We start from the raw sequence: 288,358 nt of genomic DNA on the forward strand, positions 1-288,358 counted from the left end.
ACAGTGGGCGCCATCTCCTCAGAAGTATCTCTGCTGCGAGCGGACTTTCACAAAATGGCGGAGAGGGTGTCGCAGGTGGAAGTGGTCACGAAATCGCTCGTAGAAGACACCTCAGAGCTCCAATTGGCCATGGAAAAGATGCAAAAAGTCACCAAACTCCTGCATGACAAGCTGGACGACCAGGAAGGGCGTTCACGCCGTAACAACGTACGTATCCTTGGGCTTCCAGAGACGGAGGGGAAGGGGGCCATGGACCTCTATGTTGAAGACCTCATCAAGAACAAGCTCCAGCCCAAGGGCCTGTCGCACTTCTTTTCGGTGGAGAGGGCGCACAGAGTCCCGGGGGGCCCACCCAAGACGGGGGCGGCTCCGAGACCGGTGCTAGCCCGGCTCTTCAACTTCAGGGACAGGGACGCAATATTGCAGGCGGCGAGGAATTCACCACCAGTGCGGATTCAAAATGCCACCTTAGCGTTCTTCCCGGACTACACGGCAGAGGTGGCCAGGCGACGCAAGTCCTTCACGGAGGTTAAGAAAGCACTGCGCGACAGAGAACTGCCGTATTCCATGATGTTCCCAGCTAAACTGCGGATAGTGGCCGAGGGGAAGACCTGGTTTTTTGACACGCCAGAGGTGGCTCAAGAATGGCTGGAGGGCTGGCGACCAGCGGGGCGACGGCACCGCTCACAGCAAGACCAGCAGCGACACCGTGCTGACCAGACACCGCCCAGTCAGTCCTCCCACCGACCACACCAGGGAGGCGAAACAGAAATAGAATCGGACCTTGAGAGAGATCCACTGGACTCTGGACAAGTGGCTCCGGTGTAACATTTAACTGCTTTATTTTTCAAGACTGTGTGGGCCGCGAGACCGTGGCTCGGACGTAGCTGAGTAGGGTGGGCACAGGCAGTGCCCGGAGGGGACTCACCAACCCTACGAGCAAGTAAGATGTATAGGGGAGGGCTGAAGCACTCTGCACAGTTGGGGAAGCGGGTGGGAGTTTGTCCGTGCAGCAGGGTAGCAGGGAGGGGGGATGGGTTTGAAGTTTATTTGTTGAAATGTTTACTCTTGTTTGTAGTCATCGTTCACCATCTACACAGCAGTATCACCCTGACATTAGCACGTCTCCTACACAGCACGACACTAGTCGACGCATGGGCTATGCCGCAGCACACGTTGTGTGCAAGACTCCTTCATCAGCCTAATGGCCAGGCCACCTAATCACACGCCCGCCGAGGGCCCCTCCACGGCCGGGAAGATTCCCCCACTGCGCATACTGACATGGAATGTCCGGGGCCTGGGTGACAAAATCAAGAGAGGCTTGGTCCTTCAGGCCGTAAAGCGGCAAAACCCGGATGTGGTCCTCCTACAGGAAACCCACCTCACGGGATCCACCTGCAAAGCCCTAGACAGACGTGGGTACACAATGGTAGTCCACGCCGACTTCACTACTGGCTCCAGGGGTACGGGCATACTGGTGAGAAGATCTTCCCCCCTTATGGTATCCAGCCACGTGGCAGACGACTAGGGTCGCTATGCCGCAATCCACGGCCAGTGGGAGGGCAGGGCCCTGAATGTGATTTCAGTATATATTCCCCCAGCCCTACACTCGGTGGCCTTACCAGCACTAGGCAAATTCCTTCTTGGTCTCCCTGATGGCGACATGATTGTCGGGGGGGACTTTAACGCAATCATGGATCCACTTAAGGACACTTTTCCCACCAGAACCAGACCGCGAGGTACTACACCACTGTCAGACTTTGCGGAAGCCCTAGGCCTTGTAGACCTCGGGCGGGAACTACACAAAGAGGCCACCCACTACACTTACTACTCAGCGGTACATAACAGCTTATCTCGTATAGACTACTTCATGACACTGGGTTTGGGACTGGATATGGTGGAAAGGGTGGACACACTACCCAGGGGGGTCTCGGATCACTCTCCAATCGTCCTATCGCTGACCACCGGAGGGAAACGGAATGCCCGACTATACCCAATCTACCCCAATTTCCTGAAAATCCCCAAGATTCGAAAGAAACTCAAACTGGCGACGTCACTGTATTTTGCTGAGAACACGGGCACAGTAGAGTCGCCCTCCATCCTATGGGAGGCGTACAAAACTGTCCTCAGGGGGGCGTCCATTGCGGCGATTACGGGACACAAACGGGACTCACGGAAGGAACTCACGGACCTGGAACTTGCACTGGATACGGCCAATAACGCTCATATGACAGACCCCTCCCCGACCGCGACACACACACTCATGCTCCGGCAACAACAATACCTAGCCCACCTCAAAACGACAGAGAAGGGATACATCGCGAACACTAGACATAGAATCTATGATGTGGGCGACAAAGCGGGACGTATGCTAGCGTGGCTGGACAAGAGAGGGAATGGAGTGAGAGGTATCCATAGGCTCAACACGGAGGATGGGCGGACACTGGTACACCCGGAAGACGTAGTAGGCGAACTAGCTCGACACTATCAGAAAATCTATACACCGGGACGGAGGGTCACACAACAAATGGCAACGGCAACGCTCGCAGACATTACCATCCCCAGCATTACACAAGAAGATAGCGACGCCCTAGAACTAGACCCGACGGGGGAAGAAATCCAGCTAGCGATCATGGCGTTACAGTCAGGTAAAGCACTGGGCCCTAATGGGATACCGGTAGAGTGGTATAAGTCCGTGGCTGCAGACCTCAGCGCCCCATTGCTGGCCATGTATTTAGAGAGTAGGGACAGACTAGAGCTGCCACTGGATCAACGCACAGCAACGATTGTAGCAATACCCAAGCCCGGAAAACCACCGACAGAATGCACCTCATACCGCCCGATATCATTACTAAACATCGAGGCCAAAATACTAGCTAAACTTCTAGCTACCCGATTGCTGCCCCATCTCAGTACTCTAATCCACCCTGACCAGTCGGGCTTCATGCCCCACCGGAGCACGGCGTTGAATCTTAGACGAGTCCACGGAGTGTTGGCCCGTGCACACCTCCTCACGGAACAGGCGGTAATCCTCTCCCTCGACGCCAAAATGGCGTTCGACTTAGTAGAATGGGAATACCTCTTCATGGTGCTGGAACGCATGGGTTTTGGGCCAAAATACATACGGTGGATACGGCTGCTTTACACAAAACCCGTGGCACAAGTGGTGGCCAATGGCCACACGTCGCCGAGATTCCCACTGGGCAGGGGGACCAGACAGGGCTTCCCCCTGTCCCCCCTGCTCTTCGCGCTCGTACTTGAACCCTTGGCCATCCAAATCAGATCGACACCTCTATTCGCGGGCATCAAATGGGAGGAGGGGTGGGAGGACAAAGTCTCGCTATACGCGGACGATATGCTCATATACATGACCGCGCCCGAGACCGGCATCCCAGCCCTACTAGACCTTTGTGACACGCATGGGCGCACATCGGGTTACACACTCAACTGGTCGAAATCCACCATATACACTTTAAAAGGCCCAGAGCCAAGACTGCAGGGGAACTGTCCAATGCTTAAGACATCGGCCTCTTTCAAGTACCTAGGTATTGTTATCGCGAGCGGGGAAGCAGACTTTTTCGTGAACAACCTAAAACCACCCATGGATCGCCTGCGAGCGGATGTTAGGCACTGGGCGGCCCTCCCCCTGACCCTACTGGGCAGGGCGGCATTGTACAAGATGATGGCCCTCCCAAGACTCCTTTACGTACTGGAAAATACTCCACACCTGGTACCACAGCGTTACTTCCAACAGATTGTGGCACTGGTCACGGTCCTGCTCTGGGACACAGGCCCGGCGCGCATAGCATATGACAAGCTGGTAAAGAGCTGGTACGAGGGTGGCATAGCGCTCCCCAACATCCAGCTATATTACTGGGCGGCCCAACTCAAGATTATAAACTACTGGATCCACGCCCCGAAGGACGACCCGGCCTACCGGGCAGACTGGTCGCAACTTGGGACGGACTGTATGCTGTCCGTGCTGTACAACAAGTCGCAACTAAAGGACCTGATCGGTCCGACCAAGCACACGGCGGCGCTGTGGCACATGGCGCAGGCCCGTCTGGGGTGGGCAGGCCGACTCACTAAAATGACGCCCTTGTGGGACAAGAAAGCGTTGGGGAACCTGAGAGACTGTAAGGGGTTTGAGCGGTGGGACTCAATAGGCATCTCTACGATAGGAGACCTCTGGGACAATGACTCAGTATTACCATTTCCACACTTGCAACAGCAATACAACCTCGGACCCACAGAAACGTTTAGGTATGTCCAGATTAGGCATGCATTACTACAGGCAATCCCTGCCGGCACCACATTACCAGACTCCTCTCCTTTGGAAGATAGATTACTAACCGATTTCATGCTCCAAAGCGCCACCTCCCTTACATACAAAAAGCTGATCAACAATCTCAAAGACCCGACGCTAAAACTCAAAGGGAAATGGGAGGAGGAACTAGGTGAGACAGACGAATTTGAATGGAATGAGGCCCTGGCCTCCCCGAAAGAGGTGGGAATCTCTAGTAAGCTCAGACTGGTACAGCTTAAAATCTTACACCGTATCTATTACACCAGGACACTGCTGCACAAAATACAAAGAGCACCACACCCCTTCTGTTTGCGAGGCTGCGGGGAGGAAGGGACACTGTTCCACACGCTATGGGAATGCCCGCAAATACGCGAATTCTGGAGACAGGTGCTCCGATCCATCTCCCAGGCCCTCAAACTTTCCATTCTACCCGAACCACGTAAATGCCTTCTAAACATCTGGGACCCAAACGACCGTGGTAGATATGAACTGATTTGGGCGTCACTGGCATTAACAGTAGCTAAACGGGATATAGCACAGAAATGGGGGGCGCCGGAAGTGCCCACCGCCAGTAGATGGGCTAAAAACATGGACATCCTAATGGTGACAGAGAGAGCGGTCTATGTGCTTCGAGCGGCGCCCCGGAAATGGAACAAAGTATGGGCGGCATGGAACAAGTACAGAGGGGAACTTTGTGAGCCCTTGCCAGAGGGAGAGGAATCAGACTCCGAAGGGGAGGAGGAGTAACTGAACAGTTGCGGGGAGAAGGCCTCGGACATATGACACGGCTGCATGGGCGGCAATGACCTGGCCATTTAATGCACTACGAATAGCAGCGCAGGATATTACGAACTGTGGGAGACGTCCAAGGGATACGATGACACATGGTTGGGGGGGTATGTTGGGAAGTTTGTTCTTAAGGGTTAATTGGAAGGAGATGTAGCCATCACTGAAGTTGAGGGAGGGGTTATCGAGGGAACGCACTTTACGAACAAATGTCATATATTGGAAGCTTAGGCGAGACCCGTGATACAGCAGAAACTATGTCATAATTACGAGAATGTAGCCCGTAAGTTATTGCACAGATAAATTGTACGAAATGCAAGATTACCAATTGGATGTATGCAATTGTTTAACCACTATTCCTTCCTAACAATAAAGTTTTTAAAAAAAAAAAATGTGGCCTCCAGCGCTCGGCTGACGCCAGAATGGTTATAAGAAAGATCTGCGAGTCTTTATCGGCACATACGCAATTACCACGTTCCATTCTGACCAGGGTCCTGCTTTCAGCTCTCGAGCTTATAAGGAGGCCATGGCCAGCATGGGAATTGGGTTGCGGTATTCTTGTCCGTCGCACCCCAAAGGGAATAGTGTGGTAGAAAGAAAAAACCGAGACATAAAGCGATCTATAACAGCGAAGGTATTAGGTTCAGGCGCTGGGTGGGTCAAACATTTAATAAGTGTCCAGACCAGTCTTAACAATTTGCCAAGAAGATCTCTAAAAGGTTTCAGCCCATACGAACTATTGTTCGGAATTAGAATGAGAATTCAGGACTTAGATAGTCAGGTATCAGTGGTACAAGAAAAAACAACAGACTTTGACACCAAAGATCGTTTGGCTGTTTTACAGGAACTGAATGAAACAAGAAAATCCTTGAGCAACATAAAGTTAAAGCAACAGCCAGATACCACTGACGAGGCACCACAAGCAACGGCCCCAGCAAGGCCTGTCTGGATTCCAAAGATTGGGGATCTAGTCAGAGAAAAAATCGCGGTGAAGAAGGAATTTGGGCCTTCTTACAGAAAAGCAGTACCTGTCTTGGCAGTCACCAGAACAAGATCAGTAGTACTACCGCCCCTTGCTGGTCAAAAGGAGAACAGAGTCGTATCTATAGACCTGGTAAAACCACAAGCATGTGGCCTATAATCAACAGTAGGCCCAGTGGACTCCCAAGAAACAACAGAATACCCAAACTTGCAACAATCCAAGAGGTTCAAACTGAAAGACTAATCACATTCGATCAGCCTGCAGTGCACAGAGAAGGACTATGCAATAATGCCATGGAACTCGTGCCTCTTGAGACACAGATTGAAACAGTTCGTCAAGAAACACCAGTCTACAATAATGTGGCATCATAAAATGCTACTAAAAGACGGATTGAAAGAACAATCCCAACAATTGACAGACTTGCCTCTGGTTATTTCATCGACTTCGACAACTTCTCTGAAGATCAAAACGACCCCGAAGTGATGCCAGAAACAAAAAAGTATTCTAAAGAAACTACAACGGAACTCTTTCAACAAATCAAAGAATTATATCTGGATTCACCGTTGATTGAGCATTGGATTATTTCAGGGGTATTTATACTCCTACTATGCCTAATTTTAGTTTTAATTTTAGGAAAGTTTATTACAATTGAATGGACACAGCAAGTCAGAACATCAACCTAGTCCTCAAACCACACAGATCATCCCACGTGAAGAAAAGAGAGCTGTCAACAGTAAATGTCACAGCCATTCCAATACCTGGTGGGGTAGTATGGGAGAAAACTGACTATGAGATCTATGGTCCGGTCGAAATCCTGAAGTATCCGCATCAACTGAAGGTTTCCTTAAGTGACTTTGTAAAACCTAGTACATTCTCTGATGATTGGGACTTTAACAGTATTAATGACATGATGTCTGATTTAGTAATGTCAGCTAGATTCACAGAACATGATTATTTACAAGGTTCGTCTAGTTATGAACAGTTATTCTGTTTTACACATTATGGCGATCATTATTTGCATAAATCTGCACAGCCTAGAAATGTTTTTAAGTATAATCAATGGGAACATTGTGCTACACCACCTAAAAGCAGTTCTAAAACATTCTTTGAGAAATTCAAGTACTTCTCAGGGTTTAACACCAGTGATGCAGAAACGTTTTATTACAAACTATTAGATAAAACAGGAATGAAAACAATGCTGACAAACACTAAATTAATATATTCAGAAGCATTTTATGAAAAAATGATGACATTTGGTTTTGATTATTGGAAAAATAACATTGGAACAAAAACCATTTGGGGTATAAAAGATTGGCAGGTACAAGGCCTAGAAGCACTATTCAGAACCTGCATGATACCAGAACAAATGATGTTTTTAAATGACACAATTCACCAAACATCCTGTCCTGGCCTAGCTAGGATTAAAGACCTTAACAAACCGTCTATTCCAAAGCCAATACCTGAGAATGCAACAACAGATATTGAGATAGACGTAACTAAAATTTTACATTTTAACAGAACACATCCTGATTGGAAAAAGTGGTTAATCTGGCCTACTGACACAAACAACTGTCAAGATAGATTCCTGAATAAAACACAGGGGTTAAAAATGACCAGACAAGACCCAAGATACTCCCAGAGACAACATCCAGGGATAGTAACAACATACAGTGTAGGGAAACTCTGCCTCGAATGGCTAGGATCATCCACACTGGCTGAAATTAAGCAACACTTGTCTTTATTAAAAGATGGTGCTGATTTGCGCAATTTCATTCTTGGACCACGCAAACAGCGTCAAAAGCGTTTCATAGCGACCAGTATCTATGCTGCGTACAACGAGGCTTGGAAAGTCACACAAATTGAAACAGCTGAAAAAATACGAGAAATTGATCGTATTAATTTGGAAAAATCACTTTCTGTAGTGGACAATGGGTTAATGACTCTGTCCTCCAGAATATATTCGTTGGACAATATTGTATCTTCTGCCTTTGACATAATAGACAGAGACTTGCTAATGTTACAGCATGGCCAGTCACAATTACGTTCTATTGTACAATTAGGCTGGACGCTGCAAAATCTTCGTTCAGGCTATGTGCCTTGGCGTTTAATCAACACAACGTCATTGTTTTCCATTTTTAACCTTACTGATAAACAAATCAGTTTGGCACAGAAAGGAGCAGACTATACAATCCTGAGCATCGAAAAACTTGAGAGATTACCATTGACAATGTCAGAAAGTCCTGTCATTGAATGGATAATACACGGAATTATCACTATTCCGATAACAACTTTCCGATTTAAAAAGTGCCTTGAATACATACCTACTGGCCAGTATGAACGATTGGGTAAAGGATATGTAAAATCAGCATGGAAATTACCATACACACATTCATGCTATAGTGATAGCGACAAAAATGTATTTCTTAGTGGTGAAAACTGTAAACGTTCACTAAGCGGTATACTTTTGAGCCAGGGTATTAATGTACACGGAGTCTGTGAAGGAAACTCTAACAACCTTTCATGCCACCAGCTAGTCACACCTGCAACTCAGATAGAGCCCTTCTTTATGCAACTTTCGAATGGGAGTTACATTCTAAGAACGGATCACAGATGTTGTGGCCTTGTTCCAGGGAGAAGTTATCTCGTAAGCGTAACATCCATGGTCAAATGCTGTATGCAAGCATTGTTCCCGAGCGGGCCTGGAGACATAGAGACTCCCATCTGGCCTCGTCTGAATCTCTATTCTATACGAATTGATACTTTAAGCAAAATGAAGTCTGTGCTTTTGCAGACAACAGTGCCCATAACGTCATCAAAAGAGACGTATGATCTCCTAGTTGCAAGGACAGCTACGGAGGTTCATGACCTTTTATCAATAAATTGCCCCGTGCATTTCGTAGAAATGTTGAGCCAACTCCTTAACATGTCTAGTGCCACAGGCATCCCAGGCATATTTAAGACGATTTTTACGGGACTGCTAACACCATTTCAAGCAATTCTGGGAATCGTTCCAAATTTTGTCCACTCTGTTTTTGGCGGCATACCCCTATTTTTGGGACTTGTAGCAGGGACTTTATTTTTGACCCTCCTGCTTCGTTATGGCAAGCCACAGCTCAGACATGACTCCTATGGGAATGGAAGAGACAATCCTAGCGATCCGCTACCGGGACAGAATAACTAGAGTCCTTGGATTGGCCAGGCTGAGAGATCTAAACATGACCTGGTTCCTTTCATTCAGACCTATATGGCAGAACTGTATCCTACCGGTACTTCGATGTATGCTATGCGGAGATGAGTGCGTGTTGGACATCTGTCTTTCACTTCCATCAGCAGTACCAATGGATATCGATACTTTGCTAAGTCCGATAACGGCTCACACATTGTGTTGTCCCCAGCGGCTACCAATCCTGATGACGGCATTCGTTGAGACTCCTGTGCTACGACTAGGTGGTAACAGTGGAACGAGTGACAAAAGCAACATCACCCAGGTACGACCTTCTGTGAGCATTGCTGATCCCGACTTTGATGACAGCAATCATTCTCACACCTGCCAAGTTACAGCACTATCGAATTTGGTCGAACTGTCACCTGATTTTGTAGACCAATTCTTTGAGAGCCTGTCTGATATGATGTTCTCACCCAAACAGAAACAATAAGCATTCCGACACATCGTTCCCATGAACTCTGAATTCGGCCTTCAGTTTTGAACAACAAAAACTGCTAAAAGCGTTGGAACTCTATTTTCCCCGTTCAAGCAATAATTCTTTTGAATTGAACACTTTTTAATATTCACCCTTTTTCTGGCACGAAAAATTCTTTGCTTAAAGTAAAAACTATTCTTAGAGAACATAAGCTTCAACTTCTATTTCTAAACACATCTAGAGACATAGCAACTTTACACCAGCCTCTAGCACATGTTATTGCAATGCATTTATATGTGATGATTTATCTCGCCCTTCTTCTGTTTCAGAGATATTTCATGTGTAATTCTTTTTGCATAATCGTTCAATGATTTCATATGCTATAATTTTTTGAATGATACTATGCTTCAAAAACGTACAGTACCTAAATTTTCACGTATTACAAATACGCCTATTTCAAATGCATATATGTATTTTGGGGTGGGCAATGTTACACATGCATCTTATTGCTCTAGTTTTAGTAATTTGATGGACATGAATTTGTGGAGTGGGTGTAGCGTTCTAATCTAGGATCCTGATCGATACTGTGACCTTATGCCCCTATTCGGCTATAAATCCATTTATTCCCTATATTGGCATAACCGATCAAATGCAATATTCAGAAACTCATCTCTGGCCTCACACGAACAGAGCCACATTTCAGAATAGCTTTCTCTGCCACTTCCTTTGCAACCAATTAGTGCAATGACATAGCAGAAGTCGCTATCTGAGATTCCTAGATTAACACTCCGAGTTCTTCAACAAGATAAAAACTCAGCAAACCTGGAAATCCCCGCTAGCTGTGTTTTGATTAGTAATAGAACTCTAATTAGCACTGATAGACGATCACTTCCTAGTGACATCTTTATTAACGTCTTATGTCCAGCAAACTTATGTCAACCAAGGCACCTTTCAGGTATAAATACTACCAACGTTGCCTTCAGCAATGTTCTGTTGCCCGTCGCCTGAAGCTGCTGTTATGCTGATGATATCATAGCTGCAATCGCTACTGCTATCGCTGCTAACTAGCGAACGATGGTGTGGTGAACTTAGGAGCTGAACAGCCATCCCCTGCAAGAGCCCAGCAGATGCAAGCTGCCCGCGGACGCTGCCCCTCCTCCTCCTCCTCCTCGACGCGCTGAGAAGAGATGCTGTCTTTCTCCTGCAGAGAAATCCAGCTCCGGCGTTTCTAGTCTACCCTTGCGGGTGACTGGGATATCGAGCCCTGAGGGAGATACCAGACCTCCATCATTCTATTCCAGAGGTATGGTGTTGATTAAACCCTTAGAGAGAATTCTTGAAGCAAACCTTGGCAAAACCAACTTAACTTAAAGCTACTTACTTACTCCCCTCCCAAGTATTAGGCTTAGGTCAGGTACACTGGGGTAGGCGTAGTTAGAAGCACCAGTTGAGTATTGTAGCCTAATGTATATATGAATGTATATATGTTTTATTCATTTTAAACCATTGTATGGCTAAGAAACCATATCAATGCTTTGACAGTATTATTTCGCAATACTTATCTTACTGTACGTACTTTTTATAATAACAAGTCTTGAAATTGTGGCAATTCATTTCTCTTGTACGAGAAGAAAAACTGTTCAATAAATGTTACCCTTTATTGACAACGCCCGTCTCTCTATTCTCTACATATTGTGAAAGTAATCTGCACCAACCTGACTGAGTAAAATAACTGTCTATTGTTTCACACGACCCTAGAGATTGACTCTTGATCTGAGGAGCAAAGTTGTCATGTTGCACGGTTGTTGGAAAACTGAATCCCTTCTTGGCTGTGCCAGGGAAGCTGATAACTTCCTATTCAGTCAAGAAAGTTTCCAGTGACCTCTGAGCTAGTTGGTAACAACCCCAATTAAGTTTAGCATAGTCAGTAGAGGCCTGGAAGATCCGCACTTCTACGTCGATACTACTGTTTATGTTATTCCAATGCGCAGGGCCTATTGGGAAAATAGGAACTACACTACAAGGGGGCCCAGGTGAAGTGGAGAGGCAGGGTCTGTTTCTGCAGGGCTCCCGTATGCTGAGGGAGCCCACGCAGGCTGCAGAGAAGAGAGGAAACAAAGTCTCTGCACAGCAGCCCGGTGAGTGGGGCTGCATGCTGGCACTAGCGAGTGCCTGTCCTGAACCGTCCCGCCGTTGCAGGCCACTCCATCAGGGGCATATTTTATTTTAAGCGCCAGTGCGCTGCCACATTTTGGGCATTTTGTGTATTTCACGCCGTGAGGACGGAAGGGGGATAGGAGATATGCACATCGCGTCGCGTGACTGTACGTGCGTGTTCATGCACCCGCTCACATTTCCAGTCCGTCCTGCGCGTGCCTATCTCCTGTCTCCCTTCCGAGGCAAGTCAGTGACAATAGATCATGCTTATGCGCTGCGGCCGCCAGGCGAGACCTAAAAACGTGGCTGAGTGGTCCGTAGTGGAGGAGACACATATACGATTTAGCAGAAGAGTTCACAAACTTGAAGACGCTCTTAGCACCTGGCGAGCCTTTTGCAATAAACCTTTAGTCCCAGACCCCATCGCGAAACAACAGATTCGGGCGCAAGTGCTGACTCCGATGACTCAGTGCCCGTGGATGCTTAGAGAAAGAGGATTAATGTGCCATTGTAGCTTCCTCAAGGTGCACATGCAGGAATGGGATGGGGGTTCTTTATCACCTTTGATGTCTGAGGAGCAGAAATGTGCATATGTGCTTATTGAATGGTTTTTATAGCTCTAATTATCTTGATATGTATACTAATGCATTGATTGCCATGTTTAATGTTGATAAAATGAAAAATAACGATAAAAAAAAGATTTCAGGATGATGGCCATACGAGGTGGCTCCTTCTGCTATGCCTACCCATTGTGGAAAAATCTGGGAGTCTTATTTTGACTCTCAGTTCTCTTTTCCACTCAGATTAACAAAGTGTAGTTCAACTGTTCTTTTGGCTTTTTGGAATTTTTTAATGCTTTCTGCTCGGAAGCCTACATGGACCTCATTGAGCCCCTGCTCGCCAAGTCTCTGTTCATTAAATTTTGGTTCAGGACGTTGCCGCTTAGCACCTTTACTGGGAAGTGGAGTGGCCCCTTTTCCGAAGCAGATATGAATTGCCCATTTCGCCCTGAGTCCTTGGGAATGTATTGATCACGTATTATTCCACTGTCCGCAATATCATGCCTACAGGAGGACATTAGGGACTTCAGAATTGCATCTAGGATACTCAAGTCAATTCCTCCAAATTGATTGTTTTCCCTGTCTAGCACTTTTACTTTCAATGTGAAGAAGTCGACTGAATAGTACTGTTCTTGGTACCCCAACCCTCTCCACCTAAGGGAATCGTTTTTACTCCCAGTACGCCCACTATAAAGTTGCTTTGTATGCACCTTGCATAGCTTTAAATATGGACCAATCATTAGCATAATGAATGAAGTTAAACTGCTTTTAACTTTGTATAGCACTTGTATGTTTGCTTTATGCTTGCCTTTTTTGTCTTTCTTGTATTCCTATGTTCTTTGATTCCTTCCAGTAGTGTGGATTTCAAAAGTTTTACTGTATACATGTACTGTATTGCATGTGCTTTTTTGGCAGTCGCCGAAAACAATTTTGTTTGCTTGCTTTTTACTTCAACTGTTTTTTCTACCTCAGAATGATCAGAAAGACAATCCATCTTCTCCGTGATCATAGTTTACAGAGAGTGAATCAAGTCACAGTCCTCTCCCAGCTGATTATGCTAACTCCTTGAAGTGAATCTTCCTACATATTTCCAAGATTGCCTGCTGTTGGGCCATGTACATGTATTCTTCATCCATTGTCCTTGCTGGTTCTTTGTGTTCCCAAGAATTTGAAAGGTCATATGAGTGATTGTAGGAAAGTGGATATCTGACTATATGGTTACTGTTATGGCAGAGTTTTTGGCTTTATTTAGCAGTGATATAGATCATTAATCTTGCTCGCATCTAGTATAGGTATTCTTAGCCTGTGTTGGCCCTTTTAAGCCCTTTTTTCCAGACCTAGAAGAGGATAGCTGCTTAATATGCCTTTATTCTTGACTTTAACCTGTCTATTGCCTATTGGCTTTGACATATTAGACACATTGGTATGGTTTATGTAGGTATTCTGACAGAGCTAAGGAGCATTTCACCCCTTTCAGGCCTACAGGCCTAGAGCTAGAGGGACTCCATCTTGATGAAGCTGAGAGGCTTTTCAGGGCAAAGGCAAAGTTTATAGTTATAACTGTTGTTCGCCCTAAGCGGACCGGAGAGAACCGGCCAGAGCTGAATCTAATCAGGAATTGTTCCCGGGCTCAGGTCTCTAGACGAAACAAGCAGACTGGTCACTGTGGGAGCGTCTAGCGCAAGGAGCCTGGTGCATGGGATTGGTGGGAGGAAGCTGCTGGCTGGAACTTTCCATGAGGAAACAGCATTCTATATCAGTGAAGTGCAGAGGCGGAGTCAGTCAGTCGAGGAGAGAGTCAAGCAGAGGGTCAGTCCAGCAGAGAGTCGAGCAGTGGAGTGGAGTTGGCGGAGAGAGAGAGAGGGTTCAAGCTGGAGAAGAGCTGAGTTGAATAGTGAGCTGGAACTGAAGGAAGCAGTCAGAAGCAGTTGCTTATCAGGAGGAGGTGTGAATAGCTGGAGTCTGAAGTAATGCCTTTTAGAAGAGATAGAGGAGAGATCGTGGACTAACCTATGGGAGCAGATGGAGTTAATTGGACATTGGCGCAGAGACAGAGTGAATAAGCTAGTGGAATGAACGGTGATCAGAGCGGCAGGAACCATTAAGATTGAAGACGGAAGGTGGAGATAGTTCGTGTGGGGGAGAGGAGTCCAGAGACAGAGTGATCAGCGCAGAGGTGTACCCAAGAGTGCAGGAGAGAGAGAGAGTCTGAGATGAGCCAAGGCACAGACGAGAGAGGAACCCAGATGACAGCTAGAACAAGACTTCACACTAATCAGGTGATATTGTTTTCATCACATTAGCTACACTTACACTTTATGTCTAATCTTTTCCCTTTCAGCGGAGTGTTCCTGTTATGTGTAATCCTTCTCTTTCAAGCGGTGTGTTCTACCTATAGTCTTTGTCAGATCTGTGTAAATGTTTATATTGTTGTAATAAAATAACCCCCAGTTTATAACAAACTGGTGTGTATTTCCTATTCTTGTTCACTGAAGGTAAATATATCTCCTAGGTAGTTGCTACGTGAATGGATGAGTAATCCCAATCAGGTAAGTGGTGATCACATAAAGAGGGAGTGAGTGGACCTTTGATGCCAAGAGCAGGGAGTACACTATATAATCTGGAACTATATTCAAAGTTATTATTGTAGTTTCATCCCGAGTAGACAACTGAGATATTATCCCAATAATTGTTCATAGGAATGTAGTCGTCGTTGATATGCGGCGTTAGTGACAGCACTGGGTGGGAGACCAGTGTTAATACCCACTGGATTGTGGCTTGAATAAGTGAGAGCGTTAGAAGGTCGAACTAACGTGTAGTTTCGCAGGATTGCGAACAGTTTGGAAAAGGGAGCATTGGGTTCTGCAGGCCCATGTGTAGACACACCGGATTGTGTGTCATATCTGCCCTAGGGTAGAACGGTCTGGGTCAGGGTGGCCGCGAGACCAACTGATGTGAATAAGTGTGGTGTAGGGTATGGATATCCCTAGTAATCAGTGAGTATTCTTAGTATCCCTATAGATTTAGTGGTGTTTTTAATAATATGAGCTTGTATGTTGCGAGTTCCCCATCCTCAGGTAGGTACCAGGTGCCTGGATAGAGGTGGTCCTGAGGAGGGAAGGTGAGTACGTTCTGGCTGGGTTGGAGGGGCCCCTGGGGGCTGATCCCACCTACTCAGAAAATCCAGCCATAACATCTGGCGTCGACGAACAGTTTACGAAGCCTGTGTGCCTGGCCATGTGCTTAGATTGTTTCCCATGTGTTGTGTGGGAGTGCCCTGAACGCTGGTTCCATCTGGCGTAATGTTGCAGTTTATGTAGCCTGTTAGATCTATGGGCTTGAACAGTTGCAGCGTGAGGAGATTGCATTACATCATGGCATTTGGTTTATTCAGGGTGGAAGGAATGGTTTTCATCTTGGTGTTTAAACTGTCAGAGTTGAAGGATGGCATTACATGAGGAAGTCAGTTACATCTATGTGATGGTCCAATTGTATAAATGCGTGTAAAAATGCTTTTAAATTGCCCATTAAATTGCTTGCTGCATCTGCTTATGCTGTGCAATGTGAAATGTGTTCATTGTTCTATGATTTGTGAAGTTCTTTGAATATAGCTCCTTGTAAATATGACTTGTGAATAGCGCCATATTAATGTGGCTTGTGAGGTGCAGGTTCTCATGTTGATCTATTGTGTTCCTTGTGCATTGCGCCTTGGATATATTGTTTGTGAAAAGCTTGTCTTGTAAATATGACTTGTGAATAGCGCCATATTATTGTGACTTGTGAGGTGCATGTTCTCATGTTGATCTGCTGTGTTCCTTGTGCATTGCGCCTTGGAAATGTTGTTTGTGAAAGGCTTGTCTTGTAAATATGGCTTGTGAATAGCGCCATGTGGTCATGGCTTGGACAGGGCATGTTATCATTACGTTTGGCAGGAGAGAGCTGGATCTCTCTCGGGTGCTTGGGGATAACGTTTTGAAAATATGTGTACGTGTCATCTGTAAACGTGAAGAAATGTGCTAATGATTTTCCCATGTATAAATGGACGTTGGGAAATGATTCTGCTTGAGCTGCCAAAGGGTTAATATCTTGAGTTGAGATGGCAGTCTTTATTTTTTACATGCTGTCAACATGCATGGTTATCTGACCTGACTATAAAAGTCAGTGGATTATTTGATGGTTTGATTTTGACTTTTTTTGATTCCTTGGTCTGCCTATGTGCTTTGTCAGTTTCTTGACGGAAAGGTAACATCTTGTGTTTTGCGAAGGGTTTTGTTCATTTCACATTCCTTTTGAAATGCGTCTGCGAATTTTTGTGTGGGTTTGCCTTGGAACTGATGTGGTTATAAATCAACCAGTCTGATTACGGGGAAAGCTGTGTTCTTTTAAAATGAGTGAAATGTTAAAAAGATGGCCCGTTAGAGTGCACGCTACGGAGCTGTTTTCATTAATTATTTCTGTGAGGGGTTTCCATCTAGACAGGAATGTGCTGGTTTGAGAATAATAAATCTTGCCCGACTGTGCATGGTGACATGTGCTTTTAATTAGTGAAAGGCAACCATGTGCCTTTGAAAGAAAAAATGTTAAAATGTAACATTATTATTTTCCCAAATGTAAATTAAAATGTATGCTTTTATAAATGTGTCAGCAAAACCTTAAATTAAATACAATGTTGAAATGTATCTGCATTTTATGTTGTTTTACAAATTATTTCTCTTTTACAATGGACCATGTTAATTCGTTTTTTCTCAAATGCAGAATGTATAATCTTGTGTGCCAAAGGTAGTTGCCCCTTTCTAAATAAGTGCCCATATTTTAAGTGTCTTGCCTTTAGCTGAATTAGTTGGACTAAAGTCTTTTTTAAAAACTGGAGCTTTTTTAATTGGCAGTACACTGTAACAGAATTGTTTTTTTTTAAATTCTAGCTTCCGTTAGTTAGAAAATAAGGCATGAGAAATTTGTTTTTCGACCTTGGCAGACCAGCTGGTTTGTGCAGACGAGTTTTTTTTCCTTCATTCTGCAAGTTTCGATCACGTCCCAGTTCGTTATGATTGGCTACAATCCAATTTTCTTCCGCGGATGGCTTGTTTATGTAAGGGAGGGGCTGGTTTAGAGAGGCTCATCATATTGCAGTGTTTAAAGTAGCTTCCCACTGTAGCATGGCTCCTGCTCTGAAGGGAGGGGCTGGCTTAGGGAGGATTAGGGTATGTTAGGCCCTGCTAAAAGTTATTAAAAGTTAAATTTTGAATGTTTTTAATTAATTAGGATATTTTCTTTTCAATAATGAAAGGCACCCGGGGTGCTTTTTAAATGGAAAATTTTATTTTGCAAGAATAATGATACTTGTTCTCTTGTTCCTAGGATTGCTGAAGTTGTGGTTGTGCGTGGGTCCCTCCCCCCTTCCACTTTTTTTTTTGTTTTAGCTTTTTACTTTCATGTTTTTATTTTAGTTTATTATTTTTGGATGATGGAACCAGACCAGACCAGACCAGACCGGAAGGGTGATGGATGGCCGTATTGGAGGAAGTGTCCGGATACCGAGGATGCAGGGTGGTGGCCTACACTGAAGAATTTGGACATAATTATTTGGCCTGCAATTTTTTCTTGACATCACTATGAGCAGGCCCCACTTTTATGAAAAACAAAAAACTAAAACATGTTTTATTTGTAACAGTATTATAAAAGAATTTGATGCATAATCCCTTGGACAAGCAGGCCCCACTTTTAAAGCAAAAAAACATGTCACCTATTATAGTTTTTCTGTTTTCTTCAAAACAGTTTTTGCCAATGAAGGACTTTTTTGAATGGTGGTGCGCACATGTGTTCCACCGTGTGTTTTAAAATCGTTGTTTTGTTGTTCTAAGCTTGATGTTACACCAGCTATCTTGTAGACATGGGGTTTTTTTTTACTGTTCTTACATTTTCACCTTGATTGATCAAAGGGTGGTTACCTTAAAATTTGGATTGTTCTGGGTGGTGTGTCTTTTAGTATGATTATGTATTAATGTTTGCCCAGACCTTGAAACAGTACTTCTCTGATTTCACTTTAAATTGACAAATGTCAGCAGGTAGGCCTCATTTAGGCCTATTGTTATTTTCATCCCACAAACAAGCCCCTACACCAATAGTTTCATGAGTCATCATTAGCTTAAGTTGCCTATAGTACGTAGGGCTCATTTAGGCCCTTTCTTGTTTTCTCATTAGGAGTTGAAACACATTTAGTTTTTAAGTTGACAATAGTAGGTAGGCCTCATTTAGGCTTAAGTTGTCCAAAGTAGGCCCATTTAGGCCCCTTGCTGTTTTCATTCAACACATAAGTCCCTACATCACTAGATTTCACCAGTTATCATTAGAAGTTGAGGCACATTTAGTTTGAGGATGCTTTGGTTAGTTTCTTTTGTTATCAGATCCAATTTCAGCATTCAAGTCAAGGGTGCTTTGATTTGTTTTTAGGTTTGTATTCCCTACAATTGAGTTTCAGGTGGAATTTCCTTGAGTTGTCATTGTTTTTAGGGAGTTTTTTAGGTTTTGATTTGTTGATAGATTGTGTTGATGTTTGTTTATCTAGATGTTATTGTTTATAAGATGTTCGCAAGATAAGGATCTAAGGGTGGATGGCAGAGATATTTAGCAGTGATATAGATCTTAATCTTGCTCACATCTAGGATAGGTATTCTTAGCCTATGTTGGATAGATTATGTTGATGTTTGTTTTGATGGTTGTTGTTGTTTATAAGATGCTCGCAAGATAAGGATCTAAGGGTGGAATGTTATGGCAGAGTTTTTGGCTTTATTTAGCAGTGATATAGATCATTAATCTTGCTTGCATCTAGTATAGGTATTCTTAGCCTGTGTTGGCCCTTTTAAGCCCTTTTTTCCAGACCTAGAAGAGGATAGCTGCTTAATATGCCTTTATTCTTGACTTTAACCTGTCTATTGCCTATTGGCTTTGACATATTAGACACATTGGTATGGTTTATGTAGGTATTCTGACAGAGCTAAGGAGCATTTCACCCCTTTCAGGCCTACAGGCCTAGAGCTAGAGGGACTCCATCTTGATGAAGCTGAGAGGCTTTTCAGGGCAAAGGCAAAGTTTATAGTTATAACTGTTGTTCGCCCTAAGCGGACCGGAGAGAACCGGCCAGAGCTGAATCTAATCAGGAATTGTTCCCGGGCTCAGGTCTCTAGACGAAACAAGCAGACTGGTCACTGTGGGAGCGTCTAGCGCAAGGAGCCTGGTGCATGGGATTGGTGGGAGGAAGCTGCTGGCTGGAACTTTCCATGAGGAAACAGCATTCTATATCAGTGAAGTGCAGAGGCGGAGTCAGTCAGTCGAGGAGAGAGTCAAGCAGAGGGTCAGTCCAGCAGAGAGTCGAGCAGTGGAGTGGAGTTGGCGGAGAGAGAGAGAGGGTTCAAGCTGGAGAAGAGCTGAGTTGAATAGTGAGCTGGAACTGAAGGAAGCAGTCAGAAGCAGTTGCTTATCAGGAGGAGGTGTGAATAGCTGGAGTCTGAAGTAATGCCTTTTAGAAGAGATAGAGGAGAGATCGTGGACTAACCTATGGGAGCAGATGGAGTTAATTGGACATTGGCGCAGAGACAGAGTGAATAAGCTAGTGGAATGAACGGTGATCAGAGCGGCAGGAACCATTAAGATTGAAGACGGAAGGTGGAGATAGTTCGTGTGGGGGAGAGGAGTCCAGAGACAGAGTGATCAGCGCAGAGGTGTACCCAAGAGTGCAGGAGAGAGAGAGAGTCTGAGATGAGCCAAGGCACAGACGAGAGAGGAACCCAGATGACAGCTAGAACAAGACTTCACACTAATCAGGTGATATTGTTTTCATCACATTAGCTACACTTACACTTTATGTCTAATCTTTTCCCTTTCAGCGGAGTGTTCCTGTTATGTGTAATCCTTCTCTTTCAAGCGGTGTGTTCTACCTATAGTCTTTGTCAGATCTGTGTAAATGTTTATATTGTTGTAATAAAATAACCCCCAGTTTATAACAAACTGGTGTGTATTTCCTATTCTTGGTCACTGAAGGTAAATATATCTCCTAGGTAGTTGCTACGTGAATGGATGAGTAATCCCAATCAGGTAAGTGGTGATCACATAAAGAGGGAGTGAGTGGACCTTTGATGCCAAGAGCAGGGAGTACACTATATAATCTGGAACTATATTCAAAGTTATTATTGTAGTTTCATCCCGAGTAGACAACTGAGATATTATCCCAATAATTGTTCATAGGAATGTGGTCGTCGTTGATATGCGGCGTTAGTGACAGCACTGGGTGGGAGACCAGTGTTAATACCCACTGGATTGTGGCTTGAATAAGTGAGAGCGTTAGAAGGTCGAACTAACGTGTAGTTTCGCAGGATTGCGAACAGTTTGGAAAAGGGAGCATTGGGTTCTGCAGGCCCATGTGTAGACACACCGGATTGTGTGTCATATCTGCCCTAGGGTAGAACGGTCTGGGTCAGGGTGGCCGCGAGACCAACTGATGTGAATAAGTGTGGTGTAGGGTATGGATATCCCTAGTAATCAGTGAGTATTCTTAGTATCCCTATAGATTTAGTGGTGTTTTTAATAATATGAGCTTGTATGTTGCGAGTTCCCCATCCTCAGGTAGGTACCAGGTGCCTGGATAGAGGTGGTCCTGAGGAGGGAAGGTGAGTACGTTCTGGCTGGGTTGGAGGGGCCCCTGGGGGCTGATCCCACCTACTCAGAAAATCCAGCCATAACAGTTACCCAAACCTTTTGCCTAGTGTTTAGCTGTTTTTTGACTTAGTTGGCCTGGGATCCTGCTAATCAGGGACACATGCTATCTGTTCTCTCTGTAGAATGGACTCCATGTACTTTAGGTACATCTCCAATTAGATATTGGGTCACTTTATGAGCCCCTGTATAGTGTACCATAGGTACCCAGGGCATAGGTGCATCCAAGGCCTACCAGGGGCTGCAGCATGTATTATGCCACCCCTGGCTGGCCATCCACATTGACACAACTGGCTGATCACTCAGCTGGGGCAAGGCCGTGTAATCACCCCTTGCTTAGGTATAGTATCCCTATACCTACCATTACATATAGACACATATATACCTATAAGTCACTCCTATGGCAGGCCTTGACAATCCTGAAGGCAGAGTGCTTGGTTTTATGTGAGATTGTGCTCTAGCATGAGCTGAGCCATTTCTGCAGCTTTTGGAACCATGTCCTTATAGCATTATAATCCTCGCAGTTAATGCTAACTTTGGTTGAGCCTCAGCATCACAAAATGGATGCTGCTGCCACAGACACAAGTCTGACCTCCTGCAGCTAGGAGCCCTTCCAGAGAGGGAGGCCTGGACAATAGATTTCTTGCCTTGGGAGGGGCTAGCACCTCCCCAGACAGGCTATAGTGTATTGGGGCAGGGTGGGTTGAATGAAATGAGACACTGCCTGGGGCACACAAGGTGCTCCATGCATAGCCTGGTTCAAACCAGTTGTTGGGGCACTCCAGCCCCAGCTCTGGCGCGAAACTGGACAAAGGGAAAGGGTTGTAACCACCCCCTTCCCAGGTTCCACCCATAGGAGGGACCTAGCAGGTAATCCAGCCCCTTAGATTGGTATAAAGCTAGGAGCTGAGTCTAGAGACTTCAGATTATCCTGAACTGAAACTCTGGACCTTCGACATTCTACTGCAACTAGAAGACTGAAGAATCTCCCTTGTGGTCAAGGAGTGACCACCCTGTGCAAACAGGCACCAACTAGTGAATTGCCGGTTTGCTTTGTCGACGCTCCTGAAGGATCCTGACGACCCTGCTTCACAGGACTGGACTTCCAGACTTCTCGGACCCCGGCCCACACCTCCAGCAAAGCTGAGACCCGTGGCGGACACGAGAGACGTGGGACCGGACACCTGGCCATTTTGCTCTTTGCTAAACTCTGCAGCTTCTGAGACGTCCTCAAAGTTGTGCATTGGGGATTGAGAAGCCCCAACTCCGAGCCGTAAGTGCACCGAAGCTCAGCCTTCCACATTCCACGAGTGCTGCGTGGGGCCTGCTCTTGCATTTCTCCTCGACGCGTCTTTGCAGTTGCTAGCCCATTGGCTAGTGGCCATCTTGAAGACACGATTTTGAATCAACGCTGCTTGCCTGCTTGCTCTGGGCTTGCTCCTGCTTTCATGTAAAAGGGGAGCCCCACAGACCTTGCTGGTCTGTACAAGAAGCCGATCTTCACATCCTGCGTGGGTTGCCTTTGCCAAGGCTTGTTGACTCTGATTCGGAAGCCGACATCGCCAACAGCGAGAGTCTTCGTGGGACAGTCCGTATCCAGCTCCTGGTTGTCGTCGACGCATCCTGGTCCACGTGGCTGCAGAGACAAGCTTCACCTCTTCACATGTTTGCATCTCGACATCGCCTGGTTCCTTCCTGGTCACTGGCTAGTGACCCAGACTCTGTCCCCTCTGCTTTCAGGTTCTTCACTTCCTCGATCCACCCTTGGATCCACCCGGACATCTTCCTCCTGGTCGCCTGCAGAATCTTTTTGCAGCTCTCCATAGGATTTGACGACGAAACCCGACACGACTTCCCACCTATGCACCCGGCTCCCCTGGGTGAGGTAACTCGAGTACTCCGGTGCTTCCGTGGGTATTAACTATCCAAGTGTCCTACTTTAACTGGGTTTTCCCGTAGTCACTCTGGAAGTGTCCGAAATCAACTAGTTTCTAACTTTTACGTTCCCATTCTAAGTCTATGAGAACTCGTGTGTGTGTAAAGACACTGCACACGCATCCTGTAGGGCTCCTGCTTCCTAACCTTTGGTTACTCAGTGTAGCCCCAGCGATTCCCTAGGCCCTACACCTATTCACCTGTCCTGAAGTGGTTCTTATACCACTTACTTAGTATATGGTTCGTGAGGCCCCTAGGGCAGAATTGTATTTGTGCAACTTATAGTATGCTTATTGAGTAACTTGTGCTGTATCTCGAACTCTGACCTCATAAAGAGTGCAAAGGGGTTGTGTTAGTAATAAATACATATATATTTGATATATACCTTGTGGTGTGTCCTTTTATTTGGTATTCAAGGGGTTATTATTGGTAAACCAATTGGCTTCACATGGTCTCTGAAGTGTTAGCCTAAGACTGCTTTGTCCATGCTACTACTAGGATAGCTGGTCTATAAGGTTGACTTTACAACCATCACCATAAGGGTTGTTTGGACTGATACAGGGTGCCCACTAGAATAGTGGACATCACATATCAGGCCAACTTCTCACAGTGATCAGTTATTTTCATTTCTTGTTCCAAAGATCTGGAACTCCCTTCCTCTTTTACTTCATTTGGAATCGAGTCCTCTCTCATTTTGCAAACGGTTCTAAAACCTTTCTCCTTTCAGTCTCCCAGTTTCTTCGGCTGCACTGGCAACCGTCTTTGCTGCTTCTTTCATTTATACTTTTTACTTACTCTTTTATTTTCCTTTTTTGTGGAAGAGCACCTCTGGTTTAGTAGGCCCAGGGAAACAGTTTCCATTTCCAGAGAGTATTGTGGCCTTCAGATGCAGGTGGTTCTGCAGTCATTGATGTGTGGGGAAGCTGTTGAGCATGTCATCCATCTATTGTCTTCTATCATGATAGGCGGCCACCTTCCTGGAGTGATAAGATGCTAAGCAGAAGCAGGCTTACAGGCAGTGGCTTGCCCACAGTGAACCTGTGGTGGGAACAGGATTGAATGGAGGAGTGTTGATTGCCAAGACTGGAATGCATGTCATCTTTCATCAGAGCTAGGCCTTATGTGCAGCTTGCCTGTTGCTTCTGCTTTTTAGGTCGAGCCTGGGCAGTGCACGCGCTGTGAGGCATGCTGTATTCAGGTATGGAATTGAAGCTCCACCCACTCTGCCCATATTTGTCATTGGCTTGTGTCATTGTCCTTTGTAAACTGTGGCTTTTCATTGGTCAATAGGCTTAGCAGTACCTCCTTAGGACAGCCTTGTCTCATTTAGTAACATGGCTCATCTAAAGAAAGGGGCGAGGCCGCCATTAAAGTGAAATCGCGTTATAAGTCGCTTTTCCAAAAAAAAGCATCTGTTTGTCAAGTAGACAAATGCTATTAAAGTGAAACCGCGGCATGAGGACGATTTAAAAAAAGAAAAGCATTTGTTTGTCAACTTGACAAAGAGATGCTTTTTTATCTAAAAGAGCCCCATAATCACAATTTCACTTTCATGGAAGCCGCGCTCTTTTCTTTAGACAAGCTGCGTCTAAAGAAAGGGGCGCGACCGCCATTAAAGTGAAAGCGCGGCATGGGCCGCATTTCCAGAAAAAATTATTTGCAATGCAATAGGTCTCGCATTTGCAAAAGTTTAAGCTATGGACATTGTAAATAACAATTACTTTTATTTATCTGTTTTTAAAAACAACACATACATAAAAGGCATTGTCATTACAATGCCAATAGCTCAAACTCTCGAAAATGCGAGAACTAATGCTTGTTTTTGCTTGTGTTGCTGTAGGCACCAGGGTGTCAGCAGCGGGAACGATAGCTGCCTTTTTCTTTCCAACATAGCTGGGCTTGACGCATCCTCCCTGAACCTACTCACCGGTACTGTGTACCTGTACTTCTCAGTTTTCTCCCCCTGAGTACTGGAACTTATTTTCGGGCAAGGAGAGTACCGTACTCCATGAAGCAGCAGGGCTTAGGCCCTGAAGTATGGGTATGTGCAACAGATGGTGCATGTTGATGTGCTGCTCTGGTTGGCAACAGCCTGTGTATTTCTGCACTGGGTTGCTCCTGCAGTGTTAGGTTCTCATCAGGCGCCCAAGCACATTGGGATCAATGGGCTTCAGACACCCCCATCACCCCCCTCCCGCTGTCGTGTGGCAGCCCGGATTGAGACAGCTTCCCGGGGGCGCACACAGCCGCACTGAGTACTTCACAGGTCTTTAAAAGACCAATTGCTTTTTAATGATGCTTTGTTGTTTCTCACTGCTGCCTATTGCTGAAAGAATTAGCCCCCCACCCCCCCCTTGAAATTTGACTCTATTTGCGCCTCTGATTCTCATTGGCATAGCAACAAGAATGAGGATATGGTCAGAGGTGCCGAGAGTGGAACTGAGGAACCAGGGTCGAATCCCGACGTCCACTCATCATCCTGTGGTTCTGGACAACTCCCTTAACCAGGGGTCTAAAAAAGTAAGCTTTAATGCAGATGTTCTGATTGTATGTAAATCGCTTGAATGCCCATGACCCAAATCCGCGCAATATCAAACTGCCCAAAATTAGGCTCTCCGTGTATGACATAGAAGCTGATGCTTGCCATGTCTCTTATGTAAGGAGGCAGTTTGATTTTGCGTGAATTTGGCCCATGGGCATTTCAGCGCTTTACATGACAATCAGAGCATTTGCATTAAAGCTTACTTATGTGGCTGTTATTAAAGTCCTGGCTCACAGACACGCCCACTATTCAGTCTAATTAGTGATTACCAACACTTCTAGTTATCCATTTAAAGCACTGTGCTACCGAGTCAGTGCATGTAGACTGTTTGAAGGCAAAATCAGGCCTCTGCGTGGTTCTGGGCAGGTCGAGTGGCGGCGGAGAGGAGACACCTCAACACTGCTGAAAAGTCCTGCAAGGGAGCTGCTTCACACGCAGCCGTTGAGTGGGGACAGCATGTTGGATGGTGAGCGAGTGTGCTTGGTAGCACAACCAGAGACCTGACATCTCACTGATTGCGAGTGAGACATACATATTTGGGAGCAGACTGAGCTGTCACTCAAAGCATGCTAAATGACACCCCTGGCCAGAAAGGTTCAAACCTGACTTTGGTATACCTTTGTTCTGAGTTACGCTGTGTGCAAAAGAGCAGGGCACAAGTCTTAAAAAAAAGAAGTGGGGGGACGCTGACGTCACGACAGGAAGTGATGTCACGAAAGGTGGCTTGCACCATCAAACTCATTGCCTCCCCTCGCTCACTCCTTAGATGCGATTGCATCAGAGAAGCCAGCGCGTGAGCAGCGTTCTGAATGAGTTCTGATCTCGCCCCAGAGAGGCCAAAGAGTGAATGTGTGGCTCCATTTGCTCCAGTTATCGAGCTCCCGGTAAAATAAGAGGGGGGAGGCCGTCCACCCGCGTGGTACCCCGACTCGAGCCCTGCTAAAGAGCCTCAACCTGCTGTAGAAGCTGCAAGACACCCTTCCATCCCCAAGCTCAGCTCTCCTGCACACCCTTATGTCAATTGAAAAAGACAATTTGGACAGAGCATTTCTCCACTACTTGCAGATAATAATTGTCCATCACTTGATTTGCATTCCTTTGTATAGTATCCACTTAGTGCAACTGTAAAATAGGAATCTGTTTTAGTAATGGGCCGGTATTTCATTTTATGTTTATTTTCATCATCATTTCTCGGTTGTCTTTCCTTAGGTTTCCCCTGCACAGCGCTTGTGAAATCTCTTGCAATGAAAAACAAGCATTGGCAAAGCCAACAGGTCTCGCCTTTGGGACTTATTCGCTTTGTCGATGTTTTAGCCATGCTGGCAACGCATCCCCAATGCGGATGCTTCTTTTCTTTGTAGTTGAATACCTTGGTAACATTTCTGCAAATGAAAACAAGTTTAGGAATATAACTGGAATGTATCAACAAAATGAGGCACACCTTTTATTAAAAGACGTTTGTACGATTAGACTTGTTTTCTGCTATGTACATTATTTATATCCTACATAATCTGTTTTTCTCTGAGAAGTGAAAACGATACAGTTAATAAATTGACATTCCTGTGCTTCAATGCAAAATCAAAGGATTAAGTGAAAAAAGTTTACAATAGATTTTTTTAATTTATATAGTTTTTTCTGAAGAAATCAACAAGTTATGAATTGCACTGGCATCTACCAGTGAGCTAAAATGTAAAAAGAGCTCTTCACTAACAACAAAGAATATGTTCTGTGAAATATTTTCCACCGTATGATATGCCACATAGCATGCCCCTTAATTCCACTTTCCTTTCCAGCGCTATTTATCTATTCCTGTAATGCTTTGGTTTATCCACTGCAGGATTATTCGCGTGGGCCTTGCTACATTGCTAAGCCTGATGACAGTTGTTTAGGGTTTACCCAACGAAACAGTAGTGAATGCCTTTTGGTGGGTAATGCGCCATTGTTCTATACTGCTAGGTTGTTGAAAGTGCTTCAGAAAACTATGACATAATGTTTTACCGCATTTTATCGAATACAGTCTCTTTCTGTTTCTATGAAAATGATTTTCTTTGTGTTCTAGCTGTGAAATCAGGCACAATTCACTCGACTTTCAAATGTGTGCCTTTTTTCGACGATGTAGCAATGAAGTGTGTGGCCCATATTCTTGAATCTTTGCAGCCAGGGGCGTGGATTCATTGGTGCAGCAGGTGCAGTGGCACCATCCATCCATCCATCCATCCCCCCACTCCATCCATCCCCCCCACTCCATCCATCCATCTCACTCCATCCATCCTTCCATCCATCCCCCCACTCCATCCATCCCCCCACTCCATCCATCCATCCCCCCACTCCATCCATCCATCCCCCGACTCCATCCATCCCTCCCCACCCCACACTCCTTCCCTCCCCCGCCCCACACTCCATCCCTCCCACGCCCCACACTCCATCCCTCCTCCGCCCCACACTCCATCCCTCCCCCGCCCCACACTCCATCCCTCCACCGCCCCACACTACATCCCTCCCCCGCCCCACACTCCATCCCTCCCCCGGCCCACACTCCATCCCTCGCCCAAACTCCAGCCCTTGCCCACACTCCATCTCTCGCCCACTATGCGCTACTACAGCATCACTGAACGCCACAGCATCACTCGTCGCCGCCACAACATCATTCAGAGCCACCACACCATCAATCTGTGCAACCATTCAACAACTGATTCCAATATGTTCTCTCAATGTTTCAAACTTTATTACAAATGTCACAAAAAAAGTTAATATTTCACTTCTGTTCTTGTATTTTCATCACAATAAAATACACTAAACATAATCTTCCAAAAAGTTATTTGCAAAAGTTTAAGCTATTGCCATTATAAATTACAATAGCTTTTATTTAAGTATTAAATATTGGAAAAAATACAACCCATTGTTATTTTTAATATTAATACATCTAAGTCATGTAAATACAACACATATTGCATTACAAATGCTATAGGTGTCACGTTTGCAAATGTTAACACTATTGGCATTGTAAATGACAAAGTTAATAATTTCGTTATTTTCAAAACAAAAACATAAATAAAAAATGTGTCATTTACAATACTAATACCTCTAACTTTACTAATGTGAGCCCTATTGCATTGCAAACGCATTTATTTATAACATTTTGAAAAGATTGTGATTTGTCAGATCAATACATTAAAAGACAGGGGAAAACTAAACATGTACCTTTACTAATGCTATAGATGTAACATTTGCTAAATTTATAACTATTGGCATTTCAAATAACAAAATTAATACTTTCATAATTTGCAAAACATAAACAAAAATTAAAAAATATTTACATTTACCACACCAAAAGCTCAAACTTTTCTATTGCGAGACCTATTGCATTTCCAATGCTTGTTTTGTATTGTAGCACTTCATCCGAGTGCATCGTTTTGCAGGCTGTTTCTATGCCCACAGTTGTTGCCATTATTCTGATTGTTTTAATAGTGTCCACATACCTATAAAATATATACCTATACAACAGATTCCAGTCACCCCCCTCTTTGTTGTTTTGAAAATCAACCCTCTCCTGTCTACCACTCTCATTTGTAGTTTCACCCCCCACACTTTGTCGTTTCAGACAGCCCCTACCCTCCTTCTTTCCAGGGCAGAACACTTTTTGTCTCAAACTTTATTCTTGCTTTTCATCCACCTATCTGTAATGTGTTTTATCCTTCTCTTTTACCTATCTGCACCTCAGTATGGTTATCTGCAGAGATGGCCACTGCCCCTCCTCCTAATGAGATGTTAGCCCCCATTCTGCAGCTCTCCTTTGTTTTTTAAAAACAACACCTTGTCCTCCTCCCATTTTCTTTAGTTGTTTCACTCCCACAGCTTCGGTTGTTTGACCTACTCCGCCCTTTGTTATGGCTCTTAGCCCCTGCTTCCTCCTACTCTCCATTATGTCACCTAGCCCTCCCCGTCCTCCTATTGCTCTCTTTATGTTTCCCACCCTCGTTTTGCCTGCCCCCAACCCTAGTTCTGTTATTTTTAGACAAATCTCAGAGTAGCGAGGGCTGCTCTGCATCATGTCTTAAAGGGCAAAAAGTGCTATGAGATGGTCAGTGCTGGCCATGTCGTTGCGCTTTAAAAAAAAACTTTAGACCATATTGCACAACAGCTTTCGCTCCTGTGCAACATGTAAAACATTGACAAAGCCAGTTGATTTTGCATAGGCAAAATATTTGGACTTTGCCAATGCTTGTCTGTATTGTTATTCATATCATAGTTTGTGTGGCGTTACGTCCAGTGACACCGTCACACATACTAATAATCAACAAGTGTCTACGCCTACGAGCGGCACCCGCGAAGCGGGGGCCGCGAGGCGTGGTGTGGCGCAGCGGCCGGCAAACAGGAAGGAAAAGAAGAACCGCTTCTGTGCTCCCAGCAACTCAGGAAGAACCGCTTCTGTGCTCCCAGCAACTCGGGAGAGAACCCAGGCAGCTTTCACTCCAGCAGGGTTTTATCAGGTGGAGGGGCGGGAAGAGGACCAGCTGCGGCCGATGAGCGCCGCTCAGCAGGCTGGTCCTCGCAGTCCCGCCTCAAGCCTCACTGCGGGGATCCGGTGTCAGAGTGGCCGCGTTGGTGCTCCAATGCACTGTCAGGGACCCGGTGGCAAAGTTCAACAAGTGTCTACGCCTACGAGCGGCACCCGCGAAGCGGGGGCCGCGAGGCGTGGTGTGGCGCAGCGGCCGGCAAACAGGAAGGAAAAGAAGAACCGCTTCTGTGCTCCCAGCAACTCAGGAAGAACCGCTTCTGTGCTCCCAGCAACTCGGGAGAGAACCCAGGCAGCTTTCACTCCAGCAGGGTTTTATCAGGTGGAGGGGCGGGAAGAGGACCAGCTGCGGCCGATGAGCGCCGCTCAGCAGGCTGGTCCTCGCAGTCCCGCCTCAAGCCTCACTGCGGGGATCCGGTGTCAGAGTGGCCGCGTTGGTGCTCCAATGCACTGTCAGGGACCCGGTGGCAAAGTTCAACAAGTGTCTACGCCTACGAGCGGCACCCGCGAAGCGGGGGCCGCGAGGCGTGGTGTGGCGCAGCGGCCGGCAAACAGGAAGGAAAAGAAGAACCGCTTCTGTGCTCCCAGCAACTCAGGAAGAACCGCTTCTGTGCTCCCAGCAACACACATACTAATAATGCTACAAAGAAGCACTGATACCATGCTGCTAAACACAAGAGAGGAACTTCTTTCAGCCTGCGATCAAGGTATCCTTTGTGTGCTGATACTACTCGACCTATCTGCCACCTTCGACACCTTCAACCACAATATACTCATAAATGAACTATAAACCTCACCCAGCGAAGACAGTACCGCACTGGTAGGGGTACCCTCCATCCTACACAACTGCACACATTAAGTAAACCTATGATACTTCTTTCAAGAACATCCAATATCCATTGTGTTGTTCCTCAATGTTCTACTTTGACTTCCATTCTACTCAACACCTACATGCCCCCCTTAGCAGAAATACTGGAATCCTGTAATTATGGATCCCACCTGTATGCTGTCAACATTCAGCTCTTCCTGAAGCTATAGGACAACCCTAAAAATTCCCTCAAGCTTTCCTGTGGTTTCTCGCATATTCACTGGTGGATGCAAAATAACTGTCTATGCCTTAATGGGGAAAAGGCTGACATTTTGCCCTTTAGCTCAGTTAGTCCTCTGGCCCGCGATAATTTAGGCTTCCCCCAGGCTGGTGATTCGAGTGCACCATGTGTGAGTAATCATTGATAACAATCGCACATTCTTTCCTCAGATAAATGAAGTATATAAAAATTAATTTTCCCGCTTTCTTCAATGAAGGGGATTTTAAATCTGCTAAATTGCTCGCAGAAAATTGCCTTGATCCTCATAGTGGTCTTGTCTTGTCTCAGTTATTGTCATGGACCCTATATCAGCCTTCCTATCACTTCCTTTAATTGCCTCTGAGTTCAGAACTCAGATGCCCGACTATTCTTCAATCTCAAACTTCAGGAGAATGTTACCTGTGCTTTCAGATCTCTCTATTGGCTCCCTATACAGGAAAGGATAAACCCTTCTTATTCAAGGTACCTTCCTCTGCAACTCCTTACATAACCACCTATAATTGGAAAAGAATTACTTTAAATTAGGAAATGCTTAAAGACCCACCGGTTTCCAAGGCATTTGGATAAAACCATCATCTAGTGACTTTATATATAGACTTCTAAGTCCACTGGAGAGAATCCTCAAAACCTGTATGCCCTACAATTGAGTACTAATTATAGCTTTCTATTTTTTTTAAATCTAATAGTGGGTCTATATTTTACTTGGACTGAAATCTCCATTTCTACACTTGGATCGCCGCAACAAAGTCAATTGAGGAGATTTCTCCCCGCTGATGCTGTCCTATGAGTCTAGAGGACGCCAAAAATACTGGTCCTGTAATTGACTCCGTGCCCGTATGACCGAGTCACCGAGTAAAATGGAGCAGCCCAACAGGCAGAACCAAAAACCGGGAGCTCAGTGAATCCTTATGGCCCCCGCCAGCTCCCAAGCAACACACTTATTTTCCGTCTGCTTACAGCTGGTGGACGCAGTAAGATTTCCTCGGTTTGACAATTTTAACTAACAACCCCAAAGTTAAAGGCATTTCAGTCCCACAGCCTCCGGCTCCTCAAAAACTCACCCGTGGACATACCGGCCGAGTACGCATCGTCCTGACATGGAGAGGGGGAGTGGCTTACAGCGCGCTCAGCCGACAGAACGAGGGACTCTTGCTGGTAGCCAGAGCGTCCCCTGAACCGGGCCCTATGAGTGCCTTGAATCTTGAAATTAGACATAATAAATGCAAACAGACAAACATCTGCATCAGTGTTCAGAAGCATCCAAGCAATTTTCATCCTCAGCCTCGTTTGTCTGCCTGTGTTTGTCGTGCTTACTAAGAAAGCCATGATGGTGGAAATTGAAATTGCGTCCTCAGTTCATTTCAAATACTATAGAGTAGTTATTATCATGCACAACCCCTGACAGATGCAAGTGTGTGGCATGCAGATAATTTACACTAGCTCTTGGAGCTGGCAGGATACAGAGTTATATCTTCTGAGCTCCTTGTGGATATTGTCAGTCGAGTCTGTGAAATTGCAAGTTTGTCTTTCAAATTTTCAAGTTCTTTTCCATCAATGTCAAGTCTAATTCAGACCCTAGGTAGTTGTTCTTTATTCTTCAGCGATAGGCAGTTCCTGAAACAATAGGACTGGTACTCTGCATTGTTCTGATTGCTGTCTCAGTTAAATAATCTGCTCTTGACAATATTGTTCCAAATGGCGTTGTTTAAATGTTTAGAGAGTTTCTCACTTTCTTGGTAGAACCATGAGCAAGACAATATAGAGGAATTGCATTAAATGTTGGAGGTTTAAATTCAAAATAGACCAGATTATTTGGCGGTGTGGCAAAGTGATAGGTGGTTAGCCGGGAGAGGGGGATGCCTCCATGTACTTCGCATGAGGGCCCCCTCAAGTTTCTTTACTCCAGCAATGTGAAGTACTAGTTGCAACAATGAAAGCAAAGGCTCCATGACCCAAAATGTAAAAGAACCCTGGATGTGTTTTTATTATTATACAATATATATATATTAAAGGCTTGGACAAAGTGGCATTGTTGTTGGCACCTTGTAAATATCTAAAAGTGCTCAAATGATAATTGCCTGCTCCTAGTCACAGTGACCCATTTGCCTGCAGAGTCGGCTGGGGTTGCAGTAATCAAGAATACCGGAGGAGCCAGCACTGTGCCTCCACAGTTTTTGACGACCTCCTGCTATTAAATACCTCTTTTTTGAGCCTGCTGCAAAGGGGGCTGCTCCCCTCTTTACTCACCCTTAAAGAGAGGGTGGCTTTGCAGAATTTCCTTCAACAACAGTAACTGTCACGTTGCTGCAGTAATGTCTGACAGCTAGCCTTTTGTGGTTGCCAAGAATGGGCACCGTGAACAGGAAGAATCTTCAGAGTTTTACCTTGTAAATGGAGTGGTCAAGGCACTGGACAACTCTGTTCAGTAGTCAGGCAATCGAGCATTGGCAGTCACTGTGAAGCCTTTTACTAGACAAGTGAAATGCTACACTCACGCCAAGAGGAACCACAGCGTTCTACATAAGCCCCAGCACAAGCAGTTTCTGTGAGGAATCCGCAAAATGCTAAAGCCAAGTCTAACAAGTGGCCGCATGTGGAAGCAATGGCAAAGGTGTCACGATATTATGTTGTTCAAGCTCATGGTTACAGTGCAGTTCTTCCCAAGCAAGAGATACCCTTACTCAATCAATCAATCAAGCTTTATTCAACTATTTATAAAAGTAATCATAAAAGCACATTAAAATACAGTTAAAATAGCATGTTAAAAGAAAATACATTAGCCAGAAAAACTGGATGAACAGCAGCATATAAGAAGTCAATTAGTTATATTATACAGTTCAAATTCTCACATGGAGATAGTCTTTCTGCAAAAGAAGACAGACTTTAAAAACGTCTAAACAGATAAAATTACAAGTTCTTCCCTGAGGGATTACATAACCGTAAATGCGAGACGAAATTGTCGCAAACCAAGTGATCTGAGCACCGTGAGTATCCACCTTTTCTTCTGAACTAGATCAAATTTACAAAAAAATAAAACGTGTATGGTGGATTGAGCTGAAATCTCGTCACATGGAGATCTAGTCAAGTGTCTGGACCAATCATTTCTGACTGGGAAACTAAGGGCTATATGTAGGTAATCTCAATTTATCTATTCTTAAATACCGATTCTGTATTTAGGAATAGGTAAATGGGATGTAGATAATTATTCTGTAAATTTTACCGAATCGGTAGGATGCAGTAATTAAGAATCGGTATTTACGGATTCGGGAATTTCCATTCATTCCTATGGGCCTGGAGGCCTGGAGGCCCATAGGAATGAATGGGAAGCCATTCAGTATTACTGATTTGGTAAATACTGAATTGGTAATAGGGGGAACATTTTCAAGGGTGGCAGGGTGTCACATTGACACCCTGTTGCACCCCTGAATAGTGCATAGGTGCACATGTGGCACACATACATGCTCTAAGGGCATGTACGTCTGCCACATGGCACTTTTGGAAAAGCACAAATTTGCTTTTTCAAAGGTTTTCGATATTTACCACCAACTTGTAGTTGGTGGTAAATACCAAATCCTTTAATGAAAAATGCACTCACTTGAGTGCTCCCTACATTAAGGATTCGGTAATTTACCGAATCTGTATTTAAGAATTCGGTAATTTACAGATTCCTTAAATTACCGTTTGGTAAATTATAGAATCCTTAAACCTGCCTCCTACATCTCAAATGCCCAATACCGATTGGTAACGCTGAAATTCCGTAATTTCGTCCGTTACCGACCGGTATTGGGCTACCTACATCTGGTCCCTAAGTGACCTGTGAATGATGCCCGTCCTAAAACGTGTAAGCAAGAATCTTTCCCCTACCCTTTCTCAACATTACCACAAGCACAGATATCGAGGATAACTCTGCTCTGTCAGATCATTCTGGAGGTTCCCGTTAGGACACGTGTAAACAGAAGCAGTCACTGGGGACCGAACTGCATTCAAAAGAGACCACCATCAAATCAAATCCTCTAGCATTTGACCTAAATGAGATAATCCATCCGAGGTCGTAAATTTGGACCTGTTTCTGGCTGTAGCAGAATATGTTTAATTTTGCTTGTGTAAAGAATCCGTAAAGTATCAGAACTTCCTATGGAGAGAATGCCCAAGATCCTATCTGCCTGTAAGTGCGGCAGATAAACCTGACATTGGCCCAAAGGTGTTGAACTTTCTTAATAGATATTCGTGGGTCCCGAATAAAAGCATTGATAGATTTTGGCGAGCATGCGAAGATCAGTTAGAGGACCTTTCGGCAGTGACATTGTGAACCCATCCTCCTCTTCAGTTGAGTGGGGGTGGTCTGACCAGGTCTCACTGGCTTGAGAACAGTTAAAGCTAACCCACTGCTACTTGTCTTGTCAGAGTTGACGCTGACAGACCGCACTGGCTCAGGTTGCTTGTAACTAACTTGATAGATGGCTGCATTATGGGGCTGCAGCCTACAGGCCTAGTCCTCTTGCTGGTGATTGGCCTCTTTCAGGCTACAACTCCCAATAACAGATCCCTATTGGCTCACCGCAGCCTCAGTCAGAGCAATAAACAGAGTCTCAGCCACTCTGAACCATCTGTCAAAGTGACTTTCTGTTTGTTTTATGTGGCATGAACTGGGCCCGAGGGCATTGGATCGCTGTACATGGAGCCTTTACAATATAAAAAGCAAAATTCAATTTTTTCTTTAGGTATGGTGAGATGTCAGGATATGAACCTGGTTCCAAGTTGCAAAGTCAGCAGCTCTGGCCATTGGGTCACCTTTCCTACACTTCCCTTTTTTGTCTCTGAGCTAGTATCACCAGAATAATATTTATTTACTCTCTACATTTAGCATTGAAGCGGCGTTTTTAGCAAAATAATATAGTTAAAATATATGTGGAAGGTGCAGGCTTGAATGAACAAGATGTATTAAAAAATGGGCAAAATGTAGTGTGATGCGGCACACTTACAAGTACTAGGCCTAAACGTTTTTTAAAGCAGCATTGCTTACAATGTAGTTTGACTAAATTGTGCTGATGCACACATTGAATGTTTACATTTTTTACCTTTCCATGTTCAGGTTTATTAAATAAATGTTTCACACAACACTGCAAGATGTTTCTTTTTATATGAAGAAAAGTTTAAAATACTTGTTTATTATTTACTATTTAGTAGACTTGTAAAGAATAATCCCATAATATGTAGCACCTGAATTGAACTTGACCTCTTTTGAAATACTTGTTTTATTCCCAACGGATGGAGTTGTGAAAATGTTCTTTCGTTACTGAAGATGTTTACATTTTTAAGTAGCTCATTGCTAGCTGACATATCATTTGCTCCATTAGAAGTTTAGAAATGTAGACACAATCGTGGGAAAGGATGTTTAGAATGAAGAAGCCTCTAGTGTAGTTTAGACTAAAAACAACGAAGTCGCACTCTCGCAGATTACACTATTGTGTTTGTGTGAGAAGGAGAGGAGTGAACCTGTTCCCTGGAAGAACCCTGAAAGATGATTGCACGAGAGAGGGAGAAGATGCAGCATTAATTTTTTAATGTTTATAATAGTACGTGTTCCTAGAGTAGGTTAACGCCACGCCAAAATGACATGCTACACACTCCTTCGCTCTCTTCGACCCCATTCCTCTCCAATACTACTGCCATCCTATTGAATCCAGTTGCTACTGCACACTTCCCCAGCCTTATTCCCTATTGTTTTGAGATTCGTCTGAGCTTCGTGCACCTCTCTTTATGGAAAGTTCTACTTTGATAGATTTGTTGACTTTAGAACAAATTTTGAGCTTTATGCTTGATCTCACTCTCTTTCGAATTTGAACTCTTTATGGGTTCCTACTGATTCCTTTCGCCCCATTCTAAGAAAAGGGATTTTCTTCCTTTATTGAACCTATTTAATGCATTGTGTTTTAACCCGTTGACCGCGGCTGGTATTCCGCTGCGGTGCGGGTGATTTATGACTGGGCGTGGTCAGGACGGTCCCTGGGCGTCCGACGCACGCAAAGGGTTAATTGAATTAACCATTATTTCTTTATCAATTCTTTGAAAGATTGAGTATTTTGAAACTAATAAGAATAAAGATTGAGTCTAAATAAAGACGATTTACTAAAACTTGAAATAATAAAATCCTTAAAACTTAAACAAATTCTCATTATTGACTAAAATTTGGAAGAAATTGTGATTATAGCTGCTGTAGTGGGCTATACTGGCCATTAAAGGCCCCCTCCAGCGTTAAAGCCTTTACCAAGGTAGTGGGACGTAATAGCCAGTGTAGCCCAGCTATAAGGCTATTAGAACATTCTGGCAGAATGTTCTACCAAATTAAACAAAGGCTTCTCTGAGCCCAAGGGGGTTTAAATCCCCTCGGGCTCTGAGAGGCCTTTGTTCAAACAACATTGGAATGTTGTTCTGCTGGCTTTTACCGGCCCGTAGAAGCCCGGAGCACAAAGCATTCAATGGAGTGATCCACATTCCAATGTTCAAATATTGTTTATGTGATGATTTGCTCCTGATCTTCTCAACCACAACGGCCAAGGTCTGTTGACCTGTTGTGCCGCAGCACCAAGCAGGGATCAGCGCTGAAGATGTTTGATGGTAAACTGAGTTTTATTTAAACTGATTCCAGCTCTTATCAGTGAATAGTCCCCTAATATGTAGCCTGGCCTTTGTAGGACTGTTTTTAGCTATATCTTTGTATTTACATTTCTAAAGCTGATCCAGTGGGAATCCTTTGATTCCAGTGTAACTCTATCAGGAGATTGCTCTGTTGTTGTTGGCTGGATTTCTGGGTAGTTTATTCGTGGTTTTTCTGTGCATTCTGTGTCTTAAAGTTCAATATTTATAATGGGATGCTAGAGGACTACCAATCCAAGAATGAAAACAAGTTATCTGAACTTGAAGTGGGACTTACACATGGGATGGGGAAGCTTGATCACTCTCTACCTGTCAACGTTCCATGAGTGCACTCCCCTTTCTTTCTCTTCACTCTATCCTGGGTTTTTTCTCTGCCCCTATCGTTCTGTTCCCCTTGCCCTCTTCATCTTTTGTTTCAGTCACTCTCCCCTTCTCCATTTACTCTCAGCTGCAACTGCAGTCAGTAAGGTGAGTAGAGGCCCAGACAGACATGACCATCTGTTGAAATGATTTGGTTGCTTGGGTCTGTGAGAGAGGGACAGCAGATCAGTAATCTAATTCTATCCATTCCAGGTGTAATAGCTGTCTGCAGCATTATGGCCAAATGGCAACACATTAGACTCACACGGTAAAGAACCTTATCGCGTGCACTGTAACGGAAGCAATTGAAGGGAGGCATCATGGACATTTTATTTTATTTAACTTCTCTCCCCACCACACAAATCAATGGAAACAATAGACTTGGTTTCAAGCTACTGAAGAAAGTGAGTTGCTTATGTTGAATTACAAGGGTCATCTAGAGTATGATGTCACTATACATCTCAAAATCCCAACTGAAGTCACATAACAAAGCAACCTTCTAGAGCGCCAATTTTTGGTGATTGTTAGTTGTGATTTGGTAAAAAAAAACTATTTTTTAGTCTACACTCAACGGTCTCTTTAAGATAGAAAATATAGTGAAAGCAGGTGACATTAATATTAATACCGCTCTCTGAGGGAAATTAAGTGGCAAGATTATGGCACGTCACTACATCCCGGAGGGCCCATTTGTGAATGATGAGAGGAAGTGCAGATACAAGTGAGGGAAGATACTTCAAAAACTGAGGAAAAATTTCTATAACAAATTGCAAACCATTGTGTAATTCCCCAAAATGTATTTTGGAAATTCTGCCGTAGAAACATTGTTCGTAAAAACAACATGGTGATGGATGGAATGCTTCAATTAATCTCAGCCACTGGCAGTCGCTCGGGTAACATCCCAATTGATTGTTTTGTGACCATTATGCCACCTCAGTTTGGATCCAGCCATATGCAAATCAGTCTGGACTCTCATCCTCATGGGAACAGTCCAGCCCTTACTGCCAGGCTGGGTCCTCCCTGAACCAGAACACAAGCAACCTAGGACCGGTTCCGCCTAAGTTGAGGCTCTTCAGGCAGGTAGAGCTTGGTTCCAGTGGCACAGTGAGCCTGGGACCCACGACTGGGCATTCTCGGGACACTTAGGGCATCAAATGCTAAAACAACAAGGTGATGAATGGAATGCTGTAATTCATCTCAGCCACTGGCAGTCGCTCTGACCACATACCATTCAATCATTTTGCCCACTAGGCCACCTCAGTTTGGACCCAGCTGTATCCAAATCAGCCTTGACCCTGCTCCTCGTGGGAACAGTCCAACCTGAACTGCCAGGCAGGTCCTTCCTGAACTGGAACACAAGCAGAGCTTAATTTGCAAAACAAATAAGTGCCAGGGCTCTCATGAGGAGGCCACTGCAGTTTGCACCACACATTGCCCCTACCATGCTGCCAGTGATAGTAACAACACAACTACTAACCATCACACATCAACAAGTGTGACAATTCAGTCTATTCCAGGCCCATAAAGCTGTAAGAATGGCTTGGATGGCATGTAATAGTAATTTTTTATTGTATATTGAATTTCTAATTAAGTGTTGTTGTGGCCATCTTTAAATTAACCAGACAGCGCCACCTTGTGTCAGACTGTCAAAAGTGCTGGTGTTGACAAGTTCCAGGTCCCGACCACCGGAAACCATCTGCTTAAATTAGCACTGAACACAAGCAATCTAGTACTGGTTCTGCCCGAGTTACCTGGATGATGAGCCAATAACTAGGGTTGCTTGTGTCCTGGTTCAGGGAGGACCTGGCTTGGCGGTTCGGGCTTGATTGTTCCAATTGGAGCAGGGTCAAGACTGATTTACATATAGCTGGTTCCATACTGAGGTGACATGGTGTGCAAAATAACAATGGATAGGGATGCCTCCCAAGTAATTACCAGTGGCTGAGATTAATCCAAATATTTCATCCATCACTTTCTGTATACTTTAGTGCAGAAGCATTGTTCATTATCATTTTTGTCTTGGAATGGAACACCCAAAACCTCTGGACTAGGTATTCCTCAGTAAGTAGACCCTTAATTTTGGGAGTATTACCAGCGTGCCCCTCAAGAAATCGCTGTGTTTTTGTCCCAATTCTATATACATTTTGCTGTAGAAAGCACCCATTGGCCCCACTCAGAAAACATTCTTGGCGAGACTCTAAGCCCCACAAGCCCTTTTAAGAAGAATCAGGATCAATTGCTCGCAAATACCTAATCAGAGTGTTGTTCAAAGTGGGGGTACTTATTTCTTTCTGGCTACTCCCCAGCATTTCAGGCCCCCTCACCAAAGTCTTGGAGATAACCTTTCAAGTGAAAGCAACGGGAGAGAGGCAGATCCAGATGCACAAGCTGGGTGAACCAGATGAGATGTCCACCAGTTGGGAAATGCTAACTGCGCCATCTCGGCAGAAAAGCAACATTCAGTATTAATGAGGATTGACCCTGAGCTCATAACTCTGATTTTGGCAGAATCCTGACCCATCCAGAAAGGCCTCCTGTTCAGAGAACTTTTCGTGAAGGATTTAGGCAAGTTTGGTAATACTTTTACAGTTCTGTATAAAAAGTAGATGTTCCTGAAGAAAGTATTACAACCAGGCCTTCTTGGCAGGGCCCAACGAAGCAGCGGACATTCGCCAGGCAGTCAATACTTCAAGGTCTCCAGAAAGGCTATGGATACAAAAGAGGGGGGAACTAGTACAGTGGATCCAGAGGGAGAACCTTCTTCCTGACCTGATCGAGAAGCGGTCATGGCATATACGGCAGAGGAGCTTATTGAGGGAATTTCAAACCCTTCACAGGAGCTGGAATTGCAGGTAGAAATTATTCTGATTTGCAAGGTGGTTTTGGGTGGCAGAGTAAGATGTCTTCGGCACAGTTGGGTGAATAATACACAAGATTCATAGTTCAGAGACATGGTATAGGGTTTCTAATTAGAATTCTTAAAAATCTCAAGTTAAAATTGAGTACCCAGACAGTTGGAATGTTACTGTCATAAGCAGAACTTTATATATTTAGAGGTCAAGAAATTGTTGCACAAAGAAGCTATAGTCCTATCCACCACACACCAGAGAGGATTTTACAGCAACATATTCCTGGTTGCGAAGAAAGGAAGTGGTTACAGATTAGTAATGACTATCAAATATTTCAACCACTTGCTGCTTTACAGACATTTTATAATAGATTGTATCCATCTTTTGAGACACCTTTCAGAAGAGCGATACTTGATTGTCCGTTTGGACCTCAAGGATGCTTACTTAACAAACCCTATATTTGTGCCTCACAGATGACTCCTACAGTTTCACTGGAAGGATTAATGGTACAAGTATTTAGTACTGCCTTTCAGCCTCTCTTTACTACCTTAATGTTTCACTAAGGTGATGAGGCCAGTAGTAGAAATGTTGAGAGTGAATGGTGTATGTACATCTAATAGTGTACCTGGATGAACTGATTATCATTAGGTATGGGCGAATTTTGCGAATCTCGCGTTCGCGAATTTTGCGGATTTGCGAACTCGCAATCCGCAAAATCCGCGAATTCCCACGAATTTGCGGATTTTTTTTTTTTATGTTCGCACGGGTTTCTGCAAGTTCGCGAGGGTTTTGTACAATTTCGCAAATTGCGAAATTGCACAAAAAAGCGTGCGAACTTGCAGAAACCCGTGCGAACACAATGTGCCCAGTAGGGTATGTGCCTCGTCTTGTGTGAATAAAAGGTCAGAGAAAGATCAGTTCAGCAGAAGAAGAGAAAGAAGCTCCTGGTCACAGGAACAGCACGGGTATTGCGCTCGTGAAAGTCAAGGATGCAAAGCCTATCCAGCATCACAGCTGATTTTCCACTGTAGATTTGGGAAAAAGGCACACCTGTCCAGCCTCAACGACGCTCACGATTGTTTTTGGGCTAATGAATGAGTCACTGAATTTGAGCATCAACTAGTTCGAGCGTCCATGTGTGTGTTACTATGCAATCATCCCGAAGGGCGCAGGGGTCCCTTGAGTGAGCTGTGAGCTGTGAGCTGTAACTATTTTACAATGGCGCCAGCAAGCTGCCAGCGCCGTTGTAAAATAGTTACAAAGTTAGCTTGCACAGGAAGCACTTAGATAAAATAAAGCAGCACCTGCTTCGTTTTATCTAGTGGTTCCTGTACAAGCGAACTTTGTAACTATTTTACAACGGCGCTGGCAGCTTGCTGGCGCCATTGTAAAATAGTTGCATGAGTGGGGGTTCAACTTTTGAACCCGTTACGCTCGCGGATTTTTTTTTGCGGATTTTGCGGGAAATCCACAAAATTCGCGGATTGCGGATTTCCCAAAAATCCACCAAATCCGCGAGCGTAACGGATTTCCCGCTCACACTTAATTATCATGGCACGGGGACAATCACATGTGATGCTTCATCTAGCATAGATGATCCATCTGTTTTAAAAGCTGGGCTTAGTCATAAATGAGAGAATTGTGTTGACTTTAACTGAATAAATAGAGTTCCTGGGGTTCCAAATGGAGTTACCCAAACTAGATAAAGGGCATCAAACCTGGGTTAAAGTCTGCCTTACGCAAACAGACTGTGTCCTTGATACTGATAGCTTGGATAGAGAAACGTTTAGCGTCCTCAGTCTAACCAATAGTCCCAGGGCTGATTCACTACAGTGCCCTGCAAAGGTGGAAAATTCAACATCTCACAGAGGGTTCAAAATATACAGATCACATCATGATTTCAAGCCAAGCCAAAGCAGAATTGGCAGGGTAGATGGAACACATGGAAACATGGAATGGCAAGGCCATCTTCGGCTCCCAACCAGAGGTTGTTAAATAATTTGATGCCAGCAGATGAGGCTGGGGAGCCAGATGCAGCTATATATCCACAGGAGGTCAGTGGTCCAAATAGAGCTAGACCTCCACATCAATTGTTTAGAGATATTGACAGGGTCCTTTGTCATAAAAACAAAGTTGCCTTGATGGAATTGCTGTATACTTCTCAAGATGGGCACTATTGCACAAGTGAGCTATATCCACAATTTAGGAGGAACAAGATCCAGAATCAAAGCGGAGATAGACAATTTTTTTTGCCAATTTGGCCTTCAGCAAGGAATTTTCTGTGGTTGCAGAGTAAATCCGGAGTAGCAGAGGAATGTAGAAGCCAATTGGAACACTAGATGGATACCAGCTATTGGATGTTGCATCTGAGAGTATTTTAACCTATACAATGGAAACGGGGTCACTGCAAAATAGGCTTGTTTGCTTTGTGATTGAACATGTAACTTGAGAAGGTGTCAGCTGGAGGCTGCAACTGTTGGTGAAAGCAACTGATGCATTCCTTCAAGACTAGAATACGAAGCTACACTACTCCCTTCCCACCATTTGCCATTATTTCTTGAGTAGCTGCTAAGGTAAGGAGGCAGAAAGTGGATCTCATGGTAAGGATTCCAAACTGGTGAACACAATCGTAGTTCCCAGTATTGTTGGATATGTCTTAGGATCTTTTAATCTCACTGCCAGTGTTTCCTGAGATTCTGAAGGACCCGGTGGGGGAGTTGCACTCCCTGATAATGAAGAATTAGATGGCACTCACGTTCATGGAAAATGTCCGTCAACAATGGCAAGTGCTAGGAATTTCAAGCCAATCTAGGTTTTCATCAAACAAGCTTAGTCCATCTCCACCCATAAGCGAAATTCTGTTTCCTGTAAAAGGTAGGTGTGTTGATGCAACGAACGGGGTGTTGATCCCAGGGGTGGGGGCGGGTGTAGGCAGAAATGCATTTGATTAATCATTTTTTGTTCCATTTTGCTTTGGATGGACTGACTTTCAGGTTGGTAAATTTTTTTCGTTCAGCCATTTCAGCAGCACATATGCCAATAGAAGGTAAACCAGCAGGCGAACATCATGTAATATGTAAACTGATGAGACGGATCAGGTTAAAAAGAAAAGCACTGTTTTGTGGAAGGTCATCATTGTACTGAAGTTTTATAGAGATGGCCTGATCTAGATTTTTCAAGGAAGCAGTTGTCACTAAACTGACTATGTTGCTGTGCTTGGTATCTTGTAGGCGAGTATCAGATGTCCGGCCACTTCAATTTAGCTGCTAGGTTATACTCTCCAGCAGAAGTATATTTTTACATCTCCAAGTGTACAAAGCAGGAGGCGAATAGACCCTACTGGTCACGAGCATATTTGGAGCAACGGAAAACCTTTTTGAATTCTTCGAGCTTGTGACATTATCGTCTACAGATGATAAAAACTTTGTAACCGGTCAGCCATCATCCTCAGAATATTGATCATATTCGGAAGTGTCCCCGGTAATAGGTGTGTTCCAAAGATTTGTCAGCTGCTGCAGACACAGAGATTTGCTTTGCCAGCCCACAATTGAAACTGTGAACGGATTTTTCACACTATTCATATGCTAGGAATTTGGATCTTACAAGACCGCATATATCCATGGATTAGATACATGCGCCCTGATGAAGGATCTTCCCAAATAACTTTGTGTCCGAAACGCGCGTTGGTGCTTTTTTCTCCTACTGCATGATGTTTTTTATGTTTTGATTGAGTGTGAATATATGGTTTGTCAGGGGCATTATCTACAGCGGAGCCCTTTGTTAGACCTTCTTCGTGACCTGGGAGCATTTCGGCTCGGTTACCTCGGCTGGGGGAGTGCTACAAACGCCACCTGCATAGGGAGTGGGACTGCGAGGTCCAGAAGTGCTTGCGCCGTCCACCGCGCGCACCTTGTTCCTCTTCCCGCCCCCTTCTCCCTCCGACCTCCCTGGACCTTCCTGGAAGCTCATAAACTCCTCGCGTCCTCCGCTGGCGCGGGTGCCGCTCGTGTAGCGTGAAGAACTTTGGACTGTGCTTGTGGCCGTTTCAGGGGCATTATCTACAGCGGAGCCCTTTGTTAGACCTTCTTCGTGACCTGGGAGCATTTCGGCTCGGTTACCTCGGCTGGGGGAGTGCTACAAACGCCACCTGCATAGGGAGCGGGACTGCGAGGTCCAGAAGTGCTTGCGCCGTCCACCGCGCGCACCTGGTTCCTCTTCCCGCCCCCTTCTCCCTCCGACCTCCCTGGACCTTCCTGGAAGCTCATAAACTCCTCGCGGCCTCCGCTGGCGCGGGTGCCGCTCGTGTAGCGTGAAGAACTTTGGACTGTGCTTGTGGCCGTTTCAGGGGCATTATCTACAGCGGAGCCCTTTGTTAGACCTTCTTCGTGACCTAGGAGCATTTCGGCTCGGTTACCTCGGCTGGGGGAGTGCTACAAACGCCACCTGCATAGGGAGCGGGACTGCGAGGTCCAGAAGTGCTTGCGCCGTCCACCGCGCGCACCTGGTTCCTCTTCCCGCCCCCTTCTCTCCTCCTCTACTTTAACCCCGCCCTGAACGCGAACGCGGGGCGCGCGCGGACGAGGAAGCGGGTGAAGACCGGGCAAAGAGCGGGCCGTTTTAGGCCGTTAGAGGCCGGCAGAGACCGGACCGGGCCACCCCTCTGACGCTCCCTGTCCCTTAGCCCCTATCTGCTTAACTCCAAAATGGCGTCCAGGGTTTCAAGGAGTAAATCTGCTCAACAGTGTTCAAGCACACTGGAAAAATTCTTCCCTAAGGCGAGTGCTCTAGCCAATAAATGCCAGTCAGTCACGGAAACACACCTGGAGCTGGGATCTGAAAGCGTGACATTGGACCCTGCGGATACTTCTTCTATTGATGTTAGTACGCCTATACTACTGGACGCCACCCATATGTCACTAATGGACAGTATCGATCAGACCATTGAGTCGGTTCTCCAGCAGCTAAGAACTCCATCAAACCCCCAGAGGGATAGTGACTCCCCTCGGCCATCTGGGATCACTGACCACTCTTCTATTCCGGTCAACATGGGAACAGAGTCGCAGGAAGTGAGACAGGTTGCCCTTCTCACAGAGCCTGCGAGTAGTGGAGTGGAACAACCACCAAAAAGGAAAAGGTCCAGGAAACCAAAGAGGGCAAAAAGGGCCAAAGTTGATACAATTGAGTTAAATCTGGATGACAGCACAGACATCTCGGCCTCCCCTGAGGTCATTCACCAGGGTCCAGGTCGGATCATATAGGCTCTCCACTATCCACGGCCTTACCACTGCACCCGGGTCCTTTTATATTCGGTGGGGCAACTTTTAATAGCACAGACATGATAATCAGCTCACTCACAGATACTCTTAAGAACTTGCTGATCCCTATCTCTGACAAACTGGATGCCATAGAGGCTAGACTCAAGGCTATGGAAAATATTCACAAAAGGAACAGCCCTGGGTCGGTTCCAAATGCTCCATTAGTTCCCCGGGACCCATCTGGGAACAGACCGTCGTCTTCTGCACTGACCACCCAGGACTCAAATTTGGAATTGCGCAACAAAAACGGTGTGCTTGCCCCCCAAACGCACCCCTTGCCATCTCCAATGCCTAGGCCCCCTGTTCCTGCCCCTAGAAGATCTAAGCCACTTCCTGCTCCTCAACCAAGGGGAGATGAGAATTCTACCAATGGTCCCACTGGCCACACTACTACCCCCCATGATAGGCGTAGGGTGGTTAATCTGCCCCCAGAAGCAGTACCGTACACGGCAATCATGGTGGGAGTACCTGAGCTAACTGGTGACACAAGGGAGCCTCAGGACTCTTTAAGCAACAAGGTCATAAGCTGGCTTAGTATTAACAGGCCTCTGCCCCCAAACTTGAAAGGTGAGGTTCTGATGGACAGGAGGATCCCATGGATTGGCCTTACCCCAAAGAACAGGGCAGGGGATTGCATTATTGTTAGTTTCAAAAGCCCACATGTCGCCAACTATATTTGTAATTGGCTCGTAAGGCCTGATAAGTCCAACATTGAATTATTACCACTTTCACACTTCTACCCAAATGCCTGCAATACGGAGGTGGGGAGGGAGCAGGGGTGGACTAGAGTAGGCTTTGCTGTAGATGGCTCACGTTATAGACCAAAGAATTACTTACCTCCTGTCCCGGTTAATATCATACATCACAATAGATTTTCCTGCCTAGACCAAGTGGACTGACCACAAAATGGGGAGACTCCACTTAGCCCTGGGAAGCTAGTGGGTGAGGCCCTAAGTTGGTTGGGATTGAGTCCTGCCCCTGTAACTGAGTGTGGCCCACAGGATACCACTAAAGTACGAACGGTTACCCTGGATGATATTCTGGGCCAACAAGGGCCATCACCTAACACTGGGTCTGGTCATAGTTTACAAACTGTGGAGGTGGAGGTGGATGGTCCACCCATCATCCCGGTTTGTAACAATGCTCCGCAAGACTCTAATCCCCCCACAGTCACCGCACCACCTCCTACTGGAGGCCAAGGTATACTACCACAAGATCCAGGGCTGAGAATTCCTGGAATGTGGCAGGAATCGCAAATAAGGAAGGCACACCGGAGTGGGACCACCTATTAGGTACCAGTGATATCCTCCTTTTTCAGGAAACATGGGCGAGGGAACCCCAAACCAGGAGAGGGTTCGAAATATTTGAAATCCCTGCCAAATGGAGTGGGAGGGGGAGGCCGTCAGGAGGCTTGGCAATCTGGATAGCGAGTCACACTGGGTGCCAGGCGGAAAAGATGTATACGTCTTCGTAGGACATCCAGTGTGTACTGCTCACATGGCCTGGCAAACCATCGTGGGCCATTGTTAATGTCTACTCGCGACCAGTTGCCGCGCCAAATGAATCACCCACCCTAAACGATTTGTCCTCCTTCCTGGGTCAACTGCCAGGAGACTATAAGGTAGTGCTGGGAGAAGACTTTAACTGTCACTTCGAACCCTTGGAAGGTCTACTGGAGGGTGCCCTCACTGCTGAGGATGACTATTGGGGGGTACCACCCTCGTCCTTGCCCCACCCTAAAGCCTGGTCCCCTCTAGCAATACAACTCATGTCCCTCACTTTGAACTTCGCACTGAGGGCTTGTAATGGTCGTACCCCTTCCGATACCCCCTCAGTGTGTACTTTCAACAGAAGGGGCCATGAGTCGAGGCTAGATTACATTATGATAGATATCACACTTTGGCCAAAAGTCCTCGACTTCAGGGTAATAAATAGGTCAGATAGTGACCACAATGCCCTCTGCTTAAACATCCAGCAGCCCCTGCCCCTAGTGGGCCTGCCCGCAGAAAATGTCGGAGAAGACATGGGGGAGTTGCTTCTTACAACAAATAGGCGTCGGGTTAAGTGGGGAAAGCTCCTGAGCTCAGAAGATACCATTAATAAGTTATACGGTTTGGCACTCCCAAGGTTTATGGAGGTGGATGTGCTTTTAAATGAACCAAGAACCCCAGAATATAATGAGAAACTGGGTAGCATACACCAGGAATTAGTGAGGGATCTGGCGGAGGTATTTTACCCGGTGGTGCCAACCCGAAAGAAAAAGACCCGTGTTCCTACCTGGTATACCTCCTCCTGCAGGGCAGCTAAATCTGAGCTTATCGCCGCAATTAAGGAGGGGTCAAATAAGGCCAAGGTACGTGACCTTAGGAAGGAGTATAAATCAGTGATGGCTAATGCTAGGACCGAGTGGGACTGGAACCACTGGCATGACCTCCATGATGCCCTAAAAGCCAGAGACTCCAGGAAATTCTGGGCCTTGGTAAACAATGGGATGGGGGAACTCAAAAAAGCAATTGAACCCAACATCGCCCCCGTGCTTTGGGAGGCTCACTTTGGGGCACTCTATCAAGACACTAATACTTGGCCAGATAGAGCCCTGTCAGTGCCCTCAGGCACCCAGGACTCAGCCCTGGAACTATCCCTAGGGGAGGTGGAGGCTGCTTTGGAGCACTTAACGTTGGGGAAGGCGCCGGGTCTGGATAAGTTACCAGGGGATCTTTTTAGGCATCATTCGGACATTTGGGGTCCGTACCTCCTTATTCTTTTTAATGCCATTCTAGGAGGTATGGCGATCCCCGGCTCTTGGCTGGGGGCAGAGATTGTACCGATTCATACGAAGGGGTCTACTCTGCTCCCGGCTAACTACAGGCCTATTAGCCTAATAGATGTACCCCAAAAGCTCTTTGCGCGCCTCATTCTTAACCATCTGTTGGATTGGGTGGAGGACAATGACAGCCCCTCCAGGCTGGCTTCAGAAAGAACACGTCGACCATGGACCAGATCTTCCGCCTCCTCCTCCTCTATTGGAAGACGGTGACGTTAGAGGGGGGAAGACTGTACATGGTCTTCGTGGATCTGAGGTCAGCCTTCGATCTAGTCCCTCGAAGGAAATTATGGGAGGTTCTGGAAAAGCTAGGAGTACCCCCTCAGCTACTCAGCATTATAATCAGGTTGCATGAGAACAACTATGCACAAGTGAGGTGCGGGAGGGATGGTAAGCTCTCGTCCAGGTTTCCGGTCCATCGAGGAGTCAGACAGGGCTGTGTCCTGGCACCGACCCTGTTCTGTCTTTTCATTAATAGCGTTATACTACATCTTGATAACGTTAAGGACAATGATGCCCCGCTCCTGGCAGGCAGGAGGGTCCCGGCAATAATGTTTGCTGACGATACCCTCCTGCTTTCCAAATCCCCCATGGGGATTCAGAGGATCGTGAACGGTTTTGGCCTTTTCTGTCGCCAACACGGGCTGGAGGTGAACACAGAAAAGACCAAGTTCATGATCTTCAACCCCCCCACCAAAACCAGACCCAACCCCACACTGGGAAAAGTTAGTCTTGAGAGGGTCTCGACCTTCATATATTTGGGGGTAACACTCCAGGAAAACCTCTCATGGGACTGCCAGATAGCTAGATCCAGGGTAAAATTGTCCCAACTATCGGGTGCAATATTGAAGGTGGCTAATAAGTCCACCTTTAAGCCTTTAAGCCCGGCCCTGGAAATATATAGGTCCCAAGCCAAGGCAGCAGCCATGTATGGTAGCGAGTTATGGGGCCACAAAGCAGGGAAGGCTCTGGCAGGAGTGGAAAACAGTTTTCTAAGACGCCTACTTGGTCTCCCGCAAGGCACGCCACTTCTGCCCCTAAGATTAGACATGGGTCTTCCCTCCATTGCTGAAGATCTTCTGTCAAAACCCGTGAAGTTTTGGCACCGGTTATGGACCACTGATGAACTGTACCATTACAGACAGGACCTTATTCATGTAATGAGCTTGAATGGCAACAATAAAATTCCCTGGCTGGCTTTTATCAAGACGGAATTGCTCAGTATGAATTTGCCAGACCTATGGGATGATCCAGCTCAAGGCTGTCAAAGGATTAACCGTAAAACCCTGGCCCAGATGTATAAGAATAAGAACTTGTCTCACATGGAAAATGCTTATGATAGTGGTACCCTGACAGCATGTTTTATGGAATTCAAAAATTCTTATGTTTTCGAATCTTTTATGGATTTTATCTTTCCTGTCCTGGCGAGGAAATTGTTCGTGCAATGGAGGTTCGGCACACTCCCCACTAAAACATTTACCTGCAAATGGTCCATAGGGGGTGATAAACTCTGCCCATGCTGTAAAGCCCATGATGAAGATGACCTACATATATTGTTTGTATGCCATGCTTACCATAGACCCAGGAAACACTGGATAGCACCGCTCTGCCGGAACCTGGGGTTCAGGAAGTACTTACAGGCATACAGGGTCATGAAAACCAGTACTCTGGGCCACATTGTGTTTGCTGTATCAAAATTCTTAATGGCAGCGTGGCTAATTAGAAAGAAAATGTCCCCCTGAACTGGTACTGTCTTGCACCCTCTATCCCCCGCTGGTCCAGTAGAGACTTTTATATGTATTAAATTCTGTATTTTAAATGTATGTATTGTATTTTACTGCATCTTTTATGGCCTATATGGCCGAAATAAAGAATTTTTTGAATTGGAATTGGAATTGGTTTGTCTGATAGAGAGCTTGTGGATGATTGATAGAATAAAAGAATGATGTGTCATGTTTTTATTGTCCTAATTGTGTCTGGGCTGATGTCTATTTATGGTCTCACTATTTAAAAGATTTTCTGTATATTAGAAGCTGACCTTTATCAATCATGGTTTAAATATTTTTATCACAAAAGATCAATAAAAAATAAATTTTCTAAAATATTTCAGCCTTTCTGTGGGTGTTTTTGGTTGATTCTCATTGTTGGATTTTCTATCCTCTGGGGAAGCTCCCTTTCATGTTTATTTAGTACAAAGGAGTGTATGGCCTATCTGGACTTTCCAGAGAATCCTAGGTTATGTGCAATGAAATGTTTAAAGGCACAGGAAGATTGCACTAGGGAGTTGCTGTCGGACACTAAGTGTGAGTGCTCATTGCTTTACAGAAATCATTTAAACCAGTAGTATCAGCCACGCTTTCCAGGTGGGTTAAATGGATCATGTCAGTAGGTGTGGAGCACTGTGTGCGAGGGGAGCCTTGGCTTCCAAATCCTATTTGTAAGGCTCAAGATTTGAAGCCATCATGAAAACAGTGAATTTGTCTTCAGACTCAACATTTAAGAAATGTTATTATAAACCATTGTGACTGTGGCTTCTGGAGTGATCAACCAGCTTCAAACAAGCAATAATATGAGCCTTAGATCCTACCATAGAATAAAGCAATTTTTATGTATTGTGTCAATAATTTTATTTTTACTAAGGACACAGAGGTGAGGATTATCCCTCCGAGAAGTAGTTTCTATTATTAATAATATTTTGTGATCATGGTATAAAAATTAACCTGTCTGATTTATTTATAGAAATCTCTAGACAAAGAAACTTTTTACTCACCCTGATTATTTTAAAGGGATTTGTAGCATATATAGTACTTCTACTTTTTCTATTGCAAGAATTGAATAAAAGTAGGACTAAGTGAGGAGGATGCCGATACATATGAGCTGAATGTACCATAAAAGGAAATAAGAAAATGCACTCAACTGCACTCAAGTGGAAAAATGTAATAGGTGCTGGACATACAGATTTTGTTTTAACAACAAAGTTGAAGTTATCGACTGAATATCATGTGTCTATGAAAGAATGTATCTCGCAGTCTTGAGAATTTAGGTCCACGGGATAGGTTGACAGAATGAGGAGTTGTTGGTGTTCATGGGGAATGTTGTTAAATTTGTTAACACTAGTACTGGCCACATTTACAGGTAAGTAAAGGCAGAGAAGTAGGACCACGTGTAGGACCCCGGAAGAGGGGGTCATGGAAACTCATGGAAACTCTCCGAAGTGTATTACATAAGCACCAGAGGCATGCTGCCAGGCTGTGGGAGCAGTTACCTCCTCTCCATGCCCCCATGTGCTTGTTAGAGCTGGAGTGTGTGACACCGTGAGACCCCGGGCAACTATATGCGCACTTGTGACTCCCGGGAACCCAGAGACTGCTGAGATGGAGATCGGGCGCTGGATGGGGGTCGGTGCCATTTTGAATATCAGAGGCGTGACAGGGCTGCAACGATCAGACCCGGTATTCGCCTGGATCCTTCCAGGAATCGCAAGTGTGACGCAGCCCCAGTGGATAGCGGGCTCCTGCTGGGTGCAGGTGGGTGGTCGAGCAGTGACCAGCGCATGTAATGCGGCATGGTGCTCGGCCCCGTAGCACTGCGTCGATCCCGGGAGCCGCTGGCGAGGGCTCTTGGTGGGGGTGCCCTCCACAGGACCTGGATGGCGCCGGAAGAGGCTTGCGGCACTAGACAGAAGTGGAACGACTGGGCCACAGGCATGACTATGTACGGAGCCGCCTATTCTGCTGGGAACCTGGGGCTGAGGGACGAGGGCCCCGGGCTATCAAAGCCGTAGGAAGAACACGCAGGGGCCTGTGAGGGAGCCCTCAGGTGGGATACAAGCAGAAACGGGCGAGACATGCAGAACAATGTTTGTATACCAACGCTCCCGCACTTTGAAATCAGCGCTGCCTGACTCCAAAATGGTGCCTGCAGAGGACATAAGGCCTCCTGATAACTCCGGACCATCTCAACAGCTAGTGCCTTGCCAGGGAATCCTATGCTGCGTCCCCCCTCTGACTCTACTCAATGGAATCCTGCTCTCAGTGTTCTTCTTCTGGATTCTTGATTTTGGTGACTTTTGTGCTTCCCGCTTTTTTTTTTTAGATGGTCTCCGTCTATACCCACTGCCCGGACCCGCCATTTTTTCTGACCTTTGTTCCTTTCCTTCTTCCTTCACGACTCCTCCTGAAGACCCTTGATCGTTTTTCTCTTTTTGCTGGACTGCTTTAAATATATATGTATATGTAAATTTTATAATTGTCCAAGCCTAATTGCTGTTAAAATGTAATCCTGTTCCTTTGTGAATTTACTATTTGTATATATATAACTCTAACCACTAGTATATGTAGTAGACTTTTGTACTTACTACCATTCCTATGTGATTTTATGGTTTAAATCTTTAATTGAAGTTTCAAAACAGGAAAAACATACAGACCACATTTCCCCCTCGGATGGAACAAAGTCAAGCACTTCTTGTGGGACCTGGTCAGAGATGTGTGGCAGTGAGAGTGACAACAATTCCAGACATGTAGGGTCTCTGCAAATGGTAAAAAAGTCCAACCCCCCCCACCCCACTCCTTGTCCACAAAGCAAAAGAAGAGGGAATGGGGAATCACCACGCCACTAAGGGAGAGTAGCAGCCAAACCTCAGCCCCATGTCTTGCGCCTGCGCACTGGGGCCCTCAGCTCTTTGATCGGAGTGTCAGCTAGGCGCAATAAGCGCAAGTAGCGAGGGCAGCTCAGTTCCCTAAACTCCCCCGTGAGCAGAGTCAAAAATGGTCGCCAAAGTTCCGCAAACTCCTCTCCTCTCCCTGCCCTTGCCAAGGACAACTTCTCCATCCCTAGACCCATCCATAGCCGGTGCAGCCAGCCGTTATGTGGGGGAGGTTGTGTGGTCCTCCAGTGTGCCAGGATTTTCTGCATGGCTGCCTCTAGCGCAATCGCTATAAGCCTCCCTCTCCTAGATTTCAATAGGTACATCAGGGCATTGGGGAGTCCTAACAGAATGTAAGCGGGGAATGTAGGGAGCTGAGTATCCAGATGGGAATCTATGTCATCTAAGATCGAACTCCAGCAGGGTTGCAAGCGGTCGCAGCTCCAAAGTAAATGTTCCAAGGAGCCTAGCCGCCAGCACCACCCTCCAGCAGCGGTCACTAATGCGGGGATCCCATTGATGTAAGCGTTCAGGTGTATGGAACCAATAGGTGGCCACTTTGGTCACTGGCCAGGGTTTCGGTGAGGCCCATGTGGTAGGCCGAGTGTCTGGCCCTGGGGTAGATGCCATCCCATTCTTTGTGCGGGAGTGATCTCCCCAGGTCCCGTTCCCACCTGTTCCTCCCTGCATTATGTGTGTAAATGTTTGAGAGGAGGAGCTGCAGGTACAAGTCGGAAATCATCTTCTTATCAGAGGTTCGGGTAACCAGCCACTTTTCATACGGGTGAGGGGGCGTTGCGTGCCCGGTCTGAAGTCTGGCTGCAAAGCTGAGTGTCGGACCTGTAGATACGGTAGGCGGTCAGATTCCGGTATACCACAGTCCTCCTTCACCTGCTGAAAGGAGAGGATACCGTTTAAGTTGAACATATGACCCAGGGCCCTGCAGGGTGAGCGTCTCCAGGCTACAAGTGCCCTGGGGTCCAGTCCCGGGGAAAACTCGGGATTATCGAGCAGCGGGGTCATCGGGGAGGGAAACGAGGTGAGCTTGTGCCGGGTCGCCACCCGATCCCATACATCCAAGACAGTGCTTGTAATCTGTGATGCGTATAGATTGGGAGGGCTGTGGCATCTGAGGAGAAACAGAACCCCCTGTAAGGGCCTGCCCGCCACAGCTTGGTCTTGAAAAAGCCAATTCTTGCCCGATTCCAGCTGGAACCACTCCACCAAGGTGCGGAGTTGTGTCGCTTGATAATATAAAAGGAGGTCAAGCACATCAACCCCACCGTGGGCGGGCGGAAGAATCGCAATGGCATGCTTGAAGCGTGGGCAACGACCGTTCCAGATAAAGCGCGCCAAATCAGACTGCGTCCGTTGAAGCCAGCCGGCTGGGGGGCGCAGAGGGAGAGTTTGGAACATATAAAGGATTTGTGGGAGCAGGGTCATCTTAGTGGCTGCTATCTGCCCCAGCCAGGAGAACGACTGATGTTTCCATCTCCGGAGTTCGTCGCCGAGGCGTAATTCACTTCTGCAGTGGCCTGGACGGTAGGGGCCAACAGAACTCCTAGGTAAGGGATGGTGGTGTTTGACCACTGCAAATCGAACTCGCCTTTAACCTTGACAAGTGTCTCCGGCGACAGGGAGATATTCAGGGCTTCCGATTTCTCCACGTTGATCTTAAACCCCGAGTCCAGTGCAAAGGTATGGAGTTTGATAAAAAGTGCTTGGAGCGACTGCATCGGCTCCGTAAGGGAGAGAAGGATATCATCCACGTATAAACTGATCTTATGCACGTCACCGCTAAAGGGGATGCCCTTGATGAGGGGATGTTGCCTGACTCGTTGCGCCAATGGCTCCATGTACCTGGCAAAAAGGAAAGGGGAGAGAGGGCACCCCTGTCTGGTGCCCCTGCCGATCGGGAAGCGAGGGGAGGTATGGCCATTGACACGGACCGTGGCGTTGGGCCGTCGATAGCAGTTCAGTATACGGTGGCGGCAAACCTCCCCCACACTGAAGTGTTGTAGCACCAATTCCAGATAAGGCCAGTGCACCCTATCGAGGCCTTTCGGGCATCGATGGTACATAGCATGCAATCTGGCCTCGTCCGTGACCCCGCCTCGATGAGGTGGAGGACCCGTTTGGTGTTATCGCTGGTATGCCGTTGGGGAATGAAACCAGCCTGGTCCAGTTCCACCAGCTGCTGCATGTATGGTGCCAACCTACTCGCGAGGATGCCCGTGTAGAGCTTGAGGTCCAGGTTTAAAAGAGATATCGGCCTATAGGAACTACAGCGTGTGGGGTCTCGGCCAGGTTTAGGTATGACCGTTATCGCCGCCTCTAGAAGGTCCTCCGGGATGGCACCGGGTTTGCTGAAGGTATTAAAAAGGTCCCACAGTAGCGGGGCAACCTGGTGGCAGAATGTTTTATAAAAGGCCGCTGAGTAGCCGTCTGGGCCCGGTGATTTCCCCAATTTGAGGCGAGATATCGCCGAGACCACTTCCTCCAGGCCAATGGGTCGATCGAGGAACTCCGCTTGCGCCTCGTTCAGGGACGGGAGGGGGCGTGCCTCCCAGGTAAGCACGGCCAGCCTGGAGGTCGAGCGAGTCAGCTGCGTATAGAGATTCATAAAAGTCCCCAAAAGCCGAAGCTATGTCTACACCGTCGACGGCTAGGTCTCCCCGACTGGTCCGTATGGCTCTCATGCCCTGCCTCTGGTGTTGCTCTCTTAATTTACTCGCCAATAGCTTCCCGCAGCGATCACCCCCAGTATAGTATGCGTGTCGGAGGCGTAGAGCCGCATATTCCGCCACATCTTGGTCCAGGGCCCCCAGCATCTTTCTCTCCGTACAGAGTTGGCGCCAGGCTCGGGCAACCCCCGTTCGTTGGTGCATCTGCTCCAACACAGCTACCCGTTGGGTTATTTCGGCTCTCTTCTGGGCGCGGTCTCTATTGTTAGCCGTGGCGATAGAGATAAACTCTCCCCGCCAGACTGCTTTGAGCGCAGCCCATTGTGTGGCTTTAGTAGTGTCAGTGTTGGCATTGTGAGTCAGAAATTGGGAGATGGCGGCTTTAATCCGCTCCACCACGGTAGGGCTCTGAACTGAAGCAAGGCATCCTGCAGGCGCCAATGTCGAGGTGGGGCAGGCACATCCGCGAAGAGAAAGGTGGTCATTACTGGGGAGTGATCCGACAGAGAGGTCGGGAGGATATCTACATCTTGCACAAAGGGGCACCAGTTGTGAGGAGCAAAGAAAGTAGTCAGGCCTAGCATAGGATTTATGGGCCGCCGAGTAGTAGGAGTATGCCGTGGAGTGTGGGTGGAAGTGTCTCCATAGGTCGACCAGGCCCAGGTCTGTTAGATGCGTGTGACCCGCTGTGGAGAGTGATCCCAGCTGCCCCGTGCGTTGGCAAGAACGATCCGCTGTGTTATGGAATACTAAATTGAGGTCGCCCCCCAGTAACAATGGTGGTTGAGTGTTCGCTGTGGCTGTCTCTAAGGCCGTGTGCAGGAACTTTTCCTGACCTTCATTAGGAGCGTAAATGGCGCCCACTAAAAGTGTCTGCCCTGCAATCGGAAAGCGGTGTATCAGCAACCTGCCCTTGATCTCTGCCTTCCTCTGTAGGCCTTGACCCCTAAAGGATCTGGATACTAGGATTGCCACCCCTGCCACCTTCTTAGATGCGGACGAGAAAAACTGCAAGGGGAAGGCCCGGGATTTAAGTCGGTGGTGGTCCTTTGGCAGCAAGTGTGTCTCTTGTAAGAGGCAGATGTCTGCTGTGGAATGCTCTAGAAGGGAAAGTATCGCCCGAAGTTTTATAGGGTTATTTAGACCCCTCACGTTAAAAGAGAGGATTTTCAATTGGAGCGGTGCCATAGGTGAGTGGTAGGATCTGCCCGTCTCTGAACAAGGCGCGGGAAAGCAAAAGGAAACTCAAAAATAGGTGGACAAGGAGGATCCCCCCTCTCCCCTCCTCCCCCCTCTCCCCCCTCCCCCTCTCTGACCCTCCCCACCCCCTCCCCCCGTAGCACCCCGCCCACCCCCCGTCCTAGCCCCTGCCAAACTTCCCCAACATAACCTGGAACCCCCTCCCACCACCCCTACCGCAACCCCAACTAGTAGCCCAAAGAGAAAAAAACATTGTCCCGGGCTCATCGGAACACAGATCAGGCCCGTAGAGTCTCAAAATGGAGGAGTCAGTGGAAGCGGCGACCGTGATGGCTCCCCCGCCCACCCCCCACCCTCTTAAATGTAGATCGATGGATGCAAACCCAAAAAGCTGTTCCTCAGGGCGGAGCAGCCGTATCCCGGACCACCTCCTGTACAGCCGCCGCCTGTTCCAAGGCCATGGTCACTGGATCCGGTTTCAAATGGGCTTTAGGGGACCGACGTTTGTTCACCCGCTGCCACCCATCTTGGGACCGCGGAGGAGGCCCGTCCCGTGGTGATCCTGGAGAGTCGCGCCCCGGTTGGTCATCGTCTGGCAGGGTATTGTTCAGCAGGGCGCATGTGTCTCGCAGCGAGCGGAGTTGGTGGAGTGCTCCCTCCCACTTAAAGATCAGTCTAAAGGGGTGACCCCAGGAGTAGGGTACCCCCTTGTCCCGTAGGAAGGCCGTGGCAACTCGGAAGGACCTCCGTTTTTGCAGCGTGATGGCCGAAAGGTCCTGAAACAACGCAACCGGGGCGTTGCGGAAGCGGAGGGGCTGTTTCTGGCGGGCCACCTTCATAATCCTTTCCTTCAGGGGGAAGTCAGGGAGATAGGCCAGAATGTCCGGGGGGGGGGGGGGGGTGCAGGAGCGCGGCGTGCTAGGCCCACTCTATGGGCGCGGTCGATGCGGATGTCAAAGTCAGCCGGCTCGCCAAGGATCTCCCGGAACAAGTCTTGCAGGTAGCCGGCGACACTATTCCCCTCCGCTTTCAATGGCACCCCCCGGACCCTTATATTGTTCCTCCGAGAGCGATTTTCAAGATCCTCCGTGTGCGCCTGGAGGTCCAGCTGTTGCTCTCGGAGGCGGAGGACCTCCTGTTGTAGTAGTTCCAGTTCCTCGCTGCGAGCCTGGTCCTTTTCCTTCACGGAGGCCACTCTCTCCTCTAAGCCATCCACATCACGACGCAGTTCTCGCTGTTCCCCAACTAGATCCTGTTTCAGGGTTTGGAAATCGTCACGCAGGGTGTTGAACAGGGATTCCAAGAAGGCCTTCGTGATAGGGGCCTCCCCACCTTCCCGGTGCGGGACAGCGGTCTGCGCCGGAGGTGAGGGGGCTGCCTTAGTTTTCACCCCCTTCGGCGTGTTCTTCACCAACATGTCGGTGATCGCCATGCGATTGACGGTAGACATCCCGTCTTAAAGGGGACTGTCGCAGAGGGTCAGGTGGGATATAGCTGAGGCGCAGATGTGGAGCGGTGCAGAGGGTCCCCGGGCGCAAGTATCGTCTCCCCAGCTCAGTAGCACCAGCGAGGTAGGTAGCACTCCAGCAGCGCCCTGTGTGATGGGGGTGGCCCACAGCCCCCACGTCGAACTTCCCAGGATCAGGGCCAACACGCACCCCCAGCTCCGCTCCTCACCTGCTGGTCAAAGTCACAGCGTGGATGTCACCTGCGGCCTCCCACAGGAAGGCTGTCTCGCTGCAGGCGCTGTTGCCATGGTCCGGATAGCCAGCAGTCTCCACCTCCTCGGCACCCGGTCCTGGGCCCCCGCGGCCCTCAGGGACCCCCCGAGGGCCACACACCCCACAGCAGGTACCATCCGTCGACGCCGGTAAGGGCGATGTAGGCGCGGGGGTGGGCGCAACGCTCAGCCTCTGATGTGGGCCGTCGCAGCCACCAGCCAGGTGCGCTCAGTCAAGCCCCGATCACCAAGCGGGGGTGTAACTTCGCTGGATGGCCTCGACCCCTCCACCATCAAGAATCGGGCCGAGGCAGTGGTCCGAGTGAGCTCACGGGCCCTCGCCAGGGCCAGAATACAGCAGGCCTCTGCGCCGCTCAGCAACTAGGCCCGAAGCCGGGGCCTCAATTTTCGTATTCGCCGGCCAGGGAAGCCCCGGGCGTCACCACATGCAGAAGGCGCCGGGAGGGCAGCCCCGCCGAACGCACCTGGTCTCATACACCTCCGAGGAAAACAGCAGACAGATACCAGCACCCGCCAGTACAGGACGGTCACCCACGTTGCGAGCAGCGGCACGGGCGGCCCGGGATGGTGGCCGCCATTTCAGGTGCTCGGGCAGGGAGTGGGGGAAGGCGCAGTCGTGGCTCGGGCTGGGCCCCCCCCCCGGGCAGAGTAGGCATCAAAAGGGCGCCGCTGGCCAGCACGTCCGCTGAGGGGCAAATATCGGCGGGCGCACTGGGTTTGCACGCGGGAGGGAGGGCAGATTGGGGATTCGGGCCGGGAAGCTGAGTAAGGCACGTCTTAGCAGGTCGCCATCTTGGCCACGCACCTCCTATGTGATTTTAGAGTTTTATCTGTTTGTATCTCTTCCTTGAGTGACCTTCAACTTGTACATGTGCAGTTTTTTCCATTTTTTTCTCTTTCTTGAGTGACTTTACACCTTGTACATTTGCAATTTTTTTCTGTTTGTATCTCTTATGTAACTCATGTAATCCAAAGTCCTTATGTAACGCAACTGGTTCTTTTGTAAAGCGCTCTGACACCTTCAGGTAATGTTCGCGCTATATAAAATCGCAATAAATAAAATAAAAAATAAAATAAATAATCTTCGCCTGAAAATTTAAAGAGCAAATAAACATGCCCCTAAATAAGGAGGCCCCAGTAAGACAGAAGGGGAGCAGTATCTTTGCATATCGCTGAGGCAAAAAGCTGCTCAATTTAAAACTGTTATTAATATAAATAAATAAAAAGATTAGAGTATACATCAACATTTAAAGAATAGAAGTTATGTAAATGATTTCTCTTTTGGAAATAGCAGCAAGTAAGAGGACTTAACGGTTCTGGTGGGGACTATATATGTGATCATTATAAAGGGATTGTCACCTACATTACTTGTTGTGGTAGTCCAACACCAGGGGATGTTGGGTACTGAGGTTCATTGTATTTAGTGTAGCTAATATTTTTCTATTCATCTTTTTAATTGAATAGCTAGAGCTATTCAATTAAAAGGCAAAAAAGAAAGGACAATTAGATTAGGGCATTCAGGCTTACCCCACCACCTTTCACTCACAAATTTCACTCACTTCCACGAACCCTATCAGGCAGGCTCATCGGCCACCTTACTGGGCAATCACTGGGGGCTCAGTCACCACAACTAGCACACTAAGTAATCTGCTACCTTCCAAGTCCACACACACAAGCTAACCGGATCACTGACAGAATATCGACAGTCAAAATATTGACTTGCCAAAATATCAAGGTAAATATATAGAATGCCAGAATATCGACTTCCTATCTACAAACAGGTAAGTACAAAAATATTGTCTCCAAAATATCGATAGGATAAAATATAGACAGTCAAAATATCGAATTTTTTAAATATCTTAAAAGTAATTTAAAAGTAATATAATAATAAATATAATTAATTTAAACATACTTAAAATACTTAAATAAACTTAAAATGAATAAATAATTAATGTTACCACTCCAGAGAGAGCAACAGTATGGAAAGCGTTGGATAGCGTAGGGGTAAGAATTACTATTCCCACTCCAGAGAGCGCAACAGTAGGGAAAGTGTTGGATAGCGTAGGAGTAAAAATTACTATTCCCACTCCAGTGAGTGCAACAGTAGGGAAAGCGTTGGATAGCGTAGGGATAAAAATTACTATTCCTACTCCAGAGAGTGCAACAGTAGGGAAAGCGTTGGATAGCGTAAGGATAAAAATTACTATTCCCACTCCAGTGAGTGCAACAGTAGGGAAAGTGTTGGATAGCGTAGGGGTAAAAATTACAATTCCAACTCCAGAGAGTGCATCAGTAGGGAAAGTGTTGGATAGCGTAGGGGTAAAAATTACTATTCCCACTCCAGTGAGTGCAACAATAGGGAAAGTGTTGGATAGCGTAGGGGTAAAAATTACTATTCCCACTCCAGTGAGTGCAACAGTAGGGAAAGTGTTGGATAGCGTAGGAGTAAAAATTACTATTCCCACTCCAGTGAGTGCAACAGTAGGGAAAGTGTTGGATAGCGTAGGAGTAAAAATTACTATTCCCACTCCAGTGAGTGCAACAGTAGGGAAAGCGTTGGATAGCGTAGGGATAAAAAGTACTATTCCTACTCCAGAGAGTGCAACAGTAGGGAAAGCGTTGGATAGCGTAGAGATAAAAATTACTATTCCCACTACAGAGAGTGCAACAGTAGGGAAAGCGTTGGATAGCATAGGGGTAAAAATTACTATTCCAACTCCAGAGAGTGCAACAGTAGGGAAAGCGTTGGATAGCGTAGGGGTAAAAATTACTATTCCCACTCCAGTGAGTGCAACAGTAGGGAAAGCGTTGGATAGCGTAGGGGTAAAAATTACTATTCCACCTCCAGAGAATGCAACAGTAGGGTTGGATAGCGTAGGGGTAAAAATTACTATTCCCACTCCAGTGAGTGCAACAGTAGGGAAAGCGTTGGATAGCGTAGGGGTAAAGATTACTATTCACACTCCAGTGAGTGCAATAGTAGGGAAAGTAAATACTTCATATATAAATATAAATAACATAAATATTAATACCAATTACAAAATAATTAAAATATTTTACAGTTTTATAAAATATATTAATTAATCAATTAAAATTACAAATACTGATTAAGAAGGATGTTCCATTTACACCTCTCGAACAGATGCTAGACCCTGCTGGACGATATGTCATTCTGTGGGACAGAATGGGTCAAGAGACTGTAACCATTGTCAACTGCTATGGCCCGAATGTAGATATGCCCGAATTCTATACTGTACTGTGGGGTAAAATTGCAGATATTGGATCCTCGCACATTATTTGGGGAGGGGACTTTAATGTGACATTTAACCCTATCCTCGACAGAGCTGATGGAGGTGCCAAGTATACCAGGAAAGCACGGGAAATGTTACAGGATACAGTGGTGGAGGGACGGTTGGTGGACAGCTGGAGACACCTATACCCTACACGACGAGGGGGCACTCATTATACATCTTACTCTGGTACCTGGGCACGGCTAGATTACTGCCTATTGTCTAAGGGGTTGGTTCTTGGGCTGACTGGGGTGGCACATCTTGCTAGGACCTACTCAGACCACTGTCCGGTGCTGTTCACCTTGCAGCTACCTGGCTATAATAGGCCCCGGCGGTCCTGGCGTCTTCAGCCTACCGCTCTTTTGGATGCTGTATTTCGGGAAGAGCTTGGACAAGAGATTAAAGACTTTTTGCCGCGCAATAAGGGCTCAGTGGTCAGTGTAGAGATTATCTGGGGAGGCCTTTAAGGTCACAGTGCGTGGTTACTGTATAGCTAAGAGTGGAGGAGTGCTGCGAGATATACAGAGGTCATTACGTAATTTGGAGAATGACTTACGGAAGCTGGAAAGGAGTATGCAGAATGGCGCTATGGGACAGACACAGAGTGAATTTAGGGTCAAGTTATCGGAATATGAGGAGGAAGCGGCGCGCGAAACCAAATTTCGTGGCCGCTACTGGGTGGCTCGTAAATACGGCGAGGGCGAGAGGCCTGGGAGGGCCCTTTCTGGAATTGTGCGCAATCAGCGGGGCAGCACAAACATATTGGAAATAACTGGCCCAGGGGGAGAGATTTGCCGGGATAATGCCAAAATCCTGGATGTTTTTGCCTCACATTACACACATCTCTACGCCACATGCAGCCCAGGTGTTGTAGACCTAGATGACTTTATGGGAGAGGTCGCTCTTTGCTGGCTGAGCGATGTTCACAGGTCATTTCTGAGTGCTCCCCACGAGCTGGCCGAAATAAGTGAAGCTATAATGTCCCGCAAGAATGGCAAAGCGCCCGGGCTGGACGGGTTGCCAGCTGAATTTTATTAGTGTTATATAGACATCATGGCCCCGGTGCTGCGCGAGGTGTTTGAGGAATCACTGGAGGCAGGGGTGCTTCCCCCGTCCATGCGAGAAGTAGTGATCACCTCATTGTTGAAGACAGACAAAAAAACTGAGGTCTGTGATTCCTACCGTCCTTTGTCCCTGATAAACTGTGATGTAAAGATATTGGCTAAAGTATTGGCGACCAGGCTGTCGTTATTAATGACTAAAATAATTCTCCCAGACCAATCGGGCTTTGTCCCAGGTAGGGCCACCACTCATAATCTGCGCACTCTCTTTTCCCTTATCCAAACGATAGCGCTGGAGTCTCCGGTAGCTGCTGTGTTTCTCGATGCCTCTAAGGCATTCGACTCCGTGGAATGGAGCTTCCTCTTTACTGTACTGCAGAAAATGGGGTTTCCAAGCGTGTACCTCGCTTGGATGAAATTATTATACACCCAACCCACTGCTAGAGTATTGATCAATGGCTGTCTCTCCCCCTCGATGTCTGTAATGAGAGGAACGCGTCAGGGATGTCCTATGTCCCCCCTCCTTTTTGCGATTGTGATGGAGCCGCTGGCCTGTATGCTCCGACAGCTCCATCGTGAGAGTGCTTTCCAGTGTTTTCAACGCCAAATTTCAATCTCACTTTATGCTGACGACGGTACTTTATATGTCAAAGACCCCCAGCGCAATTTAAATACTTTGTTACGGGAATTCTTAGTTTTTGGTAAAATGTCTGGGATAAGTCCCAATTCTTCCCGCTTACACCTGCCATCACGATATTTCCCCTGGATTTCCGCTTGGAGTGGTGTCAGTCAGACTTGCGGTATTTGGGTATTCAGGTGCCTAGGGATCGTGATGAAACACTACGGTTAAATTATGGTACTGCTATCAGGAAACTGACGACCACTGTGTCTCGCTGGATATCCTTGCCCCTATGAATGGCTGGTAGGGCCTCACTCATCAAAATGGTGATACTGCCCCGTTTTTTGTATCTTTTTCTTAATATTCCGTATTACCCAGGTGTTTTTTTTTTCAAAACGTTGAGATCGGAACTAATTCGTTTAGTCTGGGGCGGGAGACAACCAAGGTTGAAATGGGAGGTCATAGCACAACCTTGCGATAAAGGGGGATTTGACATCCCCGACTTTGAGATTTATTATATGAGCGCACAGGCGCACTACGCGTACCACTGGATGGCACCTACGCCATTCATGCCACAACTAGCTGTGGAAGATTGGATTGCTCACCCCTATCCCCTGAATGGTATTCTATATGGTCTTGCCAAAATACTTGAGACACCACCTACAACGGTATCGTGTACGATAGACGCCTGGCGACGTATTGCTCGTATTTTACGTGCTTCGATGTTGTATGCCCCACGTTTGCCACTTACTTATCATCCGAACCTAGAGCTCCTACAGGAAAATGGGTTTCAAAATATGGACAAACGAATACAGGTTAGTACATGGGGGGATCTGTTCTTAGACGGGGTGTTTCGCTTCAAAGAGTTGTTCTTTCAGACCACCTCCCCTACACCATTTGAGGTTTTTTACTACGTGAGACTGCGTCAGGGTATGCGAAATATTCTACCGGAATTCCCCAAAGAACCTGACAGTCTGGCTCCGTTAGTTGCTCTTTTACAACCCGAGGGGGGCTCGCACTTAGTATCTGGCTTGTACAACAGTATAAGGGCCCAGCGTCAAGGGGTGGACATTTCATCCAGGCTGCATTGGAGTACAGACTTAGGGATAGGCGTCACGGATGAACAATGGCAATACTGTTGTGAATTAACACAAAATATCTCATCCAGTTGCAGGTTTAAAGTTATCCACTATACATTTCTACAGAGAGTCTATTACACTCCTGAAGGGAAGTTCAGATTCCAGCTCTCCGATACTGATTGCTGTGAGAGATGTAGGAGCCCTGGAGCTGGTTTCTACCACTTGGCCTGGGAATGCACTGCTGTGGGACACTACTGGTCACAAATCCATATGACCCTAGAACCTATGCTAGGTATTACAGTAGACAAAACCCCCTTACTCATGCTACTGGGTTACACTGCGCTCATTCCTAAGGGTTGTAGAAAATTCCTTAACATTGCTTTGTTATTGGCAAAGCGGAGATTGGCATGTCGTTGGGGGAGGGGTAGAGCCCCCAAATTTAAGGATTGGTTGCAGGACATTACATACTGTCAGGAACAAGCTGCCATCTATGCAGAAACTCAACCCCTGGCGTCTAGGCCCAAGGACATCTGGGGGCCCCTGCAGACATATCTAATAAGCTCGGTGGCTGATGGCTCCGAGCCTGAGGGACAGAGCACTGTCCCATACACAGTTGAGGGGGGATATTTGTCTGCTGAGACTGGGGAAATGCCAGTATCGTAATGGGAAATGCCGAAACTGAAAATTACTGTATACTGTGGAGGGAGGGGCTCTCTTGATGTTTGCTAATGCCTGCTCTAAATATGCATTTGAAATATCTCATGTGGTTGCCTATAATCTGTAACTGCCTATTGAACCTTCCTGCCTAGTTGTTTCATGCATCACCTAGTACCGTATTGATCATTGTTACCTGCAACTTTATCATGAAAATATCACACACCTGTATGTTGTGTTTGGCTGTTTGTACACTTTGAAAACAGTAAAAATTAAATAAATAAAAAAAAGATATTCACTCACCCAAACAACTGTTATAACATGTAGTCTTAACCTCATATACCTACTGAATCAACTATTCACACATCTTTGGGCAGTCACACGCCCTCCACCGAACTACACACACATTCACCCTCCCATACAAATACTCTGTTAACTAATCAATACCTAATATAGACTTTCACATAGCTAGTAACCAACTGGTGCAACAGTTTACACAACAACTGACAAAGTGATACAGATATCCACACAGTTTAGTCACTATCCAATATATTTAGTGAGACACTATAAATTAGTCAAGTAAACAGTCAATCACACTGCTACTAAATCCTCCATCCAGATATTTATATTTATATATCCACTCATTCTTCAATGCAGATTGCTTTATATATCATACATATTTAAATAACGAACCAAACCACATTCACTGGATGATGTCATCAGTGATGTCACTGAGCATATCATGAATTATGTAATGTGTGACATCATCAGCAGTGGATTGCGGGCAAGCAGAACTAACTGTATCAGAGGAATTTCAATGGTTTTGTACGAGTGAAATGTCCAGCTAACTATAACACCCCTAAAATCTATGTTTTTTTCAGTGAATATATATGTACATACATAAATTAGGACTCACATCTGTACCACGGGGAACAGAGATGCACTCTCCTTCAAAGCGTATTTTAATCCAATTGAGCAGCAATCCAGATACAAAATAATCAATTCAGGCCCAATGTGTTTCAAACGAGCACAGTCCTTGATCATGGGCCATTTAAGACACTGCGGACATGCCGTGCTTTATAGTCCCTCATTTTCATATCTTAAATCATGCTCATGTGAGCGTCATACTGCATTCTGGGGCCATGAGTCTGTGGCACGGAAATCACTCTTCATCATCCTGAAATAGGTAAGTATAGTGCTTAATCAATAGGAATATTTACTCCGACTGTCTCTGCACTGACAAAAATTGCTGAATGTTACGTTCAGAGTCTCCATTCAATGCCTCACTGTCAGGATCAATAGCTTCTTGATTGCCAACGAGCACAGGAGCAGAACGACGCCTAATTCCCAATGGCCCTTCCAGAACACCCCTGCAAGATTATCAGATCTCCTCTACAAGTATGTGCCTAGGGGGGAACGGGATGGGGATAAGAAGAGACAGCCAATTGATAGTATTCTGCTGATAGTTTCTTATATTGTCTTTTTCTTTCTTCTTCTCAGCTGTAGCACAATAACAATGCTTACTACAGCATTCTATTTCTGTTAAACTCTCATATACATTTTCTTTAACAACTCTCACCAGTAATACTTTTGACTATTGCCTCTCTTCTGTGATGTAGTTATATTTAAATAATTCTGACCTCATTTCTTCTCTTCCAGGAGATGACAGCAGCTCAGAAAGGAAAGCTACTCAAGGCATTTATTAATCACTGATGAAAGAACTCATGTAAATAATTTCTTCATTCTATTACTAGCTCTCTTGTGCAATCTTGTGGTCTCAAGTGTTTGTTATCTCTGATATTGTCTAATTGGTTTAATAGCCTTAGTAATAGCCCTACCATTTCTTGTGTTTAGGTAGTTTGTTAAGTATATTCTTTATTTGCGTTAGTTTGTCTTTTACACCAGTTTCTCTATTTATTTTATCCGCACTCGAATACGCAAGTCCGAAATGGATTTTCGCATCAAGATGTGGCGTCATTAATAGTTAAACCGGCGCCTTATCCGCACTCGAACACATGAGTCGGAAAATAGATTCTCTGGTTAAAGGCGCGGTGAATACAAGAGTTTCACTGGCGCCTTTTTTTTTGTAAACACACTTTTTATTGGCAGTCACATCCAAGAGGAACATCATTTAACATAATACCGCAGTATGCGTCAATTCCAGATTGTATCACAGTCAATGGAACTCATGCCTTTTTATGGAACAAACCCACTTGCCCCCTCCCCTTTTCGGTCCCTCCCACCCCTGTCAGTACGCCTGCAACCAGCTTCGACAAAAACAGTGTCAGTAGGTATCTCCATCCATTAGTGTCTCCCATCATGCCAGTTAGTGTTAGGAGGACAGCTTCCCCAATGTCCACTCTGTCCGTGCGCCATCATTTTGTCTTCTTCGGTAGTGGTCTACCCACCCGCTTGCCAGCCCTATGCCAGATCCTCCTCCTCTTCTTCGCTTGAACTATCCTCCGGTCGCTGAAGCGCTATCACCAATGCCTCCCATGCTCTGGCCATATCTAAGGCTTTGTCATTATCTAAGCGCCTGGCCTGTTGCAGTCGGAGTGTGCTCTCAGCCCCTGCCCAGCGCAGAAAAGTAGTTTTCCATCGCAGATAACTAGGGCCCCGGGTCGACTTCCAGTGAATGGTGAGTTCCCTCTTAGCCAAAATCAAGCCCAGGTCATAGAGCCTGCTAGTGACTTTCGTTCGGGGGTTGTGCGGAAACCAGAGCAACAAGCAGGCGCCCATGTCCACCTCTATCTGCCGGTCCGTGACAGCATTCAGACAAGCCACCACCGCATTCCAGTAACCAGTCAGCCCCGTGCAAGACCAAAAGATATGAGCGAAGTCAGCCCCATCCGTTCTGCATCTCGGACAGAGTGACGAGGAGCCCCCAAAGTATTGCGAAATCTGAACAGGTGTCAAATACGTTTGAAGAAGCGTAAAAAACTGGACTAATTGGAACCTGGCGTTCCGCGTACCCTTCCAGGCTCGCCGAACCAACTGAGGCCACGTCGTCTCGGGGATGGGTCTCCCAATATCCATCTGACCCGCAGACCATCCAGGGGCAACACGGCTCCCGCAGAGAGCTTCCGGTAAAGGCAAGTAATGGCCTTGAAAGTACCAGCCGCCATAACCACATATTGGCAACCCAGGGAAGTCGGCGGCTCGGTGAGCCCTCCACACCAGTGTTTCTGAATACTGGACACTAGGGCGGCATGCAGCAAGTAATCCCCCCTCGGGAGGCCATAGGTGCCTTGCAACTCCTGGAATGTCAGCAGCGCCCCATCGCCATAGAGGTCCCCAATCATATGCAGCCCCAGTTCTTCCCAGGTTGCCATCGCCGACCAATCACCACCATGCGGAAGGGCCGTGCACATCCCCAAAGGAATCTCCTGGGCATATAGGCGAACGGTACCTGAGCGCTTGTGACTTCGAAGCCAACAGAGACGGAGAGTGCGCTCCTCAAGAGTGAGTTGAGCTAAATCAATCTTCTGGCCCAATATTATGAAGGAGAGGACGTGTCTAGGAAACAATCTGCCCTGCGGCCCCTCCGGCCCACGAAACTCTTGCGCTACTGCCTGAGTAAGCCATTTTCACCTGTGTCTTCTACTTCAACTGAGTTGAACTGCACAGAGAGCAAGACGCAACTCTGACAGACCAAGCATGTGTGGGAACTAAATGCTACGCTCCAAAATACGCTGAGGCATGCACAGATAGACTGACCGTAACAAAGGACAACTCCTACTCTAAGCAAGACACCGAAGGACTAAAACGCCGCTCGCCGCTCTAACCTTCACTAACTTTTGCAACGAAGTTCAGGAACAAGGCTCCTTCTTCAGAAATTCCTCAGGTGAAGTGCGCATTCGAATGCTTGTGCGTGCTTCACATTCCAATCCAGATCGGAATTCAGGCAGTAGAGCGCAACTAGGAAAGGCGAGTTGGCTGACATCTTGGAATTCCAATGCTGCCAACTCATCCTCCAGTTCTTACAAATCCTAGGATGTTTGGAAAGCAGGATACTAGCAATTATAGAACGATGAGAAGGAAACCTTCTGGGAATCCTGACACTCATGTACTCGCTACATTCTGCGATAGTGCTGTCTCCCAGCTGGCAAACATTTTGTATTAGGACCCACATCTCTACCACAGAGAACAGAGACGCACTCTCCTTCAAAGCGTATTTTAATCCAGTTGAGCAGCAATCCAGGTACAAAATAATCAATGCAGGCCTAAAGCGTTTCAAACTAACACAGTCCTTGATCACGGGCCATTTAAGACACTGCGGGCATGCCGCACTTTATAGTCCCTCATTTGGATATCTTCAATCATGCTCATGTGAGCGTCGTACTGCATTCTATTTATATATACCGTTTCTTCTCACGGTTCTCACCGCAAACGGATACGGACCACAGTCATAGTGCTGTTATATTTTATTTGTGCAAGTCGTCATAACGCGTTTCTGCTCTCCAACGAGCCTTGATCATATATATATATATATATATATATATATATATATATATATATATATATATATATATATATATATATATATATATATATATATATATATATATATATATATATATATATATATATATATATATATATACCTCGCCTGAACTGTCCAAAAGCATGTGTCAGACCCGTTACTTAGCAAGGAGGCGGGATAGGTGGTGGAGATAAGTGTGCAGCAGTCGACACTGCACGACCGGCACGCCTCTCGGTTTGGTGCTCCGCTTCAGGTCGGCAACCTTGTGGTGTTAGGTGCTGGATGCACAAAGCGGCGTCCTCTCGCCCAAGATAGCGTTCCTGGTATCGAGGAGAGAGCAGCAGCTTGCTGCTGAATTGGACGGCGACTGGCGAGGTTCTGCTGCCATGGTCCCTGTGGTAGTGGATGAGCGGACTCACAGGTTGGCAAGAGCTGGGGCATTACTGAATGCACGGACCGGTCACTGTACTAAGGTTTGTGATGTGGGACTGCTAACACGCACTTTCTGCGGGACACTTACAGACTGCAGGACTTCAGGTACCAGCATCCTTTGCGCCCACTGCTCACAGAGATGGAAGAACAACTACTGTGATTGGGCATACGTGTACCAATAGGAACAACACTAGCAGTATGTAAAGTCCTTGCCTACTTCAACTTATTTTTAAAACAAACTGCTGGCAATGATTAAGGCATTCGCCGAAACGCGTCTCCCAGGTGTTTTAAGTTTTTATCTGTCTGGATGGAGGCAAATAAAACCTCGCCTGAACTGTCCAGAAGCATGTGTCGGACCCGTTTCTTAGCAAGGAGGCGGGATTGGTGGTGGAGATATGTGTGCAGCAGTCGACGCTGCACGACCGGCACGCCTCAGGCTGGCAAGAGCTGGGGCATTACTGAATGCACGGACCGCTCACTGTACCAAGGTTCGTGATGTGGGACTGCTAACACGCACTATCGCAAATTACGGACGCCTTACAAAAATCATACTAAAATCGAAATGGGAAATTTCAGCAAGGATCGTTGTTTCCCATGCAAGAGGGCCCGTCAGTTTAAAAGATTTAACTCTGGCCTCTCGCAGTTATCATTTAAACTGAAGAGGCTACCTGCAGAGGCCCCTCTCGGACCTCCCTCGTGCAGACTGTGGAGTGGCCCATTGTCATTCTGAGACTGTAGCTGATTAGCACTTTAGAATACCAATGGGCCCGATTGTAGTGACAGCATGTGGTGTGCCTTCTCCTGCATGGGACTAGTGCAAAGCATTCTGCTTTTGTCTTGGCGCCATGCTGGAGAAAACAAAAATAAAATAACTAAGCGTTTTCACTGTAGATTTAAAAGACAGATTTCAACATAAAAAAAAAATACTCTTTATTAATGTTTATTGTTACTAGCATAAATCTTGATTGCAGAAAGGGCCCGGTGTCGCTTTGCAAAGCAGCGCGCATACTGAAAAACTGTGAAGTGCACGATTGTCTCAACCTTATATAAACTTATTTTGACTTGTATTTATTTTGCTTGTCTATTTACTTACTTATATATTATTGTGCCACCTCCTCTGATATGTCTGTAAAAATTATGTTTTGTCTCAAATTTTTTTCCTGAATTTGGACCTGTTGTCCTGAATCTTGACCGTTTGTCCTGAATGTTTACACTGACCGTCCTGAATTTGCACCGATGCCAGTTGGTAACCCGACTTGAAACTCACCGCGACAGCTGCGGGAAGAAGAGGACAGTTCAAGTGCTCTGCATAGGGTCAAATGTCCATGCTATGTAATTCATGTACTCGGAAGGCTTTATTTATTATAGCTGGTTCTAATGTAAACCACTCTGCCAATGTAAGGTAAAGTACGCGCTATATATAAATGCAGGCGGGGTGCATCCATTGGGGCATAGGGGCGTAGCCCCACTAAGCCCCATGGACCCACCGCGTCCTCACTAAGAACCAAATACAAATATTTAAAATAATTGCGCTACCTGCCGGCCGGGAATCCAGGAGGCACCCGACTTTTCCGGAGTGCGGGGGCTTGGGGGGGAGAGGATGGGCCTGCTGCAGCTGCGCAAGTGGGTTTTGGGCACAAACATGCCGGCGCATGCGCAGATTGTTTCCCTGTGAATTTGCCCATGGAGAGAGGACCAGGGGGCGGGCCACAGCCCCCGGGGTTGCACAGGGCGACTGGGCGAGCACTCATGGTGCCCCCCCAGCCAATCCTGGCGCTGCATACAGTGCCAGGATTGGCTGGTCAATACATAGCCCGGATACATAACCCCCTGTCTGGGGGGGCAGAGCTCTCTCCCTACCTCGTACTGCGGCCTCTGTTTGTTAAGACTCCTTCATTTCCAGAGCCAATGTACACGGGGTGCTGTTGATAAAGACGATAGGGCAAAAAGATGAAAAACGAAACTTTACATGTACTGTAGTAAAATCATCCACTTTTTAGGTCTCGCCTGTCGATGCGCATGCGCATCGAGCAAGCGAGACTATGGGGGCTTATCCACTCTTTATCCACTGCAAGGAATCGTGGCGATTCCTTGCAGTGCCCGTGACTTTTAAGCTCAATGCGCACGTGCATTGAGCTTAAAAGCGCGTGCACGTCCGTCTTGTTTTACCCGCTCCGCCCCCTCCCCTTCCCGCCGTGTCGCATTTCTCCTCCCCCCTCCCCTCTCTTCCCTCCGTCTTGTTTGTTTATTTTACCCGCTCCGCCCCCTCCCCTTCCCGCCGTGTCGCATTTCTCCTCCCCCCTCCCCTCTCTTCCCTCCGTCTTGTTTGTTTATTTTACCCGCTCCGCCCCCTCCCCTGCCCGCTGTGTCGCATTTTTTTTTAAATCCCCACTTCCCCCCTTTTTGGTTTGGTGTGGGGAATTGTGGCTTGATCTTGTAGGAGATTTCCACCAAATAAATAGGATTGCATCCTTTAAATTCCCCTACCAGGGCCAAAAAACCTCAAAGTCACCATGGAGACTCTAAGAAAAATCACTATTTTTGGAGCCGATTCTCAGGATGTTTTAAGACCATTCCGGACCATTACGGGAACTCATGGGGATGTTGGAATCTAGAATTTATTGGGAATGCCGTAATTTCAACACCTCGTCATAAAGCAAGACAACAGACAGGCGTACAATAACTTTTTTAAAAGATATAAAAGAAACACTTCTCTAGCTCTGCCCTTTATTATTTTGCCAGTTTTACGGATCCCTATTTGATGATCTGATCCACCTTTGATCATTTCTGCTTGTGAAATATTATTAAATATTTATCGGATTTAAATTTGGTTTGGATTATGAAGCTCTTTCTGTATTTTTGCCTGTCCTTTTTGTAAACAGACACACGTCACAAGCATTTTTCCCTCAGAGGATTACTAAACCAAGAAGGATTTTGAAATGAGAGTGAAGGTAGAGGTTGTGGACGCTATTTTCAGCTCAGGGTCCTTTGCGATTGCAGCGGTTGTCTGCTGTTGCCTGTGTCTGTAATCAAGCTCTCTATTGGCTCGTGCTACCGGCTGCCAGGCTACGCTTGGCCTCTGGTTGTTGCTGGTGTTGGATGCAGCGTGAGGATTACGTTTCACCATCTAACTCCTGGTCGTTATCTCTCTTCTTGTATCTCCGGTCTTCAACCCAAGCTGCTACTAATAAGTTTCACAAAATTTGGGACTGTTTCCTTCATTCTTCATTTTACATATGCTTGTTTAGTGTAGTGCACATGCTTACGCAGGATTAGTACTTGGCACCATTGCTCTAATTAGTATTTATTTTGCCTTGCATTATGTTGTAGTTGTTTGCTGGTTTCTTTAATATGTGTGAAATGTAGCCCTGGTTCTGTGTGTTTTTCTGCGCTTTGTTTATTTTACCCGCTCCGCCCCCTCCCCTGCCCGCCGTGTCGCATTTTTTTTTAAATCCCCACTTTCCCCCTACCCCCCAGCAATGCCAACACTGACGCCGTGCTCTGCTGCTTGTTTTTTTCTTCCTCACTTCTAGCTGCTGCAATTCCAGTCCAGCAGCCTGGGCGACGGAGGGAGGATTTGCAAGCAGAGCTGCTCCCATTTGCAATCAATTTCCGTAGAATTTGCCAATGATTTAAATGCTTACTTTTTTCCGCATTTTTGTTAGCACAGAGCTGTGGCATTATCGAACCGCCGTCGATCTCTTTCTGCTTACTGAATTTGCCAATGATTTAAATGCTTATTTTTTCCGCATTTTTGTTAGCACAGAGCTGTGGCATTATCGAACCGGCGTCGATCTCTTTCTGCTTACTCAACAAGGCGCGCTGTTGACAAACACTGATGAGCCAACTGGTTTAACGAGGATAGCGATGTTGGCCACCCCTCACCCTCACTCACCCTCACCCTCACCCTCACTCACCCTCAACCCCTCACCCTCACTCACCCTCACCCTCACTCACCCTCACTCACCCTCACTCACCCTCAACCCCTCACCCTCACTCACCCTCAACCCCTCACTCACCCTCACCCTCACTCACCCTCAACCCCTCACCCTCCCTCACCCTCACCCTCACCCTCCCTCACCCTCACCCTCACTCACCCTCACTCACCCTCAACCCCTCACCCTCACTCACCCTCACCATCACTCACCCTCACTCACCCTCACCCTCACTCACCCTCACTCACCCTCAACCCCTCACCCTCAACCCCTCACCCTCACTCACCCTCAACCCCCCACTCACCCTCACTCACCCTCAACCCCTCACCCTCACTCACCCTCAACCCCTCACCCTCACTCACCCTCAACCCCTCCCCCTCAACCCCTCACCCTCACTCACCCTCACTCACCCTCAACCCCTCACCCTCACTCACCCTCAACCCCTCACCCTCACTCACCCTCAACCCCTCCCCCTCAACCCCTCACCCTCACTCACCCTCACTCACTCACCCTCAACCCCTCACCCTCACCCTCAACCCCTCACCCTCAACCCCTCACCCTCACTCGCCCTCACCCTCACTCACCCTCAACCCCTCACCCTCACTCACCCTCAACCCCTCCCCCTCAACCCCTCACTCACCCTCAACCCCTCACCCTCACTCACCCTCAACCCCTCACCCTCACTCACTCACCCTCAACCCCTCACCCTCAACCCCTCACCCTCAACCCCTCACCCTCAACCCCTCACCCTCACTCACCCTCACCCTCACTCACCCTCAACCCCTCACCCTCACTCACCCTCACCCTCACTCACCCTCACCCTCAACCCCTCAAACTCACCCTCACTCACCCTCAACCCCTCACCCACCCTCACTCACCCTGACCATCACTCACCCTCAACCCCTCACTCACCCTCAACCCCTCACTCACTCTCACTCTCACTCATCCTCACTCACCCTCAACCCCTCACCCTCACTCACCCTCAACCCCTCACCCTCACTCACCCTCACCCTCACTGACCCTCAACCCCTCACCCTCAACCCCTCACCCTCAACCCCTCACTCACCCTCACTCTCACTCATCCTCACTCACCCTCAACCCCTCACCCTCACTCACCCTCACCCTCACCCTCACTCACCCTCAACCCCTCACCCTCACTCACTCACCCTCAACCCCTCACCCTCAACCCCTCACTCACCCTCACTCTCACTCATCCTCACTCAACCACCCTCAACCTCACTCACCCTCAACCCCTCACCCTCACTCACCCTCAACCCCTCACCCTCAACCACTCACCCTCAAACCCTCACCCTCACTCACCCACCCTCAACCCCTCACCGTCACTCACCCTCAACCCCTCACCCTCACTCACTCACCCTCACTCACCCTCAACCCCTCCCCCTCGACCCCTCCCCCTCAAACCCTCACCCTCACCCTGCCTCACCCTCAACCCCTCACCCTCAAACCCTCACTCACCCTCAACCCCTCACCCTCAACCCCTCACTCACCCTCAACCCCTCACCCTCACTCACCCTCACCCTCACTCACCCTCAACCCCTCACCCTCACTCACTCACCCTCAACCCCTCACCCTCAACCCCTCACTCACCCTCACTCTCACTCACCCTCACTCAGCCTCAACTACTCCCCCTCACCCTCACTCACCCAAAACCCCTCACCCTCACTCACCCTCACCCTCACTCACCCTCAACACCTCACTCACCCTCACCCTCACTCACCCTCACCCTCACTCACCCTCAACACCTCACCCTCAACCTCAACCCCTCACCCTCACTCACCCTCACTCACCCTCAACCCCTCACCCTCACTCACCCTCACCCTCACTCACCCTCACTCACCCTCACCCTCACTCACCCTCACCCTCACACAGTGCAATAGTTCTCAGACCATTTCAGTTAGAGCTTTTAGAAATGTTTATGGCTTTTTTTATTTGTAATACTTTAGCATTGGCTACAGGAAACAAAAATGCTAAACATTTACAAAAAAAACCCATAAACAATTCTAAAAGCACTAACTCTAATGGTGCGAGACCTATTGCATTTCCAATGCTTGTTAAAAGACTGTCCCATGAAACCTGAAATCCAAATTAAAAGTTATACAAGTGAAAGTCAGTACGTGGAAAAAGAGAAGACCTATTAATGATTGAGGCCACACTTTCAAGTTCTCTTTATGTAGTGTCCCGGATCTTCTTGACCCAAATAGTGCAAAAAGCACAGCGGCATTTGTTTTTGTTTATAGAGTTAGTTTGCAGAAAGGGCAAATATTAAGATTCAGCCAATGATTGAATCTGGGGCTTCTGGTAATTTTTTTGATGCTCATTTTACTAAAACTATGGGAATAGCTATTGAAAATAAAACAGTTCCAACGCTAGATTGAACCCTTGGTGGGTAAGAATTGACATGTGGAGGTGTTTGGACAACAGGACGCAGGGATTATTTGAGATCTAATTGATGCCTTAACTTTGCTGTCGGCCATTAATGCTGTCACTGTGTGGATGGGTGGGTGGATGGGTGCATGGATGGATGCATGCATGAAGGGTGGATGCATGAATGATGTATGGATGGATGCATGCATGATGGGTGGATGCATGAATGAATGATGTACCGATGCAGGATGGGTGGGTGGATGGATGGTGGATGCATGAATGATGTATGGATGGATGCATGGATGCATGCATGATGGGTGGATGCGTGATGGATGGATGGGTGGATGCATGAATGAATGATGTATGGATGCAGGAAGGGTGGGCGGGTGGATGGATGGGTGGATGCATGAATGATGTATGGATGGATGCATGCATGATGGGTGGATGCATGATGGATGGATGGGTGGATGCATGAATGAATGATGTATGGATGCAGGATGGGTGGGTGGGTGGATGGATGGGTGGATGCATGAATGATGTATGGATGCATGCATGATGGGTAGATGCATGATCGATGGATGGGTGGATGCATGAATGAATGAAGTATGGATGCAGGATGGGTGGGTGTGTGGATGGATGGGTGGATGCATGAATGATGTATGGATGGATGCAAGGTGGTTCGGGCTCGCTCGCTGCGGTGCAATATGCAAATTAGTTTACGCCACACCACGTTCAAATGTCACCAGCCGCCCCTGTATAAATGCATAAACAAATAAATATAAGCCTCTGTCTTGACATACATTTGGTGATGCAAACGTTTACTAACGTAACTCCGCGGCTGTTGCAATATTTTGTCTAAACATGAAGGTCACCACCCACAAGCTGCATTAATCTTGAATCAGTTCAACAGCTGTCGTTACTAAATTATAACATCTACAAGATTACAACATGCCCCACGTGGAGGTCAAACATAAATAAGCATGCGTTCCAAGCCTAGTCGCACACACTTAGAAAATGTTCCGCCCCTCCAGTCTCACATTGACACCAACCAATAAGAGGGATCGCAACCCGGAAGTAAAGTTAGAGAGGCTGGGTGAAAGAATGTTTTGGAAGATGACGTCGAAGGAGCCGTTGTTACACAAGTAATCACGCGAACGCGGAAGCACGTGAAGACTCTTAGCGCCGGTGTGAGCAGAAAGAGGTGAGTTAAGGGGACCCGTCTTCATCACCGTTGACTCGTGCATGACGTCACACTGGCGGCCCGGGGAATGCTGGGTCTTTTAAAGGGAACAAGCAGGGGCACCTCTCAATGTGCTGTACCGTGAAGGGTAGTGCGTCCTTGGACTGCTGTGTGGAGCAGAAAATTCTCTTAACCCATTAATTGTCGTCTTTGCAGCACTTTACAGTCTCCCCCACCCCTGTGTTCAGCAAATACCTCAGTGCGCAGTATATTATAGGAAGTCTCCCCTTAAAGCTACGTGAGTGGTTTTTGCGATATAGGATCTCCGCGTTCTACTAGACATCTGAATCTTTGCAGCTGCTTGTGGGTGAGAGTTAACTGTGTGGCCTCATCCTACTCGCCAAAACTTCCTTTAGGAGGGAAAACGCTGATTATTTCTAACAGCAATTTTTTTTTAATTTTACTTCTCGTGCATGTTTGACATCCCCTGGGCTTTGCAAAATAGTTTTTACAATTCTCACTTCGTTGCAAGTCTTTAGAGAGGTCTACATTTCAACATAACCCGGTTTTTAGCTTCGACGTTTCTCTGCTTTATTTATATTTGCGATATAGAAATGCCTGTCAACAGGCTTGGTAAGGCGGGCGCTCGGGCAATGGGCGGGTATCCGAGTTGAAATTGTGGTCCGCTCTTTTGGCCAGGGTGGTGGCTAACTTGGTGTAACAATTAAAAGTCCTTGAATCCAGTATATAAAAATAGATTTGATTTATTGTAGCTTAGTTCCAGGTTAAGTTAATAATACAGATATAAGTAGATGTAATTGTAACCCCACCTGTCGCTCATCCTGCCTGCCATAAACTGCCACTCCACACACACACACAAGCCAGGCACCAACATTCTATGATGTCATCAGGCATTCTACCACCTACACTTGCTAAGCATCAGGGAAGTCTAAGCCAGGGAAATGAAAGACATAAGCTGGATGTAACACTTGGGCTTTCTCTCTGCGGTTCAGATGCCGCCAGCGGCCCAGTGGGGGCTGAGAGGCCTTTCCAAAGGCAGATGGGCCTCTACTACCTCCCTTTTACCAACAAGGTGGAGATGTCATGATTCGTAGCCTTTCGCCAGACCTTCACGTTAATGTTTGAAGATTGAGCAGGCGCAGAGGGCCTGAGCGGAAGTGACCTCACATATATTCAGGTGCTGTTCACCATTGTAAACTAATAGGGGCACAAACAGTCCTGGCTACATTTGCGTTTTTTGTCTCAGTGAAGTTAAGAAAACATGCCTCTTTCAGAGAACCCCCACAAGGGTGGCTAATTGGCATGGGTGCAAATGCAGGATGGTGAGTGTAAAAATTCAGGACAAAGGGTCAAAATTCAGGACACAAATTCAGGACAGTCGGTCAAAATTCAAGACAAAAATGTGGAACAACAAGTATGCTTTGCCGAAACATCAGTGGATGTCATGCAATAGTGCCTAAATAAATAGGCAAGGAACATAAGTACAAGTCACTTCTCCTGCCCGGTCACTTCTCCTACCCCATCACCGCTACTTCCCTGTAATTTCCCCTGCCCCGTCACTGCTCCAACCCGTTCACTGCTCCTGCCCGGTCACTGCTCCTGCTCATGCCTAATAACTTCTCCAGCCCCGTCACTTCTCCTGCCCTGTCATTTCTCCCGTCACCGCTCCTGCCCGTTCACTGCTCCTGCCCATTCACTGCTCCTGTCCAGTCAGTACTCTTGCTCATGCTCGATTACTGCTCCTGCCTCGTCACTTCTGCTGCCCCGTCACTTCTGCTGCCCCGTTCACTGTTCCTGTCCGTTCACCGCTCCTGTCCGGTCACTGTTCCTGCCCTGTCATTGCTCCTGCTCATGCCTAATCACCTCTCCTTCCCCGTCACCTCTCCTTCCCTGTCACCTCTCCTTCCCTGTCACCTCTCCATCCCTGTTGCCTCTCTTGCCCCGTCGCCTCTTGCCCTGTTGCCTCTTTCCCTGTCACTTCTCCTGCCCAGCAGTGGCGTCACTAGGGCTGGTGTCACCCGGTGCGGGTAACTCATGGTGTCACCCCCTCACAACTTACCGGATGGACCATCTCAACCTCTGCATGCACCATCTCACCCTCTGCATGCACCATCTCACCCTCTGCCTGCACCATCTCACCCTCTGCCTGCACCATCTCACCCTCTGCCTGCACCATCTCACCCTCTGCCTGCACCATCTCCCCTCTGCCTGCACCATCGATCCCTTTGTCCGCACCATCTCCCCTCTGCCTGCACCATCTCTCCCTTTGTCTGCACCATCTCCCCTCTGCCTGCACCATCTCCACTCTGCCTGCACCATCTCCCCTCGCCTGCACCAACTCACCCTCTGCCTGCACCATCAATCCTTTTGTCCGCACCATCTCCCCTCTGCCTGCACCATCTCCCCTCTGCCTGCACCATCTCTCCCTTTGTCCGTACCAGCTCCCCTCGCCTGCACCATTTCCCCTCTGCCTGCACCATTTCCCCTCTGCCTGCACGATCAACCCTCTGCCTGCACCATCTCCCCTCGCCTGCACCATCTCACCCTCTGCCTGCACCATCTCCCCTCTGCCTGCACCATCTCCCCTCTGCCTGCATCATCTCCCCTCGCCTGCACCATCTCACCCTCTGCCTGCACCATCTCTCCCTTTGTCCGCACCATCTCCCCTCCGCCTGCACCATCTCCCCCTCTGCCTGCACCATCTCCCCCTCTGCCTGCACCATCTCCCCCTCTGCCTGCACCATCTCCCCTCTGCCTACACCATCTCCCCCTCTGCCTGCACCATCTCCCCCTCTGCCTGCACCATCTCCCCCTCTGCCTGCACCATCTCCCCCTCTGCCTGCACCATCTCCCCCTCTGCCTGCACCATCTCCCCCTCTGCCTGCACCATCTCCCCTCTGCCTGCACCATCTCCCCCTCTGCCTGCACCATCTCCCCTCGCCTGCACCATCTCCCCTCGCCTGCACCATCTCCCCTCGCCTGCACCATCTCACCCTCTGCCTGCACCATCTCACCCTCTGCCTGCACCATCCCCCCTCTGCCTGCATCATCTCCCCTCTGCCTGCATCATCTCCCCTCGCCTGCACCATCTCACCCTCTGCCTGCACCATCTCTCCCTTTGTCCGCACCATCTCCCCTCCGCCTGCACCATCTCCCCCTCTGCCTGCACCATCTCCCCCTCTGCCTGCACCATCTCCCCCTCTGCCTGCACCATCTCCCCCTCTGCCTGCACCATCTCCCCCTCTGCCTGCACCATCTCCCCCTCTGCCTGCACCATCTCCCCCTCTGCCTGCACCATCTCCCCCTCTGCCTGCACCATCTCCCCCTCTGCCTGCACCATCTCCCCCTCAACCTGCGCCATCTCCCCCTCAACCTGCGCCATCTCCCCTCTGCCTACACCATCTCCCCTTCTGCCTGCACCATCTCCCCTTCTGCCTGCACCATCTCCCCTTCTGCCTGCACCATCTCCCCTTCTGCCTGCACCATCTCCCCCTTTGCCTGCACCATCTATCTCCCCCTCTGCCTGCACCATCTCCCCCTCTGCCTGCACCATCTCCCCCTCTGCCTGCACCATCTCCCCCTCTGCCTGCACCATCTCCCCCTCTGCCTGCACCATCTCCCCCTCAACCTGCGCCATCTCCCCCTCAACCTGCGCCATCTCCCCTCTGCCTACACCATCTCCCCTTCTGCCTGCACCATCTCCCCTTCTGCCTGCACCATCTCCCCTTCTGCCTGCACCATCTCCCCCTTTGCCTGCACCATCTCCCCCTTTGCCTGCACCATCTCCCCCTTTGCCTGCACCATCTCCCCCTCTGCCTGCACCATCTCCCCCTCTGCCTGCACCATCTCCCCCTCAACCTGCACCATCTCACCTCTGCCTGCACCATCTCTCCTCTCAACCAATAGACCTTTCAAAAACTGCCCTATAGTTACATTAGTCTATTCCTGATTTGCTATTTGATTTAATGCGCTTAGACACTCATGTCTGCAACTGCATGGTTTATATTTGATGGTTTGAACAGGAAAAACTAAAGACATGCATGGTTTTGTTACCAATACTTTGTCCTTTACTTTGCATTTTGCTATTCCTGCAAACTCATCCTTAGGCTGGAGGCTTGCTATCCAGCTCCCAACAGCAACTTCTCAGGGTGATATTCTCAATTTAAGGTAGTGGTTGCAGAAATACAGTTGGTGCAGTGCCAGCCATCAAGCAGCTACAGCACGTAGAACAGCCTATAATAATAAGGACTCACCTTACCTTATTCTGTGCATGCCAAACTCTTGCCTTGCGGAGCGTCTGCACAGGTCGCGCCCCTGCCTACTCAACAAACATGTGTAGGCCTCTGACGCAGCCGTGGACCCTCCCATTGTGGAGGGGTGGGGGGCATGTAGAGGCCCGAGCAGGTGCTGTGTGGAAAGTTTATCATGACCCCCATCAAGTGTAGGCTTTCTAATCACAGTCACTGGAGCACTTCCTGTGTGCTTAGGATTCTAAAACGGGCCGATAATGTGACCTGCTAACTCATGTTCTGCTCTGCTCCCAAAATAAGCCACGGATTTGATAACCTGGCATGCAATGACTAAAATGCACATTATAAGTAACAAAGAAAGATCGGAGTTGTTGCCTAATAATCCTCATGCTTACAGTTTATCTGCTCCTTTCCCTTGAGCAGCGACGTCCCCAGCTTTGGAAGCTTTATGACCATCCTGGGCAGGACTGCAGCAGTGGAGCATTTCAATGTTTTTTTTCTAGTGGGTGCAGAGTCGCATTCAGTTCTCCTCCAGGTGGGTATAACGCTGGAAGGGCAGGCGGCAGCGCCACGAACTGTATTTGAATATTTTAAGTGTCAACAGCAGGCACACTTAACCTCATAATTCCTTGTTTCGCGCTCAATGGCTTTCTGCTCCACGGAAATACGAGACCAGACAGAGCAGGAAGCACAGCCTCTTTCAATGACTTTCTGAGCAGCCCCGCCCGCGCCGAAGATTCGCAACTATGTTTGTTCCAGGCAGGCTGACGGGGCTGACAGTCTGACAGAGGGAGCAGCAGGAAAATACACAATAGATCCGTGGCTGGTACCTGGCAATCAGAATGAGTCCTCCAAGCCCAGCGCAGGCAGGAAGGATTAATTTCTCGAAGGGGGCCCCCTTCAAGTACTGAAGACTGGGGGCTGCAGGGGATTTTGTTACGCCCCTGCACAGCGTAACCGTAACCAGATGGTGTCACCCGGTGCGGTCCGCACCCCCCTAGTGACGCCACTGCTGCCCAGTCACGTCTCCTGCCCCATGTTTTCTCCTGCCCCGTGTTTTCTCCTGCCCCGTGTTTTCTCCTGCCCCGTGTTTTCTCCTGCCCCGTCACTTCTCCTGTCACGTCACTTCTCCTGCCCCATTCATTGTTCCTGCCCCGTTCACTGCTCCTGCCCAGTTCACTGCTCCTGTCCGTTTACCACTCCTTGCCTGTTACCGCTCCTGCTCATGCCTGATCACCGCTCCTGCCCCATCACTTCTCTTGCCCTGTTCACTTCTCTTGCCCCGTTTACTTCTCTTGCCCCGTTTACTTCTCTTGCCCCGTTTACTTCTCTTGCCCCGTTTACTTCTCTTGCCCCGTTTACTTCTCTTGCCCCGTTTACTTCTCTTGCCCCATTCACTTCTCTTGCCCCATTCACTTCTCTTGCCCCGTTCACTTCTCCTGCCCCGCTCACTTCTCCTGCCCTGCCCACTGCTCCTGCCCCGCTCACTGCTCCTGCCCCGCTCACTGCTCCTGCCCCGCTCACTGCTCCTGCCCCGCTCACTGCTCCTGCCCCGCTCACTGCTCCTGCCCCGCTCACTGCTCCTGCCCCGCTCACTGCTCCTGCCCTGTTCCTGCCCCGTTCACTGCTCCTGCCCCGTTCACTGCTCCTGCCCGGTTACCGCTCCTGCTCAATTACCGCTCCTACTTCGTCACCTCTCCTGCGCGGTCACCTCTCCTGCGCGGTCACCTCTCCTGCACGGTCACCTCACCTGCGCGGTTGCCTCTCATGCCCCGTTGCCTCTCCTGCCCCTTCACTGCTCCTGTCCGGTCAGCACTCCTGCCCCATCACTTCTCCTGCCCCGTTTACTGCTCCTATCCTTTTACTGCTCCTGTCCGTTCACTTCTCCTGCTCATGCCTAATCACCGCTCCGGTCAGGTCAGCACTCCTGCCCCGTCACTGCTCCTGCGCCGTCACTGCTCCTGCCCCGTCACTTCTCCTGCCCCGTCACTTCTCCTGCCCCGTCACTTCTCCTGCCCCATCACTTCTCCTGCCTGTTACTTCTCCTCTCCGGGCACCTTTCCTGCCCCATCACCTCTCCTTTCCTGTCGCCTCTTCGGTTTAGTAACTGCTCCTGCCCTGTTCACTCTGTGTACAACATTGACAAATTACACAAGGCGGCAAGTTCCCCACAGTACTCTGGGGAAAGCTCTTCGGTAATCACGAACTACATCTCACTGGCACATGATATGCTAAAGGCAGACGGCGGGCTCATTGTCATACGAAAGGGGATAGTCAGCTTCAGTTGGAATGACAATGGGCCTGCCCACAGTCTGTGGGAGCTCAGGGAGGGGCTGCTGCACCCTCTGGAGTTCAACAGAGAAGTGCAAGCTGGCCCTGAAAACTTTTAATCTCTTGGGTCTTCTCTCAGGGGAACCGCACAGCTCGCTGCAATTAATGTCCAAAATTACGAACAAGAGGCGTCCCTACTAAAAGGAATGATTACGGACAACGGACATCACACCAAAATGACGGAATGTCAGTGAAATTTACGGACGGTTGGTCAACCTAAACCCCCCATTCCCTTTCTCTTCATAATACTTCAAAAACTGAAGCAGTGTTTTGCGATAAGGTGCAATCTGCAAATGTGGGGCTCTTCTTTTTAGGTTGCCTGAGCCTGTGTTTGACCCCAATTCAACGTTGGTGTACCCAGTGCGCTGTCAGAGCTCCAGAGCAGCAGCTGGAGTCTATATGAATGCCTAAGCAAGGTCGCTCTGGCGGGTGACGACCGTTGGCTGGTGACATGGCAGGTGTGAGACCCCAAGCTGTGTGTCACCAAAGGTGGGTGGGTGTGTGTGTTCATAGGTGTGTCTCACTCACAGAACCACTCTACAGGGTCGAATTGGGAAGGCGGGCATTGGGCGATGGGTCTGTACCGCAGCATCACCTATATAATCTGGGCTGGACTGTTCCCATGAGGCACAGGGTTAAGGCTGATTTGCATATGACACAAGTCAAGAAATTAATTCCCTTTGGGCGAATTAACATCAATACAAGGGTACTTACAGACAATAGACTCACTAATACAGAAGCGTAACAAGGAAGCAATGATAAAAATGAGAAATTCAAAACACGTGAAAACACTATAGTAAAATTAAATCTCAGTACAGTTTATTAACATACATTATATTGATTAAAAATTGGGAAACATACACAGGACGGAACAGTAATAAATAAAAAACATTCCAATAAAAAAGGAGCTACAGGAAAAAGAACTAAACTCAAATAACACAATTATTTTGAATTTTCCTTAATTTCTTAATCCACAATCACTCCTTGAGCATCGACGCGTTTCGGCGGTATGAACAAAATATGACCGCCTTCATCAGGGTATATGTATACCTGTTTCCCAATATTTCTCGGGCATAAAATAAATTTTTCAGTGCGTCATAAGGGGTATACTTCCTCCTTATCCTTTGCATGAGATATTCGTCCAGCGAATTATCCTCTTAGTGTGTATAGTATTCTAATTTAAAAGAATGGCTGAAGCATAGTCCAAATTTCACATTCAGTAGCACGTCCAGCACTATAGCTGAAGGATAGAATTTGTAATTACATACAATTTTGAATAGTATGGACCCGGTACGCGGTGCGGCAGTAGTGCGCTCAAAATTTAATTCAGGGTAGGTACAGGCCGTAACTCCTTATGTAGTTCTGGTAAATGAGTAAGAACCAAGAACCAGAGATTTATTTTCTTTTCTCCTTGCCTGTCCTCCTTTAATGAATAATCAAACGTCCCGCGTACACACTCCGGTCTTTATGGCAAAAACGATGGATTTAGGCCCTGATCTGTCTACTGGGGTGAATGTATGACATTGTTCTGCATTCTGTCCATCAACTGTTGTTTTTGCATTTGTCACCCCGAGTGGGATGGGTATGCTCAGACGTGAGTCCCACGCTCTCCACACCACTGGAGTCAAGCTATCCTGGCTGAAGACGGCTGATAGCCAGAAACCGGTCCTAGGATGCTTGATTCCGGTCCAGGAAAGACATGGCTTGGCAGTTCGGGCTGGACTTTTCCCATGAGGCACAGGGTCAAGGCTGATTTGCATATGGCCATGTATGAACTGGGGTAGTGTGGAGTGCAAAAAAACGATGGATTTAGGCCCAGATCTCTGTACTGGGGTGAATGTATGACATTGTTCTGCATTCTGTCCATCAACTGTTGTTTTTGCATTTGTCTAGAAAGATCCAGCAGCTTCAGAAAATCTGCCCCACTGTTCATATCTTTTTTGTACCACAGACCAAGGTCATGAACCTTCTAATGTTTCCATCTGCAGATGGATTTGTGATACCATATCTTTGACTTATTCATTATGAGATGTACAAATTCCTGATAATGTACGAGGAAGATCCACCAGGAGTGTTTCTGCTTCTTGGGCAGATGTGTATAGGGTTACTGAGAATGAAATCTGTAGGGTGGCTACTTGGGCCTCTACACAAACTTTTGTTAAGCACTATAGAATTGAAGTTGTTAGGTGAAAATCTGTTTGGTCAGAAGGTTTAGACCTCCGTTTTGGATAAATGATTCTTCAATAAATTTCAGTGATTGGTTTCTGCAGAATTACCTATGCGAAGATCTTGTTAATTCTTGTTTTATCTGTGGTCGGGTAAAGCTTTGGTATGCACAGGACCACTGAAATTATGCGTCAATGGAAGGCCAATTTATATGGCAGGGTTTAGAAAATTATGCGTCAAGAAAGGGCAAATTATGCGGCATAATGAAGGACTTTTTAGAATAGTATTACTTGCTTACTTTGTCATTTTTACACTTGTTAACATCGCCTAGACATTGTTTGCATCTTATTACTACCAGTTTAACACCCATATATAGTAATAAGGAAAATAAAGTTGACCAGACAAGCTTCACATGGGGCCTTCCATCTGGAAACAATGTATTTTGTTAAAATCTGCATATTATGCTGTAGATGATGGATTATGTAGCAAATGTGGCAAACTTGTAATTATGCGAAAAACATGCGGCCACACAATCGCATAATTCCAGTGCCATGAGTATGCCTCATGTTTAATTACTGGGACTACGACATAGTGCTAATACCCAGTTACTTACGGTCATTTTTAGGTTGAGCTGGAGAAAGCAATGCGAAGCATTGCGTCCAGCTCGACAACTAATGTTGCCCGCCTCCTGGGAATCTGAGACAGGGGTCGGGCACGCGCGGCGATTGGTGTCTGTGGAAGTGCACGTCCAGGCCGGCGCCGTGCACATCCCCTGCCTCAGATTCCCTGAAGTGCGCAAACACACACAGCCACACTCACGCATGCATGCACACACACTCGCACACACACACGAACAGACACGCGCGTACACACACACACACACACACCTCCCGCAACTTTCACACTTTTCTTAATTTCCCCCAAAGTCTTCGCTTTTGTTCCCTCTCTCTGCTCTACCTCCCCACGTGGGCATTGACTCTACCCCGTATCCCATAAGGGGTCACCCCCCCCATCCCCCTACTCACCGGTCCCCACTCTTTCTCCGTCCATCGCCTCTTGTACGCCATCAGCAAGCGGAGAACCAGCCAAGAACACTCTGCGCCTGCGCGGAAGTGCTTAGCGCCCGCCTGATGTCACTCAGCGGCTGAACCTTACGGTAGGCAGGCGCGGGCCGCAGGGTCTCTCTGACCAGATTCAGACCAGCTTTTACCGCCGCTCCTGTCCTAGAGATCCCAAACCCTCCCAGCCCTGGCAGCAGCCGGCGTGGTTTGCCCCCGACAGCCCGCCGCACCTGCAGCATCTGGCGGTACTAATGGACTTTTTACGAGATGGAAAGTCAAACACGAGAACCAACAACCAGAAGCTCTTTTTGTTTGCCGAGGACGGCTCGACTAGCGTGAGGACGAAACGTACCATTCATCGACCTGTACCATGAGCGATAGCACCGCTGTTTTGGGTATGCAGGCTTACTCTCTGGCAGGGCAGTTGCTAAAAGGGCATTACGGCTTGAACAGAGCCCGTCATACCAGGCTGGTCTTACATATGACTCGCAGCCATTTTGAAGGCCGTACTACTCTCCACTGAGACAGACGTGACTGACACTGCCCCAGCCCTAACAGCTGCGCAGTAGTCCTGGCCACCAAACAGCTTCAGACGCATGTCACGGACTATCTCAGCCACTCAGATCTTGCTGCGATAGTGGCCTGAGAGGAAATGTTCTAATTTCATGACAGGGAGGACTTCTCTTTGCAAATACGTTTGACACGATTTCTAAGGTGCTTTTTTTTATTCCCATGCTCTGCCCTGCCTTAAACCATGGCCCCTACAATGTGACAGCCGGGGAGTGATGTGTTTAATTCACACAGCCAATTAAAATGAGCAGGGCATCCATTAAAGGCAGACATCAGGATTACCTCTGGCTTGCATCTCGCGCCAAGTGAGTTAAAAGACGCACCACGGACCCATCAGTCATATGATGTCATAGAGACGGCATTCACCCTATCTGAGGGTCAGCGCTCTGCCGTGGCCTGGCAGTTGCTTTTAGGGGCACGCTTCCTGCCTCGAGCTCTGTCCTCACACCCTCTTCTCCAGTCTTATTCCTGCTAATTGACATATTTACGTTTCTTACTTTTTATTGCACGTCAGCCTTGCCCAGAGAGGCACAGGAGCGGAAAATGTACTGAGCCACATTGCTTGAAAGTTACTTTTTTCGAAGCACAGTCATTTAGTTTACTTCCTTTTTCAATTGAGATTTTTTTGTGCAATTGTTCTGCCTTTAAAATGTTTGAAAAAGTTAAAAAAGGACTTAAGAGAAGCATTGCTTGGGGCATAGCCAAATGGATGCAGAGCGACTGGCCAGTGGGCAAACAAGTCAATTGGGTAAATGTTGGGACATGGGCGCAAGACACAAGGTGCAATCTATATTTCCTCATGACATGCCTAGGGCAAGGCACCGGTTATGCCTTGTAATACTATCTTCCCAATTTGGTGTTTGTGTTTGGGAGTTGTGTAGTGAAGAGTAAGCCTGTTGGAAACATATCCAGCAGACAGGAGAATACCCAGACGTGGAAACATTTGCTCTCAGCATCTGTGTAGGAATCTGAAAGGAGAGGCTTCCAGACCCAATAATCTTGTGTTCCAGTGCAGAGTGCAGTGCTCCACTGAGCTTCAGGGTCACATATAGTGTGCTGGGCTCCACAATACTCCAGAAATGATGCTGAGTGTTGCAGCCATTTTGAGCCATGGGCAAGTGTCCAGGGCCCCACCTTTCAAGGGGTGTCCTGGTACAATGATTGGGACAGTCCGAAATACTGTAGCAGTAACAATCCATACACATTCTTGTTCAATCTGAGAACTTCACTTATCTCAGTATACCACTCTATGACCTTGGTCTTCGCCTCTCTCTCCACCACTCTATGAGCCTGCCACTACGTTCTCTACCTCAACCCCTCTCTCTAAACCTCACTGCTCTGTTTCCATCTCAACTCTGTACCTCGGATCAATCACTCTCAGCCTTCTCTCTCTAATTATTACAGATCTGTACCTTTCCGCTATCCCACTCTCTCGTTCTACCACTGTTCTCTCTACTTCATCTCATTTACTATCTTATCTCTTTCTCTACGGCTACATTCTGTGCTGTAACTACCATTACCTTTCCCCTTCATCTCAGCGCCTCTTCTCTACCTCACCTTTCTCTGCCTCACCTCTCTGCCGCTTTCTCTTTAAAGTTCTCCATACCTCAGCTTTTTTTAACTCTCTACCTCACAACTTTCTCTACCAAGGTTAGTGCCCTTGCATTTATGGTGCTTGCTTACAGCAGTTCTAATATCTTAGAGTTTCTTGTTGCTCAAATAGGTGTAATTTCTATTATTTATATATGTTTCTGTTGTCTATATTGCTTGATTTTGCTCGTAGGATAGTGTCACTCATAATCTTATATAATCTTACATAATCTTACATTTTATATAATCTTACATGCGTGCCCATTTAAAGTTGGTGTTATATAAAAATGCACACATTCTACTTGCCACAACTTGAGGGGCAGTGGTTGTGTACAATGGGACAGTGCACGTCAGCTGTATCCACGCATGTAAATTACAGGACATTTAAAGGAGCACTTGTTTAGTGACCTACCTAATCCGGGGAAACAGGGCTGTGTGTTTTTTTCTGCACTGGAAGCCCCTTTATATCTAGTGCTTCACAGACCGTGCATATATGTGTGCATTAATTGCTTATCCTATAAAATACTATTTATGTATGAACAACATATTTTCAAAAGGGACATTTTTGCATTACATTTGTTTAAGATGTTTAAGGTGTTTCTAATACAACATATGTTTTTAAATTTAAAAAGCAGAAGCATCAATTGCTGTTCAAAGATTGAGTACTTTTGGTATTTACAAGTTTGAGCTATTGGTATTGAAAATGCAAATGCGTTTTATTTATGGTTTGTTTTTTTTTAAACATGGATAAAAGGCATTGTCATTTACAATGCCAAAGTTTAAGCTATTGGCATTGTAAATGATAATGCCATTTATTTATCTGTTTTCAAAACCAACACATAAATGAAGGGTTTGTCAGTTACAATGGCAATGGCTCAAACTTTTGCAAATGCGAGACCTAATGCATTGCAAATGCTTGTTATTATTCTTAGTCAGTTATGTCTTCCTCTCAGTCATTAGAAACTGGCCATCGTCGCTGCATTTACTGACCTTCAGATATTGGTATTTACAGGAAGTGCAATTGGGCTTACTAGCCTTATATCGCGCCAAGATGCTCCTTGGAGCGATAGTAGCGCTATATAAATGTGTGCTTACATTACATTACATTACATTACATTACATATGGCTAGGGATGGGTGGAGCCATAGTTTGAACTTCTTTTTTAGGTCGAGCCTGGGTCGCCATGCGCTGTTCTGCGAGGCATGCTGTATTCGAGTATGGACTTGAAGCTCTGCCCTCTCTCCGCCTATATTTTTCATTGGCTTGTGTCATTGTCCTTTGTAAATGCTCGCTTCTGATTCGTTAATAGGCGTGCTAGTCCTACCTTAGTACCACCTTGTCTTCATTTGTCACCTCAAGTGAGGACTGGCCCTTTTACTTATGTTGTTACACAGCGTGTCTTAATTAGTCTCTAAGTACTATTTTCTTTAATGAGGTTCTCCTACTGCTGGCACAACATGCTTTCCTGCAACATACAACTTGCATGCTTTAACTTTCCAAGCAGCCTGGGACAATAGCAGGCACTTCTTTGAAGAGAAATATGTCTTGCATTTACAAGAGTTTGAGCTATTGGCATTGTAAATGACAATGCATTTTTATTCATGTGTTAAAATCAAAACAGATAAATAAAAGGCATTGTCAATTACAATGCCTATAGCTTAAAATCTCACAAATGCTAGACCAATTGCATTGCAAATGCTTGTTTTAATAACATTGGAGTTGGGATCACCTCGTATTTAATGGCTGTGATGAGGACGTAACGAACTAAGGATTATGAAAAGTAATGGTAAGTAACTGAGCATTCTTTTTCGGTCTTTGTTTACTTCACAATATGCTGTACTTTATATGTATAGCCCATGCGTGCAGCACAGTACAGCAGCAGTCATGGAGTGCACAATTTGTTGTTGCGCATAGCACTAAAATACTAACAACATTGGGTACAGTATTAGGTGCCGCATACTCGACTACCCAGAAATCATTTTGGGGCCTTGTTAAGTGGTATTACTAGTTTTGTTTGCCCTGTCTGGTGACCTCTGGGCGGTACTTCGGTCAGTAAAAAGTTATCAATTTATAACACTTTCTTAAATACTTGGAGAAATTTGAACTTTTCCCAAGATGTACTGAGGACTGGTGTTGTAATAGTAAATAAGCTTTTTGGTCCATTTTGGGGAAAGTTTGACCTCCAAGTATCCGCCAAGCTCACTGCTGACCTGAGGGCACCGTGATGGTGGAGTCAAATGTTTAAAAGAATGGTCCTAAAATTAATGGAGAATAAACTGTTTTTGGAGCCTCAGAGAGATTTTAAAAGAGGGCCACGACCATTTAAGTCTGTGGAGACATTTTAGTGGCCAGACTGGTTATTATGATTGAAAATAGGACGGCACCTACTAAATGAGGGTGAGTTGATAGGTATGTGTAAGGACAACACAGCACTATACAAATAGTACAACATCTGGACAGCTTACTCATAAAAACCTGTCTGTTTGCAGCACAATACAGGATCCACTCACATGTGATACACTGTATGTTTTTTAAGCTTTATTTTTATTCAAGCATATTAGGATACAGTATTGTGCTTGCTCCAGCATCAATAATACTTTTTGCATAGCAGAAATTAGTAAAATGCACAATTTGTTATCTAAGTAGTTAGTACTGTCATCAATTATGTATCCTATCTTTCATTCCCCATTCGTTGAGTTATTGCATTATAGTGAGTGTCCCACCATGTGACATTTCTGTGGCAAGCCAGCATAGTCATGAGTCCTCTCGTTCATCGGCCACTTTGTGTGCCCTTCCAGGAAGGTAGCTCCTCTGGGGTCCACTTGGTGTGATCCCACTGGTAGCAGGGTACTGTATAGCAAGTAGTTTATGTTACAGTATGCCAAGTCATCAAGCTATTTGTCCACTGTAAGGAGGGCACCCTTTGCCCATGACAAGGCTACCCATTGTTTACCCGACAGGAGAGCCAGGCCAACAAACTTTCTACTGTATCTGGGTGCTATTTTTACAAAGCCCAGTAGGTCCAGTAAAGCCTCCGCCTGCTGCGTCAAGCCTACAATTGACATGAAAAAGTCTGTTCCAATCATCTGTGACTGCGGACCACCCCCAGGCTATGTGAAAGAAGTCTGCTGCTGGACTAGCACAGCTCTCAAATCTATCGTTATCTCTCCCACCATACCTGTTCATTTTATCTGGGGTATAATGAACCTGCCGTAGGAATTTATAATGTATTAATCTGTGTCTACCATTCACGGAGATCTCTTTGGTGTGTTGACAGCAATATTCCCACAGTGCACCTGTTAATTGTGTGCCCAGGTTTCCCAACCAATTATCCTTGGAGCAGTGTCCCACCTTCAGCATATCTCGGGACTGTGGTATACATTGCGGTAATTGTTTTGGTAGCCAACGAGCTAGCTGCGGCAAGGCTCGGCAGTAGGCAGTCTGCTGGTTCTTGGGGATATGTGGAGAACAACTCCCTCACTGACTTTGCTAGTTTGATGTATAGGAGCACTGCAAAAATTGTAGAGCGGCCCCTTTATAGATCCTCATCCAATTTGATAAACTGTCCCCCCCACATACAGATCTACCAATGTGCGAAGTCATCTGGCCCGTAAGTGTTGCACCATTAGAGGTTCACTAGTGATAGCTAGCTTGGGTTTGTGGATCAATTTTATATGCAGAGAATACATAGTGTCTATGTCTGAAATCCGAGCCAACTGTGCCCATGCGCAGAACTTGGCCATGTGGTTGGAAACATTGTATATTAAGTACAATACAGCCTTCTGTGTCAGAGAAGCTTTGGGTGTGCAGAATAATGCAGGATCACATCACCCATTTACCCCATTTGTGCAAAACAATACAGGATCTACTCCTGAAGCATTCTGTGCATATCACGTGATAGGACCACATCACACACAAAGCCTTTGTGGGCAGTACAATAAATGGTCCCATCCACTACAGAAGTTGGTAAGTCACCCTTCTCCATGTCTTCGCACTATTAGCATCTCTGAGCGCAATCATTTGTAGGCTAGAAGTCCAATGTTGTAATATTGCAGACACTTGTAGGGCGACTTGGCGGGAGGTGACCATTCTACATACAAGCTATATGTGCAGCACAGTACTGGGCGCTGCTTTCTCACAAGGCCCTTTTGTGTACTGCACAACATAGCGTCTCGTCACCCACCCTGTTCTAAAGAACTTCGGTTTGCTGCACAGTATTGTGCCCCTCACCAATATAGAACTCCTCTGTGCAGCACAAGACAAGAGCCCCTGAACTGCAGAACCTAAGTGTGTGTAGTAGATTATAGAACCCCCTTGCATAGGTAGCATCTGTATGTGCATCAAACAGGAGGATTCTCTCGCCCATAGAGCCCATACATACAGCAAAACAAAGGATACCCTCATCAATTGAACTGTGTGTGTGTTTGTGTGTGTGGGCGTAGCAAACATTAATAGCTCTCAGAACCATGTGTGCATCACAAAGTAGAACCCACATGTGCGGCACAATACAGGATCTCTTCAGCCACAGAACCCATGTGTTAGACTGGGTGTCTTTTGGCATGTTTCTCCTGTCTTTTTGCTTTCCGACCTCCCAGTTTTTACTCTGTTTTTGCTGGTAGTGTCTCTGCGCACTTTCTCGCTGCTGTTCAGTGTTAAAGTGCAAGTGCTTCTGTTGTAAATTGTTATTATGGATTGGTGTTTCCTTGATTGGCATATTTGATTTAATGGTAAGCCCCTAGTAAAGTGCACTCAGTGTGCAGGGCATGTAAATCAAATGCTACTAGTGGGCCTGCGACACTGGTTGTGCCACCCACAGAAGTAGCCCTGTAAAGGTAACTCAGACCTGCCAATGCAGAATCTGGCGAAGTTTGTAACTGCCATGTCGACCTGGCAAGTGATCTCTCTTGCTAGGCCCTAACCTTCCCTTTTCTTACATACAAGTCATCCCCAAGGTAGGCCCAAGGTACCCTTGTGGGCAGGGAGCTGTGTATGTTAAAGGTAGGACATGTACTGGTGTGTGTGACATGTCCTAGTGGTGAACTACAGTGTCTTTATTTTCCACCACTGTAAGGCTATTTGTCCCAGAGGAAAGAATGGGAGTTTTACTTATAACATCTTATAAGCATGAATTCCAGTTGGGACAAGATAGAGAAATGGAGTTTAGTTTGCCTGGACTCTGAATGTAAAAATGCATCTTTTTGTAAGGATGAGTTTTATGTTCTGGGTTTGAAAATACAACTTTTAGAAAGTAGGTGTTATCTTGCTTTAGCCATCCTTTGTGCCTCTGCTGTGTTTGTTGATTGCCTGTCTGGCTTTGGAGGGACAGGGGCTGGGGATTTGCAGTGGCTCCAGAGAGTCTGGAAGAGTCAGGGCTGGGTTAAATATACCTGGGCTGTATTTAGAGTAGTGGGAGGAGATTTCCTTGCAGCTCAGTGGGCCTGGTCTGCCTTGAACAATGTTGTCTCCACCTCCTGCCAGGAAGCTGTGCCAGAGAGGACAGAACTGGTTTGGACTAAACACAGACAGTCTCTGTCTGAGAGCACAAAGGGATTTTGAGTACAAATATTGGGACCCAGACCCCAACACTTTAGAACTCGCTGGAATCAAGGAACCTGCCAAGAAGAAGAAGAGCTGGAAGAGCTGCCTTGATGAGAACTGCCCCTTTGCTTTGTTGTTCCTTTGTTGGATTGGCCTGCAGTTGCTGCTTCTGCCTTGGTCAGTGAAAGGAATTGACTGAACTTTCTTTACTTGTGCTGAGTATCTCCAAGGGCTTGAAGTAGAGCTGGCCTCCTGTTCTGAAGTCTCACGGTCTGCAAAGACTTCACCAACCTCCGGGTACCACTTCTGGAACTGCTGTTTCAGTTTCCACAGAGGAGGTAAACGCAACCGACTCTGTCGGCTCTATGTTCTGTCGGCACTGCAGAAGGCACCGTCCTCATCTCACACCGCAACCCTGGCCTCACAGACGACAACCGACCCCCCCACACAGCCACTGCTGGCACCGTGACCTGTGGGCGCAGCATTCTGCACCGCCTTCCTTCACTTAGCCATCCTGGTCTCACCGACGCCGTCGCTGCTGCTGACTTCGACACCTGTGGCCGCATCGTGGATGGGGGCACCGCTTGTTAAGTTTCACGACACACCGCCTCCAACACAGCAGCCTGGACTCACCAACTGAAGCTCCCACTAACCGGCTCTGTCGCTTGCACCGCAAAGCTGCCAGCACCACATCGAGCACCGCCTCGCCCTGCACCGTAAGCCTTGGTCTCACCAACGCTGTCTGGACGATCGTCGCGAGCCACAGCGCATCAAGAGGGCACCGCACCCTGCACTGTTTCCATTTTACAATGCAACTGCGATGGTTGCCACGACCGGCTTTCACCAATGTGCCAGCCGCAACAAGAAAGGTACTGTGACCGAGTCTGTCCATGCTTTCGCTTACCCGTACCCACGCGATCGGCTGGAACTGTGAGACTCTGTTGTTTTCAGCATCGTGGTATCCCGGGACGGAGGTAACTATTGTTTTTGAGGTATTTCTGCAATTTTAAGGATATCTTGCAAAGTATAGATTTCTAAGTACTGTGTTTTGGATTCTTTTTTTTTTTTTTTTAATTTTTGAAAACCTTTATTGTGCATCAAATCAGGACAAATACGGGCCTACAACCTACCGGCCGGCCACGGAAACAGTTAAGCACCAATGCAACGTTACGGCGACACAGCATTACCCCTCATTTTGAGCAAGCAGTAAAGAGTTACACATTAATTACCGTATTACCATATTCCAGAATCAGTGAAGGTTAATTTTAAAAGGTTTTGTTTATGCAAATATTGAAACAAATCGTACTGTCCCAAGTCATATAGGAAGAGAAGCAAAAGAAGGATCCATGCGGGAGGAACATGACTGTAGTTACAAGCTTGTACACAGGATATCAACGCCAACCGTCAAGTCCCCCCCGGGCAGTAAGGCAGCTATTTTCAGAGTCAGGTAGAAGACCCCCTTCACGCGCCACCCGGTCCCCGCCGCCACCTAACCTCTAGTAATCTAGACATGGACCCAGACCAAAAGTGAAAATAAAAAATAGGAATAAAAGAATGCACCATAGAAATAATGACTAAATTCTAACTACTAACCCCCCACCCTACACGCATGCGGAGGCTACGGCCTGCCCCCCCCCCCCAGCAGTGTGTCTGTCGCCCAATAAACCTGAAATATAGCGAGAAAGAAAGAAAGAAAAAGAAAAGAAAAAGGCATACCATGTGATATAGAGAGGGAGAGAAGGACGCCCTAATCTTCGACTCTCAAAGACAAAAAAAGAAAACAGGAGGAGGATCAATTCCAGGCAACCCGGTCTCCACCAGTCACTAATGCACCTTCCACCCCAAGTTCAGGTTAAACAGCAAGCATTAAGGCAAATACAGGAGTGAAACATTAATCAACAGCGGTCGAATAATCTGGACGCAAAAAACAATCCCAAACCCAGGTCCACCAGCCCAGAAGCTAAAAACATGAGAAGCAGCTTAGCCCTGACCCGAACGTGGATGTGCCCCCAGATGCGTTTCCCAAGAGAGGCCCGCCCACCTCAGAACAAAGGAGCAAAATGGCGAGAGGAAAAACGAAAGCAATATGGGAGCACAAAATGGCCACAATGAGTCACCAGGAAGTCCGTCGAGTGTAGCAGAATGTTCCACAAAGACACCAGGAGTACACGAGTTTGTAGGCAGTATAGTCAAGAGGCACAGCACAGGAGGAGACGGTAGCCGCAGCGCCACAGTCAGATCCCAAGGCACACCCGATAAAAAGTCCGGCCACAATGTAGCATTCTTCACTGGAAGGGGAAACAAAGTATCCCGGGTGGAGTCGTCAGGCGGGTGATCTCGGGCGTCAGCAAAGTAGAAAGCGGGCTCAGATGTACAACAGGCAGGAGAAAGCGCTGTTGCCCCGTACAGTGCAGGCGGTAGCAGGCGGCAGCTTTGCGAAACCAGATCGTTAGTGTCCCACCTCAGCGTAGACGCCATGTCATCCAGCTTGTCTCCCAATTTCCCGTAGCAGTGGCGCATATCGGCACGGAGGTTGCACAGGGCTGACAGAACGGTGCCAAGAGAAACTACGGGCTGTAGCCCCTGGACCCCATGCCCCCGGGAAATCTCTCGAGTCTCAGGCTCACCTACAGACAGGACAGCACAGGTCGCTGGCGTGGACGGGCTCATCTCCTCACAAAGCATGGCAGCGCACAGAGCCATTGTGACCAAACTCCAAGATGTTCACCAGGTTAAGGAGAGCACTAGCGCAGGCCCTTAGATGCTGGTGGGGTGCCATGCGCCGTGTCCGAGATACATTCCGTGCAGGTTAGGCGCCCCGCGGCAATCCCGGGTAGCGAGGCATGGGGTCAAGCAGCCACATGCGATCCAATATGGCCGGACAATCCTCTCCCCGTACCTTCAGCCTCAAACAAAGGCTCCGTTCCGATGGTGTACTGCAGCTTCGTGAGCGCTGCCTTCTCTCCGCCCGCTTTGAGTTTATGCAGGTGGCTGGGCTCGGGCAGCGCCTCGCAAGGGTCACGCCGGTGGCTCAGCAGCCAGCGCCGACGGAGCACTCCGGCCGGCAGCAGGTATCAGGGGCACGGCAGGAGGAGCCCATGTAAGCGGGGTCCAGGGCCGTGAGCTGGGAAGCGAGTATCTCCGGTTGTCGGGCAGGTCGAGGGTCCGGGAAAGCACCGCCGGGATCAGCGCCGCTTCGCACACAATCTGCCTTCGATTGCGCCAGGATTAAAGTCAGGATATCGGCACGGCTGAAAAGGACTGGCGGAGCCGGGAGCCTACAGGTCTGCTCCGGTCGCCATCTTGGCTCCTCCCCTTGTGTTTTGGATTCTTATCGTTTTGGTCTTGTTTTGGATATGTACAAATATTGGATATTTTTCTAAACTGGTGCGGTGTCCTTTTGTAGTGGTTTCATTGTATTACTGTTGGTTGTGTGCAAATGCTTTACACACTGCCTCTGAGATAGGCCTGACTGCTCATGCCAAGCAACCAAGTAAGTGAGCAGGGGTTATTTCAGGAGTGTAACTCCCTTACCCTGACTAGGAAGAAGGGTCCCTACATGGACAAAGTTACCTACCTCTGTCAACCAGAGACCCCCATTTCTAACATTGGTTGTCAGCGGTGGGATAGGACTTGTGTTTGCACTTGACTTACAGTGATTGGGTTGCACTACTACCATATCGCAGACCATTACATGCCACATACTGTTTATTTTTCTTTTTGGCCTATTTATGATCTTGCCAGTTTGAATTTGCTACTTCATCATGCCCGAATCAAGAGCATCATCTGTTGCATTCTTGGAAGTTGCCTTTGAGGAGGATAGGCTGGAATCCCACAACGTGAAAGAGTTGAAGGCTATTTGCAAAAACCTAAAGGTCCAAGTCTGAGGCCTCACCAGGAAGGAGGAGCTACAGAAGGCACTGAGGGCCTGGGTAGTGGCCAGACATGCCAGTGGGCAGTCTGGAGATCTCAGTGGTGAGGCGGAGTAGCCTATTCCTAGGATGGAAGTGCTTTTGGAAGGTGGGGGGAACCCTCCAAGCGAGGCAGCAGTGCCCTTTCCCCAGAGGAGCTGGAGGACAGGCGAGAAGCAAGGACGTTTGAGTTGGAAAAACGTAGGATGAAGAATGAAAGGGAAAATAAAAGAATAGCCATAGAGGAAAGGAAGATGATCTTAGATCATGAACGTAGTCTTAAGGTCCTGCAGCTAAGGAGTAGATCTAGCTCAGGTTGTGGCAGCAATTCATCAGTGCAGGCAGATTGGATTGTGCACATCCCCAAGAATGAAGGCAAGGAATTCAAGAAGAGGGATGACATACAAAGGTGGTTTCAGGGTTATGAGGCATCTATCCATATGAATGGGGTCCCTGAGAAGAATTGGGGGGCAGGATGTGGCCTCTTTTCCCAGAAGAAGCAAGGAATACTTTAGATGCTTTGGGTAAGGGGTGTAACCTCACCTATGCGGACATGAAGGAGGCCCATCTTACCCGGTATGGTCTCACTCCTGAAAAGTACAGGGTTCAGTTTAGGTTCATTTAGAAAACTGATGTCAACACTTGTTATGGAATGTGTGGATTCATTTTGCAGGTCACTGGATGGCTGGGTGAAGGGTAGTAATGTGACATATTTTCAGGGGCTCTTCAATTTGATTGCATGGGAGCACTTGTCTAGTTATGTTTTGCTGAGGTGTACCAGCACTTGGTTGATAGTAAGCTGACTGACCCCAGGAAGCTTGCTATGGAGGCAGACAGCTGGGTGAGTATCAGGGTCCACAAGAAAGGTGGGCAGGGTCCCCAGCAGAAGAGTGGGGGGGGGGGGGCAGGGGAAAGCACAGGAGGTCTCTAAAAGGCCCCAAACTAATACCCAGGGTAAAGGTTCCCATCCCCCAATAGACAAGAAAGCAGGGGTCTCTTCAGGAAAGCCTGCAGAGGCATGTACTGGTTTGTGACATTTCCTGGTGGTGAATTTCAGTGTCTTTCATGTTTCACCACTGTGAGGATATCTGTCCCATAGGAAAGAATGGGAGTTTTACATCTAACATCTTATATGCATAACTGCCCATTGGGACAAGATAGAGAAATTGAGTTTAGTATGCCTGTACTCTGAATGTAAAAATGCATATTTTAGTAAGGATGTGTTTTATGTTCTAAGTTTTAAAATACCACTTATAGAAAGTAGGTGTTTTCTTGCTTAAGCCATCCTGTGTGCCTCTGCTGGGTTTGTGAATTGACTGTCTGGCTTTGGAGGGACAGGGGCTGAGGATGTGCAGTGCCTCCAGAGATTGTGGATGAGGCGAATAGACCTGGGCTGCATTTATAGTAGTGGGCGGAGATTTCCTTGAACAATGCTGTCTCCACCTCCTGCCAGGAAGCTGAGCCAGAGAGTACAGAACTGGTTTGGACTAAGCACAGACACTCGGCCTGAGAGAACAAAGGGATTTTGAGTATAAATATTGGGGCCCAGACCCCAACACTTTAGAACTCGCTGGAATCCAGGAACCTGCCTAGAAGAAGAGCTGGAAGAGCTGTCGGGAGGAATACTGCTCTTGCTGTGTTGCTGCTTCTGCCTTGGCTTGAAGTAGAGCTTGCCTCCTGAAGTCTCACAATCAATCAATCAATCACAGCATTTATATAGCGCGCTACTCACCCGGAGGGTCTCAAGGCGCTTGGGGAAGGGGGTCCGCTACTGCTCGAACAGCCAGGTCTTGAGCTGCTTCCTGAAGGCGAGGTGGTCTTGGGTCAGGCGGAGGTGGGTCGGAAGGGAGTTCCACGTCTTGTCGGCGAGGTAGGAGAAGGATCTTCCTCCTGTGGTGGCTTTTCGAATGCGGGGGACGGCGGCGAGGGCGTGGTTGGTTGATCGAAGCTGGCGTGTGGGAGTGTAGAAGTTGAGGCGGCTGTTGAGGTATCCTGGGCCTTGGTTGTGTAGGGCTTTGTGTGCGTGGGTGAGGAGTCGGAACGTGATTCTCTTGTTGACCGGGAGCCAGTGCAGGTCTCTCAGGTGTCTGGAGATGTGGCTGTGTCAGAGGATGTCCAGGATGAGTCTTGCTGAGGCGTTCTGGATTCTCTGGAGTCTCTTCTGGAGTCTGGCAGTGGTTCCGGCGTAGAGGGAGTTGCCGTAGTCCAGTCGGCTGGTGACGAGGGTCTGGGTAACCGTCTTCCTGGTCTCGGTGGGGATCCACCGGAAGATCTTACGTAGCAGGCGCAGGATGTTGAAGCATGACGAGGAGACGGCGTTGACTTGTCTGGTCATGGAGAGGGAGGAGTCCAGGATGAAGCCCAGGTTGCGTGCGTGGTCTGTTGGTTTGGGTGCGCTGCCCAAGGCAGGGGGCCACCAGGAGTCGTCCTAGGCGGAGGGCGAGGATCCCAGGATGAGGACTTCCGTCTTGTCTGAGTTCAGTTTCAGGCGGCTGTTCTTCATCCACTCGGCTACGTCTTTCATCCCCTCATGTAGGCTGGCTCTGGCGGTGGCGGGGTCGTTGGTGAGGGAGAGGATCAGCTGGGTGTCGTCGGCGTAAGAGATGATGTTGTGTTGGCGTGCGATGGCCGCAAGGGGGCTCATGTAGACATTGAAGAGGGTGGGGCTGAGCGAGGAGCCTTGAGGAACGCCGCAGATGACTTCGGTGGCTTCTGATCTGAACGGGGGGAGGCGGACTCTCTGAGTCCTTCCGGCGAGGAAGGAGATGATCCATTCTAGTGCCTTCTCTTGGATTCCGACGTTGCTGAGGCGCTGCTCTAGGGTGCGGTGGCAGACAGTGTCGAAAGCCGTGGAAAGGTCCAGGAGGATGAGGGCCGCTGTTTCCCCGTTGTCGAGCAGGGCTCGGATGTCATCAGTGGCAGCGATGAGGGCGGGCAGACTGCAAAAACTTCACCAACCTCTGGGTACCACTTCTGGAACCGCTGTTTTAGTTGCCACATAGAAGGGAAAAGCAACCGACTCCGTTGGCTCTGTGTCCTGACGGCGCCGCCAAAGGCACCATCCGCATCTCGCACCGCAACCCTGGTCTCACAGATGACGATGACACCACTGAGCCGCTGTTTGCACCGCGGGGTGTTGGCCCCACACCGCCTCGCTTCACTCTGCCATCCTGGTCTCTGACTTTGACACCTGTGACCGCATCGTAGCTGGGGGCACTGTTCGTAAGTTTCACGACGCACAACCTCGTCTCACACAGCAGCCTGGGCGACCGACGCCAGCTCCTGCTAGCCGGCACTGTCGCTTGCACCGCAACCTGCCAGCACCTCATCGAGCACAGCCTCGCCTTGCACCGTAAGCCCTGGTCTCACCAACGCCGTCTGGACAATCGTCACTGAGCTGCTGCCTGCAGTGCATCGAGAGTGCACTGCTTCCGGCACTGCTCCTGAACCGCTTCCATTTTGCAAAGCAACTGCGACAGTTGCCATGACTGGCTCGCACCAATGTGCCAGACGCAACGAGAAAGGTACTGTGACCGAGTCTGTCCACGCTTTCGCTGGCCCGTACCAACGGAGTCGGCTGGAACTGTTAGACTCTGGTTTTTTTTAACATAGAGGTAGCCCCGGACGGAGCTACCGACTCGTACAAACTGTGTTTTTGAGGTATTTCTGCAATTTTAAGGATATCTTGCAAAGTGTAACTCCCTTCCCCTGACTTAGAAGAAGGGTCACTACTTAGACTAAGGTACCTACCTTTGCCAACTAGAGACCCCTATTTCTAACACCATGTTATCTAGTATTGAGCAACTGCCACTAATGTGGCCTCATAGCGCACACACTATCTCTTGAAGTTCCATGCAGACCTAACTGGTTGCAGGGGTGTGTGGTTGTAGTGCTTTCTGTCCATCACCAATAAGTTCATCAATGGCAAAGTCTGAGGTCTTCATCAAAGAAAATCTCAAAATAAAGAACCCATGTTTTAGCACAGAACAGGGTCCCCCAACCAATAGGTTCTTGGAGTGTGCAGTACAATATAGGATCCTTTCCCTTGTAGAGCTCCTGTACATCCAGCACCATAATGGATATCGTGACGCAAGGAATCCCTGTGTGCAGTGCTGTACTGGATGCCCTCATCAGTGGAATCCCTCTGTATGCAGCACAGTACAGGGTCTCTCGCCCATAAAACTTGTAAGTGCTGCACAATACTGAGGCCCCCCACCCATAGAACGCCTGTTTGTCCCACACTGCCGAATTCCCTGATTTTTTTTTTTTTATAAAACTTTTTATTTGCAAAAGGAACAAAGTTCAGTGGTCGTCACACACAAGGCATACATTAGTTACATATTATACTTATAAGGAAATCACAGGAAACAAAAATCCGGCAAATCACATTAAATCATGGGGATAAGTCCTTTTCTTTTTTCTTTCACAGAGATCATTAATCAATTAGCTCGTCAATGGGGGTAATCATAGGGGGCTCGCATATGTTCCCCCTGTAATCATTTCAGTTGGACCACACCGCCACCCACTTCCGCGGACATCCCCGGGCTACATAGGCTGTTTTTATCCTGAACCATGCTCCAATCCATATCTTTCTTCCAAGCGCTGAGCGTTGGCGGTGTAGCAGACCCCATACCCTTGCAATATTCCTCTACGTGATCGCAAGGCCCAACGTCACCCACAGTTTGCCTTTCGCTGGGAGATCTGAGAGCTCCCAGATATTAAGAAGCCACCTCTTTGCCTCGGGGCGCAATTCCACCCCCGACTCCTCCCTTGTACAATTGAGCACCCGAGTCCAATCGGTCTGTATCACCTGGCATTCCCATAGTATGTGTAGAAAGGTGCCAACCTCCCCACACCCCCTGCGACAGAGTCCATCCTCGCTCCGACCCATCAGGACTAGCCTAGTGCCAGAGACGTATACTCTATGCAGGATCTTCAACTGGATCAATCTTAGCAATATCGGCCAAACTATTTCCTTGGGGGATGCCCGCGCCTCTCGCCATTCTTCATCATCAATTTCGAGTCCATCTGCCTCCTATTTCCCCCTCAGAGCTAGTAGTGGATCCAGGGTATGATTAATGAGCTTTTTGTATGTGAGCAATATGGCCTTCTCCGGGAGGTGGCCATCGAGTAGTCTGTCTTCGAGTGGTGATGACTCCGGGAGGTGCGTCCCGGGTGGAATATTGGCCTGAAGTGCATGCCGAACCTGCATGTAGCGGAAGTGTTCCGTCCGGGCTAGATCATAGGTATGCTGAAGGATGTCAAATGATATTACCCCCTCTGGGCCCCATAAGTCTTTGATACAAGATATTCCTATCAGGTCCCGATTGCGTAATCCTTTTGTGCGGCTAAGAGTGCCTAGTTTCTCCGAAGCCCAAAGCGGGGTTGCTAGGGTGAGCCTGCCATCACAACACATTTTCTTTTGGACTATATGCCACAGCTGGACTAAGGGCTTGATGGGCCCCGTAAGGGGGTACCTTCCCGGTCTTGAGTAGAGAGCTGCCTTGAAGTTCCCATCCGGAAGAAGCCACTTGTCAATCTCGTAACCTGGGTCATTCCCTGTACAGTATGTACCCTGGTTAAAGGCCGATAAATGCGCAGCCCAATAATATTTCCGGATATCCGGGACATCTATCCCCCCGTCAAACCAACCATGTGCGAGTTTTTGGAGGGAGATACGGGGCACTCGGGTCCAGAGAAGGTCTCTCTGGGTGGCCTCGATGGTGGCGAAATACTTTTGTGGGACCAAGTCCGGGTGGTTTTGGAGGGCGTACAGGAACCGTGGCAGCGCCATCATTTTAAATAGCGCAGCCCGGCCCAGCAGAGACAACAGGAGGTTCCTCCAGGTGGTGGCGTCTCTTTGGAGCCGCTGTAGGGGTGGCAAAAGGTTCCGCTCATACCGCGTGGCCCGGTCCTTGGAAATGAAAATTCCTAGTTATGTGAAGCCGTCGATAGCTATTTGGATCGGGCAGTCACCTGGGATCCGTGGGGAGGCGCTGTGCAGGACATAAAGGAGTAATCTCCGAAACTCACAATGATATCCAGTGCCTTAGTAAGGGACTCATGCGGCGCTGTAAGGTAAAGGAGGATATCGTCCGCGTATAACGAGATTCTGTCCACCGTATCCCCTTCAGAGAGGGGGTCTGCCTAATCCAGGCTGCCAGTGGTTCTAGGGAGAGAGCAAAGAGCAGAGGTGAGAGGGTACATTCCTGTCGCGTCCCTCTCTCTAGTGTGAAAACATCTGAGAGTTTATTGTTGACTACCACCTGAGCTAGAGGTTCTGTGTATAGGAGACGCACCCAGCTAACAAAGTTTGGACCAAACCCCAACTTTCGGAGAATGGCCATCATGTACGGCCACTCAAGAGTGTCAAACGCCATTGCGGCGTCCAATGACACCACCACTGCATCCTCGCGCAGCAGGTGGCAACACCCCAACACCCCATGGAGATGGCGCAGATTAAGTGCCGTATTTTGATGAGGCATTAAGCCCGATTGGTCCGGATGTACCAGGGTATGCAGGACCGGCTTGAGCCTATTGGCCAGCACCTTGGCTAGAAGTTTCGGCTCAACATTTAGCAGTGATATCGGTCTATAAGAGGCACAGGACTCTTTCCGGTTTCCCCGCCTTGGGGATAGCAACGATAGTGGCTATGCATTGGTCCTTGGGCAGTATTCCCTGCTCCCTACTGTCTTCGAACATTTGCTTCAGGTGCGTACCAAGGCTGTCGGGCTTGAGCTTGTAGAGCTCCACCTGCAGACCATTAGGCCCGAGAGCCTTTCCGGGACGAAGGTCATGAATGGCCTTGACTAACTCATCCACGGCAAGGGGTGCTTCCAGAGTCTCCTGTTCTTCAGTGGAGAGGGTGGGAAGGACGATGTCGCCCAAGAAGGCCGCTGATTCCTCTTCTGACCTTTCAGATCTCCTAGTATATACCGTTTTTAAAGTGTGTAGCAAACTCCTTGACAATCACTTGGGGCTCTGTAATAACGGTCCCCGCGTCCACCTTAAGTTCAGCCACCACCTTCTGAGCTTGCTGTTTCTTATCCAGCCATGCTATTAATTTGCCCGCCTTGTCACCCTGGTCATATAGTCTACTCTCCCTGTCGCTCGCCAATGTCTTGGCCACGTCAGTGGCCAGGTCCTTGTATTCCGCAGTTTTCAGTTGGAGTTGGTGGAGCGTGTCAGGGCTCCCGTCACTCTGCGCAGTACCCTCAAGTACCAGCAGGTCAGTTTCTAAATTTACCAACTGTGCCTCTCGTTCCCTGCGGTGTCCTGCAATCACCGAGAGGGCCTCCCCTCTCAGCACCGTCTTGAAGGCCTCCCTCAAGACCACCCCGAATCAACAGTTCTCACATTCTCCTCAAAGTATCGATCGATCGACTGAGACAGTTTCTTTTTGGTATCCTAGCCCCTGATGTGCCAAGCGTTAATCGGAGCCCCACACCCAACTTTCCGGTCGCCAATTGTTACGTGTGCCCAAAGAGGGGAATGATCCGATATACCCCGCGCCAAATGGGTGACCTCACGGAACGTTGTGTCTTGGTGTATTGGTGCAAGAAGGTAGTCCAGGCACGAGAAGGTGTGATGCGAACCAGATAGGAAAGTGTATTGTTTTTGTGTCGGGTGTTTGAGGCGCCATAGGTCAATAAGTCTGAACGCCTCCATAAGGTTGGGAAGCCACCTTTGTCCTGCCACAATGTCTCTGGCTGGATGTCTGTCTACGTGACCGGAAACCACAGCATTGAAGTCCCCACCCACAAGGAGCATCCTCTCTGGGAGGGAAAGCAGCATCTTCCCCAGATCATGGTATGATTGCGTTTGGAGGCCCGGTGGGATGTAAACCGTTACTAAGTTACGCCTACGACCCTCCCATTTCCCTGAGATAGCCACAAAGCGCCCCAGGGGATCCACATCTGTACGGTCCATGACCATTGGAAAGTTGCGGCGCAGAAGGATTCCTACACCCCGGGACCCCGATGTGAAACCGGCATGTGCAGTCAAGGTGTACCCCCCTCTGTTTAGTGCATGGCACGTGTTTCCCTTCAGGTGGGTCTTCTGCAGTAACACAACATCAGGGAGGTGTCTCTTAACAAACTGTAGCACGATACTCCGTTTGAGTTTGTCCCCCAACCCATTGACATTCCAGCTAATTATCTTTAGACTTTTATCCCACTTCATAGCCATAAGTACTTTTCCTTTGTGTGACCTTACCAAACTACCCCCACACCCCTGTGCCTCAACTTCTCCCCCTACCCCCCAAAACTGGTGCCCCCCCCTGCTCCGTAGGCTTTGAACTACCCACATCCCCAATTAGCAGAGCGCCTTTCGCCCAATACCCAAACCTGGAGTGGACAAAACCTCCCCCTCCCGAAAAACCTTTCCTAAGGGGAGTGTGTGCCGGCCCCAGCTCCAACCGCCGCCCACCCCTCATAGTAAAACAGTTTGCTACTGAAGCTTACACTCTTCAAGGATTTAATCTCAGTCACTTCAGGTCGGAGCCCGTCTTTGATTAGTCAGTGTTTCAGCCCTTCAGGGTCATTATGTGCCACAAAGTCAAAGAAAAGAGGGGGCCATCAGCAATCTCTGCCCATCACTACAAAGGCCACCGGTCCCTTTAGGGTGACAGAACTCCCCCTCCCCCCCCCACCACCCCTGCCGGGATCCACCAGAGAGAGCAGGACCCACACTCAGGCCCTGGAACCCACAATACATTACAGTTTGTAGAGGTCCACGTAGTCAGGACCGTCACCACTAATGATCAGCCGCCTCTCGAAGAGTCCCCCATCTGGGGCTGACCGATCTCGACCGCCAGGAGTGCTGACCTTGAGCTTGGCGGGAAAAAACATCATATATTTGATATCTCTATCCCGCAGCGCCGCCTTCACGCCTGCAAATGAGTGCCTCTCTCGATGTACCTGAAGCGTGAAGTCCAGGGAAAAACGGATTGTGGCGTTTTCGTAGTGCAAATCCCCTGTCTGCCTGACTGCCTGTAGGATGGCGTCTCTATCCCTAGTTCAGTATTTCGCTATTATTGTCCTGGGCGGCGCTTAGGCTTAGGGATAGGTGCACGGTGGGCACGCTCTATGGTGAAGATGTTGGACAGGCGCTTAGGCTTCAGGCCGTTGAGGATTTGGTCCTCCAGAAAAAGTTCCGCGCTAGGCCTCTCAGACTCCTCCGTAACGCCTACCACACGGATGTTGCTCCTGCGGGTTCTTCTTTCTTGGTCCTCCAACCTCAAGGCCACCTGGCGATGCTGGTGCACCAAATCATTAACGTGCTGTTCAAGTGCCTTAGTGGATGTTTGGAGCTCCCAGATGTCAGATTTATTTGCCTTGGCCTTCTCCGAGTTTTTACTGAGGTCGGTGCGGAGAATATTAACCTCGATGGAGATCTTGTCAATTTTCTTCTCCAGATTAGTGCCCAGTGTCTGTATTGCCGTCATGATGGAAGCCAGCGACGGTTCTTTCGAGGCAGTTTGTTCTCCTGATGCACCTTGAACATGGGGAGTCCCCATCTGGACTGCATACTTGTCTAGTTTGTTAGACTGCGTGGCTGCATTGCTCTTGGGCCTCATGATGTCGACTCACTCCCACAGTCCGCTACGTTCCCATGTCGTACACAGGCCCACCGGAGAGACCCCCCTATAAGAACCGTTGGGCACAAGTTGCGCTCCAGGGATCCTTCACTCCCACCAGTGGCTGCGATCTGCGGCACCCCTGCCGGTTATGTGATCAACTTGGGCACTAAGTGTATTCCTGCACCACCAGTTTTGGGCCCAGATGGCTGCCTCCCACACAGCACGCTCTCCACGGAGGAACAGCTGGCAGTTCGCGCAGGCCCCGAATAAGGCACTGTCCCTCAAGTAGTGGTCCCCGGATATACGTGCCTTCCACAGGCCGCAAGGCTCCCAGACCGAACTCCTACCCGTGTATGGCTCCCACGACGTTTCAGCCACTGTCTCTCTCAGTTATAACTGTTTCCAGGGCCTTGCAGCAGGAAGGCCCACACGTCTCTGCAAAGGCTTGATGTGTTGTTTAGTGTGACTGGCACTGTGCCCGCGTCTATGCCTGCATCACCCCTACTTCCGGGGGGGGGGGGGGGAGCTGGAGGCGCCCCGATATCAGCTGCGCTGTAATGGATCACCTCCAGGTCCACGGGCGCCGCCTCCCACCTGTGCCTCTGCACTCCACACCCGGCCGTTTCTTGTGGCCGATGGAGCCGCCAGTCACACGGACCCACCACTGGGCCGCACTCTATCTTCGCAGTCCCCCAACATGCACCGGGCCGGTCCACTAACTTGCTCCTTTCGATTGTGCTTGGTGCCAGCGTTACTTCTCAGTCCACTCCGGGAGGCCCCACATGTCTGCGCTTCACCGCCAGCACCACTTCCCGTTCAGGTGGGGAGCGCGAGCCCGACACAGGCAAGGGGCGCGCCGTCTCCTCCAGCGCAGGCCGTCGGGCCGGGGCCTCTCGTGATCTTCAGGCTCGCACGCGCAGCTCCAGCTCTCCCGGCCGTTTCTCGGGTCCAGTCGGCAGGAATACAACTCGGCGTAGGAGACAGGCAGAGTCTCCGAAGTCAATTCTGCCGGCGCCGCTACTCAGCGCCAGACTAAAGCTGCATGAGAAGTGCAGTTCTGTGCGGATTTTGTCCGGATTACACGGGGTAAGGGCTCGGCTCGGGCAGAGCTCCCGAGTCAGGCGGCCATCTTTGCCGGCACCTGGCCACGCCCCCCAAAATTCCTTGAATTAATTAATGAAACGAGATTGGTAAGGCGCAGCAGCCACGTTTAGGGTGTCTTGGTGGTACATACTTGCCAGTAACACACAGAGAAAACCCAATCTATAACAAAGACATGAAAAACCAAGTTGTCAAGCCCTTTTTAAAACCTTGATGTTTTATGTTAATTGTTAACAACAATGGCCTGGTGTTCCATTGCTTGAATGCAAGATAGGAAAAGTTCCCCCACCGTAACATACTTTATGGATCGTGGAGGCCAGGAGAACATTGGTCTAGAACTAAGATTGCTCAGAGAAGAACATCTGTGGCATTTATTCTGAAGAACTAACAGTCCAAGATAAATGTGTAGACTTGATTTTAACAGACATTTTTCAAGAAAGGAACATTACACACAGCTCTAGCATTCATTTTGAATACTATCCACTTTTCTACTGGTAGCCAATGTTGTTCAGCTAATTAAGGACAATGTGAGTTGAATGTGAGTGAGATAAGACCAATTGAGCAGCAGCATTCTTATGGGTTTGCATCTTTAAACGATAGTGCTTGGCAGGCTGGGGTAATCAAAGTGCCATATTGTAGGCATCAACAAATTATGGATTACATTAGTCGTTCATAGCTTTTTGACTTAAGTGGACCTACACTTATTTGTTACAGGAATCCAGGGGCCCCTACTGAATTATCTTTGGAGTCTGGGTACCCCTACTGAGTCATTAGTGGAAGCAAGGGACCCTGACCTAATCAAGTTCTAGGATTTCAGCCTCAAAACAGCGCACACAAATTCAGAAACAAGCATTCACCAAACAAACACCATATTATTAAATACTGTATTTAATTCACAAACATATCTATTTAAAAATTGAGATTTTAATGGGAAGGGTGGAGCTTTTCTGAATTACATTTTGTCACCCATTGTCCATACTATATTCTGCTTGATGCACTTCAACTACTCCCACAAATCATGATACCAACTTTATTTTTATTCTCCAATCTCCAATTCCTACACATTCACAGAACGTTTTAAAATGTTGCATTTTATATTTTGCTGCTATATTTGTATATACTGAATTAATCTGTGAATAATATTTAATTTTTAAAGCGATCGCGGACCCCCTCTATAGGCATTGCGGACCCTAGGAATCCGTTGGAAACAGGTTAAGAGCAACTGCCCTAGATCATAATTTGTTGTACCTTCCGTGGGTAGCAGAGGAAGGAGTGTATGTAACATTTTGAGACAGTAGAAAAAAACAAGGGAGATTATTCACCCAAGGATGCAATTACAGAGACTGGTAAAAGAGGATACCTGAATAACAATTGTCCTTGAAGACTGAGATGGTCCCCCTCATGGTTGACCACCAGGAGTCCGATAAACAAGAGTTTATGTTGCCTAGCAGGGCTTCTACTGTCAGTGTTCAGTATGAGTACATCCACGCATTTGCTGGGGACTGCTACATATTTATACTGAACAGGGTAGACCTTAACCCCTTCGAGGCTCATGACGAGCTGGGCTCGTCATGGCGTAGCCTCCTCGCACGCTGATGACGAGCCCAGCTCGTCACGTAAAGTGCGTTTTTGAAAAACCCAGCGCGCTAGCGGAATTCCGCTAGCGCGCATGGTGTTAAAGTAGATCCCAGGGGACAAGATGTCGGGGGTCTAAAGGATAGACAGAACGGGTGAATGGCAACCGCTAGAGCGCCGAGACACCCATGGGTAGTTGCGTGATTTATTAATTGCATAAATAAAATAAAGAGAGGTTGTGAAAAAAATAAGGTTCCCACGCTAGGGCACTGCCTCTCAAACCAACCAAGGCAAACTGAAATAGGGTGAAAGACGGTGTTGAAGACCTTAGGCAGATCAAGCAGAAATGTTCAAAGATGCACTCTTATTGAGAATGAGAAGAACATCGTTGAAGGCTGTCACCAAGCAAAACATACGATTGGTGAGACCATTGGAATCTGGCTTGTACTGTATCATGAAGACTGTACTGTCCTTAAAAAAGAGAAAGCTCTCCGTTAATTTAGTTTTCGATTGTTTAGTTAATTCAATTTTCCATTGTTTAGTTGCAATGGACAGTAAAGACCTAGGACGTAAGTTCATTCAAGGAACAGGGATGGCATTTGATATTTTTCAAGAGAGGTTTCACACTGCCCTACTTCCGCAGTGAAGGAAGTGAAAAGGTGACCGACGATTTTCTTCAGACATAAGTCAGAACTGGAGCAATGACTTGCAGATCAAGTTTAATGGTGGACAGATAAAGTTTAATGGTTGGTGTGATGCCATTTCTTAGGATCCCAAGGCAGTCAGAAGCTAGTAGGCAGTAACTAGAACAATTATTGTTATTTTCCAGTGATTTCTTGGGGCCACAATACTATTGAACTCAAAGTGACTGACCTAGTACTCCCTTTTAGCACGTGACTCTCTCAGGGTAGTGGGGGCAAGCAGTTAATGCTTGCTCTATGAGGTGGTTTGGGGTTAGTAGTTTAGAAACTGAGCCTGCCCAAATTACTAGAAATTATCTCAGTGTAAATCTTCTATACATTTAAACACACATACACACCAAAACCCAGAAGTGCTTAGCACATCCTGACACAGCGAACTAATCCAAGCACGTTTGTAGCTGCTCCACACTAGATTTTAGTTTAATATATTGCCAGTATTATCCTATTGGGACTATTTGGCTGCTCTTGAGTCTTTTCGGAAGTGACTTGCTCTACACTCTACTGTGAGGTCCGAGGATAGCTGGAGTGCCATTTCACCCCAGGTGTAGCTAGGTGGTCCATGGGGTAAAAGACATGCTTGTTAGAACTAAGTAGCAGTCGCAGATATTTTATGGTGTGGGTAGCAGTGGATCAGAGGGCACCGGCAAAAGTCTGCAGGAAGTCCAGGGGCCAGTGGAATACCACACTAACTTTGACCATGGGGTCGTGACTAGGTGGTTTTAAACCGCAAAGCCTCCAGGACCGTTTTAGGTGGGAAGATAATTTCCAAAATTCTGAAAGGGAGGTCTCCTCCAGCTGATGGCATGGGACTCTAGACCAGAGGCTGAAATCTGAATTTCTCCAGTATCCCAAGGAAAAGCTGGAGCAGTAAGTGTAGGCAAATCATGGTGCTGAAGGGTCTGGGATAAAAAGAACTTGTTCATCAAGATGATGATAATGTTGGTTTCTCGGCTGCTGGTTGGGGCAACATTGTGGATCCTGGGCGATCTCTGTTATTCAGGATGTCTTTAATGCAGGTACTTCCAGTTGTTGGGCTACTTGTCTGACACCAGTTGAACGCATCATTTTCTCCTGGATGGTGTACTCTAGCTCTGCCATCAGCCCTCTCATTTTTAGGTCGAAGCCTAGAGCTTTGTACATGCGCAGTCTCGCTGGCGAGATTTAGTGTTTTTAGGATGGTTTCAGTACCAGGCTTTAAGCCCTGCCCTTCTTTCCCATTGGCTGGCGTCACCGTTTATGCAAAACCAGCCATTGGGAAAGAGCACTTGGTGACGTACAGTTTTCTCTATTTCTGCCGTCCCACTTGGCCTGACTGACTTGCCTTCCTTCTGCCGTAAAAGCTTTGTTATCTTTATGGGGGTCAAACAGATGTCCCAATAAAGATAACAAACTAAAGGAAAGCAGGCCGAGGCCGTCCAAGTGGGACGGCAGAAAAACTGAAAACTATAAGTCGTGGCCAGCGCTTGTTTAAACTTTTCTTTGGGAATTAAAATTTCAACGCTCCGTTTTTGGCCGCCCTTTTACGGATCTCCATGATACTCTCATCTGACGTCCCACGCGAGCATTGATGGATCAAGGACTGACTGGTCTTATGGGTCAAATAGTGCCCCTGGAGAGGCTGTGCTGGTGCTGAGAGCCCTACCTCCGCCCGAGACCCTCTTGTCAAACAGCGCCCACCGGAGCCCTCGGATCTCCCCAGTAGCTGGTGCCGGATCCGTCTTTCCGCTCCCGCGGGTCTTCCAGACCAGACCCCTGATCTTGGATCTTGCGCCACTTCCTGCGAGTGCGTCAGAGATGAGGTAACTTGGACGCAGACCTTGGGATAAGGAAGGTGTACGTGCCTTCTCGACCAGAGAGGACTCTAAGAGCACTATTCACTCATTAGTCGAGCTCCGCCTTTCATCGCCAGCTGCACTAGGCAGAATTCATCACCCGTGGCCTCTTGAGAGCGCTCTTTACTTTGCCTCTTGAGCCAGCTGTGATGTCAGAGCCCGCATTCATCTATCCCCTTCCCGACCAGGGAGGACACTAAGCGCGCGATTCACTCATTAGTCGAGCTCCGCCTTTCATCGCCAGCTGCACTAGGCAGAATTCATCACCCGTGGCCTCTTGAGAGCGCTCTTTACTTTGCCTCTTGAGCCAGCTGTGATGTCCGAGCCCGCATTCATCCATCCCCTTCCCGACGAGGGAGGACGCTCAGAGCATGATTCACTCATTAGTCGAGCTCCGCCTTTCATCGCCAGCTGCATTCGGCGGAATTCGTCATCCGTGGCCTCTTGAGAGCGCTCTCTACTTCGCCTCTCGAGCCAGCTGTGATGTCCGAGCCTGCATTCATCCTTCTTTGCAGAAAAGCGGAGCTGCTTCTTTACCGGGCGCCGCATCTCATCCAGCTGAGGCCACCGCAGCTCATCCAGCTGAGGTCGCCGCATCTCGTCCAGCTGAGGTCACCGCATCTCGTCCAGCTGAGGTCACCGCATCTCGTCCAGCTGAGGTCGCCGCATCTCGTCCAGCTGAGAAGGCCGCATCTCATCCAGCTGAGGGCGCTGCATCTCATACAGCTGAGGTCACCGCCGTTTGCAGCCCTCCCGGCATTGTCTAAGGGAGGGCCGGTGCTCGCAGAAGTCTACCAGCCCCTCTGGCACTCTTGGCCACACGTGTGACAGTGGCCATGTTTGCCACATGTGGGTCAGAGCTGCCTGTGGCTATAAGTCGTCACATCTACAGCGCAGGTGCCCAGCGGTGCCATCAGGGCTTTAAGTGGGCTGGGTCTTGCAGGTGCCCAGCACCGGCAGTTCTAAAAATCATGTGCTAAGACTGGTTCTTATTGGCACTCCATTTTCGCCCTCACCCTCAGGTTGAAAAAAATAAATCCTATCTCTGCAGCAGTGCCGCCCTTCGCTGCCTTTGATGTAATTTCAGAAGTGCTTTTAAGCCACGCCCTTAATTACATCGGTCACGCGCTTCTTTGAAGGACCCCCCAGTTTTTTCATCCCACTTAAAGCCTTGGGTGCCATCCTTACCCACCTTCATAACACAACGACCTGAGAATGCCAGTTTTGTTGCCAAGCACAGTTGTTTGAGGATGCCCGTCTTTGCCAGCCCTGCACTCGATTTTGCCGCTCCTGATTTCATCCCCATGATGTCAGTCTCTCACACTCATTCGACCTTGACATCTGTCAGTTGCAGCTGTCTGAGGATGCCCGGATTTGCCAGCCCTGCACTCGATTTTGCTGCTCCTCATTTCATCCCCATGATGTCAGTCTCTCACACTCATTCGACCTTGACATCTGTCAGTCGCAGCTGTCTGAGGATGCCCGTATTTGCAAACCCTATACTCAATTTTGCTGCTCCTGATTTCAGCGCATGGTGAGAATCGCCTGCCAGCCCATGGGGTCCAACGGAAGTGGACATCAGCTGACAAGGAGGGCAGTGGATGATTCAAGGAGGCAACGCCCGCTGGTTGCATTAGATGTGCAGCCCTAAATGCCTCCACGAGACCCACACATGTGACAAAAGATGCTGGTTGCAGGGTGTGTGCAGTCCTACATGCCTCCACGTGACCCACATGTGACAAAAGATGCTGGTTGCAGGGGGTGTGCAGTCCTACATGCCTCCACGTGACCCACACGTGACAAAAGATGCTGGTTGCAGGGGATGTGCTACTACTCTACTACACACTCTACTATTCTCTACTACTCACTCTATACTACACACACACTCTCTACTCTCTGCTACACACTCTCTGCTACACACTCTCTGCTACACACTCTCTGCTACTCACTCTCTACTACTCCACTACACACTCTCTAGTACTCACTCTACTACACACTCACTACTACACACTCACTACTACACACTCAGTACTAGACACTCACTACTCTACTACACTCTCCTACTCACTCTATACTACACACTCTCTACTACACACTCACTACTTTCTACTACACACTCTCTACTACTCACTGCCCGGTTATGTGAGATGTACCGGACGAGGACTCGGAGATAAAGCATGCCTAACGCAGGCGTGGGTAAGAATCTTTAAAAAAAATAAGGATATTTTGTTCGAGGCATATGAGCTGCAGATTGTACACTATGCATTAGATCGCTACCTGGTGTTGGGCTCGGATGATTGCAGGTTGTTGTCTTCTTGGAAGAAGTCTTTGTAGCTACGAGATAGGTGACTCCTCCCTTGGACAATACTGCGCATGGGCATCGGCTCCATCCTTGGATTGTTTTTTTCCACCACTGGGTTCAGATGAAAGTTGCTCCGCTCTGGCTAGAAAAACACTTTTCAGCAACTTCGAAGCGCAGAACTTCCTCAAACTTTAAAAAAATTACCTTCAACATCGACTACAATACTTTTCGACGCCATCACTTCCATTCCGGTCATCGACGCGGGCCGTTGGGCCTACGACGCCGTGCGGCCTACACCACATGGAAAGAACTCCGTTCAAGAGATGCCCGGTATGTCAAGCAAAGTTTCCACATAGCGACCGCCACGAGGTCTGCAACCTCTGTCTATCGCCGGAACACGACGAGTCGACCTGCACAACTTGTACATCCTTCCGATCGAAGAAAACCATCCGGGACCAGTGGGCCCGTCGACACGAAATGAGGAGATCAGCTCCAGCATCGGAAGACATCTTCGACAAAGAGGTTCCCCTCGTTCCCGAAGAAGACTCACCTGATCTCTAGATCGTACCAGAGGCAGACGACTCAGATGACTCCATTCCATCGGGTCAGCGCATGAGTACTACTGCCCCTGCACCACATATTCTGCCCAAACTGAAGGCAAAGGTCAGCACTCCGCCCAAAGGGCCCAGTCGAGACCAAATACCTGCTTCGAAAGCCCCGCTTTCCAGCCCGGCTCCGAAGAAACGAACTAAGCCTTCTAGTGCCTCAACACTGAGCAAGCCTCTTCCATCGATACCGAAAAATAAAGATGCCGAAGCCAAAAGACCCTTCGACACCGAAGCCAAAAGACCCTTCGGCACCGAAGCCAAAAGACCCGTCGGCACCGAAGCCTAAAACAGTACCGGCACCGAAACATAAGGACGTACCGGTACCGAAACCGAAAGAAGCACCGGCTCCGAAGCCGTCCACTTCTACATCGTAGACGCCGAAGAACTCAAAGCCTGATTCCGAGGTGCCCAAATCCTCGAACATGCCTACAAAGCCGAAAACGACACCTTCAGCACCGAAAACTATGCCACAGGACGTTATAACACCTCCCAAGGCTAAAGATACACGACAACCTCCTCTGGAACCGAAAAAAATCGACGCCCAAGAAGGTTGTAGAGGAGGAAGAACTTTTTAGACCAGATGCTCGACAAAAGAAGATCTACATAGACCCAAGGACAGGTCATGTAGGTGCTACACCTCACAAGAAGAGACCAGCAGATGCACCACCCACACCTGTGGTTCCTGCCAAAAAGAAGGCTTGTGCAACATCTCCTATGCACCCTTCCTCTCCTATACCTTCCTTTCCTTCTTCTCCTGTTCCTCCCCACATATCACCTCAAATCTCTCCTGTACATTCTCCATTATCATCACATTCCCCACAGCAGAATGATGATGAATACAATTTGGGTGGAGGGGAGGACATGCAAGAACCTGATTCATACCAAGTAGATGAGGGTGTATGGGACTTTTCAAACCCCAAAAATTTGCCTATATGGGACTTTACAAACCCACAAATGTGCCTGACATTCCTGAACCGCAGTCATACCCATCAAAACCTTCCCCTCCAGAAGATACCATTGGTTTTGGTCATCTGTTAAACAGAGCTGCTCTTTACCATGGAGTCCCTATGCATTCCGATGACATAGAGGAGGATTTTCTCCTAGATACCTTTGAGCAGTCTCAGCGGTCTGCTCAAATTCTTCCCATGATTAAGGGGGTTATAAAACACGCTCCAGAGGTATTTAAAGACCCTGTACGCACTAGAATATTAAACCCTAGAATTGAGAAAAAATATAGACCAGCACCCACAGATCCAGTCTACTTTAAAGAACATCTGCCACTAGACTCATTAGTTGTGGCCAATGCTAGGAAGAGGGCAAACTCTCAAACTTCTGGCGAAGCACCCCCACCTGACAAAGAATCAAAAGTAATTTACGCTTCAGGTAAAAGAATAGCTGCACAAGCTACAAACATTTGGCGTATAGCAAATACACAAGCCCTCCTCTCTCGTTACGATAGGGCTGATTATGACCAATTAGAAAAACTATTTGAGCACCTACCAGATCAGTACAAAGATCAAGCAAATGACCTTATACAGGAAGGCAAGTTATTATCCAATGCCTCAATAAAATGTGCGCTAGATATCGCAGACACAGTATCTAGAGCTGTAAATACCAGTGTCATACTCAGGAGGCATGCATGACTACGCATTTCAGGGTTTAAACAAGAAGTGCAAACCACCATTTTAAACCAACCATTTAATCAGAACCAGTTATTTGGCCCAGAAGTAGACACTACACTGGGAAAAATGAAGAAAGATACCGACACCGCAAAGTCTATGGGGGCTTTACAGTCCACACCAGCTAGATGCTTCTTTCGTCGCTCCTTTTACAGAGGAGGCTCCAAACAAACTGGAGCAGACACTACAACATCTTTCAAATCCCAAACATCCTCTAACAAGGGATACTTTAGAGGAGGATACAGAGGCAATAATAACAAAGGAAGAGGTCACAGTAACAATAACAACCGATCCTCTTCCGCCACAAAACAGTGACTTCCCTCTGCTCCCCCCACAGCATTCCACTCCTGTAGGGGGCAGATTAACACAGTTCCTGCCTGTCTGGAACTCCATTACAACAGACAAGTGTGTAAGATAGATTATCCAACATGGCTACTGCCTAGAACTTACAGCAACCCCTCCAACCATACCTCCCAGGCAGCGTCCAATGTCTACAGACCATCTGACTCTGCTTCAACAGGAGGTTCTATCACTTCCTCAAAAAGAAAAAGATGCTATTCAAATAGTTCCTTTAGAAGAACAAGGAACAGGGGTTTACTCGCTGTACCTTCTAATTCCCAAAAATGACGGAACACTAAGGCCAATTCTCGACCTCAGGCCCCTCAACCATTACATACAATCAGATCATTTTCATATGATCACTCTACAACAAGTGCTTCCACTGCTGCAACAAGGCGACTTCCTTACAACACTAGATCTAAAGGACGCCTACTTTCATATACCCATACATCCTGCCCACAGAAGGTATCTAAGGTTTGTACTGGAAGGACAAGACTATCAGTTCAAAGTCCTCCCATTCGAAGTGACAACGGCACCAAGAGTATTCACAAAGTGCCTAGCAGTGGTAGCAGCACATCTCAGAAGACAACAAATACATGTCTTCCATTATCTGGACGACTGGCTCATAAAAGCCAAGTCATTCAATCAGTGTGTCCAACACACGCATCAGACAATTCAAACCTTGCCCGACTTAGGGTTTACAATAAACAACACCAAGTCGCACCTGCAGCCTTCGCATGTACATCAGTATCTAGGAGCTACACTAAACACGTCTACAGCCCTAGCGTATCCCAGTCCAGCCAGGATACAAAGCATTCAAGCCTTAGTCACCACTTTTCAACACCAGCAGTCTCTGCAAGCCAGGGTGTTCATGAGACTAATAGGCATGATGGCATCTTGCATCTTCATAGTACCACATGCAAGATTGCAAATGCGTCCATTACAAGAATGCCTAGCGCAACAGTGGAACCAAGCTCAAGGTCATTTAACAGACCTGGTGTTGGTAGACAGCCGCACGCATCGCTCTCTGCAGTGGTGGAACACCAAAAACTTGACAAAGAGGCGGCCGTTCCTCGAGCCTGTTCCACAAATAGTGCTCACAACAGACGCATCCCTCGAAGGATGGGGAGCCCATCTGTTACATCACACAACTCTGGGCCAATGGACCAATCAACAAAAACTGTTCCATATCAACCATCTAGAGCTGCTAGCAATATTCTTAGCACTCAAAACTTTTTAACTTCAAGTACAGAACAAAGCTGTCCTAATCCGGACGGACAATATGACAGCCATGTACTATATTCAAAAACAGGGGGGGGGGGGGCACACTCTCTGCAACTGTCCCAGCTTGCACAGAACATTTGGAGATGGGCCATTCCTCAAAACATTTATCTGTTAGCGGAACACCTTCCAGGAGTTCACAATCAGATAGCAGATCTGTTAAGTCGGCAGTCACAACAGATTCATAAATGGGAACTACATCCACAAGTTCTTCAGCCATTCTTCCAAAGGTGGGGGCACCCACACATAGATCTGTTTGCCACACACGAAAATGCAAAATGCCCAGTCTTCGCCGCCAGGTTTCCACACCCACTGTCCGAAGGCAATGCGATATGGATGAACTGGTCTGGCAGATTTGCGTACGCTTTTCCGCTTCTCCCACTCATTCCATTAGTCCTGCGCAAGCTCAGACAACAGTCTCTCACATTGATCCTGGTAGCTCCCACATGGGCACGCCAACCGTGGTTCACCACACTACTAGATCTCTCACCAGTTCCACATCAAAAGTTACAGCTCACACCCTCCCTGTTAACACAGAACCATGGAGAAATCAGACACTGTTAGAACCGGCTGTCTCTAGTTGGCAGAGGTATACACTTCTGACAAATAGGGACACACCTTTTCTAGTCAGGGCAAGGGGATCAACACCCTTCGATAACCCCTGCTCACCCCCTTGGTAGCTTGGCAGAGCAGAACAGGCTTATCTCAGAGGATGTGTGTTAAGCAATTATGACCACATACAGTAATAAAGTGAATACACTACAAATGGACACGACACAGTAGTATTATAAAAATAAGTATTTTTATATAAGGCTTAGCACAAGACCAAATAACGACAAAAAAATGTACACAATCGTAATAAATACTCGGGGAAGGGAAAAAGGATCATTCAAAGGTAGGTTCTTTTTTAGCACAAAAGTCTTTAGTATCAAAGTAAATCTTCTTCTTGGCAATACAGTTCTTCGCAACAGGGTAACTCACACGGGGGCTACACGACGTCGAGGCAAAGTTAATCCAAAGGTTCGGCGTCGACCGCGAGGAGCGCTACGTCGAGCCCGGAGCCACACGGACTCCCAACAACACAGTACCTTTAGGAAAATGAAGCAAACGATGATCAGCGGCGTCGAGCAATCCGGCGTCGCGTCTTCGGTGTCGATCAGGCCTCAGCAGGCGTCGTCGATGATGCGGTTGCACAGAGTGAGCAGCGCTCACGGCGTCGAGAGGGCACACAGTTGATGCGATCAGCAGCGGTGCAGACACGAGGTCCTCTGGAGCAAGAGCCGTACTCCCACTCACTGGCGTTGCTGCTGGCGTCGGTCGGGCCCGGCGGCCGGTCGTCGAGGAAGCGGGACACTGGGGCCGTTACCCACTGCGTCGAGCTGGATTCGGCGACGTCCGTCGGCGTCGAGATTGCTGGTCCTTTCAGAGGTGCTGGATTCACGATTCCAGCAAATAGCACTTTAGCAGATGAAGTCCTTTAGCCCTGTGACTTCAGCAGGAGACTGGCACTCTTCCAGTCCTTGGAGATTTTCTTAGCAAGCGTGAGAGTACACACCTAGTTCCTCTCTCCTGGTTCCTTGGCAAAAATAAAGAAGCACTGCAGGATTCCCCCAACAACAGCACACTGGCAGAAGGGGTAGGCAAGTCCTCAGATCAGCAGGCCTCTTGTCCTTGGTTACAGGGTTCCTTGTCAGAAGTGATCTAAATTCTTGGTTCAGGGGTCCTTCTCTTATACCCCTTTCCGGCTTTGATCCCTTTGTCCATGCCGGGGAATTTCCCAACATCCTGGGTCTGTTGTGGGTGGAGCCAGGCTGAAGCACCTGGCCTATTCACTGAGCAGGGCTGGGTCCTCAGACGCCCATCAGGAGGTGGAGCCAGCATTGACACTGGCAGGAGCAGAGCTATCGGCCTCCTGGCAGGAGGTGGGGCTAGGATCGTCCATGGCAGGCACAGAGCCATCAGCCGCTTGGCAGGAGGTGGAGCCAGCATTGTATCAGGCAGGGCAGGCTATCAGCAACTACTCTCCCCCTACTCTCAACGCAAATGTCCCACTCATCCCACACTGACTCATCCAGACCTGTGGAGCCACCCAGCTCCTGTCACACACACGCAAGACCAGCAGAAACCAGATATGGTTAGACAAGAAAATAGACACTTTCTAAAAGTGCTATTTTCGAACCCAGAGTCCAAAAACCATCCACACCAACGGATGCGTAATTAAACCCCGAGTTCAGGGATACCAAACTCGACATTGCACCATGCTCCCCGAGCAAGCTAGGATCATAGCATTAATAATCCCGGCGGCCCATTCTAATCAATGGAGAGCAGGCTACCTCGCAATAGTGAAGAACGAAGATGGCGGTAATTCACTATTAGGACATGCCAGCTTGGTCAGGCGTGTCCTACCTTATACTTACAATGCACCCTGCCCGCGGGCCTACCATAGGGGTGACTAACATGAAGTCAAGGGAAGGTTTGAGGGGCTGGCAAGTAGGTATACTTGCGCAGCCTGCGTGACAGCACTAGGCTGCACGTGGGTCTCGCAATGACCGACCCGTAGACATTCTTTTACGAGGCCGCTCCTGTGGGTGGCACAACACGTGCTGCAAGCCCACGAGCGGCATTTGTATTTACAAGCCCCGGCACTCCTGGTGCACTAGACTAGGCTAAACCAAATAAGCCAAACATGGATACAATAGATACATCAATTTAACATAGGGAGCACTTGCGCTGTGGCACGGATCAGCCGTGGCACAGCGCCCAAAGCATATACCAGCAAAAACATCGTAAAACAGTGGAGGCAAACAGAAAAAATGGAGGAGAGACTCAAGCCAATGATGTCAGGTCTAACAGACACCCAGACCCAAACCAACTGAATTTGGTGATCTGGCTCCCGAGGTCTTAGAGTTTGGTTATCTAAACCTACCACCAGACTGTATGAACATCATTAAAGAGGCTAGGAAACCCACTACCAGAGCGTGTTATGCCGCTAAATGGAAAATATTCGCAATATATTGCAAAGCAATATATTGCAAAAATAATCACATTGATCCCCTGAATGCTTCCATCCAAAATATCATTTGTTACCTTTTACATCTACAAAGGTCTAATTTGGCATATTCTTCCATACGCCTGCACCGTGCAGCAATTGCTGCCTATTTACAAAACAGGCAACATCTGTCTATTCAGAGTACCTGCAATCAAAGCATTCATGGAAGGATTAAAAAGAATAATCCCCACCCAGATTGCCACCTTCTCCTGTGTGGAACCTGAATCTTGTTCTTACAAGACTCATGGGGCCCCCTTTCGAGCCTCTACATAAATGTGAACTGCAATTCCTATCATGGAAAACAGCTTTCCTTGTTGCCATTACCTCTCTCAGAAGAGTAAGTGAGATCCAAGCTTTAACTATACAAGAACCATATTTCCAAATACATCCTAACAAAGTGGTTCTTAGATCTAATCCAAAATTTCTTCCAGAGGTCATCACTCCTTTTCACCTAAATCAATCTGTAGAGTTGCCTGTGTTTTTCCAAAACCCAGATTCTGTAGCAGAAAGGGCTTTACACATATTAGATGTAGCAGAAAGGGCTTTACACATATTAGATGTTAAAAGGGCTCTTTTATACTATATAGATAGAACTAAATCCTTTCGAAACACAAAACTGTTTGTATCTTTCTCTCCACCACACAAAGGCAACCCCATCTCAAAAGGTGGGATTGCAAGGTGGATTGTAAAGTGTATACAAATATGCTATATTAAAAGTTCCTCATAGAGAGCACTCCACTCGCAAACTAGGAGCCTCTATGGCTTTCTTAGGAAACATACCCCTAGAGGACATATGCAAGGCAGCAACATGGTCTAAACCACACACCTTAAGGAAACACTATTGTGTTGATGTGCAAGCCAAGCAGCTAGCTGCTGTAGGCCAGGCTGTCCTTAGAACTCTCTTTCAAACTACTGCAATGGATACAGGTGACCACCGCTAAGGGAGACACTGCTGCACAATCGATGCATAGTGTACAATCTGCAGCTCATATGCTTCGAACAGAAAATGCTACTTACCAGTATGCCTCTGTTCTTGACATGTAGAGCTGCAGAGTTGTACACACCCTCCCGCCTCCCTGGGACTTGTATCCGTTCCAGTTTTTCATCTTACTTAGATGCACACGCATGGACATCCTTTTTTTCTTTATTTCTACTAAGTCCATAATTTCCCATCATGGCGAAAAACAATCTAAGGATGGAGCTGATGCCCTTGCGCAGTATTGTCCAAGGGAGGAATCACCTATCTCGTGACCACAAAGATTTCTTCCAAGAAGACCACAACCTGCTATCATCCGAGCCCAACACCAGGTGGCGATCTAATGCATAGTGTACAACTCTGCAGCTCTACATGCCAAGAACAGATGCATACTGGTAAGAAGCATTTTCCTTTTCAACTTCATTTTGGAAATTGGTCCCATGTGAGTCTACTTTGGGAGCATCTTCTGTTATGAGTTTTTCTCTCACTAACCTAGAGTTACTCCCACAAATTACCACATAAAGGCCTAAAAAATCTATTTGCCCATTCGCTATGACAAGCCAGATTTAATCAGGGGAAACTATTTTTTTTTTGGGCCTACTGGCCTAGCCTGAAAAAAATTGCTGAGCTGTCAAAGAACAATTGTTCTACTCATTCAATGAGTGAGTGATCAGTAAATATGCCTTTAAATCTTGTCACATTTGCTATGCTTTGAAAGACTGAAGTGAAATGTAGGCTTATGTCTTCATACAAATTTCTGCTTGTTCTATCCTGGTGATTGACGTTTGCTTTGCTCTGACTACAAAGTTAGTTCACGTCACAAAATCCTCTATCTCACAATCAACCTGGGGTCCTGGGAATGTTAAATCAAAGGCTGCAGGATGTCAGTTTTTTTCACGACCACTCAGCAAGTAAAAACAAGCATTGAGAATGCAATGGGTCTCGCCTTTTATTAAATTAAAGCCATTTGCTTTGCTATACAATACCATTAGCAAAGCAAATGGCTTTAACTTAACCAAAGGCGAGACCTGTTGAATTTTCAATGCTTGTTTCCATCTTTTCACCGGTCCAGCAACAAGGTCATTCTGCAGACATCCTAGAATTAGGGCCAGTCTGCAGGAATATTAGCCTCACTAGTAGTCCCACTTTTGACTCTTCTGCATTTGGGAACAGGTCCTCCTCATTTGCTGGGTTGAAACATTGAACAATCTACTGATCCAGGGGGAGATATTTATCTTGCCATTATGACCAGGTTTGGCTATTTGGATAGGCTGGACCTTTTGAATTTTGAGGGACCCTTTCAATCCTGGCATGATTTGCTGTTGATTCCCCCTCCTCCCCCAGCTCCCACACCAACCTCTGGTGATCTGATCAGGATGGTTTATGAAGAGAGGCCAGCTCCACATATATGCAGACCCCCAACAAGTAAGGTTGAGGTGTCGGGTTCACTCTGCTGGGAGAAATGTAGTTACATTAAAGGATCTGGTAGGCGACCCCTGCCCAGCCTGGGATGCTGGAGCAGGAACCTTTTGTATGAGGCCAAGTGCATTGGAGGCACTAAAGAGGTTGGTGATTTCAGTTTTATTACTGTTTTGCCCACACAGTGAAGTCTCCAAAAATAGCAAATGAAAGGTCTGAAGCGCATGGCGTCCAACAGATATGTCAAGAATTGTCCACAAGCAGAGTCATTACATAGGAGTCGGTAGAAGAGGCAGCCAGTCTGGTAAATATTTAAATCACTATATTTACCAAAAATGTCAGCAAAATTAGATTTGAGTTTCCGTTAAATAGCATACATCGTGGCTGGTCAAGTCAGGTCACGTCCAGGTCAAGAAAGAGGTTCACATCTGGAATACTTTCGCAGGACAAGGGCAGACGTTCTGCTATCTAAACCAGAGTTCTCACATCACCAGGTCTTGAAAACAAAAAAATACCTAAATTACTGGCAAAAATAAGTTCATGTCCTCTGCAAGGGTTGGTAGATCATTTTACCCTGTCTTGTCAGTTGTGATCTTACCGAAGGTTCTGCCGTTTTAGCGGCAGAGAGACATCACAGGTGGGCTCTGATGTTTAGGGGGCTATCAAAGTATACAGCCCTTTTTCAAGAGTGGCTACAGCCCATTTTATCTTGGTTATGAGATACTGGCAGTGATGGCAGCATAGTTTCAAGTCAGCTGGCAGAGCAGTTTTTTTGCCAATATCCCTTTGGAGGGAATTGCCTACTGACTCCCACTGTAAAGATCTGGTCCTCACTTATTAATGGGGTCCTACGCGTATGTTTGTGCAGTTTGATAAGCTAAGGCTGCATACCCATACCACAGTGTTATCTTACTGGTAGCATGCAAGTGCAGTTTTGAGGAGTGCCAAGAAATGTAAAGGGTGTGACATACCTGATTGCCAAGGCTTGCCCTCAATAGGAGGATACATACTGGTCTCTGCAGCCAATATTTTGTCCACAAATTTGACTCCTCACCAATGATGGCCTGGGTATCTGCACCTGGAATGAAATGGAAGAGCCAGGAATGGAACACCTGCAGGGTTGCCACTTTCCCTCAAGACAAAACTCATGTCCTGGGAAGTCTGTGGCACCATCTTCCTTCGGGACCTGTGGAAAACCTGCATTTGTAGCTGTGTGCTGCACCTGCCTGGGGGAAGTGACCTGATTACAGTCAACACCTGAGTGGTGGTCAGCTCTACTTCTGCCACAAACGACTCTCCAGGAACTGTCAACATCTTTATCGTTGTGGGGCATGGTCTGAGGCGCAACATGGCCGACGCCATTGTTAGCGCTCCCATGCATACGCTGCAAATCTGTCATTATCCTGCCTGTTCTCATGGTTGAACATTGGAAGATGTTAACCAAATTGAGTCCCTCTGGCAAACTAAACTGAGCTGGAGGCGTCCGAGTAAAGTGCTGAAGAGACTAATCAGATGCAGGTATATCAGTGGACTAGAGCTGTGCTGCACTGAGAAGTGGCATCGAAGGAGAGGCTGCGCCACTGCTGGGCTGACTGGACTGCGGCCGAGTAGATGATGGTGAACACTGGCTGGGGAACTGGCAGTGCCTGGTGGGAGGGGCACCATGCCAACCTGCATGTGGAGAACCTCAGACAGAGATCTGATTCTCTCTCTATGGGCTACTGCTGGCTGCGCACTATGCACTTGTGAGAGCCCATAATGTGTGATCTCATGTTTTTCACCTATGTCTATACTTGGCTCCTGTAACTGATGTGATTATGTAACATGTAAACTGCTGATCCTCATGTAAAACGCTCTGATACCTCCGGGTCTAGACAGAGCGATATAAAACTTTGCAAATAAATAAAAAAATATATCTCTCACTACACCACCCACCCGCCAAGGGGAACAGGAATCTAAGACTGGCCTCCTCCATGATGGGTGTAGGAGCAAAGTTGGCAGCCCGGAAATGTGCGGTGGTGGGCGGGGCTGCCTTTGGCCAGGCGATTGAGGGCATCATTTTATGCAATCATCTGAATTGAAGAGGACAGGTGCAAGGTGAGGCCCAGGGGAGACCTGACCTTCTGCCACTGCGCCCGTAGGCGCTCCAGAGTACAGTAGAAATAAAGTCTTGACCATCCTACCACTTTAGCAGAGAACTGTCCCCAACACAGAAACTGTGTATGAAAGAGCATGAATGAGGGTGAAGCTTTTAAGGAACCAGGTGAGTTAGAAACAAGGGGCTGCATCAGCCTCTCAGACTACTTATCTGCAGGCTTTTGGCAAACTGGCTGAACAGCCTGATTGCATGTGATGCTTGTGGCAAACTAGGCTGGCGAGTCGGTGCATCGCTTTGAGGTTGAATTAAAACTAGTCTGTGTAACACCTGACAGACTGCGGAGAGCTACCTGACTGTGGCATCACTGAGCATCTCCATGTCGTCAAGCGAGCTTTAACCAGCTCAAAGACAAAGTGAGCAAGTGAATGAATACATGAAAGAAATAACCCTTCTACCACACATCAGTTGCCCCAACTGAGCCTCCCTATGCTTGCAGTGAGGTAGGTCATCGGTAGCTACCAGTCATCCCTGTTTGACAGAAAATGGTTTTAGTTCTTTTTTTTAGGGCGCAGCCTACCAGACAGCACAGGTGGGTGGTATGCGAAAGACATCTTGGGGATTTTCAGAAAGTTGACCTGGGAATGTATTCTGCAGTTGCCTTCCATTGGCTTTGTGGTTTGTAACTCACATTTTCTTTTTTTTAATTCAAATCATTTTTATTGAGGAAATAAGGAAAAACAAGAAAAAGAATACAGTACAATAAGGCTTCAATTACATAGATTGATTCAAATGCGTTGTTAGACGAAACTTACACAAAACTGAATAAAAAATAAAAGAATGTGCATACACATGCCAGTCTAAGCCATTAGTATTTCAAGCTATAACCAATCAGCTATAAACAATAAGGTCAGGTGCAGGGCTCAGTAGCCGCAGGACCATTAAAAGCTGTACATAGCATGAAGTGTTCCGTCACGGGTGGTCAAAGTGAAAGGACGATATATCGAGTGATTTCCACAGTCTCTTATTGGAAGGTCTCCAGGCAGCAGATTGTAACACCGGATTATCTACTCCTCTCAGGAAGGAGAGCCATTCCTGCCAGATTTTGAAGCTGACTTCTGATGTGTTTTTCCACTTGCATAGGATCACCTTACACGCCAGTGTTAACATTAAGTCCAAAAGTTGGCGATCATGTGCGTCCGGTAATTGCGGCTCTAGTGCACCTAATATGACATATACAAAGTCCCTCACAGGATTAATGTTGAAAACATGGTGTATACAATCAAAGATCTTCCTCCAGAGGGTCTGTAACAGAGGGCAATGAAAGAACATATGGGAAAAGTCACCAATCCCTGTCTGGCAATTCCAACAAGTGGGTGTATCTCTCAAGTGGCACTTAAAAAGCTTATCTGGGGTCCAGAACGTTCTGTTCAACAGCATATATTTGGCTTGACAAAGGATAGGGGATACTTTATTGGATAGGGCGGATCTGTGGATCAAATCCCAGTTAACTACCACCCCCGTCGAGTTGGGTTCTGATTCCCATTTGCCTTCAATCTGTCTATGGGATTTCTTGGGAAGAGGAAATAGAAGCTTGTAGACTTTAGAGACGAAGTGGCCTGCATGTATGAGGCGTGGTAAGTGGGTTACGAGCCAAGGTGTGTTAGTGGTAAGGCTGCGGTGTGATATGATGGATTTCAGTTTTAAGAACTGATAGAAGTCTATGGGTGACAGATTATATGTAGTTTGTAGAGTCGAGAAAGGAAGGGGCTGTGTCCCCTCATAGAGGTCTTTAACCATGTTAATACCTATCCTGGACCATGATTCCCAAAAGAGAGTTTTGCCTTCCGATTTAAACTGGGGGTTTCTCCAGAGGCCCGTAAACGTGGATTTTTTGATTGTTAAGTTAGTTTTATGGGTCTGGTCAAGCCTTAGCAAGGCTCGTCTGGTATTCAGCATGATGTACTTGGAGTGAGGCAAGTGAGATAGATCCATGGTAAGGAGGGTTGGTAGGGGCAGATGTGCGATGATAGCCTTTTCAATGGTTAACCACAATGGGACATAAGATGGGGAGTTTATCAACCATTGTGATCCCTTACAGAGGAATGCTGTCTGGTAATTTCTGAACGAGGGAAGGCCCAGGCCGCCTTTTTCTTTTGTCAGTTGCAGCTTTTTCAGTGATACCCTGCCTTTCTTCCCCCACAATAGGAATCCGCCAAACAGATTATCAACCTTTTTGATGAAGTCATCCGTGAATGTCATGGGGAGCATGCTAGCTAGATAGTTTACCAGAGGTGTGGACATCATTTTAAGGGTTTCCGCTCTGCCCCACCATGAAAGGAACTTGGGTGACCACCCGTCTAATAGTGAGGAGATCTTTTTCAGTGTTAGTTCTTCATTGATTTTTAAAGTTGAGATTAGATCTTTGTCAAAGTCAAGTCCCAAGTATTTAAAACAGTTTGGTTGCCACGTAAGGCCGGAAGTTCCAAGGATATCTCTATTACCGATGTTATTCAGGAGTTTAACCTCAGTTTTATGCTTGTTCAGCTTGTAGCCCGAGACTCTAGAGAATTCATCTATAGTAGCCATGAGTGCGGGGATAGCTTCATCTGCCTTCTCCGACATAAGATTATCATCCGCGTATGCAGTTAGTTTTACAGTGCAATCTTGGAATGGAATACCGGCAATAGCCTCATTATGCCTTATGTGGTAAAGGAATGGCTCGATTGCTAACAAAAACAAAGACGGAGAGAGGGGGCACCCTTGTCTCGTTCCTTGTTGCAGTCGCAAAGATGTGGAGAAAGAGCCACCTGCTCTGACTCTTGCGGTGGGACAGGAATATAGGGACATTACTAGTTTTGTAAATGTTGTGCCTAGAGTAAATTTATGCAAGACTGCTTCCAAGAAGGTCCAATCAACCTTGTCGAAAGCCTTTTCGGCATCCAATGTTATCGCCGCCGTGGGTGTATCCAGAAGCTTCGCTTTCTCCAGAACATGGGCAAATGTCCTAGTGTTATCACTAGATAGTCTGTTTTTTAGAAACCCAGCTTGAGAGGGGTGGATTAGGCTGGGCAGAACACGTTGTAGGCGCGCCGAGAGGATCATGGCTAGGAGCTTGCAGTCAAGGTTAATTAGGGAAATGGGCCTATAATTTTTCGGAAGGGAGGGGTCTTTACCATCTTTTGGTAGTACTGCGATTATAGCCTCAGCCAGTGTACCTTTCACCTCGCCTGTTTCACTTATTTCCCGAAAGAGATGGAAAAGAGGTTCCACCAGCAGGGAAGGGAAGGTTTTATAAAATTTGGCTGTGAACCAAATCATCTGGTCCAGGAGCTTTACCACATTTTAAAGTCTTGACCGCTTGTTCTATTTCAGCAATCGTGATCGGTTCATTAAGGCATAATTGCTCTTTGGATGAGAGTTTAGGTAAATCACATTCATTTAGGTAGTCCTGAATTTTACCCTCCTCCACAGATGTATTCTTGGCATATAGAGTGTCATAAAAGTTTTTAAAGACGTCAGCTATCTTGTCAGGCTCTGAGTGACCAACCCCTGATGTGTCCTTAATGATTCTGATTGTGTTCTTTTGAACCTTAAATTTTAAGTATGCGGCCAGGCTTTTGCCCGCTTTATTAGATTCACAAAGCTTAAATCTGCGTGACCTGTCCAGCCATACTCCAGCCCTCTCACTCACAATTTTATTATATTCATACTTCTTGTTAGCTATCTCATTCAATGTCATGTTCTCCCTGTCTATCTGATGTTTGCCTTCTAGTTCTAATATCTTACGCTCTAGCGCTTACAATTTCCTGTTGTGGTCTTTATTCATTGCTGATCGAATTTTAATGCATACCCCCCTAATTGTGCTTTTCAAGGCCTCCCATCGGATTAGATCGGAGGTATCTCCTCTCTCATTCAGCTCCAGGTATGAGATAATAGCATTTTGGATAGCTACCCGGTGTTGCTCATTGTTTAATATTTCGTCGTTCAAGCGCCATGAAGTTTGTCTTGTGGAGGGTTTCACGTTGGAGATGGATAGGGAAATACATGAGTGATCGGACATAACTCTTGGTTCTATTGATGTATCCTCTATCCGTGAGACCCCATTCTGTGGGATAAAAATGTAATCGATACGAGAATAAGAGTCACGCGGGGAGGAATGGAACGTGTAGTCCCTATCTGTGGGATTTTGTAGTCTCCACGCATCAACCAGGTGGAAGCGGTTGCACAAGTTAATAAAGGCTTTATGTGATTTGCTTGACTTGAAGGTGCACCGTGAGTCCCTATCTAATGTAGGATCCATGGGAAGGTTAAAATCTCCCGCCAATATGTGTACAGCCGAGTCTGGAATGTTCTCAGCTTGGTTCGCCAAGTCCTCCCAGAAGTTTAGATCGCTCTTGATAGGAGCGTAAATGTTGGTGACATAGAATTCCGTGTTGTCCCTGCTTAGTTTGATTGTAACCCATCTACCATTTTCATCTGCTGCTGATGAAAGAAGTTCAACTTTAGATTTTTTTGCTATCAGTACTAGTACCCCGTTCTTCTTACCCACCGCCTCAGCTCCCACTATCTCAGAGTAGTATTTGTTCCTTAAAGTGTGGAATTGTTTAGTGTCAACTTTGGTCTCCTGCAACAGAACAATATTCCCTTTCTGTCTGCGTAAATAGTCTAGTATCTTTTGCCTCTTTATGGGTTGGTTCAGACCTTTTACATTCAAGGACAGTATTTTCAATTTGTCTACAGTGGCCACGCCGAGTGGCATATCAATTGTAGGGTGTACCATCCTAAAACGTCACAAACAGTATATAGTCCACTTGATTCTCAGGTGTGCCTGTTATATGCAATCCATTATGAGCGGAGACTTTGACGTGCCCTATAGATCTGTTAAGTATGGCACCCGACCAGCCAAGATGACAGATAATCATGTGAGCTTGAGAGAATGGCATGCAAGCGACAAATGTTGCCAGCACAAAAAATAAGCGAAGAAAAGAAAACAAACACATACCCTCCCATACCCCCCTTTTCCCCCAACCCCACCCTCCCCAACAGCAAACAGTAAGCATGGTGACTTGAGAAAGATCGCAGCGTCTTCTTCCCATCAATACTTAATATCATTAGAACATTGGAACTATTTCCTTAAACAATAAACCTTTTGATAGTCCCACTAGTCCTATAAGAGATGTATTTCAGGATCCGAGTCCCGTTCACATTTATGCTGAGGTAAGGACCTATGCATGTGGCAAATAAGCAGAACAATTTTGTGCTTTGAGTCAGCTAATGGACGGACCATAAACATTTCCATCCACCTAAAGTCCCTCAGAAGCAACATATACCTAGATCTAAGGCCTGAAATGTAAATAGAAGTTAGTTGTATGACCTGTCATATATACCCTGCTGCATCCTATCAACCTGCAACCAGGCCGGCATTTCAAAAATGGATTGTAGCATACCACCCAACAACAGTCAGCCCGTCATCTCCATTCGGGATAGTAATTAGTAAATCTCACTGTACTAGCACGTACTACAGCAGTAGAACTGCACAGTAGGGTACCTTTAAGCCTATAATTCCGTATGACGAGATAGACAACATAGTCTATAACCCAGACAGTAACTGGAACAAAACTCAGTGAGCAATATACCGTGATCGGTGGCAGTCAAAGTTCGGAAAGGTCCCAATAGACAGACGTTCAAATGGCAGTAGCACCGACGTGTGCCATGAAGAACGACAAACCTGCCACCGCCATACACCGGAAGAGTCTTACCATTGACCATAGCATATCGAGGTATCAACAGAGTGTCTCACAAAGATAGTTTTAAGCAAAGGATACTCATTTATAGCCAGAAGCGGAGGCTGCCATGTTGTCTGTATTGTAGGTGTCCATATCTCGATCCTCAATGTCATCCAGCATTCGTTTGAGTTTCATTGGATCCGAAAAAATGTGAGGTGTTCCTCGTACGATCACTCTGTATTTCGCTGGGCCAACGAAGCCAAATTGATAACCCTTTGATTTCAGTTGCGGACAAAGCGCTAGGAACGCTTTCCTCCCATCCACTGTTTCCTTACTGTAATCCTGCGAGATATAAATCTTGGCGTTCTTCCATAGGATGTGGTTGTGTTTCCGAACAAAGGCAAGGATCTGCTTCACATGCTGGTATCGTAATGGCTTGCATACGATAGGTCTGGGACCTTTTTGGGTCTTAGTGATCCTCCCCGGAACCCTATGTGCCCTGTCGAATTCTAAGGGGTGAACGAAGGTCCAGCTAGTGGTCTGAGCGAACCATGACTCCAAGAATGGTACACAGGAGCCCTGTGAGTCCTCTGATCCCTCCGGTATTCCGAAAATGCGGAGGTTCCCCCTCCGGTTCCTGTCTTCCAACTCGGCCAGCTTCCTTGTTGTTTGGTGCGAGGCTATGTTCAGACGTTTCAGAGCCGCACATGTTTTGACTTCTATATCCTCTAGTCGGCTAATCCTTGACTCCGTCTCCGCAAGTCGTGCAATGGTTTCACGTATATCTTGCCGTATTGCTACTACTTCTTCCTTGGTTGACTTGGTCTTTCACTTCGTCTAATCTGCTTAGGATCACATATATAGCCTCACTAGTGTCTTTCTTGCTTTTAACAGGTGAGCCTGGGTTTGAGTGGTCAGATTTGACCCTTTTCAGGGTTTTTTGCTCCTTGGTCTCCATTACACAGGTTTCAGACTGCAGTTGCTGGTTCGTGAGCGTCGTAGCTTTAAGGTTGTGGGACTTGTGTGCTTCCCCCTCAGTAGGTTGTAGGTGTATCGTGGGGCGGCTAGCTGACCCACAACAGCCTAATAGGTAGCAGCACAGGTGTGGTTAGACAGTAGTATGTGCACGATTAAACTGTTCATTAGCCTCGGGGCGAATTCAGCAGCAACACACTCCTCTCGTTCAGATCAGATACAGATACATTGAGCCTCTCTCTCCAGCGATGGTAAGTACGACGTCATATATTCAACCCGCAGAAATGTACACCTGTTGATGCTGTAATTATGACTCTTCTGGATCATTGCAGGTCAGGTACGCCTTCTTTGATTGCAATGCAGTGTTCTACATCCAGACTGACTGTGCTACCAAGCAAATCGCCCTCTCTTTTGGTTATAATGTGCACACCATTTTCAAAGTGCTCTCTACAGATATGGAAGGCAGGCATGTAGGCAATATTGGCAGCTCAGATCATACATAGGGCGCTTCCCAAGCTATCTCTTCTTGTGGGGCCAGCAGCTTTGGAACAGCATGTGGTTGCATTTAACCTTGTAGAAAAGTGACCATTAGATCGTTTCACTCGATCATTTGCTTGCCACCAAACATTGTACATCCCCAGAGGGGCTCTCCGCTGTGTTAGCTAGTATAGGGCCGATTCGAGAGAGGTTTTACACATTTTCGAACATACCGGCGCCTAGTTAGAGCCGGATTGCGATGAACTGACGGCTGTAAATATGCGCGTCCGCCATCTTGTAACGGCTCCGCGTGTAATATAGCGGGTCGCAGTGGATGGTTACGGCGGTTTGGACAGTTTGGGCAGCCTCACAGCGTACTCATGCGGGCATCGTAAAGTCCGGGTCCGCTCTGTGTCCTGCCGGGCTTGAGCGCCCAGGGTCTCCCGTAGAGGCTGTGTCGGGTGCCGCTCTCTCGCACTCCCGCCGGCGCCAGAGGCAGGAGCGCTCCGGTTCCTTTTGCCGATTGGAGTCCTTCGGGCACTTGCACGCTGGAAAATCAGCACATCACGCAGCCCTTGCTCTCCGATTCACATTTCCGGGAGCAGAACCAGGTTTGGGCTAGTGGAAGAGGTTCCAATTCCAGGTACGAGGTCGCATTGCGGGAGGAGGAAAGCACTAGACCGCCATCTTCCTCGGCATCCAAACCACGCTCCCCGTGGGGCTTTCCATGTTTACTTTGTCCCTTCCATGCCTTATTTACCAGTATCCTTCCGAGAGCTCCCTTTCTGTAAACAGGCCTGTAAATCTTGGTCTTATCTCGCCACATGTGCTGTGCATCAAAGACAGAAGTCAAATGTGAAGTTGTGTCTTCCAGGGAGGTTGTGTTTACTTTGGTTTCGGCTGACTTCAATTCAATTTGTTTTGTTTTGAACTCCTACGGAGGTCCACAAAAACACACTGACAAATTAAAATAAAAAGGCATTGCATACAGTACAAAATTCCTTCATTATACATTACTATAACATGATATCAGACGTAATATGAAATGTGCAAATAGTGCTATACTACGTAAAACAATCACATAACCGGCCAATAAAATTCTTATATACATACTAAGTAATGTGCAAACGATGCAATGAATACATGGAACAATTAAATAGCCGACCAGTTGATATTAAACCGAAACCAGAGTACTACGTTTAGACAAGATTCTAATAAATAGGCAAGAATGTTCTAAAAAATTGGTATATCTTAAAACAAACCATTTCATTCGGGGGTGACAAAACCAGAGAGCGTGCGTCCTGAGCAGAGTGAATAATAAATTTGATATATACTGGTTTTAAAAACACTCGCCTGGCACTTTGCAGTTTTGAGCATACAAATAAGACATGATTAAGATCTTGAATTTGCGACTGGCACAGTTCACAGATTCTCTTCTCTCTAGGTGTTTTATCCCAGATACCAGTGACGTCTCTTAAGGGCAGCAGGTTAAATCTCAGTAGGAGTATCAGCCTTCTAATCCCATGAGGGTTATTCCAAGTTAAATAAGGCTGTGGTTTATTCCCCAATGTACTCCCACTGACCGCCACGTTACTGGGCCTGGATTTACTTAAAGCAATGTCTCTGGCTAAACTGATCGGAGATCTAAATTTCTTTAAGAAATGTTTCAGACCAGATTTAGACATTGGAGAGGCAGGAGTTAAACTAAGACCAAAACTGTCAGTTGCACATAATTTAAGTTACAGATTTGGCGCATAATTCGTCCTTCTGCCTTATCAAACATATGCCTGTTGGAAGGCTATGACCCCAGGGGTCAAGATGACTCTCCTAACCACCCGAGACCTCCTCTCCCACAATTCCTGCCGAGTCTTATCGAGGGGAAGTCCCCGCCGGGGAGGACTGATCGTACACACTGTCGACACACCACACTTACGAACGGACACCACACCGTGAATCTTTATCAAGTATGAACTTTATCAAGATAAAAGTAAGGAGCAATACACAGCGATCGAGGGATCGCGAAAGTCTCGTAACAAGGGAACGGGGAAGCGGGACAGTCTTAGAGGGCCAGTAGGCACGCCACGCACCCTGCGCACCGTTCTCAATCCTCGAACTGGGGGTTACGGGGGCTGGCGATGGTACTTGCTGTCCTACTCACTTCTGTTCAAGATGATCGTGAGGGTAGCGTCGATGGTCCAGCCGGACCAGAGGTTTCTTCAAGCCGCGACGAGGTCAGCAGGGCTTGGTCAGGAGTACTCCGCAGGGCTCAGGATGGTAGCAAGAGTCTCTGGTTCTCGAGGGTGGGCCGCGACGAGGTCAGCAGGGCTCCGAGGGTTCAGGTCTTACTCTTCGAGAGGGAGCCGCAACAGCGTCAGCAGGGCTCGGTGGTTCAGTTCCGTAGCTTCGAGGATGAGCCGCGACGACGTCAGCAGGGCTCGGTGGGTCAGAGTCTGTTCTCCTCAAGGTCCGCCGCGATCAGATCAGCAGGGCTTTCTTGTCCAAGATACAACTGCCGGCTAAATGGAAGGCAGGTTGTCTTATAGTCCAGGAGCTCTTTGATGTCCGGACCCTCAGAGGCAGGAGGCCGGAGGTCCGAGGGCCAGGCACCCGATTGTCTGGGCGGCTGGTTCTTTGATGCTTTGGACCGTGCGTCCAGGGGATCCTAGACACCCATCAAGGTCCGGAGCCAGCTCGCTAGGAGGCCAAAGGTGCGATCGAAACCAGCCCCCAGGGAGAGTTCAGAGGTGTGAGAGGAACCAGTTCCTCGGAAGGGGGCCGGAGGTGTGATGGAAGTCTTGGTTTCGGGTACTTGGGGAGTCGTTCACCCCTCGGGCGGGTCTTGGCGCGCCAGACGCGCACGCCTAGCTGTAGTCAGGAGCGGCCAGGGGCTGCCGAAAGGGAAGAAGGCGGCCGGCCGGGGTGGCACAACATGGCGTCTGATGGTCACGTGCACGGGTGCAGGCACGCGGTCTGGAGATCGTCTCAGGTCCGGTGTAGGGGTGTCATGTACAGTTCTGGTTGGATGGGATTCAGTTCCACCCGTAGTTCTGGGGTTGCGGAGATCAGCGAGGACCACGCCACGAGGCCGGGTCCAACATGCGTCCCCTCCAGCTGAAAGACGAAGAGAACTACCCATCCTCATGGGGGTTCTCTTCGCTGAGGCGGAAAAAGCGGGACAGGCCGTCGGCGTTGGCGTGGTCGGCACCAGTCCTGTGTTCCACAGTAAAATCCATCCCTTGGAGGGAGATGGACCAGCGTAGCAGTTTAGGGTTCTCTCCTCTCATCTGCATGAGCCACCGGAGAGGACGGTGATCGGTCTGGACCAGGAAGTGGGTACCGAACAGGTAGGGCCTCAGCTTCTTCAAGGCCCAGACTACTGCGAAGGCCCTTCGCTCGATGGTGCTCCATCTCTGCTCCCGGGGTAGTAGCCTCCGGCTGATAAAGGCTACTGGGTGATCAATCCCCTGGTCGTCCACCTGGGAGAGCACGGCTCCGATGCCATGTTCGGAGGCGTCGGTCTGGACCACAAACTCTCTGGAGTAATCCGGGGCCTGTAGTACTGGAGCGGTGCACATGGCCTGTTTTCAATTCCTCGAACGCCTTCTGGCAGGCGGGGGTCCAACTAACCTTCTTGGGGTTGGCCTTGGCTGTCAACTCTGTGAGGGGGCCTACAATACTCCCGTACCCCTTGATGAATCTACGGTAGTACCCTGTGAGTCCTAGGAAGGCCCGCACCTCGGTCTGGGTCATGGGGGGTCTCCCAGCCATTGATAGCGTCTATCTTGGGTTGGAGGGGGGCTACAAGGCCGCTTCCAACCTGGTGCCCGAGGTATACCACGGAGCTTTGTCCTATCTGGCACTTGCTAGCTTTAATGGTGAGCCCGGCGCGGCGCAGGGCGTCCAACACCTCCCAGAGGTGGTGCAGGTGCTCGGGCCAGTGGGCACTGAACACAGCAATGTCGTCGAGATACGCTGCGCTGAAAATTTCCAACCCGGCCAGGACCTGGTTGACCAGTCGCTGGAAGGTGGCGGGGGCGTTTTTCATGCCGAAGGGCATTACTCTGAAGTGGAAGTGGCCATCCGGAGTGGAGAAAGCAGACCTTTCTTGGGCCCTCTCCGTGAGGCCGATCTGCCAGTAGCCACTGGTGAGATCGAAGGTATTGAGGTACTGAGCCGACCCTAGGCGGTCAATGAGTTTGGGGGATGGGGTGTGCGTTGGTTCGGGTGACTGCGTTGAGTCCGCGGTAGTCTACGCAGAACCTCAGCCCAGGAACGGTGCCGGGGGCGGCCGCCTTCGGAACCAGGACCACGGGGCTAGCCCATGGGCTGTCGGAGGCTTCTACCTCTCCCAGGTCCAACATTTTGTCGACTTCGGCCTTGATGCAGGCTCGAACTCGGTCAGGGACTCGGTAGGCTCTGTGTCGTACCGGAGGGCTGTCCCCGGTGTCCACGTCGTGGACGCACCAACTGGTGACGCCGGGGGTGAGGGAGAAGAGGTCTGAGAATTGTCCCAACAATTGGTGACATTCTTCACGCTGCAAGGGGGTGAGGGAGGAGGAGAGACTCACTCCCTCTACGGAGCCATCTTGATCCTTTGCACACAGGAGATCTGGTAGAGGGTCCGTTTCCTCTTCCTCTCCGTCATCGGTGGCAAGGAGTAATCCCAACTCAGAACGCACAAAGTGGGGTTTGAGCCGTTTCACGTGTAAGACTTTCAGGGCATTCCTGGCTGATTTCATATCAACGAGGTAGGTGACCTGGCTCTTGCGCTCTATCACCTTAAAGGGTCCAGTCCACTTGTCCTGCAGGGCACAAGGTTCCACTGGGGACATGACCCAAACCTGTTGGCCGGGTTGAAACTCGACCAGAGTGGCATTCTGGTCGTACCAGCGTTTCATCTCCTCTTGGCTGGCCTCCAGGTTGGCCTCGGCCAGCTCGCTAAACTTCCGCGTCTGGTTCCGGAGGGCCAGGACGTAGGAGAACACATCGGGGGGTGTGCTCGGGGGGGCTGTCTCCCAGCCTTCCTTGACCAGGCTGAGGGAACCCCGGACGGGTTGCCCATAGAGCAGCTCGAAAGGGCTGAACCCCAAGGATCTCTGGGGAACCTCTCGGTATGCGAACAGGAGGCAAGGCAGGAGGACGTCCCACTTGCGTCGCAAGGGCTCCTCGAGACCCATGATCATCCCTTTCAGGGTGCGGTTGAACCGCTCAACCAGGCCGTTACCCTGGGGATGGTATGGGGTGGTGAACCTGTACGACACCCCACACTGTTGCCAAAGGGACTTCATGTACTGGGAAATAAAGTTTGTGCCTCGGTCGCTCACCACTTCCCGCGGGAATCCCACCCGGGAGAAGATCCCCATAAGGGCCCGGCCCATGACCGGGGCCGTCACGGTCCGGAGGGGGATGGCTTCGGGGTATCGGGTGGCGTGATCGACTAGAACCAAAATGAACCGGTGACCTAAGGAGGTCCGGGGGTCCAGAGGTCCGACAATGTCGATCCCCACCCTCACAAAGGGGGTACTGACAACTGGAAAGGGCTGGAGGGGAGCCTTGCGCTTGCCTTCGCTTTTGCCGCTAGCCTGACACGTGGGGCAGGACTTACAGTGGTGTTCCACATCGGCCCGCATGCGGGGCCAGTAGAAATGGGTCACTAACCGATGGAATGTTTTATCTTGGCCCAAATGTCCCGCCAGGGGCACATCGTGGGCCAGGTTGAGGAGGAGGCCGCGGAAACGTAGGGGTACCACCAGCACGCGGGCTGACCCTAGTTCGGCGGTCTTCTGTTCACTGTAAAGTAGGCCGTTTTCCCAGTAAAGGTAATGGGAGCCGGACTGGTCTCCAGCGGCCTGGGCTGCGGCCTGTTGCCGGAGCCCCTCAAGGGCAGGGCAGGAGGTCTGCTCTTGGCAGAATTCCTCTCGGGACGGTCCTCCTTCTTGGCGCCACTGGGCCAACTCAGGGATATCTGTTAGGGTGGGGACCGGCTCGACGGCGGGTCCGAGGGGACCTTCGTCGGATTCGCTTCCTTCGGTGGAGGGCTGGTCGAGGACCGTGGGGTGCTCGCTTCCCTCGGGGACATCAGGGGCTGCAATGGGGAACTCGGACTCTACGTTCCCGGGGTTGGACATTCTGGCGGTCATGGCTCGGGTGCTCACACAGGCCCAGTGGGGCAGACCCAACATCTCTAGATGGGTCCTTCGTTCTACCTCTTTCCACTTCGAACTCTCTAGGTCATTCCCCAGAAGGCAGTCTACAGGCATGTCCGTGCGGACCGCTACCCGCAAATCGCCCGAAACTCCCTCCCACTCAAACGGGACCTGGGCTATCCTACAGGTGCGGACGGAATTGTCCGCTGCTATCACTCTACAAGAGGTGTGGGGGATGATCATGGACTCAGGGACTAGCGTGTATCTAACAGACGTGATGCTGGCTCCTGTGTCTCTAAGGGCTCCTATGCTGCGCCCGTTAACCTTAACTGTCTGACGATACTTTTCTGTGTTGTCGGGCAGGTAATCTCCTGGGATCATCTTGCTATTCCCCAGGGAGGCTAAGACCATGGCTGCGGGCTCCCACTCCCCCTGCTCTTCTATTTCTTCCTCTTCTAGGGCTACTGAGGATATCTGTCTGGTGGAGGGGCCAGTGGGAGTGGATTTCTGGGACATGGGGCATCGGGGATCACCGGCATAGTGCCCGGGTTGCTGACACTTGTAGCACGCTGTGCTGGGGCAGAGCCCTGGGGGTCCTACGCTCGGGGCAGCTCTCGTCAAGGGAGGAGAGCGGGGGGCCTGGTTTCTGGGGGGGCTACGCTGGGGCCCTGACTGAGATCCTTGCTGTTTGCCTCGACCTCCCCCACCCCGCTGGCGGGAAGATCCTTGGTCGTTCCGTGGGGGGGGGTCTCCCCCGGGCCCCTTCTGGACTCGGGTGGCCACCCAGCGATCGGCTTCAACAGCCAGGTTTCGTGGATTGGCGAGCTTGCTGTCCAGGAGATGCTGTCTCAGTTCCACAAAGCAATTCACGGACAGGTGCTCGTAAGCGACTAGGTCGACTAGGCCTTCGAAGGTGGTCACATTGCTGCCCTTGATCCACCCATCTAAGGCCCGAGTGTAGTAGTTCACGTAGTCCACCCATGTGGTGCCAGGAATCTTCTTGCACTCCCTAAACCGCTGGCGATACATTTCTGGCGTTAGGCCGTAGCGGAATAGGAGAGCGTCTTTCATGTGGGGGTAGGCGTTCATGTGTGCGGTCGGTAGGTCCAGCAGGGTGTCTCTTCCCTCGCTGAGGAAGCGGCTCCACAGGCCGGCCCCCCAGTCCTTCTCAAGGACCCGGTGGGCGGACATGGCGACCTCGTAGGCCTTGAACCACTGCTGGATGTCGTCCCCTTTGTAAAACTCCTTCACAACGTCTTTGGGGATGTGCACCTTCGTTTCTCTGGGGACCACCTGCTCTCCGAGTCCCGGTGGTCCGGTTGCTACTGCTCGGGCTTTCAACTCTAGTTCTTTGAGGCTGCACTCGTGCTCGAGCTGGAGTTTCCGGCCTTCATGCTCCCTCTGGAGCTTCTTTTCTTCTAGCTCTCCCTGGAGCCGCAACTGCTCGACTGCCAACTTCTTTTCTGCAAGTTTGAGTTCGCCCTCCAATTTGAGGCGCGCCAGTTCTAGTTCATGGTTTCGGTCACGTTCTCGGTTGGCCATCTCTTCCGATGACCGATCTCTCCCGGTTGCTGGGCTCCGGGTCGGTTGCTGGTTTCTTTCACCGGCCGGTGTACTGGGTTCGGTCTGTGGTCTCCCTCCCTCGTTGTCTTCGGTCGGGGGAAGGGATGCTCCGGACTCTACCCAAGCGGTTAGCGCTTTCTGGAAATCTTCCTTAGTACTTAGTCCGGTACTCGTGATACTCAGTTCTCTGCAGAACTGCTTTAGTTCTCTATGGGTGTAGTCTTCCAAGAGGTCTTTATCGAATGTCGTCTTCTCAACCGATTCTGTGGACGTCATTATTGCTCTTTCTTTCTCGTGCGTTTGCTGCGTGTGGGTTCAGGTAGTGTGTCAGTGGTACGATCTTCAGACGTAGGTTCGTATCGCGTCGCTGCCACCAATGTTGGAAGGCGGTGACCCCAGGGGTCAAGATGACTCTCCTAACCACCTGAGACCTCCTCTCCCACAATTCCTGCCGAGTCTTATCGAGGGGAAGTCCCCGCCGGGGAGGACTGATCGTACACACTGTCGGCACACCACACTTACGAACGGACACCACACCGTGAATCTTTATCAAGTATGAACTTTATCAAGATAAAAGTAAGGAGCAATACACAGCGATCGAGGGATCACGAAAGTCTTGTAACAAGGGAACGGGGAAGCGGGACAGTCTTAGAGGGCCAGTAGGCACGCCACGCACCCTGCGCACAGTTCTCAATCCTCGAACTGGGGGGTACGGGGGCTGGCGATGGTACTTGCTGTCCTACTCACTTCTGTTCAAGATGATCGTGTGGGTAGCGTCGATGGTCCAGCCGGACCAGAGGTTTCTTCAAGCCGCGACGAGGTCAGCAGGGCTTGGTCAGAAGTACTCCGTAGTACTCGTAGGTAGATTGAGCCGCGACAGTGTCCGCAGGGCTCAGGATGGTAGCAAGAGTCTCTCGTTCTCGAGGGTGGGCCCCGACGAGGTCAGCAGGGCTCCGAGGGTTCAGGTTTTACTCTTCGAGAGGGAGCCGCAACAGCGTCAGCAGGGCTCGGTGGTTCAGTTCCGTAGCTTCGAGGATGAGCCGCGACGACGTCAGCAGGGCTCGGTGGGTCAGAGTCTGTTCTCCTCAAGGTCAGCCGCGATCAGATCAGCAGGGCTTTCTTGTCCAAGATACATCTGCCGGCTAGATGGAAGGCAGGCTGTCTTATAGTCCAGGAGCTCTTTGATGTCCGGACCTGCAGAGGCAGGAGGCCGGAGGGCCAGGTGCCCGATTGTCCGGGCGGCTGGTTCTTTGATGCTTTGGACCGTGCGTCCAGGGGATCCCAGACGCCCATCAAGGTCTGGAGCCAGCTCGCTAGGAGGCCAAAGGTGCGATCAAACCAGCCCCCAGGGAGAGTTCAGAGGTGTGAGGGGAACCAGTTCCTCGGAAGGGGGCCGGAGGTGTGATGGAAGTCTTGGTTTCGGGTACTTGGGGAGTCGTTCACCCCCCCGGGCGGGTCTGGGCGCGCCGGACGTGCACGCCTAGCTGTAGCCAGGAGCGGCCAGGGGCTGCCGAAAGGGAAGAAGGCGGCCGGCCGGGGTGGCCAAACATGGCGTCTGATGGTCACGTGCACGGGTGCAGGCACGCGGTCTGGAGATCGTCTCAGGTCCGGTGTAGGGGTGTCATGTACAGTTCTGGTTGGATGGGAATCAGTTCCACCCGTAGTTCTGGGGTTGCGGAGATCAGCGAGGACCACGCCACGAGGCCGGGTCCAACAATGCCAATGATTCATGTCCACGACCTCGGCAGCATATATTAATGAGGGTGGGATTTTAACCTTAAAAACAGATAAGACATGGCTAAAATGGCGTCTCCCACAGGTTTTATAGAATCTATTTATTGCACTTGCCTGGGAGAAGGCTTTACTAACACAATGTTTAGTATGTTCTAAGTCTCGACCTGTTTTAGAAAAAACTTTACCTAAGTACACATACGAATCAACCAATTCAATTTTTTCAGAACCGAGCATCCATCTTAAACATCTCTTTATTCTGAGCCCCTTCTTACGAAAAACCAAGATCTTGCTTTTTGCAATGTTAATTTTTAAAAAGTGGACCTCTGCATATTTGGTTAAAACCTCCAGACGGCGTTGCAGGCCAATAGGTGTTAAATCGAATATGGCAACATCGTCTGCCTACAATAAAGACCCAACTGACATTCGACCAATTTTGGGGGCATCCCCTCTCGCCAAGTTCAAAGCGCCAGGGAGATCAGCGATGTACAGTGAAAATAAAAGTAGTGCTAATAGGCAACCCTGCTTAAGCCCATTATGGGTTCTGATTTTGCATGTTAACCTCTGCGAGCCTCCCATTAGGACCTGGCACCAGGCGTCAGTATGCAATTCCATAATTAGACCCAGGAGATGATTTGGAATGCCGAAAGAGATAAGTTTTCTCCACAAGGTCTGGCGGTCCACCTTGTCAAACGCTGTGGAGAAATCAATAAAAGCTGTATAAACTGGCATTCCTCAGGAGAAAACATATTTCTGCACAGTTGTCTGAACAACCGCTATATTATCTAAGGTGCCATGGTTCTTTCTAAAACCGGCTTGTTCCGGTGGAAGGATATCCTGATCATAGACCCATTGTTGTAAATGGCATAATATGCTTTTTGCAAATAATTTGCCGGAGGCATCCAGGAGAGCAATCTGCTTAAAACTAGTCGGCACCGTTTTTGGTCCTTTTTTATACAGAGGGACTATGATGCTCCCCTTCCAAGAGGGGGGATTTTATTCATAAAGAAGCAATATTTAAAAAGTGGCTCTAAGAAATCACCCCATGCTTCTGGGTATTTTTTAGGTCTCGTAGCGAAAACAGCGCGTAAGCGCTGTGTCTCGCCAGAGATCTTTTGTTACTGACACTGCTTCCCAGGAGACAGCACCTGGCGTGCGCATCTCCCAAAAGGCGATCGGCGCAGGCCACGGCGCAGGCCTGTCTCCTGGGAAGCGCAAACATATACAGGCACACCTCCCCCTGCACGCATGCGCACACACATACACAAGCACACACACAAAGAGACTTTTCATCGTATTATTTCTCCTTCGTTCATCCACCAAACTGCTCGTGGTCATCATAATCTTATTCCCTCCGCCTAGCTGCATATTCTATTAAAAAAGGATCAAGCGCTTCCATTTTTAGACGCCGGCCTTTCATGTATTAATTGGCTGCTACACTATGGTCCGTGCTTTGCCTTCACCGCGTGCAAAGAGAAAGGAGACAATTCTGCATGCTCGTCTCAGCTCGCTCTTGTCTCTCCCTGTACGGCTGTCACATACACAAGCATACACACACACACACGCCCGGAGAGACATCCCCCCTGAGGTTCCGTGACAATTGTAAGTGGTGTTTTCGACTCACACGAATATGGTCGAGTCTAGTATCTATGAACCGCAAATGACGAGTTTAGCAAGTGTGCGCAGTTTCGCTGTGCTAACTTAAACCGTTCGTTTGTTATGTGGGTTTGTCATCTGTACCCACGGGTTCCATCTTAGATACGGCATCCATTTTGTCTCTTGCCCTCAAGTAGCCAGCGAACGGACGCTGTCCGCTTCGCGACCCTGGGACTTCCAAGATATTTGCGGAAGACACATGTTCTTTGAAAGTGTCTTTATGACGAGGGGGACGCTACTGTAAGGCAGATGGCGCCGCTCGAGGCTCATCTTGCCGCACGGGCTTATTGTCTCAGCCGTGCATCTCATTAGGCACGTCCCTTTGATGCCTGTATCTCGTGCTTCTCGACACTCCCCTTTTACACCCTTTCCGATCTCCCCACTGTTTCCGTCTTCCTCTGCACCTGTCTTCGTTCCTGTTTCGATCTACTTTACTGCTGATTGGAATTTGCTAATGGTGGGAAGATGGGTTTTTACAGTTGGGAACCGCCAAATGTTTCCGCACTTATGTTCCGGATCTTGTGTGTTTCAAAGTGATCTAAGCGACCCCTCTGAGAGCGACTTGTGGGAACCAGGTTGTAAACTATTGTGTATCATGTTATCCTATGGGTAGAAACTGTATAAAAGGAGCGATCCACAAATACAATTTGAAGCAGTCTCCCCGAACTACACTCGATGTACTTCCTGTGACTTCTGTGTTCCCTGCAGTAAATAAACCTTGACTCTTTGACGCCGAAGGAAGTGTCCCGTGTCTCTGTGACTTGTACGCCGGAGCAGGTTACCCACGAAGGTTTCAGGTGTTGTGCCCTGGCACCGCTGGGTCCAAAAGAACCCAGTCCTTCAGTTGGCGCCCAACGTGGGGCTGCATCAGTGGTACCGGTCCAAGCCTGACGATCGTGAGGAACTTCGTGTGAAATCTCCGAGGGAAGGTGCACCCCGCTTCATCGATCCTGTTGTCGAAATAAGTGGCCCGAAGACTTTTCCCGCGAAGATTCCCGCCTCCTAACGGCTGCGACGGACTGCTACCCTGACTGTAGACCTGTTTTGGCGCCTGGCGTAGACCTTGGTATAGCGAGACGATTGACGGGCCTTCCTGAGGACGCCATTGATCTTTGAGTTAAGTATTTGTGGGTCGTTCCCAGAGTTCTTTGTTGTAAACACTTTAGCGAGTGTTTTTGTTGTAGACACTTTAGCGGGTGTCTTTGTTGTACACGCTGTGTGAGTGTTTTTGTCGGTGACACTTTGCTAGCGTACTTTGTTGTTGTTGTATTTGTTTGACGACTGCAGCCGCCAAAGACCGAGGGTTTAGTTCTTTGCTGGGACTTGGTAAATCCCGAAATCCCGTAACCCTTGAAGTTTGTGAAACTCGGCTAGTGTGCAAGATGCCTGGTCGCAGTACTTTGTTCAGTTGCTTTAGACCTTGTGGTGCGGATTCCCTGCTGGAGGACTCGTGTCCGATACCTCCGGTTGGAACTCCTACTTATGACCTATATAGCAAACATGGGCTAGGCCCGATTGCTTTTAACGATTATTGGATCAAATATACAAAGAAAGACGGCGATCTTCGTTGGCCACCTCACGGTAGCTTCGAAGCGTCGATCTTAGATAATTTGGAAATAAAGTTGTTCGAACGTAAATCAAGGCCGGCCATGTTTGATGCCTTTCGGTTCTGGCGCAAAGAAGCCCGACAGAAAGAGATCAGACAAAATAAACGTAGTCAGCGAGATACTGTTGCTACTATAGTGAAGAAAGCTGAGCAGTTTCAGCGTGATAAGGAGGATAAGGATAAGGAAGTGTTTGAGAGATTACAGCGTATGTCCATAGACAAATGCTATCCTGCTTTGCCTACGGAGTCGGATAAGAAGGAAGAGGCAGTTGAGGATTCTTTAATGTCCTATCTTATGAAGTCGCCACCTCCGTACGTACAGGGTACCGCAGCTCCTGTGGTCCCTGCCGTACCTGTTCCACCAGTTCCTCAACCTGCACCCGCTCTTCCGACTGTTCCTGCTCCTGTGCCTGTTTCTATTCCTACTGCTCCTCCGCTTCCACATACTCCTGTTCCCGCTACTGCTCACGCTACTGCTCCTGTGTTGTTAACCCCTGTTGCTGCTAACGTCTCTACTCCTTCTCTTGTTAGTCCTGTGTCTTACTCTTCTCCCTCTACTCGTAATCGTGATTCTCCCCTTGCGACAAACTTCTTTCAGTCGCTCGGACCTGTTTTTGGGTCTGCTGGTTCTGATGGTCCACAGAGACGTAGCCAGCTTCCTGGTAATAGAGAACGTGTTGCGCTATACAATATGGCGATGGGTTGGATGATAAACCCTGTTAGAAATCCACCTCGTGTTGTCCTCGAAACGTTTGATCAATTCAACATACCTACTCAGAGATATGTGTTTGATGAAATGTGCAAGTTCTTACATGATCAGATAGCGGCTGTTGCGCCTGACGAGGTGCTGACCGCCCTGTCTGAACTCCGGCTTCAGTTCGCAACTGGACTGATAGTCGACACTAATGTCCGACGTGCTATTGAGCGGTTGCTATCTCTTCGTCCCGCTCCTATTCCTCATGCATTGTTCGTTGAGGACATTGAACAACGAGATGGGTCTGGCCAATATCCTATGCGAGAAGTTCCGCCAGTTTGGGTACCCGCTGATAATACTAATGCTAATGCTCCAATACCAGCACATTTCCAGAGAGTGTGGATACACCTCCCTTGGAAACGATCGGAAGTGCTTCAGGTGAAACAAACTTTGCCTGATCCTCGCAAAAATCCTGCGGGGTATTACAAAGAATTATCGCAGCTCGTAGACGCTACGATAATGAATCTGGCCGATATCGACATGTTGTTTGGCAATGTCGTACCGCAACCGGTATGGGCCAAGATTCGTCACCAAGATCATGCGAATGAATTAGGTGGTGATTGGGCTGCCATTACAGCGGCAGACGCTGGACAAGTGGCTGCTACTAAACCCGATCAGTTGATTGAACTTCTTCCCCAGCGAATCATTACGTTAATGAAAACGCTTATGCCAGCTATGAGGGTAAATTGGGACAAGTTGTCAGCCTGTAAGCAGAAGAAAGATGAGAGTGTTTCAGACTTCTTTACGAGGTTCGAGGAAACATTCGTCGATCATAGTGGGCAGGATATGGGTACTGAGGGTGGACAAAGGTTGTTTGTGGATAAATTTGTATCGAACTTATTGCCCGACTTGAGCCATAAATTGAAAAATTCAGAAAGTTCATGGGCCGTTTCTACTTCAGCTCAGATATTGGCTACGGCACAATATTACGAAAATAGAGAAAAAGAGGAAAATGACCGTGCCGATAAAAAGACGAAAGAGCTGAAAACTAAAGTGTTGTTACAACAAGCATATCCGCCGCGTTCTAATCAGAATGCGCCTCAGCAGAATAGATCGCAGTCGCAATCAAATCGATCGCAGCCGCGTAATGATTCATCTTTTCAGAGATCTTCGTTGGGGTACAATCAATGTGCTTATTGTAGACAGGAGGGACACATTAAATTTGATTGTCCTGCTTTAAATGACCGTAGTGGTGGTAATTCGTCTAGAGGAGGTCGTGGTGGTTCACAGAACGCATCACGTGGTAGAGGTCGTGGTGCTCAGAACGACCGTTCTGATAACTCGTCAAATTCTAATAATTGTTTCGACCAACGTGGATCATCGCAAGGACGATCTGCGCAGTACAATGTAGACGATTATTACGTCGATCAGGGAACTGACGATAGTAATTACTAGGACAGCCAAAGACAAGGAGAGGGAGTGGTATCAGTTCCGGTTGATCAGAGAGGGCCTTACGTCGCAGTTGCTACATCGGGCGTCGTCGAGCCTTTTCTGTTGGACACTGGTGCAGCGAAAAGTTCTATCATGCATTCGAAACTCCCTGGCGCACCTTTGTCTGGCTTAACAAATGTATCCGTTGGATTCTCTGGCGCCCCCGTTAGCAATCCAGTTTCGCGCCCTTTGCCCCTTCAAATTGGGCCACGTGAGCTCGAAGCTCCATTGATTTTGTCTACTGGTTGTGGTGAAAATCTTTTGGGTCTGGATTTGCTTAAACGCTTGTATGCGACTTTGTATTGTTCTCCTGCGGGTGTAAAGCTTACGTTCGGAGAGAAAGTAGTCTCTCCCATGTATTTGTCCCTCGATAAGCTTCCACCGGAATTGAGTTCTCTTCCTGCATCTTTGTGGGCGACGGGTCCAAACGACGTGGGCCTACTTGATATCTCCCCTTATGTTGTTCAGTTGAAATCGAATGTGCGATTGCCACGTATTCCCCAATATCGTATCTCCCTGGATGGTGAACGAGCTTTGTTAGCGATCATCTATGATTTGATCGAGAAAGATGTCATTGAAGAAACTCGGGGAAACGTGTGCAATAGTCCTGTACTGCCCATTCTTAAACGTACTGATCCTACCAAACCGCCTGTTTATCGTTTTGTTATTGATTTACGGGAGGTGAATAAAATTGTGGTTCCTCAATTCCCTGTTGTGCCTGACATTACGGCGCTACTGACTCTGATTCCAGCTACAGCTTCATGGTTTTCGGTGATTGATTTGAAAAATGCGTTTTTCAGCATCCCGATTGCCGAAGAGAGCAGGGACCTTTTCGGTTTCTCTCTTGGTGGACGTAGCTTCCGGTTCAAACGCGCTCCTCAGGGCTACTGTGAAAGTCCATCGATTTACAGTCAAGCTTTGAAGGGTCAACTAGATGCGTTTAGGTTGCCGGTTGGTGCGGCTTTAATCCAATACGTCGACGACTTATTGGTGGCTGCTGATACTCAGGACATTTGCAAAATTGCTACAGTGTCGTTGCTGCAACATCTCTGTGAGTTAAATCACAAGGTGTCACCTTCTAAACTCCAATATTGTTGTCAAGAAGTAACCTATCTAGGTCACTTATTGTCAAAGGAGGGAAGGAGATTGACCCCAGAGAGAATTGCAGCGATTGCGCGCATGGCTGTGCCACAAACCCAAAGAGATGTGCGTGCCTTTCTAGGTATCACATCGTACTGCAGGCAGTGGATTCCTAATTTTTCATTGCTAGCGAAACCATTGGTGGCTCTTACGTGCAAGGATGTTTCGACTCCTTTACCATGGACGGAAGAATGTCAGAAAAGTTTTTCTGAACTACGTGATTCATTGTGTTCGGCCCCTGTGTTAGGTACCCCTGATTACAGCAAGCCGTTCACGTTATATGTTCACGAGAGGGAAGGTTGTGCGTTGAGTGTCTTAACGCAACCTTTTGGTGGTAAGCAACGTCCATGTGCATATTTTTCCTCGACCTTAGACCCAGTAGCTAGAGCATTGCCGAGTTGTTTGAGAGCAACTGCGGCAGCTGCGGTCTCCATCCGACAATCAGCAGGATTGGTCATGGATAATATGCTTACGGTGATGGTTCCGCATGCAGTCGATACTCTTTTGAACCGTACGAAAACTCAGCACTTGACGAGTGCGAGGTTATCTGGGTACGAATTGACGCTCTTGGCAAGCCACATTCAGATAAAACGTTGTAATGTCCTAAATCCGGCAACTTTGTTACCAATTAGTGCAGAGTCAGATGTAGTAGCAGAACATGACTGCTACTTGCGTACAGAGGAGGAAACAAAAGGTCGTGTGGACCTTAAAAACACCCCATTGGAAGACCCGGATGGCATCCTGTATGTGGATGGGTCATGTTTTAAATTGCCGAATGGTGATGTGACTACTGCTTATGCTGTGGTGACATTGAATACTGTTGTTGAGACTGCGAGATTGAATCAGAATTCTGCCCAAGCTGCAGAGCTGATCGCTCTTACTAGAGCATGTGTATTAGCAAAAGGTAAACGTGTGAATGTGTACACCGATAGTCAGTATGCTTTTGGTGTAGCGCATAGTTTCGGACGATTGTGGCGAGAACGTGGTTTCTTGACGTCACATGGCACGAAAATACAGCATGGCCAGCTTGTGAACGATCTTTTGGATGCATTGACTTTGCCTGCTCAAGTTGCAATTGTTAAATGTAGTGCGCATCGTAAGGTGACGGATGATGTTGGTCGTGGTAATGCGTTTGCAGATGAGATTGCTAAGGAGACTGCCCGGAACCTTAGCACTCGAATGTATGTGACGAATTCGGTTAGGTGGCCTACAGAATCAAGTATGTGTGAGAATACTATAGAGAGTGTGAAAGCAATTCAGAATGAGGCCACCGACACTGAAAAGATGAAGTGGAAAGAAAGTACGGGAAGGTTGGATGTGAATGGTTGCTGGATTGATTTGTCAGATCAGAAAAGATGGATGTTGCCTGATGCGTATGTACTGGCCGTTGTGCAAATGGCACATGGGTTAGCACATATTAGCGCGAAAGGTATTTGCAAGTTGTTGGCTGATGTGTGGAAGAATGATGGAATTACTAAGTGTGCTGAACGTTTGGTGAAGAATTGTATGGTGTGTATAATGTACAATCCTGGCAAAGGAACCCCAACTCCCCCTGGCAGTTTTGCTCCTCCTTCGTATCCCTTTGAGGTGATCCAATTGGACTTCATCCATATGGAGCGATGCAATAACCTGAAATACGTTTTGGTTGTGGTTTGCGCATTCTCCCGATGGATCGAGGCCTATCCCCTCAAAGATAATACTGCTTTGTCTACTGCGAAAATCCTACTGAAGGAATACTTTCCTCGGTATGGAATGCCTAGAGTCGTGTGGTCAGATAACGGAAGTGAGTTTGTTGGAAGTGTGATGAAGAGTGTGTGTAAGGGCCTTGGAATTAGTCAAAAATTCCACAGCGCCAATCATCCCCAGTCAGCTGGATTGGTTGAAGGGTACAATGGCACCCTTAAACTAAAATTAGCGAAGATCCAGGCTACGACTGGACTTTCGTGGCCTGACGCTTTGCCTCTAGCATTACTGTCAACTAGGGCGACTGTACACTCCCGAATAGGGCTTAGTCCCTATGAAATAGTGTTCGGCCGTCCTGCGAATGTGTGGGGGGTTCCTAGGCCAGGTATGTTTGTTGATCTTGAGTACCCGATGTTGATTGACTACTTACATGACTTGACTGCTAAACTGAGGTTAATTCATCAACAGGTTTACGACGCCTTGCCGACGCAGACGGAGGGTCCAGGTCACCAGCTCCAGCCTGGTGATTGGGTTGTCACCCGAAATTTTTCGCGCAAGAAGAATCTGGACCCCCGCTTTGTTGGACCTCACCAGGTGCTTTTGGCCACGAGGACTGCCGTTCGTCTTGAGGGACGGAAGAACTGGGTACATGCTACCCATTGTAAGCGAGTCCCTATTCCTTTGCCGGCAGACCCGTGGGTGAGGAAAGGCATTGCGTCAACAGAAGCAGCGACATTGCCGGCGTTTGTACCTTTCAGTGACGCACAACTTGTTGGTGAACACTCAGCGCAGCAGAAAGCCATTGTTGGAACATTGTCAGCAAAAGACTCAAGACCAGACCAACGAACTGATCAGCAGGACGCTGTCTCTTCGACAGATCCTTTGTTTGACGAGCAGACACGTCCCGGGAAACATCGATATTCTTTGCGTTCTCATACTAAGGACAAATAAATTTTTTCTTGCTTTGCTGAAACTGATAACTGCAATATCTTCGTTTCCCCTGATCAACTGTGAACAATTTGTATCACTGAAAATTGTTTTGTATATATATCAAGATTTTTTTTCTTGTATCTTTTTCCTTCCACAGCTGAATTATTTGTGCTAAATAAAATACATATTGTGTATTGAGGGCCGTAGGGCCGCGCGCGTACTTCCTTCTGGACAGTAGGTCTTGACGCTAGGTTAAAGGCCGTCGGTTCCTAGGAACTCCTGGGAATTGACTATTGCTGCACAGAACGAAGTGCGTCAAGAAACGTTGCGGACGGTCATAGGGAAATGGCATTTTCAAAGCTGAACGATTTGGAAGGAGCTCAGGCATATAGAGTCAAGCTGCAGAAACTTAGTCGTACGAAATGTTTTGTATTCCAATTGTTTGTACTGTTTTTAACTGCTTCCGCATTTTTGGCGGGTGGGGTGTATTACACTATGTCTTACTTCTTACTTCCTACCCCTACTCCTACTCCTTACCCTAACATTACTTCTACTGCTTCTCCTCATTCCTTTCATATGTTACCAGAACACGAACAGGCTAGACGTGTAGAATTCCGCAACAATTCCTTTATCCAGCTCCTCCATCAGCATCAGTTAGTGGTTAACACTACTAATTGTTGGGTGTGTGGGTTGATGCCACATACTACGGGTAAGGGAATTCCATATCTGGTGTTACCGTATAGTTCCCAAGGGTCAGCTCGAGCATACCAAACAATGCTTCGAAGCGCACTAGGTTTCCACCCCTCTCTAGAACGTTCCCCCAAACCGGGTCCTACCTCATGGCAGTGGGTGGTATCGATGATAATACAGGATTTGGAAGATGAGATCCATGATGCTTATCTCATCCCTAAGGCAGAGGTACAAGCCTATAGGGCACCGAATAAAGGGGAATATAGTACGTTCACTAATGAAAAGCAGCTTAAAAGCTCGTCTCCAATATGGGTCGTACCCCACACTGGTAATCTTTGTCTTGTGGGTCGTGGCTCGCAAGCCTCACTTGGAGTAAGTGCTTGCACTGAAAGTTACGTTCTGTCAATGTCCCCGATCCCTGTGCTTCTGGCTGCCAAGGGTACGTACTTCATCTGTCATGATCGTGCATACACATGGTTGCCCGCAGACTTCATGGGCTCATGTTTTGTTGCAAATCTGTTGCCTCCGACGTTTACTGTAGATGCCGATTATCACAAGACTAGAGTTGTACGAGGCGTAATTAGTGAAGAGGATACTGCCGGTCAAGAGGCAGGAGACTTTTTCAAGGGTTTCCTCCCGTTTTGGGGACCTATGGTTAATAGTAGGAACCTGAGACATTTGACTCGAGTGGTAGAATCGACAGCTAACATTACTGCCAGTGCCCTTGGTAATATCACCACAGAACTTCAGGCGGAGAGACTTATGACATTACAAAACCGTATGGTTTTAGATGTTGTCTTAGCAGATCGCGGTGGGGTATGTAAAGTGATCCATTCGAGCTGTTGCATTTTCATTCCAGATAATGCTCCTACTGTCTATCAAGCCATCTCGAAGTTGCACAAGATCTCCGAATCCATACACGTGGATGTAGGGGATTGGACGCTACTTGGTTGGTTTTGGGGCCTGGTGTCGACTTGGGGTTGGAAGATTCTGACGATCATCGGGGTTGTGGTAGTGTTCCTGTTCACGTGTTGCCTTTGTGTGCAGTGTGGTCCTGCCTTATGTGGCCTCTGTGCTACAACGTGTATGAGACAACCATCTGTTACCAAGGGGACTCGGTTGGACAGAGCTATGCTACAACGACATCTTGATGGTCTGATGAATATCGAGTATGATTCCGACTAGTGCTTGCCTACATGAGGGCAAAAGGAGCGTCTGAGGTTCCGTGACAATTGTAAGTGGTGTTTTCGACTCACACGAATATGGTCGAGTCTAGTATCTATGAACCGCAAATGACGAGTTTAGCAAGTGTGCGCAGTTTCGCTGTGCTAACTTAAACCGTTCGTTTGTTATGTGGGTTTGTCATCTGTACCCACGGGTTCCATCTTAGATACGGCATCCATTTTGTCTCTTGCCCTCAAGTAGCCAGCGAACGGACGCTGTCCGCTTCGCGACCCTGGGACTTCCAAGATATTTGCGGAAGACACATGTTCTTTGAAAGTGTCTTTATGACGAGGGGGACGCTACTGTAAGGCAGATGGCGCCGCTCGAGGCTCATCTTGCCGCACGGGCTTATTGTCTCAGCCGTGCATCTCATTAGGCACGTCCCTTTGATGCCTGTATCTCGTGCTTCTCGACACTCCCCTTTTACACCCTTTCCGATCTCCCCACTGTTTCCGTCTTCCTCTGCACCTGTCTTCGTTCCTGTTTCGATCTACTTTACTGCTGATTGGAATTTGCTAATGGTGGGAAGATGGGTTTTTACAGTTGGGAACCGCCAAATGTTTCCGCACTTATGTTCCGGATCTTGTGTGTTTCAAAGTGATCTAAGCGACCCCTCTGAGAGCGACTTGTGGGAACCAGGTTGTAAACTATTGTGTATCATGTTATCCTATGGGTAGAAACTGTATAAAAGGAGCGATCCACAAATACAATTTGAAGCAGTCTCCCCGAACTACACTCGATGTACTTCCTGTGACTTCTGTGTTCCCTGCAGTAAATAAACCTTGACTCTTTGACGCCGAAGGAAGTGTCCCGTGTCTCTGTGACTTGTACGCCGGAGCAGGTTACCCACGAAGGTTTCAGGTGTTGTGCCCTGGCACCGCTGGGTCCAAAAGAACCCAGTCCTTCACCCCCTCCCCCTCCCACACACAGACACACGCACAGATACAGGCACCCCCCCCCCCCCCCCCCCTCCCCGCTCACCGGCACTCCGGACTTGTGCAGCCTCCGACCGCGGGGCTCTCCGGGCATGGGAGCCCCGCGTCACCACTGCTCCTCCAGGCACTCCGTGGGTGCGGGCTTCACAAAACGGAAGTCCCGCCCCACGATAGGTTTAGTTTTGCGTGCGCACAAACTCAGACATGGCATCCGCCAGGTGCTGCGCGGTCCAGCCGCCACCTTCGGCTAGCGCGCGCCGAGGTGGTGGGTAATTTAGAAACGCCCATACTATCTATGTAAGACATCAGAACAGAACACTCAGAGTCGGGTCATTATACCTCTTGAGTAACCTCCATAACGGCAACCTTAATCTAGGCTTTTACACAATTCTGCAGGATTCTTTTGAACCAATGTCCCCCGTGATTTTAGGAAATGTAATCGTATTTTGCCTACAATGTATTTTCTTGTCAACGATACTGCCCTTTTCATCGTATTATTTCTCCTTCGTTCATCCACCAAACTGCTCGTGGTCATCATAATCTTATTCCCTCCGCCTAGCTGCATATTCTAATAAAAAGGATCAAGCGCTTCCATTTTTAGACGCCGGCCTTTCATGTATTAATTGGCTGCTACACTATGGTCCGTGCTTTGCCTTCACCGCGTGCAAAGAGAAAGGAGACAATTGTGCATGCTCGTCTCAGCTCGCTCTTGTCTCTCCATGTACGGCTGTCTTTTATCATGTCGGCAAATTGTCTCATTTTCGCGTTCTTTTCTCTTCCTCGCCCCCGAGCCCCTTTGACAACCATTCAACAACTGGTTCAAATATGTTATCTCAATGTTTCAAGCTTTATTACAAATGTAACAAAAAGATGTTAATATTTGACATATGTTCTTGGATTTTCGTCACAATAAAATACACTGAACAAAATCTTCACAAATGTTATTTACAAAAGTTTAAGCTATTGCCAGTATAAATTACAATAACTTTTATTTAAGTATTAATTATTAAAAAAATTAAAAACCATTGTTATTTGTATTATCAATACATGTAAGTCCCGTAAATACAACACATATTGCATTACAAACGCTATAGGTGCCACATTTGCGAAAGTTATAACTATTGGCATGGTAAATGACAAAGCTATTAATTTCGCTATTTTCAAAAACAAAACCTAAATAAAAAAATTGTCATTTACAATACCAATAGCTCAAACTTTCCTAATACGAGACCTATTGCATTGCAAATGCTTGTTAATGAGTGCAATTGGGATAACATCCGGTAGGTTATCGGTAGCTACCAGTCATCCCTGTTTGACAGAAAATGGTTTTAGTTCTTTTTTTTAGATCGCAGCCTACCAGACAGCACAGGTGGGTGGTATGCGAAAGACATCTTGGGGATTTTCAGAAAGTTAACCTGGGAATGTATTCTGCCCGTTGCTTTCCATTGGCTTTGTGGTTTGTAACTCACATTTTCTTGCTTACCATTTGCTGGCTTAAGCTTTCCATGTTCACTTTGTCCCTTTCATGCCTTATTTACCAGTATCCTTCCGAGAGCTCCCTTTCTGTAAACAGGCCTGTAAATCTTGGTCTTATCTCGCCACATGAGCTGTGCAATCAAAGACAGAAGTCAAATGTCAAGTTGTGTCTTCCAGGGAGCTTTTGTTTACTTTGGTTTCGGCTGACTTCAATCTCCGTATGGAGCCCACTGGTTCTCCTCCTAAGCTCCATTTACGACGCTGTAACATAACCCTTAAATAGCATGTCATGTAACATGCTGATGAAGATATATTTTTTTTTCACCGGAGAGATAAGTGACTTACCCAGAATCACAGGATGTTGCAGCGATGACGCCATCCCTGATAGTTAAAAGATATTTTGTGCCTGCTTGGGTTTTAATCTACAGATTACACATGCATGACCTTCTGTAACTAGAACTACTTCCCATCATTGCTCATTTAAGGCCCCCCCTCTTCCCCACTCACACACACACGCCCGCCCCTCCGTCTCTTGTCCAAAGCCTTTGCACCTGCACTTCCCAGGGAGCACTTTCTATTCATGCAGCAGGTGCAGTGGCACCAGGACACAGAGGAATTGGGGACATATTGAACACAGACTTCTGTTTCATTTTATATTTTAAAATAGGAGCCTGTTTCCTTCCTAGCAGTGGAGGCATCGTACACTGTCCAGCCCACTGCGCACTTCCACACATTGTGTACTTTCCTCAGTTGTTAACTAAAAAATATGCTGCCAGTGCTTTAGTGACCTCTCCACTACTTGTCACCATTCTTCGATGCCCAGCCGCCCCAAACACCCCCCCCCCCATTTGTTCCCTGTCACTGACACTGACACTGCACTTACTAGACTGTAGCTTCCATTTGTGCAGCAGGTGTAGTGCACTGTGCCGTACCTACACAAACCCATTCAGGCCTGATTATCACTTTATTTCTACATAGCCCTCTCCCATCCCTAGCCTTTACCCCCACATTTCCAGCGTCGGAGCTTCTGTAAGTGAAGCAGGGCTCTGGGACAGTAGTCACTCTCCCGTGTTCTTTTCATCATGATCCGCACAAGTTATGCTTTTTAACGCCCGCTACTTGTAAACAACCAGAAGCCCACCTGTTGCTTTCTAAGCCCACCCCATGCAACTCTCCCTCTTCCTGTTCCACTTTAAAGCTCCACAGCCCCCTTCATGTCCTTTTACCCTTTTTCAGGTCTCACCTGGCGAAAGCAGCGCATGCACTGCTCTCGCCAGAGAGGACCTTTTTGGAATCAATTCTCCGCCGTGGGCTCATGCACGCGCCTGCATGGACAAAGATGGCTGCTCTCGCCATCTGTCCATAGCAGACAGCATGCGCGGGTCCATGGGACAGTGGACAGTCCGCCGCATTCTTGTTCACGCCGGCTTCCTTCAACTCTGGCTCCGGCGCCCGCGATGGACCCAGAGTTGAAGGAAGGCGGCGTGCAACAATTTTTTTCTTTTGCTTTGCCGCGTTCACCCCCCCCCCCCCCCCGTCACGTGTTGACCACGCTGCTGCGCTTTCTCCACCCCCACGCCCCTCTCTACTTTCGCAGGACGAGAGGCGCACAGTTAGCAGGCTTGTGCACTATAGACAAGGAGCCTAAATATACCTCATAGAGGAACATAAATAAAGCCAGACCATGAGGAAGATGGGGAGAGAGACAGGTACATGGAAAAAATGCAGACGTACCAGTTCAGAGTTGAGCTCATTTTCAAATGATGTCAATGATGTCTTGTTAGATTTCATGAAGGCACAAGTCTGCTCTGTGGAAAGCAATCTACAAGACAACTGTCTGGGACAAAAAAACAGGTAAATTTCAGACATTAATCATCAGGGCTCTTGACATCCTAGAGTGCGTATATTCACAATGGACGCAACTACTGCAATCATGCACAAAGAAAATAACGCATCATTTGAAAAGTGCCAGCTCACCCAGAGAAAAGTGACCACCTGACCCCCCTCCTGTGTCTCAGCCCCAGCAGTACCCGGGCCCACACACAGACAGTGTTTCAGCTGCCAGCCGCACCTGAGTACTTCACAGGTCTTTCAAGACCATTCACAAGACTTTGTTGTTTTTTTACCCCTATATAACCCTTCTAACTCTTCACACACATATGTTAATGGTACAGCCCAGTAAAACCTGTATCTAGCAGCCTTCCTAGAGGAGCTAGAGTGGTTTGGGAAGGTGTCAGGCTTTTGCATTAAGATACAGAAGTCACAGACCCTCAATATATTGATGCCGCCCACCCTGCAGGAGCAATTGGCTGCCAGCTACTCTCTAGCATGGACTGCATTCTCGGTATTGGATCTCGGAGTACATATTGCCTCCACGATCCAGGACTCAATTACAGCACTTTACTCTGCCATATAGGGACAAACGTCGCCACATAAAGGTATTACAGCCTCTCCTGGCTCCGACTTATAGATGACAATACTCCCCAGGGTCTTATCAAAAGAGGGAAGAGGAAATAACGTCCATTCAGTTCCCCTGAATAGATACCTCAGTAATCAAAAGTGGGAATGGACACTTGTATCTACAATAACCAATGGTTATTACTTGGCAACCCTCATAGACGCTATGATTTCGTTGTTGCGGTGTATCTTTTATCCGCCCCTTCTCTAGCGCCATGGCATAGTCATCGGGTTGACAAGTGACGTGCTATATGCCAGCCTCACCCGAGGCAACCTCTGGCAAGTGTAGAAGTGTCCAGAGATGATTAGGACTGTTCCAGAGGAATTGACGGCAATGCCAACAAGTGGGTATAAAAAACTGTGTCGCATCAGCAAAACCTAATTTATTATAAAAAGATGCACACTGTTGGTTAAAAAGAAAAAATAGTGGTATATTCGGTAACCGAGTTACAGGACTACCATATAACTCTATTCTAAGGTCAACATGTTTCAGCTCTATATGGCCCACAGGGGTCTGTAGAGCTTTCGTCAGGACAAATAGAACAAGCATTTACAATGCAATGGTTTTGCCTTTGTTAAAGTTAGAGCTATTGGCATTGCTCTTGACATCATTTTTATTTATGTTTTTTTTAACATAAATAAATGGATTGTCATTTACAATGCCACTAGCTTTATCTCTCGCAAATGACACACACAAACACACACAGAGCCCCCCCCACACACACACCCACACAGAGCCCCCCACACACACAGCCACACAGAGCCCCCCACACACACAGCCACACAGAGCCCCCCACACACACAGCCACACAGAGCCCCCCACACACACAGCCACACAAAGCTTCCCTCTTCCCACACACACAGCCACACAGAGCCCTCCACACACACCCACACAGCACAAGCAGGCAACAGGGGCACACGGAGGCACAAGCAGGCAACAGGGGCACAAGCAGGCAACAGGGGCACACAGAGGCACAAGCAGGCAACAGGGGCACACGAAGGCACAAGCAGGCAACAGGGGCACACGGAGGCACAAGCAGGCAACAGGGGCACACGGAGGCACAAGCAGGCAACAGGGGCACACGGAGGCACAAGCAGGCAACAGGGGCACACGGAGGCACAAGCAGGCAACAGGGGCACACGGAGGCACAAGCAGGCAACAGGGGCACATGGAGGCACAAGCAGGCAACAGGGGCACGAAAACTGAGGCACAAGCAGGCAACAGGGGCATACAGAGGCACAAGCAGGCAACAGGGGCATACAGAGGCACAAGCAGGCAACAGGGGCACACGGAGGCACAAGCAGGCAACAGGGTCATGAACACAAGCAGGCAAAAGGGTCACAAGCATGAATTGTAATTTAGATGGGGCTGAAGTGGAGAACGGTCAGTAGGGAAGTAGTGCGGCTGGTGCAGTGGTACCAGGCCGAAAGGTGAGAGGGGCTGTCTGCACCCCAGTTTGGACAGTTTCCACTACCTAACAGGGATTGGTGGGAGGGGGCGTACTTCTTGCTTGCTTTAGGGCTGTTACTTCGGGGACGCAGTGCACGCTGCTGCCTCCGGGACACGACAACAGGCAGGGAGAGGACAGGCTAAGAGAGGGCAGGGAGGGGACAGGTTGGGAGAGGGCAGGTTGGGAGAGGGCAGGTTGGGAGAGGGCAGGTTGGGAGAGGGCAGGTTGGGAGAGGGCAGGTTGGGAGAGGGCAGGCTGGAAGTGGACAGGCTGGAAGTGGACAGGCTGGAAGTGGACAGGCTGGGAGAGGACAGGCTGGGAGAGGACAGGCTGGGAGAGGACAGGCTGGGAGAGGGCAGGGAGGGGACAGGCTGGGAGAGGGCAGGTTGGGAGAGGGCAGGTTGGGAGAGGGCAGGTTGGGAGAGGGCAGGTTGGGAGAGGGCAGGTTGGGAGAGGGCAGGCTGGGAGAGGACAGGCTGGGAGAGGACAGGCTGGGAAAGGGCAGGGAGGGGACAGGCTGCTTATATTGATTTTCTGCCACTTCGGTGACCTGCAGATCCACCCCAAGTGTGGCCCCTTGCAGAATTGCGTTAGTTAGAGCCACAAGGCTGAAGAGAGAAAAAAAAAGGAGGAGGTTGGTTGCGGGGCTTAAGCTGTGTGCTGCTGGGTGCCGAAACCCCTGCCTGACGTGCTGGGGGGGTATGCAGGGAGGGAGAGAGATCGATAGATACATTTATCTGCTTAAACTGCCTTTTTATATATGTTTTACTATAATAATGCCAACATTTTCACAATCTCTTGCTCACTCGATCTTGTTCATCTGCGTGCTTCATGGTTGCCATGCCTCACAAATGTACCCCATAGTTAGTCTATTATGTATTATTAAATGATTACTGGGACACTGCTCGGACGCCCGGATGAGTTATCAAGGGAAGTAGCGTAGACAGTGAGGTCAACAGAGCATTGGCAGGTTTAATAAAACAGACCTTTTTGCCGAATGCTGCATACTGTTTAAACTGGTCATGTAAAACAAGGATGGTTCATTAATAATGTTGTTTTCCTTATCAGTTATAAAAAGGGCCTCTTTGATGCGCAGACAGCATTAGCAAAGACAAAATAGACTCTCAAAGAAGAGCGCTTTGAAAAGAAGTCTAAAGATACCGTAAGTGGTTAAAAGACCTGCCGCATAAAATATTGAACAGTAGGTACTTGTGACAGAGGGCCAGTAATTCAATTGGATCTTAAAAAAAAAAAAGCATGTGCTTGCAAATATTTATTTGTGAACAAAAAAAAACCTAAATCCAGCAGCAGGTTACCATGTTACGAAGTAAAATAAATGAGCATACGAGGATGATTAGTACTAGCTCTTTATGATAGTCTAAGGAGACGGGGCGGATTCCAAGGCCCATACTATACTCATTAGGTTTTCGCCTGCGCGAAAAAGCTGCGCAGAGCGCAGCTTTCGCCAGGCAAAACCTAAAAAGAAGTGAACGCTCTATAGATGAACTGCCTTGTGTGACGGCACCTACCACCCTTGGGTACGTTTTGTGGTTTGTTTCGCTACTGGCTGGCGTTTCACCTTCTCCACGGACTTCCTCGCCCTGATTAACGCTACTTCATAGGGTTTGGGGGGGGGGGGGGGGGGGTCGCATTGGGTCCTATGCTTTTGACTATGTTAGTGACTGAAAACTTTATATAAATAAAAAAGCTTCTAGAATCCACGCTCTTTAAACATGTATGTTCCTAAAAAATACAACACTAGTCAAGATTCACTTCACCTGAAAGCGAATGGGTGCAGAGTTTACAACTGTCAGCTGTATCAATAGCTCAACATTGAAAGAGAAAATGATAACGAAAAGGTAGAATGTATCCATTTGATTTATGTTCAGGGCTTTCATCTTAGCTCAACTAGGAAGCGCACTCTGACTCGGCATATGAATCCAACTAAAGGCAATCTTATGTGAACACAGTTTTGGCCTTTTTAACCAGATAATCAGCCAACAAACATTGCTGGTACATCACAACTAGATATCTTGAGTCTTTAAGGTAGGTCATGTGCAGTATTAGCTAGAACAGTCTGTGATGAACTGTTTGTGCAACGGTATCCAGAAATCAGACAAAGAACTACACTGCCTTGAACGCAGGACGCACATTGTAAATAAACAGATTAAAATATCGACTCCTCCAGGAATGAGGACAACAACACTGGCATCTCTTGGTAGTGTAGACGTGTACCATCTCAGTATTCAGCTAAAATGGGGTTTTGTACTTTGGGTGTAAAACAGGTTATAGGGACACCCAAGATTAATGTACTGTGTCTTTTAATGCAGTAAATTTGAGGTCTTTTGGAGGGATTTTACATTGCAAGGACTGAAAAGGCCGATGAAAAAATCTATTAAAACACCATTTAAAGACAGCAGTGAAGAACCACTATCATCGCCTGTACAGACTGATAATGCCTGGCATCTTGAGATACCAGTAATAGCGTGCCCAGATCCAAAAGGGTATATACAGAGCATCTGATTGATGGAGTCCTATATAGAGAGAGACCAACACTTGGAACAGATATCTTACCTTTAGCCTATGGCACTTGAAGGGCTGACAAGGCACAAGTTCTCTAATCTAGAACAGGATTTTGTTGGTCAGCGAGCAATAGCTAATGTGCGCAACAGAATCAAAAATAACAGTATAGTCCGGCTTGCCACAAAAAATCCTTCAGAAAGTTTTAAAAGCCTTGCATTAATATATGAAATGAAAACAAATGTATATAGCACTACTAAGCCCAATGGGCGTGAAATGGTAATCAACACGTTTGAATCTTTGCCAGTCTGTAGAAGCAAGGAACTGAGAAATGTGGCGTGCGACAACGAGAGATGACATTAACTAGGATATTGCAGACTTCTGGCTCTTAATTTGGCAAGCAGTTCAATCCACATGCTTTCTACTCACTTTACATTCACCGAAATAAAAATTCGGAATGAAAAGCACAAAGTAAGCAGCAGCTTTAGAAGCAATGTCCTGTAATTTCTAAATACGAATTTTTTTCAGTTTTGTTCCATACTCTTGAAAGTGCTTCATTTGCAACTGCTAAATATCTGTTTTCAGCGGTCTCTTCTTTTCAGCATTGATGGTTTGAGAATTGAGCAAACTCTCTGCAGCGTTTAAATGGCACCTGTTCTTTTGGAGCACTATTTGATGGCTCGCAACAGCTGCACACAGCACCCAGCTGAACAAACAGGCCACCTGTGCAAAGAGAGTAGGGGCAGTAGAAACCTAAGCAGCAACTCGGCTTCAGCTAAGTAAACTTTTCAGCTGCCACCCAAACAGTGTCTAGAGCAAAATAAGCTGAACAAACAACTAAAACTTAACTTTAGGAGGGCAACCTACAAACAGCTGAAAGGGGCTATGAGCAAAATACATATAACCGACCTCTTCCAGAAATTTGAACCACACCAAGAAGAGATTTTTCAGAGTTCACTTTTCCCCAAGGTAACAAGCAGTTTCATGTGGAATAAAAACTTAAAATTATAAGAATGTAAGTGTGTGCGCTTAAGCATAAAGACAAAGTTGGTGTAATTGTGGTAGCTCACAGGCTTCTTTACTAATAAATAAACTAGCATGAGGGTTAAAATAGAAAAATCTCATCCTCACTCCCTACGGCTGGACACTATCTCCATATATGGTACATAACTTACCAAAATAGAAATGTGCAGATATACAGCAGATGGTCTAGAAAACAGGGGTGATGAGGATAACTGGCTCTGCAGAACACATCTAATGGTAATCGACGAGGCTCCAGCAAATAACGTAAAGGCTCAATATATAATAGCTGACAAAATGTTTGCTTTAACTGCGAAGACTCACCCTTTTATTTCCGGACACCTTCACCACAGCCACGATAGAAACTATGTTGTCAACATCGGTGTCTCACCCCTTACGTATGGCCAGGACTTTGTCCTAATATCTGAGTGCACGCACCTTCTATAATCCATAACATACAACCTCGTCTATACTGAAGGTGTCCTGTCTAGACTACCAGGTGTAGTAAAAATGTGAACCCATGATTCACGCAATATTTTTCCCTACTTCGCACGTTTATCTGCAGCCTACTTTTGCAGTAAAACTTGGAAGATTTGAGATGTGCGAGACTGTTCTTAATCAGGTTCCCAAAAAGAATTGAATTACTAAACTTCAGTAACCAGCAACATACATCAAGCATTTCACACCAAGGTAAATGTCTTACTTCTTAGTGATCTCGTCCAGGTCAGACTTGAATTTCCCAAGTTCGATCTGAAGCTTGGCCCTCTCTCTGGCAGTCTCATCGAGCACACGTCGGGCATCGGCCAGCTCGCCCTCATACAACGCCTTGACCCCAGTTACCTACAATGAACCGCATATCAAAAGACCTAGAAATATGCGGACAAACTCACTTTATCCAAAAGTTTTCCAGCTTCATTCCTCACATGTAACTTGCAGCATTTTCAGTCATAGCAGCCGGGGTGACTTTGCTTTTGGCTACATCTCTCGAGATTGAATCATCGAGTTGGGCTCAGTCATTCCGATCCTTACGACTCGTGGGGGGGGGGGGGGGGGGCTCGCGCGGGGTGAGGGGGGGGGCGGGACTTGGGGGTGGGGGACGACGACGACGGGACTTGCGGGGGGGGGGTGGACTCGCGCGGGGAGTTAAAAAGTACATTTTTAGTGCGGCTGCAGAGTTCAATATCATACTGATGGCTTCGTAGGCACTTCAATTATCAACAGGCATTACAACTGATAATTACTGAAACCGCAGGCGTAAATGCTGTAATGCAGCGGGAGGGGGGCGGGAACGGCCACACACTGACAGCGGGGGGGGGGGGGAGCGGGAACAGACACACAGAACACATCTATTTTTCCATTTCGAGCACTGGGTTTAACAGAGGCTACTTGGGGGCACAGTTCGTACATGGGGGGTATAGGGGCTGTCTTACCAGAGGGAGGCTCAGCCTTACCCGTGGGGACTGAGAGAAGAGTAACTAAGTCAGTCTAGGTAAGAGGAGAGTACACCCTGCACCTCCGAGTAAGAGGTGCACAGAGGCTACCTGAGGGCACGAGCCAGCACATCCTTAGCGAGTGCTCAGATTTACTATGGGTGCCGAGGATGTGACCCGTTAGTGTTTTTGCACCTGTGCATTCTGGAATAAATGGGACTGCAAGTCCCAGGATGCAAAGCAACCTTCTGGTCTGGATAAGCTACACGCGCGCGGAACCGGGATTCTTGAGCGTTCTGTACGCGGGGGGCGGGACACATACAGTACCAAAGGCTGGGAGAGGGCATATATTGGAATTTGTAGGGCGGAGAGCGGATTGCACCTGATGGACTAGAGTTGGTGTCCCGGGGAGCACACACTGCGCCCCAGAGAGTGAGGCGTGGCCAGGGGAAGGTGAGAGGCGCTATTGGGGAGGGAGTTGTGAGGTGAATGAAAATGAGGGAGGGATGGTGAAGAAAGATAAAGAACCAGGGGAGTGGGGTACACGGGAGGGGCTGGTGTGCTGTGAGTAGCGGGGGAATGCACAGTGCGATTAAGGGTAAGGGGCAGTGGTAAAGGGGGAGGGAATCAGGGAAAGATCAGTGGGAGGAAAGACATAAGACCTGCTAAAGGGGGTGGGGGGGAGCAAACATTGACATAAGAGGAGAAGGTTGGATGGAAATTCGTGGCTTGAGGGGAAGCACCTGCGGTAGAGAATGTTCGAGTTTCCGAGCCCATAAGGAAGTTGCTGATCTTGTCTTTGGGGGTTTTCTTTGCATTCGGGTACCTGTGCTCTGATGAAAACCTCGACAAAGATGCCAACAAGTTCCAGAATGCATTGTAAAACACTTGGACTGGTTCATCTGCACCGACTTTAAAGGTGAGTCTTTGGTGTGTCACAGAAGGAAGAGATTAGGAAACCCCAAAACGCAGCAAGCACCGACCGGTGCAAGAGTGGTGCACTTGACTGATGCTGCCGATCTTTCGCCTCCGGGCGGGTGCAGCTTTCACGTATGCTGAGCATCGAGTGACACTTGCCGTGCGGCCTCTCTCCTGTGCCTGGCAGCCTGGACGGAGTTAAGTGACACCCAAACGCAGCAAGCACCGACCGGTGCAAGAGTGGTGCACTGTTGACTGATGCTGCCGATCTTTCGCCTCCGGGCGGGTGCAGCTTTCACGTAGCCTTCTTCGAGGCTGACTGGGGTGATAGTTGGAGCGGCCCGCCTGCAACGGGGCCGCTCTGGGCACATCAACCTGCCCACGGCACTCCCCTACGCATAGGAGTGACCCGGAGCCCGCCCGCACTCACCGGTTGTCTGAGGCGGCGGCGGCTCCTCTCCGCTGGGCTCTTCTGGGTGACGGTGGCAGGGCTCTCTCCTCGGGAGAGCCTCGCCGGAGGACGGTTCCTTCTTCTTCCCGGCAGGAGCGCGGGGTGGCCTCCCGTCCGCTTCCTGGTTTCTCCTCACTCCAGCAGCCAATCACCGCGCAAGTCACCCGGCGAGCCTCCCGCAGCCTGAACCAATGGTAGCGCGGCTCCCGGGTGACGTCAGCGGTGGTTCCCTCGGCTTCTCCGCGGCCCCGGGGCTGCGGCGGTGATTTTCACGGGCAAAACGGCTGTGCACAAAAAGCGCTCAGGGGAAGCACAGCGCTTCGGACTGACTGACTGCCTGCCTCTATACCGGCCATCGCACAGGAGCAGGAAGGCGGGTGCCCTCAATCCCGGACCAGATTCGGGGGCGTTCCCGGCTTTCAGCTGACGTCGCGTGACGTCGGCAAAAGCCAAAGAATCTCGGGAACGCCCCCGTGTCTGGTCCGGCATTGACGGACAGGCCCCTCGTCCAATGGCTAGCCTCCATTTATGGAGCTAGCCAATCGGAGGAGGGGGCGTATCCCAACCCACACACACAACTCAAGAGGTTTTTTGGCACATGCGCAAAGCGCATGGCCAGTCAAAACCTAAAAAGGGGGTTAATACTCACACCATTAGTGCAGTGTTCAAAAAGGGGGGGTATGAGATTCTCTTAATTATCGGTTAATCTCACGACATCAGGTGGATACAGAGCCGCGTTTCATAAGGCGTTTGCCTCGTGGAGTCATGTAATGAATGCCGGTGCTGACTCTGCCCCTGGAAAAAAAGGGGCAGAGTCAGCACCGGCATTCATACCCCCCCTTTTCAGGTTTTGCCTCGCCAAAAAGATGCGCTCTGCGCATCTTTTTTGCGCAGGCAAAAACCTAATGAGAACTGTGTGTGGGTTTGGGTCGGCCCTCGTCATTCATTGGCTGGCTCCATAAATGGAGCCTAGCCATTGGACGAGGGGCCTGTCCGTCAATGCCGGACCAGACACGGGGGCGTTCCCGAGATTCTTTGGCTTTTGCCGACGTCACGCGACGTCAGCCGAAAGCCGGGAACGCCCCCGATTCTGGTCCGGCATTGCCGGCACCCGCCTTCCTGCTCCGGCCGTCTTCTGCGTCTCTCCTCCCCCTTTCCCGCCCCCTCCCGCTTGTTGTTATTCTCTGCTTGAGTGCAATGTACCTGCACCCAGCGCAAGATTGCTTGTTGCTTGCCTGACCTCTCGAAAGCCATCGAGCTGAAACCCGACTTCCTGGCTGTAAGTTTTTCATGTGCTCAAATGTCCTGCCGTGAGTCAGTTGTGTGTCATCATTCCTAAAAACGACAGTCTACGAACCTTAACACCATGGGTTAAACGGAACCTTTGGGCGCGGCTGGGGATGTGTACAAACGATGGCTGCTCCCATAGACCCTGGTCGTTTTACTCGCAGACATCTGCTCCGTGCGCCTACAAGTCCATTCTTTCTAAATACCGGTACCCGTCTCTGTTCCTATAGGCCCTATTAGATGCACTTGCAAATGCCTGTTCCGTGCGCCTAGAAGTACATTCCTTTCTGGGACAGATACTCCAAAAACCCTGTTATCTTGACTGGTGGACGCCCACTATCCTCTACCTCGAAGTCAGTCCCTTCGAGGCACTTGTATAAGGTCCATGCTTCTGTAGAGAGTCCTACTTATACTGACAGACACCTCTTCCGAGCGCCACGAAGTCCATCCCTTTAGGTCTGCTCCCATAGACTTTTCCAGCTGCGCTCGCAGACACCTGCTGCTCGCGCCTCACTTCCTTACGGTGCCTTCACGGCACTATAATATCCTGACCAGTCCGCAGCCTTTTTTTTAGCCGGATCACACCCCCGCCCCCCCCCCCCCACCTCACTCCGGAACGCTCTAAACCCCTGCGCTCACCCTTCTAACCCCAGAATGCCTAAATCCCCTCTCTTACCTATACCAGTCCAGCTGCACCCGCTCACTCTCGCTCCTGTAGCGCCCAGAAGCCTCTCGATTTCTTGAACCGTTTAATGCCACTTGATCACCCTCCAGCCGCAAAGCCTCATGCTCCTCTAACTTGCACCAGTCCAGTCTCAACTGCTTACCAACAACCGGCAGCGCCTGGAAGCCCCTCGCTTCGCTTACCTGGACCAGTCCACCTCCTACGTGTTCACAGTCCTGTCCATCCCCAGCGGCTCGATCTCCTACCCGAACCAGTCCCGTTCCTCTCCCGCTCACCCACCACCTGTAGTACATGTAAGACACTCACCCGCGCCCCCACCCCAGCCGCAGCGCCTAGAAGCCCCTCGCTTCGCTTACCTGTCCCAGTATAGTCCCGCTTCCTGACAGTCCATCCCCAACGCCTCGAGCTCATCTTACCCGCACAAATCCCGTTCCTCTCCCGCTCACCCATCCGCTGCAGTCCCTGGAAGACATTCTCCAGCGTCGCATTCCACCCACAGCGCCTAGAAGCCCCTCGCTTCTCTTACTTGTCCCAGTCCAGTCCCACTTGCTCACAGTCATCCCCAACGCCTCGAGCTCCTCTAACCCGCACCATCCCGTTCCTCCCTCGCTCACCCACCCCAACACCTGCAGTCCCTGGAAGATCTGTCCACACTCTGAGATCAGCTCTGTCCACAGTCGGCCTCCGAGGTCAGCTCTGTCCTCACTCCTCCACCTTGCTGAGCTCTGTCCACTGCTGAAAGCGGGGCGCGCGTTGTCCACCCTTCGCGAGTGGATCTGTCCTGTGCACTCCTCTGGGATCCGGTGGTACAGTCCTCCGCCCCTCCGTGTAAAGTTGGATGTGTCTTTGCTCTCGGTCGCAGATCTTTTGGCCACGCCCCTTTCCCACGTGCTCCGTGGATGCCTCACTGGTGTCTGTTCGGATCTGGTCGTGATTGGGTCACGCTGTGATCTGGGACCAGTTGTTTCTTTCTTTCTACGCCGTGATCCGTCGCTCCCGGTGTCCTGCTCGCTGTCCTTTCGATGCTATCCTATTGGGATCCGGCTCCCGTCAGCATTTTCATTTGGATCAATTATCCTACTCCGCTGGGATCTGTTCCTCCACCCTTGTTCAGTTCAAATATATTTCTCTTTTTCCTATAAGATCTATTCCTCTTACTCCGCTGTGGTCTGTCCCTCTTATTCCCCCGTGGGATCTGTTGCTCTCACACCACAGGGATCAGCCCCACCCCCTCTTCTTCCAGTGGGATCTGTCAGGGTGCTCCTTGCTTCGCCCGTTACTTCTTCGGACCTGTGGGTGTCTGTGCTGCCAGGGTCTGTGTAAGTCACGCCAAGGGTCCTCCTGTCGCCTAGAAGCCCCCGCAAGGTTTGCAGCGCTCAGGGAGCCGTTTCCTTCCCTCCTTTTGAAGTTGCCGTTCGCATTGAATCCCGGCTGCACTCTCTGCGCTCCGGTGGCAGGGAAGGTAGTGCGAGGCTGGATCGGACCCAGAGTGTGAGCCGGGGTGCGGGGACAGCAGCGCACGTGCCGGCAGCACTCAGAAGTGACATCCACAGGACTTATACTCAAAATACTGACGAGCACTGGCTGAGCAGTGGACCCCCGAGGCAGGTGTGTCTCAAAAGCTGGTGCCTCCTTCCTTGTCTTGTGCGCACCGCACTGACACTGCAGGGTGTGTCCTTGCTAAGGTGCAGTGCAGTTAATCTGTGAGGAGCCTGCTGCCACTCTCACCTCTGCAGCAGAGCCTCGGCTTGCAGTGTGTGTGTGTAAGGGCAGTGTGGGAGCTCAAGGTATGTGCGGATGGACCTCACACCCCGCAGCAAGTGTTGGCAGTGTGCGTCATTGTGGAGAGAAAGGAATTGCACAGGAGCTGGTGGTGTTCGTATGGGGCGTACCCCTACTGCCCGAGTGTGTGGAAGGGAGAGTGTGAGGGCGGACAGTGTGTGATGAGACCAAACAGCTGCAGGCGCTGGACGTCTGTGTGTGGATGTGCGTGGAGTACAGTGTGTGGGGGCAGGCAGGGCACGTGCTGAGACACTTCTGTAGGAGGTGGCGGTGTGTGACTGTGCAGGGGGAGGGGAGGGCTGCCAGTGTGCGTGACGTTGCGCGGGAGGTGCATGACAGAGTGGTGAGAGCGGGCAGGGTGCGTGCTGACTGTCCAGCGGACACCTCCTCAGTCTCCACAGACACCCCCTCAGATTCTGCAGACACCTCCTCAGTCTCCGCAGAGCCTCCTTAGTGACATTTCTGGTAACAAACTAGGAAAAAACAGTTTGACAGAAATGCATCTTCTCCGTTAGGGATTCCAGGACCAACACTTGGGTGTCTGTGGGTGATGCCCCGTGTTGCCATTCTCTTGCTAAGCGTGGTGGTTGTGTACTGCTTTAAGCTTGGCGCATGCAGGCAGTAAGGCACTTTGTGGTGTGTATGTAGTTTGAGGGCAGAGAGTTGTAATATACCTTGCGTGCAACATCTAACTGGCTCCAGAATGCTCTCTCCCCTGACCTTCGGTGTACCGTGAAGGGCCGGCGCGAACTGGACCTCTAAGTTCCCCTCTAGTCACGCTCCCGCCATTGCTTGTTTCGACCTTTTAAAATGTGGCATCGATGATGCACTTAGCACGATCGCCGTGAGCGGCAGCGCCTGGGGCCTTAGTCCTTATGACGTTTATTTGTCGAGGTGAATATAAAAATATTGTCTTTGGAGTTTTTTGCTTTCGGCGCGAGTTACCTCCATCAGTCAGGCGGTACATGAAAGACCCAGGCATATTTGCCATGGTGTGGACAGGGTTGCCCAAAAGCTTAGCGATGCTGGACGCCCCTCCCCTTTCCGATTTCCCGGCTTGGAGTTAAAACCTTGTTGGCGGCCGACCCTCCCCCACTTAATGCTGGACATGCCGTGCGTTCTGGCCAGATCCCTTCACTGTTGCTCCTTTTTACTTCAAAAACATATGCATCCCAATCCCCTTAAACAGCCTTTTTTGCATTTTCGTATTTTTGTCTAGGAGTAGACCCCACCCCACCGTGACTTGCTACCACCTCTGCGTGCTCCCGACCCCCCAACCCCCCTCCACCCCTGTATTCCTTCACTTTCCTTGCACCCCCGCAGTCCGGGACACCCTCACCCCACCGGCGCACACCCTGCCCCCATCCCCCCATGTCCTTCAGACATCTGAGCCCCCAGCTCCAAGCATAGCCCCCCGTCTTGTCACGCCACATCCTCTGCTCCTGAGCCCCAGCCCCGTCTCCGCAACCCTCAACGAGCCTCTAACCATTCGCCAGAGCCCCCCCCTTTTCCGACCACCCGTTAATGTCAGCAACAGAAAACCTGTAAATTGGACTGCAGTCTAGATTAGAAACAAACTGGCCGAATACAATATACTAACTGAGAATGTGTGGCATGCTAGTGAAAATCAAATAAAGAAAACATAACACAGCGTGCTAACCGAAATGCACTATTCTGTAGTTTTGTCAAAAAACAAGTGTTGCGAGTAGCCAACTCAAAGGTATGCTTTCTTTGAAATCTAAAGGAACTAAGGAAAAATGCCCTCAGTTTTGTAAAGCGCCGACTTTCATCTTGCAATCACGTAGTAAATAAAGTCAGTTACTAACGGCAGCCCGCGTTGAACACCATCCGACATGTGAAGGGTATAGAGTGAACGGTCCTAGGTAGTTTACTAATTCGGAAGCAGTTTCGTTCAACTTGCAGAAAGTCGCGTTGTATTTCACCAGCACATCCAGGTTACACATAGGGTGCACACGCCCTCCGTACATGCCTTTCTTACACTGCTAACTCTGAAGTGATCCTTTGGACTTCACACAATCTGATCTGTCATGTGCACTTTCGTTGTACTATATATAAAGTATTCTGGTACCCAATCTTTACGTAACTGAGAACGTAATTTGTGCACTCCTCCACCCATCTCCTGCCATCCTGTCTCCCTCCGTTCCCAGCATGCCCACCCCGAAATGCAAACGTACTCCTCCGCATTACTCTTGCCACTGTCCTAACCGCCGCCAATACACCCTTCCTGAAAACCATTCTTCGGACTTTAATTTGTTGTTCATTGCGCTCTCACTGCCGGGAGGAGGAGTGGGATCTTGGGTGGTAAATAAAAAAAATATTGCACCAATTAATCCGGAAGCATTGTTTGGAGGGTACGTGTAAAAATACTGTAAAACGTAAGATTAAAGTCGGATGCGGTTTCCGATAGTAATGACTCATTGTAGCAAGCCGACTAGCAATCGTGATGGGCGTGTGAGGCCATTGAAAAGGAGCGCTGCATTTACTTCCGCCTTAGTAACACGTTGGACGGTGACGTCTTCTTAAAGCCCCAGCCATGTACTGGTGTCCATCCCCGTTGTATTGAAAAACGTGTTGCTATAGCTCGTCAAGTTTACTGTGTATGAAGTGGCATGTTTTCGATGTGTTATGTCTTAAATCACTTTTAAATGCTCGAACTCCGTCCAGATCGTGGGTTCTGGTAGCAAGGTGAATGTAATGCATTTTGGTCCAGTAGCCCCAGCACCATTTTGGTCACTTTGTATCACATCTTAATGCCAAACAATACTAGGCGCACACACGGAGCATGCGTAATAACACATTATAATCTTCACATGACGTGTCATTTTGACAAAATTACTCATTTTAAGTACCTTATACTTGGGGGGGCTTTGTGTGGCTGTGTGTGTGGGGGGCTTTGTGTGGCTGTGTGTGTGGGGGGCTTTGTGTGGCTGTGTGTGTGGGGGGCTCTGTGTGGCTGTGTGTGTGGGGGGCTCTGTGTGGCTGTGTGTGTGGGGGGCTCTGTGTGGCTGTGTGCGTGGGGGGCTCTGTGTGGGTGTGTGTGTGTGGGGGGCTCTGTGTGTGTTTGGGGGGGGCCTCTCCGTGGGTGTTTGTGTGTGTCATTTGCGAGATAAAGCTAGTGGCATTGTAAATGACAATGCCATTTATTTATGTTAAAAAAAACATAAATAAAAATAATGTCAAGAGCAATGCCAATAGCTCTAACTTTAACAAAGGCAAAACCATTGCATTGTAAATGCTTGTTGAACACTGCACTAATGGTGTGAGTATTAACCCCCTTTTTCTATTTGTCCTGACGAAAGCTCTCCAGACCCCTGTGGGCCATATAGAGCTGAAACATGTTGACCTTACAATAGAGTTATATGGTAGTCCTGTAACTCGGTTACCGAATATACCACTATTTTTTCTTTTTAACCAACAGTGTGCATCTTCTTATAATAAATTAGGTTTTGCTGATGCGACACAGTTTTTTATACCCACTTGTTGGCATTGCCGTCAATTCCTCTGGAACAGTCCTAATCATCTCTGGACACTTCTACACTTGCCCTAGGTTGCCTCACAAGGAGTCTATTACTTCCTCACACTGGGGCCATCACACACTGTACCCCACCGCTCACTTCTACAAATTTCCCTCTTTCACGCTTGTACTATAATAACACAACAAGCAGCTGCCACCCTTCTTCGATGCACCCCTTTCCCAGCACACCTCTCCGTCCTCTCCCGTCCATAGCCAGCACAGCTACCTTTCCTGGCCCATAGCTTCCTTTTGTGCAGCAAGTGCAGTGGCGCCATGCCCCAGCTCAAACCTATTAGCCACACATGTCTGCTTCAATTTACTAATCTACATATTCTCTCCCGTACCTAGAGTTTGCTTCCCATTTCCAAGGGTGTAGCCTCCATTGGTGCAGTGGTGCCACAACACCTTTCTCTCTCACATGTGCTTTTCATCTCATTCCACATTTGGTTTTTTTCACCTGTGTTACTGGAAAACAACCACAAACCACAACTGTTGTCCTTCTGGAAGGCCACCCCTCTCCATTCATCTTCCTGTTCCACTTCAAACCTTCACAACTTCCCTTCACGTTCTTTTTGCCCATTAGCTGCCACCACATTAAATTACATTTTAACAACATTCACATGCTGCTTATGCTCCTTGTTGAATTCTGTTCAACACCAATTACACTCCATCCTTTGTGCCCTTCCAGTCCATTCAAGAATGCCAGCTTTGCTCTTTCACACTGTGTACTCTTCGTACAAAACCAACTACGGAGATATGTTGTTCATTCCCGTCCCTACCCCACACTACTACATCTACTGGGCTTGTTTGTTCATCATCATGAGCTGTTTGGTCATCATCATGTGCAGCAGATGCACCGTATCCCAAAACGAAATACTTTACAAACCAACATTCGCAAAGCCAAAAGCTCAGCGCTCACATTATAGGGCTGAGACCTGTTTGCTTTGCCAATGCTTGTTTCTGAAGAGGTGGATCTGAGCGAGACCGGTAAGCTATTTCAAAGTGTCAGGCCAAGAAACGTAAAGGAATACCTACCCTTTCTTTTCCGACATATCTTAGAAACTTTCAAGAGGTGAAGGTTTGAGGAACACACTTTGTTTCTCAGGAAGATAAAGATTCAGTATGCCCTTCGGATAGCCTGGACCCCTGTTGTAGTGTGCCCTATGTGTGAAGAAAGGACTTGAACAATGTGCGCTTTTGACTGGTAAGCAATGCAAATGTCCAAGCTGGGGAGCAATGAACTGCCTTCTAGGGTTAGTGCAAATTACTCTGTTGCATTCAGAGCGACCTGTAAATGTTGAACGAGGGTAGCCGCAAATACGAGATACTGGGCATTGGCATAGTCCAGCCGTGATGTATTTAGTGTGTGAACAACAGATTTCTGAGCTTGATCTGGAACAATTTTTAGAATTGTATTCAACAGCTGCTCCTGCATGAAGCAGGTAGCAGTGAGAGCCAGGACTCGGAGTGAAAGGACAGATCTTTGTAAAATTTAAATCCCAAATTTCTAGCAGTAGAAGTTGGGCAAGGAGGTACTCCTAATTCCCTGGGCCGCTAATTGTAGGCATATCAAAATAGGAGTCTAGAGGGAAAGACAAAAACTAGGACGCCCTCCACTCAAAAGTCATCAAACAAAACAAATCCTAGTTCTCATGGCAATATTTATCTATTGGTCTGTAGACATCAATGGAAAAGGAACAGTCACTCCAGGGGATCTCCGTAATGTAGATATAATCCCTATGTCTCAGTCTATTGCCTCTTTAAAAAAAACAATCTCTCTGCTCTATACATTTAAGACAGCACGAGACTAACAAATACTTTGAAAGACAATAAATGTGTGAATAGCGAGAAGGCACCTCATGGGCGCACCACCAATGGGACCCCTGGTTGGTACTCACCAGGATGGCCCTGTTCTCATCATTGGTGCCTTCAAACATTAACGTAAACGTGTCTCAGACCCAAAGTAAAAGGACAGTGAATGGTGCAGTGAACACAACTTATATGTGACAAAAACTTACAAAATAAAACACTTAACATACAATACAAGTTTATTATATAAAGTTTATTGTCCTGGTTGCACGGTAACTTGTATGTTAAGTGTTTTATGTTGTAAGTTTTTGTCACATATAAGTTGTGTTCACTGCACCATTCACTGTCCTTTTACTTTGGGTCTGAGACACGTTTACGTTAATGCTTGAAGGCACCAATGATGAGAACAGGGCCATCCTGGTGAGTACCAACCAGGGGTCCCATTGGTGGTGCGCCCGTGAGGTGCCTTCTCGCTATTCACACATTTTTTGTCTTTCAAAGTATTTGTTAGTCTTGTGCTGTCTTAAATGTATAGAGCAGAGAGATTGTTTTTTTTAAAGAGGCAATAGACTGAGACATAGGGATTATATCTACATTACGGAGATCCCCTGGAGTGACTGTTCCTTTTCCATTGATGTCTACAGACCAATAGATAAATATTGCCATGAGAACTAGGATTTGTTTTGTTTGACCGCTAATTGTAGGACCAGGCAGAGGAGGGACCACCAAAGAAAAGAATTTCAGATTTGTCATAATTGAGCTTTAAATAGCTCTTTTTCAACCACTCAGCCACAGAGATAATAAAGTCCCAAAAGCCTCTTTGATCTCATCAGCTGTGTCTCATTCACGTAGGATATCTCATTAAACCCTTAGGATTCGATGAATTATGCAAGAGTGGGCATATATATGTTACATTACATTGGACTCCGAATCGAGCCCTGCAGGATGCTATATCTCTGTGACATGGTTGTGGAAGTAAACAGAGATAGTCAAACCTTCAGATATTTGCCCATCAGAAAAGAGCCCACACCATGCCGATTTTCTAATTCCCATGCTCCTGAGTTATTCCAAGAGATTAGGATGGGACAGTGTGTCGAAGGCTGCAGACAGATCTAAAAGTACTAGTACAGCAGCTTGCCCTAGATCCAATTAATCTTGATTAATTCTGATACTCCTAACAATGCAGACTCAGTGCTTTAGCAATGAGAGACGCCTGCCTGGTAGCTGTGGAAAAGATTATGTTCTACCAGATACTGGGAAAAATTATTGTTTATAATTTTTTCCAACATTTTAGTGGGTGCTGGGAGCAGCGAAATTGGCGCAACATTTCTAAGATTGGTGGGATCAGTAGATGCCTTTTTAACAAAGGAATAAGATGTCCATGTTTCCAGCTCTCTGGTACTGTAGATATTCTGATTGATTAGTTAAATCGCATATTAATAAGAACTTGTGGTGGGCAGGGGTCCAAACGAGAACCAGAGCTACTGCTCGCAATACCTTGTGCTGATTCTTCCAGTAAAATTTGCCCAAGTTCCAGCAGTGAGGGGTTCTTTATAGCCTTGTGTCTGATGCCATACCTTCTACCTTAAAGGCAGAGGTGTCAAATTCAGAGTAGATTTTGTTAGTCTTATTCTGGAATAAAGATTCTCGCAGTTACTCCTACATGCGCGTGGCAATCAAAAAGATCAACCAATGTTAAACCTTTTTTCTTGGGGCATATTTGGTGACAGACATTTGTAAGAAAAAGTAGTCTTTCTGAGACTTCTAAATTGCCTAATGGGACAGTTTTAGTGCCGCTTTGTAGTTGATTTTATTTATTTCTTTTTTTAGCTATGTCGTAGTTTCCGTGTCACACTCTTTGAAGGTGCTTATTCTTGTACTTCTCGATCCATGCTTCCATAAAAAACCAAGGAGCCAAATATCTTGCAGGTTACCTTTAGTGATTTTATGCCAAGCATTTGACATAATCAGGGCATTTTGGCTAAGGGCCTGCTTCTGTTGATAGAAGAAGGAAAAAGGCACCAGGTAATGGCCTGACTAGATTAATGGGAACAGCAGCCCAGCAGAGAGCACGGTTTATTGGAAAAAATTAAGTCCATCGTGTGGCCAGCGTTATATGAGTGGGGCTACTGACGCTGTGATCGATTAGGACCAGCAAACACATCCTTCTGATGGACAGCCTGCATTCAACTAGTATCCTCCCCACGCACATTGACTGTAAAATTCGAATATTGTACGTGTAATGGACCAACTTATTCTGCCATTGTGTTAGGGAAATCTGCAAGATGCCCAGGTTGACAGTAAAAAGGAGCTTCAAAGAAAGATGGTTTGCCTAGATCTTAATTGAGAAAACGGATTTTCTGCTTCAATAGCCTCATCTAATTTACTGATAAAGCAGTCAAAATCTGAGTGTCAGATCAAAGCTATTCCGCTGCCCTTGCGGTTTTGGCGGTTAACTTGTAAAATAGAGGAGCAAGCGGGAATCTCTAATGCTAGATCAGGCAACGAGGTGGCATTCAGCCATGTCTCTGTAAGGGAAATTAAATCCCAACTGTTTGAAGTTACAAGACAAAAAACATCTAACACAAGTTTAGCTAATGACCTTTAATTGGCATGGCAAGCAGAAAGTGATGTTAACGATAACATTTTCTGGGTCCTTGATTTCTTAGTTTGTTTTTGCTGTGCAGAGGACTTCTTAGACACATCATTTAATATTTTTAAAGTACTATGACGATAACAAAACAAGATCGAACCACTCGCCCTATTGACAATACTTTTATACTGTAAACAACTAGACTCCTTATGGATTAATAACTTAGCAGTGATATGGCTGATTGTACTGACCGGTACCATTGTACTGACCGGTACCCCATTTTCTCAGCAGCTTGTTTGGCCCTGGACGCGAGAGGTCGCAGTCAGACGCAAATGGGCTTGTCTTTGTGCTTTCCGGCATTAAAATCTATTAAATAAGGCAGGACTTGGCGATCCTTCCTAACCTAGGAACACTAGAGCGCAACAACTAAAATGGGTCCTCTAGAGGGAGAGACACAGCCTGATCAAAATGGCACCAAGAACTCACTGTGAAAATAGTACCTTACGGAGTCCATAAACTGGGTAGGATGAACAAATACAGTAAAGTGTTAATCTTTTAAGCCATCCAGGCTTCGAGACAGGTCCTGGAAAGCAAAATAGGCAAAGTAGGGATGGATGTGACCTTCCTACGCCAAGGCCTCTGCAATAGTGTGGATCGCCTCACAGAGGAACTCTTTTCTTAGCTAGGAGATACTGTAAAGTAGATCAAGCTTACAGTCTAATAGCTCAAAGGGACCAACTAATTGGCTATGTAAGCAGAGGGTGTTGAGGAATGCTCTTGCCTCAATAATTTAGGTTTGTGGACTTCCCGTAGGGAGCGAACAGGCCATATTCAGAGGAAATTCTCAAAACATGGGTTTAGAGTTGTTGTTTTTATCCTACCTGAGGACAAGTCGCTACCTACTTCCTAATACTGTGAAATCACAGTTTCCTCAAACCAAAGCTGCCCTAGGGCCTCCTCCAGACCTCTGATTGCTGGGTTCCTGAATTATAAAGATTGAGATCTAATTCTGAAAACGACGATCGAGAAGGGGGGGAATGCTGTAGGGAGCACAGAGGTTTCTTGTGTTACCAGATTTCACCAGATTAAAAATAGAGGAATTCCTCTTCAGGGAAAACAAGTCTCATTTGTGAGTGTGTGTACCACTTCACCTCTAACCCCCACCTTCCTGAAATGAACTGTCCCATCCTATTAAAACCTCCTATGGCTGGCCTGATTATAAGGTAAGATTTAAACGGAGTACTCCATTAGCATAAAGATAGGATGTGTACAAGCACGCCCCTGCCTCCCTAACTTTTTGGCTGCAATAAAATATTAATTTATTCTAATCTAAAGTGTAATACTGTCTGACTTTATAACCCCACATCACCTCCTAGAGCATGTATTAGCTTTTAAATTCCAGTAATCGGAGAGGTAGGAGCTAAAAGGGAGTAGTTAGTCATTCAGCTTCATTGCAAGAGTATTGTGGCCCCAGGTCGCCAGAGGTAAACTACAGTAACCTGAACAGTTGTTGCCCCGCAACCTCTGACTGGCCTGCCACCCCAGGAAAGGGGCAATGCAGATCCGGTTTGTGTTTTACTAAATAATGAACCGCCAGCCAAGAGCTTATCAGGGATGTGTCTTGGTGCACAGGTGCCATGGAGAAACTGGGGAAGTAGGGTGACAGCCCGTCCGTAATTTAAACAGCCTCTCCGTAAATTTACTCTAATGTCCGTTGTCCGTGATGGAAGTTTCACAGGCGGCATTTGCCCGTCATTTTAGCCTTTTTGATAAAGGACAAATGTTCACTCCAACGGTTGAGATGGCTCAACTGAAGCAGAAGGGAGGGGGTCTCCTGTGCTGTGATCCAGATGGAGGGGCAGACAGCTAAACTAGAAACCAGCCTTCTAGCCAGGGTGTCAGCTGTGTCAAAGAAATGTATATGTGGGGAACTGGTCTATCTGCGCATGTAAAGCGTGCTTGAACGCCAGTATAGGTGTTAGTTGATAGAGTTTGCTTTAAGCTCCCTGGAATGAAAGATTTCTTCTTTTTGACAGGTATTGTTGTGGTGTTCCAAGCTGAGCTGTGAAGTGAATGCTTTCTACGGATAGTTGTAAAACTGTTTGCACTAGATGCAATCTGCACATTACTAAACTCTGCACTTTGAAAACACTTTTTGGTCTTTCATCTACATTTATTGCTGCATTTTGTAGCAGCCTCTTATACTATGCATAATGCAAATTAAAATAGTGACTTACACATTCACTGTGCCTTCTCTGACAAACGGGTACCCCTTAGCACCAAAAATACACAAGTCACTATTCCCTGCTAACCAAAGAGGATTCAATTCCATTTGCCTCAGTTTTCCCTCATATACATCTGCAGTGATCTCATTGTCAGAAGAAGTTTCATAATATTAAATAATGTATTTCCCACTGATTAGTTTAACTTGCATTTATTTTTCATTTAAGGCGTGAATTGTTTTAAATGCACGTACCTGAAGGTGAAAGAACAACAAAATAGTCCCAAAATATTTTGTTCTTTTTAGACACCCTATTATTCCGCTTCCATGCTCACAGACCCTGTCCCAGTTGCACTCAAAATCACATTATACATACTTTTTTAATGCACTCCAACTGCTGCGTTGACTAGTTATGTAACGTTTGAGTAAGCCAGTGATGTTAGCATATGGTTTCCCGTAGTCCCTCACATTCACTATGTACCTTTTTAGATATTGTGTTCAATTAAACTGTGATCTCTATTTACTTAACACAGTCTTCTATTCATCTGACAGAATTGTACACAGCCACTGTCCTCTGGTGCTAAAGAGGATTGAGAAAAAGAAAGAAAGCTAGTCAGTGGCTTAATTACACTATGTGTGTGAACAGAAAACCTGGGTTCCAATCTCATGACTAAATTGTGTAATTTAAGTCAAATCAACTTAATTCATGAGTCTAGTTTACTTGATAGTAACATTTAAGAGCACGTTTAAGTAATTCAGTTCAATATGGATCTTATGCAAAAATCTCACTTGTATGTGCTTTAATGGTCTGTAATATTCCACCAGTCATAAACATAATATTGGCCATGATATAAGAGACATCAGGCAATTGGTTCTTTGTTCATCCATGGCTTTGGCAAGAGGGAGGGTAAATAAATGTTTTGAAGTTCATGTTTAGAAACTTCCACTTCAAAGAATTATCAATGGAATGTTGTGATCTCATGTACTAAATTGAAACACATCAATGTGTTAAAGATACATTTTTTGCATTTTAAGTATTTGTTTGTTGTGTAATTTTGTATCACAAATGTTCTGTAGATTCTACATGTTCTTAAGGATGAGCTAGACCATTGGTTCGGGGTTGGCTCTACTGCAGAGCCATTTCAAGACATGGACAGTGTGGACAATTGCTCAGGGCCCAACTTTTCAAGGGGCGTGGCCCCTGCTTGCCCTCCACAGCACTAGCAATGTAACATCACAATGGCAGAGTTTGACAGGGTTGGTGGGTGCTGCTTATTCTACCAGTTGACAGTGCCTCTTCTGTTACTAGCTGCCCTGCTGAGACTACTCTCCATGTACGCAATACTTTCTGGTACTCATGGAGGGCCAATCTGATTTTAGGAATTGTCTCACCTTGTTTTGCTCTCCCCTATTTGACCAGTTATCAGCAATGACCCTTTGAATCAGTTGCTATGGTTCTTCCATCTGATCTTAATTTCATCCTGCTCTTCCATTCTTTGTCTGATGATCGGGCTCCTAGTTTTGAGATACATGTAGAGTCTTCTTGGTGCTGTGAGACTACAGACAAGTTGTAGGTACCTAATATCCTGGCATTAGATGTGAAACTGTCACCCACACCAGGATCACTGACAGAATATCGGAACAAAAAATACTGTGTGGACAGATTATCGTGCCAAAACATATTGAGTACCAAAATATTGAGAAGGTAAAGTGCAAATAGTTAAGTACTGATTTACTATTCTTAACTCCACATCTATGTACCTTGAAGATATATATATATTGTCAATGTGCATAAATGTGCAGTTGTATATAGTAACACTTTGCTTAAATATAGAAACTTCACTTCACAATATTTTTGTCCTAAATATTCTTGACATGTTGTTTTGTCCCACAGCATTTTTGGTTCTGATATTCTGTTCCACACCATCTGCTCTGCCTCCTTAATTGTTTTTAGTTTTGATGTCTAGTGGAGGGTGAGGTGAGCAGAAAGTTAAAAAGTCACTTACCTTAACGTTTCCCAAACTTTAATGGGTATTGAAATGTTTAGAAACATAATCAAAATATTGCTGTTCCTTTCTCTCCAAGAAAGATTAGGTAGATTTGGGTTGGGGTGATGCTCTAGACACCATGCTCAAGGACATCAATTTACTGTTAAACAAGGACATATTGCACTATCTGAATGTAGCATACCTGAAGGCAATCTTATACAGTACATTGCATACAATTAAAAGTAGTAAATAAGTTCAATATAAGAAAAATAGTAAATAAATGCATTGATAAAGTAGTGGTGTATGGCCACACCTCGGGTGTATTCATAAAAGTGACCTTTGTCCTGAATATTCTTTCTGCATTTTGACCCTTTGACCTGATTTTTTTGCAGTCCTGTACTGCTTTTGCGTCCATGTCAGGTGGTCACCCTAGTAGTAAGCACACCTTTTTCGTCAAGAGATGGCTGTGGAACCAATGGTGAACAAGGTCCAGGATACCCCAAATAGAATTTTCATCTCAGCCCAGGGATATTTCCCTCTGTACTAGAACTGTTGCTTGTACTATTGGGGCCAGGCATTCCGATGCTATTGCGGCCTGTCGGGTCAATGTGGAGTTAGTCAATCTCTGTTAGTATGGCTGAAAATTCTAATATGGCTGGGTATCTCCACTGCCCCCTGTGACCTGCTTTGATGATGGTCAGCTAGTGCATGCTGAGGAACAGACCGAGACCTATCCTTCAGATGGCTCTTAAAATAAGCCCAGTGGCAGGAGGGAGATATTGGCTCTAGCCCAATTATGGGGTTTGCAACAGTTAAGGAGGTTGTGAACAATGGTTGTGGACAATGGAAGGGACCCTGAAGTTAACAGCACCAGCACCCCTTTAAGATTTGGGTAAGGGTCCCACCCACCTCACTCTCCTAACCATCAATATATGCTGGGCATCCACAGGAGAGGCACCAACATGGGTGCACTGCCAATGTAGGTCTTTGCTTTTTAATTGGAAAAAAGATACCTCAGCCCCCTTGGCTGTGCAGGGTACATTGGTCAGTATAGCAGCGTAGGGGCATGCATCTGGGGGCAGATTCAATTAGATGTTCTTGTGAACTTGGCTCAAGTCACCGTTTGGGCGTGACTCCCCTCTCACCGTTCATCACTCTTCTTCGGCCAGTTCTTATCTCTTGTAAAGAGGAATACTTTTAGTTATTTTATTTTAAGTGTCACGACTCTGACGTGATTTGCACAGTAGGAAGCGGCGTTTGATACTCCGCGGTGACTATTAATCAGCAGGTCAGCGTTCTAGTCTTCTGACGCTGCCTCCCTTGCCCGGCCACGCTCATTTGGCCTCATAATAATAATAATAATAAAGGGGTTTATAAAGCGCATGGCGACGCCATCCCGGCGTGTCCCCGCGCTGTGGAGAGAGAGTCAGATGAGTAGTGAGAGGCTGGAAACTAGAGGGAATATAGGTAGGTCTTTAAAAGTTTTCTGAATTTAGTTTTAGTGTCCGCTAGCCTAATATTCGTTGGAAGAGAGTTCCATTTGTTGGCTGCCAGCACTCGAAAGGAACGGCCTCCCATTCTGGCTTTTTTTATCCGGGGGATTTTGAGTAAACCTGTTCCCCTAGAGCGTAGAGTTCTATTAGGCTCATAGGTGATGGCCAGATCTGTCAGGTACGGAGGAGCTTTGTGCGAGATGATCCTATAGCACATTAGGAGCGCTTTGAATAAGATCCTCTTTTTTATAGGAAGCCAGTGTACAGTGGCCAGAGTAGGTTTTGAGGCCTGCATTTTGGGTAATCTGAGGTCTAGTCGTGCTGCCGTGTTTTGGAGCACCTGCAGTCTCCTGAGGTTCTTTTCCGTTGTTCCTAAAAGTAGCACATTGCCGTAATCTATTCGTGAGGTCACTAGGGCTTGAGTCATGGTTCGTCTGGCCTCTAGAGGAAGAAGGTCCAGAGTACGGTTGAGGGTCTTCAGAACCCCGAAGCATTTCCCTACAACTTTATGAACATGACCATCGAACGAAAGTTTGGGATCAACCCAAATACCCAGGTTCTTTGCTTCCTTACAAGGAGTGGGTAAAGGACCAAGACAGGAAGGCCACCATTCTTTAGTCCAACTAGCGTCCTGTCCACCTATCACTAAGACCTCAGTTTTAGAGCCATTTAGCTTCAGGTAGTGTTGGTTCATCCAACCTGCAAGGTCCTGCATACAGGTTTTGAAGTTGGCAGCAGCTAAGGTGGGAGCTTGGGACAGGGAGATAAGCAGTTGAGTATCGTCGGCGTAGGAGACTAATTCTATGCCGTACGATTGAACCACCTCTGCCAACGGAGCCATATATAGGTTGAACAGGGTGGGGCTCAGGGCAGAGCCCTGAGGCACCCCCTGTTCTAAGGCTATGCTGTCTGAGAGGTAGGTGCCTCTCTGAACCTGAAAGCAGCGATCTGTGAGGAACGCTTTCAGCCAACCCAGTGCCGCCTTGGTGACCCCGGCTTTGTTTAGACACTGTAGCAAGATGGAGTGAGCTACAGTGTCAAACGCGGCACTGAGGTCCAGCATAATAAGTGCCATGGTATGACCCTCATCTGCTCCTACCCGTAGAGTTTCGGTCGCTCTTAAGAGAGCTGTCTCAATGGAATATCCTGACCGAAAGCCAGATTGAGAGCTATGGAAAGCATTATTGGATTCCAGATGGGCCATAAGTTGATTGTTGGCTATTTTTTCCGCCACTTTCGCTAAGTAAGGTAGCAGAGAAATAGGTTGCAAGTTTTCCAAAGTGTCCTGGCTCACATTGGGTTTCTTTTTTATAGGAAGTACAATGGCTTTCTTCCACTCTTCCGGCAGACAAGCCGAAGCAAAGGAAACTTGGAGCACATGTCTAAAGTGTGGTTCCAATACTGTTAAACTTGCTCCTAGTACCTTAGGAGGAGCTCGATCACGGGGGGAGCCCGATTTGATACTTTTGCAGATGTTTGTGAGTATTGCAGGAGGGGGAACCGAAAAACATCGTAGGCATGACTCCATGAGACTAGCTCCTTCGCTTTCCATGAAATCATGACCAGATGTCAGGTTTCCAGAAAAGTTGGCATAGATGTCAGTTATCTTACCAGCAAAGTATTTGGCAATTTTGTTGCACGTTTCCATCGAGTCAGTGTGGGTCGTGTTATCAGTGGTTACCACAGAGATTTCCTTAAAGATCTTAAAAAGCTCCTTCGAAGAATTCTCTGCTTCTCCAATGCGATTTTTATAATGCAAGGCTTTAGTGGTTCGTATTTTTTTATTATAATCCTTTTGCGCTTTTTTATATTGAGTTTTAATAGTCGGGCAGAAGTTGGTTCGCCATTCCCGTTAAAGTTTTTTACAAGCAGATTTAACTACTTGGAGTTCAGGAGTGAACCGCGGGGTGGATTTCCTCACATTCTTGGAGTTTAAGTTTCGAATAGGGGCAGTGCTTTCCAGAGCAATCAAAATACGGTTCTGTAGTTGATTATAAGCTGTTTCACAGTCTAAACCTCCTGGAGGTCCTCCTGTTTCGAGTACTTGAATAAAGGTGTCTAGGGAGAAATTTTTCCATTTCCGACATCGGTAGCGATGTTCACTATCTTTTTTAGGATCAGTCACAGATACCCGTATATGCAGCGGGATTAAGAAGTGATCAGACCAGGGAACCGGTAGCGGAGGATGAACTTGCACTCCGGTCCAGTTCCCAAAGACAGGGTCCAACAAGTGTCCTAGTCTATGTGAGGGGGTCATGATTTTTAAGGTCTAACTGTAGAGAGTAAAGTTCTGACCTGATGTCCGTGGCATCTTTGTCGAGGGGATCATCAAAATGAACATTCATGTCTCCAAGCACTATAAATCTGGTCTTTCTAATGGCTAGATGTGCTGTAGCTTCCACTAGGCTAGCCGTGAAATCAGACAGCCGACCTGGGGGTCTATATACAAGAATACCCGAGAGGGAGTGTTGAGGCCCAATTATAATAGTGAAAGAACCTGCTTCACAATGATCGATCGTCAGGGGAGAGATGGAGCATTCCAACGGCACTTTAGTTGCGATTGCAATCCCTCCACCCCTGCCGTCTTTCCTGTCCAATCTGGAGAGGGAGTAGCCAGGTGGCATGGCCTCTATTATATCAGGGTCTGAGTGCTCTCCTAGCCAGGTCTCAGTAAAAAACAGGATGTCGAGTGCCTCATCCTCAAGTAGGTGATATATTTGTATGCTATGTTTACTGAGGGATCTGCAGTTTATCAGTGCCGCTTTTATCTGCCCTTTAGAGGGCGCTTTAATCGGTATGTCATCAGGTGTAAAAGGACACACTGAACAACTATGGAGCGATGCTGCCTCCATAGTGTGTTTACATGGTAAGGTGATAGTGGGACAAAGATCCAACAGTTCCTGTCTACCATACCGTACAGTGGGGGACTTTAGTCGACCAGGATTTAAGGCCCCGAGCCCCGTCCGGGCGCAGACGGGCTTGACTTTGGCTCGACTTCGGCGCGCTTCCGGCGCGGTCGCTGGCTCACACACATTTATAGAGGAAGTAGGGGCAGCTAGAGCGCTGACCTGGCAGCCCTGAGCCCGGAAGTGCTGGGCTCCTCCTCACCCTCCGCATCAAACGCCCAGAAATGGACGCGGCGGACCGGGGCGGGAGTGGGCGGAATGCGTAATCACCGAAGCTATCCGAATCAGCCCAGAGGTGAGGTGCAGTCAGGAATTATTTACACCCAAAGAAAACTGTAAAAATATTAAGATTTAGCCTACAATCGCTAAAAGTTAAAAAGCACGCTATACAATCAGTGCTTACAGTGTGGCGTTAGTTGAGCACAGCGCAAAGCAGATAGAGTCAGCCTCTGCCACCGGCTAGACTCTTCTCCACCCCGCGACTGCGTTAGTCTTCGCTTTAAGTACTAAACACCTACAGCGCAGCTAGAGCGCTGACCTGGCAGCCCTGAGCCCGGAAGTGCTGGGCTCCTCCTCACCCTCCGCATCAAACGCCCAGAAATGGACGCGGCGGACCGGGGCGGGAGTGGGCGGAATGCGTAATCACCGAAGCTATCCGAATCAGCCCAGAGGTGAGGTGCAGTCAGGAATTATTTACACACAAAGAAAACTGTAAAAATATTAAGATTTAGCCTACAATCGCTAAAAGTTAAAAAGCACGCTATACAATCAGCGCTTACAGTGTGGCGTTAGTTGAGCACAGCGCAAAGCAGATAGAGTCAGCCTCTGCCACCGGCTAGACTCTTCTCCACCTTCTTCAGGAGCCGATGATGTGACCGCGCAGCGGACGCGCCACTGGCGCGCCTAAGGCAAGCCAATCTGCGCCCGTCCGCGACCTACCAGGACCAGGGGCCAGTACCCCTGCCGGTTTGACCAGGGAAAAATACTCCTATACCACATTGGAACTTAACTGTTATAGAGGAACTTTAAGAAGTAAGTGCTTACACTCTAAGCTACCGGACTGCTCCTTTTAAACACTGCCAATTCTGTTGTTTTAAACTCTGCCCCGTGTTGGAAACCCGCATAGACCCTCCTATCAAAGAGGTTTTTAAACTCTTTTTACTTAACTGTCGCTCAATGTCTAAACATGCAGTGGAAATCCATCTGTTATTAGAAGAAGAAAGTCCTGACGTACTATTTTTAACAGAGACATGGTTGAATAAAGATGCTAGCCCTGCCATCGTGCAAGCCCTCCCGCTGAGCTATGCAATACAGAGGCTTGACTGGAAGACCGGGAGAGAAGGTGGAATAGCCATTATTTATAATAACAAATTCAGTTGCTGCACCACCTTGAACCCTCTACCAGACTGTGAAAGCCTTTTTTACTATCGGTATATCCGATGTTAGCACCCTTTCAGGGATCTTGGTGTATCGTCCCCCAGGCCCTCTAGGCAACTTTTGTAAGGAGCTTCCCAATATTGTAGCTGGCTTGGCTAGCTCTCTCCCCAATGTTACCCTTCTACAAGACTTCAATCTACATTTTGATGATGCTTCACTCTCACCCACATTGGAATTAATAGACGGGCTGGAGATGCTCCAACTCACGCAATTAGTTAGCAGTCCCACCCACTGTAAAGGACATCTACTTGATCCCATCTTCTCAAATATCCCAAGCCTATTGACAAACAACATCAGAGCACATCATGTTTGAGTTACTCATCTTTCGTGCATTCATCACTCTTCTGCAATAGTTATTCTCGTACCCCATCAATAAATATCACTTAGCTGTAGGTCAGTCAGATTTTTATTTCTTTGTACAGCACAACATCCAACAGCCAACGCGCGTTTTGCCCTACCAGGGCTTCCTGAAGGCTCACTGGCGATATAGTTTACACCCTATTTATCCTCGAAGGTGTAAGTTTCAAAACTAAATTATCAAATGTCCAAGATACTTAATGTAAGATTCACATTTTACTCTCCGCACCAATTCATGCACGTCTTGTGCCAATTCTTAGTCCTCTGAATTCACCCTTGCTGTGGAGTTAGATAAGTTCCATCGTGCGGTAAACTTTTACTCTTCCCAGCGTCCGTGCACATCCGAAGTCCGTTATTGCATCCCAAGCCTATTGGTCAAGGACCCCAGTCCAATACCTTGGTCTGACCATTCTCTAATTCCATTTGTATGGACAGCGCAGGATGCCTCTATTCCGGCTGAGAGAAGCATTAGACATGTATAGGCATGGGCGAAATTGTCTCCTAAATCGTGAGTGGCTATTTTGGAAGACACTATCCCCACCCTTGACACTAATCCAGTCACTGCTAATGATAAACTTAATAGATGGCTCGAGTTATCACTGGATACTACTCTCCCAAAGAAATGCACTCATAATAAAGTAGGAGCCAATCACAATCCCTGGTACACGCCCAAAATTCGGAAGCTTAGACAGTCCAGTAAGAGGCTAGAAAGAAACTGGAGAAAAGACCCCTCAGTTTCTAATGAAACGAAATACAGAGAAGGGATAAGGATCTATAAACTCAAAATAAAAGCGGCCAAATCCCTCTATTATGAAAAGAGAATCTCTTCGGCAGCAAATTGCCCTCGCAAAATCTTTAGAATTGCTAAATCACTTTTAACTCCTCCTGCGCTCCCTATTGTTCCCGCCGATATCCCTTTATGCTGCAACCTAATTGCAGAATTTTTTAATGATAATATACAAGCTATTTATAAGTCCTTTCCTCTGGCAACAGCCCCAAAACTTCATTTCCATCTGATTCTATTGCCTATTGTGGTGACTATTTGCTAGAGGTAATCCCCCCTCTGAATCTGATCTCACTTTAAGGGATTCTGAGTCAATTGAAATCCGGAGCACCTACAGATGTTGTCCCCCCCTAGTACCGATCTCACTTCAAGGGATTCTGAGTCAATTGAAATCCGGAGCACCTACAGATGTTGTCCCCCCCTAGTACTTTAAATGTAGTCTCTGAGACTATCACCTGTGATTTTAGAAGTGATAAACACTTCTTTAGAAAAGGGATTAGTGCCCCCCTCTGGAAACAGGCTATGGTTAGAGCCCCTTTTAAAAAACCTAACCTTGATCCTGAGTTGCTGGCAAATTACTGCCCGATTTCTCTGTTACCAGGAATAGGAAAAATGGCTGAGAAGCACGTAAATTTTACGCTCTCAGCCTTTTTGGAAAATGATAACTGTCTTCATCCCACACAGACGGGTTCAGACGACAGCAAGGCATAGAAACTGCACTTGTGATAGTGGTGGAAGAACTAAGAAAAATTCTGGATGGAGGTGGCTGCGCTGCCCTTATTTTACTTGATCTCAGCGTAGCCTTCGACACAGTGAACCACCATCTGCTAATTCAAAGACTCCGGAATGTAGGAGTTGTTGGTTCAGCATTAAAGTGGCTACCGTCCTTTTTAGAGGACAGATCCTTTGTAGACTTCGAAGAGTAATCTACCTCTAAGCCAGTGCCTCTTAGTCCCTGAGCCCCACTCTATTTAACATTTAATTGAGCCCCCTGGCGGAAATAGTAATATCTTTTGGTATCCAGATCATCACCTACGCTGATGATACTCAGTTGGTGGTGTCGCTAAATCAACTGAACAACTCAGGCTCAAGTGTGGCGTCATGCCTGGGAAAGGTTTCTAGCTGGATGGATAGCTCATGTCTATAACTTAATGGAACTAAGACAGAGCTGATGCTCCTGGGTAATCACACAACATTGAGAATAGACTCTCTTTGGCCTAGCTGTTTGGGCTCACCACCTCCCCCAAAGGATCAAATTAAGGATCTTGGTTTTTGGTTGGATCACAATCTTGATTTTAAGGAGCAAGCACGTGAGGGGGCTGCTTGCTGTTATTGGATTTTAAGTAAGCGAAGAAAGATCCTCCCCTTGCTTCACTTTTTCTGCTAGAAGAGTGCTGGTCCAGGCACTGATTTTGTCACTCCTGGACTATGCAAATGCTCTATACCTGGAAGCCCCACTTACTATAAAAAAATTGCAGATAGTGCAAAACTCTGCTTACAAATACTTCTGCTTACAAATACTTCCAAACGCATTACAGCTAAACCTGCGCTCACATTGCTCCATTGGCTACCAATTCAGGAAACAATCCAATTCAAGGCTATGTGTACTATACACAAGGCCTTCTCAGGCAAAGGCCCACCGATCATTAGGTCCATCATTCATCCTTATTGCTCCCTTAGGTCTTTAAGATCAGATAACAAGCAGCTGGCAGCAGTCCCAAAAATAAGGAAAACACAAAGCGGAGGGCGCCGCTTTGCGTATAATGCTGCTAAATTATGGAATCGCTTACCCATCTGGATCCGCCTTGAACCGAATTACCTGACCTTTCGCAAAGAGCTAAAGACCTTTCTGTTTCCCTAACTCCACTCGAATTCGAAGTCGCCCCGCATTATATCGCTGGGATGCCCCCCGGTAGCCATGCACTCTAGAAATGTCTTTCATTCATTTATTGTAAAGAGCATTCCGTCCTACTGGTTTGCTAACCAGGCAACTACCCCTGGTGGCCTTGGTGTCAGTAGCTACAGCTGCAGGATGCATCTGCACCACACCACCCTTTGGGGATAAGATGGAGGGGGCAACCATAGTAACAGGGAGCAATGGACGGGGTTCAAGCGTTACAAATTTGGAAGTGACTGCTTCCTTCATGTTTCAGATTTCAGACTCCATCTCCTCCAGCTGTTGGTAGATGGGCTCTAGCTTTTCCGACACTAGTGATATGAGTTTGTCGCACAAGGCCTGAAGCCCATAAAATGACCTGGCTGGAGCCCTGTCTTCAACTGCACTCACCCAGACTTGGGCTAGAAGACAGTCACTGCGTCTTGTTGTGATTGGCTACTCTCTTCCTTTTGCCTCCTGCTCTGTTAACTAGCATAGGGCTTATGTGGGATAGTGGGGAGTCCGCTGGCTGCGCTGCAGCCCCTTCTGGCTCTTTTGGTGGCACTGTTGTCACCCAAATAGTTGGACATTCCCCTATGCTCCAGTGAGAGCTGGGTGTTGGAGCAACCACCGGGCTTTCAGATACTATTGCCCGCAGTAGTCTGTGGTCGAAATGGGGGGAAGAAAAGGCTAACTGGTGTTCAACCAAGTCTATTTCCTTACTAATTAAGCCCACTGCTCTCTGGAGAAACCCATCCACAGTGGATCCCTGCTGCCCATTTGTCCCACTGGCTGGCGCTCTCCACTTCTCCATGCTAGCTGGTAAGGCGGGAAGCAGTCTGCTCTTTAAAGCTAGTCCAGGCCTTTCCTGTGGCAAGGGAATGTTGGGGGACCTAATCCCACACCACCAGGGATCGAGAACACCAGATGGAGTACTGTGGGCAAGAGAAACTGCTAGCATGCCTCCGCTGGCAAGAGAGGGCAGACTGGCAAACACCTCTTAAGTGGTTGAAGGGGTTAGAGTAGACATAGGAACCTCAGACCACTTTGGCAACCACAAGTCCTGACCTCTTTGGATAGCTCAAGACAGTTCAGGATTGCCAAGACCGTGACTCCAAAAATCTCAAGTTCAAAACAAAGTCCAAGCAGCCTTAATGATTACTGGTCACTGATCACGAACTGCGGATTGCTGGATAATAGATTGCTATATTAGCAGCAGTAGATCAGCCACTTATTCCCAACCCCTGGCTGAAGCAGGTAGCCACGGCCGACACCCACAGGCCGCGCCCACTAGCCTTCCAAATCAAAGAATCATGGAGATATTACTGTAGTTTTTAGGTTTTGCCTGGCGAAAGATGCGCTCTGCGCATCTTTTTCGCGCAGGCGAAAACCTAATGATTATGGTAGGGGAGACAAGAACGGCCCCCGTCTTCCATTGGCTAGCTCCATAAATGGAGGCTAGCCATTGGAAGACGGGCCTGTCCGTCAATGCCGGACCAGATTCGGGGGCGTTCCCGAGAATTTTTGGCTTTTGGCTACGTCACGCTACGTCAGCCGAAAGCCAATTCTCGGGTACGCCCCTGAATCTGGTCAGCACATCAGCGGGCTCTTCCCCCTCCTTCGACCCAAGCTGCTGGGCTTGCCGAGTTTGTGCCCCGCTGAAGGCCGTCATTTGTGTGCACCCCAAGGATTATCTGCCTTGAAGTGCTTGGAGCCGTGCCGTGGCCGCACTGACCCGTGTGCCGCCGCTGATCGCAGCTGCCGCCACACCGTGTCCTCAGGGGCCGCCCCGCACCCTGCCTCCACCCATCTCCGAGGAGAAGTGCACCGCCCGCCTTGCAGCCCCCCACGAGCTCCCGGGACCCGAGTGAGCAGATTGAAAGGTGCGTGCCCTTGAGCGTTTGCTCCGCACCACACCTTGCCCCTGAGGCTGCGCCGCACCAGCTGACCTGCCGGTACAAGTTGTGCCCGCTACTGAGTGCCGCCGCGCCGCCTCCCCTTCTTGCCTGCTCCCTGGTATCCGGCCCGTGTCATAACGCCGGTAAAGTGTATTTACCCGCCCGGCACCAGAGGGAATCCCCGAGGCGGCGCCACACTGCGAGGAGCTGCCCTGTACAAAGGAGTACGGGCCGCTCTAAAGTGCACTTCCCGCCAAAGGATTTCCCTGCAAGCTTCGCATCGAAGAAGCCAGGACATAAACAGCGCCCCTGACAGCTCGCAGAAAACGGAGGCCCCGCTCCAGCGCCGCACGCCTCCACGAGCCGGACCCACCTCAGGCGCCCTGATGAGACTCGACCCGGTCCACAGCTGTTCCCCGCATTGTCCACGGCAACCCCGTATCAAAGGTACTGTTCTGTTGGGCTCAAGAGTGCACGCCACGGACCCGAAGGTCTGCCCCTGGTGTAATTCTTGCCGATGGTTAACCCCTTGCAGGGTCTCAAAATCTAAGAGAGCCCCAGTAGCGTGAAGCTCACAGAACAGCGCATTAGAACCAAGATCCTGAAGCAAAGTGTCGGTTAACCAGGGATTCTGCCCTCCCTCGCCTTGGAGTGCATTTAAACCTGTCCCTCGTGACATAGAGGCGCTTTGCTGAAAGAACACTGTTGTCACAAACACCTGAACTGAAAAATTGATACTGAAAAGAAGTACTGTGGGCATTGTTTTCTTAACTGATTTAAAGAGGCTGCGGGACTGGAAGAGGCAGGATGCTTAGGGGGTGCAGGCGATGCTTTGTAAACGAGCACGGATGCAGTGTGCGGCTTCCCCTGCAGAGATGACGTGAAAACCTGCATTCACATGCTCTCCATAACCGAGAGCTCATCTTTCATGCTGCGTGCAAAGATGAAGGCGAGGCTCCAAAGGGCAGGAGGCTTAGAAGCATCGGTGCTGTGTACCAGGTTCTCCTCCAGCCCCGTCCCCGAGCTCTCTTTCCTGTTTCATATTCTGTTCAAAGATGATAAATATGGCAGCTCGCAGTTTAGCTGCAACAAATTAAACCTAGCACTTTCACCTATCCTCTTCTGACCTCCATGCGGGCACAATGACCCCGAGTGGCTTCAGCAGAAGTAACCAACCGCATCTCTGGGCAGTACAGCTCAGACCAGATCCCTATCCATCCACACACCTGGCAGCCTTACTTCGGCCCATCCGTTAGGCAATGCTATAAAGCCCAAGTCTTCAGCCCGGGTTGACATCTGAGAGAAGTCTTAGCAGTCCAGATGCAGTTCACCCAGTGCTCTGGGCCACCGGGAAGTGATTCAATTTAAGTCAGAATACATACAAAACTAAGAATTCAACAGCTGCCGTCGCAACTCTGTGCTTGATCACTGGAGGTGACGAGCGATACTGGGCACAAGTCAAAGGGTCACCTACCTATACCAACTGACCAAGTTGCAAGCATACACCGCGATTCAGCCAACAACTGTCCAATTCAGTCTCTGGCCTGCACACACCTTTTGTGTTCCCCCGTACACCAGAACACCACCACCCAACAAAAACAAATCACACACGCTCTACCACATCACCACTATCTCAATTCACTTACCTAACGTAAGCCACACGACAGCCTCCTCGTTGAGCCACCACGTCACCCTCATCATGCTTGTGTATCCTCACAGCTCACCAACTTCACACATCATTCCTTCCACAATACCACTGACTCAGACTTATATGTGGCTATCAACCCCTCAGGAGTATCATTACACCTACAAACTCCAACGCTCAAGGTCTCTCAGTCCTGCATCTTTATATATCACATTACCAAGGTGCCTCTCATTCTGTCTAATGAACGCCAGATCTACATGCAGCACTATAATGGCCAAATTGATTCCTGCGCTTGCATTAGGATGCCCTGTTTCTGTGCGATGCCAGATGTTTTTTTATTGTGCTTTAATCGTGGGGCTGAGAGTCAGCTGAGCACAAGCATGTGTTCGTGTCAACTCTAGATTTAGTGAGACCATGAAGGTCCGTTACGATAAGGGGGCTCTCAGTGTGTGGGGGGGGGGCTCTCAGTGTGTGGGGGGGGCTCTCAGTGTGTGGGGGGGGCTCTCAGTGTGTGGGGGAGGCTCGCAGTGTGTGGAGAAGGCTTGCAGTGTGTGGAGGGAGCTCGCAGTGTGTGTGGGGGGGCTCGCAGTGTGTGGGGGGGCTCGCAGTGTGTGGGGGGGCTCGCAGTGTGTGGGGGGCTCGCAGTGTGTGGGGGGCTCTGTGTGGGTGTGTGTTGGGGGGCTCTCTGTAGGTGTTTGTGGGTGTCATTTGCGAAAGATAAAGCTAGTGGCATTGCAAATGACAATGCCATTTATTTATGTAAAAAAAAAAAACATAAATAAAAATAATGTCAAGAGCATTGCCAATAGCTCAAACTTTAACAAAGGCAAAACCATTGCATTGTAAATGCTTGTTCTTCCAGCCTCTGCAAAATGCTGGTGCGGACTTCAGAATGACTTCTAGACGCCCTCAGAACACCAGTTGCAGCAGTCCTCGCCAGTCACACCTTGGTGATAGTCCCGATTTCTGGGCCAACTTCCGCGATCCTGACCTAGGTGGGAGAGCGACAGGGAGGAAGATAGAAGTAACGGGGGGCTCTTGACTTGCTTCTTCGTATGTAAAGGGCCTAGACAATCTACCCCGGCAGACACGGCCGACGGGCACACCGGCCGCCATCCTGCTGTAAACCGGACACTCACTCGGCTCCTCGGCTGAGTTGAGCGCAGAAGCAGCGGTATGAGAGCAGCAGCGGTATGAGAGCAGCTCAATGAGCTGGGGCCTTTGGAGGGCAAAACTGGCCAAATAGCAGGACGCCCACAGTGCTCAAAGGGGCAATACCGTGGTACAACACCCCCTCTCCACTGCGGGAGACAAGGAGCCCGACGTGGAGGCACAAGTTGGATTTTCGGCGTGTCCCCATTCAGCAGCAACTGACCTGTGGGCGAGCATGAGCAGGTCAGCTTATGGGAGAAGCTCTGCAGACAACCTCGGGAAGGATTCTGCAGAGAGTTGTACAAGGGCAGGCATTTTAGTTGCCATACAACTCTCCACAGTGTTGTTGCGATACATGGGGGACTACTGCATCTACCCCCGTTGATCCTTTCTGGTAAAGTATCACATCACTTACTGCCAGCCAGGTTTGCTGAAGTGCAAGTTTGGAAGCAACAGATTGCACCTCCAATGCATATATGTCGAAGTAAGGTTTGTGACATTTACTCCATAAATAAACTGAATGTCATTTTGCATTATAGAGTTGATAGATTAGTCAAAGTATTACTGCCCTTTAAAACATATGAAGCAGGGGTTGCTCCCCATGTCAAACTGGCTGCTTAGATCACAGCTTTCCATGATGACACCCTCTTCGACCTGCCCATCAGACGTTGAAGATCAATAATGGGCCTTGGCTACCTGAGAGGTAGACATGACTCCCGAGCAAATGTCCTTTTCAGATGCTTCTGGTTATCTACTTGCCATGGTTTCGATATACTGTGCATCCTCCATTGTGATTGTGATGGTGAAATAAGTAAACTTGGCTGCTTCTCCTGCAGCAGGGATGAAAAGTTATAAATAAAATGTTTTTAAAAAAAAGGGGGCATTGGCGGTGCATGTCACAGAGCTGGATGTGTATTTTATGTGTCTTTTTCTGCTTTGGGGCTGTTTTTAAGACTGGGATTTCCTTTTCCCTACAGAGATGGCGCTTCGAGTTTTCCTGCAGCGCATTCTTTCGGCTTCACCCAAGGCACTCTCTGCACCAGTACCTTTGCCTTTCTCCTCAGCTGTCTGTAAGTATGCTACACCGGTGTGCCACCTCTCCACTGCCGATCACCATTACAGGAGATGCATGCCTGCACCACCCCTCTCCCGGCCCCTCTCCACCTCTTCAGCCAACTCTCTGATCTTCAATGTACAGGACGACGATGACTTCCAAGAACGGGTCAAGAACAGTGCCACACCGGTCATTGTGGACTTCCACGCTGAGTGAGTGTTGATGTAGTGAGTAGGGCAGAGGACGTAAGAGTTGAACACCCCTGACTTGGCATCACATTGGAAGTGTCTCCAATGTTTGCTGTGTAATTGCCCTGATAATGTGAAGTTGAAAAGAGTGCAGCATGATATCACCCCTTACCACCTGGTGGAGAGGTTATTGGGCTGTGATAAAAAGAGCTCCTAAAATAGTGTAAAAAGCAACAGATAGTCTTCTGAGATGCCCACCAAACCTCCCTTTTTCCTAGCAGTCAAGCTCCCAGCTGGGAAAATATCTTAAGTACACTAGGTGGAATTATCACTCATTTACTATGACTTATAAAAAGTTATTGCTGAGTGGGGTACTGTAAGTTCTTCTTGTTTGGACCCACTAGTCTCCAGCCAGAGATGTGTTCATAGGGAAGATTTTGACATTTTTTGGGACAAGATTAGACTCTGGGAAGGGGGGGGGGGGGGGGAAAGAAAATAGTCCCACTCTACTGTGTACTGACTAACATTTGTATTTTCCACCCCTCAGGTGGTGCGGACCCTGCAAGATGCTGGCCCCAAGGCTGGAGAAGTTAATTGGTCAGCAGAAGGGCAAGGTATTGATGGCCAAGGTAGACATAGACGACCACACTGATCTAGCACTGGAGTATCAGGTAGGTGGTCATCTTGTACCAGTGGGGTATTACTTGAGAGGAGAGTCCTCATGGGCATTTCTTTTCATTGTTGGTGTCGGAGGCTGAAGTATTTTCTTTTTTTTGTTTCTGATTTTCAAAGCACTAGCATTACATGAGCAACCCAACATGAGACTCCGACCCCATGAAAAAGTCAGTATGATCGATCACGTCCTCCCCGCCCCTGCACATGTAGTGTTTTTATGGACCGCAGGTAATAACATTGATTGGCAGTGCTAGACAGTAAGTAGGATACATAAGGGCCCCAGAAGTCTTCTGGTCTTGAAGTTGGCAGGAGCTCTTCAGCATAGGTTTCTCGTTGGGCTTCTCAATACACTAGATCTTGGAGCCACTCGGCATGCTTAGGGGCCTGCCTCCTGCCCCAACACTTTGGCACCCTGCATGTAGCAATTAACAATGACACTGCCACTAATTTACAATTAGTGGACTGAAGCAATTTTATAAGGCCCAGTAGGCAAACCCTGGGAGAACACTTAACTTTTTCTTCTACCAGATCTGATATGGTCTTCGTGACTTGTGACCAGTACAGTACTACCGCGTCACGTCCATGCTAGATGCAAGAAGTCTGCTGCAGCTGCCCTACAACGCACGCAGGACGCTTCCACCTGCAACCCAAATCTGTGGAGTTGGAGGGGGGATTGTAGGCCTGCTATAGACTCCAACAGGTTCAGTAACATACGAGGTGGTTCTACAGCGTCTTTGAGGCCGGCACTGTCTTCAGACCGAGTCTGAGGCCAGGATCCCTCATCGACACTGCCAGAACAGAGTCTGTGAGCATCGCGTCGGCTGGCTGTTGCTAAGGCTGGACGACTCATCTCCAGTGATCACCGGGCTGTGTCGAGGGTCTTCTTTGATTCCAGTAGGCTCCCCTGCTTGCTTGAGGCCTACCCTGACTTACTTGAATGTGGTGAGTCTCTTGGACCTTGCTGGTCCTGACACAGTACTTTTTTGTCTTCTTCCACTTGTTGCCGTTGCCAAGACCTGTTGGCGCTTCTGCTGGACACTGACCCCCTGGATATTGACACCAGCGTGGAACAGCTCATACACGGTTGCAGCATCACCTGGTCCACTTAGCTGCCAAAACAAGGGCACCATCAACTTTCTTGTAACAGCTGACATTGGTGGGCACTGGACACCCTTGTCTCCTGGTCACTCCTGAGTGACCTAGACTCTGTCCCCTCTGCTTACAGGTTCTTAAATCCACCCTTGGAATCCATCAGACTCTTCTAGCTTCTTCGCCAGCAGCATCTACGTTTCCATTGGGGTCACAAAGTGGGTTTGGCATTGTCGGATTGGGTCGGAATCCCCTGGGTGCTGGGCAAGGACTGGAACGCGATATTGGACCTGGCCCTAAATAGATCGCACCCCCCCCCCCCCCCTCCCCCCCCTTTCAGGCAGCAGGGGCATCTAAGCTGACTGACCTGTTCGCTGCCTGGGCGGAGGGTTGGGGTTTGGAGGATACATGGCGTAGTTTGCACCCTACCCATAAGGAGTACTCTTAATATTCCCCCCTACACAACTTACACACTACAATTGATCGGTTCCTGTGTTCGAGATCAGTAGTTACGAAGGTGGGGAGCGCTGAATACCTAGCTAAAACATTCTCCGATCATAGGCCTTTGACGCTTACCATTCTCTGGGGTAGGGTGCCGACCCGGTACCTACCTGGAGACTTAATCCACTCCTTCTGGAAGATGGCCCCTTCCGAACGACACTGTCTACCACTCTCACTGATTACTTCAGGGAAAACTGGGACTCTGCCTCCTCCAATTTGGTAGTGTGGGATGCCATGAAGGTGGAGGTTAGGGGAGCGGCAATAGGACAATTAGTTGGGGCCAGACAGGAGATCAACAAAAACCTTTGCGAGGTGGAGGACGGTCTGAAGGTGCTAGAACAGGAGGCTGGTACGGACCCTAGGAAAAAGGGTGAGTTACAGGCGGGATACATTGATCACCCAGAGGTGTTGGTAACACTGCGCACTATTGACCACAAGGAATACCTACGCTGCCAGCACACAGAGGCCGATAGGTCCGGCACACTACTGGCCCGACTAATACGGGACCACCCGGACCCGCCGATTATAACTCAGGTACACAACCAGTCGGGTACACTAGTCCATACGCAATCCGAGATTAATGTGGCGTTTTTCGATCATTTGAGAACCCTATACGCACCCTTTGACTTGGAGGACCCAGTGCAGGTGACTGAGTTTCTGAGCGACCTTCCCTTCCCGGTTCTGACAGCTGCCACACAGAAGGCACTGGAGGGCCCTATCACGCAGCATGAGATACGGGCTGCAATCAAGAACCTTAACCGTAACAAAACGCCAGGTATGGACGGGCTCTCAGTAGAGTTTTATTCGACCTACTCGGATACACTAGTGCCGGTTCTAGATAGGGTGTACAGGAAGGCGTTTGAGGAGGGGCATCTACCGGTATCGATGATGCAGGCTCTGGTCACATCGATACCTAAGCCCGGCAGGGATACTTTGGAGATGGCGAATTATAGACCTCTTTCCATGCTCTCCACGGAGTACAAGATTCTTAGCAAAGCCGTAGCCTTACGCGTACTGTCCCATCTTACCACCCTCATACATCAGGACCAGTGCAGTTTCCTTCCAGGGAGGAGTACGTCATTGAACACACGTAGGTTGCATGTGTTGATGGCGGCCACGCCATAGGAATTTCCTCGGGCGGGATGTATAGCGCTGGATTTGAAACAAGCGTTTGATTCCCTGTCATGGACCTTTGTTTAAATCCTGAAACGATATGGCTTCCCGGATTCCTTGCTGAGATGGATACGGTTATTATATACTAATCCTACGGCTAGGGCGCGCACGGGTCGCCATATTTCGGATTGTTACACAGTGCACAGAGGCACCCAACGGGGTTGCCCCCTGTCCCCGTTTTTATTTGTTTTGGCCCTGGACCCTGGCCTTCGCCCTTCTTGTTCACAAGGAACGGATGGGCATCCCTGTTGGGGGGACACACCACTTGATATCCATTTACGCAGATGATATTTTACTGTACTTACGCGATTTTAAAGGCAGATCACGCCGTACTCTATGACCTCTTTCGTCGGTTTGAATCTGTGTCCGGCTTAGCTATTAACCCAGAAAAATCGAATGGTTTCTTCTTTAGAGAGACACCGCATCCCTCTTTGATATGTTTTGGGGCGCACTTGATACCAGTGGCCCAGACCACATTTAAATATCTGGGGATACAAGTGTATAGGTCGCCGGAAGATCAAATAGACGGTAATATCAAAAGAGCTGTTGCACGGCTACGCAGTAGTGTGGGTTTTTGGACCTCCTTACCCCTGTCCGTCATGGGCAGAATTGCGATCTCTAAAATGGTTATGCTCCCTCGCCTGCTGTATTTTTTTGTGAATCTGCCAGTGAATCTCTCACAACCTATTTGTAACACATTAAACAACCTCTTGATTAGTTTTATTTGGGGCACTGGCCGGCGCCGCATTAGTCTCCGCAAACTCCAATTGGGCACCAGGCCAGGAGGGCTTGGAGTCCCGGATTTGTGGGGATATTATTATGCCAGTCAACTTCAATGGCTTTCCCATTGGATAGCGGGCAGAAATCTCCACAAGATTGATTTTACGCTAGACCGACTAGACCGTGGGGAACTTCACGCCTTGTTGTTGCCGAAGAGTCAGATTCCCCCGGACTGTCATCCTCTTCTGCGCACGGCCCTATTGTGCTGGAGGAAGGCTTCGTCTTATACTTCTTCAGCAACCCCGTATGCGGTGAACATCCCCTTGTTGGGCATCCTGACACCGCAGGGTAGACTTACACGACAGGTGTTGCATCACTGGGCGGAGAACGGGATAGAGGAAGTAGGTGCCTTTTTTGGGGATGAGGCCCTGATGGATCATGAATCCTTTTTACAGGTCACAGGTGCTCCTCCTAGATTCTATTTACTGCATGCTACAGTGACGCATTATATCCGAAACACTTGGGCACCACAACGGCTCAAACCCAAGCAACACAAATTGGTCCATTTAGTATATTACATGGGAGCGGGAGGCCACCTGGTACGATGGTTATACACGGGAGTTCGAGAACACGCAACAATCTCACTCACTACCCTTAAGGTTGCCTGGGAGCAGGACACTGACTCGGTACTGGCAGACAAGGCATGGCAGACTATATTAGAACATCCCAAACGGGTATCACGTAATGTGAAATTTAAATTCATACAGGCAATGGTGCTCCACAGGGCATACCTAACTCCCAAAAGAATATACCGCATGTTCCCGGACTCCTCACACTGTTGCCCTCGCTGTAACGAGGATGACGAGGGGTTCATCCACATGTTGTGGCCCTGCCCATGACTGGGTGGATACTGGGCGGAGATATGCCAGACACTCCATACGATCACACACCTGCCAGTACCGGTGGAGGCTCTGCATTGCCTGATAGGATTCCATAGACTATCTAAAACATTGAAAGCCAAATTGAAATTCCTGGACCTGGCTCTTCTTTTATCAGTTAGGGTATTAACGATGAGGTGGAAATCCCCCAGGCCTCCTAGTTTAACCACCTGGCAGACGGATCTGGTGCAGTGGGGTCGTGCAGAGGGTGCAGCCCTGAGAAGTGAGGAGGAGAGAGGTCAGAGAAAGCATCCCATAGCGCTGGAATGGGAAGTCATGTTGTTGGAATTGGAAGGGGTAGATTTACTACCATCACAGGAAGCAGGGTGACACTAATCAATCGATGTAGTGGGGCCTCATCTGCGATGGACCCTGATGCCCATGGAGAAGCACATGTTACTTACACCATTGCAGTACAGAGTAATATTCTATATAGTTTGACAGGAGGAAGTCCCTGGAAAGATACCAAAGCAACCGGGAGAGGGGAGGGATCGGGGTGGGAAATGTTGGGGAGGGGGGAGTTTTATGTTTCATTTTCAAGATGACAATGACGCACATATCGATGACCTCCTTTACATAGTTTGTGCATATAACAGATCTCGAACGTTTGTGACCATGTATGCTTTTTGTTCTTTGAGGATGACAGATGACCATGTATTATGCGGGGGGAAAAAGTTAAAATACTGACTGTAATATGTATATTGCATCGAAGTACAGTGAATTTTTCACTGATGCAGTCATGAATAAAAAGTTTTAAAAAGAAAATCCTCCATTGGGGTCTACAGCGATTCCCAACGTCACTTCGTACCTATGTACCAGGCTTCCCTGGGGCATGTAACTTGGTCTCCTGGGTATCCATGGGTGCGGTGACTTTCGAACTGTCCTTCTTCCGCAGGGTGTGTTCCAAGTCTTCTGGGAAGGGATCTTTTTCTTAAGAACTACAGCTGTGACTTCCCCATTGACTTAACTTGAGCATGCGGTTGTGTATTCATGTAGCAAAGGCCCTCCTTGGGGTACCTGAGCCCTTTCCTTGGGTGGTTCCTTGGTCCCCCAGCACTTATAAGTCTTTTGGGTCCACTACTGACTACGGTCGCTAGTCGCATTCCACTATTTTTGCATATGGTTTGATCTCCCCCAGGAGCCCACTGTATTTTCGTGCTACTTACCGGTCATACTATCAAAGAATTGTGAGTATTGTAATTATATCTCCGGGTAGGCGATGTTTCTTTGGGTTAGTGAGTGTCTGTAATAAATAACCATTTTTTATAACTACACTGTGTGGTTCTTTTTCACTTAATCTGCACTACAAGATTATATACTTTGCTGCTTTACACTCTTCCTAGACTAAGTCTGAAGGCTGCTCTCCACAGCTACCACTTGAAGAGCTTTCTACGGTTGTCTAAACCATTAAAATCACCATAAGGGTTGTCTTTATTGGTGCAGGGTGCTGCACTGGCATACATGTGCACCATATACCAAGCCAGCCTCTTACACTTGTATATAAAGAATATTCTCTACTCTTTCTTTTCTCACAGTGTGATCACCACCCATTTGTTTCACGATTAATTTGTCTGTAATTCTTATGATTGTTTAAAATACAAAACCTTATCAGAGTACCTTTACTGCATGACGTCTATACTTTGTGTCATTGTATGTGCATTAACTGCTGGATTGTATAATTTCCACTGATGTGATATTTAACTTATTGTAAGCTATTTTGTTCCCATAATGATACCTCAATGCAACATTGTTGTTGTTTTTAAACAAAATTAAAGATACTTGGAAAATGGTAAAGTGAGGTATCAAAAGCTTTGTGCATATTTAACTGGTCACAGACCTATGTATTTTAAGACGGTTAAGAAAAAGATGGCACCTCTTAAATCTTACTTTATTGTTTCAGCTTTACAAATGTTATCCATAAAATATAAAACACAGGTCAGTCGACTACAAAAGATAAATCATCATGAAGGCAATTCAATTAAAATGTATTAAAAATGACAAATGTTTCCCTTATATTGCAGTTATGAATGGCTCCTGCTATGAAGATATCTGGGTATCCCCAAAGTTTCATGGCATAATACTGGATAACTTAGGAGGTTGTATTTGCTTGACAGATGTGTGTCCGCGACCTGGCTGGGAGGCCTCACCGTGCAAGACCGAGGCTTTTGGCGGGCTGCTGGGCCCTGGCGTGCGGCCTACGGCGGGTGCCGTCGGAGCTAGCGCAGACCTGCGGGGACGACTGGGCGGCGGCCCCTGTCGGTGCCAAGCCCCACTCCACGCCCTACCCCACCCGCAGCAGTGACGCCTGTGACCCCCGAGGGCACGTACGGGGGTGGCGAGGAGCCGTGGGCGGCGGTGGCTCTGCCCGGCAGTGAACCTGAGGAGTTCCGCGGACACAGAGGTGAGCGGGAGCCTGAAACCGGGGGTGCGGCGCCAGGGGGAGGACGACATCCTTCGCCGCCCCCGCCACGCGCTGCCCCCAACGCGCACACCCGAGAGGAGGGTCCCGCACTAGGAGGCGCAACGACCGAGGGACACCTGGGGCCAACCTCATAACCCCCCCACCCCCCCTGGACCTGGGAACCCCCCCCCCTGCAAACAGTGCCTATTGGGGGGCCACAGACTGCAGTAGGCGACGCCTGGACACGGGCGGGGACGCTGGAGAGGCGCTGAGATTGCTGGGGACGCCCGCGCGCTCCCCCCCCACGCTGGCGCCAAAAAGTACAAAAGCACGAATTCCACGAGACGCAGGAGACAGACTGAGAAGCCCTTTCGTCCCTCATGGGGAGGGCTGCCGACCCACTCTTGCTACCCACTGCCGAGCTGAACCTGCGCACCTGGGCACCACAGACCTTACGAACTTGGCAGGCGCGAACCGGCCGCCCTTGCTGAGCTACGGGCGGGTCCCATGACCTGATAGCGCGACGCTCGCCCCCTGAGGCCCGGAGCAACTGCCACTACAACGGAAGGCGCCTGCTGCACACCACCCGGAGGCCCGCGACCAGGACCCTTAGGCAACTGCACAGAACGCGCCCCTCATCACAGAGATAGCCTGAGGCCTGCAGGGATAATCCTCCCTCAACGACTGCACGCTGTGCACCGCAGCCTCTCCTCCTCCCGATAGCGGGGACCGCTTGCACGCCCTGCCTGGCCCATGTCTGGAGGGGTGATGACACGCACTGGATCAGGAACTGCGTCGACGAAGGGGAAGCAAACGAAGACAGCGCCCAAAATGAACGCGGAACACGTGGCGTTGAAACTAGACAGTGTGCTGGCAGTCATGGAAAGGATGGAAGAATCCCTCCAGCAGACGCGCACTTCCCTAGAGACCAGGATCGATGGAGTGGCCATTGACCTGACCCACCTTAGAGCCGACCACAAAAAACTCCAAGAACGCACCACGACGCTGGAGAGCATGGTGACAGCCGTCAAACCGAAGATAACCCAGGCAGATAAACACATACAAGATCTCCTAAACAGAGTGGAGTTTCTGGAAGACCACGCCGAGGATGCGGAAGGACGGGCGCGAAGGAACAATGTCCGCTTAGTGGGCATTCCGGAAAAATGGGAAGGGACGGACCCTGCTCGCCGCGTAGAGGACTGGCTGCGTGACCTGCTACCGGAAGACACGCTCTCACCCCATTTCGTGGTGGAACGAGCCCACCGCGTGCCCACGAGACCACTACCACCTGGCTCGAACCCCAGGCCATTCCTCCTCCGGGTATTCAATTACGGGGACCGCAATGCGATACTACGCGAGTCCAGGAAGCTGGGGGAAGTCAACATAGACAATGCTACTGTAATGTTCTTTCACGACTACACCGTACAAGTACAAAGGCAGAGACACTCATTCCTGGCAGTGAAGAGGCGCCTACGCCAAGCGGATCTCAAGTACTCACTGCTCTTCCCAGCCAAACTTAGAGTGGTCGCGCAAGATAAGACGCACTTCTTCACAAGCCCGGAGGAAGCGGAGGCCTGGCTAGATGAAGGGATGCCAGACGCACCTAGGAAAGCACGAGGAACCACTACCACGGAACGAACTCGGGGACCGAGAAGGCAGCGCCGCCGAAGGACACCCTCATCCCCACAGAATCGAGAAGCGGAAACACACTCTCCGTCCATGGATCAAATTCTACAGGATCAACGGGATGCCCTACGCAAGGTGGTGGAAATCAGCAGTTCTCCATCCCAATCGCCACACCCGAACGCCAGCCCGACCGCATCCCTAACGGACGATGAGGCGGTATACGGCCTACCAGACACCCAGCGCTCCGAGGAGCTTCCAGAAGTCACGCCTCAAACAGCAGACCTTTTCGGCTGACCAAGGGCCAAAAATCACCACGCCTCTGGAATGCAACGCGGACACAACTGGGCACCCGCCTAGTTGCCCGCCCTTTCACAGGTAACCTGTGCGCCTAACTATGGACGCAGACTCCCCAGCCTGAGGGATCAGGAACGAACCAGACACTGTGAGTAACCTTTTGCTTCTTACACTCGACCCGACCTCTCACTGGCAAGGACCAAGTGACAAGCCTGCAGTGTGGCATATACTTGCCGCCGCTGCCCTAGCTGCTCGAGGAGAGGGATCTCCCCTGGGGGCCCTACCTCCACCGCTGACACTTGGGGAAGCCACTGACACTGTACCGAACAGCGGGGCCTGGGCACCCGCCGGACAGCAACAGCCTCTTTACCCACCCGGGAGGGATGCTATACTCCCCACGAACCACACTGTAACTACTACTCTCACACGAATAAGTCACACGATACCCCCTAGAACTGTATAGTTTACAAGCTCATTAGAGCGTTTGGACGGCGACATGTTGTGCAGCCGACCTTTTGGTATTTTCGATTTTGTTGCCATGTTGAGGCTACATGTTTTTCCTCTCTTCCTTACCCCTCTGTACCACTGGAGATCTTTCCACACTGTGTTTAAGACTGGCAACCTTTTTGCGTTGAGGATGGGACACTGGACTTAGTGGGGAACTACAAGTGGGGCTTTGAAATGCGGGGAGGATGGGGGATATTGCACGAATGGTAGATATGGTTGAAATACGAATATGCACTTGGAATGTCAGGGGAATGCACACACCGGCCAGGCGATACCAGATCTATTCATACCTGAAAAGGCACAAGAGAAACATAGCACTACTCCAAGAATCACACCTGAATAAGACAGAGGTACACGCATTACGCCGCAGATGGAGTGGCCACCTTTACGCCTCAGACTACTCCTCATTTGCTCGCGGCGCACTTATATGGGTTCGTCCTGGAACCCCCTGGACAGCTACTGATACCACCATAGACCAGGAGGGCAGATTCGTTGCCGTGCAGGGCAGAATGGATGGGCAACAGGTTGTTCTAGTGTCCCTATACTCACCTAATATAGATCAGGGAGCCTTCCTGACGCGCCTCTCCACCGCAATGGCGACCTGGCACGCGGTTCCATGGATACTGGGCGGGGACTACAATTGCACACTTGACACAACACTGGACGTTCCTCCCCGCCCGCACTTTATGCGCCCACGCGGGGCGCCACAAAAGCATTACTTGAGTGGGCTACGCAGTGGGACCTCCATGATGTCTGGCGATCGCGCAACCCCGGTGCGCGGGTCTACTCCTATTACTCTGGCGCCCATGATCTGCATGTCCGCCTTGACAGGTTCATGGCATCCACCGAACTCCTACCTCTAGTAACAGACACGCGATACATGGGCCGCACACAGTCTGATCATAACCCACACTTTCTATCTATATCCTGGGAACGCCCGCGCCCCCCTGTACCCACCTGGTGATTACAGCCCGCGCTGCTGCTTGATGAGACCTTTTGCGACTCCCTCCTTACACGCACTGCCCAATACTTCGAGGAAAACACAGACACGGCTTCCTCCCCCCAGATAGAATGGGACGCTTTCAAGGTAGTGATCCGAGGCCACTGCTTGAGAACACAGGGACACATACGGCACCAATTGGAAGGCGACCTAACTAGACTAGAATCCGACTTGCTCGACGGAGAGGAGGAGGCTATTGGGGGAGATGTTGACTCGTTACAGGGGGCGCAGGCAGAACATGCGCGACTACTGGAACGACTGCGCAACATCAATTACGCAGTGCACTCGGCGAGAACACACCACCTGAGTGACAGGCCTGGCAAACTCCTGGCCTGGCTGATATCACAGGAAACTCGCTCGACCCCAGTAACGGCTATACATGTGGAAGGAAGGGGCCTACTATACACTCAGCGCCACATACACGAAGCGTTCACCACCCATTATGAAACACTATATCGCTCCCGGTTACCAAGCCCCTGCCCTGACATTGCTGACTACCTTTCCCCTCTGCAGATGCCACAGCTCACAACTGCCCAGCAGGACGAATTGGGTGCCACGCTTGACCCAGACGAAATCCAAGAGGCTATCTTTAATTTGTCCAACGGCAAATCCCCGGGACCGGACGGGCTCCCAGCCGAATTCTACAAGGCTAATTCTGATATCCTCGTCCCGGAACTCCTGAAAATGTACACCGCTGCTGCGGAAGACGCAGCCTTACCCCCAACGTTAAATGAAGCCACTCTGATCTCTATCCTTAAACCTGACAGAGACAGCACACGGATGGGCTCTTACCGTCCCCTAGCGCTATTAAATACGGACTACAAAATACTGGCCTCCACAATAGCCCGCAGACTGGCCCCTCACATACCCCGACTGGTACACCAAGACCATAACGGTTTTGTCCTGACGCGACACACCTCCCACAATATCCGCCGCCTCTTCCGGATACAGAAGTATGCTGTCCAGCAGTGGCCCAGAGCGGGATGCCTGATTTTAGACCTGGAAAAGGCCTTTGACTCGGTTGAGTGGCCATACCTGAGAGCGGTTACTGAGAAGTGCCAGCTGGGGGGTGACTACACAGCTATGGTGGGCCTCCTATATGACAAACCAACAGTTCGGGTCGGCACGGGCGCACTGCTCTCGGACGTCATCCGAGTGCGGAGAGGCACTAGACAAGGCTGCCCCTTATCACCCATACTCTTTTCACTGGGGGACGTTTTCTAGCGATATCGGGCTGAGGAGGGGAGCAGGCACACGCACTTTCCCTCACCTGCTGCTGGGGCCCTGACGCTGCTCGTTCCCCCTGCCGCCGTTGTTTCCAGCTCCACTGGTGCAGCTGGGGGGAACTACAGCTCCCAGCAAACCTTGGGTAAAGCTCCGGTTCCGCCCACGCATCCCGAGGAACAGCGCGCCCGGAGGCGCTCAAATTGAGGAAGCTCCCTCCGCGTTGCGGACGCCGGGCGAAGCCCGGGCAAAGGGCGGGCCCTCTGTGGCCCTCAGAGGCACGAGGAGGACGGGATGGGCCCCCCCCCCCATTCGATTTTTGCCCCTTGCTCATTGTGAGGTAACAGTGTACTAACTAATCCATTAATGTGACTGTCATTAAACTTTCTTCGGCATCCCCTACGAGTTTACCCTTTTACCTCCCTGTTGTTAGAACATTGGTATACATGCGTTTTTGCTTACCCCTCTGCCATATATATATATCTTCATAAAGCTATCCATATTATGACAGATAATGGGCTCCGCACGAATAACATCCACCAGGGGGGGCAACGGAAAGGGACATTGGACAATTATTTGATTAGGACTACATTGGCTATCGAGTCTGTTATTGAAAGAGCAGAAAAGAGTCTCTGTATAGAAACCACATCCAGCAACCACTCAGCTATGGAGTCACTAGACCAAACACAAAATTTTTCGTTACTGGATGAACTAAATCTGCTCTGTAAGACTGGGTATACCAACGTCGAAATCGGGAATAACTTAACAAACGCTCCTGTAGGTGCATTGCGAAATACTAGCCCCCATTCTGTTACCACATTACAATTAAACTTAAGCCATCCTGGTACTCATTCTCTACCAACACCCACAGACTCTACACAACACCCAGTAATTGTTCAGGTACCCTATCCAAACAGAAAGCGCAAAGGGCCTAAACAGAGGGGAAGATCAGCTAAAATACAAAGATTGCACCAAAGCCCCCTTTTAGGCATTAACAACACCCTAAAAACATCTGAGGTATGTCCAAATCTGGAGCTAACCACACCACCCGAACTATTGGCCCAGATTGAACTCTTGGTCAGGCCTTTGATTTCCCCACTGGTAAAAAGAATTGAGGCTATAGGGGAAAAGTTCTGCTCCATAGAGGAAAACACTAGGGCTAACCTAACAATTATAAAAAGTATTGAAAACAAGAATCGAGTTGAGACCCTGGTGACTACTGATATCCCCATCCTACCTGTAAAAAGAAATATCATACGAACTCAAGCACTTGCCCCCAATACATCTAACACAATAGTCATATCAAACCCCCCAATATCCCAGAATCCTGCATCTAGAGATGGGCAGATTAAATCACTCAAGCCGAAAAAGGGGAAGTTCCAAAACTATGGTAACATGCAAAGAAGGGCTAAACATATAGATTTACCACCAGAGGCAGCACCCTTTGTATCCATCCTCTTGGGCGTCCCCGAGCTCAGTAATAATAAAATTGAAAGATCAGCAGACCTGGCAAACAAGGTGTCTTTCTGGTTGACAAAGAATAGACCCCTACCACCCAATATCGATGGAACGATCTTAAATGTTAGAAGGGTAGGGTGGTTGGGATCTATTCCCAAGGACATACCGGGAGACCTGGTTTTGGTCAACTTTAGGGACCCTCGAGCCATCCAACATCTCCGAAGTTGGCAGCCACAGATGGGTGATGGCTCAATCGGAAGATGGGAACTGCATGACTTTTACCCAAGGACTACATACATGTCCCATGCAAGATCATACAAATAAAATAACTTTGGGACGGGTAGTAGTGGTCATGGAGCTACCAAGCATATACCCACCCACAACCGATTCCCTTTATTCTAAGGTATAGACCTGGTTCCCTGACTTATTAAAACAGTTTAAAGAATGATTCTCGCAAGTAACCGAAATTGATTATGACTCACATTAAGTCCATGGATGGTCTTTACCAAAGGAACAGCTTATGTATTTTTCTCCTTTATACCCTCTGAAGGATATCTGCCTTATTTTTAAACGTGTCACCATAACATGTAAATATACCCTATTTTCTTAAAACTACCGAACTAAGTGAAATTGTTACGATCTCGCCTTGTAACAAAGCTGCTAGGGGTTGTATACAATGAACTGTAAAAATGATTTTATTGGTTTAATGATTTGTTGTTAACTTTGCACAGATAGTGACCTTGTAATGATTATAACTGACGCCTGCTTTTACTGTGTTTTTATTCTGTATGCTTTTATGAATTTTTGACTGAATTCGAATAAAGCTTGTTGAAACTGAAAACACTGGCTATGGAACCCCTAACCACAACTCTCAGGACCCAGGGACCTGAATGGGGGATACCACTGGCGGATGGCCTACACGCAGTGTCACTCTATGCAGACGACTTGCTTCTGTACGTTAGAGACATAACTGATGTCCCTGCCTCCCTAACTGACGTCTTCCGGACATTTGAGGAGATGTCGGGCCTGCGAGTCAACTGGGCTAAATCGGGGGCCTATCCCTTCAGCCCGGACACACCTGAGTGCGACATCCGCCTGGGCGGAGGGAGATTACAATGGTACCCTCCCACCTTTTGGTATCTAGGGATACAAATTTATCGGGACCCAATAGACGTCCTGGAGGGGAATCTCCTGCGGACGATCGCCTCAATTAGGGCACAAATCAGCTTCTGGAACACCTTGCCCCTCAATGTTCCTAGCCGAATAGCACTGACCAAAATGATTGTGCTGCCTAGGTTGCTGTACTATTTCGCCAATATTCCCACGTATGTGCCCAACAGAATATTTCGAGACCTGGAGGTCCTGCTGCGCAGCCTCATCTGGAATGCGGGCCGCCCCCGAGTGGCATTGGCCAAACTGTATATGCCCACTGACTCGGGAGGCCTAGCGGTCCCCAACATGGAGTTGTACTACCTCTCGGCATAACTGCAATGGGTAACGGGGTGGCTAAGCGGCAACCATCTGGAGGACACTACCTCGGACACCGCTGCCTGGACGCAAACCCAAATTTGCACGATGTTCCATCCGCTAACCAGGGCCCCCTGCCCCTCCCACTTACACCTCGCAGTAGCACGCAAGTGCTTCCTGAGATGTCTGCGACTCACCCGGGCAACGACACCATATGCCCCGATATTGCCACTACTGGGCACTCCCGGCCCGACAGGCGCGCTGACTGAGACACGCCTGACCGCCTGGACGCAAGCAGGTGTGGACATGCTCAGTGATCTGTATGCGGATGGAGAGCTGCTCCCCTTTGCGCATCTAGCGGCTGACACAGGCCTTCCAGCTGGCCAGTTCCTGTTACATGCGTCCCTCTTGCGTACGCTCACCACCTCCTGGGGCGACATGACAGTGGAACCACCGATGCACACCTTTATGCAATATCTGCATGTTATGGGCAACGGCTCACACATCATACACTGGCTAGGGCAAGCCCTACAGGCACACTCGCAACCGTCAACGATGCCGCTGCAGGAAAAATGGGCAGCGGACAGGGGACGGGACTGGACTGAAAGGGAATGGGAGATGATCTTAGCCGGACCGACAAACATTCCACGCAACCCCCGCTTTAAAATCATTCAATTCTACATTTTACACCGAGCCTATCTCAAGCCCGACAAAATCAACAGGTATTTCGCAATCACGACCGCTGCTTGTCAACGTTGCTCCCTACATGGGGCAGACCTCTTGCACATGCTATGGCTTTGCCCTGACATACGAACATACTGGGACGACGTTACAGCACTACACACACAAAACACTGACGGACAGATGCCCCACACATGGGAGGCGTGCATCCTGGGATTGTACAAACGTACGAAACTTAACAAAGTACAGGCGCGCTTCTGTGATATGGGTCTCATAACGGCGAAACGCCTACTTACTAAACACTGGAAAGCCACGACCCCCCCACACATTCGACACTGGTACACTTCCTTTACCAACTGGGCGCGGGCGGAAAGCACGGTCCTCCTCCGGGAGGAAACTGCAGGACTTCGAAAATTCCCCATCCCTCAGCTCTGGGACGACCTCCTTAAGACATTCCAGCGCACCTGCCAGGAGCAAGGGATAACTTGAAGCAACAAGCCCCATCGCCACTACGAAGCCAACCAACAACCACAGCGACCACGGCTTTATATCCCCTTCCCCCCCTGTGTCCATTGCTTCCCTAGGCTCTAAGCCTTAAGCCCCATCCTAGCGGGTACTGAACGCTACGCCTCTCCGCCGTGCACCTAATGCCTGCCCCACGCAGCACAACTACCGCCACCCCCACCTCGGCCTGCCCAGGCACACGCTAACTGCCCCCCCCCCTCACCCCCATTTTTCTCGCAATACGGAACACTCTGCTGCACCTTGCCTTGCACCAGCTGACCCCCCAAAGGAACCCATACTGATCTCCGCCCCCCCCCTCCCCTGACCTCACCTGCCTTCCCACTTAGAGGTTTTTCTTTCCCACCGTTACATAGACATAGGGGACAGTTAGTTCACTGGTCATGTTTCCCGACCAGACCCCCTCCCTTCTTGCAGATGAAGATAACCAATGCATCATACAGCTAGCAAGGAACGACCCCCTCACGGAACGCATGACGCCTGCCGACAGCTGAGCTGCGACAGCGCCCAAGGACTGCAGTAAGATGCGGGCTCGCACCGACACCCCACCCACATTAAGCCACGACCAGGATACGCCGTACACCTACCATCATCCCCCGTCTTTTACTTTGTGACCTCCTACTTACAACACTGGAGAGACGCATATACACCACACTACCGGATATCCTGGTCTCCATACACAATGGCTGCAAACAAGCCACGCCAAGCTTAACTGTTTGCTCCTATGCCTCAGTGAGCTATACCACTACACACTTTGCCACACCCGCGTCGGCATTATGCACACACGTCTGAACCACCACCTATCGACAGCTCCCCCACTATTGCTTAATCACAGCGGATTCCCAGATCCTCAGTGGGGACTTGAGCGCTGAGCACAACAGTACTAATGCTTGACTAAACCTGCAATGTTTATGTTCATAACAAAAGATAAAATGCAGACCTGTCATTCATACAGCTGACTACCAGAATGTTGTATATACATGTCTTTGGATATCGCCGCCGGACCCCCGGGTTACCGGCTAAATGGCTGTGTTATACAATTAAGGATCCACTTGACTGTTTATGGCCTGACCGGCCCGTGCATGCCACGAAAATTACACTGTATGTCAACAATGTTGTGCACAATAAAGGTCTTCCAAAAACAAAACAAAAAAACAAAAATGCAACATGGAGGTTACATATTTGTAATTCATGTAAGGGAGCTAAGTGGGGTAATGATTTTGCTGCAGGCATCCTTGCGTTGCCTGCCGGTCACGAGCACTTATGAAGCAATGGCTCAGTGTGTCATTCAACCTCTTTCAACAGCCCCATGTGTTTTAACTTATTCGGTATGGTTAAAAGAAGAATCCTATTTGCGCGGTAATAAACATTTAGTAATTAGTGCCAAGCAGTTTACTTTGTATTGTGTGCATTATGAATGGTTAGTGGTTTAACTGCACCCAGAAACAGTCTTCCATTCACATATAGTTGTTATGAAACTCATTTTAGCTCTCTGCAGTTTGTGCATTGACTCTGGATGTTTCTTTGTTTACCCTAATAGGGTATGGTGGCAGTGTTTGAGTTTCACACTATGCTTGACAATAGGAACTGCTCATTATCTTTGAAGGGAAGCATTTGCTGGTGGGCCGCAAAGAAAAGAAGTGGCCTTTAGCCTCTGAGCAGACAGTTGTTCTGTGCCTCTTTGTGCGGTAAATAGAAAAGAACAGTGAGAACCTGTGTAGCCTTTCATAGCACCGCATACAAGAAAAGTGGCTATTTGAGAGCCACATGAAATGAATTGGAGACTACTGCTTCATGTGGAGGGAGTCAGAAGGCCATCTTACTATAGGGCTACAGGACAACAGGTTGCTCCTTTGGCCATGGTTTAAGTGGCCACCACCCATAGTCTCAAAGCCTGTCCTGAAGGGATAGCAGTTGCCCTCACAAAGAAGGATGCCCTTTGGTTTCCCTCTCCACATCAGACCCCAGGTTGGTTGTGTCACATCGGTTAATGTGGAGTGGGATTGCATGAATGACGCGCTCACGGATGGATAAACTCACAGGGCTATCCAGACAAATGTACAAGGGCAAGGCAGCACAGCTTCACAAAGCCAGGCTGAGAACTTTTGGAACAACAATCCTGACCCACACCAACATCTTCCATTTGCATTGTTCCGATCTCTGCCTCAGCGGTTGCTCATCCGTGCCTTGGTGGATAGAGGTATAGTGTAAACCTGTGCTATAATATATATGCTGCTGTTGTGTTTAAAGTGGGCAGTGTTGTACAACATGTTTCTTGATGTACAACCTGTGCCATAAACAACCAGTACCATGGCAAACAGTCAGTGCTATGGTATTTTACCTGTGTTTGGAGCACTCAAGTTTCCTGCAGCTCTTAGAATTGCCCTTGTGTGAGTGAGCAGGCTTTGATTAGGAGTGTGTGAAATTTGCGTAATTTGCTTTTGCATAATTACAGGAAATTTCAATACATTTACATAAATTGCAAGTACGTCATTTTGCGCTAAAATTTATCACAAATTGCATTCTTCCATGAGGACGCTTTTGAACAAAGCACTGCGAACAACAGTCGCCCTCATTGTGTGTTTGCGGTACATTTTGAAGGGGTTAAAATTATGCAGTGCTACCATGTCCGCCAGTCATCTGCTTTTATTTTATTTATGGAGTGTATCCTGTTAGCAATTGGATATTCTCTCTAACTGCCCACTTGTCAGCCGTATTCCATGTCTGGCATGCTTCCATTATGTTGGAACAGTAATGTTCCCTCTATGGTAAAGAGGCATTCAGCACTGCCCTGAGTGATATGTGTGAAATTAAAATCTGCTTTTTTATTTTGACCATGGTGTCAAGCTAACCTAGCATGTACACAGAGACCTAGGCTAATCCAACTGTCCTGTGATCTGGAGCGACACACCATGCATGGGCTCATAATTGAGGGAAGATTACTGACCATACCTTGAGTGTATCATAATAAGCTATGGTGGCATCATTCCAAGTTTTGTGAATTTGTGGTGTGACTAAACCTTTTTCCTCTGCCTCAGTGAGAGCGTGGTCTACTGCCCCCTTGTGTAAAATTCCTCTGTAATGTGAAACCCAGAACCTTGCACTGACACCCTGTGTGCAAGTTGTGTGCATCTGCAGTGCATGTATAGTAACTTAATGGTACTTGGGCTATGTTTGTTGTTTGGGTCTGAGTATTGGGGCCAGTGGTATGCATTTTTGACACCTCTAGTTTAGCATGGTACAACATTGATGGCAACAGTTTCACTTAGACACAGTGTAAGTATATTGCCTGCAATCCCAGACTTTAATGTAGGAATGATAGAGACAGGTCTCCCTTCGAACATTCTGTGAAGTCTTTGTTAGCAATGGACTGCTGATTAGTTCTTCCTGAACACTGCAGTCTGTACATTTTAGGGGTGAGTGTGGGGCTTCGGTATCTGTTAGTGATAAGGACGATTTTAGGCATTTTGAGCACTTTAGTTAGTTTCCAAATACTGTGTCAGGAAGGTTATGGCAACCAGGTGCAGAGAACTTGCACACTGTGCTCATGGTTTTAGATACTCTTGCTTATTGACAACCTCATTGCTACCTGCTGAAAGAATCATTCCTTTCACAGAGGCTGTGTGTAGAGAGCAGCCTGGAAAATCACATTTGAAAAAGGGACCAATTAAAAGGATCCACATTTGTTGTCTGGAAAATGTGTATAAAAGAGGGATCCAAACGATCCCACTGTTCGAGGCATGTGGGCTGCTGAATTAATATCTGTGCATAGATCGCCGCCTAGTGTTGGGTCCGGATGATTGCACCTTGTTGTCCTGAAAGAGTCTTCGAAGTATCACGAGATAGGTGACTCCTCCCCTGGATTTCAGTGCACATGGGCATCTTCTCCATCCTCGGATTGTTTTTTTCCGTCATTGGGTTCGGATGTTATTCCCATACTCCAACTTCGGAATCGAAAATAAACTTTTCTAGAGGCCAAAAGGCCTTCGACTTCAACGGTATTGTTCTTGCTTTCTAATTCTTGACTCGATCAAGCTTTCCATCTCGACCCGGTCGTCGACTTGGGCCTTTTCGCCGCCACGTGGACCTGCTGTCGATGGAAAGGAGCCCGTTCAAAAGGTGCCCACAATGCCACTCCAAGTTCCCGCATACTGACAAACACACAGTATGCAACAAGTGCCCATCACCAGACCACAAGGAAGAAACTTGCCCAGCCTGTGCCCAATTCCGTTCGAAGAAAACCATCCGGATTCGATGGGCCGCTAGGCAAGAGATGCAGCGACAGGCACCGGAACCAGACAACATCTTCGAGGATGAACAAGATCTTCCAGAAGCGCAAGATTCAGATCTAGAGAGCTTCACCGTCGAGGACCACTTGGACTCCGATGACTAAATCCCACCGGGGCAAACCATGAGTGCATTGCCCCCGACACCAGTTACCCCGTTACAGAAGGCTCCGGTCGAGGCATCGCCTAAAGGCCTTAGCCAAGATCCAAAACATCATTCAGCAGCCCCGCCGTCCGGCTCGGCTCCGAAAACAAAGCTTAGGCCTTCAGAGACCCCAGGTCCAAGTAACGTTATCCCAAAGAAGGTTCTAGAACCCAAAAAGGTCATCGACCCGAAGGGCGTCGAACCGAAGAAGGCCGTACAGCCTAAGGGCGTCGACCTGAAGAAGGCCGTCGAGCTAAAGGGCGCCGAACCAAAGAAGACCGTCGAGCCAAGAAGCGCCTAACCAAAGAAGTCCGTAGAGCCAAAGAAGGCCGCCGAACCGAAGAAGGCCGTTGACTCAAAGAAGGCCGCTGTGCCGAGGGTCGTCGAACCGAAGAAGGTCGTCGACCCAAAGGGCGTCGTACCGAAGCCTGTGGTCCAGCCAGAGAAGGCTATCGAACCAAAGAAAGGCATCGAACCAAAGACAAGTGCTCCTAAAAGACCAGTCGATCCGAAAAAAGTAATCGACTCAACAATAGACAGTCAACCTAAAAAACCTGTCGAGCACAAAAAGCGTATCGAACCTAAACATCCAGTCGATCCGCAATCACTCGTCGACCCGGACAAAGAGGCCGAGCCGAGAAAGAGCAATAAGGCACCGAAAGTCGTCGAACCAAAAAAGGTTATCGACCCGGAGGCAATTGTCGATCCAAAAAAGTCTAAGCCAAAGAAGTCAAAGACACAGACACGGACAGTGGAATAAGAACTCTTCCATCCAGATCCTTCAGAGGATCAGGCAAAAATATATATAAACCCTGAGACTGGTAAAGTCACAATCCTACACAGGAAGAAGAGGCCATTGGACACGGACTCTCATTCCCCCATTCCTCTAAAGAAAAAGGACTTTGGGACTTCTCCCTCTAGACCCTTCATTCCTTTTTATCCCACTATGCCTACTACGCCTTTTGCTCCTTACTCTCCTACGCACTCTGGGGACAATGAGGGTGACACAGGGGAAGATCCTCAACATGATTATGACTATCCAGAGGATCCTAATCCTCAAGACGAACTATGGGGTGAACCGACTGATCCATATGACACGCATCCCATCCCTGACACCTCATACCCAACAAAGCAGTCACCTACTGACGACACCTTTGTCTTCAACCAGCTAATAGATAGGGCAGCGCAGTACCACAACGTAGACATGCACAATGACCCGATAGACGAAGACTTTTTATTTGACACATTCCCTACTTCAGAGAAAAAATGTCAGAACACTTCCTATGTTAAAAGGGGTATAAAAACACGCGCCAGATATATTTAAAGATACAGCCAGGGCACGCGTAACCAATCCCAGGATTGAAAAGAAATATAGAGCGGCCCCTACAGACCCTACTTATATCAGAGGTCAGTTACCATTAGACTCACTAGTAGTGGCTGATGCACGCAAAAGGGCCAACTCCCAGACAACAGGAGAAGCTCCACCTCCTGATAGAGAGTCCAAAATACTAGAGGCCTCAGGTAAAAGGGTAGCATCACAGGCTTCCAATTCATGGAGAATTGCAAATACACAAGCTCTAATAGCTCGTTACAACAGAGCACACTATGACCAGCTTGAAAGTTTAATGCAACACCTGCCTGAGCCTTTCAAAGCCCAAGCTAATGACCTCATACAGGAGGGGAAATTTATTACAAACGCCTCCATTAAATGTGCGCTTGACGCAGCTGACACTGCAGCCAGGTCCATTAACACTAGCATCTTACTACGAAGACATGCATGGCTACATATTTCGGGCTTTAAGAACGAGGTGCAATCCACCATTCTTAGCCAACCAATCAATCAAGACTTCCTTTTCGGCCCTGCAGTCAACACCATTTTAGACAAAATAAAAAAGGATACAGAAACTGCAAAATCAATGGGTGCATTACAGTTTCAACAACACAGAGGTTCTTTTCGACGCTCCTCATACAGAGCAGCTACACGGGGCAATACTTCACAAACCTCGTCTACATACAAAAGCAACACCCATGGTTCCTTTAACAAAAACTCCAACAGAGGAGGTTCTAGGGGCTTCAATAACAAAAAATCCCTGTACCCTGGACCTTAGTTAGCAATCGTCTATTAGGCATGAGAACATCATGTGCTGGAATAATCTATCATAAAATTCCAGACTCACCCCCTCTCAATTCTATGGTTGGGTGTGTATTCTCTAATGCCTTACTGTCCATGCCAAACCACTGTTTGTAACTACTAATAGGAAATTCCAGTGTGTATTCAACTCGACATATCCTATGATGTCTGCCCTACTGAGACAATACATCCATTCACACTTAAACAGTCAAAACAAAAAATGTGTGGCGGAGAGGAAGGCACCTCACGGGCGAACAACCTCGGGGAATTTGGCAGATGTTACCAATACCATGCCCCTTTCTCATCATTGGTTGCCATTCCTTTACCAGGAGAAAATGGTGTCACAACACAAACAAGTGTTATAAGGCATAAGAACAAGTGATATAAGGCATAAGAACATTAGCATGTTAGCCTAGATACAACTTTTAAAACAAGGACTTGAAAGACCGTTCCGGCACAGTTCCGGATATTAGAGGATTCGCTGGCAGAGGGCCCCAAGGGGTCGTAGAACAGTACAGAACAGAACAGAACAGGCCGCCAGGTGGGTAGAATTTGATCGAGCAATGAACATATCTAGTCGTGACAGTTAAGCATGTAGCACTTTCGGTCAAAAGACCCTCATACTGAGCTCAGGTCAGCTTAGGTACATTTATGATGAGCCAGGAACAGGAGAGTGATCGCATCGGAAGTCAAAAGCTCATCCTAGGCCGGATGAAAAGGCTCCTTGTTGAGCTGAAGGGGAGACTTCCATGGTGCCATCTCCATGGTTGGACAGGTGTTGTCGCAATTTTCGTGGATCAGAGAACACATGAGTCACACCTTGTATTGTCACTCTAAACTTTGTTGGACCAATAAAGCCATACATGTGACCAAGTGTCTTAAGTTGTGGCCTCAATGCAAGGAAGGCTTTCCTGATTTCCATAGTCTCCTTACTGAAATCTTGTGAGATGAAGATTTTGTGACCCTTCCATAGCACATGGTTATGTTTGCGGACGAAGATAAGTATCTGCTCTGTGTGCTGGTACCTTAGCGGTTTGCACACAATCGCTCTCGGCCCCTTCTGTTCATTAGAGATTCGTCCTGGTACTCTATGCGCTCTATCGAACTCTAGTGGCTGAGTGAAGGTTAGATTTGTGGCCTGTGTGAACCACTGCTCAAGGAAGGGTATGCATGAGCCATGGGAGTCCTCTGATTTTTCCGGCATACCAAAAATTCTTAGGTTCCCTCTTCTATTTCTATCTTCCAATTCCGCGACTTTCCTTACAAGATGGTCCGAACACAAGGAGGGGTTCTTGATGGCTCCACAAGTTCTATTTTCAAAGTCTTCCAATTTACTTATCCTGCTCTCGGATTCCGTTAGTCTCGAGTTGATGACCTTGATATCCTGGCGGATTGCAACCACCTCCTCTTTGGTGGATTTGGCTAAGTCCCTAACTTCTTCCAGCCTGCTCAGAATTGTTTCCATAGCTTCTGCCATTCCTTTATTCCCTTTGACTGGCGTCGGTGGGTTTGATTTCGGGCGTTTAGAAGTTACACCATTTTCCTTGTCCCCCATTCTTTAGTTGTGTGCAGCAATTTGTTGTGGTATTACTCTGATTCTCACCAAACTCACAGCGCTGAGACTGATTTGCGTTTGTGATTTGCGTTGTGAGAGTACAGGGCAGCACCTTAGACACTTCTCCCGCCTTATTCCGGTGGTCGTGAGTAGTGAAAAGCGATTTATTGATGGGAAGTTATGTATGCATTACCATCATATAAGCTACAGTCCTCCTCATGAACACTCATCGTCAGGAGCTGTCATTCTGTACAATGCTTATGTTACTCCTTGTAAATATCGATTGCAATAGTTGCTGCAAAGGTTCAGCCAGCATAACACATAATGCTACAGTTTTAGTCTACATGTAGATGTTCCCAGGCCACCAGATTCCTAAAGTCTCTGTAGATATTCTCAATTCCTCTAAGATCTGCTCTGACAATAAAATACAAATTAGGCTCTGTAGGTGTTTATAACAGTTGACAGACACTTGACTTGTTCATATGAATGCTTGCAGCTTTATATCCAAAAATGTGTCTGATTGGTTTTAATTGCCTGCCTACAATTCCACATAATCACACTAGAGGCCACAGTAATTATCACTGCATCCAAGCGCAGGGTGACTCAAGCGCAATGTCAGATGAGCTGGGGAACCGCCATTTTAAACAATCAATTCTTGCATTCTTGCATTCCAGCCGATTCTGTTCGCAGCGTTATTTTCAAAACTGTGCCTGAACGGGAGTTTTAAATTGTCTGCACCACTTCGCCTATTTCAGAATCATAGGCACAGTCAAAGACACGGCATCAGAGCAGGGTGATCTAAGCGCGATGTCAGACGCGCTGGGTGGCCGCCATTTCAAGCCGGCAGCGCTGTCTTCCACATTTGCACGCACCCAACAGCCACACCGCAAGCTCTGTTTTTTTTTTTTTTTTCAAGCTCCGTTTTGCTCACGACTCCGTTGTAGCGTGTGGGTCCATAGCCCTGCTCCTCTTTGGATGAGCATTATCAGCCAGTGTTGTGCGACGTGACTGGAGCTCCGAGAGACCGCGTGGTCGTATCCGTGAACGGGCTCCGTCCTGCAGCGCAGTTCCCTCCGGTCAGGGCAAAACGGTCAGTCAACTCCTCTTCCCTCGGGCGGATCCGGCTCCAACTTTCCTCATCGTCGGGTCTGGTGTTCTGACATCCAGGCACCCGTTTTGGCCAGGATTAGAGTTAGGTTACAGCTCTTTTCAGCGTAATTATTCACAGCCGCTTGGAGGAGGACAGAATTACGCCGCCATTTCTCCGGCGTCCAAGCCACGCCCCGCGCTACTGAGGTCTTTAAAGATCCTGTGCGTACCAGAATTTTAAACCCCAGAATAAAAAAAAAATATAGACCTGCACCCTCAGACCCAGTCTATATTAAAGGACACCTAACACTAGACTCATTAGTGGTGTCCAACGCATGTAAAAGGGCCAGTTCTCAGACTTCTGGTGAAGCACCCCCGCCTGACAAAGAATCCAAGATTATTGATGCGTCAGGCAAGAGAATAGCTGCGCAGGCTTCCAATATATGGCGCATAGCTAATACACAAGCCCTCCTCTCTCGTTATGATAGGGCTCACTACGAACAATTGGAGAAATTGCTTGAACATCTCCCAGATCAGTACAAAGATCAAGCTACTGACCTCATACAGGAAGGCAAGTTAATATCTAACACTTCCATCAAATGCGCACTAGATGCCACAGACACAGCATCTAGGGCTATTAATACCAGTGTCGTTATTAGGAGACATGCGTGGCTACGCATTTCGGGGTTCAAACAGGAAGTACAAACCACCATTTTGAACCAGCCTTTTAACCAAAACCAGTTATTTGGTCCGAGGTAGACACTACCCTCGAAAAAATGAAAAAAAGACACAGACACTGCCAAGTCTATGGGGACCTTCTAGTCTACCCCAGCTCGGGGCTCCTTTCGTCGCTCCTTTTACAGAGGCGGTTCCAAACAAACTGGAACAGACGCTAACACGTCTTTCAAGACACAAACCTCCTCCACCAAGAGTTACTATAGAGGAGGATACAGGGGCAATAATACCAAGGGCAGAGGTAGAGGGAATAACAACACTCTAGCCTCTTCCGCCCCTAAGCAATGACTTCCCTACGCTCCCCCCGCAGCATTCCACTCCTGTAGGGGGCAGACTAACACAGTTCCTGCCTGTCTGGAACTCCATTACAACAGACAAGTGGGTAAGACAGATTATCCAACATGGCTACTGCCTAGAACTTACAGCAACCCCTCCACACATACCTCCCAGACAGCGTCCAATGTCTACCGATCATCTAGCTCTGCTCCAGCAAGAGGTTCTATCCCTTCTACAGAAGGGTGCGATTCAGGCAGTCCCTTTACAGGAACAAGGGACGGGGGTTTACTCGTTGTACTTTCTAATTCCCAAAAAAGACGGGACCCTGAGATCGATTCTAGACCTCAGGCCCCTCAATCATTACATACAATCAGATCATTTTCATATGATCACTCTGCAACAAGTACTTCCACTGCTGCAACAGGGAGACGTTCTTGCTACACTAGATCTGGAAGACCCCTACTTTAACATCCCTATACATCCTGCTCACAGGAAATACCTACGGTTTGTACTGCAAAGACAACACTATCAGTTCACGGTCCTTCCATTTGGAGTGACAACGGCACCAAGAGTATTCACGAAGTGCCTAGCAGTTGTAGCAGCACATCTGAGAAGACAACAGATCCATGTCTTCCCTTATCTAGACGATTGGCTCATAAAAGCCAAATCGGCCAGCCAGTGCGTTGCACACACACACCAAACGATCCAAATGTTGCACAACCTAGGGTTTACAATAAACTACACCAAGTCGCACCTAGAGCCTTCGCACGTACACCAGTATCTAGTGGCTACAATAGACACGTCTACAGCTCTAGCTTATCCCAGTCCAGCCAGTATACAGAGCATTCAAAACTTAGTTGCTATTTTTCAACACTAACAATCTCTCCCAGCCAGAGTGTTCATGAAACTCATAGGCATAATGGCATCTTGCATCTTCATAGTTCCACACGCAAGATTGCAAATGCGTCCGTTACAAGAGTGTCTAGCACGACAGTGGAACTAAGCTCAGGGTCAATTAACAGACCTGGTGTTGGTAGACAGCCGCACACATTGCTCTCTGCAGTGGTGGAACACCAAAAACCTGACAAAGGGGCGGCCGTTCCTATAGCCAGTTCCACAAGTAGTGCTCACAACAGACGCATCCCTCACGGGATGGGGAGCCCATCTCCTACGACATACCACTCAGGGTCAATGGACCGCTCAACAGCGGCTACTCCATATCAACCATCTCGAGCTGCTAGCAATATTCCTAGCACTCAAGTCCTTCCAACTTCACGTGCAAGGCAAGGCTGTCCTCATCTGGACGGACAATATGACCGCCATGTATTACATTAAAAAACAGGGGTGGGGCACACTCTCTGCAACTGTCCCAGCTTGCACAAGACATTTGGAGTTGGGCCATTCCTCAAAACATACATCTGTTAGCAGAACACCTTCCAGGAGTTCACAATCAGATAGCAGATCTGTTGAGTCGACAGTCACAACAGATTCACAAATGGGAATTGCATCCACAAGTTCTTCAGCCATTCTTCCAACAGTGGGGTCATCCACACATAGACCTGTTCGCCACCCACGAAAATACAAAATGCCCAGCCTTCGCCGCCAGGTTTCCACACACACTGTCCGAAGGCAATGCAATATGGATGAACTGGTCAGGCAGATTTGCGTACGCTTTTCCGCCTCTCCCACTAATTCCATTAGTGGTGCGCAAGCTCATACAACAGTCTCTAAAACTAATCATTGTAGCTCCCACGTGGGCACGCCAACCGTGGTTCACCATGCTGTTGGAACTCTCTCTAGTTCCACACCAAAAGCTGCGGCTCACTCCACCTCTGTTAACCCAGAACCATGGCGAAATCAGGCACCCAGACCCGCACCAACTGAATCTAGCGATCTGGCTCCTGAAGTCCTAGAGTTTGGTTACTTAAACCTACCACCAGACTGTATGGCCATTATTAAAGAAGCCAGGAAACCCACTACCAGAGCGTGTTACGCTGCTAAATGGAAGCGATTCTCAATTTATTGCACGAATAATCAAATTGACCCCCTGGATGCTTCCATCCAGAATATCATTTGTTACCATCTACATCTACAGAAATCTAATTTGGCATATTCTTCCATACGCCTGCATCTTGCAGCAATTGCAGCTTATTTACAGAACAGACAACATCTGTCTCTCTTTAGAGTTCCCGCGATTAAAGCGTTCATGGAAGGCTTAAAAAGGATAATCCCACCCAGGTTGCCTCCTTCTCCTGTGTGGAACCTAAATCTTGTCCTCACCAGACTTATGGGACCTCCTTTCGAGCCCCTACATAGATGCGAGCTGCAATTCCTAACATGGAAAACCGCTTTCCTTGTTGCTATCACCTCTCTCAGGAGAGTAAGTGAAATACAAGCTTTCACTATACAAGAACCATTTTTTCAAATACATCCCAACAAAGTGGTTCTTAGGCCTAATCCAACATTTCTCCCAAAAGTCGTCACTCCTTTTCACCTCAATCAGTCTGTCGAGCTACCTGTGTTTTTCCCAAACACAGACTCCGTAGCAGAAGGGGCTTTACACACCCTAGATGTTAAAAGAGCTCTACTCTACTACACCAACAGGACTAAATCATTTCGAAACACTAAACAACTGTTTGTCGCTTTCCCTCCTCCGCACAAAGGCAACCCCATCTCCAAAGGCGGGATTGCACGGTGGATTGTATACAAATATGCTATATAAAAGCTAAACATACACTAACAGTTCCTCCTAGAGCACACTCCACTCGCAAAATAGGAGCCTCTATGGCTTTCTTAGGAAATATACCACTAGTGGACATATGCAAGGCAGCAACATGGTCTACACCACACACCTTCACTAAACACTATTGTGTTGATGTGCAAGCCAAGCAGCAAGCTGCAATTGGCCAAGCTGTCCTTAGAACTCTCTTTCAAACTATTGCAACGGATACAGGTGACCACCGCTAGAGGGGATACTGCTGCACAATCGATGCACAGTGTACTATCTGCAGCTCATATGCCTCGAACGGAAAATGCTACTTACCAGTATGCATCTTTTCTTGGTATGTAGAGCTGCAGAGTAGTACACGCCCTCCCGCCCCCCCGGGACTTGTATCCGTTCCAGTTCTCATCTTACTTAGATGCATACGCATGGACATCCTTCTTTTCTTTACTTCTACTGCCTCCATCATTTCCCATCATGGCGAAAAACAATCTGAGGATGGAGCCGATGCCCATGCGCAGTATTGTCCAAGTGAGGAGTCACCTATCGGGACTAGCAAAGACTTCTTCCAAGAAGACAACAACCTGCAATCATCCGAGCCCAACACCAGGTGGCGATCTAATGCACAGTGTACTACTCTGCAGCTCTACATGCCAATAACAGATGCATACTGGTAAGTAGCATTTTCCTTCACGTACCCACAGGAACCCCCCACGCTGTTGTCCTTGCAGTTTGCACTCACTACCCCTAGTAATAAACAGTTGATATCTAGGCTTTATAAGATGATTAAAGATGAAAGTGTCAATGATTCCGATGGGAGCCGGGAACGGTGGAATGAGAGTTTGCCCGATCCAATTTCAGAGGCGGATTGGAAATATATCTGTGGACTGATGGGGACTCTCTGCATGAATGGAAATTTACGTATTATACATTTTAAATACATACATCAAGTGTATTACACCCCTGTGCGATTGCACAGGTTCGGGCTGCGTGTATCAGATAACTGTGTGCGGTGTGGACAAGAACCTGCAGACTTTTTGCATTTAGCTTGGGGATGTCGGCGGGTGTATGAGTTCTGGGAAGCGGTCGTACGCAATTTGAAAGATATGGTAGCTGTAGAACTTCAATGAACTCCACTTGTCTGTTTGCTCTGTTGCGTGCCGCACATTAAGGGAGTGAGTGGTAAATTTGTGCGCTTGGCTCTGCTATTAGCGACACGAAGAGTGGCGATTGTATGGGGGGCAGATGTCGACTGAAAGTAGAGCAGTGGCTGAAAGATCTGGTATACTGTAGAGACAACCTGGAAACATATGCGGAGGAACTGCCGACAATTTCAAGGCCGAGGGATATTTGGGAACCACTGCGTAACTTTTTACTAAATAACATTGATTCATGTTGAGTATTGTAACGAGCATGGAGGGGCGGGCTATATGATGAGCAGAAAAGGAAGAAATACCCTAACACAACTATAACCAAGGCTTGTGTCATTAGTGAAGATGTGATTATTTTTGGTTGCAATTTGATTTTATTTATTTTAATTTTTTTCTTTATTTTTTCGTTGTGTTCTTTTGATGGGGTTTGTTTCACTTGAAGAGTTAGAAATACTGGACAATGATTGACTATTTGTTATATATGCTATGCTGACTTACTGGAGAGATATTATGTAATGTTCTTTTTCTTTGTCTCTTTTTTTGAATAATAATAAAAGATAAAAAAAATAGGCTCAAGTGAGGAGCAGTAACTTACTCGCTTCTGAGCTAAAAGGCGTGGGTGGAGTCCCAGGTTCAGGGTCCTTGCGGTCAAGCATTGCAAGAGTACTGCACATTCTCCAGTATTAGGGTCTCTATCATAGATTCACATGCTTGAATATTCCCTGTCGTCGAAGTGGGAGTCCCACGGTAAATAAAATAGCAATAACATACCAATAACATATGTATGTAATACATAACTCATGAAATAGTAATAGTAAATACATAATAAAGGCTCAAAACCAATTTCTACATAGGAATACATGATAGAGAGAAAAAACACTTGTAACATATTCCTGTCATTATGTTAGTCCAAACTACAGCCAATCAGGCGCCAGCACCCTTCCAGAACCTTCTCCTCAGAGCTCAGACCCTCAGATTTTCTACCGTACGTCGTGTGAAGGGAGTCTCCCTGAGCTCTTCTCAGTTTTCTCTATTTCTTCAAGTTTTTCCAGTCTTCTCAACATGTCAAGTAAGAAGTCTTTATTTAGACCTTGCTCATCTTGTGGGAAACTGCGTCTTTACTCTGAAGACCCCCACAAGAAGTGCATTTATTGCCTTTATCCCGACCATGAGGTTGGTAGCTGTAATTTTGCAGGACTTTCTCAACCAAAACCCTTAAGGACAGAGAAGGCCGTCTCCTTATTTGGCTCCAACGTCTTAAGGATAAGGATTCGGCTTTGTCTGATGCAGAAAGTTTGCAGTCTGGACCTTCTCATGCAGCCTCCAAGCGTAGTAGTGTGCAGGATATGCCTTCACCTTTTCTAAAAAGGAAAAAACTTTCCACGTCTGTTGCTCCTGCGGTGTCTTCACCACCTCATACTACCGCTACGCCCACGAGACCTGGCTCTCAGGCGTCTTCTGCTGCCTCCCATCATGTTTTTGCTCCGAAACATGTTTCGTCGTCGATGGAAGCGTTGACGATCACCCCGACGACGAGATCAGCCGTCTCTGGATCGTCGACGGCGACAGTGACACCGACATCAGCCTCCGGATCGTCGACAACGGCTACGTCAACGTCGTCCATGTCGACTAAGGTATCACTCAGCTTCAAGACTTTCTCGTCGAAGATACCTATTGCCTCGTCGTCGACTAAGAAATCTGCTTCATCGTGAGAAAAATCATCGTCGGCGAAAGCTCACAAGAAGTCTTCTTCGTCGTCGACGGCTCTGTCGACGTTGGCTTCATCATCGCCGACGACTTCGTCGACGACCTTACCATCTACGATGGTTCCGTCGACGGCTGCTCCGTGGACGGCGGGATTTTCTGCAACGACTTCGTTGACGCCTCTACCAACGTCGTCGTCAGCACCGTCGCTGGTGGTTCCTTCATCGTTTGCCTCATTACCTTTGGTGCCTTTGTCTTCCACTCGGTCTGGCTCTTCCACCGCCGACCCCTTGCACCATCGTCGTCAATGGCCGGTTGACCAGCTACCTCTTCCAGATCCACAGCCTCCCTCGCCCATGTTCGCCACGGGCTCTGAGCTGGATTCTGACTCTGATCATGATGTGGGTGATTCTTTCAGAGTGGCACGCAGTCCGTCGGATTTGGTTATTAAGTGCCAAGATTACGGTGATGATGATGATGAGGACGACGACCAGTATTCACAGGCAGAGGAACGCTCTATACAAGTTCCTACTGCGACTTTGCCATTGTCGCTCATCTCAAATCTCCAACATATGTTGAATGACTACAACCGCCGTTTCCCGCCTTCTCCGCAGGGTACGCCTATGCCTCATGTGCCTGTGACTGCGGCAGCTCCTGTCCCTGTTCTGCCACCTTTACCACCAACGCCTTCACCACAGGTCCAGATATCAGTGAAGATCCACACTACTGTATACCCCGTTGATGATGATGACGTCGCTCCCGAACAGGAAGATGGTGAAGTCCATGATGATGATGACGCAGCCACCCACATGGCTGAGTGGGACGACTACCAAATCCAGACGCCTTCCCCTCCCCCGGTAGAGCACGGGGATTCGCCTCCGGTGGACATTGCGAGTTTCCATCAGCTGATGGACAGAGCGGCCTAACGTTTCAAATTGCCTAGAGTCCAAAGGGAGGAGGATTGTTTCCTCTATGATTTTAAAAATCAGCCATTCAAACAAGACAACACTATACCCATCATAGACTTCATATGGGCTGAAGGGGTGAAGCTCATGCAAACACCTAATTCACTGCCGGCTCAACTGCCTCGCCTTGAGAAAAAATATAAGGCGCCCGTAGGATCTCCAGCATGCCTTGTCGCTCATCCAAAGCCCGACTCAGTGGTCACTCAAGCAGCACAACGTCGTTCCCGTAATCCGGCATCGCCAATTTCAGCTCCTCCAGATAGGGAGGGTCGGCGCATGGACACTATTGGACGCAAGTTCTCCACGATGGCATCCACTACGGTGAGGGCGGCTAATGCTTTAGCCATCTTAGGCCGCTTCGACTGCCAGATGTGGTCGGACTTGTCTGCCCTGGTGAACCTCATCCCCGACGCTTCCAAGGCTGAAGCTTTGCAAATCCTACAGGACGGAGAGAGGACGTCAGAGGAAATCATTGATTGTGCAGTTGACATTGCGTGTACTGGCTTTCGTCAGCTTGCCAGTGCAGCGGTCTTACGAAGACAGGGCTGGTTACGGTCCACCTCTTTCCGCCAAGAAGTCCAATCCAAGATCCTGGATATGCCATACGACGGTGAGTCGCTTTTTGGAGCGCACATAGACTAGGCTTTGCAGGCCATTAACAAGGACACTGACACTGCTCACTCATTGGGGACTTTACAGTTTCGGAAGCAGCCATTTTGGGGTGCTCGCGGACGCGGCATCTCCTCAACTTTTCATGGATGAACCTCTCAATACCGCTCCTACCATCAAGGTAACCAACGTTACTCTTCCAACCAGCAACAGTCCTCCCGACAGCAGTCGTCAAAATCCAACAGGGGTAAATCCTCGTATTGAGGATCCACTCCCAAGCGTCAATGACTTTTGTACTCCCCCCAGCGTTGGAGGTCAAATCTCTGTTCTTTTCTCAGTAGTCCTCCATCACCTCGGACCGCTGGGTTCTGGACATTGTCAAAAAGGGCCATGCTCTAGAGTTCATCAAGATTCCTCCTCCCACTATACCGTCTGGCCCGTCTCCTCCCCACCTCAAGGAGCTTTTCCATCAAGTTTGTCTTCTAATTCAGAAAGGTGCCGTCGAAGTGGTTCCCAAGTCTCCGAGAGGAAAGGGTTTCTATTCCCGTTTTTTCCTAATACTCAAGAAGACGGGTGACTGGCGACCAATTCTAGATTTGCGAGCGCTTAACGGGTACCTCAAGAGCCAAACCTTCCGCATGCTTACACTGGTAGAGATCCTGCGTCTTCTCTCCATGGGCGACTTCATGACCACCATCGACCTACAGGATGCCTACTTCCACGTTCCAATTCTTCTACAGCATCGGAAGTACTTGCGCTTCCAGGTGGGACGGAGAGACTTCCAGTTCAAGGTGTTGCCTTTCGGCCTCCGATCCGCCCCTCATGTCTTCACGAAAGTTTTGGCTCCAGTAGTGGCTTATACAACACAACGAGGATAGGAGGGTCTCAGGGAAATGTTTTAAGACCTGCCCAGGTTACAATCCCCTAATATCTAACATCAAAAACCAAAATAAACCTGGGGGTCTACTATTGAGTGAAATGTATACTCAGAAACATTAAGACCTATGCCCAAATATTTGGTGCAAGGTAAATTACTGTCACTCTTAAGAGAAGTGCTCGTAACCCAACACACATAACCACCAGCAACAGTAGGTGAGACCCAATGTCCAGAGATGGATTCCCATCAAAGTCTTGTTAATGATCAATATTATCATATGGTCATCCAAAGGTAGGACTGGTTCGTCTCTAGATCATTGAGACAGTATCCATGTCCCCATGAAAGACAGGGTTTCGGCCCGCAATTACTTGTGGACCATGTGTATGACCATTAAATGGGAACAAGTGCAGTGCAAAAGAACTACGTAAATGTGAGATTAAAAGTAGAATAGAGGACAAATAGCGGGAAAAACTTTAATAGCTATTGGTCTCTTTCTGATTAAAACCAAGAACAGGCCGGCAAGCCTCTACGATCTACAGTGAGGCCTCATTCCACCAGGGCGATGTCATCCTCTACCGCCCTGTTTGCTGGTGTGCCGCTTCATCAGATCTGCCGAGCAGCCACGTGGTCCAGCAGGCACACATTCATGAAGCAGTACTGCTTGGATGCCATCAACGAGGCGGATACAGCAGTGGAACAGGCTGTCCTTCGTCATCTTTTTAACTAAGGTGACCCTCTGTCTTCCCTCCTCCGCTATGGTTTTTATGATTGCTATCAGTACTTACATGACTGTATTATTACTGTCTCTTTGGTTTTCTCCATGCTGTTGCATAGCAATCGGACCTCTTCGGATGTTACTGCTCTCTATTCTATTCAAGCATGTGAATCTATGAAAGACACCCTAATACTGGAGAAGAACAATTGTTACTTACCTGTAAACAGGTGGTTCTCCAGTATTGGTGTCTTGCATAGATTCACATGCAACCCACCCTCCTCCCCTCAGAGGCTCGCTTCTCCTCATCAACTCTTTTGTCACTCTTGTCCTGCAAAATTACAGCTACCAACCTCATGGTCGGGATAAAGGCAATAAATGCACTTCTTGTGGGGGTCTTCAGAGTAAAGACGCAGTTTCCCACAAGAAGAGCAAGGTCTAAATAAAGACTTCTTACTTGACATGTTGAGAAGACTGGAAAAACTTGAAGAAATAGAGAAAACTGAGAAGAGCTCAGGGAGACTCCCTTCACACGACGTACAGTAGAAAATTTGAGGGTCTGAGCTCTGAGGAGAAGGTTCTGGAAGGGTGCTGGCGCCCGATTGGCTGTAGTTTGGACTAACATAATGACAGGAATATGTTACAAGTGTTTTTTCTCTCTATATGTATTCCTATGTAGAAATTGGTTTTGAGCCTTTATTATGTTTTTACTATTACTATTTCATGAGTTATGTATTACATACATATGTTATTGGTATGTTATTGCTATTTTATTTACCGTGGGACTCCCACTTCGACGACGGGGAGTATTCAAGCATGTGAATCTATGAAAGACACCAATACTGGAGAACCACCTGTTTACAGGTAAGTAACAATTGTTTGTATCCGCACCACGCTGTGCAATTCTGCAGCAAGTTTGCCCTTCGTAGAGCTTCAGGCAGTGCACAGGAAAAAAGAATAATAATGCATACCGACAACAAAAGTAGGGAACATTATATAATGATATTGTGGTTTTTTTTGGCTTCTGGCGCGGTCCCGGAGAGTCTCGTTTATCGAGCACCTCCTTTCATGGAAGACTGGTGCCGCTTGGAGACTACGGTTTTGTTTTATTACTGCAGAAATATTTAATTGTGGTATTAGAGGCGTGAATTCCGTGCCAAAGGTACCTATTGCGATCTCTCTGCGGTGAAATTTAAAGAAGGGAGAAGAACTTGCGATTGACCTCTGCAGTGTTTCGTAGTCTTGAAAACACTGTGTATTGTGGACAGTTCTGTATCTAGCCACAAGGTGTCCGAAGAGCAAAGCATTTGTAAATCTGTTAACAATACCGAGAAACAGAAACATTATTAGATTTTGCCTGAGCCAATGCGCTTGCGCATTGCTCCGGTGAGATTATAGTAAGCGGAAAAGAAAAATCTACCAAAACGGCTGCGGATCGCATACAGTTCATGTGATCTATGCGCGTGCACACCATCCCCAGCCAACACACCACCATTTGTCTATGCCTCGGCATCAGACTTCAAAGGCTGCGGCTCCCCGGCCTCCCCCACTCTCCCCACAGCAATATCGAGAGCATGTTTCTGGAAAAAAGTGAAAGCCTACCGTGCTTGTTTACAGTAGCCTTGGTCCTCAAATGCTGTTCCTGTGTTGCCATCTCTCTAGGGAAACTCAGCTTGAAAACACTTGACTTGCTAGCTGCTATGCTACATCTGCTATGCTTTGCCTCTAGACACGTTGAACCCTCGCAGACTTTGCTGACTCTGCCCCTCCTGATTCTGAAACTGACCAACGCAGTCACCACCACATCACTCGGGGGCACCACCACATCACTCAGGAACACCACCACATCACTCAGGGACACCACCACATCACTCAGGGACACCACCACATCACTCGGGGGCACCACCACATCACTCAGGGGCACCACCACATCACTCAGGGGCACCACCACATCACTCAGGGGCACCACCACATCACTCAGGGGCACCACCACATCACTCAGGGGCACCACCACATCACTCAGGGGCACCACTGAGGGGCACCACCATTTCACTCGGGGACACAACCACATCGCTCGGGGGCACCACCACATCACTCGGGGGCACCACCACATCACTCGGGGGCACCACCACATCACTCGGGGGCACCACCACATCACTCGGGGGCACCACCACATCACTCTGGGACACCACCACATCACTCTGGGACACCACCACATCACTCTGGGACACCACCACTTCACTCGGGGGCACCACCACATCACTCAGGGGCACCACTCAGGGGCACCGCCACATCACTCAGGGACACCACCACATCACTCAGGGACACCACCACATCACTCGGGGACACTACCACATCACTCGGGAACACCACCACATCACTCGGGAACACCACCACATCACTCGGACACCACCACATCACTTGTGGACACCACCACATCACTCAGCCCAACCACATCATCACTCAGCACCACAACAGCACTGTCCTTGCTTGCTACCAACAATCATTGCCATAGCCAATAGTACTCGCATTAGGAAAGTGTAAGCTATTGGCTTTGTGAAGAATAATGCTATTAATTTATATATTTTCAAAGCCAAAACATATTAAAAAAAATGTGTCATTTACAATACCAATAGCTCACACTTTCCTAATGCGAGAACTATTGCATTGTAAATGCTTGTTTTTTACAGGAAGTAACTTACATTTATCAGGAAATGTATATATGTTGCTAATTACTTCCACAGAATGGACAGACTGGGGCTGTATATTCATCCAGCCCCCTTTGGGTGTATAATTAACCCTCTTCATCTCGTCCACAGGTCTCGGCGGTCCCTACGGTGATGGCTGTGAAGGACGGAAAGGTGGTGGACAAGTTTGTGGGTCTGAAGGAGGAGGACCAGTTGGAGGCCTTCGTGAAGAAGCTGTTGTGCTGAGGGGGGCGGGTCAGAGAGGAGCCCTGGGCTGTGACAGACCAGTGAAGCTGCTTCCAATGCCTACAAATACACCACAAACTGTGAACTACACACATATTCTTCCCCTGGGAAATCATGGCAAGAAGGGTAACCTCCTAGACCGCACAATCCTGTTAGCCTATAGGAGGAAAGCACTCATGAACTCTGACCCCGGGCCCGCGCTGCACCCCCAGGGAGGGATGCCCTGAGAACTACTGTGACCTCCTTCCTTTCACCAGGAGCTACATATCCGTTGAGCTGTGACTGCGAGGGGTGCAGTGACTGGGGGAGAGTCATTACTGGAAACGTAGGACAGACGCCGTAGTCATATTTAGGCCTCCGCTGAGCCCCAGCAGACCACCCCAGGACTACACTGTACGCCAGCAGAGCTGAGAGTGCACCCTACCTCAGGAGACCTCAACCAAGACCCCTTTCCACTGTCACCGTATACTAAGCCTCTGTTGATCAAAAGATCACCAACTCCAGAGACTCCACTACAGCTTGACACATTCGCCCCCTGGCTGTCGTTCTCTGCCCCCCCCCCCCACCCCCGTCCCATTTAGCCCCATCATAGCTCAGTAGAGCCAGTTTCCCAATCTCCACTGTATCAAACAACACTGTCTTTAAGCCTCCATGTAAAGCTTCCCACCAGTCCCCCAGTGAACTTCAACCCACCCGGTGCCTTCATTCCTTGTGAGTCTGTACCAACGCACGTACTTCTTAATTGTCTGTTTCCTCCTCGAGAGGGGAGTGAGGGGTGTTGGGGAATATTTGAGAGTTCTATGTTCTGATAATAAACTTTGTTTGACAACTCTTTATTGCTGAAGATTCTCTTCTAGGAACGTAGAGATACAGAGGCCTTCAAGACCGCAAATGTTTCTGGGATTGACCTAGTAAATGTTGCAAGTGGTGACACACGACTGTTGTAGCAGGCGAGAAATCAACAAGACACAAGAAATCTGACACCAATTTATAAAAAATAGACCATTATTTTTATGTATTTTTTAGACACCACAACGAAAATGATCCACCGGAGCGTTTTGATGGTATAGAATTTACAAGGTATAGTACATTACAAATATTTTACTCAACTGCGTGCAAGCATTGGAAAATTCAACAAATTTGACAATTAGAAACTTTTTCCTGGAAACTTTGGGCAAGAGTCCATGCAATTACTTTAGTAGATCAACTCTGGCAGGGAGCCAGTCAGGGGGACCAGCAAGTTCCACAGGAAGATGTACCTCAAAAGTAGAAGCAGTTTTCATGAAGTTCCAGGCACTTTAATCCCTCTTTATTCAGCCCCTATGCAACTGGTCTTGATGCAAAGGATAATGGATGCTGTAGATGCTCTAGGATACTGTGGATGCAATGCTGTCAACAGGTCTTCCTGTGGCTACTCCTTGTTCCATGAAGGGGGTGAGGTGTTCCTGGTCGCAGGGCAGACGTTCCTAGAAGTTCTCTCAGTCCTGACAGAATTCCAGTCACATATGTAAATCAAAGGGGAGAGTAAGGGAGATTGCACAGACTATGTGTGGTGGGAACTCCTGGTCCCCAGGAATATATTTTAACAACAATGGAGGAGTACCCCCTAGACGCAAAATATACAATGAAGGAATTTCCTCTGTATCTGGAGCTTAAGGCTCAGGTTAGCAATAATTGCCCCTACCCTTAACCGGACAGTTGTTGTCCTTTTGGGAAGACCCCTCACTCACCAACCTGGTTGGTGACATGCTTCATCATTGGGGTCCCACCCCATAGGCCGAGTGCCCATAGGGTGTGCTGCAACACCTGGTTACAGTGGAGCGGGTTTCTTGTTTTATTATATGTGAAAAATGGAAATAGTGATAAGTGTATTAAAAAGGGGCCAAGACTACTCACATCAAGACTTTATTCTTGAGTGCTTGATCCCTGTTTAAAAATAGTGTGGCACCAGTGCCTATTTAGGAAGGCTTTGGTGTCTCGAGAAGTGTAGTAAATCTAAAAATAGCGAAGTGTGCTATGTGAATTAGTTAAAAGTAGGTCTACATGTTTCAACCATTTTCAAAAATTCTACTGGTTTTCGTCAGGACCGTGTGTTTTGAGCGGGGTGGTACGCACACGCTAAGGCGCGCCCAGCCCTCGTTCAAATAAAGGCCACAAATTGTGGTCTAATGTAAAAGTGTGTTTTATCCTGGTTCAGGAGAAAAAACCTGTAAGAGAAAAACATATAGGGTTGGGTTTACGTACTGGGGAAGACAAAACAAGGGTACACATTTAATAGATAGTGCACTGGGTGGGTTCACCAGGATTAAGGTGGTAATGTAACAACTCATGATCAGGTCGTACCTGTGGTCTGTCTATAGTACAAGACAGCGGTGCTCAGGCGGTATTTACCGCAGCGTGGATGTGCTAAACGAAACTAGTTCGTATGCTAGTTGTAGATGTGCTAAACGAAACTGGTTCGTATGCTAGTAGTTGAGATCGGTGAAGGGGAGAGGGAGGTGTAGGAGAGCGATCGCCACTAGTCGCGCGGCGCCACAAAACACGCCCAGGCACTACTGGAAGTGATCTGTAAATATGAGCTTGTGTCTCAAAAAAGCGAGTCGCTTTTGTGAAAATAGTATATATAATTACAACATTGCTTACACTTGAAGCGGTATATTAGTGCTTCATGGACATCGAGTGTTCCAAGACGGCAAGTATCCGTCACCTGCAAATTGCGATAGATGAGAAGCGCGCATATAGTTAAAATGTCGCCTGTCATTGAAAGCATATGGGTCAGGGATGCCTAGCATGCATCGTACATCTGGTCACAGAGTACTTACTTGCGGCTTCTGCTCGTCTATCGTACAAACCTACTTGGTTCTCACTCGGACGTGCCCCGTGGAATGATCCGAAGCGGCAACACCGCCATGAAGTAAGCGCATCGCTACTTCCTGGTTGGGCGTGGCTCCGGTCAGAAAACCCCGTGGGCCAATCAGAGCGAAGCTCAGGGGCAGTACCCACTGACGCTACGTCTGACGTGTTTGTCATGTGAGTATCATTGTAGCGGTTGTCAAGGCAACTGCTCAGCGGACGAGGCTAGAGTGGAGCCGCGTCCCTGCGAAAGAAAAGAGGGTTTTAAAGGCGACCGGATCTGGTCTTAACTATGTTGAAAACAAAAGGAAAAGACTGTTAGGTCTGGAAAGGAATAAATTGTAAGCTAGGCAGGCCGTATGGTGGTAGATTAAGAGTCTAGATCCATTAGCAGATGTCTAGATGTAGTTATCGATACTGTGAACAGGACAGAGATGATCACTGTTCATTTTATTGACAGGGGAGTCAGTCAGGGACATATTTATTGGACATATTTGGTGTATGAGTTTTCACTGTAGGACCGTGTGTTTTGAGCGGGGTGGTACGCACACGCTAAGGCGCGCCCAGCCCTCGTTCAAATAAAGGCCACAAATTGTGGAGTTTTCACTGTGATCCTTGTTTAAAAATAGTGTGGCACCAGTGCCTATTTAGGAAGGCTTTGGTGTTTCAAAAATTCTACTGGTTTTCGTCAGGACCGTGTGTTTTGAGCTGGGTGGTACGCTCACGCTAAGGCGCGCCCAGCCCTCGTTCAAATAAAGGCCACAAATTGTGGTCTAATGTAAAAGTGTGTTTTATCCTGGTTCAGGAGAAAAAAACCTGTAAGAGAAAAACATATAGTGTCGGGTTTACGTACTGGGGAAGACAAAACAAGGGTACACATTTAATAGATAATGCACTGGGTGGGTTCACCAGGACTAAGGTGGTAATGTAACACCTCATGATCAGGTCGTACCCGTGGTCTGTCTATAGTACAAGACAGCGGTGCTCAGGCGGTATTTACCGCAGCGTGGATGTGCTAAACGAAACTAGTTTGTATGCTAGTTGTAGATGTGCTAAACGAAACTGGTTCGTATGCTAGTAGTTGAGATCGGTGAAGGGGAGAGGGAGGTGTAGGAGAGCGATCGCCACTAGTCGCGCGGCGTCACAAAACACGCCCAGGCACTACTGGAAGTGATCGGTAAATATGAGCTTGTGTCTCAAAAAAGTGAGTCAGTCAGGGACATATTTATTGGACATATTTGATGTATGAGTTTTCACTGTAGGTATGGCCACTCGGAAACCTTCCTTCACAGAACAGGGTGCGACAGAGGGACTTAACCCATTACTGTATGCCATGGAATATTGTCATTTAGACCAGCCGTATGTGTTGCCAGTCTATAGACCCACCTTTGTTCCTTTTCAAAAAGGCGTTGGTTTAGGTTGGCTCCTGATTTTACTTGTTCAATTATAGTCCATTGTATTTCATCAGGATTATGCCCCACCGACAGGTAGTGTTCAGTTAGTCTGGTATTCGCCTTTTTGCACCTGATGGTGCTCCTCTGCTCACCAATACGTGTTTTTATTTTTCTGCTAGTCATTCCCACGTAGCGTAGGTTGCAGGGGCAAGTTAGTAAGTACACCACATTTTCACTATTGCAGTTTGAGTGCCCTCTGATCGTCCAGGTTTTGTTTGGCTCCAGTTGTAAGGTCTTGGTGTTATTAGTGAAAGGGCATACGCTACAATTGCCACATTTAAAGTGGCCAGTCACATTCGGTAGCCCCCACGCATTGAGAACTGTCTCATTTTCCACCGTGGTTTCTCTGGGTCTTGTGTTTACCACTGCATCTCTGATGCTTCTTGCTCTTCTGTATGAAAAAAGGGGCTTTTCCCATCTCAGGTTGCCGGTATTCAGGATACCCCAGTGTTTCCCTATTATTTTTGTTACATCGTTGGAGATTGTATTGTATGTGGTGACACATGTTAAAGGGGTTTCCTCCATTGTCCTAATTGGGTCCTCCAAAAGAACAGCTCGATGCTGATTACGGGCTCGTTTTTTACTTTTATTCAAGATCTTCTCGGGGTATCCCCGGTTTTTCAGTTTAATTGTAAGATCTTGAGCCTGTTGTTTGTAATTATCCAGCTCGCTGCAATTTCTGCGCAACCGTAGGTATTGTCCATACGGTAAGTTTTCCCGCAGTGGTCTCGGATGGAAGCTCTCAAATCGGAGTAGATTATTTTTTGCAGTGGGTTTATGATGAGTGACAGTTGACAGCTTACCATTAGCTTTTGTTATGGTGAGATCCAGGAAGACCAAGGAGTTATGGTCCTTCACGTAGGTGAATTTCAGATGATCATCCAATGTGTTGATCCAATTGAAGAAGGATACTAAGGTATCTTCACTGCCTTTCCAAATGGTCAGCACGTCGTCTATATATCTTCTCCAAAGTAAGATATTAGAACTGAAAGGATTATTCTGGTTGAGAATGAATTTTTCTTCGAAATCGTGTACATACAGGCCTGCTACACTGGGAGCAAATGTACTGCCCATAGATGTACCGCCCGTCTGGAGAAAGATCTTATCCTCATACTGGAAGTAGTTTTTCTTTAGGGCCAGTCTTGCACATTCCAAAATGAACTCCCTTGGGGTTCTATACGTCCATTCTTCTCTGTCAAGAGCCTTTTTGAGCACCCCCAGAGTTGTATCCTGAGGGATGCTCGTATATAAGCTCTTAATATTAAAACTTACCAGGATGGTGTCATCATCTATGGTAAGTTGGTCCAGGAGTCGTAGTACGCTTTTGGTATCCTGCAGATAAGTACTTGTTTTTTGTACCATGGTTTTAAAGAAGAAATCACAAAAACAAGATAAGGGTTCGAGAAGTGAACCTATCCCTGAGACAATAGGTCTGCCAGGCGGTGGTATGTTGTTCTTGTGCATCTTTGGGAGCGTGTAGAAGTAGGCAATCCTGCCTTCACTTTTACACAAAAAATCGGCCTCTTGTTTTGAGAGGTATCCTTCTGCTTCTCTATGTTCCACTAGAGAAATGATCTCATTCCTAAGATCATTTGTGGGATCCACTGGTAGTCTTCGATAATTCCTGTGATCCCCAAGTAGTCTTAGACACTCCGTCTGGTAAGCTGATTTGTCAAGGATAACTATCCCTCCGCCTTTGTCAGCGGGTTTGATGATAATAGTATCTGAATTTTGTAGGTTGTCAAGTGCAATTCTCTCATGTTTGGTAAGGTTAGTAAAGGATTTCTTTGGGGCCACTTTTTCCACCTTGTTGAAGACCGCCTGCTCAAAAGTGGAGACTTCAGCTGGGACCGTATGCCGTGGTGGCATAAATGTGGATTTATTCCGCAGCCCTGTCTCATTGGTATCAGTGCTATCGTCTGTGATGGGTTTCTTTTCAAAGAAGGCTTTAAGTCTCAATTTTCTGAAAAAAGAAGCTAGTTCGCAGTGGAGCCTGAATTTATCCAAATTCGCGGTTGGTACAAAACTTAACCCTTTGTTATTAAGTTCTCCGATTGCTCGGTCCTGCCTGTTGAGCTTTGTTCCTGTTCTGGTTGGTGCTCAAATCGTCCGGTGCCCAGTGGACTTGGTTGCCCTGGCTGGCGTTTTTTCTCCTTCCCCGTCCTCTCCCGCCCCGGTTTAAAAAAGGGGGCATGCAAGGATTTTGAGGAAAAAAAGGTTGCTGGAAGGGTGGTTGCCACCCATACATGGGATAGTTTGGTGGGTGATTATACACCTCCTGAAAAGGCGGCATCGGCATTGGATTGAAAGTCGGCCAGTTGCTCTTCCCTCTACCTCGTCCTCTGCCTCTGGGTTTTGTGCTTCCGTTGCTGGAGTTACCACTGGAGTTGGAGGTATTGCTAGATGCATTGCTTGATGCATCAGAATTGTCATCCCCTTTCGATGGTGGTACATATTCCGGATCGGAGTAGGGGTACGCCTTCACCATAGTGAATCTTTTTGAAATTTTTGCACTTTTTGTTGCGTCAGATTGTCTTTATAATCTGTCATTTCTTTGTTCAGTTCATCTAGCTTTTTCTTAAAGTCAGTGATTGTGGTTTTCATATTGCCTTCCGCTACTTGAATTTCCACTTGGATTTTTTCGGATAGTCTTAAAGCTGTTTTTAAAATCAAGACTATCCAGTCGTGGGTGCAATGCCATGCTATGGCGGCCCAATCTTTTCGAAAGACTTCGTCTTCTAAAAAGATACGTGGAGCGTTTGAGATTAGTAGCCCTTTCGGCGCCATGTTCTTGCCTAGATACTGTTTCAGGATGGTCCCATGTAGGATCGTCCTGAATCTGAAAGAAACACGTTAGTGTTAGATTCCTTACCTTAGAATATCCCCAGGCGTCAGTCTGGATCCGGAAACTTTTGCGTAGCAGTACCCCTGCGCGTCGGTAGGCGTCGTCTGCAGGCGTCCCCTGCGGCTCCGCATCCGGCGTCGTGCGCCGTGATGACGTCGCTGGAGTATATAGACGCCGCCTCCGCGCGCTGACGTCAGTTCTTCTTTTTTCCGCGCCAGTGGACGCAGATCTGAAGAGCAGTACTCCGGTCTTTGACCAAGTTTTTCGAATTGTTTATCACTTTGTGCCTGTTAGGATGCCTGGGTTCAAGCACTGTGATGACTGTGAGCGCACGATGTCGGTCACAGACCATCACCGCCTCTGTCTCCGGTGTCTGGGCCCCGACCACGACGTGGACTCCTGCGTCGACTGCCGGGCCCTCACCAACAAGGCTAGACGGGAGCGGTCCCGCAAGCTACTGGAGCTCCGGGTGTCGGCCCCACGTCGGGACCGGGAGCGGTCCCGGTCCGGCCGGAGGTCGAGAGAGCGTTCGAGGGAGCGGTCGCGGAGCCGCGCCGAGCGTTCCGGAAGTCGACACCACTCGTCAGGCTCATCAGGTAAGAAGCACAAGAAGTCGGGGCGTCGTCATCGTACCCCCGACTCCCCCCGACGCTCGCGCGATGCGGCCGGGGGTTCGGGTGACCCCAACCCCGCGGCTCCGCGAGAGTCGCCGGCGCGGCCTGCCCCATACCCTCAGGTCCCTGGGCACGGTGCAACGCCTGAGGAGATAGAGGCGTTCCTCATGGCCATGAGGGCCCTGTCTCCTCCGGCGGGTTCCACGGCGCCTGCGGGCCCAGTGAACCCGTCCGGGGGCCCTAGCGGTTCAGCTGACCCTACCTCGACGCCGTCGGATGCTCCGACTCCCGGCGCCGCTAGGGCCTTCGGGGTCGACGCCGGATGGACGTCCGTCCAACCCGGCACCGATTCCATCGGGGTTGCCCCCGGCGCCGCCTCCGCGCGACGCCGGTTCCTCGGTGCCGGCTTCGGGCGGCACTGGGGCTCCGGCGCCGGCTCCGGGCGGCGCCGTCCCCTTACCTTCACCGACGCCGGACGCGGAGCCGGACGGGCGTCGCTCGACGCCGGTCCCGGCGCCGATGGGGCCCATGAACCCCGAGGAGCCGGTCTACATCGTTGACTCCGAATACGGAGAAGATGAAGAGTTCGGTGAAGGTTGGGAGGGGTCCGAGGACCCTCTGTCACGCGAGTGCCAGTATGACCCGGACTGGACAGGTGACTTGGGGGATGCCAGTGGTCTGGACGACTCTCCTAACCCTGGTTTGATCTCTCCTCCTTCCGTGGCATCGGTGGAGGGAGCTGCATATTCTGTGGTGCTGATGAGGGCTGCCAAGGCCTTACACCTTGAGCTCCCCGTCGCGGCCGTGAGGCCTAACATCCTCACCGAGGTCTTCAAACCGCAGTCATGCCCACAGGAGCCACTGCTGCCGTTTAATGAAGCCTTGTCAGACGTTCTGTTGGGCACGTGGTCCAGGCCCGCTTCAGGTGCGCCTGTTGATCGGAACGTGGCCAGGCGCCACCGTCCTTGTCCGGACGACCCCAAGTTCCTGTCTACCCACCCCACTCCTGAGAGCCTGGTGATCCAGGCCTCGACCTCCCAGTCCGCATTCCCGTCGGCCCCGCCCGACCGGGAATCCAAGAGGTATGACCAATTTGGCAAAAAGGTCTTCTCGTCCATTAGTTTGGGCCTGCGGTCTTGCAACACCGCTTGCCTCTTGGGCCGCTACACCCACTCTGTGTGGGATACGGTCGCGGAGCTGCTGCCAGAATGCCCCATGGAGGTGCGGGCAAAACTCGGTCAGGCTGTGGCTGAGGGCCGAGATGCAGCGAAATATTCAATACGGTGTGGTCTTGATACGACCGACTCGCTGGGCAGAGCTATGTCTACGACGGTGGCGATTCGTCGCCACGCCTGGCTGAGATCCGCCAATTTTTCGGCTGATGTCCAGAATACTCTGATGGACATGCTGTTTGATGGCTGTCACCTGTTCGGTGACAAGGCGGACCACGCGCTGGAACGCTTCAAGGACTCTAGGGTCACGGCCAAGTCCTTGGGTCTCTCGACCCAGCGTCAGCAACCGGGTTCGTTTCGTCCCTTTCGTGGCCAAGGAAGGGGCGCCCCCACACGTGCTGCCAGCCACGCGCCGCAACAATCCTTTCAACGCGGTGGCGGCAGTGGAAACCGCCGTGGTGGCGGTAGGGGACAACGGCGGGGTCAGACCACACCTTCCCCCGCAGCATCTACCCCAAAATCCTCCTAGTCCGTGCTTTCGGCCCCATGTGACGCCAGTGGGTGGCAGGGTTCGCCATCACCACGCTCACTGGCGCACGATCACTTCGGACAGGTGGGTGCTGCAAATCGTCCGAAGGGGCTACTCCCTCCCCTTCGAGACCTCTCCTCCAGCCATGCCACCGCAGAACCACCGTGTGTCGGGGGACCACTTGACACTTCTGCAGGAGGAAGTTACGGCCCTCTTGGCCAAGGGGGCCATCGAGCGCGTTCCTGGGCCAGAAGTAGGGCGTGGTTGCTATTCCCACTACTTTCTGGTGCCCAAGAAGGACAAGGGGGGCCTACGTCCTATCTTGGATCTAAGGAACGTCAACGGCTTCCTCCGGAAGGAGAAGTTCAAGATGTTGACGTTAGCTCAGGTCTTGGCTGCTCTAGACCCGCAAGACTGGATGGTAGCGTTGGACTTGCAGGATGCCTTTTCTTCACATCCCCGTCCTGCCGGCCCACCGGCGTTACCTGCGGTTCACGGTAGGCCTGGAGCACTTTCAGTTTATCGTGCTTCCCTTCGGCCTTACCAGTGCCCCACGGGTGTTCACAAAGGTGATGGCGGTGGTCGCAGCCCATCTGCGCAGGTTGGGGGTTTCAGTCTTCCCCTACCTAGACGACTGGTTGTTGAAGGCGGGCTCGCCCCAAACAGTCGTCCACCACCTTCAGATGACGGCAGACCTCTTGCACGACCTGGGGTTCTCCATCATTGTGCCGAAATCACACCTGTGTCCCTCTCAAAAGCTCCTCTTCATCGGAGCGGTTCTGGACTCGGCGCAGTTTCGGGTTTATCCTCCGGAACGGCGGGTCCGGGATATACAGGCTTTGATTCCCATCTTTCAGCCGCTATCCCGGGTTTCGGTCAGGTTGACGCTGCGGCTGCTGGGACTGATGGCTTCCTGCATCCTTCTGGTGCATCACGCCCGGTGGCGGATGCGGGCTCTGCAGTGGGACCTGAAGTTTCAGTGGGCCCAGCATCAGGGCAACTTGTCCGACCACGTCTTGATCTCGGAGGGCACTGCGAGACAACTGCAGTGGTGGCTTACGGACCGCGATTGGGTCAGGGGCAAGTCCCTCTCCCTTCCCCAACCGGAGCACGTTGTCGTGACGGACGCGTCCCTCCAGGGCTGGGGTGGCCACTTGGGAGAGGCAGAGATCAGAGGCATCTGGTCTCCGGCGGAGTCCCGGCTCCATGTCAATCTGTTGGAGCTGCGGGCGATTCGTCTGGCACTGAAGGCATTCCTCCCCTTTGTCAACGGGAGTGTAGTGCAGGTGTTCACAGACAACACCACCGCCATGTGGTACTGCAACAAACAGGGCGGAGTGGGGTCGTGGACCCTTTGCCAGGAGGCTCTGCGCCTCTGGCAATGGCTGGAACGTCAGGGCGTGACTCTGACGGTTCAACACCTGGCAGGTTCTCTGAACGCCAGGGCGGACGAACTCAGCCGTCGGTGCTCGATGGATCACGAATGGCGTCTGAACTCGGACGTGGCGCAAGGCATCTTTCTGCAATGGGGAGAGCCTTGGTTACATCTATTCGCCACAGAAGGGAACGCGCAATGTCATCAGTTCTGCGCGTTGGAATTTCCAAGACGGCACTCGCACGGCGACGCCTTTCGGCGCGAGTGGAGTTGCGGTCTGTTATACGCCTTTCCGCCTATACCACTTCTGCCCAGAGTGCTGAAGAAGATCAGGCGCGACCGGGCCCAAGTTATCCTTGTGGCTCCGGACTGGGCTCGAAGGTACTGGTATCCCGAGCTACTCAGCATGTCAGTCGGTCCCCCGATCCGCCTGCCCCTTCAGGAGGACCTTCTGTCGCAGCAGCAGGGGACGGTCCTCCACCCGAACCTGTCCAGTCTCCACCTCCATGCTTGGAGATTGAGCGGCGGCAGTTGAGGCCATTTGACTTGCCTCCTGAAGTCTGTGATGTTATTCTGGCAGCCAGGCGTCCCTCCACTAAGTCGGTATACGCCTGTCGGTGGAACAGATTTGTGGCATGGTGCACAGCAAAGGCTGTGGATCCTCTTTCTGCCCCTCTTTCGGAGGTTCTTCTGTTTCTTCTTTCTCTTGCCCAGCAGGGCTCTGCTCTGGGCACTATCAAGGGCTACCTTTCTGCCCTTTCAGCCTTCTTGAGCCTTCCTGATCAGCCTTCTTTGTTCAAATCCCCGATTGTAACTCGATTCTTGAAAGGCATCACTCACATGTTTCCACCTGTTCCGTTTGTGATGCCTCAGTGGGATTTGAACTTGGTTCTAACTTTCCTGATGTGTGCTCCCTTTGAGCCCCTTCATTCTTGTCCTCTCCGTCTCCTGACTTTAAAGACGGCTTTCCTGGTTGCCATCACCTCTGCCAGGAGGGTGAGTGAGCTCCAGGCTCTTTCTGTCCAACCTCCTTTCCTGTCCATTCATCCTGACAAGGTGGTTCTGAGGACTAGACCTTCTTTCCTGCCCAAGGTTGTTTCGGCCTTTCACATCGGGCAGTCCATCACCCTCCCTTCCTTCTTCCCGCCTCCGCATCCTTCAAAGGATGAAGAGCGGCTCCATCGTCTGGACCCAAAACGTGCGCTTTCATTCTATATGGATCGCACACGCCAGTTCCGGGTGGATGACCAACTGTTTGTTGGCTACGTGGGTGCGAAGAAGGGACGGGCGGTTTGTAAACGAACCATCTCTCGATGGGTCGTCCTCTGCATCAAAGCGTGCTACTCTTTGGCTCGGAAGGAGCCTCCTGTTGGGCTGAGGGCCCATTCCACTCGGGCCACGGCGGCTACTACTGCCCTGGGCCGGGGTGTCCCCTTGCAGGACATTTGCCAAGCGGCTACGTGGGCCTCGCTGCACACATTTGCGAGGCACTACTGCCTGGACAGTTAAGTCCGGAGGGATGGCTTCTTTGGCCGTTCTGTCCTCCAGGACTTTCTGGTGTAGTTTTGTATTGGTTCGCAGACCCACCACCGGGGTTGGTATTGCTGGGGTATGTATTCTAAGGTAAGGAATCTAACACTAACGTGTTTCTTTCAGATGAACAAGTTACTTACCTTCGGTAACGATATATCTGTAAGAAACATTAGTTAGTGTTAGATTCCTTACCGAACCCACCCATCCTCCCCGTTCTGCGAACTGATACCTAGGGTTAAGGTCATCCCTTTCAGGGCCCTAGTTTTACATGGCACCAGTGTTGGTTCTCTCATGGCTCTGCGTCTCCTGGCGCGGAAAAGCTGTGTGCAAAGAACTGACGTCAGCGCGCGGAGGCGGCGTCTATATACTCCAGCGACGTCATCACGACGCCGACGACGGACGCGGAGCCGCAGGGGACGCCTGCAGACGACGCCTACCGACGCGCAGGGGTACTGCTACGCAAAAGTTTCCGGATCCAGACTGACGCCTGGGGATATTCTAAGGTAAGGAATCTAACACTAACTAATGTTTCTTACAGATATATCGTTACCGAAGGTAAGTAACTTGTTCTTCTGTTCCTTTTCAGCTCAGTTAAGTTTTTCCAATCTTTAGTTGCAGAAATGCTCTGGGCAATGCTAGGGTCCGCAAAAATAGAGAGATCGATCATCACCTCCTCAACCTCCTCTGAGGTATAGGAGAGACCTTGATTTTCGACCATGGTTGTAAAAGAAAAAGATCTAGATATGTGTAGCTCTCGCAGCTGTGCGCTGCCTAATATATGTAAATCAAAGGGGAGAGTAAGGGAGATTGCACAGACTATGCGTGGTGGGAACTCCTGGTCCCCAGGAATATATTTTAACAACAATGGAGGAGTACCCCCTAGACGCAAAATATACAATGAAGGAATTTCCTCTGTATCTGGAGCTTAAGGCTCAGGTTAGCAATAATTGCCCCAACCCTTAACCGGACAGTAGTTATCCTTTTGAGAAGACCCCTCACTCACCAACCTGGTTGGTGACATGCTTCATCATTGGGGTCCCACCCCATAGGCCGAGTGCCCATAGGGTGTGCTGCGACACCTGGTTACAGTGGAGCGGGTTTCTTGTTTTATTATATGTGAAAAATGGAAATAGTGATAAGTGTATTAAAAAGGGGCCAAGACTACTCACATCAAGACTTTATTCTTGAGTGCTTGATTCCTGTTTAAAAATAGTGTTGCACCAGTGCCTATTTAGGAAGGCGTTGCTGTCTCGAGAAGTGTAGTAAATCTAAAAATGGCGAAGTGTGCTATGTGAATTAGTTAAAAGTAGGTCTACATGTTTCAACCATTTTCAAAAATTCTACTGGTTTTCGTCAGGACCGTGTGTTTTGAGCGGGGTGGTACGCACACGCTAAGGCGCGCCCAGCCCTCGTTCAAATAAAGGCCACAAATTGTGGTCTAATGTAAAAGTGTGTTTTATCCTGGTTCAGGAGAAAAAACCTGTAAGAGAAAAACATATAGGGTTGGGTTTACGTACTGGGGAAGACAAAACGAGGGTACACATTTAATAGATAGTGCACTGGGTGGGTTCACCAGGACTAAGGTGGTAATGTAACACCTCATGATCAGGTCGTACCCGTGGTCTGTCTATAGTACAAGACAGCGGTGCTCAGGCGGTATTTACCGCAGCGTGGATGTGCTAAACGAAACTAGTTCGTATGCTAGTTGTAGATGTGCTAAACGAAACTGGCTCGTATGCTAGTAGTTGAGATCGGTGAAGGGGAGAGGGAGGTGTAGGAGAGCGATCGCCACTAGTCGCGCGGCGTCACAAAACACGCCCAGGCACTACTGGAAGTGATCGGTAAATATGAGCTTGTGTCTCAAAAAAGCGAGTCGCTTTTGTGAAAATAGTATATATAATTACAACATTGCTTACACTTGAAGCGGTATATTAGTGCTTCATGGGCATCGAGTGTTCCAAGACGGCAAGTATCCGTCACCTGCAAATTGCGAAAGATGAGAAGCGCGCATATAGTTAAAATGTCGCCTGTCATTGAAAGCATATGGGTCAGGGATGCCTAGCATGCATCGTACATCTGGTCACAGAGTACTTACTTGCGGCTTCTGCTCGTCTATCGTACAAACCTACTTGGTTCTCACTCGGACGTGCCCCGTGGAATGATCAGAAGCGGCAACACCGCCATGAAGTAAGCGCATCGCTACTTCCTGGTTGGGCGTGGCTCCGGTCAGAAAACCCCGTGGGCCAATCAGAGCGAAGCTCAGGGGCAGTACCCACTGACGCTACGTCTGACGTGTTTGTCATGTGAGTATCGTTGTAGCGGTTGTCAAGGCAACTGCTCAGCGGACGAGGCTAGAGTGGAGCCGCGTCCCTGCGAAAGAAAAGAGGGTTTTAAAGGCGACCGGATCTGGTCTTAACTATGTTGAAAACAAAAGGAAAAGACTGTTAGGTCTGGAAAGGAATAAATTGTAAGCTAGGCAGGCCGAATGGTGGTAGATTAAGAGTCTAGATCCATTAGCAGATGTCTAGATGTAGTTATCGATACTGTGAACAGGACAGAGATGATCACTGTTCATTTTATTGACAGGGGAGTCAGTCAGGGACATATTTATTGGACATATTTGGTGTATGAGTTTTCACTGTAGGTATGGCCACTCAGAAACCTTCCTTCACAGAACAGGGTGCGACAGAGGGACTTAACCCATTACTGTATGCCATGGAATATTGTCATTTAGAACAGCCGTATGTGTTGCCAGTCTGTAGACCCACCTTTGTTCCTTTTCAAAAAGGCGTTGGTTTAGGTTGGCTCCTGATTTTACTTGTTCAATTATAGTCCATTGTATTTCATCAGGATTATGCCCCACCGACAGGTAGTGTTCGGTTAGTCTGGTATTCGCCTTTTTGCACCTGATGGTGCTCCTGTGCTCACCAATACGTGTTTTTATTTTTCTGCTAGTCATTCCCACGTAGCGTAGGTTGCAGGGGCAAGTTAGTAAGTACCTTAACCCTTTCGATGCTGATGACGAGCGCAGCTCGTCATCACCCACGGGTGTCGTGTGCTGATGACGAGCTGAGCTAGTCATGGTGCCACTAAAATGGCAATTTCCAGCACAGGGGGGGGGGGGGAAACGCCCAGCAGCCATGTGGTTAATAAGTAGTGTGGAGGGAAACTCCCTCCTACAAATGAGTGCGCTGGTTTGCAATGAAACTCAAAGGTTCCTTCACCACATTTTTTCAAAGATTCATCCGTAAGTTATTCCATATATTACAAATCAATGATCCATACTAGTAATCCTTGTGATTATTGTTTTTTATTTCACAATTTCTTGCAGGTTATCTTGCCAATAATCAAAACAACTTTAGTACCCAATGCATTTCGGGTCCAAAGGAGTAGGCCCTTCGTTCGGGGACTATGGAATGAAAGGAAACAGGACCAATTAATTCACTGTCCAATGTACACAAAAAATCAATACAGTTACCTCAGTGGTAAAAATGAAATTCCTAAATTATTACACACTAATGATGAGTCTGTACGTCTAAAACAGCTCTAGTACGTCAATGCAATGCAATATCACTTTCCTCATATTCCATACCAGTCTAAATCAAAAATGTGATTCGCCATCTCACAGCTCAAAAGAATTATAATATACGATCGCTTGGCTTTAAATATACGATCACACTCGGCCTATGGGGTGGGACCCCAATGATGAAGCATGTCACCAACCAGGTTGGTGAGTGAGGGGTCTTCTCAAAAGGACAACTACTGTCCGGTTAAGGATTGGGGCAATTATTGCTAACCTGAGCCTTAAGCTCCAGATACAGAGGAAATTCCTTCATTGAATATTTTGCGTCTAGGGGGTACTCCTCCATTGTTGTTAAAAGAATTCCAGTCACCCCTGGGCTACTAATCACCCAGTATTGTGGTCCCATCCAAATCCTTCCCTGGTTGACTTGTCTTCTGGATGACCAAGCTGCACTCCGACGACTTTCCTGGATTCAGCGAACTCTGGTGCAACTTCAAGCATCTGGTCCTGATCTCTGGTGCTGCACAACGGTGGTTGGCGGCAATGTGAAGACTCTGGCCTTCCAACTTGCTTCCCAGTTGTTGTGGCCCTGTACTGCAAACAGATCAGCCAACTGATCCTTGGAATCTCTTTGCTTCAGCTGAGCTCCGGAGATAACTTCTTCATGAGCATGACACAGCAAACATAGTACCTTTTCTTTGGCAGCCACCAGGTTCAGCAGGTGCAGTCATTGCCGGTGCATCAGGGGTTGTCCTTCTTCGATCCTTCCTCCGGTCCAGTTGAGATCTGAATTCTGGGTGCCCAATTTATGCTCCAAAAGTGCCCTCATGGTATATGCTTTCATTGGCCAATGGACTACAAGGTTTCCGCCCTCCTGATGACCACTTACTGGGAAGTGTGGCATATGGCTATCCTAAGATGCACCATTCTGCCCACTCCCAACATGGCAGATTCATTCTCTTGGTGTCCAGAGCTTCCCAGCCTAACCCAGAGGAGTGGCTGCCAAAGGGGCTACATGCCCCAGAGAAACCAGTTTGGCCCTAGTGCCAGCCTTTCTAAATAGACAATGGAACAGCCCCTTACCCTGTAAAGGCAACTTCTTTAAAGCTTGCCATTTGGGCCAACACCGTTGTGGCTTCCTGCCAGAAGGTGGTAACAACTCTGTCCAGTTCAGGCTTCTATTGTCTCCTTTCCTGGGAGTCGTTAGCACGTCTCCCCAGGAAGTCAGAAAGCTGTCTCAGGAAAAGGCTCCTTGGCAGCCATTAAGGGCACAGGAGGTTAAATCCAACAAAGTGACAACTTTGTAAAAGCTGCACAATTTAACATGCTACATTAATTTAGACTTGAAAATCAAGCCAGGCTTAATGTAACAAGTTGTTAGATACCTAGGAGTATCAACTTTGGTCGCACTGTTCATGAGTTAGCAGAGCTGAGGGGTCAGCGTGTAACCCTGTACCTGCCACTGGGGCAACCAAGTCTTTCCAGAGTACAAACCACTGCTTTTTACTGCCAGAACATGTAAATTATATGTTCTGCACCCTGCCTTACGGTTTGGTAGGTCTGCCCTAGGGGTGACAGACATATGCAAGACAGAGGTTTGGCTCTGCCATTGCTTTAAATGTCAGTCAGGCTAGCAGTTTAAAAATGCTTTTCCAGTGTGCAATGGCGGACTGAGAGACTCGTTTTACTTGTGTCACTTCCAAGGTAGCACAACCAGTGATGTGACTTTCTAATGTACATGCCCTGGCTACCATAGACTAGGTAGTTGTAGGTAAGATAGCTTATGCCAACTGGGCATGGCTAATGTAACATATATGTTTTAGGGTCAGGGCACTAGTACTGAGGTCTGGTCAGCGGGTCTCAGTACATTCTCTGAGTTGAAAAAAACAGCTGCATCAGTCTAAAAACTTGGGGGTGGCCATACAAAAAGTGTCATTCGCTTACATGGCCCACTTCCAGGTGAAAGATAATATGCAACTGACTTTTTTCCTGGTTATTTTCATCATCTAAATGGAAGAACCTGCAAATTCCATGTGCATTGGCGCAGTCGGTCCCAGGTTTAGGTTCCACTGTAAAGTCCATATGCTGTTGGTAGGTGGACCACCTAAAAAATCTTGGAGTTCACTCCTCTGATCTGCATCAACCAGGTCTTCAGTCAGTTTGAACTCTGAAGAGAGTCCCAAACAGATAGGGTCTCAGCTTCTTCAGGGGCCAAACCACAGCAAAGGCTTCCCTCTCAATGGCACTCCAATGTTGCTCTCTGGGGACGAGTCACCTGCTAATGAAGGGAACTGGCTGATCCAGGCCCAAATCATTTACCTGTGACAACACTTCCCCTTTCCCATGTTCAGAGGCATCTCTATGAACAATGAATTCCTTACCTAAGTCTGGTGCCTTCAGGACAGGTGCTGAGTACAGAGCTTCCTTGGGGGTTTCAAAAGCAGATTGACCCTGCTCAGTCCAGATGACTTAGAGTTGCTTCATAGAGGTTCAGTTAGTGGTGCCACTGTGGCACCATAACCTTTCACAAATCTACTTTAACACCCAGTCAGGCCAAGAAAGACTCTGGCTTGGGTCTGATTCTTAAGAGCTTCCCAAGCTAGAATTGTCTGGATCTTCGGCTGAAGAGGCTGTACATGGCCTCTATCAACTTGATAGCACAGGTACGTAACACAGCCTTGCCTTATCTGGCACAATCATGCCTTGATAGTCAGGCCTGCCTTTTGCAGAACCTGAAGCACTTCCTTGAGGTGGAACAGGTGATCCTCCCAGGTGGAATTAAATATGTGGAGATCAAGATAACCTGCAGTGAAACTCTCCTGACCTGAAAGTACTCAATTCACCAACCTCTGGAAGGTGGCAGGAGCATTTTACAACACAAAGGACATCACTATAGAATGAAAGTGGCCTTTGATTGTGGAAAAAGCAGACCTCTCCTTATCTCCTGGGGTGAGTGCTATCTGCCAAGAACCTGATATCAAGTCATAGGTACTCAAATATTTTGCTGCCACAACCTATTAATGAGCCCATCAGGTCTTGGTATGTGGGGGGCATCAGTGTTAGTAAATCTATGGAAGCCTCTGTGGTCCACACAGAACCTCACCTAGGGCTTCCTTCCTTTGGACTATGGGCATCAGTACCACCAGGCTGGCCCATGGACTACTAGAAGGCTCTATCACCCTTAGCTCCAACATATTGGCGACATCAGCCTTAATGTTGGCCTTGACCTGGTCAGACAATCTATATATCTTGCTTTTGACAGGTAAACTGTCACCAGTGTCCACATCATGAGTACACCATGTTGTCAGACCAGGGGTCAAAGAAAACGGTGTAATACAAAAGGTATGCAGTACCTGGGGGACAGAAGGATGGAGGATCAAGGTCAGGGAGACTGAGGCAACAGATCAGGGGATCTGATTGCTCAGAAGCAAGAGCCCTCACACACCCAGTCTCGCCTAATGCAGTAACCTGGAGGTGGTGCATGGACTACATCTGGAGGAGAGCCATCATATAGCCAAGTTTCCTTAAGAAAAAAGCACATCTAGTGCTGAGTCCAGTAAAAGGTTACAAATGTCTAAATTGTGATCCAGCAAGGAACGACAGTTCACCAAGAACATATGATATGCTGAAGGTTGACCGAGATAGCAACGGCTAAGTGAGATACAGCTGAGGTGACAAACCACAGTAGTCACACATAGCAGTGCTCTGGATGTCACAGGCTTCAAGACACACACCAACTGTCCTGTTTGTTACTCAATCATGGAGGACTTCTGATCATACCAGTGCTTCACAAGCTCCTGACTGGCCATTTGGTTCTTACTCACCTTCTTCATGTACTCAGACTTCCTGGAGCCAAGGCCAGGCACATATTCCACCATGACCTGCTGTGGTTCCTTGAGGGGTCCTTCCCAACCCTTCTAGCCAAGGTTAGTGGACTCTTTACCGGGTGTCCAAAGAGCAGCTCAAAGTGATTAAAAACCAACTACTTTTTTGGGGACTTGTCTCTGTAGGTGAATAGCAGACATGGGAGATGTGCATCCCATCTCCTCCTGAGTTTCTCGGTTAACTGCAGGATCATGCCATTTGTGGTCTTGTTGAATCGTCCAACTAGACCATTGCCTTGCGGTGGTGAACTTGTAAGACACCCCACACTGATGCCACCCAGCCTTCAGATGTCATTCATAAAATGTGTGCTTCTATCTGAGATTACTTCCTTAGGAGCCTAACTCTTGTGAAGACACCCTGGAGGGCTCTAGCCATTGCAGGAGCAGTGACGGTTCTAAATGGAATGGCCACTGGATTTCTGGTGGCATGGTGCACTGCCACCAATATAAACCTATTCCCCGACGCGGTTGAGGGGTCTAGGGGACCAACAATGTAAATCCTCACCCTCTCAAAGGGAGTCTCTTCCATTGCAAGTGGTATCAGAGGAGCTTTTAGTTCTGCCTTGCCACTGGCCTGCTAGGTGATACAGGAGCAACAAAACACTTTGAACCTTCACAGAAATCTGGGGCCAGTTTAAAGTGATTGCCCAACCTTTCCTAGGTCTTGATCTGCCCCAGGCCAGCTAAAGGATATCATGGGCCATGTTTAGGAGGAACTCCCTCTACTGCTGGGAGACCATCAATCTTCTGGTTGCCCCTAGTTTGTGATCTCTTGCTCTCGCTGTATAGGAGGTCCTCCTGCCAGCATACCTTATGGGTACCACTGGTATCCCCTTGCTCCTGACTGACAGCCAACTTGTGCAGGCCCTCTGGAGCGGGCATGTCCTCTTTCTTTGACTGAGGTCCTCTCTGGAAGGACCTCCTGCCCTGGAGCTCTGCCAAATCTGGGAAGTCTCTTAGGGTAGCAGTGTCCTCTTCAGATGCCAGGCCTTCCCTCTGAGCGTTGGGCTTCTTGTCCTGTGGGCCTTTGGAAGGTGGATTGCCAGCCTTCCTGCCCAATCTCTTAGCTCTAGGGGCCTGGGCCATTGTTTCAGGCTCCAGGACCCATTGACCCTCCCTATGGGTCCTCTATTTCTCTGGTAGTTACACAAAATTTGGCTGTGAACCCATCAGGTCTGGGCACCTTATTGGGTTTCAATGATTCAATGGTTAGTTTAACCTAATTCAATTCAATTAGTTGCCCCAGGACGTCAATCCGAACCCAGGTGAGTGAGATTCAAAATCATGGTTGTGCTTATCACGAATTTCAACCTTAAAAGTATGCAAACTCTCCAAGAGATTGGACTTGGCAAGGACATACATAGTGTCTGGGCTCCACTACTGTGGGGCCACTGGAGAAATTCCAGCCTCTTCAGCACGGTCCTGAGCCAGTCGAAATGGGCTTAGAGGCAACCACAAGTAGGCTTATTTTGGAGGGCATGAGGGCACCTCCGGGATCAGCACGAGATACGGGGACGTCCCCAAGCGACATCCACAGCAGTCCTTGGTCGCAGTGTGGGAGAGGCGGTTCTGCTGGGTGACTCTCGCCAATGAAGAAGGGCCAATGCATGTGGTGCTGTGCCACACCTGAGCATAGGTTTCAACCTGTTTTTCCCCCTTTTCTCACCTGCAACTGTGAGGGCCCACCTCCCCTCTCAATGGATTTCGCACCGAGGGGCCGAAGCGACCCGGGGACCTGATGGCTGGCTCAGGATGCAGGAGCCACGTCCTACCAGGTGGGATCCAGCGTCCCCAGTCCCCCTTGGGGTTAAGGCGTCTGCCCGGCCCTGATCTCCAGGATCAGGGTCCGTCCACCCGGTGCCCTAGCCGCAAGTAAAGAGCCTGCCTGCTTTGACCACTCATTCCGTCAGCTGCCTCACAGCTCTCTGTTGGAGAGATTGGTACAGTGTCCTGCCCACTCACCAGGCATGTAGGATAGCCACATCTATCACCTGCAGTGGCCCAAAGATGCACCACTCATTCCTAGGATAGCTCAGTACACACCTCAAGGAGCGTGGCCTATAAGACTCCAACCCTGTCCGAACATGGAGGCTACAGGTCACCCTGGCAGCATACCGTGCATTATCTCTCACTGGGCCTCATGTCCCCTTCGGCCAGCAAATCTTGAACATAGTAGCCAACATCAACGGATAGCAGGCACCAGGTTTGCACAATATCAGCCTGGGGCAGCCCCAGCAGGACAGGTCTTCCTACTCCTTTATCTTGGCCACGTCACCTTATTTGTTCTTTTTAAACCACGTTTGTGTGCTACTTTATTTTGAAATTTACTGATCAGTATTGGATTTGTCAATAAAAAATGTCCTTTTATAGGCACAAGCCTTGGTGTAGATCTCTGTTATCTCCTTTGCAGAACGGCAGCCGAAATATAACCTGAAAATCATGGAGCTCAACAATATAACCAGAAAAACATGGAGCTCTACAATGTAACCTGAACAACATAAAGCTCAACAATATAACCAGAAAAACATGGAGCTCTACAATATAACCTGAAAAACATGGAGCTCAACAATATAACCAGAAAAACATGGAGCTCTACAATATAACCTGGAAAACATAAAGCGCAACAATATAACCTGAAAACATAAAGCTCAACAATATAATCTGAAAAACATGGAGCTCTACAATATAACCTGAAAAACATGGAGCTCTACAATATAACCTGAAAAACAAGGAGCTGTACAATATAACCTGAAAAACATAAAGCTCAACAATATAACCAGAAAAACCTGGAGCTCTACAATATAACCTGAAAAACATAAAGCGCAACAATATAACCTGAAAAACATAAAGCTCAACAATATAACCTGAAAAACATGGAGCTCTACAATATAACCTGAAAAACATGGAGCTCTACAATATAACCTGAAAAACATGGAGCTCTACAATATAACCTTAAAAACAAGGAGCTGTACAATATAACCTGAAAAACATGAAGATCTACAATATACCTGAAAAACATGAAGATCAACAATATAACCTGGAAAACAAGGAGCTCTACAATTACTTATAAAAGAAAGCCTACAACTCCTATGGAGTGCTACAGTAATGTAATACCTATGGTCCCATGGTCTCCCAGGCTTAATAACACCTTACTAAAGTAAGGTCCTAATTAGAATATAAGCACAAATTTGACAAAGATCTTAATTTAGACAACCTTCAAACACTGTCCTGGGATCAAAGCTCGTACATATGGGACTGCATTTGTTCTAAAACTTTCTCCCGTTGTCAGGAACTATAGGCAAAAGTCTGTGAAAGGGCAGCGAGCGAATAAAGTGGACGTCAACTAGTCTAGTAAGGATACAAAATAGGCGAGCTCTGACAGAATGGAGAAGGAGGTGGCCGGTCCTGTGGAGACTCGGGGGGTTGGGGGGGGGAGGCGCAGAGCAAGAGAAGGGAGGTTCAGCTGGAGGAAGTCGAAAAGAACAGGAAGAGACGAGTGGGTGCTTCCAGGTTAGCTTAAGGAGGTTCAGCACAACAGAAGATGTTGCCTTGCAACATCATTCGTTTATTCACCATTTGGCGTTTCTCCACAAGATTGTTGTGTTTTCCTTCTCACTCTTGGTTTTTCTCTGTCCTCTTGCGTTCTTCCTGCCTGAGGTATTTGTTCCCTATTTAAATATTACTATTTCTGTGTGGTGTTTTTCTGTGTGTGTCAGCTACTGGTGCTCCAGAGTTTGTGAAAGGTTCCTGGAACTCGCCTGTATCATCAATTGCCCTTTCGCTTGAGCATCAGGTAGGTGAACAGAGGTACTCAATCATTTCCTAACATGTTCATAGCACAAGAACTATATAATTATCTTTTTAATTTCTAAAGAGTTCATAAACATGAAAATCCCGAGCCCAATACGAGCAATGGGAAGAGTTACTGGATGACAGATGAGAACCAAATTAAAATTGTGCATGTGTGCCATATCCAGTCTTTCTCTTTATCCCTCTCTCCCCCATTTTCCCCAAGACTGATTGGCTACAGGCTGTTTACTGTAAAACTGCATTTTTTCTTGCTTCTCCATGCTTTCCCAGTTAGTTACAAACGTATTTCTGGGATTTCAGCACAGTTTAACTCTGTTATATTATTATTCTCAGAATTTCTGCATTTTGTTCTTATCTTTCTGCCATTACTCCAGTCATTTACACTAGTCAGAATTGTGTCATAGCTTGGTAATCTATGTATGTGCCTGTCTTTCACATCAGAGGTACAAATACTGCTGTACAAATGGTGAATCATCATAACTTTATTTTGATCTCAAAGATCTTAAAAAGTACATAGAGAAAACAGTTAAAAATATCATAAAAGAATAAGAGCCATATAAAAATACATCTCTTCCATATGTACAGTTAAAATGCACTAAAAAATAATTATACAATGCCATTTGAATGTTTGATCCATAGAGCTAACAGAAATTTTGCTAAACCAAAAACTATTACACTACGGGTGTCTGTAAAAAGAATTCTGAGCACGTCGAGATAGTGGCCAGTACCAATAAGCCTACACAAAGGGGTTCGCCACTTGCCCCTCAGGTACTTGTCATGTGGGCAGAAAAGTGTTTGTGACAATAAGACAAGCAGTGTTCCCACTGCCCCACAATCATGCTCCATGTAAAACTCCTCCTAAGGCTTTGATGTTATATATTTCTAATGCTAGAGCCACTTTCCTAGACACCATGTTTTTATGGATCTTGCTTATTTGGGCAGACTGCTGAATTATGGACAACTGTGTTTTCTCTATAGGGGGCCCAGCATAGATTTGGAGTTAAGAGGATCTCCAAATAATCAAAGACAGAGACTAGTTCTATTGTACGGTCCCCTACATGCATAGGTCTCTTAGATGGCTTCGAAGTCCTCATAGCAAATATCATGTACTTTGTTTTTGCCTCATTGAGTTTCAGACCACGCTCGACACAGAAAAGTTAAAAATTATTAAGTAACTGTTGGAGCCCTTGTGGGGACTTTGATATTAATAACGTGTCATCAGCCCCCCAAGGTGCCCAATTCATACTGGCAGCGAAGGGACAGAGGAAGACATGGGGTCCCCTCCAGAGACCGGGAGGTACAAGAGATGCTGCAGAGCCCTCTAGTGCTATTCGTAGCAGCCTGGGAGGAGAAAGTAAATCACACCACTGGGCTTCCTTCCGCACCTGCATACCCCCGGAGGCCCCACCCCAACAGTAATCGCTAAACTTCCCAACCGAAGGCGGAGAGAGGAGAACTTGGCTGAGTGAGGCGCACAGGTTTTTGAAGAGGGAGCGTCCCACAGGCACAAGACAATACCCTGCAGTTGGCCGAGGCACAGTACCGGGTGAAGGCTAGCACCTACTTAAGGCCGTAATCTGGCTGCCCCCTCGGCCCTGGTTCATCTGAGTGCCCCCCCCGCCCCCCACGTTATACTCCATCCCACAGCGACTAGCCGTATCAGTGTGTGAGACAAGGAGGGATAGAAGGCTCGGATAGACAAGGCCTACCAGTGCCTCATAAGCCCCGACTACACTACGGGCACCACGAGACAAACTCTAGATCGGCCATACAGTGGACAGTGTCACTTCTGTTGTGATGTTGAGCGCGAGGAGACTAAAGACTGTCCAAAATAATAAACAGGACAGATATGCCTGCCCGGAAACAGGCCCGCGCGAACAGCACCCGCCCAAAGTGGCATCAGGGGCAGAACAAATCACGGACCCCCGGCAGCATACCCTGAAGGATGTACTTGGCGCAATCGGTGTTATCCGAACCTCTTTGGAGCAGAGAATGGACGCTATCTCCTCTGAGATAATGTTAATCAGGGCAGACCTAACCACAAACAGGGAGAAAGTTAAACAATTGGAGGTAACAACAGCAAGCCTGGTGGAAGATACTAACTAGCTACTAATCGAATTGCCAGAACTGCAGGCGTTCCGCAAAATGGCTGAAGGGAAACTGGACGACTACGAAGGCTGCAGTAGGTGCAATAATGTACGCATCCTTGGCATCCCGGAAAAAGCGGAAGAACAAGCGACGGATCTATTTGTGGAAAACCTAATCACCAATCATCTCCAACGAAAAGGTCTGTCCAGCATCTTTGTCGTTGAAAGGGCCCATCGGGTGCTGGGGGTGGGGGGTGTCTGACCCCAGGAGCCCCTCCTCGTCCTATATTGGCCAGACTCTTGAACTATCGGGACAGACCTAATATTACAGATGGCCAGAGTTGCACCACCCATACGACTTGAGAATTCGGAGGTCAGCTTCTTCCCAGACTTCACCCAGGCGGTAGAGAGGCAGCGCAGATCCTTCTTGGGGGTCAAAAAACATCTGAGAGACAAGGGCCTTAAATAAGCCATGTTGCTCCCGGCCCTTCTCGAGTGGAGGCCGGGGGGAAAACTAGATTCTTTGAGGCTCCGGAAGAGGCGTCAGACCTGCTCAATGGTTGGAAAGACTCAACGGAACGCGGCTCCCAGAGAGACTAGGAGGTACCGGGGCCCTGGCCCCATTTGACTTCTGTGTTGGGGTATGGGTGACATCTCCGAAGGCGCCTGACTTTCACTGACTAACTGCGTAGGGTGTGAGACACCAAACTTAAACACTAGATTGACCAACTCAGGAATAACATTTCCATGGAATCAAGGGAGGGGGAGGAGGAGGGTGTACCCCCTAGTTTCTCCTCTTAGTTCAAGTTCAGGGTGACAGGCACTCTGCATTGTTGTAATCATGGGCAGTGTGGAGCCCGGTGTGCAGGGGAGCAGGGAGGTGGGAGTTGGGAGGGGTTCAACAACAGTTACTTGGTTTTCAGGAATAGTCAAGGCATCGCGCAGTCCAACAACGTAGGCATTATGGTAACACGTGAATACCCATGAGTACTCAATGGGATAAAGAGTTTAAGGTGATGAGCTGGAACCTAAACGGTTTGGGGGATAAGGTAAAGAGAACTGTGGTACTATAATACATCAAGAGACATGCCCCCGGTGTGGTGCTGCTACAAGAGACACACTTAGTGGGGAACACATGTAAAGCCCTTAGCAGGCGGGGATACAGCCTTGTGGCACAATCAGGCTTTACTTTGGTATTGAGGGGAGCGGGGATAATGCTCAGGAACTCCTTTCCCCTGACAGTCCAGTCCACCTGGGTAGACACTGGGGGAGGTATGTGGGCATCTCGGGCAATGGGAAGGGAAAGTACTGACCCTAATGTCGGTCTACGTGCCGTCAGACTTTCAGGAACTTGCCTTTAAGGACCTGGGCGCCATTTTGTTAACCGTACCAGGGGGACTCCTCCTGGTGGGTGGGGACTTTAACGCAGTAGTCGATGGCACCAAAGACGAGCCCCCCAAGAGAACTTCGCGCCTCCAATAGCTGGCTACTGGATTTTATGGGGGCTATGGGATTACAGGACCTATGGAGCTCGTTTCACCCAACTAGCACCCAATACACCTACTACTCAGGCGCTCATGCCAGTCAGTCACGGATTGATCACTTGCTAGCCCCTTCAGACCACTTGACACATATACGCGAAGTCAGGCACATGGCGAGAGGCATAGCCGACCATTCCCCTTTGTAGGCACATATTGTAGTAGGTCACCAGAGAGTGGGAAGGGTTTGCCCCATCAACCCCTGGCATCTGCAGAAGCCTGTGATTCGGGAGGCTTTACACGCTGCAATTAAACAATATTTCCTAGAAAATGTCGGCTCGGTGAGCTCTCACCAGACACTATGGGAAGCATTCAAGACGGTAGTCAGGGACCAGGTCCTCTCCCAAATAGCGGGTGTGAGGAAGGAAAAGGTCAAGGAGGAGGAAGCATTAGAGTCAGAGATCCTCCGATTGGAGGAAGAATTGACAGAGGGACCCAACCCAGACAACCTACACGCCCTACACCTTAGGAAAGACAGCTACAAGGCCCTGGTGACAGATAGAGCTAAAGCACTGGGATGAGAGATGCTAGGAAGGATATACGACCAAGGGAATAAGGCCGGGAAGCTGGTCGCGTGGCTGGACAAGCAAAAGCTAGCTAGTAGGCTCATACCACAACTAATTGACAAAGCTGGCCACTCAATCACGGACCCCCAGGACATTGCTAACACATTTGTGGCCCACTTCGGGCAAGTCTATTCCTCACAGAACCGCTATACAAAGCAGGACGTTCTCCATCTCCTACGAGACATCGCTTTGCCTACCCTTTTAGCGTCAGACCTGGAGTATTTAGAAGGGGCATTCACAACAGATGAGATGACACAGGCAGTTAAGAGGCTTAGGTCTGAGAAAGCATCAGGCCCCAACGGCCTCCCGATTGAATTATATAAACTTGGGACTGACATCCTTGCCCCCCACTTGTGTAAAATGTTCGCAGAGAGTAAAGAACTCTGGGAGCTGCCTCGTGACCAGAGGATGGCCACCTTGGTAATGATCCACAAAGAGGGCACACCCCAAACAACCTGTTCTTCCTACAAACCAGTCTCCCTACTAAATGCCAAACCTAATGTTTTCGCTAAACTTCTGGCCAACAGGCTGATCAAAGTCATCAACAAATTAGTACACCCGACCAATCTGGCTTTATGCCCCAGCGCAATACAGCATTGAATCTCCGCAGGGTACATGGGGTGATAGGAAGGGCGGCAACCATACAGGAAGAGGCGGTATTAGTCTCGCTAGACGCATCCATGGCATTTGATATGCTTGAATGGACATACTTATTTGCTGTTCTAGGAAAAAAAGGGTTTTGGACCCCACTTCATCAAGTGGGTAAGACTCCTCTACACGAAACCCGTAGCCCAGATAATTGTAAATAATAAAAAGTCTGCAGTGTTTGGACTCCATAGAGGGACCAGACAGGGATGCCCGCTCTCCCCTCTTCTTTTCGCTCTGGCCCTGGAACCCCTGGCCTCCTGGGTGCGTAGAGACCCGGTGATTCAAGGTTTTAAATGGGCGAAACGTGAGAGGACCGCATCTCCCTGTATGCGGACGACATCCTATTGTTTTTAACTTCCCCCTAAGGCCTCTCTCACTGCAGTGCTTGATATCTTCGCCATATTTGGAAGATATTCAGGCTATTCCATTAACTGGGTCAAATCAGTGCTGTACATCCTCAAGGGACCCCTTGCGGCCCTTCCCAGGAATTGTCTGATACAGATTACCACGCAGGGTTTCAAATATCTAGGTATCTATATTACCTTCGATCCCGCAGATAGATTTAATAAGAACTTACTTCCCACCCTGCAGAGACTCAAGAAGGACTCGGAGCATTGGATGACGCTCCCACTCTCCATGCTGGGTAGAGCATTGTTATTCAAAATGATGTCCTTACCTCGGTTCCTCTACGCCCTGAAAAATTCACTGGACTTGGTACCTGCAAGCTACATTAAAGAAATTGAAAGTCTGCCACACCGCCTACTCTGGAACGGGAAGCCACGGATAGTGCTCCCTAAACTAAATCTCACCTGGTCCGATGGGGCATCGCCCTCAACGATCTCAAAAAATATTGTTGGGCAGCCCATCTGGCAGCCATCAACCACTGCACCTACAGACAGGTGGATGATCTAGGCTACGCGATGGATCATTGGGTATTACCGGGAGGGAACTACCAACGTACGCTATACTCAAGCGCCGGAAGGGATCGTATCACCGGACCCACAAAGCACTCTGTGCAGATCTGGCAGGTGGCCAATAAAAGTCTGGGGTGGAATCGTAAGCTGACTCTGGCCACTCCTCTATGGGACTCGGACCAGCTGGGGAACCTATGGACAACTAAAGGTTTCGACAAATGGGACCTTTATAGGTATATTAAAAATAGGAGACCTATGGACAAAGGGTGAAGTTAAATCATTCTCAGTCCTTCAACAGGAATACGACTTGGCTCCCACAGAATATTTGAGATACTTGCAGATCTGCCACGCGTTGCAATCCTGTTTACAGAAAGGAGACATCTTTCCGGACTCTTCACCCCTCGAGGACAGACTCCTTGATGGATACTTACCAATGAGGGCCATATCATTCACCTACAAAAAGTTAGTAAACCACGCTGGAGATCCCCTCTTGAAACTGCGGGAAAAGTGGGAAAGAGAAGGTATAATTCTTGACGACTAAGATTGGATTAGCGCGCTAGCCTCACCACGTGAGGTTTCCATTGCAGCTAGGTTAAGGCTGGTACAACTTAAAATACTACACCGAATCTACATCACGGGCCTGGCCTGGTACTAATGGGTAGAGTGGCGGATGGCTGGTGCAGGAGGGGATGTGGAAATGAAGGCACATTCCTCCACATACTGTGGGAATTCACATTTATACAGAGGTATTGGAAGAAGGTACAGGAGGTGATGGGCGAGGTATTACCGAATATTCTTCCACTAGAGGCCAAGAGATGTCTCCTTAATGTGTGGGAACCCACAGATCTCAACCGTACACACACCATATGGGCCACATTGAGGTTCATGATAGCAAAACGTAATATATAGCACAGAAATGGGGGGGCAGCACAGGCACCTACGGTCTCCGCATGGAAAAAGGATATGGATTGGTGCATGCACTGTGAAAAGTATGTATACGTGGCTAGGGGGGTGCCCCAAAAAATAGTCCCGCATTTGGTCTGACTGGAATGAATATAGAGGGAACATCTGCACTCCACCGCTATTACCAGCTCATGATGAAACAATCTAGATGTGAAACATGTTACCTATTGTCATAAAATGTGAACTTCCGCCTGTCCAAATTATATTGTGAATAGACAGGTGAATGTACTGTGATTTGCCTTGCAATGTTGATTCCTACTGTTAATAAAAAGAATTAAAAAAAAAAATGTGTCATCAGCGAAGAGAAGTGCGGGCACTCTTCTCTCCTTGACTTTTGGGGCATCGCACCTGTCCCTATCGGGAAAGCCTACTACTCCGTTACAAAATAGCGAGAACAGGTTGGGTGCTAAAACCCTGCCTCACCCTACGATTTATCATGAAGGGTTCAGTTAATTGACCATCCTCTCCCCACCTAACTTAGGCTTTATTTGCTGAATGTAGACAAATTAAAATATCTAGCAGATTTCAAGCGAGTCCCAGCTCTGCTCCCACCCTCCAGAGCTCAAGGAACCAGGTCAGTGGTGTGCGCAGATCTACAAAGGTTACATATAGCTTTCCCCCTTTGATGACAACATCTCTCTAATAAATGTAGAGAAAGCGGAGACCTGGTCCACGGTACTGATATTGGCTTCTAAATCAGCTTTGTGTAGATCATTGGGAATTTGATCGGGCTAGGAGCACTGGCTGGATACAGGAGCTAATGGCTACTTGGGTGTCCTCTAGAGATATTTCTAGTGCTTTGTAGGAAAGTAGGATCTACTTCTATGGTTACCCCCACTTTTTGCCTGGTGCTAAGCTGTATTTTGACTAGTCTGACTGGGATCCTCTAATCAGTACTCCAGTCTATTTGCTTTCTCCCATGACTGTTGTCTTGAGTACTTGGGTACACTCAAGATTGGATACTGGGGTACCCTTATCAGTCCCTAGTATATGGTACTAAGCTAACCAGGGCATAGGTACCCTAGAGGTCTCCCATGGGCTGAAGGATACATTGCGCCACCCATGGGAGACCCATGTAAAATGGATCTACAGGCCTGCCATTGCAGCCTGTGTACGTTGGTGCTTGCACTACTTGTTTAAGATATAGGTTTACTATAGCTAAGGGTCACTGCACTTAAAGCCTACAAGTCACTCCTATATCAGGCCTTTGCGACCTGAAGGCAGGGTGCTTGGTTGTAAGTGAGAGGGTGCCCCTGCATGAGCAGGACACCCCTGCAGCCTACGTAGTCCATTCTCCTTGGTTGTCTGTGAAACAGCCATATACTATATAAAGGGGCACTCCGTAATTCAGCGAGGACCATCTCGAAAACGGCTGCAACGAATCCTATCATGTTTGGTATCAAACATGTTGGAATCATACTCTGGTATGATTCCAAGCACTGGAAGAGCCCTCCCTTAGGCTCTCAATGTTCCCTGTATCAGTCTTCTAGACCCAGACAGCACAAAATGGTTGCTGCCGACCAGAGACACATTTCTGTCCTGCTGCTGAGCCAAGCTCAAGCAGAGGAAGGTGGACCAATATGCATCCTGTCACAGGGAGGTGTGACCTCCTCCAAGGCAGGATTAAGTGTATTGGGACTAAGTGGGTGCGTTTCCCTGCGCCAGAAAGTCTGCATGAGAGGCACACTTGGTGTCCCTGTGCATAGTCCAGTTCAAACCAGTTGTGGGAGCCTTTGGCTCCCACTCTGGCGCGAAACTTGTCAAAGGGCATGGGAGTAACCTCCCCCTGTCTAGACCCTCCCCTGGGAGGGTGCCCTTAATCTTCCCAACCCTTTCCCTAGGGTACTTAAGGGCTTACCTGGGTGTAGGTCCCTAGATTTGCGGTGGGATAAGATTCAGATCAGACACCACTGCACTTCTACCATCTGGGCATTCCGGACTTTGTTTGGGCCTTCCTTAGTCTCCCTTCTAGTCTGCTGCATCGTCTGTGCCTGTGCATCATACAGGAACCTTCCAAGGCCTGTAAAGCATCAAAGACACCTGAAGAAATCTCCCTTGGAGTGAAGGTGTCACTTTGCTACATTTGCAGGCACTGCAACTAAGTCGACTGGTCTGCAGATCCTGAGCTCCTCCGGACTCCGTGGGCTCGGCAACATAGGTGGTGGTTTTCCACAGCTCCCGAGGCCTGCCCTGCCCTCTCAACAAGTTTGATGCCAGTATCCCTCCTGGGAGTTGCAATAACAGAACCCTTGTGCAAGACTTCCAACTTGGAGTTGTAAAGGCTTGTTAGCTTCTTTGCAAGAAGATCTTAGGGCTCCAAGTAGCCCCAACCTCAAGCACCTCCAGTGACCAATATCTCCAGCCACACTTCATTGTGGCCTGAATCTTTTGGTGAGCTGCTTGAGGTCCTCTCGCGACTTCAGTGCCTCCGACCTGTAGGTCCTCTTGAGGGTCACACTTGTTTCTTTTGGGAACCCCCGATTGCTCAGGGCCTGCCCTGACCCCTGCCTTTGGTGTGTCCCTTGGACCTTGCTGGTCCCAACGTTGCTCCTTCTTTGATTTCTGTGTGGCTTGCCTTTGCCAAGGCTTGTTGATGCTTCCGCCAGACACTAACCCCTCAGCACTCTACATCCTTCGTGGGACAGCTTGTACCTGGGTCCTGGTCTTCCACAGCGTCACCTGATTCTCACAGCTGCAGATTCAAGGTCATCATCACCCCTGAAGCCCCTGACATAGGAGTGCATTCATTTACCAAATCTCCTGGTCACTCCTTTTCAAGAATCCACGTGTAGATTCCCACAGACACTTACTCCTCTTCCAGCAGTGGCACTTTCCTGAAGTCCTCCATTGTGTTTGGTGGCGCTTTCCGACACCACTTCACACGTATGCACTCGGCTTCCCTGGTGAAGGTAACGTGGGTACTAAGGAATCCAGGGGTGGGATGACTTTTCAACCTCCGTCTTCCACTGGGTTTCTTCAGGGTCCACTGGCAAAGGTCCTTAATCTTTAAAAATTCAACGGTGACGTGCACATAGTTGTACAGAGCACCAGTCGTGTTTCCACAACGCACACACACTCTCTGGGGTCCCCATCTACTCACCTTGGGTGGTTCCTTGGTGTCCCAGCACTTCTACGTCCTCTAGACAGTGTCTTGACTCAAATCATGGTTCTTATACCACTTTCTTAGTATATGGTTTGGTCCCACCCTGGGGCCACTGTGTATTTCGTTTTATTTACTGTGTTTCTTTGCTAAAGTATTGTGTGCATTGCTTTTATCTCCGTGTTGGAGATATTGGAACGTACTACTGAGTATTCTATAATAAATTCATATTTTTATAAATACTTAGTGTGGTTCTTTTTCTACCTAATCTATTCTATATGATTGCATTCTGGTAAACCAAGCTGTTTTACACTCCTTATGGACTAAGCCTGAAGGCTGCTCTTCACAGCTACCACTTAGAGAGCTTTCTAAGGTTGTCTGAGACCTTTTAAATCACCATAAGGGTTGTCTGGAATGGTGCAAGGTGCCAACATGCATTAGTGGACATCATATACCAGGCCAGCTTCTCACTGTCTTCCACAGTGCCAGAGGGAACTTCATGCCTACTCGCTCCTCCTCCTCCATGTTCCCCACAGCATCTAGGCCTACCAAAGTGGGATACCCACTCTTTCGGCTGGACTGTAATCTCCATAGCAGACTTTGGTCTATTCAGACAGTGGGTTGCTTTCCTCCAAAAGAACTTATCTTTGGCTGGCTACCAGTGCACTATGTAGAAAGGACCATAAGGAACATTTCCATTATTTCTTTGCATACTCTAATGCCTGTCTGTATCTAGTCCTACATGCCACCATATCAGGGTGGATCTTGGATTTTACTGCATGTAATGGACTCACCCTTAGCTTTTCTACATTCCTGGTTATACCAGCTTGCCACAGGATCCCCGCCTTTTCTCTCCTTATTTCAATCACAATCCTTCCTTTTTTTCAATTGGCCCAATGTTTCCCTAATGTGCCTTAAAAGTATCTCATGCTGGTTACTCAGATTCTCTATTATTTCTACTTTAGTGAGTTTGGACAGCACCTCCACCTTGATAGGGAAATACTGGCATCCTCCCAGAAGCAAATGAATGAACGTCACCAGACATTGCAAGTTTTCTCCGAAACAGAGCGAAATGTATTTTATTGGTACCAAATGCATGCATCATTACTAATTAGCAAGGATGAAGTCAGGTCTCCTGCCTTAGGGGCTCTCAGACTGCTTCTTCCCATAGTGACTGGTTTCTGGGAGCTATGTACTTTTAGTAATGCCATGTCAGCGGAACTAGAATAAGGCACCAAGCCAAATATGGCTAAAGGGGATGTGCAAGATCTGCACCATGTCAGTTATAAACAGCTAGATATGGGCAGCCCAGAAAGGCTGGCTCTGCACTGTGTAAGCAACTTGCACCACCAGATAAAGGACTATCGTGAAGTCAGGACAGGCAAAGTGACATCTAAGGGGGTTCCGAATAGCTGTTGAAGCTTGTCAGGGTCAGGTAGGAAGCTGTTTGGAGCTCCAGGCCTCATGTTAGTATGATATATCTAAGCATGATATTTTTTAAGTGCATACACATGAATTTATATGGACATTTGTATATTTTTTCAACAATCCTCCGTTTTGGATAGTCCTATCTGACGTTAGTGTAAAACCGAAATATATATATGTATATTTGAAGGAAACATATTTACATATCTTAGGATCGCATTGCAGTGTTTGCATAAAAATGCATATATTGTCACATTGATACATCCTGATCTGATAATTATTTTTGAACATGAACACAATGATATGCTAGTATTCAATTCATACTACTTACTGTGTGCATTATTATATCAGCAGGCTTGTGATACCAGCAGCATACTCGTAATTAAGTGGCAAACAAATATTGTTTGCTCTATGCAATGCATAAGGCTACAGTGTCACTTAGTCACTCAGTTCCCGGGCACTTTCTGCAAGTGTCAGTAATTTAAAGGCACACAGTGAGCGGTCATCTGCTTCTCCTGGTCCACAATCTTGTTCAGGACGGTTTCACGGACCTGTCTTGCGTTGTCCTCTTCAGTCTAGTTTTTTGCAGCTGCAGACTATCACCTTTCTTTGAGACTGCGTTGTGTACTTCACTCAACAGCATAAGTTGATGTCATGTCGCTCTGACACTTTATGATGGGCCCTCATGGATCATAGAAATGGTCTGGTCTGTCCTCTCCTTGACTGCTGTGTTGCACAGGTCCGCTCGTGACAGATGGTCATCAATTTCTGGTACCGTCCTCTCAGGCGTTGGGGTGCTGCCCTGCATCTTGTGCCCTTAATCCATTCATGGCGTTGGTTCACTGTCTGTGTCCATTCTACCTAGAATTAATAGCAACAGTTTTTATTTTTCTCACCATGACCATGTCTTCATAGTTGCTTTAGAAGTCTTTGCCCCATTTTAGGCAGTACTAAAGCCAGAACATCAGGCCATTTCAGGCCTGTTCCATCAGTTGCCTTTACTAATAATCTTTTTTTTAGCTCATTTACTCCTCCTGGACTCTACGTTGGAGGGTGGTATAGGGTATGCATGTTATACTTTATTCCCAAGAACAACCTCTTTAGCATAAATGTAGTCACTAAGTGATCTCCTTCTATCGCTATTTATGCCCTGGTGGACTCCTAACCTTGGAGATCTGGCTTTCCTGAAGCACTGCGTCCCAGTTCCTTCATCATTCTTCCCTGTTGGACACACCTCCATTCATTTTGAAAATGTATCCACCCACACCAGCAAATATTTCAATCCATTCACTGGGAAGCAATATGCATCTGCTCATTCATCCTCCCTTGTCCAATATCAGAGGGTTCCCTGCTCCAGTCTTGTAAGGGAAAGAACATACTGCGTGGGGACACAGGCATCTCATCCTGGTAGGGCCACACATTATTCGGCTCACATCCATCATCAATCTACCCTCTATGTTCATTTGGTGTTAGACCATTGTGCTTCCTTTACATTAGCTTGCAACAATTGTGTCTGAATGAGCTGTATTTTTGGAATGCTTTATTCAATAGTCCCATCTGCACTGGCTGTAACATGCTCTCATTTAATGCTGTGTCAGCGATGGCATTACCTTTGGCTAACTTAGTATTAGCTCCGGTGTGGGCTTCACATTTTATTACCGCTATCCTGTTGTTTAATAGTTTTGCTTTTAACAAGCTCAGTACTAAAGGACTATTTTCAGTAAGGCGCCCTGCTTCTGTTATGAATCCATGATACTTTCATAGTTGGCGAAAAATAAAAACTGCAAAGCATAATGTGAGTCAGTGTAAATGTTAACAGTTTTCCAATCAGCTAGGATACATGTTCTTGTTACAGCATACAGCTTGTCTTACTGGGCAGATGTGCCAGGTGGAAGAGCTGCATTTTCAGCTGCGGTGCCTGCTATTGCTATAGCATACCCTGCTCTGTAATCCGTGATTATCAGTCTGCTGAAGGTGCCCTCAGTGTACCACTCATATATATTCTGTCTTTCCTAATAGTGTCTAATCTTGGCGTGGTGCCGCTCTTGGCATGGTGCTGTTTTCTACAATCCCAACATCAACTTAGGGGTCTCATCTCTCTCTAACAGAATGGATCTCATCAGAATAACCTATTGCAGGTAATACTTTTGCCAAATTAACAGGTGGGCATCTTATTATGACATTACAATTAGACAACATGGTGCCATTATAACCTGTGTGCCTACCAGCAGAAAATGTTGTGTTGATCCAGACAACAACAATCGTCCCAAATAGAATCGCACCAAATGTGGCACCAATACAATACAAGTATAGTCCAACACAATGAGAGCCGTCCTCTCCACCATCACAGCTGCCGACCCCCAATCACTGCAGAAAGCAAAGTCACATAGTTGTGTCCCACTGGCCTTTCTTTTCTAGCTGTGTCAGCACACCATTGGCAGCACCACTTCATTTGCAATGTCATTTTGCTCTGAAACAGAGATGGAAAGGCATTTTGTAGTCAGGCAGTCCCCATGATAGCGCAGTACACAATGATGTCTCTTTCAGTTTCTTGAACCAGTTAGCAAGTTCATTATTCATAGCATCTGAATTTAGGGATCCATTGTTGGCAGTTGTTCATTATTCCCAGGAAGGACATCATTCCTTTCTTGGTGGGCAGGAGCTGAATATCCGCAAACAATTTTATTTGGCATGTGGCGTGTACCTTGGAATATCACAAAACCCAGGTAAGTCACCTCTTTTTTTGGCAGCACTGGCATTTTGACAATGAGGTGTTGTGTCTTCTCTTCTGGAGGTAGTTCAGCAGAGCTACAGTGTCTTTTTCACAAGCTTTCACGTGATGGAGATGTCACAAGGAGGTCATCAGTCTACTGCAAGATGATGCTACCACCTTCCTGGCATAGGTGGTCCAAGTTTCTCTTTAGTGTCTGCACATTGACCTTGGGACTCACAGTGAATGAAGTGTACTGGGTATCTATGCGCGATGGCCAAGAGGTTTTCCCTCTGTAGATGGACTTTAAGGCTAAAACCCACCAAGGAGAGAAAAATACTCTCCCTCTACAGGTATAAATAATAATATAGTACGGGTGTCAGGCACAACAGGCTCTAAGGGAACCACAAGTTCGTAAGGTTAGGTAATCACCTTATGGGGCAGCATGTTTTCACCATCCTCTTTTTTTGAAATGTTTATTCATTTTAAATATCACTTTATGGGGAGGGCATTTTTTCCAAATCTCTTGGATCCCTAGTTCTAGAACCTTATTGTTCGTGATCTGTACAGCCCTTTCCCTTTCATATTCATGAAACTGCAGTCTAACGGCATCATTCATCATCTCACAACACATCCATATTTGAGCTACAGTGGGTACATACAACAGAGAATCCTTACTGAAGCTGCAAGCAGTAAGTGCTCTGATCTAACCTATCCTTAGGTTTTTGTGAGTAAATTTCATGCATTCAAAAAAATATACTGCTGCAAAAATGTGTTTCCGGAGAGGCCATTTTCATTTATATTAAAATTGTGAAATGTACCCCTTTATCTCTACTAACCTCAACAACCGACTCAGCTTCCACACACCCACCCGAAGCCTCCGCTCAGCCAACCTCCCCCTCGCCACAGTCCCTCGTATCTGGAAAACCACAGCTGGCGGAAGATCCTTCTCCTACCTCGCCGCCAAGACCTGGAACACTCTCCCAACCAACCTACAACAGACTCAGGACCTGCTGGCCTTCAGAAGACTCCTCAAGACCTGGCTCTTCGATCAGTAGCGCCCCCCTCCACCCCCCCAGCACCTTGAGACCTTCACAGGTATGTAGCGCGCTTTAGAAATATAATGATTGATTGATCTCCCACCTTAGTGGAAACATATCCTACCTTAGTGAAAACATGGCATTCTCTTAAAAGCTGCAAATTTCACATAAAATTATATAAATAGAATAAAATGCAAATTACCATAAAAGGGGATGCCATAATCAATGATCTTAAAAATTCATTTAAAAATAGAAGGATAAAAGTGGCTATTTCATATAATAACCGTACAAACTTTAAAACCAGCAGACACATAACGACAGTGCATATTACGAATTAACATTCAAATTTCCTAGTCTAATAACCCATGCCCATCTAAAAAATGTAGCCAATTCACAAGCATAAAGTTCCCGCGCATCAGTTCTCAAGATGCGCAACGCAGCATGATGGCTACGAGTGCCCAGTTGGTTACAAATTGGTTGAATATCATTAACAAGAATTGAGCATTAATTTGACCCTAATTTTCCTAGGCACATAATAGCCTCAGACATCATCAGAGCTAAGTTTATTTTTACATTCTCATGAATGAGCAATTTTTTAACTGCTATGATCTTCTTTGTACTTTACCCGTAGTGTTGTATCCTACAATGTTAGAATCTGGAAATTGAATTAATACAAAGGAATTAAGTTATTGTTAAACTACCGCTTCAACATTACAAGCATGTAATATATATATATATATATATATATATATATATTTCCACACCAAAGGTTGCTTAAAAAAGGAAAACACCGCACTCCAGCAGGGTATGCTATCTTAAAGTTTTATTTTGTGCAGGTAAATACCATAGACCACCACCAACACGTTTCAACGAGAGCACCTACATGCCATTCAAAATGAGGACACAAACTATGCATCGTTAAACATCTGAAAACCCATGAAAAAGACTAAAACAGGTGGGAAATTAAGTACTTTGGCCTGGTAACTGTACAGAAGAACGAGAGAGGAGGAAATAGAACTCAGAAATTACGGAGACTGGAATCACGTATGATTATAAGGTTCAAGACAAATACCCCATTTGGGATCAATGGGGACGAAGAATTACACAGTCATTTGTAGAAGACCAAAGGGGGAACTTTAACATGTAAATACTGTATATAATGATAATTCCAAGTTGAAGAATAAGAAATGATGAATTTCATATAAACCTTTTGAAAAGATCAAATGCGACAAATAATCAAATTGCACTAAGCAAAACATGAAGGAACTGTATATAATGTGAATATTGTAAATAATGGACGATCTATCATCAAATATGAGAATAATGCATGGTCAAGTGAGCACTAAGCTCTGTAGGACCTCGTAGACTGAGACTAAATAGGAAAGGAACGACATAGTAATTGACACCAAAAAATTTGTGTTAATACAGTTGTCAAAAAATCATAGATCACCACAAAAAGATTTTTGTTTTCGCAAATTTTGATAAAGTTTTCAAAATTGTTTACGTTAAAATAATATCAATCAATATGGAATCAGTTGGAAAATTAATTTTGATCTGCGATTATAACAGTTAAAATACATGTAAATAATCCCTAATTTTATTTGAAAATGGTAACAATTATGTGAAACTACGTATCCCATAATGCTTCCTAAATGGCATTCATGGGAGCCTTTAAAATGTGAAAGCGATGAAGGACTCACATACCGTGAGCAAGACTGTGATTCAGTTGAAACGCATTGGTGGTGGTCTATGGTGTTTACCTGCACAAAATAAATCTTTGAGATACCCTGCTGGAGTGCGGTGTTTTCCTTTTTTAAGGAACCTTTGATGTAGAAATATCGAGGAGGACAAGCCCGCCCCCTGCACCGGCACCCGCTGTGGGAAAGAGCGCTCTATTTTGGGCTGTTTGTTCTTGAATATATATATATAACTTTTTCCTATTTAGAACAAGTTTCACTCAAGTGTACGTTCGCGTAACATGTGTTATTTGCTGTCGACCAAAATAGAAGCAAAACGGCTGAAAAGGAATATCTTCAACAATCAACCAATTACAGCCCTGTTTATTTATTTATGTGTATCATTATTACAAGGGCTATAGTCTAAATGTACAACTTGCATTTACACAATTATATATGTACATGTATACATCGGGAAATGCTGTGATGCTTTCATAGTATAATGTAGGCCTCTAAAAGTTGAAATCTCTCACACTTTTTTTAAGATACTTTAAAAGTTCTGGCTATTTTATTTCTACAAATACTTCTTTTAGCTTGCACTAGAGAGTCTGTGCATGTGACTCTCTGAAGTCATTTAGATAAACTCAATTTTATCAGTGATCTGCAACCAAAACGTGTTACGGCGTGCACTGTAATTCACATGTCTCTAGAGCTACTCTTTTTGCATAACTTTTAATAGCCTTTGTATTTGAGACTGCAGACATTAGGCCATACTAGAAATCATATTTTAAGTTTGTCGCTAAGAGACAGTAATATTGGCGTTGTTAGGTAAACAAATATTCACCCTTTTTCTTTAGTACACAACATATTATCCAGTTAGACATTGAAATCTTAATGTACACTTTGTACATGTTGATTTTTTACATCGCTAAATTTTATTTATTTTTCACAGTAGGGTTATTAGACATTATAGAGATCTTAAAATGCAAAAAAGATTTTAGTGCAATGACTTTTAAGAATATTTTACATGTAGTCATTACTTAATAATAAACACTAACTCTTTGGTTATTTATACGTATGAAAAACAAGCCTCATTTAGTCTTTAAATGCATTTTTATAACACCTACAAAACTTCTTTTGAAACTAAGCACAGAAGCTTTATTGAAACATATAAAGTTTGTTTCACCATTTAGAAATAAATATTTCAGCCTTTAGATATAAGTAGTTATTCTTAGGAAAGAAACAGGAAAAAAAGTCCTTACTTGTATCCTTTTTCTTTTATCCAAAATAATGAAACTAAATATTTCTTTTTTAAGACTATTTGTCTTTAATGTACGTGATTTCATGTGCACTTTATATTAACTTAAAACCTAGTTGCTACAGTCTTTACTTGTAGCTTGTGCCAGGGTAGGCCCTGTCTTATTTATCTAGCTGTGTTTTATGACCTGCAGGTGTCAGCTTCTACACTTTTTCAGGAGAGAAGGCAGCAGCTGGTGATGGGACTGAGCTCATTTCATTATATATATATATTTTTTTTGTAGTAGAAATCTTTATTGCATGATTAAAAAACCTTTGCAAGTTACAGAATTTTAAGAACGATATATCAATGAATACATATAAAAATAAGTATAGGATCATATGCGTTATGAAGATTATAAAAATGTGTAAAAACATACTTTTAAAAAGGAGAGCTAAGGATCATGTCCATTATACAATAAGGTGGCAGTTGGAACTAGGCTAGTAATTGTGCTGGTGAGAAATCGCGTACTTGGGACACCTCACCAAGTTTTTTATATGCTTGTTCCAAAAACCTTACTAGGGCACAGTTTAATTTAGTGTTCCGAGGGTCAAAGCAAGCCAAGACTGCTGCTCTACACGATCTAATCATGTTTGTGTTCCAGAGTTTCCTCAGGAGGGACCGCCTTTCGTTCAGCAGGTTTGGGCAAAGACAAAGGATGTGTACTATGTCTTCTTTTTGATTCCCGCAGAGTCTACATTGTTCCTGTCCGTGGGCTCTTTTCCATTTTGGCAAATGGACCAACAGGTTGATTACTCCCATTCTCAACTTTAGGAAACTTAACTTTGTTCGAGTAGTGAATGGTTGAGTTAGGTACTCCTGTGGGGTCAACTGGACATAGGATTGCAAGGACATCCATCCGTGACTTCTTTTTGCCAGCCGAGCCTTGTCTTCCACGGAAGAGAGCTTTTTTATGCTTATTTTCGCTAGTCGTTTAAATTCATTATGGCTTACCTGCATGCCCCAAAGGTCTTTCAGGCCTAGTGTTCTTAATCCTCTTTCCCAATATGCATGCCCTGCTCGCCATAGATTCATTTGAAGGCAAGACCATAGATGTTGTGCTAGGCTGCCTTCCTTCGATGACCTCAATTTATGACAGCACATTAGAAAACTCAAGGCTCTGGCAAGTGATTGGTGGCAGATTCCCAGTTCCAACCTAATTTGGGCCGGTGATGTTTGACTTGGTAGCTTGAACACTATTCTATAAATTTTTGTAATAATTTTGTCCAGTTGGCCGCTATCCAAACCTTTTAGGACCTCGCTTCCGTAGGTTAATGTGGGAATAATTTTTGCTTGCGCTACCTGGATTGTTGGAGCGAACGTTGGGCCTTGTAGTTTCTTATGTATGGAGCTGATTGCGAAAGCAAGCGCAGAACCCTTCTTTTTTTGTTCTTCTAGATGTGTTTTGTATCTTCCGTTGTTGTTAAAAGAGACTCCAAGGTACTTGTGGCATTTGGATTCAGCAATCCTTTCTTGATTCAAGACCCAAACCAGCTTCTTGGCCTTTCCTGAACGCACCGCCAAAATTTTGGTCTTCTTGCTGTTTATCAGGAGCTCATTCTTATTTGAATAGTCAGAGATGGCGTCCATGAGTCTTTGCAGGCCGATCTTTGTTTTGCTAAGAAGTACTACATCATCAGCGTATAAAAGATTTGACAACAAGAAACCAGCTACTTTGGGAGAATGAGAATTTACCTTATTTAAGGCTTCTGGAAGGTCGGATAGGAACAAGTTAAAAAGTGTGGGGGCAAGGACACATCCTTGTTTAAGGCCTTTTGTCGTCGGAATTGGACGTGATAGTCTGGACCCGTCCCCAATCTTTATCCTGACCCATGTGTCCTGATGGAGAAGCTGTATAGCTCTTAAAAGATCATTTGGGATGTTTAAACTGTACAGCTTCTGCCAGAGCTTAGCTCTATTCACCTTGTCGAAGGCAGCTTTATAATCAATAAATCCCATATAAAGTGGGCAAGTGCTTGCCTCTGCCTGATCGATCAGACAAGAGAGGGTCAAAAGATTGACCGAGGTGCCGGTGTTGCTTGTGAAACCAGTTTGGTTCGGAGGAATTACGGAATGATCCTCAGCCCAAGTTCTAAGTGAGTTAAGTAGCAAACCAGCAAAATACTTTGCTTCATTGTCAATGAGGGCTATGAGGCGATAGTTCCCGGGAGATTTTTTATCCCCTCCTTTGAAGATTGGTGGCAAAATGGATCCCTGCCAGGAGGGTGGTATGATGTTATTTTGCAGGATACAGTTGAAGAGGGTGGTTAGCTTCAAGGCCCAGTAGGTTGTGTCCTCCTTAAGCAGGGCCTGAGGAATTCCACTAGGGCCTGGGGCACCGTCCTTCCGACCCTTTTTGATCAGTTTTTCAACTTGGGCCACCTCGATTGTTGTTGATTCGTTGTTGCTTTGCGACATGGGGCACTCATTTGGTTGCGCAGTTTTCTGGCCAACGTTGAAAGATTCCTTCATTGAAGGGGATTTGATGTTACAATCAGTTGGATTAGCAGGCACTTTGTGAGCAAGAATGACTTCGACATTAAGATTCTGATGAAGGGTTTTTACTTTTTGGTCATTAAAGTGAAGATACAGATATACGACCCACTCAGTCTCCAGTATGCATGAGGACGCAACCTTCGGGGCTTGCCCAGAAATGCTATTGATGGTTCGCCAGAACCTAGCGGGATTGTTTGTTTTAATGTCATTTTGCAGCCTAGCCCAGAAGGAGTTCCAGAGACTTCTGCGTTGTTCTCTTTTAGCCTTCTTTAGGTAGCTGCGAGCCTCTCTCAAATTTGTTATCAACTGAGGATCCGTAGGATTTGTTTTTAATGCCCGCCATGACCGATTCATGTTTCTTGTAGCAGATTGTATTGCGGGGTTGCGACTGGGCGTCTGGCTTTGCCCGTACAAGTCCGCCTGCCTTATTGGTTTTGCATGTTTGCCGATCAGTTCGATTGCGAATGTTGACCAGTTAGCAATTACATCGTTTGTGGGCCTCCTGGTGCCCTCCATAATAAGTTTGGCATCTGCTGCTATTTGTTGAAAGTTGCTGAAGGAGCACTTGATGCGTTTTAAGTTTATTGTGTAGCAGTCAGATGGCAGTGACCTATCTTCTTCGTGTTGAATTCATCTGGTCATAAGCGATATTTCTTGTGGGCGGTGGTCACTTTCAGTTCTGCTTCCAAGGCTAAAACCTATTATTTGGCGGAGAAGTGGAAGACTGACAAAGGTATAGTCAATTAGCGAAGCGCCATTTTTACTCCGATAGGAGAAGCAAGGTGGCTTGTCTGAAGGAAAGCGCCCGTTTAAGGCTCTGAGGCCCAGATTTTCCAGGTTGCCTTGTAAGGAGCGTCCTTTGGAGTCGTTCTTGTGCCAACCTGGGGGGTCCTGCGGGGGTATGACCCAAATGCTATCATGTGATTTGGTTATCTCGTTTTTGCCCAGGTCCGACATTAGCCACATGTTGAAATCACCTGATAGTATTATTTCTGGTTCGAGGGGTCCGATTTTCGCTCTTAGTACAGTTGCTATTGCTTCTTTTGAGAAGGAATGCCTTGATACTGTGGTTGGACGGACATAGGCATTCATTAAGAGCAAGGTCCTGCACTGGGCTTTGTCGGAGGTAAAGGAAATTCCCACGCACTGGAGGGAATGTGATGAGCCACCTAAGTCCCATGAAGTGATTGCGTTTTTGATGGATATGTAAATTGCTAGGCCACCACTGCCTCTTCCCGAAGATTTCAGTTTTTGTGCTGGAATATGATGGGTTTTGAAGCCTTCGATTTGCTGCGGTTCGAGGAGCCATGTCTCTTGAAGTAGTAGTATCTCGAATTCCTGAAAATAAGAGATTATGGCTTTGTCTTCCAGTTTGTTGGCTAGTCCGTTTATGTTCCAAGAGCATATCTTTAGAGGGCGCATGTTTAGGTCCTTTACACTGTTATTCTGTCATCGTAACAGGCGAGTTGTGTTTAGGGTGCCTGCCAACCATGACCATGTGCCGACCTCGTCCCGATCCCTATTTGGTGTGCGCCAGTCATCTCTCAATATTCTTTGTTTGTCTTCGCGGGTGGGAGTTTTATTGCATGCGCCCCTGAGGACTGAGTACACTTCTCCCCTTTCTGCCCGTGTGTGCTTAAGTTCTTGATTTGCCAGCAAGACATGTGGGTATCCCGCTACCCTGCCAGGTTGTAGCAGTATACCCCACTGCTTGAAGGTATCTGTGTGCCCTAGGATGGTGTTCGTTACCTCTGCCGATCTCCAAGTGACCTTTGTGGTTTCATTTATTTGGCCATGACTTGGTGCAATGAATTCAATCGATATAATATCTTGTGTGGTTATGCCGTTTAGCAGACCAGTGGCTTGTATTAGTTTTAAGATGTTACCACGATTGAGGATATCGTGGCTTCCTTTGGACTTGTACTCCGGGTAGAAGAGTGTAAAGTTGGAGTCGCCGCATGAAGGGGACTTATTCAGCCTTGAAATTGCCTCTGATGTTTGGGCGCAAATCCCATGATCTGTGCTTGCCGAGGGATCAAGATTCAGTGCCTCCTTCTGATCGCTAGGGCTCTTTTGGGTTTTACGCCCTACCGCAGCTCCCTTATCTCTCACGGGGCTTACGCCCTCATGGTTTTTGACAGAGCTGTTGGTATGCACCTGATTTGAAGTGATGCTTTGGTCGACTTGTTTTGCAGGGTGACCGGGATTTTGGCCCTGGACCTTTACGTCCTGCGGCAGAGGAGTATTTGAAGGAGGCGTGTCGGTAGTTGTGATTTGCTCCCTTGACCCACTGGCCGCCTTTTTTCCTAAAGTTGTCCGTGTTGATACCTTTTCTGTTGGCGTGGGGGAAGCCCCGCTCGTCCTACTTTTCCTTTCAAGCAGTGTTGGTGGTTCTTCTAATTTAGTTCTTGATTCCTCAGTATCTTTTGGGTTAACACACTCTGTAGCTATTGGACGTCTAAGGGTGTTAAACAACGGGTAAAGGCTCAGCTCTTGTTTGCGTTTACCCAGTTTATTGCGGCCTTTCCGCTTCCTTTGTCTTTTCCCCTTTCCCACAGGATCTCCCCATGCTTGTTCGATTGGAGATGGAGGGGAGGAATTTGCTCTATCGGCAGTTGGAGTTTTTTCCTGTTCACTCTTTTGACAGACAGTTCCCGATGTGTCATGTGGTTGAGGGAAATCGATTTCTGTGACTCCTCGTTCCTTTGAGTTTGTTCTCCTTTTTACTATGTTGTCCTCACTTAGGACGTCGTCACTGCAGTTTCCCGGGGGGGGCTTAAGATATGTAATTTCTTTTAGATCTGCCAGAAGGTTTTCCATAATCCCTGGGAGTGTGCTAAGTTTCTCTATTATAGGTGAACAGTCACATCCTTGTTGCGGGAGGTCTACTGCTGCCTGGGCCCGTTGGATCAAGCTATTGAGGTTTGAGATCTTATCGTCGATTTTGACTACATACACAGCCAGTGTATTCAAGAGGCTTATTTGGATATCCATTTTGTTAGCTTGGTAGGTCATTGCTTCAGCTGACCTTTGGAGGATATCCAAGGCAGTGGCCCATGCCTTTTCTTGAGTGTAGTCCTCGTTTTTCACTTCCTTTGGTGACGACGATGGCCCAGGGTTACCAGGGATGGTATTTCCGTATGAGAGCAGCATTTTCTCCCATTCCTTTGACTCAAGGTAGGAAAGATCTTTTTCTGCTGGTTCAGTTTCCTCTATGAGTGTCATGGGCTCAGAAACACAGGCTTTAGGTTGTTCCCGTTGGACGTGGACAGTTTCGCCGTCCACAGGTGGAGAAGAGATGACAAAGTCTTCCTTCTTTTCCAATTTACTAGCTTTTTTGGGATAAGTTACGGGATCGCGAGTTTGGCTGCAAGGTATACTGAAACTGGCCTCACGAAGGGCAAGGTTGGTTGCAACTGAATTTCTCATTGTCCCTCCATTTGGTTCAGTTTGAACGTCCTTTATACTATAGGTAGCTTCGAACAACTCTTGGTGGGTTAGCGTGGACTTAGTTGCTGGACTTCCCAGAGCCTTGTCTTCTAAGGGAGCTCCCACTTCAGACTTCCTGATGCTTGACGATTGACTGCTAGCCACGTTTCCACCAGGACTGCCCTTTTTGATGTTAACTATGGGGCTCAAAGGAGTTGGCAAGCCCACGATATCCTTATTGCTTGAATAGACAACTGACCCGGGGTCTTTCAGAAGGGCAAATTTTGCTGTTATTTTTGGTTGGTTGCTAAGAGGTTTGCAGGCCAACCTAACCGAACCCTTCGCGGGAAGTTGTGAGGTATTATCTATAGTGATTTCAGACTCACTCAGCGACAGATCTACGATCTGATCAGATTCTGTACTTGTCAGCGCAATTTCACCTCTACGTTTCTTTTTCTTTTGTGGTGCACTTGTCCTTAGCCTGCCGGATCTCATCCCGAGTGGACAGTTTAGAGAGGGAGGATGGAAAAGGTGATCAAGTGGCTGCTTAGGAGGGTGGCAAAATGTATTTGAAGACAGAGAGAAGGCTGACGTTCCGAATGCTTTACACCTTTGCCTTTAATCCCCCTATAAACCACTTTTTGGAGGTGGGGTAATTGTTAATTGCGCTATCTTTCGGCGTCCTCTAAGCACCTCTGGCTGTACATGAATTCAAATAAGCTCAACAAATTCACCCAAGGGTACTTAAAAGACTGCAGTGCTGCACTAGAGATTGCTCAAATTGTTGAGACGGAAATTGCAATAAAAGTTCCTCCTTACTGAGGCAGTGTCTCTGGTAACTAGGCAATGGGGGCCAAGCAGCTGCGAAATTTTAGACTGCTTTGAGCCTCTTTCTGCTCTCCCACTCTCCCCCCTCGCGCCCACTCCCAGCTGCACTATCCTGCGGAGGTAGCTCACCGTAGCGCGTGGGCCGTGGACACAGCGCTGGATTCACTCCGTGGGACTTCTTGCGGAGAGGCGGCTGGGCCGTGGACACAGCGCTGGCTTCACTCCGTGGGGCTCCTTGCGGAGAGGCGGGCTCAAAGCAGGGCTCCTCCGGCGGCGGCAGGCACAGGGGCTGGCTCCCAGCAGGAACACCTCCAGCAACCGTGGCCGTAGCCGTAGCGGTGGCACCCCCTGTGTGGCCCAACCGCCAGCAAGACAACAGGGCACGGCAAGGCAAGCGGGCGGGGCGGAGCGGCTCTCTGCGGTGTTTGCTCTTGCTGCTTCTCGTTCATTATATTAAAAGCTAGGCATTCCAAGCCAGTCAAAATCTATCGTTTGCAGTGTGATAAAAGGGAGGACGCTTTATTTTATCTAAGGAGAGTCAAAACAACACCACATCAATGATAAATTCAGCTTAGATTTCTATTTTTTTTATTTTCTTATTAACACTTTGGCTGCGGGGCTCATTCCCCCGCTGTGCTGGGGGGAGGGGGTGCGCACAGCGCCCCCATGCTCGGCTCGTCATGAGGCACAGTGCTCGTGTGCTCATGACGAGCTGAGCTCGTCACGGCCACACCCTTTTCCGTGGAACGTTCAGCACAGCAGGGGAATTATCCCCGCGTGTGAGCGTTCCACGGCTCATGACAAGCTTAGCTCGCCATGAGCACCCGAGCACCGTGCCTCATGATGAGCTCAGCTCGTCATGACCACGGAAGAGGTTAACAACTATGGTATATTCACTATTGAAACATTGAGTTTACTTGAAATTTCATTCTAAAGTGTTATGCCATTAGAGTGTTGCAATATTTGGCACAGGAGCCTTTTGATACCCTGGGCCTGGGTGCGCATTTTACTGCTACTTGACTTGGCCTATGAAACTACTTCCCAAGCTGTGAACTCCTATTTTTCTACTTATAAGATTCCCCTAAAATGCTTGGTAAGTGATAGGCAGTACTAACAAAAGGTTAGGCATCTATTTTTAATTTTTGTTATGTCCTAGTTGTGTAAAACACACATTTGTTTTTCTCTGTGGGGCCTACTTTTTCCCTATTGAGTGCCTTTCTCTAGGTAAAGTTAGTTTTAACATTACTATGTTAAAACTATTATTATTTTAGTACAATATAGCTCTAGCTATACCCAAAAGTATCTGAGCGCTTTATTTGTTATAACATTTACAAGAGGTACATAAAACATGAACAATCCTCAATACATCAATTATGTACATAAACAAACACAAAATATCTTCTATGAAACACAGGACAATGTATGCAAAGTCTATTCTCTTTTAATATGGAATGCTAGGCATTTCTGCCTTGAGTTTTAATTCTAATTTTTACCAATCTGGGAATATAATAATTGAATTTTCACACATCTATACTTTGTTGCAGCTACACTTTCCATAGTAGCGCGCAACTACTTAACGCTTTTGATATAATTTATATTCTTACCTTTATTTGCAGGGCGATCTGGTGATGATTTTTTTTCAACTTTTCTCTCCTGCCCGTTTTTAAACTACTTTCTAGTGGGCTTACCATGATTTTCTCCAAGATCCACTCTCATGAAATGTGTTTTTTTACTCACAATGTGCACTTACACCCTGAAAGATAAATACAAAATGTCTCCTACAAAGGAAAAGTTGTTCGGTAGTGGATAGAATGAGTTAAAAAGAGGAACATCAACAGTTATGGCCCAGCCAGAGATATTACTTAAAACCATTTTGCTTCTCTAATTCTATATTTTTTATATAATTCAAAGAAAACATTTCAAAGAAACAAGATCAATACACTATTTAAATGCAGTCATTCCTCTATGACATACTACGCAAAGTGTTAAGATGAAATACTTTCACTATGAAATATTCTATTTTATAAACACAAAGGCATGGGTTTGTGTTAGGCTTAGGTTTAGCATTGGTTCAAGACATGTTTCAATGTATTTCATATTACTTTTTTAGAATTATAGTAACAGAATTCGTTACTGTTGTTCAGGTATGGAAATGTCGTTTTCAATAAAATTCTTTTTAGGCTATATATTTACATTTTTGTCCGGTTAATTAA

The 288,358-nt window shown here is 47.8% G+C and overlaps 1 protein-coding gene across 1 annotated transcript; it reads left to right on the forward strand.

Annotated features, from left to right (window-relative positions):
• The first annotated feature begins 78,499 nt into the window (after positions 1-78,499).
• Positions 78,500-238,670, forward strand: TXN2 (thioredoxin 2). The gene is made up of 4 exons (XM_086958550.1): positions 78,500-78,633; positions 199,406-199,694; positions 200,218-200,341; positions 237,723-238,670. The coding sequence occupies exons 2-4, from the start codon at positions 199,408-199,410 to the stop codon at positions 237,834-237,836; spliced, it is 525 nt and encodes a 174-aa protein (XP_086814676.1). The 5' UTR covers positions 78,500-78,633; positions 199,406-199,407; the 3' UTR covers positions 237,837-238,670.
• The last annotated feature ends 49,688 nt before the right edge of the window (positions 238,671-288,358 follow it).

Source organism: Lissotriton vulgaris, chromosome 1_1 (assembly GCF_964263255.1).
Source record: "Lissotriton vulgaris chromosome 1_1, aLisVul1.2, whole genome shotgun sequence".
Taxonomy (NCBI): Eukaryota; Metazoa; Chordata; class Amphibia; order Caudata; family Salamandridae; genus Lissotriton; species Lissotriton vulgaris.

Excerpts from the sequence above, each read along its gene's own strand:
- TXN2 (XM_086958550.1), top strand. The coding sequence starts at position 199,408 with ATGGCGCTTCGAGTTTTCCTGCAGCGCATTCTTTCGGCTTCACCCAAG. Across the intron at positions 199,695-200,217 it reads ATTGTGGACTTCCACGCTGA|GTGGTGCGGACCCTGCAAGA; the intron begins GTGAGTGTTGAT and ends TCCACCCCTCAG. Across the intron at positions 200,342-237,722 it reads ATCTAGCACTGGAGTATCAG|GTCTCGGCGGTCCCTACGGT; the intron begins GTAGGTGGTCAT and ends TCTCGTCCACAG.